The sequence below is a fragment of the Oncorhynchus clarkii genome, chromosome 1 (assembly GCF_045791955.1).
Source record: "Oncorhynchus clarkii lewisi isolate Uvic-CL-2024 chromosome 1, UVic_Ocla_1.0, whole genome shotgun sequence".
NCBI classification, from domain to species: domain Eukaryota; kingdom Metazoa; phylum Chordata; class Actinopteri; order Salmoniformes; family Salmonidae; genus Oncorhynchus; species Oncorhynchus clarkii.
This window is the reverse complement of record NC_092147.1, coordinates 81,859,838-82,139,558: the sequence shown is the minus strand read 5'-3', so window position 1 is coordinate 82,139,558 and position 279,721 is coordinate 81,859,838. Positions and strand designations below refer to the sequence as shown.

The 279,721-nt window shown below is 42.9% G+C and overlaps 8 protein-coding genes and 1 pseudogene across 22 annotated transcripts in view; 3 read left to right on the top strand and 6 right to left on the bottom strand.

Moving 5' to 3' along the window:
- Positions 1-23,205, bottom strand: part of LOC139413308 (storkhead-box protein 1-like) — a 47,298-nt gene extending 24,093 nt beyond the window's left edge. The window contains exon 1 of the mRNA XM_071160524.1: positions 22,691-23,205. Within this exon, the coding sequence (XP_071016625.1) occupies positions 22,691-23,015 (325 nt within the window). The 5' untranslated portion in view covers positions 23,016-23,205. The remainder of the gene's footprint in view (positions 1-22,690) is intronic.
- Positions 23,206-37,864: 14,659 nt separating this feature from the next.
- Positions 37,865-73,940, bottom strand: LOC139413284 (cell division cycle and apoptosis regulator protein 1-like). 4 transcript variants are annotated; one of them, XM_071160503.1, is made up of 29 exons: positions 73,708-73,831; positions 72,464-72,627; positions 71,994-72,172; positions 68,805-68,936; positions 64,125-64,154; positions 63,959-63,988; positions 63,394-63,426; positions 63,073-63,099; positions 61,287-61,507; positions 60,874-61,000; positions 59,893-60,015; positions 57,720-57,909; positions 57,305-57,596; positions 56,690-56,915; positions 51,845-51,958; positions 51,540-51,706; positions 50,515-50,725; positions 49,176-49,259; positions 48,272-48,460; positions 47,884-48,075; positions 47,653-47,781; positions 47,473-47,592; positions 47,107-47,293; positions 45,925-46,142; positions 44,027-44,147; positions 43,578-43,778; positions 43,027-43,232; positions 39,630-39,708; positions 37,865-38,018 (listed from the first exon to the last, which is right to left on the bottom strand). In XM_071160503.1, the coding sequence occupies exons 2-29, from the start codon at positions 72,573-72,575 to the stop codon at positions 37,948-37,950; spliced, it is 4,011 nt and encodes a 1,336-aa protein (XP_071016604.1). In that variant the 5' UTR covers positions 72,576-72,627; positions 73,708-73,831; the 3' UTR covers positions 37,865-37,947. The 4 variants fall into 4 exon arrangements, with proteins under 4 accessions (XP_071016604.1, XP_071016589.1, XP_071016613.1 ...); XM_071160488.1 differs by having other exon boundaries at positions 47,473-47,781; XM_071160512.1 differs by having other exon boundaries at positions 39,626-39,708; positions 47,473-47,781; positions 73,660-73,769.
- A 538-nt stretch (positions 73,941-74,478) lies between these two features.
- LOC139413278 (NFU1 iron-sulfur cluster scaffold homolog, mitochondrial-like) lies at positions 74,479-85,079 on the bottom strand. The gene is made up of 8 exons (XM_071160474.1): positions 84,768-85,079; positions 84,050-84,150; positions 83,775-83,910; positions 81,127-81,193; positions 80,646-80,757; positions 78,232-78,295; positions 76,364-76,538; positions 74,479-75,858 (listed from the first exon to the last, which is right to left on the bottom strand). The coding sequence occupies exons 1-8, from the start codon at positions 84,830-84,832 to the stop codon at positions 75,787-75,789; spliced, it is 792 nt and encodes a 263-aa protein (XP_071016575.1). The 5' UTR covers positions 84,833-85,079; the 3' UTR covers positions 74,479-75,786.
- A 1,798-nt stretch (positions 85,080-86,877) lies between these two features.
- On the top strand, positions 86,878-97,040 carry LOC139417980 (transmembrane protein 150A-like). The gene is made up of 7 exons (XM_071167030.1): positions 86,878-87,010; positions 91,118-91,165; positions 91,797-91,859; positions 92,167-92,234; positions 92,700-92,830; positions 95,244-95,421; positions 95,992-97,040. Exons 1-7 carry the CDS (start codon positions 86,946-86,948, stop codon positions 96,177-96,179), a joined length of 741 nt encoding a protein of 246 aa, XP_071023131.1. The 5' UTR covers positions 86,878-86,945; the 3' UTR covers positions 96,180-97,040.
- Positions 97,041-104,112: 7,072 nt separating this feature from the next.
- LOC139413272 (eukaryotic translation initiation factor 4E-like) lies at positions 104,113-117,867 on the bottom strand. Its single transcript, XM_071160461.1, has 7 exons — positions 117,771-117,867; positions 116,214-116,314; positions 108,134-108,229; positions 107,690-107,753; positions 107,123-107,236; positions 106,613-106,752; positions 104,113-105,631 (listed from the first exon to the last, which is right to left on the bottom strand). The coding sequence occupies exons 1-7, from the start codon at positions 117,801-117,803 to the stop codon at positions 105,517-105,519; spliced, it is 663 nt and encodes a 220-aa protein (XP_071016562.1). The 5' UTR covers positions 117,804-117,867; the 3' UTR covers positions 104,113-105,516.
- Positions 117,868-118,315: 448 nt separating this feature from the next.
- Positions 118,316-176,691, bottom strand: LOC139413207 (methylcytosine dioxygenase TET3-like). 6 transcript variants are annotated; one of them, XM_071160342.1, is made up of 13 exons: positions 175,798-176,078; positions 171,912-174,747; positions 140,875-140,925; positions 134,620-135,665; positions 133,298-134,589; positions 132,905-132,995; positions 131,784-131,877; positions 129,822-130,030; positions 129,214-129,364; positions 127,892-128,119; positions 123,788-123,964; positions 122,937-123,093; positions 118,316-122,730 (listed from the first exon to the last, which is right to left on the bottom strand). In XM_071160342.1, the coding sequence occupies exons 2-13, from the start codon at positions 174,555-174,557 to the stop codon at positions 121,556-121,558; spliced, it is 7,317 nt and encodes a 2,438-aa protein (XP_071016443.1). In that variant the 5' UTR covers positions 174,558-174,747; positions 175,798-176,078; the 3' UTR covers positions 118,316-121,555. The 6 variants fall into 6 exon arrangements, with proteins under 6 accessions (XP_071016443.1, XP_071016435.1, XP_071016427.1 ...); XM_071160334.1 differs by lacking the exon at positions 175,798-176,078 and adding an exon at positions 176,629-176,691 and having other exon boundaries at positions 133,298-135,665; XM_071160326.1 differs by having other exon boundaries at positions 133,298-135,665.
- A 343-nt stretch (positions 176,692-177,034) lies between these two features.
- On the top strand, positions 177,035-183,946 carry LOC139409230 (solute carrier family 25 member 16-like; annotated as a pseudogene).
- Positions 183,947-197,188: 13,242 nt separating this feature from the next.
- On the top strand, positions 197,189-221,327 carry LOC139413237 (polyunsaturated fatty acid 5-lipoxygenase-like). Its single transcript, XM_071160379.1, has 14 exons — positions 197,189-197,562; positions 201,628-201,826; positions 202,094-202,175; positions 202,405-202,527; positions 211,688-211,794; positions 212,266-212,438; positions 212,682-212,828; positions 216,106-216,309; positions 216,479-216,565; positions 216,866-217,044; positions 218,676-218,797; positions 219,549-219,649; positions 220,592-220,762; positions 220,907-221,327. Exons 1-14 carry the CDS (start codon positions 197,413-197,415, stop codon positions 221,084-221,086), a joined length of 2,025 nt encoding a protein of 674 aa, XP_071016480.1. The 5' UTR covers positions 197,189-197,412; the 3' UTR covers positions 221,087-221,327.
- Positions 221,328-227,317: 5,990 nt separating this feature from the next.
- LOC139413246 (E3 ubiquitin-protein ligase MARCHF8-like) overlaps positions 227,318-279,721 on the bottom strand; it is a 165,511-nt gene continuing 113,107 nt past the window's right edge. For 3 of the 7 annotated variants that reach the window (XM_071160402.1, XM_071160394.1, XM_071160422.1), the window contains 6 exons: positions 261,435-261,514; positions 259,430-260,410; positions 249,896-250,076; positions 245,314-245,449; positions 244,512-244,526; positions 227,318-230,855 (listed from right to left, as the gene is read on the bottom strand). In XM_071160402.1, coding sequence (XP_071016503.1) covers positions 230,551-230,855; positions 244,512-244,526; positions 245,314-245,449; positions 249,896-250,076; positions 259,430-260,410; positions 261,435-261,514 — 1,698 coding nt within the window. In that variant the 3' untranslated portion in view covers positions 227,318-230,550. Of the gene's footprint in view, positions 230,856-244,511; positions 244,527-245,313; positions 245,450-249,895; positions 250,077-259,429; positions 260,411-261,434; positions 261,515-274,280; positions 274,357-279,721 lie in introns of those variants that run through there. The other 4 variants (XM_071160431.1, XM_071160442.1, XM_071160412.1 and 1 more) reach the window with 4 other exon arrangements.

The window sequence follows — 279,721 nt, the reverse complement described above, 5'->3', positions numbered from 1 at the left end:
AGACAGACCCTCCCTCTCACAGAGACCGACAGACCCTCCCTCCCTCTCACAGAGACTCAGACAGACCCTCACTCTGTCTCACAGAGACCCAGACAGATCGACTCTCCCTCCCTCCCTCCCTCTCTCCCTCCCTCTTTCCCTCCCTATCTTTCACAGAGACCTATACAGGCCCTCCCTGTTACAGAGACACAGACCCTCCCTCTCACAGAGACCGACAGACCCTCCCTCCATCTCACAGAGACCCAGACAGACCCTCCTGCCGTCTCACAGAGACCAGACAGAGGTACAGTGTCCCTCTCACAGACACCCAAACAGAGGGACACTCATCCTCTCACAGACACCCAAACAGAGGGACACTCACCCTCTCACGGAGACCCAAACAGAGGGACACTCACCCTCTCACAGACACCCAAACAGAGGGACACTCATCCTCTCACAGACACCCAAACAGAGGGACACTCACCCTCTCACAGACACCCACTGCCTTCAGTGAATCAACAGATTAACCTGTTGACTGAATACAAATCTACATATACATTTCTCCAATGTCTCCCCTCTCTCTCTCTCTCTCAATTCAATTCAATTCAAAGGGCTTTATTGGCATGGGAAACACATGTTTACATTGCCAAAGAAAATGGAATAGACAATAAACAAAAGGGAAATAAACCATCAGTAAACATTACACTCACATTACAAAAGTTTTAAGAGAATAGACATTTCAAATGTTATATTATTGTCTATGTACAGTGTTGTAACACACACACACACACACACACACACACACACACACACACACTGTTGTAAATGGTGAAGGAAGTCTGTTGTGATTTATTTTACCACACCCTCCCAGGGCCTCTTCTTCTTTGCCTTTGTGTCGTTGCTGGGTTTACAGGGCTCCCTGCCACACCCTTTAGTGTGTGTGTGTGTGTGTGTGTGTGTGTGTGTGTGTGTGTGTGTGTGTGTGTGTGTGTGTGTGTGTGTGTGTGTGTGTGTGTGTGCGTGCGTGTGTGTGTGTGTGTTTACGAGCAGAGTGTCTGTGTCTGCCATGGAGAACACAGATGTGGAGCCAGCAACAGTAACCACAGACCCATAAAGACATTGAAAAGAGTCCTTCTACCAGCCAAGAACACCAATGTCACCCCATCTCAGTCTCTCTGTGGGGCCCTTGGGTTCTTCTTTTCTCAAAGACTAAAGGCGCATCTCAAACATCTGAGTGACTTCCTCTCTTTTTTTACTGATGTGAAAGAGCTGGTTAGCTGAAAGCAAAATCCCAGTAGACATCATCCACCATACTGTTTTCACTAACCCTGTGTTTTCAGATGACATTGATACACTATTTCTTATTAAGAGTGCAAAAAAGTGCAAAAAAAAGTGCAACATTTAGTTAAGGTGAAACAGTAGGAACCATTGCTGGAATGTCCATCTACATCAGGGATGTTTTATTTATGTATATAATTTCACCTTTATTTAACCAGGGAGGCCAGTTGAGAACAAGTTCTCATTTACAACTGTGACCTGGCCAAGATAAAGCAAAGCAGTGCAACACAAACAACAACAGAGGAATGGAATAACATGGAATAAACAAACATACAGTCAATAACACAATAGAAAAAGTAGCAAAGTAATTACAATTTAGCAGATTAACACTGGAGTGATAGATGAGCAGATGATGATGAGCAGATGATGGTGTGTAAGTAGTGATACTGGTGTGCAAAAGAGCAGCAAAGTAAATAAAAACTATTTGGGGATGAGGTAGTAAGATTGGGTGGGCTATTAACAGATGGACTATGTACAGCTGCAGCGATCGGTTAGCTGCTCAGATAGCTGATGTTTAAAGTTAGTGAGGGAAATGTAAGTCTGCAGCTTCAGCGATTTTTGCAATTCGTTCCAGTCACTGGCAGCAGAGAACTGGAAGGAAAGGTGGCCAAAGGAGGTGTTGGCTTTGGGGATGACCAGTGAGATATACCTGCTGGAGCACGTGTTATCGTGACCAGTGAGCTGAGATAAGGCAGAGCTTTACCTAGCATAGACTTATAGATGACCTGGAGCCAGTGGGTCTGGCGACGAATATGTAGCGAGGGCCAGACTAGAGCATATAGGTCGCAGTGGTGGGAGGTATGAGGCGCTTTGGTAACAAAACTAATGGCACTGTGATAGACTGCATCCAATTTGCCGAGTAGAGTATTGGAAGCTATTTTGTAGATGACATCGCCGAAGTCGAGGATCGGTAGGATAGTCAGTTTTACTAGGGTAAGTTTGGCGGCAAGAGTGAAGGAGGCTTTGTTGCGAAAAAGAAAACCGATTCTAGATTTGATTTTGGATTGGAGATGTTTAATATGAGCCTGGAAGGAGAGTTTACAGTCTAGCCAGACCTCTAGGTAGTTGTAGTTGTCCACGTATGGGCAACTGGTGCCTTTTGAAGGCCCGCAGATCAATATATAGAATTAATCTGTTGACAGGTAGAATAATAGAATACACAAGGTGAAATTTCGACATTTGGATGTGCATCAGCAGTTTCTCTTGTTACATTATGTCAGTCACTGACAGTCACTTAATTAGCCCATCGAGAGCTTGGGACTTTAAGGTTCGATCTGGATTTTTGTCCATTTGTTACTGACATGGCCTTGTTCTGTTCAGTGTTCTCTACCTTCATAAAGTATTCAGACACCTTGACTTCTTCCACATTTTGTTTTGTTATTTTACAGCTTTATTATAATTTTTTTAAATTTTTTATCCTCAGCAATCTACACACAATACCCCATAACGACAATGCGAAAATAGGTTAGTTGATGTTTTTTGCACATTTATTTTAAATAAAAATCAGAAATACCTTATTTACATAAGTATTCAGTGGTAAATTCAATTGATTGGACATGATTTGGAGAGGCACACACCTGTCTCTATAAGCTCCCTCATTTGAAAGTGCATGTCAGAACAAAAACCAAGCCATGAGGTCGAAGGAATTGTCCATAGAGCGCCAAGACAGGAGTGTGTCTAGGCACAGATCTGGAGAAGGGTACCAAAACATTTCTTCAGCATTGAAGGTCTCCAAGAACAGAGTGGCCTCCATCATTCCTGGAAGCCAGCTCACCACCTCTCACAAGCTCACTACCTCACCACCTCTCACCAGCTCACCACCTCTCACCAGCTCACTACCTCACCACCTCTCACCAGCTCACCACCTCTCACCAGCTTACCACCTCTCACCAGCTCACTACCTCTCCAACTCTCACCAGCTCACCACCTCTCACAAGCTCAATACCTCACCACCTCTCAACAGCTCACCACCTCTCACCACCTCTCCACCTCTAACCAGCTTACCACCTCTCACCACCTCTCACCAGCTCACCACGTCTCACCAGCTCACTACCTCTCACCAGCTCACCACCTATCACCAGCTCACTACCTCTCACCAGCTCACCACCTCTCACCAGCTCTCACCACCTCACCAGTTCACTAACTCTCACCAGCTCACCACCTATCACCAGCTCACCACCTATCACCAGCTCACTACCTCTCACCACCAGCTCACCACCGGCTCACCACCTCTCACCACCTCTCACCACCTCTCACCAGCTTACCACCTCTCACCAGCTCACCAGCTCACCACCTCTCACCAGCTCACTACCTCTCACCAGCTTACCACCTCTCACCAGCTCACTACCGCGCCACCTCTCACCAGCTCACCACCACCTCTCACCAGCTCACCTCTCACCAGCTCACCACCTCTCACCAGCTCACCACCTCTCACCAGCTCACTCACCACCTCTCACCAGCTCACTACCTCTCACCAGCTCACCAGCTCACCACCTCTCACCACCTCTCACCAGCTCACCACCTCTCACCAGCTCACCACCTCTCACCAGCTCACCAGCTCACCACCTCACCACCTCTCACCAGCTCCACCTCTCACCAGCTCACCACCTCTCACCAGCTCACCACCTCTCACCAGCTCACTACCTCTCACCAGCTCACCAGCTCACCACCTCTCACCAGCTCACCACCTCTCACCAGCTCACCACCTCTCACCAGCTCACCAGCTCACCACCTCTCACCAGCTCACCACCTCTCACCAGCTCACCACCTCTCACCAGCTCACTACCTCTCACCAGCTCACCAGCTCACCACCTCACCACCTCTCACCAGCTCACCACCTCTCACCGGCTCACCACCTCTCACCAGCTCACCACCTCTCACCAGCTCACTACCTCTCACCAGCTCACCATCTCACCACCTCTCACCAGCTCACCACCTCTCCACCTCTCACCAGCTCACCACCTCTCACCAGCTCACCACCTCTCACCAGCTCACCACCTCTCACCAGCTCACCACCTCTCACCAGCTCACCAGCTCACCACCTCTCACCAGCTCACCACCTCTCACCAGCTCACCACCTCTCACCAGCTCACTACCTCTCACCAGCTCACTACCAGCTTACCACCTCTCACCACCTCTCCACCTCTCACCAGCTCACCACCTCTCACCAGCTCACCACCTCTCACCAGCTCACCAGCTCACCACCTCTCACCAGCTCACCACCTCTCACCAGCTCACCACCTCTCACCAGCTCACTACCTCTCACCAGCTCACCACCTCTCACCACTACCTCTCACCAGCTCACCACCTCTCCACCTCTCACCAGCTCACTACCTCTCACCACCTCTCACCAGCTCACCAGCTCACCACCTCTCACCCACCTCTCACCGCTCACCACCTATCACCAGCTCACCACCTCTCACCAGCTCACCACCACCTCTCACCAGCTCACCACCACCTCTCTCACCAGCTCACTACTTCTCACCAGCTCACCACCAGCTCACTACCTCTCACCACCTCTCACCAGCCCACCAGCTCACCACCTCTCTCACCACCTCTCACCAGCTCACCACCTCTCCACCTCTCACCAGCTCACCACCTCTCACCAGCTCACCACCTCTCACCAGCTCACCACCTCACCAGCTCACTACTCACCAGCTCACCAGCTCACCACCTCTCACCAGCTCACCACCTCTCACCAGCTCACCACCTCTCACCAGCTCACCAGCTCACCACCTCTCACCACTCACCAGCTCACCACCTCTCACCAGCTCACCACCTCTCACCAGCTCACTACCTCTCACCAGCTCACTACCTCTCACCAGCTCACCACCTCTCACCAGCTCACTACCTCTCACCAGCTCACCATCTCACCACCATCTCACCACCTCTCACCAGCTCACCACCTCTCACCAGCTCACCACCTCTCACCAGCTCACCAGCTCACTACCTCTCACCACCTCTCACCAGCTCACCACCTCTCACCAGCTCACCACCTCTCACCAGCTCACCACCGCTCCACCGCTCACCAGCTCACCACCTCTCACCAGCTCACCACCTCTCACCAGCTCACCACCACCAGCTCACCTCTCACCAGCTCACCAGCTCACCACCGCTCACCAGCTCACCAGCTCACCACCTCTCACCAGCTCACCACCTCTCACCAGCTCACCACCTCTCACCAGCTCACTACCTCTCACCAGCTTACCACCTCTCACCACCTCTCCACCTCTCACCAGCTCACCAGCTCACTACCTCTCACCAGCTCACCACCGCTCAGCAGCTCACCACCTCTCACCAGCTCACCACCGCTCACTACCTCTCACCAGCTCACCACCTCTCACCAGCTCACCACCTCTCACCAGCTCACTACCTCTCACCAGCTCACCACCTCTCACCAGCTCACTACCTCTCACCAGCTCACCACCTCTCCACCTCTCACCAGCTCACTACCTCTCACCAGCTCACTACCTCTCACCAGCCCACCACCTCTCCACCTCTCACCACCTCTCCACATCTCATCACCTCTCACCAGCTCACCACCTCTCACCAGCTCACTACCTCTCACCAGCTCACCACCTCTCCACCTCTCACCACCTCTCCACATCTCATCACCTCTCACCAGCTCACCACCTCTCACCAGCTCACCACCTCTCACCAACTCACTACCTCTCACCAACTCACTACCTCTGTTAAATAAGACACAGACTACACAGTGAGATCAGATGAACCTTCACCACAGGATGGAAAGGGGAAAGGTCATTAAAACAGCATACAGGGGCACTGGGGAGGGTGAGAGCCACCCAGATTGAATCCTAAGAAGGCCTTGCTGTCATGGAGAACACCAACAGACAGACAATGGGAGCTTGGGCATAGCCTATCTGTCAAACTGACAGAGACACCCACAGACAGCTTTGGCTATCTGAGAAAATAGTGAATAAACCAGACTAAAAGATTAGAAACCAGACTAAAAGATTAGAAACCAGACTATTTCTATGGATGCCTGACTCATACGCTACATCCCTTTCAGATTCAAAACATCACTGAATCAAAGGAACATTTGACATTTAACTTTTGCCAAAAGTTAGGTAAATTTTCTTTAGCAGCAGCTATTGGCTAGTGGCTAGTGGGAGAGAGCTAAAGAGAAAAATTAGAATTACATTTCCAGGGGAAACCACCATCACTATTTTTCTGAATGTGCCACTCTTGGCTGCAATGACATCACAGAAGTTGGTACATTTCACGGAACAGTCGGAACAGAAGCACGCTTTGTTAGGAGTTCCATCACCATAGAAACACATAGAACAACGCCACACACTCTGACTTCAGGTCAGAAATCAGAAGGACCCGGTGGTAGAAAGAAAAAAGTCCCAAAATCAATACATTACTTTCATGTTTTGAAGTTTAAAAGAACTGTGAAGTGAACATCTAACCACGTTTGATGACCAAAGACCCAGACAAACAGACCCACTGTTGTATTGGGATGCCAAGGTTGCTTTACGGAATAAATAAGAACATTGTGTGAAAACTGAAAAAAAAAGCACAATCGTGACATGGACACTCCTGTGCCTTCAGGATAAGAGCTGTGAAGATGCAGACCTAGTAAGACACCAACCCGCTGAGGGATGGTTTCCTGGACCTGGATTAAGTTAAGGCTTACTGTCCATTCGTTTACTCCAATTAGGGGACTGGTAATAGGGTTAGGGAAAATAATAAAGGAGAATATATTAAAATATATACAGTAACAGTCAAAAGTTTGGACACACCTACTCATTCAACATCAACTTTTCAGAGGCGACTGCGTGAATCAGGCCTTCATGGTCGAATTGCTGCAAAGAAACTAACACCAAAGGACACCAATAAGAAGAAGAGACTTGCTTGGGCCAAAAAACATGATCAATGGACATTAGACCGGTGGAAATCTGTCCTTTGGTCTGATGAGTCCAAATTTGAGATTTTTGGTTCCAACCGCCGTGTCTTTGTGAGAAGCAGAGTAGGTGAACGGATGATCTCCGCATGTGTGGATCCCACCATGAAGCATAGAGGAGGAGGTGTGATGGTGTGGGGGTGCTTTGCTGGTGACATCGTCTGTGATTTATTTAGAATTCAAGGCACACTTAACCAGTATGACTACCACTACCATGGCATGTTATGGTTCTAAAGCACAGTGCCTCTGTCCTCTCTAGCATGGCCTCCTAGTGACCACCAAGCACTGAGGAATGCACAAGTCTTCCCTTCCCTGGGAAGTGTGGAAGTTCCATGTGTTTCCAGCTCCACCCAAAGAGCCTTAACCCCACTGAGAATGAGTGATGGTTCACACGCACAAACAGGCACGCAGACACACACACAAACATAAAAGCATGTATACATGCACACACACACAGTCCTAACCTTACCCCTGGGAGAGATGGATGGTTTACAGTACTCCCACCCCCTCTAATCAAGAGTGAGCTAGTGTGGCGGGTGGGTCATTGAGCCCAGATGAAACCCATTTCCTCTCTAGTCTAACCCAACATGAGCTACGGCAGATTCCTGGTCTTGTTACTGTGTGTATATGTAGGCTAGCAGACAGCCCTCTAATGCTACAACCAACTGAGCCATCAGAACCAAAGACAAAAAACTGTATTTTTCAATAAATTCTTAATTCATAATCTGATAATATCAAGCTGTGTTTTTATCTCTGTGATCAGTGTTTATGAAGCTAAGACAACCTCCCATCAGGAAGTTGATGCTTCAATAATACCAGAAATACTGCAATATTACATCACCCGAGGACCTGTCCTTAGTGCTGAGTGATTTGCTTTTTGAGGTCGGTTTGGATTCGGTTCAATTATTAAAAAATAATAATGGTTTCTATTTTGATGATTTAAAAAAAAAAAGAAAATGCACAATGCATTATGTGCATCTGCTTATCACTTCAATACACTTCAATACAGATGCACCAATATGACATTTTTGGCCGATACCGATATCCGATATTTTCCTTGCCAAAAAACCTGATACCGTTAACCAATATTACACATTTTAGCAGCCTTTTAAGCATTCTAGTACAGTTAAATAGTTGAAACACATACACATACTGACCAACAAGTTATTTTGTTGGCATATACGTATGTCCCCATTACCAGTAAAACATAATCAAAACCAATTTCTTTCACTTACTTGCTGTGCTGTTTCATTGTTCATTTGTTCAGTCGTTTCATTCTCAACCAGGATTTCATCATACAGTACATGCCAAGCAGTGAAGTCCATGGCCTCTTCTGTCGTGGGTCCTCTTCGTCGGTGTTCACTGTCACTGTGTCCATTTCCATCTTGTCCAGCTGTGTCTGTAACATTCCACGTAAACCCTTTCTTGTCTGCATTGAAGTAGCTGTGCTTGTACCTAGCATCGAGCATGGAAGTAGCGGTCCTTGTACCTAGCATCGAGCATGGAAGTAGTGGTCCTTGTACCTAGCATCGAACATGGAAGTAGTGGTCCTTGTACCTAGCATCGAGCATGGAAGTAGCGGTCCTTGTACCTAGCATCGAGCATGGAAGTAGCGGTCCTTGTACCTAGCATCGAGCATGGAAGTAGCGGTCCTTGTACCTAGCATCGAGCATGGAAGTAGCGGTCCTTGTACCTAGCATCGAGCATGGAAGTAGCGGTCCTTGTACCTAGCATCGAGCATGGAAGTAGTGGTCCTTGTACCTAGCATCGAGCATGGAAGTAGCGGTCCTTGTACCTAGCATCGAGCATGGAAGTAGCGGTCCTTGTACCTAGCATCGAGCATGGAAGTAGCGGTCCTTATACCTAGCATCGAGCATGGAAGTAGCGGTCCTTGTACCTAGCATCGAGCATGGAAGTAGTGGTCCTTGTACCTAGCATCGAGCATGGAAGTAGTGGTCCTTGTACCTAGCATCGAGCATGGAAGTAGCAGTCCTTGTACCTAGCATCGAGCATGGAAGTAGTGGTCCTTGTACCTAGCATCGAGCATGGAAGTAGTGGTCCTTGTACCTAGCATCGAGCATGGAAGTAGTGGTCCTTGTACCTAGCATCGAACATGGAAGTAGCGGTCCTTGTATCTAGCATCGAGCATGGAAGTAGTGGTCCTTGTACCTAGCATCGAGCATGGAAGTAGTGGTCCTTGTACCTAGCATCGAGCATGGAAGTAGTGGTCCTTGTACCTAGCATCGAGCATGGAAGTAGTGGTCCTTGTACCTAGCATCGAGCATGGAAGTAGTGGTCCTTGTACCTAGCATCGAACATGGTGGCGACACATTAAAGAGGCTCAGAGAGAATGCCACCGAATCGCTTGTTCACAGCCTCTAGTAGAGTACTTTTGCAAGTTAAACCCCACATTCTGTGTCGGCAGTTTTGCTGAGCAGGTGTTTCAATGCCACGACAGAGGGTATCACGTCTGCTGCAGACGGAGTTGATGAGCTTATTTCTCCAGTCAGTTGTTCGAATGGAGCTAGCTAGTGTGTTCATGTTTCCAAGTTTAAAACATGTTCTCAAATGCTATTGAAATGGCAGCAGCGGTATGAGAACCAGCACATTCTTTAGCATGCAATATGGCTTTCCTCAGTATGAAATCCTCGTCGACCCACTGTGCTGTCAGGCTCAGCATGCTCATTGGGCTGACATCGCTGGTCCAGATGTCCGCCGTGAAGCTAATAGCAGTGACGCCCATAGCAAGTAGCTCATGGATGTGCGTCCCAAGAATACTGTGTAACTCCGGTAGGGCAACATCTGAAAAATAGCGCCTACTTGGTAGTGTGTACCGGGGCTCGAGGTGCTCGGCCAGTCGGCGAAAGCCAACATCATCCACGACAGAGAACGGTTGATTGTCAAGGGCAATGAATTCCAGTATCTTGGCGTTAATGGATTTCGCCTTTGATTGTCTCGCTGAAATGTTCTTACTCTTTCAAATGACTGCTCGTCTTGAGCTTGTTTAGTTGTTGGAGGTTAGTTTTTTTCTGCTTTTGTTCTAAGTAGTCGCTGAACGTCTGGGGGTGATGCACTTTCAAATGAGTAATTAGGTTTGTGGTATTGAATGATTTCACTTTCTCCCCTCCCCGGGAAATAATAGCAACACAAACGTTGCATTTGGCCTTTATCTTCCTTTGAAACTTCCAGATAGATCCACACAGCAGACATTGTGGGCTAGGTTAGGAATGCTGTGTTGCACGTGTAGCGCAATATTTTTGGTGACGTCGTTACGTCATCTACCTACGTTATATAGGTATGCATGTCAGCTTTGACATCGGTTTTGTACATTGGGGTTAATCTAGACATCAGGCCGATGCCGATTTTGGCATTATTAGCTAATATTGGTCCGATACCGATATGCTTACCGATATATTGTGCATCCCTACTTATTAACCATCATTTATTTTACTTTATTAAAATATTTCAGTTGTTGTGTATATTTAATTAGTTTTTTGACTTTATTATTATTATTATTATTTCATTCCAAGTCATCATCATCTCGTCTCTATAGAGCTGCTGTCTGACAAAATCAATACTTTTGTGATTCTTCAAAGTAAATAAGACATACTTTTATGACTGCTGAATACCAACCTCTAATCACTTAGATCATATATTTTCAGGTAGAGATACCTCGCAAAGCAACTGCCCTCTACATCTATTTTCTGTCTCTTCTGTCCCACTCAGTGTCTGCTCCGCACTAACCCAACATAGCAGGTGTAATAGAAACACACAGACCCGACCAGCAATGGATTATGGTCATTGTAGTTAATTACCATGTTTGACACTAAACTATGTAGAATATCGGCCTGCTGGAAACAACTCCCTACTACACCGCATAGTTCGGGCTTGATCTGATTTATCTCTAGAGAAACTGCACATTGAGCTCACAGAAAATAACAAAATGGAATTCTAATAATTGAACCGACATCGGTCAATTAGTTGTTTAAAAAATAAAAAATAAGCGGAATATCGGTTGATAGCAGTACCTATCCTCCATCTCTGAACAGCAGTGAGAGAATAATGTTAAAATCGAATAAAAGCAGTCGACACACACACGCACGCACACACACTCTTATGCACACATGCACACACCCACACACCCGCCAGTGTGAATAAGCCGAGGAGTGCTGGTTGATGTGGTATTGTTGGCTGTGATCCAGTGCTGTGGGTAAACTCTACAGGTCAATAAATGGGCCAGTCTGTGTGATTCTCACCTAGGGAGAGTTTCCTGCTGAATGGGAAGAGGATGTAGCTAACAAACGATCAGGGACAAAGACAGAAGAATGCACACACAGCTAGAGAGTCTCACAGCGAGGGGTCATGTTAGAGAATGGAGGGCGAGGTTGTCTCCTCTCTGGACTCATAACAAGCAACTGAGGAAATAGCTATCAAGACACCACACACAGTCATGCACACACACTGTTTCCTTTCTCCATTTCTCACACTATGGGTCTCCATGACCAGGACTGAGATGAAGTCAGATAGAGAGAGAGAGAGAGACAGACACAGACATGTTTACGGACATATTCAATCAATCCTTATCCCAGTCTGCTGTCCCCACATGCTTCAAGATGGCCACCATTGTTCCTGTTCCCAAGAAAGCTAATGTAACTGAACTAAATTACTATCGCCCCGTAGCACTCCCTTCTGTCATCATGAAGTGCTTTGAGAGACCTGTCAAGGATCATATCACCCTAGACCCACTTCAATTTGCTTACTTCCCCAATAGGTCCACAGACAATGCAATCGCCATCACACTGCACACTGCCCTATCCCATCTGGACAAGAGGAATACCTATGTAAGAATGTTGTTCATTGACTACAGCTCAGCATTCAACACCATAGTACCCTCCAAACTCATCGATAAGCTTGAGACCCTGGGGCTCGATCCCGCCCTGTGCAACTGGGTCCTGGACTTTCTGACGGGCCGGCCCCAGGTGGTGAATGTAGGAAGAAACATTTCCACTCCGCTGATCCTCAACACTGGGGCCCCACAAGGGGGCGTTCTCAGCCCCCTCCTATACTCCCTGTTTACCCACAACTGCGTGGCCATGCACGCCTCCAACTCAATCATCAAGTTTGCAGGCGACCCAACAGTGGTAGGCTTGATTACCAACAACGACGAGACAGCCTACAGGGAGGAGGAGAGGGCCCTCAGAGTATGGTGTCAGGAAAATAACCTCTCACTCAATGTCAGCAAAACAAAAGAGATGATCGTGGACTTCAGGAAACTGCAAAGGGAGCACCCCCATCTCCACATCGACAGGACAGCAGTGAAGAATGTGGAAAGTTTCTCTGTGTACATATCACCGACAAACTGAAATGGTCCATGCACACAGACAGTGTAGTGAAAAAGGCACAACCGCGCCTCTTCAACCTCAGGAGGCTGAAAAAATGTGGCTTGTCACCTAAAACCCTCACTAACTTTTATAGGTGCACAATTGAGAGCATCCTGTCGGGCTGTATCACCGCCTGGTACGGCAACTGCACCGTCCACAATCACAAGGCTCTCCAGAGGGTGGTGCAGTCTGCGCAATGCATCACCAGGGGCAAACTACCTGCCCTCCAGGACACCTACAACACACGATGTCACAGGAAGGCAAAAAAAGATCCTCAAGGACAACAACCACCCAAGCCACTGCCTGTTCACCCCACTATCATCCAGAAGGCGAGGTCAGTGCAGGTGCATCAAAGCGGGGACCGAGAGACTGAAAAACAGCTTCTATCTCAAGGCCATCAGATTGTTAAACAGCCACCACCAGCACAGAGAGGCGGCTGCCTACCTACAGACTTGATATCATTGACCACTTTAATAAATGGAACACTAGTCACTTTAATAATGCCACTTTAAGAATGTTTACATATCTCGCATTACTCATCTCATATGTATATACTGTATCCTTCACTATCTATTCTTTACTATCTATTGCATCTTAGCCGCTCTGTCACTGCTCATCCATATATTTTATACTTACAGTTGAAGTCGGAAGTTTACATACACTTAGGTTGGAGTCATTAAAACCCATTTCTCAACCACTCTACAAATTTCTTGTTAACAAACTATAGTTTTAGCAAGTCAGTTAGGACATCTACTTTGTGCATGACATGTCATTTTTCCAACAATCTTTTACAGACAGATGATTTCACTTATAATTCACTGTATCACAATTCCAGTGGGTCAGAAGTTTACATACACTAAGTTGACTGTGCCTGTAAGTTGACTATGCCTTTCCTCTAGAGATGAACGTACTTTGGTGCGAAAAGTGCAAATCAATCCCAGAACAACAGCAAAGGACATTGTGAAGGAAACAGGTACAAAAGTATCTATATCCACAGTAAAACGAGTCCTATATCGACATAACCTGAAAGGCCGCTCAGCAAGGAAGAAGCCACTGCTCCAAACCCGCCATAAAAAAAGCCTGACTACGTTTTGCAACTGCACATGGGGACAAACATCATACGTTTTGGACAAATGTCCTCTGGTCTGATGAGGAAAAAGGAGGAAAAAGGGGGAGGCTTGCAACCCGAAGAACACCATCCCAAACGTGAAGCACGGGTGTGGCAGAGTCATGTTGTGGTGGTGCTTTGCTGTAGGAGGGACTGGTGCACTTTACAAAATAGATGGCATCATGAGGTTTGAAAATTATGTGGATATATTGAAGCAACATCTCAAGACATCAGTCAGGAAGTTAAAGCTTGGTTGCAAATGGGTCTTCCAAATGGACAATGACCACAAGTATACTTCCAAAGTTGTGTCAAAATGGCCTAAGGACAACAAAGTCAATGTATTGGAGTGGCCATCACAAAGCCCTGACCTCAATACTATAGAACATTTGTGAGCAGAACTGAAAAAGCATGTGCGATCAAGGAGGCCTACAAACCTGACTCCGTTACACCAGCTCTGGCAGGAGGAATGGGCCAAAATTCACCCAACTTATTGTGGGAAGCTTGTGGGAGGCTACCTGAAATGTTTGACCCAAGTTAAACAATTTAAAGGCAATGCTACCAAATACTAATTGAGTGTATGTAAACTTCTGACCCACTGGGAATTTGATGAAAGAAATACAAGCTGAAATAAATCATTCTCTCTACTATTATTCTGACATTTCACATTCTTAAATTAAATTGGTGATCCTAACTGACCTAAAACAGGGAATATTTACTGGGATTAAATGTCAGGAATTGTTTAAATGTATTTGGCTAAGGTGTAAACTTCCGACTTCAACTGTATATATTCTTATCCCATTCCTTTACTAGATTGTGTGTATTAGGTTTTGTTGTGGAATTTGTTAGATATTAAGTTTGTTGTGAAATGGTTAGATATTACCTGTTAGATACTGCTGTCAGATCTAGCATAAGCATTTGGCTACACTCGCAATAACATCTGCTAACCATGTGTATGTGACCAATAAAATGTGATTTGATTTGACACAGATAGACACACAGACAGTGTGTTTGGTTACCTCTAAAAAAACATTCCTCTGGTGCTATTGGTGGGAATCAGATCCAGGTCGACTCCATGAGAGACATAGATCCAGTCATACAAACCTCAGGGTGCCTCAGGGTTCAAATGTCAAACAGCATCCATATACGGTCACACTGGACTGGTTGCACAAAAGATGAAGCTTCATAACAAGGCCTATTTTCATTGTCAGAACTCCACTGACCCAGCCAGTCTGGCTGAATCTGTATGGAACAACAGGGAATAGCTAGGCCTGTTCTGACAACTCCTGGAGGAAAATGGTATGTGCTACTTCATTCACATTTCAACGTTAAGAATCTTCCTCAGAGTGCTTGAACGTTAGAGAAGCCATGCCAAGCTAAGCCCGACCTACCTTATGTTGCATGCTGTGTTGAATGAACAGCCACGGCCACTTGAAATAACATGTAGTTTGGAGCTCATCAACCCTCATCTCCACTCAGGAACACTCCCTCTGCACTGTACTAATGGGAGAGAGAGTGCTCTGCTACAGGCATTGATGGTTTCTGAACTGGGCCTCCTCTGTGTGCGAAAAACACCTAGAAACTAAGCTTGTGCAGAGACACAGAGAGCTTCTTCAGTATATAAGGAACACCTATAAACTAAGCTTGTGCAGAGACACAGAGAGCTTCTTCAGTATATAAGGAACACCTAGAAACTAAGCTTGTGCAGAGACACAGAGAGCTTCTTCAGTATATAAGGAACACCTAGAAACTAAGCTTGTGCAGAGACACAGAGAGCTTCTTCAGTATATAAGGAACACCTAGAAACTAAGCTTGTGCAGAGACACAGAGAGCTTCTTCAGTATATAAGGAACACCTAGAAATAAAGCACACACACAGAAGTGTAAGGATGGAACACCTGGAGACGCTGAGATTATGTGAGCCGGTTGCCTTAACAACGACCCCTGTGAAGCCCGGTGATCCCGCAGGGCTAGTTAGCCCAGAGGTCACAACCTTTGACCTTAGCCAGTTGATCATGACAAGCTGGCCGTTCAACACCCCACCGCACACACACTTTCTCTCTCTCTCTCTCACACACACACCAGAACAACAAGGTGGACAGTTTAACCCCAGTAAGTCCCAGTGAGGGGATGTCGTGGCTAATAAACTAACATCTGGGAGAGTTGCAACCATTAGTTGAGCTCTGAGACTCGGACCAAAAAACCCAATGAAATCAGACTCCCTATGTCTTAAAGTGTACAAACACTTTCATATCCAAGATGTGAAGGAGGAAAACCCGTTGTCTGTATTGAGATCAGGATTCAAGAGGGAAGCATTTGAGAAATGGGCTGGAAGCAATGTATACAGTTGTGTTGCACGTATACCCTCTCACCATATCAAGTTATAGGTCTAACACAATATTTCTCCAATTACTTTTTTCTTTATCTATTTTTTATTTTAAAAATGTATAATAAATTGACAACACATTCTAATTTGTTGAGAAGAGTTTCATTAAAACAAATGCTTAAATTGAAAGCTCCACATTTAAAATCAATACCACATCACTGACAGTGACAACATCCAGTCTCTTGTTGCCCATGATGGTGGAAGAGGAGGGCTCAATTGTGTAGGAGGACACAGGATACCTCATTACACCACAGGGCGACTCAGCGTAAATGTTTTACCCTGCGTATCCCTCCGCCTGACTTAGCCTCATACCAGGAACTATATCCACAGCGAGTGTGCATCCAAAATGGCACCCTATTCCCTACATAGTGCACTACTTTTGACAAGAGACGTATGAGCCCTGAACAAAAGTACTACACTATAGAAAATAGAGTGCCATTTAGGATGAATGTTATCCTTCTCAATTATGCAAAGGCAGCTAACAGACATTTTGATGGTTGAGGGAAGCCTCCTATTTCACCTGTGGAGAAGAGTAGAACAATAACTATATCCTTCCACAGTGGAGACCCATCATTCAGACAGAGCCCCACCTGTTTTGAGCCCCACATTTTTTGGATGGGAGGCTTTCCTGTTTTGCATGTTATTTTGGCATTAATAGGTGTCACATATCAGTTTGCAAACTATGTAAAACAAATATATCATTGAGTTAATAAAGCCGCATAGAAACATGGTCTCTTTTTTGTTTTCTTGAGTAAGGCAGCTCCAAAATGCAGGTGTTTCAGCCTAGCGCAGTGCTTTCTGTGTTGGTGGGGCAAGCAGAAAATATGGAGCATTGCGCCGTGATTGGCTCAGTGTTCTGTCACTCATGGGGACACTACTTCAACGCCAAGGGTAGAGATAGAAATTTCAAGCCCCTTGGGTGCTGCCATAGAGTTACATTAGAAGTGCGCATCCAAGAAGGCTCAAGGTCAATGGCCACAGATAAAGTGATGTCAAATCATGTTATATGTACAGTGGCTTTGATTGGACATCATACTTTCAAAATCTTAGCTATCAGTCATCATCATGAATCAAGTCGACAATCTAATGGCAAATTATTTTTAATCCTTGTCATGTGAAGATAAATAATGGAGAGAAATTATAGATAAAACGTATCGGTGCTCATCGGCCATTGAACAAACACTACACAACAAGTTGGAAATAGTAAATTCAACAATGAGTGGGTTGGACGGAATCAGTGGCTAACTGCAAGCATTGAAAAGCAATCATTAGCCTGCTATTCAGTGGACTGTCTGTATGGTCGCAAGTCCAAGATTAAGGGTCTCTTTTCCTAGTTAAAAATTATAAACATTCAACATTGGCCATGCTGTCAATAAAGCATGATTTTTGCCTCGCTCAAAACAACTGTTAACTCGGAACTGAAAAATTTGACTTTAGTGAGTTCAAGACAACTGGGAACTCGGGAAAAACGAGCTACGACTGGGAAAATACATTTTGAACTTTCATCCAACTCGGAATTGTAAATCCGGAACTCTGACCTCTTTCTAGAACTACGGCCTGAAGATCACTGACGTCATCATGATTAAGCCTTGTTTTTTTCTAAGTGTCCAAATCCAGAGATTGCCAGAATTTGATGACAAAGTTTGATGACACAATTTGCTGACGAAGGACAGCCTCGCCCCCTAACCTGTTCAAGTGAGCACAGCACAACAAGGTGAGTCCAAAAATGCATTCTATGCTGCTACATAAATTATGTAATATGCTAGGGAGATATGTATACTGTAGCTAAGAAAGTAATACTAAGGGTATGTTGTGTAGTAAGCTGTTCGTATCACATGTGCCTCACCCTAATAATTTGGTCTATTTTCACCTCTTAATTTCGTCTACTGTTCTGACTTGGTGGGGCACATGTGGCCTATAACCTGTTTTTGAGAAATGTAATCATCGAATATTGTAAGAGCTTTCATTGTCTGCTTATATGCCCCCTTTATTTATCCTAAAGTTCTGACTTGGTGTACCGGGAGTACATTGTAAGAACGGCCCATGCTATGAATTCTGTCGCTGTACATTTCAAAAGTGCTGAACAAATAGTTATATTGAGTACGTCCGTCCTAGCTCACTCATTAATGTCTTAATCAAAATTACGGATTGCCTCTTATCCGCTTGTTGTCCCCTTATGCCATAGTTTGTACATCTCAATTGTCAGTAGAAACCACATATTTTTAAGCAAGTCAGCCATATCAACTATGTTTTTTTAAAGGCAGTAAATGAGGCTGAATGAACTGTTTCTCTGCCAGACAAGGCTCCGCTGATAGCCAGGTGTAGCAGTGGTAAGATGTTGAGACTGCTGTTGGGACAGCTTTATGTAGGCCCTAACAGTTTGTCGACACAGTTTGTCACCGTTATAGTGCAATTAATGTATTGTTTAGTGTTGTGTTGTGTAGTGGCTTTGCTGGCATGCATCCCATATATTTTTCTGCCCCACCAAGATGTACATGCTAAAATCACCCCTGTCCTTCCATGACAAGGCTATTAAGACATAAGACTCTGATTAACAGTATAGTTACACCATATTCTATTTATATGGTGTACTGGCACCATTCTCTCAAAATACCTTCTTCCCTACAACTTCATAACTTAACTTTAATACAGTTTAGGATCCCTGAGGTCTAGCTAACACCAGCTCTAGCCACTCTTCAGCACTCTCCGGAAGTTCTGCTCTGATAAATATAGATGTCCATTACATCAATCATTCACTAGAATGATCTAGACTAGTGTTGTTCTCCAAAGCACCAAACACTGCAGACTATATCTCATCCTTATCCAATTTCTAACAATCTTTCTTCAACAACTCTATTAAAACCCTCAACAGAGTTTGTACCCCTTGGAAAGAAAAAGCTCATGATTTCATACGCCTCTAGCCTGAATCTATGAAAGAGAGAGAGACAGACAGAGAGTGAGAGAGAGAGAGAGACAGAGAGAGAGAGCGAGAGGGAGAGAGGGATAGAGACAAACAGACAGACAAAGAGAGAGAGAGACAGACAGAGAGAGACAGAGAGAGAGAGCGAGAGGGAGAGAGAGAGAGGGAGAGAGGGATAGAGACAAACAGACAGACAAAGAGAGAGAGAGACAGACAGAGAGAGACAGAGAGAGAGAGCGAGAGGGAGAGAGAGAGAGGGAGAGAGGGATAGAGACAAACAGACAGACAAAGAGAGAGAGATATGACATTTGAAATGTCTTTCTTCTTTTGGAACTTTTGTGAGTGTAATGTTTACTGTTAATTTTTATTGTTTATTTCACTTTTGTTTATTATCCATTTCAATTGCTTTGGCAATGTTAACATATGTTTCACATGCCAATAAAGCCCCATAAATTGAATTGGGTGGGAAAGAGAACGAGAGATTCCAGTGTGAGAGGTCAACTCCAGTATCAGGGGGCCCATTCCCAGAAAGGCATAACAACAGAGCCTGTTCATCCTCCTAGTCTCACAATCCACCCCGTCTCCCTCATCATTCCTTCACCCAGTGTCTCCCTCACCTCATCCCCCCCCAAACACCCCACCTCCTCAATTCCACTCCACTGCAACCATCCACCCCAAGCCCCTTATCTCCTCACCCATTCCCGTTCATCGTCTGTCCGTCCCCCCTCACTCTCTTCCTCTCCTCCTCTCTCCCCTCATCCAAAGAGTGTTGGCCCCATGAACCATCAGTCTTCTCCCTCCATTAGCACTGACACAGTGATAATCAGACAGACAGAATGAGGAAACTAACGCCGTCTTATAAATAAATGACTGTGCTCATAGTCTCTATCTATCTCTCAATTCAAAGTGATTTATTGGCATGGGAAACATATGTTTACATTGCCAAAGCAACTGAAATTAACAATAAAAAAAAGGAAAATGAACAGTAAATGAACAGTAAACATTACACTCATAAAAGTTTTAAAATACATTTGAAATGTTATATTATTGGCTATGTAACAGTGTTGTAACAATGTGAAAGTAGTTGAAGTATGAAAGGGAAATAATAAACAGTTGGTGTTTGTGCTCCCTGTTTGGGTTCTCTCTCTCTCTCTGACAGTTCGGCATATCAATTTCTACCTCTCCCTCCTTCCCTCTCAACCCCCTTACCTCTCCACCTCCCCCCTCCCTCCCCACGACCTCCGTCCTGCCCTCTCACCTTCACCTCTCTCCACCTCCGTCCTTTCCTCTCCACCTCTCCTTCACTCCTCCCTACCCTTCCCTCTTCCCTTCCCTCTTCCCTTCCCTCTTCCCTTCCCTCCTTCCCTTCCCTCTCCCCTTCCCTCTCCCTACCCTTCCCTCCTTCCTTCTCCCCCTTTCTCTCTTTCCCTTCCTTCTCCACTTCTCCCTCCTTCCCTTCCCCTCCCTTCTTCCCTCTCCCTCTCCCCTTCCCTCTCCACTTCTCCCTCCTTCCCTTCCCCTCCCTTCTTCCCTCTCTACCTCTCCTTCACTCCTCCCTACCCTTCCCTCTCTACCTCTCCCTCCATCTCCCCTTGTGTGGTTTTCTCTCCCTTTTCCACTAATTCCTGTCCTCTACTTCTCTCCACACAGTGCACCTTGACATACAGACTGAAATAGGGAACAGCTCTGAAGCACACACACACTGCTGACCTGTGACCTGCCACCTGACCATGTGTCCAAGGCCAACAAAGCAGGCTGTATTGAAAGTGACTATACTTTGTGTGTGGGTGTGTGTTTTGGACCTGCATGCTGCATAAACCTTGTTTCAAATCTCTCAATTCAATTCAAGGGCTTTATTGGCATGGGAAACATATGTTTTCTCTCTCTCTCTCTCTCTCTCTCTCTCTCTTTCTCTCCCTCTCTAGTATCTTCTGAGCTTACCATAATTAGGTGTAAAATCCACACAGAGCTGTCATTTACACCTACTAGAACCAGTCTTCACTGACATTGTACAAGCCATGAGATCATGTTGTCATAGATACGGTATGGATGTTGCACAATATAGCTGCCTGAAAAGGATCAAATGATAGCTTTCTGAAACTCATAAGGGCTTTTTGAATATTGACAAATTGCAAATAAGTACAAAATTAGATTTCAACACCTGTTGTTCATTTAATTTGGCTACCTAGTTAGTTTTTACACCAATGTGCACGCTGTCCACAAAATGAGGTGGAGACTGAGCTGCACTTCCTGATCTCCTGACAAATGTATGACCATATTAGAGACACATATTTCCCTCAGATTACACAGTCTCACAAAGAATTCGAAAACAAATCCAATTTTGATAAACTCCCATTTCTATTAGGTGAAATACCACAGTGTGCCATCACAGAAGCAATATTTGTGACCCGTTGCCACAAGAAAAGGGCAACCAGTGAAGCACAAACACCACTGTAAATACAACCCATATTTGTTTATTTATTTTCTCTTTTGTACGTATTATTACAACACTGTATATAGCCATAATATGACATTTGAAATGTCTCTATTCTTTTGAAACTTTTGTGAGTGTAATGTTTACTGTTAAATAAAAATTCTGAAATTAACTTTAGTTTATTATCTATTTCCCTTGCTTTGGCAATGTAAACATGTGTTTCCCATGCCTATAAAGCCCCTTTGAATTGAGCAGAAGAAGAGAGAGAGGTCTAATTGTGGTTGTACAGAGGTTTGTAAACAGGCTTTGCCAAACAGACAGAACGTGTCAACATGAAAGACAACACTGACTGGACTGGTCAGTCAAAAATATTTGTAAGACCACCAGGCGAATGTTTGAGCAAGCCGATGTTTATTGGACATCGCCTCTGAAGCTTTGTGACAAAGCCAATAGATAGTTTACCAAGGCCTGCATTTGAAAGCTTTGACTTCTACACCAATCACCACATGAATGAAACAGGCACGGTATGTAGGCCTAGACTTGAACATCCTCTAGTACTGAAGACAACATTCTCTTGTTGTTGGATAATGTTATATCACAAAAAAATGATATGGTAGGCCAGGCCTATTTCTTATCATATTAATAGACCTACTGAGTAATAAACCTCTAAATACAGTATTGAGGACCAATAGCCTAACTGCATAATATAATATTGAATATAATCAAATAACCTTAGGCTATCTTTTCTACAGGGACTATGAGCAATACATGCTCAATCTCAATGTTGCTCTTCACGTGTCCAGTGCAATAAGCTTTGAAAAAAGTATAAATTCTTCAGGAACATCGCAACAAAAAAAGGCTGACCCGAAGACAGGATCAGATCACATGTCATTGACATTTTCTCAGGCTTTTATTTTCATTATCTTACACATTTTCTCTCTCGAGGCTGCTAAGTGCTGTGTAAACAAAGCATTTCCCAAAGAGTCCCTAGAAATTCTGGTGAATGGGGACTCAAGTCCATACTTAACAATACTTAAACCCATTATGGGGTTTGATAATTTCTCATTAAATAAAATCCTAATTTATTGTGTGCCAAGATGGCAATGAGCATTCCATTATTTATTGTTGCACGGGCAGCATGTTTTCTCAGACATGTCAATAAAAATAAACACATTAAAACAACTATAAATAGTGACGTTAGAATAATCATTCGTGTACATACCGACTGCTTTGATGACAAACCCTTTGGGTGACCTCAGCGCTCGGCGCATCCAAGCTTCCCTCAGCACCTCTAGGTTGTTGGCATTCCCATGGACGAACAATACCAAATTCTCCATCCATCCTTGAAAGTAAACTTCAGCTATAGCTTTCACAAGTCTTTTATTCCAAAAACTGCGCAGATTTTGCGCTTTAAAATCGGCAAAAATCTCCTGGCCGCTTGCAGCCTTGTATTTCTCTCCACCGGTGGCTCTCGAGCTCTCCTCGTCCTTGCCGAAGACCAGCGCGAGCGAGGCGGTCGACAGTTGGACGACCCGTTGTTGTGACATTTTCGTTATCTCGGATTTGCGCGATTCCAGGTGAGAAATATCATGCTACAGACACTATCAAAAAATTGAAGCTCTTCTTCCAACTCGTAAAGTGATGCTATTCCACCATACTCTCATTTGAACGCTAGAATTTGTAAAACATTCCGACAGTGGCTGTGAGCTGTGCCTGTAATTTAGCGGAGCGCAGACTGGGGTAGTTTCTCCTGCTTCCAAGGTAACCAGTGGTGACACTGGCAGAGGAGGCGGAGGGATGCTGATAATCAGCTAGTTGTGACAGGGCCAGTGGCGACCCGTCATTCAAGGCAGGCAACACATATTTAGCATTAATAGGTGTCACATATAAGTTTTCAAACAATGTAAAAAAATAAATATATATTTAATAAAGCCGCATACAAACATTCTCTTTTTTGTTTTCTTGAGTAAGGCAGCTCCAAAATGCAGGTGTTTCAGCTTAGCTCAGTGCTTTCTGTGGCGGTGTGGCAAGCCAGCAGAAAATATGGAGCGTTGCGCTGTGATTGGCTCAGTGTTCTGTCACGCATGGGGACACTACGTCACCGCCAAGTCTAAGGGTAGGGCTAGACAATTCTAGACCCTTGGTTGCTGCCATACAGTTACATTAGAAGTGCCCATTCAAGAAGGCTCAAGGTCACTGTCCACAGATAAAATGACAAAAAATCACATTATATCTTTGATTGGACATCATACTTTCAAAATATTTTTTTTTACCCCTTTTTCTCCCCAATTTCGTGGTATCCAATTGTTGTAGTAGCTACTATCTTGTCTCATCGCTACAACTCCCGTACGGGCTCGGGAGAGACGAAGGTTGAAAGTCATGTGTCCTCCGATACACAACCCAACCAAGCCGCACTGCTTCTTAACACAGCACGCATCCAACCCGGAAGCCAGCCACACCAATGCGCCGGAGGAAACACCGTGCACCTGGCCACCTTGGTTAGCGCGCACTGCGCCCAGCCCGCCACAGCAGTCGCTGGTGCGCGATGAGACAAGGACACCCCTACCGACCTAACCCGGGCGACTCTAGGCCAATTGTGCGTCGCCCCACGGACCTTCCGGTCGCGGCCGGTTACGACAGAGCCTGGGCACGAACCCAGAGACTCTGATGGCACAGCTGGCGCTGCAGTACAGCGCCCTTAACCACTGCGCCACCCGGGAGGCCATACTTTCAAAATCTTAGCTAGTGTAGCCGATGTGAAATGGCTAGCTAGTTAGTGGTGGTGCGCGCTAGTGGCGTTTCAAATCGGTGACGTCACTTGCTCTTAGACCTTGAAGTAGTGGTTCCCCTTGCTCTGCAAGGGCCGCGGCTTTTGTGGAGCGATGGGTAACGATGCTTCGAGATTGACTGTTGACGTGTGCAGAGCGTCCCTGGTTCGCGCCCAGGTCGGGGCAAGGGGACGGAAGTAAAGTCTATACTGTTACACTAGCAGTCATCATCATGAATCATGTGGACAATATACTGCCATCATTTTTAATCCTTGTCAAATGAAGAGAAATGATAGATAAAACATATCGGTGCTCATCGGCCATTGGACATAAACATTACACAACAAGTTAGAAATTGCAAATTCAACAATGAGTGGTTTGGAAGGAATCAGTGACTGTGGCAAACTGCAAGCAAAGCAATCACTAGCCTGCTATTCAGTGGAGTGGCTGTGTGGTCCCAACTCTGGGATTAAGGGTCTCTTTTCCAAGTTTAAAATGATAAACATTCAACATTGGCCATGCTGTCAATGAAGCATGATTTGTGCCGTGCTCAAAACATCTTAACTCGGAACTGCAAAATGTGACTTCAGTGAGTTCAAGACAAATGGGATGTTTTGAACGGTCATCCAACTCGGAGTTGAATCCGGCCTCTTTCTAGAGCTACGACCTGAAGATCAATGACGTCATCATGATTCAAGTTCCCAGTTGTTTTGAAAGCACCATAAATCCAAAGAATGCCAGACTTTGATGACATAATTTGCCCATGAAGTACCGCAGGGCAACCTTACTATTCAAGTGAGCACAGCACAACATGGTGAGTCCAAAAATGTATGCATAAATTATGTAATATGCTAGGGAGATATGTATACCATAGCTAAGAAAGTAATACTAAATGTATGTTGTGTAGTAAGTTGTTAGTAGCCCATGTGCCTCACCCTATTAATATTGTCTATTTACCCCTCTTAATATGGCCTACTGTTCTGACTTGGTGGTGCACATGAAGCCTAGAGAAATACATTTTGAACTTTCATCCAACTCGGAATTGTAAATCCGGAACTCTGACCTCTTTCTAGAACTACGGCCTGAAGATCACTGACGTCATCATGATTAAGCCTTGTTTTTTTCAGTGTCCAAATCCAGAGATTGCCAGAATTTGATGACAAAGTTTGATGACACAATTTGCTGACGAAGGACAGCCTCGCCCCCTAACCTGTTCAAGTGAGCACAGCACAACAAGGTGAGTCCAAAAATGTATTCTATGCTGCTACATAAATTATGTAATATGCTAGGGAGATATGTATACTGTAGCTAAGAAAGTAATACTAAGGGTATGTTGTGTAGTAAGCTGTTCGTATCACATGTGCCTCACCCTAATAATTTGGTCTATTTTCACCTCTTAATTTTGTCTACTGTTCTGACTTGGTGGGGCACATGTGGCCTATAACCTGTTTTTGAGAAATGTAATCATCAAATATTGTAAGAGCTTTCATTGTCTGCTTATATGCCCCCTTTATTTATCCTACGGTTCTGACTTGGTGTACAGGGAGTACACTGTAAGAACGGCCAATGTTCTGAATTCTGTTGCTGTACATTTCAAAAGTGCTGAACAAATAGTTATAATAACTACGTCCGTCGTCACTCGCTCATTAATGTCTTAATCTAAATTACGGATTTCCTCTTATCCGCTTGTCGTCCCCTTATGTCATAGTTTGTACATCTCAATTGTCATTAGAAACCACATTAGTTTAAGCAAGTCAGCCATATCAGCTATGTTTTTTTTTAAAGCAGTAAATGAGGCTGAATTAACTGTTTCTCTGCCAGACAAGGCTCCACTGATAGCCAGCTGTAGCAGCGGTAAGATGTTGAGACTGCTGTTGGGACAGCTTTATGTAGGCCTTAACAGTTTGTCACCGTTATAGTGCAATTAATGTATTGTTTAGTGTTGTGGCATTCATCCCAATTATTTTATTGTTTTGCCCCACCAAGATGTACATGCTAAAATTGCCAATGGACAGGGCCAATAAAATGAGTCTCAGGTTGGCTATTGAATAGGCCCTTGCTATCCAGGATCCTTGGGAGTTGGGACATCCCAACCTCATTGAAGTTAAAATGATTAAAGTAAGGGTTAGGGTGGGGTTTTAGGGGCAAGGACGTCCCAACGATTGACTATATCACTGTCCCTATTGAATAGCCATTCAACTGGAACCTGACAGACAGGTGTGAATCTCAACTGTTACCTATAGGCCTAATACGGTCACATTGCCATTCAAGCATAATAATGTGCGTATAATGCGTGGCTATTCTTACACGCCAACAGCACACAAACCCAATTAAACTTGCCATGTTGTATATAATAAATAAACCATTTAATTATTTCACACGTATTACATAATAACACATGTAGACTATGTCTATTTAAATAGGGCTGGTATCAAAATTATATTCTGGATGACATTGAAATACACATGGGCCAACCAAGGGGCTTTTCTGAAGTCAATATCCAACAGTTCTTAGTTGGTATGTAGAAATTAGACAGGCCTAGCCATTTCATTCTGTAGGCTCCATAATTATATCATGAATGTAAGACTTTATGCAAGAAAAAATATGTGCAAATGCCCTTGCTCACAGAAAACACAAGACAGATATTGTTTGTTGAGTATACATCAGTAGTAGCAGGTTAGGGTTTGGAATCAGACCAGCTCCAAGGTTCCTGTTCAAGGTTTCTCTTATAAATGCTTCCTACGTCAGAAAAGCACACGGGATAGCTCATAGAGCCTGGTTTGAAAGCAACTTTTGTTGAGGGCTAGGGTCTTTTAAATGAGGGCACCTCTTTCCTCTCTCACTAGACTGTGTTGCTCTGGGTTACTTCTTCGAACAGCCAAATAACTTGATGCCAATAAGAACATTTTAGCAAAAGGTTGCCATAGGTCTCTAGTTGTGGTACATGGAATTGACATGCAATGCCACAGGAAAAACATACACTTGAACACTGGCTCTAAAGAAGGTTTGGTAACCAGTAACCACTGCCCTTTATAGATAGGTAGCTATAACGAGAACCATTCCCTCCCATAGGTTTTTACTACAGACACCTCATTACACCAGGCTTTTTCTGCAGCCATAACAGACAGACAGACAGACAGACACCTAATTACACCAGGCTTTTTCTGCAGCCATAACAGACAGACAGACAGACAGACAGACAGACAGCTCATATATCATAGTCTCAGAGAGCCCCTCAGGTCTATAGTTTCAGGGGCACTCAGAGCCCTGTACAAGTCGAGGGGCCACCCTGACTCCTTGTGGTATTAAGCCCAGTGCTTGAACAGGATATTGCGTTTCCTCTGTACATGAAAATAATACATCACCCAGACTACATGATGAATTATGTGCTGTGTTTAACCGGTGGTGGAGGAGGGGAAGTCTGTTATTCACTTGGTATTGACGTGGTGAGATGTAATTACAAAGTAATTACCTAACGAAAAGGGGAGGGGTCTGTTATTCACTTGGTATTGACATGGTTAGATGTAATTACAAAGTAATTACCTAATGAAAAGGGGAGGGGTCTGTTATTCACTTGGTATTGACATGGTTAGATGTAATTACAAAGTAATGACCTAATGAAAAGGGGAGGGGTCTGTTATTCACTTGGTATTGATGTGGTTAGATGTAATTACAAAGTAATGACCTAATGAAAAGGGGAGGGGTCTGTTATTCACCTGGTATTGATGTGGTTAGATGTAATTACAAAGTAACTACCTAATGATTACCCTTTTATTTCTATTGGGACATCTAAAAACAAGTAGCATTAACATTTGGTAACAGATGGTAACCAATTACCCTGAATTCTTTGAAGTAACTAATTCACTGCTACCAGATCATTTTAGAAAACAGCATGCAAATACCAGCTGAATAGGATGTTAATTGAAACCATATTTTCCCCTCAATCATTAACCCATGACTCAGTATCTGAAATGCTTCTCTGGCTGACCCAGTACGAAACATAAACACTTTCTTTGCATTGCACTGACATAACGTGTTTTTCTTAGTTTTTTACAAAAATATCACCAATGTCCATCCACTTCAATAGAATCCCTGATGGACAATTATTGTGTAGCGTGAAAAATATGTTGATGTTGAATTCCCTGATAAAGATAGTTGGCAGACTGGGGGTAACTTTGTGGGAAGGTAACAATGGTAGTTGGAAGCCCCTCCTGATTCTTATTTAGAAGTACCGGTGGAACTGATTATCGACGCATACTTCAAGTTACTAGAATTAAATACTACGTGGGTGCGTGCGTCATTGTGTGTGCATGTGTGTGCGTGCGTGCGTGAATCTGAAACAATTTCGCCTGAGTCAGTGCCAGTTGTCTCTCCAGGTTTGTGCATGTCAGATATCCCAGATTATATTATAGCCTACTGTATGTTTTCAACCAGATGTGTCAATGAAGTGAATGTTTAACCACAATGTCTGAATTTCCCCCTGCATGCCAATACATCGGTTACCACTACAGCTGCTCTGGCTTTGGGAAAGATTCGGACTAAACCCCAGAAAGGATTTCCTGAATCCCCTATCCCTCCCTGACCCGATTCATTCCAAAACCACAGCAGGACTCATCACATATGGAACTACCTCCCACAAAACCACAGCAGGACTCATCACATATGGAACTACCTCCCACAAAACCACAGCAGGACTCATCACATATGGAGCTACCTCCCACAAAACCACAGCAGGACTCATCACATATGGAACTACCTCCCACAAAACCACAGCAGGACTCATCACATATGGAACTACCTCCCACAAAACCACAGCAGGACTCATCACATATGGAACTACCTCCCACAAAACCACAGCAGGACTCATCACATATGGAACTACCTCCCACAAAACCACAGCAGGACTCATCACATATGGAACTACCTCCCACAAAACCATAGCAATATGGAGACACTCAATTGCGAGTTAAGCTGAAATGGTACCCAGAGCATTCATTTTGGCCAGAGATACTTGAGTCCATAGAAAAGTAGAGCACGACATAGGAAACAGGGAGCCATTTGGCACAATGTCAACCTATTTATTGTTAATTGGACTCCTTCATTCCAAATCTCTTCATTGCTGGTTGGGTTGTCTCAATATGAATCAGGATTGACCCAGCCCTTGTCGTGGGCAGTGACCTGGATGGAAGGGAGCTGTCAGAATCGGAATGTTGGAGTTAATTGGAAGGGGCCATAGAAGAGAGGGGTCAGGCCAGAAGAGGTCAGGGTGAGGGTTAGAATGTCTGGTCTGAGCAATCCATTCTCCTGCCTGCCAGAGACCACGATAGACAGCAGGATGTCTGTCTGTGGGGCTGGAGTTTTTCCTGGTCAGGACACAGGGTCAGTGTCCTGTGACTCTCTTTCCCTTCACAACCAGTCAGAACAGAGATTCCAAATGCATTTAATACACCTAGATATTTACAGAACATTAGTAACATGATTGTTACTAATTGTAATAGTGACCAGATAATAACACCCTTTAGTGGCCTATATCCTTCCAGATGGGTTCTATACATGTGTAGACGGACTCCCTGTGGATAAAATGACCTGGAATTCATGGTCTTTACAGGCTGGACACAACACTGCAAGGCTGGTGGGGGATCAGTAATGTATACAGTTTATTGTTTTAATGTAAGAAACGTTGTTAGTCATCACCACATACATCAGACAGAGTTGACTGGATTATTACATAGAATCGTCCCTCAATTAGTATAGAAAAGTATTTTCATTACGCCTTTGCATTTCCAGTCTTCTTCATATAGAATATTGGATTCCATATGTCAGTGTTTAGACTGTTGTCTGATGTATCAGCATGAGGAGAGGTGGTGTCCCAACCCACAGGCATTCTCTATTCTAATTACTGTTCTATTCTAATTACTATTCTATTCTTATTACTGTTCTATTCTTATTACTATTCTTATTACTGTTCTATTCTTATTAATGTTCTATTCTAATTACTGTTCTATTCTTATAACTGTTCTATTCTAATTACTGTTCTATTCTTATTACTGTTCTATTCTTATAACTGTTCTATTCTAATTACTGTTCTATTCTTATAACTGTTCTATTCTAATTACTGTTCTATTCTTATTACTGTTCTATTCTTATAACTGTTCTATTATAACCGTTCTATTCTTATAACTGTTCTATTCTTATTACTGTTCTATTCTTATTACTGTTCTATTATAACTGTTCTATTCTTATAACTGTTCTATTCTTATAACTGTTCTATTCTAATTACTGTTCTATTCTTATTACTGTTCTATTCTTATTACTGTTCTATTATAACTGTTCTATTCTTATAACTGTTCTATTCTTATAACTGTTCTATTCTTATTACTGTTCTATTATAACTGTTCTATTCTTATTACTGTTCTATTCTAATTACTGTTCTATTCTAATTACTGTTATATTCTTATAACTGTTCTATTATAACTGTTCTATTCTTATAACTGTTCTATTCTAATTACTGTTCTATTCTTATAACTGTTCTATTCTTATTACTGTTCTATTCTAATTACTGTTCTATTCTAATTACTGTTCTATTCTTATTACTGTTCTATTCTTATAACTGTTCTATTCTTATAACTGTTCTATTCTTATAACTGTTCTATTCTTATAACTGTTCTATTCTTATTACTGTTCTATTCTTATTTCTTATGAAAGATTACTCCTCCAGCCCACTCCCTCTGCTACCAAGATCAAAGCAGCCTGGACCTGCTTCCTATTCAATCCTAACGGTGTGTATTGATGTTCATAAGACAGAAACAAGAGCATGCCCGAGTGATTTAGCAGGAAAAAAATCTATTCACTTCCTAATTCAAGTCTGGATTAGGCTTTGTTTCATTTTATCACACACACAAGGTGCAGACAGCCACAGACAGGTCGTAAAACTTGATTGCTGAAGTCAGATCCTAAATTGGGTCTTGTTTTAATAACTTGTGGATAGGAGAAGGTTTCCAAAACAGCACTTAACTCTGAGCATTATGTTCTCCCTGCTTTTAGATTCTCCAGGGTGGTTGTTACACAGCAAAGAAAATACATGGGGATATATGGCCCGTTGAGGAAATCAATCTCACTGAAAAATCTATTTCAGCCAAGTCTCATTAAGAAAAGGAATGTGATGGTCACGTCGATGCGTGTTGAGGGATTTGTGTGTTTGTGTATGTGTGTGCGTGAGAAAGGAAGATTCAGGAAGGTCCATACTGAGCAGACGGCAAGAAGCCAGGAATTCTCTTAGAACTGTTAAGTTAACAACGTTCCCTGAGAAAAGCTACAAACTTCCAGTCAGAATCCTGTCATTATTCCCATCAGATTCCCGTCAGTATTCCCAACGATCTGTACAGTCACTCACCTAAAGGGCCATACCATCTTCGACTCCTATGCACACAGCTCAGAGCCTAGTGCGAGGTGTCCACCGCTCAGAGCCTAGTGCGAGGTGTCCACAGGTGGGTGGGTCTCCTTCTTCTCATTGCTATGGGCAGCAGTGTGCACTGAAACTATCAACGTGGACAGAAACCACCATTGTGGAGCTCACAGCACAGGTGCACTGTCAGGTGGTGCAGTGCAGACAGTAAAATGTGATTTCACAATGTCTAGTTACTCAGTGTTATCAACTTGTCCTCTGGTAGTCTGTACTGTGCTACAGTACTCAATCAAATTAATTTCATAACGCACTTTTTACATCAGCAGTTGTCACAAGCTGCTTATACAAAAACCCAGCCTAAAACCCCAAACAGCAAGCAATGCAGATAAAGAAGCACAGGGGGTAGGAAAAACTCCTTAGAAAGGCAGGAACCTAGGAAGAAACCTAGAGAGGAACCAGGCTCCAAGGGGTGGCCAGTCTAGTCGAAAGGGTTTGAACGATACACTGATTCTTTGGATTAGTGACATAAAGTAGAACAGGAGGATTCAATATGTGGAATCACAGTGACATTCACACGTGGTCCTTCTGACAATGTGTACTGGGAAAGAAAACCTTTTATACATGTAAAAAATATATACATCTGTCTCTGTATGACTGAAACCTGAAGACATCGGAGTGATTGGCTAACTACACAAAGATGATCTGGGAATCAGCCCTGAGTAGATCTGTTCTCCATTACATGCCGTCTGCATCACCTGTCATCATGTTACCACAGGGCTTACTGCAGAGCCTTAACTACATTACAGCCCAGGTCTAAATGACTGTTACAGGCTTTTGGTTTATCCATTTATATTTCAAGGTTGGACTTTTAGCAGGTTAGCAGAGTGGTCACCGACTGGTGTCACCTCATTAGTCAGTATGTGTTACAGCTCTGCTGGCTTGACCACCTCGTTAGTCGGAAGGTGTTTTACCTGTGCTAGCCCAGGTGATATTTAAGAGTGGCTGGCCCAGTGCTTCAGTTGTCTTGAGAGATGTGGAGGGCCAATAGTTTTAGTTGGCTCTCCCTATTTGATTTCTAGAAAAACATCCATCTCATCTTCCCGTTTTGCTCTGCTTCCTGTCTAAGTTTGGTGTGGGTTTTTCTTTTGTTTGCCTCTTAGTAGGCGCTCATGGTGGGTGTCTTTCAGGGTACAGCTATTATTGCTAGTCAACTTTCAGTAGACACCCACATGAGTGTCTTTCAGAACCCCTCCTAAAACCCCACCTGTTTTGTTTTAGTTGTTGTGACTCTTTGTTAGTTCCCCTTTCTGTTTGAGCGGCATTTTTCTTGCTGGGGAACGTAACAATGACCAAGGCTTTGTACAACCAGAGCCTGAAAACTGCTGTGGCAACGACATCAAACATCAGCCACGAGGTTCAATAAGGGACAAATACACACACACCATGATCGGCAGAGAAGAGAACCTTCCCACTTTTCCCAGTGACCCCTGCACCAAGGTGAACTGAAGCATACAGGAAATACCTCGCTGCGACTTTCTGGTTCGGGTTTAGAGCCTTACACTTCAATGTCGGAGAGGGAGGGACAGGGGGCGAGAAGGAGAGAGAGAGGAGAGAGAGCTGTATTTGCATTATTATACCAGCTGATAGAATGATAGAAGACAAGTGAAATCTGAAAAGATGACTGAGCTGCAGGTTGTTTTTAATCTGTAGAGGCTAGTGGCAAGATGATGCGGCTTTAAGATTTGTGAATGACTGACTAACAACTGGCGTGAACGGAAATGTGTTTTCCTGCGTTTGTTCTCGTAAATGTTGCTTGCTGTATGTTTTGACCCGTTTGCATGCAAACCACAACTAAGACAAAGCCAGCTATGTAGTTTCACAATGGAGATGTTTGTTTTTTCACATTGCAGGCTAGTACTGGCTCACTGTATGATTATGTTATTGACTGAAACGCTTTCCTTCAGGCCAGCTTACTGCAGCGCAATTAAACCAACATCTGCTTTTGCCCCAAAATGTCAAACACAGATGAATGCTAAGCTTTATGTGCATATTGTCTGTGAAATCTGAAACACGCTATTAAATCCACTACTAGTGCTTTATGTCAGGTTTGACTTTGAGTTCATTTTGAAGGAGATTATAACATGTCAATTGTGGATAAGAAATGTTTTGCAACCTCAATGTCTATGTTTAGTAAATGGTCCATATCTATAGCAATGCAGGCACACAGAGAATGAAGTCACTCCTGTGTAGACTGCTTGTTATTTAGGTAGAGGTCGCCCAGACGACAACTCAGGGGCGTTCCGACATTCCCAGTGGGATTCTATGACCCCAGAGGGAATGTTGTCAAAAGCAGCGGTGAAACGTTCTCACACTGTAACCCAGTATTGCCAGGTCCTCCAGGCCAGGAAAGAGCATCATTTCCTCAACAACCACACCACTCTGTCCCGCTCAGGAGAAACCAGGGGTGCCGGATCGGCTACGGAGGCGCTGAACATAAAGCCCTTATACATAAGGGTGTGTGCATGTGTGCGTGCATGTGTGCAGGGGGCCTTGGGTGTCGATAGGACAGGGAGAGGCCAGGGAGGACTAAATCAATGGGACCACTCATGTATCAATTACTTAAAGTATCAAACAGCACTGAAGTGGACGGTTCACCTGTTTGACAGGCGTCTTCAGGTGTGAGTGAGTGAGAGGGGTAGAGGTAGAGGGGTAGAGATAGAGAGGAAGAGAGAGAACCCAGAGAATCCCTCCAGTTCAATATGCTCCAACAAAATTCTGTGCGAATATGGTTTCGATTTCTTAATGCAGGCAATACAAGGTGCAGATTTTAACTATACAGGGCTGTTACAAGTGTTCTGGGGAACACCAAACGTCCATTGTCAATCTAATGGAGTCTCATACCTCCTAATCTTGCATGCCAGCTTTAACATGAAATATTCACACACTCGTTTGGTTCAGCAAGATGGCTTCCCCAACACTGTCATGCCATAACTACTGGCAAGAAATCAAGATGACAACCCAAAGTAAACAGACAGGAAGTTGGGGCGAGTTATGAAAAGCAGACACATCAGGCCACTAACGGCTGTGAGCGAAGCTGGGGGGGGCAGACTTTGTCATGATAATCACCACACGGAACTTTAGACAGACAGAGAATGGGATGCTTTGGGAGTCAGGGGGAGAGATCAAGAGTGGAGGGAAACCTTCTACAACTGTTGCATTATGTCTGTGTGTGTACGTGCGCATTAATGCTCTCCGTGACATGGGGGAGGTGTTGATGGTTGACGGGGGATGTGTTTGACTCCCAGACTGACACAGAGGGGACAATGGACCCCCATCAGGCCATACAACTCTACACAGCATAGCTGGAGGACGGCCATTAAGCCCTATAGACAACCTGCCAGTTACTATACACATCTATAAGAACTCTGACTGAGCTGAACACAGGAGACAAAAGAAAGGGTAATGATAGGCAGATCAGATGTCAATTTCAGCAAAGTGAGATGTCAAACTTCATAAAGCATGTTCTAACTATATCCAACCATCAATGGAACCAGTGTAGCACCATACCCAGATCAACATGTTTATCCCCTGGGACTCTAAAGTCCTCCATATTCACAACAAACATCAAGGGAGACGAAAATGTAACTTCATCTGTAAAAAGGCCTGCTCCCCTCCTCTCCCAACTTACCCTCACAACTTGATCTGTAAAAAGGCCTGCTCCCCTCCTCTCCCAATTTACTCTCACAACTTGATCTGTAAAAAAGGCCTGCTCCCCTCTCCCAACTTACCCTCACAACTTGATCTGTAAAAAAGGCCTGCTCCCCTCTCCCAACTTACACTCACAACTTGATCTGTAAAAAAGGCCTGCTCCCCTCCTCTCCCAACTTACCCTCACAACTTGATCTGTAAAAAGGCCTGCTCCCCTCCTCTCCCAACTTACCCTCACAACTTGATCTGTAAAAAAGGCCTGCTCCCCTCCTCTCCCAACTTACCCTCACAACTTGATCTGTAAAAAAGGCCTGCTCCCCTCCTCTCCCAACTTACCCTCACAACTTGATCTGTAAAAAAGGCCTGCTCCCCTCCTCTCCCAACTTACCCTCACAACTTGATCTGTAAAAAAGGCCTGCTCCCCTCTCCCAATTTACTCTCACAACTTGATCTGTAAAAAAGGCCTGCTCCCCACCTCTCCCAACTTGATCTGTAAAAAGGCTTGCTCCAATCCTCTCCCAAGAGTCCCCTTCCCCCATGGGTAAAGCCTACGGGGGAGGCAGAGAATTCTAAACTTGACCCTACCAGAAAGGAGGGGAACTCTGACCCTACCGGAAGGAAGGAAACTCTTGACACTGCAGGCAGGGAAGAGAACTCTGACCCTACCGCAATGTAAGTTAGGCTTTGTATTGTTGGGGATTTATTATGCTGTTAAGTGGACTAATTACAATTGCTATTTTGCTACATTTGTAACTTATTGGTAATGCCATTAGCTTGTAGCCTTGTTGACTTGTTAAGTTCAGACATGTCATCTCCTAATTACTGGATTGCCAACCCCTGTAACTGTTGCATGTTTGTAGCTATAAACTCTCCCTTTATAAACGCAACCTGTCTACACCTGAAAAACTCCAACCCTGCATTGAAATGGACTGATTGTCCACAAACTAGCTTGTGTGTGTGGCCCTTTGATACAGGGGGTTAAAGAGGGGAGAGGGGCAGAGGCCACAAAGGTACTCTGTCTGAGTCTGGGAATGTGGTTACCTGCATCACTCTGTGGCAGGGGTCTGATTTCACAACACGCACGCATACATGCACGCAGAGAAGCTGGATGTGATGGGGGTGTCCCTAGGGGGAATGGGGTTTGTGTGCTACCCATTCAGACCAGGACAGAAGGGACAAAAGCCCTGACAGGCAGTCACATAATATACTGATGGATTTAGGATAGTCATTGTTCCTCTGACTGTTCCCTAGGAAATTACATAGAGCTGTTGAATAAATGGCAACAAAATGTAGAGACATTTCCTGCTAAGTCATAGGTAAACACAAACAGGTCTATCGTCTTGTTAAAAGAAATAAAAATGTATATCTTCTCGTGACCCACCATGTAAGAAATACAACTGTTCTACCAGTGGTCTCTTCCCACCATTTGGGAAACATTGGGTGAAATCCTTCATACAATATGAGCTTATGCAGTACAGAGAATTTTCTGAAATCCCGAGCATCTGAAAAGTTTTCTGTGTGTAAATATCTGCGAGACGAAACAAAAAGGTCATAGTTTCAGTTAACAGTGGACCCCTGAAATGTTAAGATTCCTGAGAGGTCTGAGGTGACCTTCGTGAATGGCGGACAGAGAGAAGTTCAGAAATGTCTCACTGGCTTCCCAGAGAGCTGACCGCTGGCCACACCGACAGGAAGACAGGAAACAATCCTACACGTGTCACTGTATTGTCTATTCCCAGAGGTAGACTTTACCATAGACCAAGGTTTCCCAAACTTGGCCCTGGAGCCCCCCCCGGTGCCCATTTTGTTTTTTGCCCTAGCACTACACAGCCGATTCAAATAATCAACCTTATTATTTGAATCAACAGTGTATTTTTTTTATTTAACTAGGCAACCATGTAGTGCCTGGGCAAAAACTAAGTGCGTGCAGCCCTGGAGTTTGGGGTTACTCTGCCATAAACAATGAAGCTGAAACCAATGTCTTGTTATGTGTTCTCGGTTACACCTATTAACCTGACCTCGAACCTCCAGGACACCATTTCTGATTGATTCATCTAAGGACATGCCTGACACCCAAACTGATATTTCATTTCAGAATGTATTAAAATGGAGGTTAACGAACGGTTGGTTTAAACGTCAGCTGTGTCCTTGTAGTCTTTCCTTTCTAAAGCAGTACTATGGGTCAGGGTGAGCCACTGCAAACTTGCTCACAGGGTTCAAAAGTGGAAAAACATCTATGATTATCTACTGTTGCCTCCTGGTGGTTTATTCAGTCTATTACATTTTTCTAGATTCTAAATCTCTTAACACAGACATCACACGCAGAATTATACACATATATAATAGTTTAAATACACTTCCAGCCAATAAGCATTTTCCATATGTTTCTACCTTTCATTGCAATATTAATAAGCATTTGTATATCAATGTTAATCAAAATATCTAGTACACGTTTGTTTTTGTTTTTATACACAAAAAGGCTCTAAAGATACAGGACAAAAAGACAATAAAACAATAAAATTGACCACTTTAATTCTGCAAAGGACAACCATAGTCAATTTTCAATAGAAAAATTAAATGCACTAGGCTGCTTTGGGCTCATTTCTCAAGTTTTTCTCTCATCCAGGAATTCATCACCACCATCATCATCCCTGTTGCACAACCTTCATCTGAGAAGAGAGGGACAGAATCATAGCTCCTCACAGTTCTACAACAACCCAATAACAGAAAACACAGCACTTCTAGAACATCCAGAATTTTACAACAGAACTCCAGTAGTATTCTTATACGGTTTTAATCTAGAATCAGAATCATTATATCTGTGGTCAAAAGGCAGGACCAGACCTGAGGCTGCATTTCTTTTGATGTTAGTGGAGACAGTCAGTTTATGGTTTGGCTATGCATTTACTTCCCTTAACAATAAACAAAAACACTAAACAATCCCAACGTGGACTTAACACTTACTACCATGGTCTCACAACTCCTGGGATAAAACAAGCTTGTTACTGGAATAGGCCTCAGAGACTGAGGTTTCACATAAGGAGCTGCATGCAAAACTATGGTCGTATTTATTGGGCACCAAACGGAAGCAACCGGGCCGAAACGGGGAGATACTATCTGAACATGTACAATAAGAATCTCATTCTCGTGTTCCGTTTCAAAACGCTTTGCTACGTTGTTCCCTAATGAATACGACTCATGTCTCAGAACAATGGCTGCCAGTCAGTTACAAAGAATAACAGTAGAAAATACAGAATAACTCATGAGTTTTATGATCAGCCGTCAGTAGAACAGAGTTAAGAGAGAAGAGGAACATGTGATAAAGCCATTCTGTTGACTCATAAAAAACAGTTTCTTCAAGGTCCTAATCCCTGAAACCTCCCCTTCAAATATATCATTGTTTATTTATTTTAAATATATTTTTTATGAATCCACTTGAACATAAATAACACCATTATTGCTAATTAGAAGTACGTACAACCAGGGTTCTCCCCTAAGAATGTAAGAGGGGTGCTGTGCCACCTTGTAGACTGGTTGCGCCATTATGTAAATTATCTTTATTTGTTGTAATTTAAGCCAATTTTTTCTCTCTCTTGATTACAGAAAATGGCAGTTCGAGGTGTTAAAAAAAGCAAAAATCTGCCCCCCGCCACCATACTCAGCAGTACAACCTTGTTCAAAAATCCTGGAGAGAACCCTGTAACAAGTCACACATACTGGGATCAACGTTGTGGTACTATTTGGGCAAGGCAATGAACGGGCAATACAGAATAAAACAAAACATTCAAATGATCATCAATTGAGGAAGCGACTGAAATCTAAAACGAATACCGTAAACAAAGAAGCACTTCACAACGCCATGCACACAATTTCTAACAAAAATCATTTTTTAAATATCACTTTTAGAATGCATTATAATAACAGAGAATCAAACTGTAATTGATATCAAAACAATTAAACATATTTCTTATTTTCAGGTGAAAACAGTGAGGTTACATGAAAACATTAGAACCAATTAAGTGAATGCCTGTCCCAAATGGAACTATATTCCCTATATAGTACACTACTTTGACTAGAGCCCTATAGGTTCCAATCAAAAGCAATGAAATACAAAAAGAATAGAATGCCATTTAGGATTCAAACAATGAGAATCTATACATGGTCCTGGTGGGGGAAAACAACAACCATGGGTCCAAATGAAACTCAATCAAATGATGCTTGTTTTTAGCGCATATTTACAAGGTTGGTAAGAAACGTGTCCGATTAGACAACTCACTCACTGTCCAACTCCTTCATTAATTCATCTGAACCATTGGTTGTTTGGGATATTTGGTCAGGGGTGGCTTCTGTGGGAACCTCCTGGAATGAGAGAAACAAGAATTCCTCAGTTCATTTCAACATACAAAAACACAACAGCATTTGGCGGCATTGGACAAGCTAATGATTTCATTATGAAAAGTCCACATTATAGCTGTACTGCTTATCAATGCATTATGTAACAGTGAAGCTTCGAACTTGTACGACGAGTACTTTTGTCTCATCAAACAGCTGATTATATCACAAATCCTTTATCACAAAAACTTTACCATAGAGGACCACTTTGGAAACTAGTGTTTTAATTAACATGTTTAAGTGCCATTCTCTGGATATACAAACTACACTGAACAAAACGCAACATGTAGTGCTGGTACCATGTTTCATGAGCTGGAATAAAAGATCCCAGATCCCAGGTGTGGCATATCAAGAAGCTGATTAAACAGCATGATCATTACACAGGTGCAATTTGTGCTAGGGACAATAAATGGCCACTAAAATGTGCTATTTTGTCACAACACAATGCCACAGATATCTCAAGTTGAGGGAACGTGCAATTAGAATGCTGACTGCAGGAATGTCCACCAGAGCTGTTGCCAGAGAATTGAATGTCCATTTCTCTACTATATGCCACCTCCAACATTGTTTTAGAGTATTTGGCAAAATGTTCAGGCCTCACAACCATATGTATGGCGTCGTGTGGGCAAGCGGTTTGCTGATGTTAATGTTGTGAACAGAGTGCCCCATGGTAGCAGTGGGGTTGTGGTATGGGCAGGCATAAGCTACAGAACAACGAACACAATTGCATTTTATTGATGGCAATTTGAATGCACAGAGATACTGTGATGAGGTTTCTGTTATCAACAGATGCATATCTGTATTCCCAGTCATGTGAAATCCATAGATTAGAGCCTAATGAACTTATTTCAATTGACTGCTTTCCTTATATGAACTGTAACTCTGTAAAATCTTTGAAATTGTTGTATGTTGCGTTTATATTTTTGCTGTATATGTTTTTACCCAAATAAACCTAATTCAAGATCCGCAGAACGTAACTCGAAATGTAATGCAAATCTCCCATTAACAACTAACCAAATGCAGCAACTGTAAGGTTCTTTCTTTCTCTCTTTTACGTAACGAATAATTACCATTTAAAACCAAATCAAACATTATTTGACACATGCGCCGAATACAACAAGTGTAGACTTTACTGTGAAATGCTTTACTTACAAACCCTCAACCAACAGTGTGGTTCAAGAAGAATAAAATATTTAGCATGTAAGCTATTGAATAGGCAATACAGAATAACAGCAAGTAGCAGCAGTGCACAAGAGGGGGGGTCATTGTAAATTGTCCGGTGGCGACTTTTATCAATTGTTCAGCAGTCTAATAGCTTGGTGGTAGAAGTTGTTGAGGAGCCTTTTGGTAACTTGGGTGACTGGAGTCTCTGCCAATTTTATGGTCTTTCCTCTGACACCGCCTATTATATAGGTCCTGGACGGCAGGAAGCTTGGCCCCAGTGGTGTACTGGGGCCGTTCGCACTACTCTCTGTAGCACCTTACAGTCAGATGTCGAGCAGTTGCCATACGGTGATGCAACTGGTCAGGATGTTCTCGATGGTACAGCTGTAGAACCTTTTGAGGATCTGGGGACACATGCCAAATCTTTTCAGTCTCCTGATGGGGAAAAGATTTTGTCGTGCCCTCTTCACGACTGTCTTGGTATGTTTGGACCATGATAGTTCGTTGGTAAGGCGAACTCCAAGGAACTTGAAACTCTCGGCCAAGGCTCCACTACAGCCCCGTCAATGTTTTTTCCTGTAGTCCACAATCAGCTCCTTTGTCTTGCTCACATTGAGGGAGAGGTTGTTGTCCTGGCTCCAGCCTGCCAGTTCTCTGACCTCCTCCCTATAGGCCATATCATCGTTGATCAGGCCTAACACTTTTGTCGTCAGCAAACTTGATGGTGCTAGAGTCATGTTTGGCCACGCAGTCGTGGGTGAACAGGGAATACAGGAGGGGACTAAGTACACACCCCAGTGTTAAGGATTACCGTGGCAGACGTGTTGGTGCCTACTCTTACCACCTGGGGGCTGGATCCAGTTGCAGAGGGAGGTGTTTAGTCCCAGAGTCCTTAGCTTAGTGATGAGCTTTGTGGGCAATATGGTGTTGAACGCTGAGCTGTAGTCGATGAACAGCATTCTCACATAGGTGTTCCTTTTGTTCAAGTGAGAAAGGGCGGTGTGGAGTGCGATTGAGATTGTGTCATCTGTGGATCTGTTGGGGCGGTATGCAAATTGGAGTGGGTCTAGGGTGTCCAGGAGGATGCTGTTGATGTGAGCCATGACCAGCCTTTCAAAGCACTTCATGGCTACCGATGTAAGTGCCACTGGGCGGTAATCATTTAGGCAGGTTACCTTTGGGCACAGGGACTATGGTGGTCTGCTTGAAACATGTAGGTATTACAGACTCGGTCAGGGAGAGGTTGAAAATGTCAGTGAAGACACTTGACAGTTGGTCCGCCCATGCTTTGAGTACACGTCCTGGTAATCTGTCTGGCCCAGCGGCTTTGTGAATGTTGACCTGTTTAAAGGTTTTGTTCACATCGGCTATCGAGAGCGTTATCACACAGTTATCCAGAACAGCTGGTGCTCTCATGCATGCTTCAGTGTTGCTTGCCTCGAAGCGAGCATAAAAAGGCATTTTGCTCGTCTGGTAGCCTCGCGTCACTGGGCAGCTCGCATCTGGGTTTCCCTTTGTAGTCAGTAATAGTTTTCAAGCCCTGCCACATCCGACGAGCGTCAGAGCCGGTGTAGTAGGATTCAATCTTAATCCTGTATTGACACTTTGCTTGTTTGATGGTTCATCTGAGGGCATAGCGGGATTTCTTATAAGTGCTCGGATTAGTCTCCCGCTCCTTGAAAGCGGCAGCTCCAGCCTTTAGCCCGATGCGGATGTTGCCTGTAATCCATGGCTTCAGGTTAGGATGTACGTACAGTCACCATCATCGATCCACTTATTAATAAAGCAAAACAGTCCAGTAGTGTAGCATCCGCGTCATCGGACCACTTCCGTATTGAGCAAGTCACTGGTACTTCCTGCTTTAGTTTTTGCTTGTAAGCAGGAATCAAGAGGATATAACTGTGGTCAGACTTGCCAAATGGAGGGCGGGGGGGAGCTTTGTATGCATCTGTGTCTGTGGAGTAAAGGTGGTCTAGGATTTATTTTTCCCAGGTTGCACATGTGACATGCTGGTAAAAAAATTCTAGAACTGATTTAAGTTAGCCTGCATTAAAGTCCCTGGCCACTAGGAGCGCCGCTCATGTCTACGAAAAAATCAGTTAACCAGTCAATCAATCGTACCTTCTTGAGGACTCCCTGAAGTTCATTCATGGCATTGCCCAGGTTGTTAAGTGTCTTGCTAAGCTGGTTGTGGTAGACCGTGTTCTGTTCCTCTGTGGTCCTGAGGTTGTTCTCTGTCTGGCCCAGGGTTCCCTTCACCTCCTCCAGATCTTTAGACAGGACTCTATTAGCAGATACCAGCTGGAGGATCTGCTTGGTGTCCTCGACTGGAACACACACACACAAATTAATGAGAAAATGTATTTAAAATCTCAATGTCTAGGCTTACTTCAAATTCAAGAACCTTATGCATTGTCAATGTTTATTTAAATTTCAAGACATTTCTACAAGTAGTTTTCCGAGAGCGAGTGAGCAAGCGAGAGAAAGGAGTGTAGTATTGCCACCACCTTGAATAAAGGAGCAAAATGCTGTACTTCTAGTTGAACTACTACAAATATCAGGTCTGAATCCTAACTTAAGACACACTACTGACGTCAATAAGGGAGTTGATTAAAGTCAGAATTTTGTGTTTTTAAGTTGGGATTGTGTTGGAGATAAGTGGATTGTCCTACCCATTTTGGAGTCCTGCACCATTAGTTTCTGCTCAATCTCCTCCCTGGCCTTCTCACTCTTGTCCAGTTTCTGCATCATGCTGCCCACATCCACCATGGCTCCATTATACACTATCAGACTGCTGCCTCCTCCTGACTCACTAGCCTCTGCTAGCGCTGCCTGGCCACGAGAGACAAACATGGGCAGCAACGCACGGTTACCTGAGGGAAGGGAGAAATAGGGAAACCAAGGGGAGAGGTAGAAAGGAAGAGAGAGAGGTGGAGGGAAAGAGTCGAAAGTGTAGGACTCAAAATAAACCACACTCCGTCAGTTCTTACTATGTTAGATATTCACCTAAATCACTGGTGAAGGAATAGATTATTCTGTTCAACATTAGTGAAGCTTTAAAATGCTTTGAGACGAGTCATAAAGAGAACTATTAACCCACTCCAGTGTCTCCTTCACTCACCTAGCAGGTTGTCCAGCAGGCCTTCACTGAAGGAAGGAGCCGCCTCGTCTTTAGCTGCGTCTGTTAGTTTACGGTAGTAACACGACTCTCTTACCACTGGCTTGTTCAACAACTTCTTTACCTGCAAATTAATCAACATTATAAAAAGGGCTAAATATCACTCGCATATATTGTGACAAATATATTTAAAAAAAGGGTAAGACTGGCGTGTGTAACCTTCAGCTCTAGACAGGTATAAGCCCCTGTGTGTGTGTGTGTGTGTATACCTGAGCTCTGGACAGATGTAACCCCAGTGTGTGTATGATATATATATATATATATATACATACACACACACACTGCTCAAAAAAATAAAGGCAACACTTAAACAACACAATGTAACTCCAAGTCAATCACACTTCTGTGAAATCAAACTGTCCACTTAGGAAGCAACACTGATTGACAATACATTTCACATGCTGTTGTGCAAATGGAATAGACAACAGGTGGAAATTATAGGCAATTAGCAAGACACCCCCAATAAAGGAGTGGTTCTGCAGGTGGGACCACAGACCACTTCTCAGTTCCTATGCTTCCTGGCTGATGTTTTGGTCACTTTTGAATGCTGGCGGTGCTTTCACTCTAGTGGTAGCATGAGACAGAGTCTACAACCCACACAAGTGGCTCAGGTAGTACAACTCATCCAGGATGGCACATCAATGCGAGCTGTGGCAAGAAGGTTTACTGTGTCTGTCAGCGTAGTGTCCAGAGCATGGAGGCGCTACCAGGAGACAAGCCAGTACATCAGGAGACGTGGAGGAGGCCGTAGGAGGGCAACAACCCAGCAGCAGGACCGATACCTCCGCTTTTGTGCAAGGAGGAGAAGGAGGAGCACTGCCAGAGCCCTGCAAAATGACCCCCAGCAGGCCACAAATGTGCATGTGTCTGCTCAAACGGTCAGAAACAGACTCCATGAGGGTGGTATGAGGGCCCGACGTCCACAGGTGGGGGTTGTGCTTACAGCCCAGGACGTTTGGCATTTGCCAGAGAACACCAAGATTGGCAAATTCGCCACTGGCGCCCTGTGCTCTTCACAGATGAAAGCAGGTTCACACTGAGCACGTGACAGACGTGACAGTCTGGAGACGCAGTGGAGAACGTTTTGCTGCCTGCAACATCCTCCAGCATGACCGGTTAGGAGGTGGGTCAGTCATGGTGTGGCATTTCTTTGGGGGGCCGCACAGCCCTCCATGTGCTCGCCAGAGGTATCCTGCCACTAGGTACCGAGATGAGATCCTCAGACCCCTTGTGAGACCATATGCTGGTGTGATTGGCCCTGGGTTACTCCTAATGCAAGACAATGCTAGACCTCATGTGGCTGGAGTGTGTCAGCAGTTCCTGCAAGAGGAAGGCATTGATGCTATGGACTGGCCCGCCCGTTCCCCAGACCTGAATCCAATTGAGCACATCTGGGACATTATGTCTCGCTCCATCCACCAATGCCACGTTGCACCACAGACTGTCCAGGAGTTGGCAGATGGTTTAGTCCAGGTCTGGGAAGAGATCCCTCAGGAGACCATCCGCCACCTCATCAGGAGCACGCCCAAGCATTGTAGGGAGGTCATACAGGCACGTGGAGGCCACACACACTACTGAGCCTCATTTTGACTTGTTTTAAGGACATTACATCAAAGTTGGATCAGCCTGTAGTGTGGTTTTCCACTTTAATTTTGAGTGTGACTCCAAATCCAGACCTCCATGGGTTGATACATTTGATTTCCATTGATAATTTGTGTGATTTTGTTGTCAGCATATTCAACTATGTAAAGAAAAAATTATTTAATAAGAATATTTCATTCATTCAGATCTAGGATGTGTTATTTGAGTGTTCCCTTTATTTTTTTGAGCAGTGTATATACCTGGGCTCTGGACAGATGTAACCCCAGAGTGTACATGATGTCCTCCAGGTCTTTCTCCAGTAGGTAGCCACAGTGGCTCTGGTCAAAGTAGACAAAGGCCATGAGCAGGTCCTTGTTGTAGGTCACCATCTGCTTCTTCTCCTTGTCTTTAGAGGAACCCTCTTTGGACTTCCTGTCGTCTCTCCTGTCCCTGTCGTTAGAGTCCTCATCGTCTTTATCTGAGAGAGGGCAGGAGAGGAGCGCGTCAGTGGAGAATGAGAGGAGAGGAAAGTGTCAGTGGAGAATGAGAGGAGAGGAAAGTGTCCAGTGGAGAATGAGAGGAGAGGAAAGTGTCAGTGGAGAATGAGGGGAGAGGAAAGTGTCAGTGGAGAATGAGAGGAGAGGAAAGTGTCAGTGGAGAATGAGAGGAGAGGAAAGTGTCAGTGGAGAATGAGAGGAGAGGAAAGTGTCAGTGCAGAATGAGAGGGCAGGAGAGGAAAGTGTCCGTGCAGAATGAGAGGACAGGAGAGGAAAGTGTCCGTGCAGAATGAGAGGGCAGGAGAGGAAAGTGTCCGTGCAGAATGAGAGGGCAGGAGAGGAAAGTGTCAGTGGAGATGAGAGGGCAGGAGAGGAAAGTGCCCGTGCAGAATGAGAGGACAGGAGAGGAGAGTGTCAGTGGAGATGAGAGGGCAGGAGAGGAAAGTGTCAGTGCAGAATGAGAGGGCAGGAGAGGAAAGTGCCCGTGCAGAATGAGAGGGCAGGAGAGGAAAGTGTCCGTGCAGAATGAGAGGACAGGAGAGGAAAGTGTCCGTGCAGAATGAGAGGGCAGGAGAGGAAAGTGTCCGTGCAGAATGAGAGGGCAGGAGAGGAAAGTGTCCGTGCAGAATGAGAGGGCAGGAGAGGAAAGTGTCAGTGGAGATGAGAGGGCAGGAGAGGAAAGTGTCCGTGCAGAATGAGAGGGCAGGAGAGGAAAGTGTCCGTGCAGAATGAGAGGACAGGAGAGGAGAGTGTCAGTGGAGATGAGAGGACAGGAGAGGAGAGTGTCAGTGGAGATGAGAGGACAGGAGAGGAGAGTGTCAGTGGAGATGAGAGGACAGGAGAGTGTCAGTGGAGATGAGAGGACAGGAGAGTGTCAGTGGAGAATGAGAGGACAGGAAAGGATTGTGTCAGTGGAGAATGAGAGGACAGGATTATCATGTGTACCATCTTCATCGTCGTCGTCTTCGGCCTCAAGAGGGTCATACTCCTCAGCATTGGTGTTGTTGCTCTCATCCTCCTCCTTCTCCTCTATAGACTCCTCCTTTTTCAGCACCTCCTTCTCTTCCTTCTCACCCCCCTCCTCGCCCTCCTTCTCACCCCCCTCCTCGCCCTCCTTCTCGTCCCCCTCCTCCTGGGTTAGGAAAATACATAACAGGAACAAGTTAGAACTAGCAGACCGTTTGAAAATCCAAGCATTTGAATCATGGCGTAAGCTTGTATTTTAAGTAAGCTACAATGTAAACTGCTTCATGATCTAGTAAAACTGTCAATATGAATACAATTCATCTTCAAAAGCTATGAGCCACCCACCTTCCTCTCCTGTTCCTCTTCCTTTGCCTTCTTCATCGCCGGCTCTCCGTTCTCCTCCTCGCCTTTCTTCACTTCCCCCTTCTGCCCCGCCTCTTTCTGCCCCGCCTCTTTCTGCCCCGCCTCTTTCTGCCCCGCCTCTTTCTGCCCCGCCTCTTTCTGCCCCGCCTCTTTCTGCCCCGCCTCTTTCTTGGCCTTCACCTTCTTGTCTTTCTTGTCATCCTTGCAGGGCACAGAGGCCAGGGCCTTGAAAATCCTGTAGCCAAAGTCTCTCTGTAGCATCTCATTAAACAGCTCCGCAAACAGAGACACCTGGAAAGAAGAGAAGACAGCAATATTTGATGCAAATCTGTACTTCTAGGCATCTAAATGAGTGTTCAAGTGTGTATGTCCTGAATGTGTGTGTTGTCTCACCTCGAAAGAGTGTTCCTTGTTGTCCTCCAGTCTGTAGTCCAGCAGCACGCTCAGAGACATGACGCTGCAGTCAAACTTTCCGCTCTTGGCCGCCCAGTTGGGGTGAACGATGATGGTGGGCTCGTCTGGCAGGACGTACCGCTTCTCTCTGCGCTGGCGCTCCAACTCCTCCTGCTTCTTCCTTTCCTCCTCCTGATGGACAGACAGACAGAGGGAAGGAGAATCAGAAACAAGTAATCAGTCGATCCATTCTAGTAAACCAGCCATAGTGATGCTGTTGGTAAGTGTGTTAACTGTAGCTAAGTGCATTAAAAGCATACCTCTGTCCAGCTTTTGTGCGTCTGTCTATAAGTACATACACTAGCCGAAGTGCCCAAACCTCCTGTACCTCTCTGTCCTCCTCTATAAGTTGAGGCGCCTCCTCCTCCGGGGCCTGGCTCTCCGGTAACTCGGGCTCCTTGGCCTCCTCCACCTGCTCTTCCACCTTCAACTGCTTGGTGAGACGGGCAATCAGCTGGGACTTTAACCCCTTAGAGCTCAGGGAGCGGGACTCTAACTCCTTACGAAGGTCATTCACCTACAGCGGAGAGAGGTGGTTGGTCAGTTCAACATTAAGCATTATGACACATTTTGAAAAGTTACGAACTTGCCCATTTACAATGTCTCTTGCATATGGATTGGATATACAATGTGATTCAAACTATTTTGTGCTGAACAAACGTGGCAAGTGAGCAGTATGCAGATTGCGGAAGCCGCTTCTTTTGTATCACTTTACGACGCAGCAACACGTCAGTCAACACGTCAGTCAACACGTCAGTCAACACGTCAGTCAACACGTCACTACATCAACACAGGAATGAGCCACACAATACATAAGTGCATAACAAAAAAATATATGCACACCAGGAAACTTCCTGTGGAGAAGCTAATTATATACAGGAATGTACTGTCTTTAGAATGTACTGAATGTACTGTCTTTATATACAGGAATGACTTGTGATTAGTCTATTGTTAAGATGGTTGTGAAGTTGCATGGCTAGAGAGATGAGGATGTGGGTCCTGCCTCTGACTCGCTAGCAGTGCCAAGGTTATGGTATTTCCTGCAGTGATCATCACCATACACATACAAAAAACATGTAGACTATGTACTCACTCTAATGTAAATCTCTTTAAATAGAAATATCTGCTAGGTGTCTTTGAAAGTCAAAGTAATTCACTTTGTATTGACTGAGTAATATTCAGTCATTTCTCAAGTAAAGGCTATTCAACAATCAAATACTTGAGAACCCTACCTTCATTGATTTCGGATCAAGCTTAGCCCAGTGTGTCGGAGTGGTCACCTCCTTCGAATCTTCTTCATCCTTCTCCTCTTCCTCCTTTGAGAAAGAACCATCCAACCGAGACAGAAACAAAGAAAGAGAGGGACAGCAAACCATTAAATCACCACTTCTGTCATTTTAAGTAGTAAAAAAAAATAAAAAATTGATCCGTGCAAGAAGCAAGGTTCACATCCTGTGTCTCTGATAGTTTCTCTGGTCCTAGTGAGTAGCTCTGGGATGATAAAGTAGTCCTCTGCTACTGCAGGGTGGGTAGGTAGGTAACACAGGGATACCACCCTCTAGTTCTATATAATAAAACCTTTATCAAACCAACGGAAAACCAATGCCCCCGCCCCCCAGCGGCCAATCAATCACGTTCTGTGGAACACAAAAAGGTAAATCAATGACAGTGGGTTCCAAAGGGGCTGTGGTCTGTGTAGTTGAAGCTTCATCAGGTTCAACTCAAAGCTGGTGCCCCCAAACTCAGTGTGTAGCTTAACTGTCTGTATGGAGTTCCCTAGCTAGCCATCCTAATCTAACATGGATTCTGATTAGGGATAGTTCTGGATTCTGCATTCTTTTGGTTCAGTTTAGGTTCTAGAACATCATAGAAAACCTTATGTCAAACCAACTGCCCTGGAACAAACCAAGCTCTAGATACAGTCCAATCAAAAACAGGGACAGACAAGAGACAGAACTTAGGGGAGGGGATTTTCTCTCCTTTCGAATTCAGCAGATATTGAAGTTAACAAATTATTATAAAAAGGAAACAAAATCTAGAACATACACACATCAACGCAACTGGCTCTGCAGGTTCCAGTAGAATCCTCAGTGGTTCCAAGCAAAGAATCAAATGTCATTTTATCCACCCCACTTGCAAGTAGACAATTCCAAGCAGGGTCATTTTTGATTAAATGTGATAATAACACAAGCAAATTAAAACTTAAGCTATATCCAGTTTGGTACCCAATTATGAGACATTTCTAGAGCTGGAAGCTGATTGGCCAGTTGCGGCGGTATCGATCAGATACAACCTAGTCTCCTTCCACTGTGTGTCTGCCGAGTTTGAGGGCAGGGAGGGGTGTAGGGCGGGGAGGGTGGGGGTAGGAGCAGGTAGCAGGACGGTAGGAGAGGAACTGAACCTAAAGGGGGTATGGTAGTTCAGGATTCTGCCTGCATTGTGTGTATTTAGGTGTGTATAACATATGTAGTGTGTGTATCTGGGGTTGTTGTGTCTAGTGAATATCCTGTGCCTGTGTTGGTCCTGTGAGAAGCAGGGGAAATGAGAAGAAAGGGATTAGCGGTTCAGTGCCTGTTCTCCATCAGCCTCCTTCCTCTCGGCGGACAGCTTCTCAGCCAGCTGCTCCCGGAGTCCCCGCGACAGCCCCTCCCACTCTGAGCGGGTAGGAAGACAATGCCAAACATCCGGGAGAAACAAAACCACTGTCTCCACATGTGCGGGCACTGTCCGCCCCTTGTGAGTCTCCTCAGGGCGATGATAGCGAATCTCTGCAAAACGATACCTGTCGCAAAGGAAGAAGGCGCATTGGAAAGAAACATTCCAGTCAGGGAAACACATCTCTTAAAAACAGGGCTAGGGCTAGCCTAGGCTACATTCCCCCAAATGACTTTTGAACTTGTTACAGTATCCCCCCAACACACAGAACACACAATTAGCATAACGGAACCCAGTCCGCAGCTCTCCATTGGTTGTCAGGGGTAACGGTGGCCATTTTGGTCAATTTGACAGAAAAACATCACCCCTGGTAACACCCCCAAAACCGCCCCAACCCTCGCCTTCAGCCAATTAAAGCTCAGTATTTCTCTGTTCGCGGAGGGGAGTTTTTGAGAGAAGACACAGAATCATAGGACAGGACAGTGAAAGCAAGAAGTTAAATATGTAAGATATTTAACAGAATGAAAGGGGGAAAAAATCAACACAAAAAGGTTATTGTGGTGTCTTCTGGTCCGGGAGACTGCTCTTTGAGCCACAGAATCAATCACTCATTCATCCGCCCACATAGATATACAAAGATGGAGAAAAGCAGGACGTCATCATACCGTAGCCAACGGGACATATTGCGAAACAAAAAATTATTAAGAGGCAAATCAAATGACAGAATCATAGTCATTAACGTCCAAAAAACAAACCAACAAAAAAAAGCACCCATCCAAAGTGTCAGATTGATATTAAGCGTTGGAAGGTGAGAAAACCATCACGGACCGTCACCATTTGTATTTTTTTGGTAATGATATTACCACAGGTCTAGTTATATAGAGAAAAACCACAGAGACAGAAAAGAGAGAAGGGAGGTTGAGGAGGAGAGCAGGACTTACCACTGAGTGCAGAGACTCAGGTCTATGCCTGTGAGGGCCTTACAACAGCGTATGGCTGTCTTTATGAGCACAGCCGGGTCCTTCTCAGGGTCCACTCCATCCAGGGAGGGGGACCAGTGGCCCCCGATGGCCATAGCCTCGTCCTTACCCCGCATCCCCACCAGGAACTGAGAGAGAAATAGAGACAGAAGGACAGAGAAATTGGAAAGAGAAACAAGAGAAGTAAAAAAGAAAGAAGCCTAAGCTATGCAACTTACTCATAACTACTACGTACTGTACGAACCAGTGGTTGACACCTAACTGACCTTGATGAGGCGGGCGGGGTGCTGGAAAGAGTCTCTAAGTTCTTGGGGGTCCTCAGCCAGAGCACAGGACTTATGGTAGAGCTCCTCTAGACTGGGGTTGGCCAGCAACATCACCTATTCAACACAAGACAACAGACAGGACAAGTCAAGGTGTGAACGTTTGTGTGTGGACTACCTTATTGCTGTAAGTGGTATTAGGTGTGTGTATCACAGCATAGCGCTGAACAGGTGTGTGTGTCGGGGTTTCCGTTAGCCAGTAATAGCCGGCTTTCGTCCGCATAAAAAAAAAAAAGCAGATAAAATTGCTGCCGGCAAATTGTCTGGGAGAAGAAGACTGCTTTATATCCTCTTCATTGATGGAAATACATTTGACTGGTCATGCTTATCGGTCTATAGATTAATTTGCATAATTTAGTGGAATTAAATTAGAGCTTGTGTACAGTATATTGGTTATGCATCTTATTTATCACACTCGTACAGCATACAGATACAGAGCCTTTTAGTGGAAAATCTGTCAGACAGCGTAAGAGCTGCTGCTGCCTCTTGTGGTGCTTTCAAGACAACTGGGAAATAGATCAAATCATGATGCCAGCGATCTTCAGGTCGGAGCTCTAGAAAGAGGCCTGAGTTCCTGAGTTGGATGACCGTTCAAACAGATTTTTCCCAGTAGGATCTCGTTTTTCTTTTCTCCAGTTCCCAATTGTCTTGAACACACTAAGGTCACAAGACTTCAGAGTTCTCAGTTGTTTTGAACGTGGCATCAAATGGCAACAGAAGGCAAGCTTCAGCGGGTCACACCACTTTGCAATGAGCTGGAGGCAGTATGCAATTAGAAAACATTTAATACATATGAGGCATGTCTTACCTTGCTTCAAAGTAGCCTATTAGAGCTCCTCTCTTTCAAATCAAATCCAATTGTATTGGTCACATACACATGGTGAGCAGATGTTCATGCGAGTGTAGCGAAATTCTTGTGCTTCTAGTTCCGACCGTGCAGTAATATCTAACAAGTAATCTAACAATTTCACAACAACTACCTTACACACACGTGTGTAAAGGAATTAATGAGAATATGTACATATAAATGTATGGATGACCGATGGCCGTGCGGCATAGGCAAGATGCAGTAGATGGTATAGAGTACAGTATACACAGTTGAAGTCGGAAGTTTACAAACACAGAGATAGAAGCTGTTTTTCAATCTCAAGGCTATCAGACTGTTAAACAGCCACCACCAGCACAGAGAGGCAGCTGCCTACCTACAGACTTGATATCATTGACCACTTTAATAAATGGAACACTAGTCACTTTAATAATGCCACTTTAAGAATGTTTACATACCTCACATTACTCATCTCATGTAGAGGTCGACCGATTAATCGGAATGGCCGATTAATTAGGGCCGATTTCAAGTTTTCATAACAATCTGGACACAATTTTTAATATATTTTTTACACCTATATTTAATCTTTATTTAACTAGGCAAGTCAGTTAAGAACGCATTCTTATTTTCAATGACGGCCTAGGAACAGTGGGTTAAACTGCCTTGTTCAGGGGCAGAATGACAGATTTGTACCTTGTCAGCTCTGGGATTCAATCTTGCAACCTTACAGTTAACTAGTCCAACGCTCTAACCACCTGATTACATTGCACTCCACGAGGAGCCTGCCTGTTACGTGAATGCAGTAAGCCAAGGTAAGTTGCTAGCTAGCATTAAACTTATCCTATAAAAAACAATCAATCATAATCACTAGTTAACTACACATGGTTGATGATATTACTAGTTTATCTAGCGTGTCCTGCGTTGCATATAATCGATGCGGTGCGTATCATTGCTCCAATGTGTACCTAACCATAAACACCAATGCCTTTCTTAAAATCAATACACAGATGTATATATTTTTAAACCTGCATATTTAGCTAAAATAAACAAATTAGCAGGCAATATTAACCAGGTGAAATTGTGTCACTTCTCTTGCGTTCATTGCACGCAGAGTCAGGGTATATGCAACAGTTTGGGCCAAATTTTAATTTGCCAGAATTTTACATAACATTGAAGGTTTTGCAATGTAACAGCAATATTTAGACTTATGGATAACACCCGTTAGATAAAATGCGAGTGTAATAAACGTCTTGTTTTCGAGATCATAGTTTCCGGATTCGACCATATTAATGACCTGTTTCTGTGTGTTATCATGTAATAACTAAGTCTATGATTTGATAGGGCAGTTTGACTGAGCGATGGTAGGCACCAGCAGGCTCGTAAGCATTCATTCAAACAGCACTTTCGTGCGTTTGCCAGCAGCTGTTTATGACTTCAAGCCTATCAACTCCCGAGATTAGGCTGGTGTAACCGATGTGAAATGGCTAGCTAGTTAGCGGGGTGCGCGCTAATAGCGTTTGAAATGTCACTCGCTCTGAACCTTGGCGTGGTTGTTCCCCTTGCTCTGCATGGGTAACGCTGCTTCGAGGGTGGCTGTTGTCAATGTGTTCCTGGTTCGAGCCCAGGTAGGAGCGAGGAGAGGGATGAAAGCTATACTGTTACACTGGCAATACTAAAGTGCCTATAAGAACAGCCAATAGTCAAAGGTTAATGAAATACAAATGGTAGAGAGAGAAATAGTCCTATAATTCCTATAATAACTACAACCTAAAACTTCTTACCTGGGAATATTAAAGACTCATGTTAAAAGGAACCACCAGCTTTCATATGTTCTCATGTTCTGAGCAAGGAACTTAAACGTTAGCTTTCTTACATAGCAAATATTGCACTTTTACTTTCTTCTCCAACACTTTGTTTTTGCATTATTTAAACCAAATTGAACATGTTTCATTATTTATTTGAGGCTAAATGGATTTAATTGATGTATTATATTAAGTTAAAATAAGTGTTCATTCAGTATTGTTGTAATTGTCATTATTACAAATAAATAAATAAAAATAGGCCGATTAATCGGTATCGGCCTTTTTTGGCCCTCCAATAATCGGATTCGGCGTTGAAAAATCATAACCGGTCGACCTCTAATCTCATATGTATATACTGTATCCTTCACTATCTATTCTTTACTATCTATTTCATCTTAGCCGCTCTGTCACTGCTCATCCATATACTTTATACTTACAGTTGAAGTCGGAAGTTTACATACACTTGGGTTAGAGTCATTAAAACTTGTTTTTCAACCACTCCACAAATTTCTTGTTAACAAACTATAGTTTTAGCAAGTCAGTTTGGACATCTGCTTTGTGCATGACATGTCATTTTCCCAACAATTGTTTACAGACAGATTATTTCACTTATAATTCACTGTATCACAATTCCAGTGGGTCAGGAGTTTACATACACTAGGTTGACTGTGCTCGTGTCATCACGGGAAAATATAAAGAAAGAAATTGAAAGAAATTGTAGACCTCCACAAGTTTGGTTCATCCTTGGGAGCAATTTCCAAACGCCTGAAGGTACCACGTTCATCTGTCCAAACAATAGTACGCAAGTATAAACACCATGGGACCACGCAGCCGTCATACCGCTCAGGAAGGAGAAGTGTTCTGTCTCCAAGAGATGAACGTACTTTGGTGCGAAAAGTGCAAATCAATCCCAAAACAACAGCAAATGACCTTGTGAAGATGCTGGAGGAAACAGGTACAAAAGTATCTATATCCACATTAAAACAAGTCCTATATTGACATAACCTGAAAGGTCGCTCAGCAAGGAAGAAGCCACTGCTCCAAACCCGCCATAAAAAAGAGAAGAAAAGAGAAGTCTGATGAAACAAAAATAGAACTGTTTGGCCATAATGACCATCGTTATGTTTGGAGGAAAAAGGGGGAGGCTTGCAAGCCGAAGAACACCATCCCAACCGTGAAGCACGGGGTGGCAGCATCATGTTGTGGGGGTGCTTTGCTGCACGAGGGACTGGTGCACTTAAAAAAATAGATGGCATCATGAGAAAATAAAATTATGTGGATATATTGAAGCAACATCTCAAGACATCAGTCAGGAAGTTAAAGCTTGGTCGCAAATGGGTATTCCAACTGACTAAGACTGACCTAAGACATGGAATTTTTACTGGGATTAAATGTCAGGAATTGTGAAAAACTGAGTTTAAATGTATTTGGCTAAGGTGTATGTAAACTTCCGACATCAATTGTACATATGAGATGAGTAATGTAGGGTATGTAAACATTATATAAACTGGCATTGTTTAAAGTGACTAGTGATACATATATTACATCCAATTTTTTATTATTAAAGTGGCTAGAAATTTGAGTCAGTATGTTGGCAGCAGCCACTCAATGTTAGTAATGGCTGTTTAACAGTCTAATGGCCTTGAGATAGAAGCTGTTTTTCTTTTTTTTTCTGCCTTTCTAACGGGTATATTTTCATCTTCGTCACATGAAAACGCTCGCATGTGCAGTGCCCTTTTGACATTGACGGTTTCCCGCTAATTGCATTTTTGAACGAACAGTCGCGCTTATAATGTGTAGAAATAATAGTTTGAGCTAAACGTTGTGATCTGTTGCATCAGACTTGCTTTTTAACATTTAGTTTTTTAAATGCCTAGGCATACTGGTTGGATGAATTTGGGATTTATCATCCCATAACTGTCCCAGAGTCTGTTTGGAATAGGCTATTTCTTTCTCGACAAGCTGACAAATAGATTAGGTAGACTAAACATTTGTACTTTAGTAGATTGACAGAGGCTAGTGATGCATGTGTGTCCGTTAAATTTCCCAAATGTCCGGTCAATTAAAATGCTGCCGGTCAAATATCTGGTGCCACATTTTCCTAACGGAAACCCTGGTGTGTGTACACTTGCATGCAGCCCGTCTGTGTGTATACCCCACCTTAGCGCTGTATGTGTGGTTGGCATCGGGTGGGTCCAGCACAGCAGTGTTCTTGACCAGAGAGTCCACCTCCTTGTGCATGATGTGGAAGTTACAGTAGTTGCCGAACTGGAAGGGTCGTTGCAGGGGGAAGCCATCCACCCAGGTGAACATAGCATTAAAGAAGTCACTGGGGATGTACAGGCTCTGGTAGCGTCTCCTCAGCTCCATCATGTCACAGTTAGAACTGGAGGGGAGAGAAATAGTTCTGTCAGAACGGGGAGAGAAAATAGTACCTTTCTCCCTAATGTACAGTCACTGCAAATGGTTCTAGAATGGACGAAGAGCACCTGGGATCCGCTTCCATGCAGCTACAACACACATTGTTTGTTTGATCAATTACCAAACATATTTTATACAAACTCAGTTGACCTCATATGCACTTTCTTTATAACTATCAGAAACAGAATGAAAGCTGTATGAAAACTGTAAGAAAGGCCCAGAGAGGTTTCCAATACCCCTTGAATATATACAGTTCACTAGACACAAAGTTCTGAAGTAAACTGACCCGACTCAGAGATAGTATCAAATCAAAAGCTGAAAGTGATCAATCATCACAATGAATGTCTGACCCACCCGTCCAGGCTGAACTTGGAGAACTGGACAGTATAGCGAGGCACCACCTTGCGAGGGCGGCGGGGGGAGCGGTCACGTCTCGGAGAACGGTCCCTGGAGCGTTTACGTGTGGGAGAGCGCTCTCTGGACCTCCTGCGCTCACGGTCTCTTTCACGACTGCGTTCATCCTTGGTCCTGAGGATGAGTTCAGGGCGGTCGTTGCGGTTGGGGAAGCGGGGGGAGGGGTCCAGGCGCCTGACTGGCTGAGGCATCATCCTCCTTGGGGGCTGGAGCAGACCTCCTGAGAACACATCTAGAGGGACGGGCAAACACACATTAAAAATCCAAATGTCTTTATTTTCTGCAGAAGTAGCAAGCTAGCAACTCAAAGCAAACGCATCGGAGAAACACTAATCGTCATCATAGAGCCCCCTACCTTTGGGTGGTGGCTGTGACAGCAAGGGCGGAGGGGGGTTCAGAAGGAGCGGGGCCAGGGAGGCAGCAGAGAACTGGGCCTGGAGCAGGGGAGGGGGTCCCTGGGCCTGTACACTGAAAGTGTTGGGGGGAGGCAGAGACTGGGGCATGTTGGGACCCGGTTTCATCATGTTGGGGCCTCCAGGCTGACTCTGGAGAGGGGGGGAGAGAGGAGAGGTTAGCATTATCCCAGGGCTGTTCCATGACGTATGCTGTTATCAGAGTAAGTTTTTTTTGTTTTGATTCCTTGTCCCAAATAGGAGCCTTTAGTTTAAGAAATATGCTTCATTATGCATAGAGGACATGCACCAAATGAACCAGAGGTTTGTGCCGCTCCCAACAGGTAACCAGGTGCTAAAGCAAAACAGAACTAGAGGAGTGAGGTTTGGTTAGACATCTTTCAGCCACATTATTTTGGGGGGCGGTGCAGTCATGCAACTGTGTGCTAAAGCAAAACAGAACTAGAGGAGTGAGGTTTGGTTAGACGTCAATGAAGTACAATGACTAAATTCTGTCAAAAAACGAGAAAACTTCTGCCGAAGTAGCATATATTCGGTCAGCATTATCGACAAGGACAAGTTCCATGAAGAAACAAGGCAACAGTAAACATGTTGTCTCCCACGAATGATGCAGCGCCCTACCCTGCCTTGGGCAAATTAATGCTATTTTCTAAATGGCGGATATCTACGGCAAGACTCATCATTCACGTTTGGTAAAAATCGGGCCAGTGGTGTCAGATATAGCGTGGGTTAGCAACACATCTCCCTGAGCATGTGTGCCAAATTTCAGCACTCCGAGTCAAATAGATTAAGAGATATAATCATGTGCCCTTTATATAGTGCCACCAGGTGGTTGATATGAATATTCTTGCAATATGTTGAGTCTTGACAACATGTGTACCAAATTGTGTTACAATACGAATACCCTTGACTGATTTATATGCCAGACCACACTCACGTGAATGTTTATTGGTTAATAGCGGCCTTCTTGAAAATATTGGAGGTGAGAGACCTTTGTCCATAGATGTCACATATCAAGTTTTGAGTAGATCAGTCATTCGGTGTCAAAAGTGTAGCGTTTTAAGTGTATTTCTCAAAATACTAAATGGTGGAAAATCCTGAGGCAAATGTATTTATTGTGAGGAAAGGGACCTATGTACCGAATTTCATTGCTTTAGGTCAAACGGTGTGATGGGGTGTGACCTTTCAAAGTTAGCATTTTCAATCTCTTGTCATAGTGGCACCATCTGGCCAGTCAGTATACTTTTTTTATATGCCGGATCTTTATCGCAAGACTCAAGTTCCATCAAAATCTGGCCAGTGCTGTCTGAGATATTGTGTGTGACTAACATACAAACGAATGTATGGACGGAGACAGATCCACTGTCCCCTCCCCGATTTCATGGAAGGGGACAACTACAAAATGGTCAAGTTATAAAACATCTGTGAGATGTACGGAGAATCTTTCCAATTTTGATAGGTCGTTCCTACACTGTTCGTATGGTAAAAAAGTGCATATCATGTATGAACATAATGTATTGATCATAACATTGAGAAGGAAAGGGTTAGAAGCGAAGAAAAAGTATGTCAAAGTGCATTCTGTAAGAAATCCAAGAAATCTTAGTATTTGTTCCTTTAACTACTGTAAAGTCTCAAAATGTAAGAGAAAAACACAAAAAGCATTACTATCTCAATGGGACTCTCTCATTAGCCTAAATGAACAATGACAGGACATCTTATGGATAGCACCTTGAAAAAAGCACTCTCCCCCGTTGAGAGATTGACGGACGTCACCGTTAGAGAAGCCCAGTGTAAAGAGAAATGTAGATTGGGATTAATTTGTGTTTCTGAAAAATGTTCTGAAAGACAATAGGCCCAAAGATAAAAAAGAAAATGTATTTCTAATACTATTCAACGATATATCATATGCACTTTAAAAGATCAGGAAGCCATCCTGGTCCAAAACAACAAATTAATACTCAGAGTGGAGACGGAAGAGAAGAGAGAGATGAGAGAGAACAGAAGGAGAAAAGAAGAAGATGGAGAAGAACGGGCATCAGAAAGGACAGAAGAGAGAAGAGAGAGAATAGGAGGGGGCAGCCCATAGAGAGGTGTGTGAGACAAGACGAGGGTTACATTTTGTCTGCTGTCCATGCCAATGGGGTGCATGTCTGAGTAGCGCTGATGCATCCCCGGGTCAGCATAGAAGCTGCTTAGCTGTGGGGGAACTGGAGGTAAGGACTGGGGCTGCTGCTGAAGCTAAGAGAGGAGGATGGAGAACAAAATGGTTAATAACAGATACACAACCATAGGGCTGGATTCCAATCTGATCACTTACAAACTTCACTTCTGCACTAATTGAGGCCCCTCCTCTAAGATCAGGGGGTGAATACAGCAATGGTGCCATCTATACTGTAGGCTTACATTACATTTCCATTTGAGAGATTGAGTCAACCAGGGCAGACGGGAAGACAGACAGGGATGCAAACTGGCAAGGGCCCAACAAGTTGACATGGAACATGTAGGTGCAAAGGTGCAAGCAGGACTGTCACTGCGCTCCGTTCAACCTTTATGGCGGTGGAAGTCAGAGGCTGCGTAACAGCGAAGTCAGACTGGACTGTGCTCTTACAGGTGGAATTATAAGATAGTGTATCTACTTCACACGCACTGCGAGCCACTCCAATAATTAAATGTAACAGAAGTATTTAAATCAATGTCTGCATACTCCAGATTGTCATTACGGCTAAATGACATATTAAACCTGATGGATGCGGATGGAGAGAAAGATTATCTGAACTCTGAAATTCTCATTGTAGGAAGTGTAGGGAAGCATTCTGTGCTTAGTCAATGATTTCAATATGAGAAACATACAATCCCCACCCACATTCGCGATTTACGTGGATTACCCATCGCCGAAAAGTGACGAGTTTGCATCCCTGAGAGAGCTAATGATCAAATTGGAACCAAACCCTGGAAGCACTCAAATTGAGGTGTAAGATGTCACTGGCTAAGGGCCACCAGCATCATGTTCAGTGGGGTGACAAAAGTTTTCTTCAGTTTCACTTCAAGTCTACTGAATGTGACCCAGGTGGCTGTGGAGGCTAAGGTGAGGCTCACCGATTGGTTGGCCAGCTGAGGTAAGGTCTGAATGCGCTGGGCATTCCATTTGAAGGGCATGTTGGGGTTATACACAGCCTCCACTAGGACCCTGTCGCCCACCTGGGGGGTCTTCCCCTTCACCGCACTGTGGAGACAACACCCATTATTCACCCACTTGGAAATGCTTTAGAAACTGCAACATATAGAGGCTTGAAACAAGACATTTCTGCTTTGAATAATGGTACACAAATTAGGGATGCAACAAGCAAAATATAGGAAACCCACCAAAAAAAAGGAAACTATTAATGAGACACTTGATGTGAAACATCTAGCTTAATTTTCTGTGGCCCAATCCCAAATGGACTTCTAGACCCTATGGACTTGTGGAGATCTGAGAGGAGTTGGGCTAGAGGCAGAGACTGGACACTTACCTGAGCTGGAAGAAGACGTCCTCGTCCACAAAGCCAAAGGTGTCATGCAGCTTGTTGACCACGCCGGTGAAGACGCGCTGCTTCTGGGGCTGGCTTTGCTGCTGGCTCTGCTGCTGGCTCTGCTGCTGGTGGCTGGAGCGAGGCGTGGGATAGGACACGGTGATCTGGGCTGTCTGCTGGGGGTTGGACAGAGAGAGGCTGGTGGGGAGAGCCACAGGGGGCTAGGGAGGAGGAAAGTTATAGGTCAGAATCAACTTCACCCTACTCCTACTTTCTCTATGACTGCGGTCCAAACACTTAAAAGACACACCCTCGCCCACTTACCCTCGCCTTATGCCCTTGGGCGAATCCCCACCGCCATCTTGGAGGGCAGTCCAAATGATTAGCCAAGCAAGGGAAGTTTGTAACGTAAGCCCCTCAGCCCTCTTTTTTAGTCGGCTTTACGAGTGTACAATTATGTTCACGCCAGGGCCTGAAACTCCCCATAATTCAATTTGCGACGATTGTACATCCGCTAAGAAAAGTCAGCGAAAATTTCAAAACAACATCGAAGGAGAAGTCGAAAGAATTAAAAACGAATGTAAATAAGTTAGAAATGGTGCTACTAATGCACATAACGGCACAAACAAGTCTCGTAAAAAGTATATATGTTTTTGTTTGGTTATCTTTTGGAAATTGTAGAAATAAAACATTTCCATTCTTCAGAAGTTCCAGCTGGACAGGCTAACGTTAGTTAGGTAATTAATTATCTAGCTGTCATGCAATCATATATTTAATATTAGTAAACATGCACTGATAATTGACTGTAGAGCATATAAAGCACCCACAAGCTACCAGTGGCTGAAAACACAATCATTGCGGGATCAAAGAGTGACGAATTTCAGGCCAAGAGTAGTCCATTTAAAAATAATTCCTTCCTCCCTCGACCTGCAAGTGTATACTCATCAGACGTCATGATACGTCATCAGAATTGTCCACTTAATTTGAGGGCTGAGGGGATAGGGTGTTTGGACCGCTGCCTATTAGTCCTAAATGTGTGGATTGTATCACGCCAGGACTGCAAAACTCTAACTAACTTTCCAACATTATCAAGGTTTTCCAGAAAACCTGGTTAGAAGATTCGTGGAATCAGGAGGGATTAAGCAGAAAAACTGGAATCTTCCAGCCAGGATTTCTCATAAAACTGGAATTTTGGGTAAGTAACCAGAATTTTGCAACCCTAATCAAGCCCACTAAATTCAAAACGTGTGTCTAACAATGGAACTGCTGGAAGTGTCTATTCTAATCAAATGTCCCATAGCGGGTCTTCTCATTTACCAGAGGTGTTAATTATTATTGTGGCCATACACGTCCCATTGTATTTGGCTGTATGCTATGAAGAAGGTCCACGACGCACAATTGGCCTAGCGTCGTCCGGGTTAGGGAGGGTTTGGCCGGTAGGGATATCCTTGTCTCATCGCGCACTGCGACTCCTGTGGCGGGCCGGGCGCAGTGCACGCTAACCAGATCGCCAGGCGCACAGTGTTTCCTCCGACACATTGGTGCGGCTGGCTTCCGGGTTGGATGCGCGCTGTGTTAAAAAGCAGTGCGGCTTGGTTGGGTTGTGTTTCAGAGGACGCATGGCTTTCAACCTTCGTCTCTCCCGAGCCCGTAAGGGAGTTGTAGCGATGAGAAAAGATAGAAACTACTAACAATTGGATACCACGAAATTGGGGAGAAAAAGTTTAATTTAAAATAAATAAATCAATAATAAAATTAAAAATGGAACTTGTAAAGTGATGCCTACCGGGAATTTGTTTTCACCACTCCAGTTCTTTCAACATCAGCGGAGGCATCAGAAAAGGAGGCAAGGAGAGAAGGTGGCGTTAGGATGTTGTCACAATTCTTTCCCCAATAGCTTTGGGTTGTATTGTATCGCATTATTCCAAAATCACCACCTACGTATAACAAGAGAGCTCTTGGAATTTTCATGACAAAATGGCATCTTCTTAGAGCTATTATGTTGGACTAAATAATTACCCTCAAGACAAGCTGACGTCAGTGGCATTACTTTAGCTAAAAGGTGCAATAAATGTACCAGAGACTAGTTTGTTCCTAATTATCCTACCTGTGAAATCAGCGCTTGCTGGGGCTGGGGGAGCTGTGGAGAGAGGAAGAGAGAGAGAGACAGGAGAGAGGACGAGAGAGAGAGACAGGAGAGAGGACGAGAGAGAGAGACAGGAGAGAGGAAGAGAGAGAGAGACAGGAGAGGAAGAGAGAGAGAGACAGGAGAGAGGAAGAGAGAGAGAGACAGGAGAGAGGAAGAGAGAGAGAGACAGGAGAGAGGAAGAGAGAGAGAGACAGGAGAGAGGAAGAGAGAGAGAGACAGGAGAGAGGAAGAGAGAGAGAGACAGGAGAGAGGAAGAGAGAGAGACAGGAGAGAGAGAGAGAGACAGGAGAGAGGAAGAGAGAAACAGGAGAGAGGAAGAGAGAAACAGGAGAGAGAGGGCGAGACAGAGGCAAAGGAGAGGAGAGTGAGAAAGAGGAAAGAGGAGAGAAAGACAGAGGTTGAGAGAAGTCGAGAAGTTAATACTGACAGTATCTGTAGAACAGAGTACATTCCCCACCCTAGCACCAAGCATGAAGGGCATTGTGATTTGACTGTGCTGCGGCTGTGAACTGCTGCTGCTTACCCCGTATAAGTCTGTGTGTTGTTGATGTTGCTAAAGAGATAGGGTACACAAACAAGACTTTCAATGAGTCAACAGTACAGTGTTGATTGATACACATAATGATTATGGCCTTTCTCAAATCAAGGCGATTCAGAGTTGTCTGTGTGAGTTGCAAACATCAATTTACCCCGTATGAGTCTGTATGTTGTTGATGTTGCTGAAGAGATGGAGTACACAAACACGTAGAAATTGCAATAAGTACTTAACCGAGTAAACAGTACAGTTGATTGATACATATGAGTATAGGGCTGGGTGATATGTCCACACTATCATATCACTGAATTTCTTATTTTTGACTGTATTTGATGTTTCTGAATAATAAAATATATAAATATGCATTATGAATAATATAGACCCGACAAGAGGGTAAAATACACAGATGCTAAACAAAATATTGGCACCATTCACAATTTTGTCTAAAATAAGTAACACTAACTGCACAGGACCATTAATTAATTTCGCAAGAAATTCTCGTTTAGGTCTACTGGTAAATGTATCTCACCTGTGGTAAACTGCAGGTGCCTACAGGTAGGGTTGGGCGATATGGCCAAAATATAACGTCACTATATTTTTCTTATTTTTGACACTTTGATGGTATTTGACATAGTTGATGTTTCTTAATTCTAAGTGGTTTTAATTATCTTTGCTCCATTCTGATTGCTTTATACAGTTTAATCAAAATGCAACCAATTTGTTTTATTATAAGTAGTCCTGTAACTGTCCAGTCCTGTCCTGTCTTGTCTAGCTGTCCATACCAGTACCTGCTGAACGTATTGTCCGTCTGTCTATATGTCTTATTTTGCAGGTTATTGTTTCGTTTTTCTGTTTTTTACTCCAACTCACATCAGGTTAATAGGTTTGAGTAGGTTAAGCCAGGGAAGCAGTTGGCCAGGGAAGGAGATTAAGATGGGGGTGTGGGAGGACTCAAGGGACAACCAAGAGATTGTTGGCTAGTCGGAGCAGCTCCACTTCTGTTGCTTTCAAATTTCAATCATTTTTTTTGTAAAAATAATTATACCAAAAATAATAAGACAAAGTTGACAGTGAAGTGGTCCTATTTGTAGAACTTTGCATAGGAATATAAATTATATTTTGTAGCCTCAAACTCTGGTACACAACCAACGGTTTCTATTTGCATAGAACATTTGATATATTCCAGCATTTTCATACAATTCTTATTTTCTTGCACTAACTTGTTTTCATTTACACACTGTTCCACATTTATTTTGTCTTAACATGCCTATATTTCGTTTTAAAAAATCTTAAATTATTCTCACTCTCCTCTTATACCCTGACAACACCGCTCACATCACATGCGAGAGCGTTGCAAAATAAATGTAGAAAAATATGTTATTCAATTATTGCACCCACACTGCTCACAAGCGTCTGAGTTGCCATGGGCTAAAATAGAAGTCCTTTCTATTTCTGACGCAGATCGCGCTGCAAGTCCTGCTTCTCCAATCTCCTCATTGGTTTATAGAAGCAGGTACCCACGTGCCATCTCGTCATTGGTTATACCCACGTGGGTGACTGAAAGACGAACTGTGTTGCCAGTCGTTGTAGTAATACTATGAAAGTTTAGATGCCAATCACCATGTACAGTGGGGCAAAAAAGTATTTAGTCAGCCACCAATTGTGCAAGTTCTCCCACTTAAAAAGATGAGAGGCCTGTAATTTTCATCATAGGTACACCTCAACTATGACAGACAAAATGAGGAGGAAAACATCCAGAAAATCACATTGTAGGATTTTTTATGAATTTATTTGAAAATTATGGTGGAAAATAAGTATTTGGTCACCTACAAACAAGCAAGATTTCTGGCTCTCACAGACCTGTAACAACTTCTTTAAGAGGCTCCTCTGTCCTCCACTCGTTACCTGTATTAATGGCACCTGTTTGAACTTGTTATCAGTATAAAAGACACCTGTCCACAACCTCAAACAGTCACACTCCAAATTCCACTATGGCCAAGACCAAAGAGCTGTTAAAGGACACCAGAAACAAAATTGTAGACCTGCAACCAGGCTGGGAAATACATTTTTGCATTAAATAAAAAATAAATATTTGCAAATAAATTCATAAAAAATCCTACAATGTGATTTTCTGGATGTTTTCCTCCTCATTTTGTCTGTCATAGTTGAGGTGTACCTATGATGAAAATTACAGGCCTCTCTCATTTTTTTAAGTGGGAGAACTTGCACAATTGATGGCTGACTAAATACTTTTTTGCCCCACTAAGTTCAAAGATGAAAAAGCCTGGAAGGAGAGGTGACTAGAAACGATTCGGTTGACCGTTTTATGTGTAGATTAATTGGAGGAGTAGAGGACCTTGTGCATTTCAGGTAAAATAACTCAATGTTTATATTCCAGGACAAATTAGCTAGCAACAGCAAGCTAGCTAAATAGGACAAATTAGCTAGCAATTGTAAGCTAACCAGCTAAATTGCCATAAATGTTTAATGCTTTTCGACCTATCCCCAAATTAATGGAATTGGTTCAGAGTTTGTTTTGATATTTTAACCTGTGTGTCGTGATTGCGTTTGGTGTAGGGGGACAAAATAAATGTATGCACGATGGCGCACGCACGCAGCCGGTTTGGGTTCCGTGTTAGACTGTATTAGCAGCTTCAGCTGCAGTTGTTACTTTCACCACTAGGGGTAGTCGGACAATTTCCGAGGGTATATTTGGCGCGGTTGCCCTCCCGAAGTTGTTGACTTGTTATGCTAGCAAGTTAGACAGCAGTTCTCAGCTGTCAGAAGTTTCTTACCGGTGCTTAAAACAGATTGGCAAAACAAAATTTGAGTGATTATGTAAAGTAAAAATCCAAAAAGGTCTGTGAATGAAGTGGCGCAGCGGTCTAAGGCATCTCAGTGCAAGTGGCGTCACTACAGTCCCTGGTTCAAATCAGGGCTGTATCACATCCGGCCATGATTGGGCGCTCCATAGGGCTGCGCACAATTGGCCCAACGTCGTCCAGGTTTGGCCGGGGTAGGCCGTCTTTGTAAATAATAATTTGTTTTTAACTAAATTACCCAGTTAAATAAAGATTACATTTATAAAAAATATAAAAAAATAAGAATACCGGTATCTTTTTTTACTGTTTGTCGTCCAGCCCTACATGAGTATGACCGTTCTTAAATCAATGCGATTCAGAGCTGCACATAAATAATTTACCCCGTATAAGTCTGTATGTTGTTGCTGAAGAGATGGGGTACACACAGATATTGCAATAAGTACACTATATATACAAACGTATGTGGACACCCCTTCAAATGAGTGGATTTGGCTATTTCAGCCACACCCGTAGCTGACAGGCGTATAATATCGACCACACAGCCATGCAATTTCCATAGATAAACATTGGCAGTAGAATGGCCTTACAGAAGAGCTCAATGACTTTAAACGTGGCATCGTCATAAGATGCCACCTTTCCAAAAAGTCAGTTCATCAAATATCTGCCCTGCTAGAGCTGCCCTGGTTAACTGAACGTGGTGTTATTGTGAAGTGGAAACGTCTAGGAGCAACAACGGCTCAGCTTCGAAGTGGTAGGCCACACAAGCTAACGGGGAAGGCCAGGTAAAAAGGGTCTGTTCTCGATTGCAACACTCACTACCGAGTTCCAAACTGCCTCTGGAAACAATAACTGTTTGTCGGGAGCATCATGAAATGTGTTTCCATGGCCGAGCAGCCACACAAAAGGCTAAGATCACAATGCGCAATGCCAAGCGTCGGCTGGAGTGGTGTAAAGCTAGCCACCATTGGACTCTGGAGCAATGGAAACACGTTCTCTGGAGTGACGAATTACGCTTCACCAGATGCCAGGAGAACGCTACCTGCCCCAATGCATAGTGCCAACTGTAAAGTTTGGTGGAGGAGGAATAATGGCCTGGGGCTGTTTTTCATGGTTCGGACCAGGCTCCATAGTTCCAGTGAAGGGAAATCTTAACGCTACAGCATACATTGACATTCTAGACAATTCTGTGCTAACTTTGTGGCAAAATTTTGGGGCTGGCCATTTCCTGTTTCAGCATGAAAATGCCCCTGTGCACAAAGCGAGGTCCATACAGAAATGGTTTGTTGTGATTGGTGTGGAAGAACTTGACTGGCCTGCCTGGCTCTGACCTCCACCCCATTGAACACCTTTGGGATGAATTGGAACGCTGACTACAAGTCTGGCCTAATCGCCCAACATCTGTGCCTGACCTCACTAATGATCGTGGCTGAATGGAAGCAAGGCCCAGCAGCAATGTTCCAACACCTAGTGGAAAACCTTCCCAGAAGAGTGGAGGCTGTTATTGCAGCAAAGGGGGCGCAACTCCATATTATTGCCCATGATTTTGGAATGAGATGTTCGACGAGCAGGTGTTCGACGAGCAGGTGTCCACATACTTTTGGTATTTCATTGAGTAAACAATATATTTTTTGATTTGATATATATCAAGCAACCAGCATCATCAGCAAGGTCTTTTTCAAGATAAGTTGGTGATTCAGAGTTGTACATCAATAATTTGCCCCTATAAAAATATATCAAACAAATACTAGATTGGACGAGGTCAAAGAGAACAAAAGGTAAACTGTGCTCCAGCCTAAAACAAATCTGATTTAACAAAGTGAGGCAAATTTATTTTACTTAAGTGAAACCCATTGAGTGAGTGAGTGGTCTACCTGACGTGATATGAACTGGCTGCTCTGGGTTAGAACATTCAGTGTTCTTAAAGTTCTGACACTGACAGTTTTGCTGACAAGCTCTAATTCATTTACAATCCAAGCAACAGTATTTCACTTGGTGTATTGGCCATGTCTCACCTGATGGGGTACATTATAGAGCTGTTGAGGAGGAGGCTGCTGTGGAGGAGGTTGTTGCTGCTGCTGTTGCTGCTGTTGCTGCTGCTGTTGTTGTTGCTGCTGATACTGCTGCAGGGCCGAGTTCATTTGAGACTGAAACAATAGGAGAGACGAGACAGAGAAAAAGTTCAATGACAGGAGCGGCAGGCAGCCTAGCAGTTAAGAGCGTTGGGCCAGCAACTGAAAGGTCGCTGGATTGAATTCGTGTCGACTAGGTGAAAAATCTGTCTGTGCCCTTGAGCAAAGCACTTAACCCTAATTGCTCCTGTAAGTCGCTCTGGATAAATGACTAAAACGTACATGGAAAATGTTGATGCTCTGTCTGGATAGACAGACTCAAGAGCGTAAGGTACGACTCAGATGTGACAGGTGATAAGTCGACAAAAACACTAGCTAGTCTAAATGTGTCAGCTTTTTCTTTGAATTAAATTTCAGGAAATGGCCCTTGAGTTCTGTTGTGGTTAATTTGAGTGATGTCAATTTGAAGGGAATACTATTTACTGAACAGTTAAGTGACTCCATGCTCAACTACATGTGATTTCAAGATGGTGTAGCAGTCAGGCGTCTTTGTCTTGTATATATCTTTTCATATATTTTTTCCTCGCAAATATTTATATTTATCTTAACATCAACTTTAACCCGCCTCACCCAATGTGGTATGGATCTGCTATTTTCTTTACTTTAGAACCGAAACCCCCCAACAGAAGCTAACCAGCTAACTAGATACTAGTCAGCTAGCCACTGCTTGCGGTCGTCAGCTAACCTTTAGCCCGGACAACTGTCTACACAGCGCGATTCCACATGTCTGATTTCTTTCTCTCCATATCTCCAGATTCCTACCATAAGCTCTGAACCTTTTCACCTGGATCATCACCGCTAGCTAGCTGCTATCCGAGTGGCTACTCCTTGCTAACGTCTCTGTCCCGAAGCCAGCACCAATTAGCCTGGAGCTAGCCTATGCTAGACCCATCTCCCGGCTAGCTGAAGAGGTCCATCAGCTAGTCCCAAGGGCTACATTACCGATTTTGCCAATTGGCCTGGACTCCTTTTATTGCCGATACGGAGCACCGCCGATCCATCACAACTGGACTACCGACGTAATCCGCCCGAGGGGTTTTTTCAACAGGCACCTCCGTTGCGGCCCGCTAGCCGTCTAGAGCAGAATGTTAGCTGAAGAGGTCCATCAGTCAAATTCTTGGGCTACTAACAATATTATGCCAATTGGCCTGGACCCTTTTACTACACGGACCCCTGCTGATCCATCACAACTGGTCTGCCGACATAACCGCACGAGGGGGCTTCTTCCGTCGCGATGTCCGAGTAAGGCCCTTCTGCTAGCCCCGGCTCACTAGCTGTCTGAATCGCCATGTCCCCAGCCCTCCTAGCTACTCAGGTCTGTGCCCAAACAGAAGCTATGTCGCTCTTGCTGCTGGTGATTCTCTGATCCACCTTTACGCAGACACCATTCTGTTTACTTCTGGCCCTTCTCTGGACACTGTTAAACTTCCAGACGAGCTTCAATGCCATACAACTCTCCTTCCGTGGCCTCCAATTGCTCTTAAACACTAGCAAAACTAAATGCATGCTCTTCAACTGATCGCTGCCCGCACCTGCCCGCCCGTCCAGCATCACTACTCTGGATGGTTCTGACTTAGAATATGTGGACAGCTACAAATACCTAGATGGTTAGACTGTAAACTCTCCTTCCAGACTCACATTAAGCATCTTCAATCCAAAATTAAATCTAGAATCGGCTTCCTATTTCGCAACAAAGCATCCTTCACTCATGCTGCCAAACATACCCTCGTAAAACTGACTATCCTACCGATCCTTGACAGCGACGATGTCATTTACAAAATAGCCTCCAACACTCTAATCAGGAAACTGGATGCAGTCTATCACAGTGCCATTCGTTTTGTCACCAAAGCCCCATATACTACCCACCACTGCGACCTGTATGCTCTCGTTGGCTGGCCCTCGCTACATATTCGTCACCAAACCCACTGGCTCCAGGTCATCTATAAGTCTTTGCTAGGTAAAGCCCCGCCTTATCTCGGCTCACTGGTCACCATAGCAGCACCCACCCATAGCATGCGCTCCAGCAGGTATATTTCACTGGTCACCCTCAAATCCAATTCCTCATTTGACCGCCTTTCCTTCCAGTTTTCTGCTGCAAATGACTGGAACGAATTGTAAAAATCCCTGAAGCTGGAGACTTGTATGTCCCTCACTAACTTTATGCATCGGCTGTCAGAGCAGCTCACAGATCACTGCACCTGTACATAGCTCATCTGGAAATAGCCCATCCAACTACCTCATCCCCATACTGTTTTTTCCCCTCTCCTTTGCACCCCAGTATCTCTACTTGCACATTTATTTTCTGCACATCTATCACTCCAGTGTTTAATTGCTAAATTGTAATTATTTCGCCACAATGGCCTATTTATTGCCTTACCTCCCTTACCTAATTGACACACACTGTATATAAACTTTTTCTATTGTGTTATTGACTTTGTTTATTCCATGTGTAACTCTGTTGTTGTTTGTGTCGCACTGCTTTGCTTTATATTGGCCAAGACGCAGTTGTAAATGAGAACTTGTGCTCAACTTGCCTACCTGGTTAAATAAAGGTGGAGGAAAAAAAAAAAAAAAAACTGAAGAAGTGAAGAAAAGTGAAGGAAAAAAAATGGTTATTTTGGTCAGACTTTCACTCAGCATCTAAAGTGTTCACACAGGTCTGTCTGATGGTGGGGGATTTTACAAGTTGAATCAGTTCATCACTTCACACACAAATCAGAACAGGCTTTACAACAACACAGCTTCTTCAAGTCTAGTGAGGTATGGCCTCTCACCAAGCTATGTAACTCACTGTTTCCCAAATCTGTTTGTCTGACCCAAATTAGGTTTTATCATTGAGAATGTTTCTTCAGTAAACAAAATCAAAAAAGTTTATGTAAAATTAGCTATGACCAACCAATGGGGTATCTCCCCACCATTTTGGGGACTCTTGGGTTGTGTTCACTTGGCACGAAAACAGAGTTACTACCTGAGCTTATTCAATAACAACAAATGTTAACATATTCTGTTTGAGAATGTTTAGCTACATTGTGCCAAACTGAACACTGCCCTGCTGATCCTAGTGTAGTTCACCTGTTGCAGTGCTGCAGCGGCGGCGGCTGCGGCTTGCTGCTGCAGGGCTGAAGCCTGCTGGGACAACTGGTAGTTAGCGGCAGCCGACTGGGAGTTGAGGGAGGCTGCAGCCAGGGCTGACTGCTGGGAGTACATAGAGGGAGACGCACCCAAGAGAGATGGCTGTTGCACACCTAGAGCTGCAGGAGAGAGTAGGGTGAGGAATAGAATAATTCAGAAAGAGGATGGAGTGAGGAGGTAGAGCAAGCGAGAGGAATGGAGTGATAGAAAGACGGGTTGAACGAGAAACGAGAGTACTTTAAACATCTTTGAATGTCCAGTTGACCACTGAATCTCCTCCACAACAAACTTTGCCAAACAGATCCAAGTCTGAGATGCTGTTTCCTTCAAGCACTGTACCCTCAACCACACTTTAATTTTATCCCACCAATGAGCACTGAGTATAGTATTCAGCAAGGTGTCAAACTCACAGTGTATGCTGTTGAGGTCCAGGGACTGTCCTGAGTGGCCGGGCTGGGACACCACTGTGGCAGCAAACTGGGCCGCCCACGGAGGGTTCTTCTGTCCCCCAAACTGTGCCATGAGTCAAGGCTCGAGCTTAGGTGTATTGACAGAACCAATTTAAGTTTATATCCTGTCAATACAACAGGAAATGGGCCTGTTTATATATAGGATTCTTCATTTGACATGTACCTTTGCTTTGAACACAAACATTGACAGCTAGCAACAAAAACAAACTATACCAGGAGAAGATTGTTACAGATTTACTTGCAGCTAATAAAATTCTTAACTAGCAACACATAACCACGTAGCCAACGAAAACAACGTTTGGCCTCTTGACAGCTGCCTCTACTCAGCAGAATAGTAGTGGGACGAGCAACAACGGAATGGGCAAACAAGCAAAACGTTATAGTAACTGCTGGCAACTGTCGCTAACTACTGTTAGTTGGTTAACTAACCGTACCTAAGTTAGCCCTATAAATAGTACGCCAAATTCATGATATTCATTTTAAAACAATTACTAGAATCATTATAATTCGAATTTGGCGTACTATTTGGGTTACTAGCGAGTTTAGATCCCTGTAGAGTTCAGTAAACGTACTTGTTGCTAAGCTAGCTATGTTAATGCGTTTGCTCGACACTTGCCGATATTAATAAACGGTTAGCAGTTAATAACCTGTTATTAACTAACCTGGTTAGCAGTTAATAAATAGCTATAGGCTAGCCAACATGCTTACTTTGGCTGGGTTTACTTGCTAACGGAGATTATAGTTAGCAAGTTGGGTACCTAGCTAACTAGATAGCTAATGTTAGTTAACTATAATGACTACTCATGGGTTTTGTTTTCAAAACAACGTTAGCTAGCTAATTAATTTGCCGATATTAGCTAGCGTTAGCTACCTGGTTAGCCTTTAGCTATAAATAGCCACAGGCTAGCTAACATGTTGTTGGCTTGTTAACGGCGATATATAGCTAACTTAGCTAGCTATAATGACTCCTGCGTTGTGTTTTCAAAGCAACGTTGACAAACGTCGCTAGCTTGAGGCCTAAGCAAGGCAAAACACACATAATGCTGTCTGAATGGTAGCAAACAGCAAGGCTGATGGAGATTCAAATTTTGCACCAATAATTGCATTCTGCAGTACCAAAACCATCAGAACTGTACCTGTAAAATTTTAATTACATTAACGTTACAGAAACAAATTGTCCTCACTGCTGTTCCACTTTCCTGCTCTGTGAATGCACCGGCGACGATAGATCCAAAACTGTCACCGCGCATGCGTATCAGTGGCGCGCACGCGTATTACATACGGGTATTTTTTTTAAATAAATATCAGAGAAACTGTATATAATGATGAGATATTCTTGTCTCCCCCCTAAAAATGTGAGTCGTTGTCCCAAAGGCGGGAAGCCATGCAGTCTGCTTATCACTATTCCCGCGTGGACAGACTGACGGGAGTGGACCCTTTCGCTTCTTCCTCTCTGGTTATATGTTCAGGTTTAGTGGTCATTTACGGTCACGGTAACAAGATTCATCATAGACCTGTGGCTAAACATGAACCATGAAAAGCTTGAAATATAACTGCTGCAACTTGGAGAAAATATTAAAGATAGTGTGTGATAATATACCGTGTGAGAAATAATATATGGAAAATATTGCATAATACACATTGCCTATGTCCATCCCTAGCCAGCTACCACCCGGTTACTCAACCCTGCACCTAAGAGGCTGCTGCCCTATATCCATAGAATCACTGGTCACTTTAATGATGTTTACATACTGCTTTACTCATTTCATATGTATATACTTTATTTTAGTCAATGCCACTCCGACATTGCTCATCCTAATATTGATATATTTCTTAACTCCGTTATTTTACTTTTGGAGTTGTGTGTACTGTCGTGAATTGTTAGATATTACTGCACTTTTGGATCTAGGAACGCAAGCATTTTGCTACACCAGCAATAACATCTGCTAAATATGTGTATGTGATCAATCAAATTTTATTTGATAAATCTGATTGTTTCCAACATCAACTCAATAAAGACAGCAAAGCTATATCAAAAGGTTATTCCCACAAGTTTTGGTTTCTGAAAACAAGAGCAATATAAATAATACAACGAGATGATTCCACGAATGGGACAAAATAACCATTACATTTTCCTTTGTGATACTAGTATGATTCGGACTTCTGTATCAGCAATATGAGATTGCAGCTGGAACTGTTATAATTACAATGCATATACAAGTGAATGGGTGATAGTATCCATTCAAAGAACTTGAATCATTGCGCAACATTTATCACAGTATTTCACATAAAGCTTTCTTTAAGAGTAGATGTAATGCAATCTATATGATGAATATAAATTAATCTTGGTTAACCCAGAACTAAAGTATTGTGGAATTGGTCAGATGCTCGATTAAGTTCTGGGTCCATACGTATTAGGAGAAGATACAGAACGAGAATCGGAACGAAGAGCTCTCTGCAATTTACAGGCAAGTCAAAATAGGCCGAATGTCCCCTCTCCTTCCAAAATGTGAAAGATGCCAACACCTACAAAATCGTGATGTGTCCAAATAACCAGTGAAGAAAAACCCAAGCAACAGAATTAATGCTGCTCGTTATGTCACGCATCCCGTTGACATATCTATGATACCATTTGTTTACGTTGTCTCTCCACGAGAGATTAAATATAAATGAGCATGTGCCCATGCCATAAATGTAAATGTGTTAATGTGATTACTATGTGTAGACTCCTGAACAATGCATTCACAAAGAAACATATACAGCTAAATCATTTTGTCGTTTTAACTGTGCCATATCTTGTGATCATTTCATATAAACAATTGGTCATGCTTGGCCTAGGGATAGATATAAACCATATCCCTTAACTCAAACCATCACAGAATGTCCTTTCATCAGAGAATATATATATTTTTTTAAACATATGAGGGTAAATTTGTAACTCAACCTGCAAAGAAATAAATATCAAATATGTAACATAACTGCCTTCTTCAGAGTTTTCGGCCTTTACAATGGAAGAGAAACAGTATAAATGTGTCAGTGTGTGGCCTGGCTTCATTGTAATAGTAACTATACAGTATTTGAGTAAATTAAAGACAAAAACAGCAGCCTACAGCACACTACAGTTGGTATTTTGAAAGGGCAATGCTGAATATTATTTTAAAACATGAACATTGCACTAAGGTAGCGGAAGCAGTATCTACCTGGTTTGCAAGGCATCTATACAACAGGCTGTTTATCTATAGGCCTGGGGGCTGACAGAAGTTTTATATGTCTCCTAACTTGCGTTCCAACTCGGTGAAAACCGTTGCATTCACATGATCCACTTCATCTTCCACCTACAGAAACCAAACAAAAAGAAGAGCTATAATTGACACTTTATACATACTGCATATTTATTTATATACTGGAGTTGACATAGCTCACTCTACTGCTGTACATATTCGTAGTATATATTATATAAATGAATCCGGTGTATATACATAAATATTGCATTTGGATTACTGTTAGTGTTATTTGGGTTGTTCATTGGATTCTTATGACATTACTTGATTTCTTTTTTTAATTTATTGGTAATTTTTTAACTTGTTTGACATTTTACTGCATTGTTAGGAGTTAGTAACATAAGCATTTCGCTGCACCCGATATAACATCTGCTAAGCTGTGTACGTGGCCAATACACTTTGATTTGACATCACAAAGCAGATGCTGTTCCAACTTCATGATTTAGTACTCGCTGTCCATTCCCCTCCAACTCCTTCTCCCTACTCCACCCTATTTCTGCCTCTGTGCGTTTCTCTCTCCTCCTCTTCTCCTACTCCCTCTTTGTATTCACCCTCTCACCTGTTCCACATCATCCACCTCAGGGATGTAGAACTGCAGCATGTTCTGGATGCCATTCTTCAGGGTGACAGTAGAGCTGGGGCAGCCGGTGCATGAGCCAACCAGCTTCAGCTTCACCGTGCCGTTCTCAAAGCCCTTGAAGATGACATCACCGCCATCCTCCATCACCGTGGGCCTGTGTGTGACAGGAGGGCTTATCAGGTTAGTTTGTCATTCAACAACATAACAGGTATTATTACATTTGTTATTAAAAACTAGGAGGGACAGAAGAATGGAGAGGAAGACGAGGAGTTTAAGAGGGGAGGGGATAGGAGAAATCCTTGACAATAGCATTATTATAGTCTATATTTCATATCAACATCACTTCTATCATTTGTTTGTGGAACAACTTCAGTGCCCAAACAATCTGCCAGATTGCATTTAGCTTGAAGAGCTTCTGAGCCAAAACATCTTTATCATGACTGTGGACAAAACTTTCCTAGGATGCCTCTAGGGCTCAGATTCCACAAATGGGTCATATTGTACTAGATCAGCGTTCTCCAACTCCAGTCCTTCAGGACACATTTTTGTTGTAGCCCTGGACAAGCACACTGGATTCAACTTGTCAACTAATCATCAGGCCCTGAACTGGCGGGTTTGATTTTACTGAGCCGCAGGGCACTGGTCTATGGCCCATGGCCCATGGCGTGAGGAAAAGAGGTGAGGGAGGGGCACCCTGCTCAAATGGAACAGTAATCTGCACCACTCAGTCATGTTGTCAACAAGGCAGCTCGGTGCATTGTCCAGAAACACACATCTCTTTAATATGTATATATGTTTGAATGTTCTAGTTTTCATTGGGAAGACAGTGTTTTTATCAAAAGCAATCACTTTTGCATTACTCAACATGCTTAATTACTCACAGTGCATTCGGAAAGTATTCAGACCCCTTGATTTTTCCACATTTTGTTATGTTACAGCCTTATTCTAAAATGAATTAAACGTCAAGGGGTCTGAATACTTTCCGAATGCACTGTAACTTTTGTTTTGAGCCGAATTCGCCGAGGGCTTTAAACGCTGCACCTGGCTCACGCTGGGAGGCAGCCCGGTTCCAAAATAAATGCAATCAACTTTCACCCGGTGCAAAGCACGCCCACCCGGTCACCCGGTGCAAAGCACACCCACCCGGTCACCCGGTGCAAAGCACGCCCACCCCGGTGCAAAGCACGCCCACCCCGGTGCAAAGCACGCCCACCCCGGTGCAAAGCACGCCCCCCGGTGCAAAGCACGCCCACCCGGTGCAAAGCACACCCACCCGTCACCCGGTGCAAAGCACACCCACCCGGTGCAAAGCACGCCCACCCGGTGCAAAGCACGCCCACCCGGTGCAAAGCACGCCCACCCCGGTGCAAAGCACGCCCACCCCGGTGCAAAGCACGCCCACCCCGGTGCAAAGCACGCCCACCCCGGTGCAAAGCACGCCCACCCGGTCACCCGGTGCAAAGCACGCCCACCCGGTCACCCGGTGCAAAGCACGCCCACCCGGTCACCCGGTGCAAAGCACGCCCACCCGGTCACCCGGTGCAAAGCACGCCCACCCGGTCGTCGGTGTCAGGGGCTACAACAAACATGTCTGCTGTTGGGGGTACTGGAGGACCGGAGTTTGAAAACTCTGTACTAGATTAACAAAATATTGTCAGTAAAACACATTCACCATACTGAGAGAATGTGGGGATTTTACCTGATCCATGTATCTACAGCAAAACATGATGAGAGTGACAGACTGATCATACTAATAGCATGTGGGGATTTGACCTGATCCATGTATCTACAGCAAAACACGATGAGAGTGACAGACTGATCATACTAATAGCATGTGGGGATTTTACCTGATCCGTGTATCTAGAAGCTCCTTTATCATTGAAACAATTTCATCATCATCTTCAGAGTGACCTAAGACAGGAACAGCATGTTGAAAAGTTCATAATTCCAAGAAACAAACATGCAAAAAAAAAATCAGTTGGCGGGTAGAATGAAAACATTCTATCAACCCACGGGTCGGCTGAGCACAATTATATTGCGGTCGGAAACGTTTTAAATCAAGATACTCTCTTTTTTTTACCAATCCATGAACTTGTTGTGTTGAATTGTGTTGTGAATTTCATTAGGCTATGTTCACAGTGAGGCAGACATAGCGAAGGTTACCAGCCACGCAGCGAGACAGTGGAGCAGGTAACTCTCCCCATTAGTAGCCTATTTGTGTGGTGTTGAAACATAATTTGTCCACGTGCAGAGTTTATATTCCCTTCTGCCACACGACAATACGTTGTCAAGTTTATTTTCCCTGACTCCTAGCTCATGTGAAAATGGCAAACCTAACAGTAGAAATAATAAGAACGTTTATGATGATGAAATACAGGTGCTACCCGAGTCAAATCCAGTTTGGAAGGATTTTGTAGTCATTGTGGACAAGGAGGACAACACGGTAGATGGACACAGTCTACAAAAGTGCAAGCAGGCATTTGTTTACAATAATTCTGTTAATCATTCCATTCATTCAGGCATCCATTTAGACCAAACGCAGGCCATATCAAATATAATCCAGTGCAGCTTTTAAAAGTTTGAGTAGCCAATAGCCTACCTAATAATAGACATAGGCTATTTTTGCAGCCTATAGCCTATTAAATTATGGGAATTGTTTAAGTTTTAATTAAACTATTGGATTATTTAAACAATCTACACACAATACCCCATATGACAAAGCAAAAAAAAGTTGCTATGAGACTCAAAATGGAGCTCAGGTGCATCCTGTTTCCATTGATCATCCTTGAGATGTTTCTACAACTTGATTGGAGGAGTCCACCTGTGGTAAATGTAATTGATTGGACATGATTTGGAAAGGATTTGTAATTGATTGGACATGATTTGGAAAGGCACACACCTGTCTATATAAGGTCCCAGTCTATATAAGGTCCCAGTGCTTGTCAGAGCAAGCTATGAGGTCAAAGGAATTGTCCGATCTGGAGAAGGGTACCAAAAAATGTCTGCAGCACCGATTGTTCCCAAGAACACAGTGGCCTCCATCATTCTTAAATGGAAGAAGTTTGGAACCACCAAGACTCTTCCTAGTGCTGGCCGCCAAGCCAAATTGAGCAATCGGGAGAAGGGCCTTGGTCAGGTAGGTGACCAAGAACCCGATGGTCACTCTGATAGAGTTCCCCTGGAGATGGGAGAACCTTCCAGAAGGACAACCATCTCTGCAGCACTCCACCAATCAGGCCTTTATGGTAGTGTCCAGACAGAAGCCACTCCTCAGTAAAAGGCACATGACAGCCTGCTTGGAGTTTGCCAAAAGGCACCTAAAGGACTCTCAGACCATGAGAAACAAGATTGTCTGGTCTGATGAAACCAAGACTGAACTCTTTGGCCTGAATGCAAAGTGTCACGTCTGGAGAAAACCTGGAACCATCCCTACGGTGAAGCATGTGGTGGCAGCATGCCTCTTTTTCAGCTGCAGAGACTGGGAGACTAGTCAGGATTGAGGCAAAGTACAGAGAAATCCTTGATGAAAACCAGCTCAAGAGCGCTCAGGACCTCAGACTGGGGCAAAGGTTCACCTTCCAACAGGACAACGATCCTAAGCACACAGCCAAGACAACACAGGAGTGGCTTCAGGACAAGTCTCTGAATAGCCAGAGCCCGGACTTGAACCCGATCGAACATATCTGGACAGACCCAGAAATTGCTGTGCAGCAACGCTCCCCATCCAACCTGACAGATTGAGCGGACCTGCAGAGAAGAATGGGAGAAACTCCCAAAATACAGGTATGCCAAGCTTGTAGCGTCATACCCAAGAAGACTCAATGCTGTAATCGCTGCCAAAGGTGCTTCAACAAAGTACTCAGTAAAGGGTCTGAATACTTTTGTAAATGGGACATTTCCTTTTTATTTTATACATTTGCAAACATTTCTAAAAACCTGTTTCTGCTTTGTCATTATTGGGTATTGTGTGTAGATTGATTGAGGGGGGAAAACAATGTAATACATTTTAGAGTAAGTCTAACGTAACAAAACGTGGAAAAAGTCAACGGGTCTGAATACTTCCCGAAGGCACTGTATTATTGTTTTTTGGCGTGTCACGGATCGGCTTTCGGAACAATTCTATGCTGGTGGCGGAGAAAAAAAAATCTGTCCTGATGTCAGATATTGGGTGAGACTTGGAATTGATGTGGCCGGAGCGGGTGAGACTCCAAAAAGCACTCCACACTCAAATGAAGAAGATCTTTGTTCCTGTCATACTCACTGCTCTCATGGTGGGTAACCCCAGTGGTTATGGGGTCTCCACTGTCAAAGAACTTAGTGATAGCGTCCATGGCATGGTGCTTGATGTCCGTCCACTCCACATCATCATCTGCCTGGGAAGGGCAACACAAAACATGCAAAGGCCTGGTAAATGAACATGGCTGGGCCCCGATTCACCACCCCTCTCAAAATGTACCCTTGCACACTTTCTTGCATGGATTTAGCAATAGTGAAAACTCCCTCCTGTCAATGCTTATACAGTACTAATGCTATGCTTTTAAATCCACAACAAGGAGTGTGCAAGTGCACACTGTGAGAAGGGTGGAGAATTGGGACATGTATTGAATCATAAAGTTAAACTTTTATTTGTGACATGATACATTCAGTTATTATGGTCTTATAATGGCACACCATATCCCAGAGTAAGTGGATAGGGTTGGTAAAATGAAAGGGAAGGTAGATGAGGTTTATTTATTCTGTACCTTGGTCACTGTGATGAAGTCAGGACCATAGAACACACTTTTCACTCCTTCGATTCCAAACAGGTCCCTGTGCAACCAAGGAGCGGCAACCAAGAATGGTCCATGTCAAACATTTCATGATGTTAGTATGTACAGTAATATATATGATCTATAATCCACATGGTGCTCAGAACAAAGTGGAGATGCTCATTGCACTTTTATTTATTCTGACTTGAGGCACGCAAAGAACTAACTTAGGCTAATCAGTACAGTAAACCAATACAACTAAGAAATAAATTCAGAAATGGGGTTAATTTCTCAAATTTCATTTTATTCCCTCTCCCTTGTAAATTAAATTTATTTACATTCAAATTCCTGGTCAGTCTTTGAATTCAGAGATAATTCCAATGTTAGGTAAATTAGATTTATTTTATTCACAATTCAATACGCAACAATTCCTCAAATTCCTAATCAAATCAAATTCCCTTAGGCTTTCAGGTTGACCATGTCACTGTTCAGACAGCCTAGTTATACTGGAAATGATTTAAAACAAATCCTGGAGAATTTAGATTTCTTATACGAAGTGCATTAATTACATTAACCTGTTGAGTGTAGGGCAGTATTTTGATGTTTGGATGAAAAACGTACCCAAATTAAACTGCCTATTTCTCAGGCCCAGAAGCTAGAATATGCATATAATTGTCAGATTAGGATAGAAAACACTCAAGTTCCCAAAACTGTCAAAATATTGTCTGTGAGTATAACAGAACTGATATTGCAGGCGAAAACCTGAGGAAAATCCAACTAGGAAGTGCCTCTTATTTTGAAAGCTCCCTGTTCCATTGCATGCATTCCTTCCATTTAAAAAGGGATATCAACCAGATTCCTTTTCATATGGATTCCACATGGTCTGAACAGTCCTTAGACATAGTTTCAGGCTTTTATTCTGAAAAATGAGTGAAAAAGATCCCACTGCGTCAGTGGATGGCTGGGTGCCGGCAGTGTTTTGCATGCGCCAACAGAGTGGAGCAGACATTTTCTCTCACTCCTATTGAAAAAGCTACGGTCCGGTTGAAATATTATCGATTATATATTGTAAAAACAACCTGAGGATTGATTATAAAAAAACATTTGACATGTTTCTACAAACTACACGGATACTATTTGGATTTTGTCTGCCCCGTCGTGACCGCTCGAGCCTGTGGATTTCTGAACATAACGCGCCAACCAAATGGAGGTATTTTTGATATAAAAATTATCTTTATGGAACAAAAGGAACATTTATTGTGCAACTGGGAGTCTCGTGAGTGCAAACATCCGAAGATCATCAAAGGTAAGCAATTAATTTTATTGCTTTTCAGACTTTTGTGACCAATCTACTTTGCTGCTAGCTGTTTGTAATGTTTTGTCTGCTGAGAGAGATGTCCTTACATAAACGCTTGGTATGCTTTCGCCGAAAAGCTTTTTTGAAATCTGATGCGCCAGGTGGATTAACAAGCTGAGCTGTGTTTTGCTATATTGCACTTGTGATTTCATGAAAATTTAATATTTTTAGTAATTTAATTTGTATTTGGCACTCTGCAATTTAGCGGATGTTGACGAAAATGATCCCGCTAAAGGGATGGGTGCATCAAGAAGTTTTTAACTGGGAAATGTAAAATTGAATTTCAATTCCATACACACACACACACACACACACACACACACACACACACACACACACACACACACACACACACACACACACACACACACACACACACACACACTAAAAGGTTTGGGGTAACTTAGAAGTGTTCTTGTTTTTGAAAGAAAAGCAAACTTTATCCATTAAAATAACATCAAATTGATCAGAACTACACAGTGTAGACATTGTTAATGTTGTAAATGACTATTGTAGCTGGAAACGGCTGATTTTTAACATAGGCGTACAAAGGCTCATTATCAGCAACCCTCACTCCTGTGTTCCAATCGTACATTGTGTTAGCTAATCCAAGTTAATTATTTTAGAAGGCTAATTTATCATTAGAAAACCCTTTACAAATATGCTAGCACAGCTGAAAACTGTTGTGCTGATTTAAAGATGCAATAAAACTGGGCTTCTTTAGACTAGTTGAGTATCTGGAACATCAGCATTTGTGGGTTCGATTACAGGCTCAAAATGGCAAACTTTCTTCTGAAACTCGTCAGTCTATTCTTGTTCTGAGAAATTAAGGCTATTCCATGTGAGAATTTGCCAAGAAACTGAATATCTCGTACAACGCTGTGCTGTGTACTACTCCCTTCACAAAACAGTGCAAACGGGCTCTAACCAGAATAGAAAGAGAAGTGGGAGGCCCCGGTGCACAACTGAGCAAGAGGACAAGTACATTGGAGTGTCTAGTTTAAGCATCCTGGAGTCGCCTCTTCACTGACGTTGACTGATGTTTTGCTGGTACTATTTAATGAAGCTGCCAGTTGAGGACTTGTGAGGCGTCTGTTTCTCAAACTAGACACTAATTTACTTGTCCTCTTGCTCAGTGTATAAGCGTCACTGGTTCTCAAACGCTCTGAAAAGTTTATTCACACTGTCTGGTTTCGTCATGTTTACAGGTCATTGTTTAGACTCTTGCTACTATCATATGTCAATAGCTCAAAAAATACAATTCCTGTTATCCAACAGTACTAACCTGGCTAAGGAGGAGCACTCTGCAGAGCTTGGAGAGGGGAAATCCAGGGTCCCCACCCCCAACACAGGCTTACCAGGGATGAACTTCAAGCTCCTTGGGTTTGGTGTGTCCTGTGTCTGAATGGACAAGTGTCGCACTGAAACATAATGGTATGGTCATCCTTCAAGCATATTGTTCCACTAGTAAGCTTATAGGACTACTCTGAATATACTACAGGAAAAACATGACAATTGTATTCTTTGAATGTGTAGAAAAAATAAAGGCCAGTTTCTCACCTACGAACTGTGCGGGTCCAGTCAGAGGCAGAAGTTGAACTTTTCTGTAGTTCGGGCCAATGCATTGTGTGTGGAACTGGTTTCTCGTCTTGATTGGAAACCTATAACAGACAGTACAAGTCAGGTCATGTAGTTAGATGGTTGGAGATAAACCCACTCAGTTGAATTAATCTCAGGTTTGTCCTTACAAACCTGTCACTTCGGGATGGCCTTGAAGCGTCATGAATTTACGACCTTGTCAACAAGCAAAGAAAAAACGATAACGTATCTAACGTTGGCTAGCTAGCTACCTATGGTTGTCTAATGTCACTGATTAGGCTTGACTATGCCGCAAAGACCCGACTGCAAAACTGGTAACTGAGAAAGGTTTTAGCTAGCTAACGTTAGCTAGGTTCTCAGAAAGTTAGCTAGCTACTTCAAACTTTAAGCAATCGAGTTGAAAACAGGTTTAGCAAGCTAACGGAACAATAGCCAGGCAAACAGAGTTGTTAAATGCGTTACTTCATATACTTTAATATGTATACAATTTGGGAAATATCGGCTGCGCAACATGATGGCGATTAAGTTTGACAACGATGTCGCAGTTAGCTTGGCTAACTAGCTAGGTCAAGCATAGATTCCTAACGGAAATTGGCAGCCACTCGTGCTGAATTCACAGCAATACCTTCATTACGTTGACATACACAAGTAGGAATGTTATATTAGTAGAAGCTCAAACCTAAAATATGATGTATTTCGTGACTGAATCAACCGTTGAAGACTCCATCTTAAGCGGGCAGCCATTTCATTTGTTTTTAAAGTGAGGACCCAAGACACAGCTGGCTTCACATATCCTGTTTGAAATAGATTCCAATTGCTCCACAATTACCTTTTTAATAGTTCGTTTGATAAGTAAATGTTCTTATTCATTACAATAAACAAACATCAATTCAAACTATATAGCTTATAGATACTCTCGAAGTACAAATATTGTCTCCCGAGTGGCGCAGCGGTCTAAGGCACTGCCTCTCAGCGCTAGAGGTGTCACTACAGACCATGGTTTGATTCCAGGCTGTATCACAACGGTCATGATTGGGCGGCGCCCAATTGGCCCAGCGTCGTCCAGGTTATGGGTAGGCCGGCATTGTAAATAAGAATTTGTTCTTAACTGACTTGCCTAGTTTAATAAAGGTTAAATAAAAAATCTAAATGGCCAGCCACTACTGAGAATTAATCAATGATCTGTTTGTGCTGTATGCAATGATAAAAGGGGGATTTTGTTGCTGCCACTAGAGCAAAACATAGCCTATCTATCTCATTATTTTGTAAGTATTTCTTGTAAATGATCATTGAAGTTGCAATATGTGTGATAGTTGGGTAAATAGTAAATTGGGTAAATAGTATTTTGTGCTGTATTTTGGATCATTCAAATTTGCCACTACAGTTCTGGGAATTTCCACCAAGATGTTAGACACACACATGGATGACAAGACATATGCATTCAAGGCATGACTTACACATCCATGTCCTGCAAAGCTGCAGTTCTGTCTCTGTCTCTCTCAATTCAATTCAAAGGGCATATGTTTACATTGTCAAAGCAAATTAAATAGATAATAAACAAAAGTTAAATAAACAGTAAACATTACACTCACAAAAGCTCCAAATGAATAGAGGCATTTCACCTGTCATATTATGTCTATAAACTGTGTTGTAATGATGTGCAGATAGTTAAAAAGGGAAAATAAATAAACATAAATATGGGCTGTATTGACAATAGTGTTTGTTCTTCACTGGTTGCCCTTTTCTTGTGGCAACATGTCACAAATATTGCTGCTGTGATGGCACACTGTGGTATTTACCCCAGTTGATATGGGAGTTTATCAAAAAATGTATTTGTTTTTTCAAATTCTTTGTGTGTCTGTGTGATCTGAGGGAAATATGTGTCTCGAGTATGGTCATACATAGGAAGTGCAGCTCAGTTTCCACCTCCTTTTGTGGGCAGTGTGCACATAGCCTGTCTTCTCTTGAGAGCCATGTCTGCCTACGCCAGCCTCTCTCAGTAGCAAGGCTATGCTCACTGAGTCTGTACATTGTCAAAGCTTTCCTTAATTTTGGGTCAGTCACAGTGGTCAGGTATTCTGCCACCATGTACTCTCTGTTTAGGGCCAAGTAGCATTCTAGTTTGCTCTGTTTTTTGTTAATTCTTTCCAATGTGTCAAGTAATATTTTATATATATATATATTTCTCATGATTTGATTGGGGCACTGTGGGATCTGTTTGTGTTCGTGAACGGAGCACCAGGTCCGCTTCTCCAGGTTCATCTCTCTTTGATATGGAAGGTTTGGGAATAATTTCCTTTTAGGTGGTTGTAGAATTGAAAAGCTCTTTTCTGGATTTTGATCATTAGCGGTTATCGGCCTAATTCTGCTCTGCATGCATTATCTGGTGTTTTACATTGTACATGCATATTTTTGCAGAATTCTGCATGCAGTCTCAATTTGGTGTTTGTCCCATTTTGTGACTTCTTGGTTGGTAAGCAGACCCCAGACCTCACAACCATAAAGGACAATGGGTTCTGAAAGTTCAAGTTTAAGTTTCCAGTTCAGTAACGGAATCTAAGCAATGTACAGGAGAGCTCTGAACTGCCACCGGGGGAACATGAGTTTAACAGCTATGCAGCCTGTGCAGGGTGTGCTATGTAACTTAAAACAAACAGTGAGATGGCGTCAAGCGGGCCCTCCCTGTGTTTCCTCACATCTGCCCTCTGTCAGGACAAGGTGGTGCCATTTGTGTGGATGACTGACTCTGCTGAAGGAGGAATCTCACAGTGCCAGACTGAGACCGACAGTGTCTGGACCCGGAGCGTCCCCACTGTACTTCTACTGCTGCTGGTCTCTCTCACCGAACTACCAAGACATGGTCCTCTGGAGTCTACTCCCCATCTCCCTCTCCTTAGTGTCTCTCATTGGAACCTGGGTGACGTAAGTTAAACAAGAATATATCTATATTTTCTTTCTAATCTTTTATAAGACCTTAAATAACATGTACTTGAGCTACTTCACTTAGATTTGTCACATGTAAATACTGTGCAAAAAAATAAGTATAAAGTGCATTGTATATGCCAGTATTTAGTTTTTCCATTCATCTCATAATTCACACGGTCTCATGATTACTATAGCTAGGTTGACATCCAATTGGCGACAGATTTTCATGCGAATATTCAAAAATGTGCATAAAAACAATTGCGCATTTTCCCACTAGATACAGTTGAAGTCGGAAGTTTACATACACCTTAGCAAAATACATTTAAACTCAGTTTTTCACAATTCCTGACATTTAATCCTAGTAAATATTCCCTGTTTTAGGTCAGTTAGGATCACCACTTTATTTTAAGAATGTGAAATGTCAGAATAATAGTAAAGAATTATTGATTTAAGCTTTTATTTATTTCATCACATTCCCAGTGGTTCAGAAGTTTACATACACTCAATTAGTATTTGGTAGCATTGCCTTTAAATTGTTTAATTTGGGTCAAACGTTTCAGGTAGCTTTCCACAAACTTCCCACAATAATTTTGGTGAATTTTGTCCCATTCCTCCTGACAGAGCTGGTGTAACTGAGTCAGGTTTGTAGGCCTCCTTGCTCGCACACACTTTTTCAGTTCTTCCCACACATCTTTTTATAGGAATGAGGTCAGGGCTTTGATGGCCACTCCAATACCTTAACTTTGTTGTCCTTAAGACATTTTGCCACAACTTTGGAAGTATGCTTGGTGTCATTGTCCATTTGGAAGACCCGTTTGCGACCAAGCTTTAACTTCCTGACTGATGTCTTGAGATGTTGCTTCAATATATCCACATCATTTTACTCCCCCGTGATGCCATCTATTTTGTGAAGTGCACCAGCCCCTCCTGCAGCAAAGTACCCCCACAACATGATGCTGCCACCCCCGTGCTTCACGGTTGGGATGGTGTTCTTCGGCTTGCAAGCTTCCCGCTTTTTCCTCCAAACATAACGATGGTCATTATGGCCAAACAGTTCTATTTTTGTTTCATCAGACAAGAGGACATTTCTCCAAAAAGTACAATTTTTGTCCACATGTGCAGTTGCAACCCGTAGTCTGGCATTTTTATGGCGGTTTTGGAGCAGTGACTTCTTCCTTGCTGAGCGGCCTTTCAGGTTATGTCGATATAGGATTTGTTTTACTGTGGATATAGATACTTTTGTACCCGTTTCCTCCAGCATCTTCACAAGGTCCTTTGCTGTTGTTCTGGGATTGATTTGCACTTTTCGCACCAAAGTATGTTCATCTCTAGGAGACAGAACACGTCTCCTTCCTGAGCGGTATGATGGCTGCGTGGTCCCATGGTGCTTATACTTGTGTACTATTGTTTGTACAGATGAACTTGGTACCTTCAGGCATTTGGAAATGACAAGGATGAACCAGACTTCTGCAGGTCTACAGTTTTTTTTCCTGAGATCTTGGATGATTTCTTTTGATTTTCCCATGATGTCAAGCAAAGAGGCACTGAGTTTGCAGGTTGGCCTTGAAATACATCCACAGGTACACCTCGAATTGACTCAAATGATGTCAATTAGCCTATCAGAAGCTTCTAAAGCCATGACATAATTTTCTGGAATTTTCCAAGCTGTTTAAAGGCACAGTCAACAAAGTGTATGTAAACGTCTGACCCACTGGAATTGTGATACAGTGAAATAATCTATCTGTAAACAATTGTTGGAAAAATGACTCGTAGATGTCAAAGTCGATGTCCTACCCAACTTTTTTTTTTTTTTTAACAAGAAGTGGTTGAGAAACGGGTTTTAATGACTCCAACCTAAGTGTATGTAAACTTCTGACTTCAACTGTATGTTTCCATCAAATTGACTTGTTGCAGATAAAAATCTGTGTGTGATGATGTGGTGCACATAAAAACAACTTTTGCGATTCGATTCCCATGTAGGGCCTACCGAATAAAAAATACAAGTTAAATGTGTTTCCATCGCATTTTCAACTCTATTGATGGTATTCTCACAAAAATGTTGCATCATATAGCGAGTGTGCCTACTCCGGTATTGGCACCTGTTCTCTAACCAACAGCAAACGTATAGCCTACATTATGAGATTATGGATTGAAGAGCAAGATTATTTTTATTTGTCAAACGGCAGCCAAGCCTCGATGATCATGTCACCAAAATAATACCCCTCGCTATTTATTGGAAAGGATCATCAAGCTCATTACTTTGCACTTTCACCACCCTGTGAAGTTATTTCATCATGTCTTTAATTTGCGTGCTTTCCTGAGGAGTCTGTGATTTACTTCGATATGATGGTTATTATAACAATATTTGTGTTCTGTTTCCATCAGGCCTGTCATGTTTTATTCCAACATGTACTTTCTTCACATATATTTATACTGACTCTACACACTCACATACAAGCTGCTACTCTATTTTATATCATGTCACCTTACCCCTATACATATCTACCTCCATCAGTCCAGTATCGCTGCGCATTGTAAATATGGTATTGGAACTGACCCTGTATCATATGCTAGCGTGCTTACTCGGTGTTCTTCATGTTTCTGCTTATTTCTCCTGTTTTTTTTTGTATGACATTGTTATTGATTATTGCATTGTTGGGTTTTGATTTCGCAAGAAAGGCATTTCACTGCACTTGTGCATGTGACATTAAAACTTGAAGGTTGGATGAAAACCTAGTTAGTGTGGGAAAACTGTGTTTTTATTTTTTATGTTTCTTATAAAATCACCTTCATGGTGATACTGCCACCTTCTTAGCACACAGATTCTATCATGACACAAGGCGAGACCCAGATGCAGACAATCCTATTGGATTATTAAATATTGTAAGGCAAGAGAATGGTCGTGGACAAACAAAAGGTCAAAACCAGTTCAGAGTTCAAAAGGTACCGAAGATCAGTCAGGCGGGAAAGTAGTCCAAAACCAGGAAGACTAGCAAAAGGAGAACGGGAAAACACACTGGTTGACCTGACAAACATACAAGACGAACTGGCACAGAGCAACAGGAAACACAGGGATAAATACACTGGGGAAAATAAGCGACACCTGGAGGGGGTGGAGACAATCACAAGGACAGGTGAAACAGATTAGGGTGTGACAGATGCGTGATTATTAAAACCAGGAAGTGATTGTTGTTCTAGTGATTCCAATATAAATGTCATAACCTCATTAAGATTTGTTGAAAGTGTTGTGAAAATACCCTTAGACCACCTGCATGTGACAAACAGAACTTTCCAGAAAGAACATTTAGGATACCTGTAGAGTCAGAGCCACCACCTTAGAGCCCACCTCACAACGTGCAAAACATAAACCAATTGTTTCACTTCCTACATTGTGAGACATGATTTAACTTTCATTATAAACTGGGTGGTTCATTTGAGGCTTGAATGCTGATTAGCTGACACCCATGGTATATCATACCATATACCACGTGTATGACAAAGCATTTATTTTTACTGCTCTAATTACGTTGGCAACCAATTTATTATAGCAATAAGGCACCTCGGGGGTTCGTGGTATATGGCCAATATACCACAGCTAAGGGCTGTTCTAGGCACTCCGTGTTGGGTTGTGCTTAAGAGCAGCCCTTAGCCGTGGTATATTGGTCATATACCACACCGCCTCAGGCCTTATTGCTTAATAGTCACTGCACAGTTCTGTCTATTGTTACTAGATGTGCAGCATAAAGGAAAAAGTTATATTCGTTCATGTAGAGACATTTGATTCAACCTTTGTTTGTCCTCAGAGGGCACAGTACAGTCTGGTACTTTCTTATTGACACTGGTTGACTGCCTGTAAAGGCATTCACATATATGGATATGAGTGGCTTTGTAACAGGGCTGCTAATAATATTCTAACCACGTACATCTGTGTACTTTTGCTTAGTCACCCACATCAGTTCCTGGTTACTTATTGATCCTCAAGGTATTCAGTGTTCATTAATGGGAGCGTATATTATATCATATTATACATTGAAAAACCATACATGCTAAGAGAATTAGGCACTTTAATCATATCAAATGAGTGTGTTTGTTTTGTTGTTTCAGGTATGGCCTGGCGTACAGCTATGACCATGTGTGTTCCCTCAACAACTGGTGCGTTGTGTTCTGTTTGTGAGATTTCCTACAGACCATTGTGATTGGTTCTTTCAGCCAATTCCATATCAATGAAATACATTGTTTTAATGTAACACAAGCATACAGATGTAGGATCTTAATTTGATCACCTTGTTGCAGGAGAACTTTCCTGCAGTGCAGGAAATGATTAACATGTAGTGTATTTGAGGTATAAATAGGCTTCGAAGTTTGTCATTTCCACTTTTACATTTCCGACTTGATTTTCTCTTACGAAAAATATATCAATCCCTACATAAATAACCATTAATTATAATCCACATAATATTTCACATTTACTGTTGCTGCAGGATTATTTTCCTGCTGTAGCAAACTGGCTCAAATTAAGATCCTATACATCCGTATTTCTAAAGCAGCGTTGTTCAACCCTAGTCCTGGAGATCCACAGGGTATGCAGTCTATTTGTTTTAGCCTAGCACCAACACACCTGATTTAAAACTAATCATCAACTTAATTAGTTGAATCAGGTGTGTTGCTGCTATTGGGCTGTAACAAAAGTGTGCATGCCACACCCTGTCCCCTCCAGGACCAGGGTTGAAGACCACCATAGATAAAGAGAAGGTCTGTAAACATGATTATTTTCTGTTTTCAGGGCCCCTGGGAACCACTGCAGAGACAATACATCAATAGCTTGTTGTCAAGTCCCAACCATAAGGTAACCATAGACTACTATATCAAGGTTAGGGTCAACTAACACTATTTCATCTCATTCAGTTCAGAAAATGAAATTAAAATTGGACCTCCATTTTGAAGTTTGTGAATTTACTGAGTTCACATGGAATTTTAAATTGAATTATAATTTGTTCAATTCAACTCTGTTCAATTCACGTCAGAACACGTGTCAGCTTTTAAGAGACATTCCTAGAATGTTCTCTGTCATCTTAATATTATTGTCACTGGGTCATTTCAGTATGATGTGAAACAATGGTGTCTTACATATGCTTTGGCCTTGTGTTCTGCAGCTCGAGTGGAACAAGCTTACCAGAAAGCTCATTGTTCACAGCCACCTTTAATGCGGGTTCATTTCTGTGTAAGTTTGTAGTTGTACAGTTTGCTCACCCTACAGTATACATCCACAGGTCATACTGGATCTCAATGCACTCTGCAGATGTCTATACTGATACAAATATTATAGTATTAGAGTATGTGCTCATAATGTACTTAATGTTATTTTACCTCAAGGTCACCCTTAAAACGGTTTGGTATGTCAGATTTCTTATCGAACGCGTTTGTCCTGCTGAGGAAACCAAAACCAAAGTTTTAACGAGTTGATTGTAATTAAATTACACAACAATAACAACCATATAGTCACATTGTTTTAGATTAGATGTGTTATTGCACATAATGTATATACATGTAATAATCATCTTAGGAACATTTGATCAATTACCCTATGTTATAGATGCATTATAATAACCATTTACCCTATGTTATAGATGCATTATAATAACCATTTACCCTATGTTATAGATGCATTATAATAACCATTTTTTAGTTATGGTGTTCTGTATCTTCCACCATGCTCACATCTTGGAGAGGAACAGTGTCCACTCCATGCTCAGCAGAATCGCCCTGGTGTTTGGTGGAGTGGCGGCTGTCGGGGCCTTTGTGGCTGGGAACTGCAACGTAAGTACTTTCTGCACATATAGTGTAGTTTCATCCTTACTCAGGGTGTCATGCAATTCACTATACGTATGTGCTTAAAGAAAAAACAAGGGTGTATAGTACACGATACTGCAAAAATAAATTCTGCTTGTAGACAGCGACATCGAGCAAGTAACGTCTCTGACACAGAGGCCCCTCAGGATGTTTGTTGTCATTGTCGACAGGGCGAGAGTGGGTGAAGTGTAAGGACAAACGTAGTAGTCTGGCACGCAAGGTTAGACAGAACTTCACATGTATTAAAACATATTTTAAATCCAGGAGTCTACTTAATATCTAGGTTAGAGAAAGACACAAAGGTCTATCAAGTTTAATGTGTACTTCGAACTGACACTCTACTTACACTGACAAAGCACGTTAAAAATATCTCCTGAGTTGCGGTTCAATTAAATCTTGAATTGTGAACAAAGAGAGGAGTGGCAGTAAAGCAAACAAACACCCATGATACAATTGGTTGGTTTGTTAGTGTGTGCAGACATACCTACGGATGGCCGAACATCAGTAGAAAGTACAATAGAAAAATAGACATGTCAATGTGTACCTTTTTGACATTATTTCATAGACGTAGACAGAATTCACGTTTTAATTATTTCAAGTTTGTCAGATGTATTCTTCAGAAGATCATGCACAGTCTTTTGTCTCTTCTTTAGTAAAGGTACTGGTAACAGCCCAGCTCGCACATTTGGTTCCTTGGAAGTTGTGGGAACATATGTTTTTGGTTTCACATTGGTTGTGTGAACGAAGCTATATGTATGTTTCTATATGTTTCTTTACCTGTAAAATGGAACGTTTTTTTAAAATGTTCTGAGAACAGAAGTAAAAATGTTGCCTGTTCTAGGAACATTTATTTTTAGGTTGCAGGGAGGTTCTGAGAACGTTTTACTCTGGTTCCTTGAAAGTTTTCCTAGGAGGTTTTGTTAATGCTCTGAGAACTGAAATTATAGGTGATTTGGAGTTGTTTTTAAATAACTTCCTTAAAACATTCAGTGAATGTTTTAATAAGACTTTTAATAACACTGCTAGCTTATTTGGGGGTTAACTTTGTTGAACTCCAAGCACAGATAGGACACATGGAAATGAATTTCCTCTGGAATTAATCATGCAAACACATCTATTTTTGTATTGTGACACAGCATCAGTGAGATTCAAACCTATTGTATTGAAATTCCAACAGAATAACCTTGTTTCTTAACGTTGTCTGAACTTTTTGAGAACATTCCCAATGTCAAACCAGTTGGGTAACGTTCCTAGAATATTACCTAGAATATTACCTAGAATATTACCTAGAATATTACCTAGAATATTACCTAAAATATTACCTAGAATATTACCTAGAATATTACCGACAGTGAAATTAAATGGAACTATGTGTGAACTTTTAGGAAACATTCTGTTAGAGTAATAAAATACCAAACCAATAATGTATTTTTTTTGTCAAGTTCCTTCAATGTGTTGAATGTTCCAAAGCCAAGCAACCATCCTGCACCATTCTCAGAAAGTTGTGGGAAGGTTGTATGCAAAATAATCATAGAACAACCAAACATATGGTTCTCAGAACATTATGTGCTAGCTGGGAGGTATTTTCTCTGGCTCAGACTTAGATTACAGCTAGCTGGAAGGTATTTTCTCTGGCTCAGACTTAGATTACAGCTAGCTGGAAGGTATTTTCTCTGGCTCAGACTTAGATTACAGCTAGCTGGAAGGTATTTTCTCTGGCTCAGACTTAGATTACAGCTAGCTGGAAGGTATTTTCTCTGGCTCAGATTTAGATTACAGCTAGCTGGAAGGTATTTTCTCTGGCTCAGACTTAGATTACAGCTAGCTGGAAGGTATTTTCTCTGGCTCAGATTTAGATTACAGCTAGCTGGAAGGTATTTTCTCTGGCTCAGACTTAGATTACAGCTAGCTGGAAGGTATTTTCTCTGGCTCAGACTTAGATTACAGCTAGCTGGAAGGTATTTTCTCTGGCTCAGACTTAGATTACAGCTAGCTGGAAGGTATTTTCTCTGGCTCAGACTTAGATTACAGCTAGCTGGAAGGTATTTTATCTGGCTCAGATTTACAGTGAACTCTTTTCCTCTAACAGACGTTCCCAGAAAGTTTGCCGTCATTCAAACATGTCCGACTCGGGCACATAATTCCAGTGAACTGTACTCTTCCCCTTTAGCAGAAGTTCCTAGAATTTTCTGTCACCCAAACATATCCACCATTGTAGAATTTGAGTATTGTGTGACAAGTGCTTTGGCTTTGTGTTTTGCAGCTCGACTGGAACAAGTTAACTAGACTAGCTAAACGTTAACTTGTCTTAAGCCTCTCCTCCAGCCAGGGTAACTGATTACCTGATTTAAGTGTAACCTGTCTGTCCTCTCTCCTCCAGCCCGAGTACCTGAAGCTGGCCCATTACCTGGGGGCTGCGGTGAGCTTCCTGTGTATCTGTTTCTATAGTCTGCTCCTCACAGTGCTCACAAGGAAGTGTGTTCTGACCCAGATGGAGTGGTTCCTCTACCCTGCACGGGTCACCTCTACTGTGGTCCAGATCATTGTCACCATTGGCTGTATCCTTTCACCTGCACTTGTACTATAACTAAAGTCCTGAACCCAGACTCTTATAACCAGCAATGTTGTGGTAAAAACAAAAAGGTGGTTAAACACTGAAGTAAAGTAACTCTCTCTATACTTCAGATACATTTTTCTGGAAAAAGTGGGTAAAAAAAGGTTTGTGTTTACCCTTCACTACATAACTGCTTATAACCCCTGAACCTGTCAAATTGCTGGGTGTGCATACACTCAGGAAAATAATATGGACAACACAATGCACGAATAGGAGTGTCCACTTCCATACAACTTCAACTTTGCAAACACTCACAGGCCCTGAAAGACACAGTTCTAAGTGGTAGGGGATAACAACAAGATACTGGACCTTGACAGTGAGGATGCCTATCTGTGTGTTTACCTGTTTACTGATGTGTAATATTTTAATTACTGCCACGTCTTTTGCCTTGTAGAGATTGTATTTCCTTGGAACATATGTGTAGGTTCCTATAAGCATAAACTCGATGAGGGTATGCCATAACCTGTCACCCAACAACTACTGTTCCCCCCTCCTTGACCTCTGACCCCTCTAGACACCATCTTGTTTGTACAGGAGGAATACCTGTACAAGCACTCAGCTGCCGTGTTTGAGTGGATAATGAGTGTCAATCTGGAGCTGTTTGAGCTCAGCTTTGCTGTGGAGTTCTGTTTTTTCTCCTCCTCCATGTTGTCCACGCTGCTGGTGAAAAGAGATGAGGAGAAGCCTATCCTTCTAGCCTGAGGAGAGAAGATGCTGGGCTGTCTACTGTAAGAGACACTGGGGTCTAGTTCATTAGGCATGAAATGGAAGAAACCGGTCCGAAACAGAGAGAGATTAGCTGGACTTGATTGTCATTTTAAAACATTTTGTTACGGTGTGCCTTAATGACACGAGCCAGTAGTTTGCAAACTTTTCTTTGTTGTGACAGACCTAAAGCTTGTGGAATTGGACCAACCACGTAAAGGGAACAATTGTTTGTAACCAGGACCCAGTCTGGCTGCGATCAAAAACGACTCTGAGTTGGCCACGACCCACCGTTTGGGAAACACTGACGTAGGGGCATCATGAGGATAATATATCTGACCTTTGACTTTGCTCCCGGACCAACTCTCATTTTTGAGGATTATTTATTTATTCTATTTTTTTTTATCAGGGCTGATATAGTTCTTATGCAGCCCCTAAAGAAAAACAGAAAGAGGAGTTCTTACTGTCACACCAAATCAATGTACTTCGTATTGGGGAGTATTTCTGGGTGCTTTCAAAAGGGAAAACTTGATCCTACAATCTTCATAGCCACTGATGAACCAATACCAGAATACCTCAGCATTTGAGTAGTAGTCACTGTAAGCACTAAAGTCACTATTTCTGTTCCTAGGTCCTGAATTGATCAAAGTGGCATTTACCATTTGATGGGCCATGGAGAATGTTCAATGATGTTTGTTAGCTCTTTTTTCAATATGTTGTCTATATGTGTAAAACATGACATCTTGGTGGCATTACTGTGCTATTGAAGTATACCAGTTAACAACAACATAATTACTAGTTGTATAAAAATGTAATTGTCTGCAAAGTAAAGTATTGAAGGGTAATGTTGCGACGGAATCAAAGTAAAGTATTGAAGGGTAATGTTGCGACGGAATCTAAGTAAAGTATTGAAGGGTAATGTTGCGACGGAATCTAAGTAAAGTATTGAAGGGTAATGTTGCGACGGAATCTAAGTAAAGTATTGAAGGGTAATGTTGCGACGGAATCTAAGTAAAGTATTGAAGGGTAATGTTGCGACGGAATCTAAGTAAAGTATTGAAGGGTAATGTTGCGACGGAATCTAAGTAAAGTATTGAAGGGTAATGTTGCGACGGAATCTAAGTAAAGTATTGAAGGGTAATGTTGCGACGGAATCTAAGTAAAGTATTGAAGGGTAATGTTGCGACGGAATCTAAGTAAAGTATTGAAGGGTAATGTTGCGACGGAATCTAAGTAAAGTATTGAAGGGTAATGTTGCGACGGAATCAAAGTAAAGTATTGAAGGGTAATGTTGCGACGGAATCAAAGTAAAGTATTGAAGGGTAATGTTGCGACGGAATCAAAGTAAAGTATTGAAGGGTAATGTTGCGACGGAATCAAAGTAAAGTATTGAAGGGTAATGTTGCGACGGAATCAAAGTAAAGTATTGAAGGGTAATGTTGCGACGGAATCTCTTCTGACAGCCTTAACATTAAACAGATGATCAAGTAGCTGATTTGTTTCTGGGTGGCGAGAAGAGAAGCCAGCGATGATTGTAAACCTGCGATACAACAGGTGGTGTAGTGTGAAGGAGGCAGGTGTGGCGGTTGATTAATGAACAGCCATCTTTGTATTTGTGATAGATCATTCTGAAAAGCTTTCTGGTGGCAGAACCGTTGGTTGTACTACTGCATTCCTGTCAGATGAGAGAAGAACCAGAACATAAGCAATCATTTATCCAGAAACAATGTAATTGAACATTTTATGAACAGAACAAATTTCTTAGCAAGGTGTCATACTTTGTTCCCTTCTTCTTACTTATGTATTCGGTCTCCTTTTCTACAGTGTTCCTAATCAGGGCTTTTGTGCAATGATGATTGACTTTTACAACAACAACATATCATGGACTACATGGTTACATTTTAACAACGTGGTACAGCTTTATTTTTTTAAGATAAAGAAAAAGGGACAAACTGACTCTCACCAAGATTAAAAATAGACAAAAGCAATCCCCACTGGGCACACACTGGTTGAACCAATGTGGAATTGATGTCTGTGCTCAGTGGGTTAATTCAGTATGAAAATAAGGCTAGAAATATCCCAAGAAATGTCATTTGCCAAGCATAATTAAATAATAAAACGTGTGTAAGATCAAATTTGTATTTGCGATTCCTCTGCGGTACTGTCCCTTGACATTATGCACCTTATGACAAGATCTGGTCGTCACAAGCCAGCGTCGTCTGGGTTTGACCGGAGTAGGCCGCCATTGTAAATAAGTTTTTGTTCTAAACTGACTTGCCTAGTTAAATAAAGGTTCAATATTTTTTTTTAAATCCTTTCAAGGGATACTTCGGGATTTTGCCAATGACGCACTTTCTCTACTTCCCCAGAGTCAGATGAACTCATGAATACCATTTTTATGTCTCTGTGTCCAGTATGAAGGAAGTCAGAAGTAGTTTTGCGAGCCAACGCTAACTAGCGTTAGAGCAATGGCTGGAAGTCTATGGGTATCATAGACATCCAGCATTAGCACAACTACCTCTACCTTCATACTGGACACAGAGACATAAAAATGGTATTCACGAGTTCATCTGACTCTGTGGAAGTAGATCTCGGGCATCATCGCCAAATATCAAAGTATCCCTTCCAGCTGACATATCACAACCTGGTCTCAGAGCATTTCGTATGGTATGTATTACTATGTGAATGTCCATCACACAATTTGTATAATATGTTATGAATTACAATAGCAAAAAGGGTTAGGGTTAGCTAACAAGCTAAGTAGTTGAAAAGTTCCTAAAATACTTAAGTTGTCCGTGAGGAGATCCCAACTCGATACTATTATCTTTGACTCCAAAACTAACAAAACAAAAGCAAAAAAACTATAAATTATATTCAGTTTTAGTTTTTTGGGGGGGGGTTCTAATTGGGTTTTCAAGCTTATGAATCTGGTGGGAGATTGACTTTATCATTTTAAAGGTAGACTCAACAAGATCAGTACCGCAGATAATGGGCGTGTTTGAGTGGTAAGGCTCAAGCAACCAACTGTAGGCGAAAGTCAAAGAGTGAAGTCGGGGGAGGTGCATATGCGACAGCCAAAAGTCAGACACCAAAGTGGTTTTCCAACAGCAAGGCTCAGATCAACATGACAGTGTTGCCATTGTTTATAAAAAGGTTTTCTTGATAGTATACTGTTCATGTATCTAACCCCCATATCACCTTCTCACAAACTTAAATCATAATATATTTATATTATCTGTGTACACATTGTACATCAATCAGTGAGAGAGAGCCTCAAATATCACATTTATTTGTATATATCAACTTTAAACATGCATATATCCACTGTAAACAAAACACCCTAATGATTGCAGTCAACATGTAGGTGTAAAGGACGTAATGCTGCTTGCTTAGCTTGTTAGCTAACCCTAACCCTTTTTGCTATTGTAATTCATAACATATTATACAAATTGTGTGATGGACATTCACATAGTAATACATCCTACTGAGTCGGCTCACGCCATGGCTAAAACCCAGGACCTCTGCCTTGCAAGCACACGTGACCGCCCTCCGGAAATGTCTTACCAGTTGTCGCCATGTGAAAAGCTAGCTATTGGCTGGTGTAAGTGGGGACACTTTAGGCATAGGAGTATTTTTACCTACAGTTGAAGTCGGAAGTTTACATACACTTAGGTTGGAGTCATTAAAACTCGTTTTTCAACCACTCCACAAATTTCTGGTTAACAAACTATAGTTTTGGCAAGCTGGTTAGGACATCTACTTTGTGCATGACACAAGTAATATTTCCAACAATTGTTTATAGACAGATTATTTAACTTATAATTCACTGTATCACATTTCTAGTGGGTCAGAAGTTTACATACACTTTGTTGACTGTGCCTTTAAACAGCTTGGAAAATTCTAGAAAATTATGTCATGGCTTTAGAAGCTTCTGATAGGCTAATTGCCATCATTTGAGTCAAATGGAGGTGTACCTGTGGATGTATTTCAAGGCCTACCTTCAAACTCAGTGCCTCTTTGCTTGACATCATGGGAAAATCAAAAGAAATCAGCCAAGACCTCAGGAAATAAATGGTAGACCTCCACAAGTCTGGTTCATGCTTGGGAGCAATTTCTAAATGCCTGAAGGTACCACGTTCATCTGTACAAACAATAGTACGCAAGTATAAACACCATGGGACCACGCAGCCATCATATCGCTCAGGAAGGAGACGTGTTCTGTCTCCTAGAGATGAACATACTTTGGTGCGAAAAGTGCAAATCAATCCCAGAACAACAGCAAAGGACCTTGTGAAGATGCTGGAGGAAACAGGTACAAAAGTATCTATATCCACATTAAAACGAGTCCTATATCGACATAACCTGAAAGGCCACTCAGCAAAAAAGCCACTGCTCCAAAACATTATAAAAAAGCCAGACTACGGTTTGCAACTGCACATGGGGACAAAGATCGTACTTTTTGGAGAAATGTCCTCTTGTCTGATGAAACAAAAATAGAACTGTTTGGCCATAATGACCATTGTTATGTTTGGAGGAAAAAGGGGGAAGCTTGCAAGCCGAAGAACACCATCCCAACCGTGAAGCACGGGGGTGGCAGCATCATGTTGTGGGGGTGCTTTGCTGCAGGAGGGACTGGTGCACTTCGCAAAATAGATGGCATCATGTGGCAGGAAAATGATGTGGATATATTGAAGCAACATCTCAACACATCAGTCAGGAAGTTAAAGCTTGGGCGCAAATGGGTCTTCCAAATGGACAATGACCACAAGTATACTTCCAAAGTTGTGGCAAAATGGCTTAAGGACAACAAAGTCAAGATATTGGAGTGGCCATCACAAAGCCCTGACCTCAATCCGAGCAAGGAGGCCTACAAACCTGACCCAGCTCTGTCAGGAGGAATGGGACAACATTCACCTAACTTATTGTGGGAAGCTTGTGGAAGGCTACCCGAAACGTTTGACCCAAGTTAAACTATTTAAAGGCAATTCTACCAAATACTAATTGAGTGTATGTAAACTTCTGACCCACTGGGAATGTGATGAAAGAAATAAAGGCTGAAATAAATCATTCTCTCTGCTATTATCCTGACATTTCACATTCTTAAAATAAAGTGGTGATCCTAACTGACCTAAGACAGGGAATTTTAACTAGGATTAAATGTCAGGAATTGTGAAAAACTGAGTTTAAATGTATTTAGCTAAGTTGTATGTGAACTTCTGACTTCAACTGTAGGCACCTGTCTGACTATTTTTATCCACAGAATGCACCACACTTTGAAAGGTGGTGACCAACTTGACAAAAGTGATCCGCTCAAACTCACCCACTGAGATGAGTATGATGCAAGGCTTTTCTCTCACACTGTCACAAAGAGTATTGGATCACTTGCACAAGTGCGCTTCACACTGCTATGTGGTAGCTACAGGACCAAAACAGAGAAGTTGAGCATCACGCTTCAACCCATGTTGTTGAGGAAATTGACCCACTACTACTACTGTTTAATTTGTGCATCTACATCATCTCACAGTCTACCTTTAAACCTAACCTATAACATGACCCATCTCCTTATGCATTACTTCCCCACAGTGGCAAGAGGTGACATCTCAAAAACACATAAATGGCTCCTAGCATCCCAGTTCTACTTTCTATCCCCAACACTAAAACTAAATAAATAAAAAATGTATTGATTTTTTAAAATCAAACTTAAACAAAATAAAAATGAGTAAAGTGAATTCGAAAAAACGAACAAACTAAACTGAAATTTAAAAAACGAATAGAAATAAAAACATGTAAAAAAAACTATAATACCATTGGTTTCATCAACACACCTCATCCAGGGTCTGACCTATTTATGTCATGCTTCAAAAGACCAAGTACCCTGTTAATCTAATCAAATCACATTTTATTGGTCACATTTGTTCAGCAGATGTTATTGCAGGTGTAGCGAAATGCTTGTGCTAGGAGACAGCAGTAGTAGTGGAAAAATAATGTGAACGATGATGAAGGCCAGTGAAGAAGATGAGTCCAGCGACTTGCTGACACAAGCCTGGTGAGTTGATTCAATATGGCATTGTCCGGATGGATGGCTGTACTAGGAGACAGTACCCTGTTAATACCTGGTGCTAGGAGACTACCCTGTTAATACCTGGTGCTAGGAGACAATACCCTGTTAATACCTGGTGCTAGGAGACAATACCCTGTTAATACCTGGTGCTAGGAGACAGTAACCTGTTAAAGCTTGTGCTAGGAGACAATAGCCCTGTTAATACCCGGTGCTAGGAGACAATACCCTGTTAATACCTGGTGCTAGGAGACAATACCCTGTTAATACCTGGTGCTAGGAGACAATACCCTGCTAATACCTGGTGCTAGGAGACAATAGCCCTGTCAATACCTGGTGCTAGGAGACAATACCCTGTTAATACCTGGTGCTAGGAGACAATACCCTGTTAATACCTGGTGCTAGGATGCATCCTGATCATGACTACATTTTCAGATATGTGTTGATGATTAAAATCTTCATTGTTTACTGATTTTGATCAGATCTGTTGTAAACAGACAAAATCAGGATGGACACATGTTAGCAGCAGACATAAATGGTGCTATAGTGTGTAGGCCGTTATAACTGTGTGTGTGTGTAGGAACGCTGCAAGGTTTCTCCTGTGTACTTAACTTCAAAGACAGAGCTCTGCCAAAGTCAGTAAAACAGGATGTCAACATATCTCACCGGCGTCTGAATTCTAGTCGTTCCTGAGATATACTGTGGGTTGGGGTCAACCCTGATACTGTATAAGGAATGTTGCAAGGCAGGGGAGTTTGTTGCGTTCACAAAAACATCCCCCTTGCCTCACTCATAAGTGGCAAGATGTGGAAACAAGCTCCGATGTCTCTTCACACTCGCTCAACTGTCTGAGGAAATGTGCAAACACAACGTAAAAAACAAAAGCATACCTCTGGAACAGTTAAGTGTTCTTAGAAGACAGGTGTGACTCATATCAGTGGTGTTAAGTTCAGACAGTAGTCATTGTGGGGTGTTGCCAGGCGTTGGCTCCCAGGCGGTATTTGCGTAAGGACAAGTGTGTACTGTAGATCAACAGGTAACTCAGGTGGTTTGAACCAGAGATGTTTGGGAAACCTCGTCATACTGTTGTTGACTCTAGCCTTGGACTGATAGCTGTATGAATGTAGGGGGCTTGGAAGGAATAAGGACTTGGGTGTGTGCACTGATTGAGGATTACTTGATGTTATTTTGCCTGCTATGTACAAAGGGTGCATTATAGAAACATATTTTAGTACAGATTATGGTTATGCAGTATCATGTTGATCTGGTTCACGAGTCTCCTTTAGGCAACTAAGAATTTGACTATCTTGAAAAAAAAAGATGCATCTGAAAATACCCTTTAACTCACCACTGAATTCTAAACGAGCCCCTAGTACCTAGGGACTTGTTTAGATGGGTGTGTAAGCAATATGGCAACGATGAAATCCACCCGGGAAACCATACTAAATCCAATCCTTGGAGAGCTACAAGTAGGAGGGGCTAAGGATTTCAACACAGAGCAACTGTCAATACTGGGTGTGTTTAAGATACACAGATTCTGTGCATTTTATAGGAAGATTATGACGTTCATACAGGAAGACGTTCATACAGTAGGGTTTCTAAGATGTTATTAAACACTTCTCCAGGCTTTGATCTGATGACCTATTCAGAGCTGATCGGTGCATTGTCTGCATATTGAACACCACTGTAACCCTATAGAAAGTGATGACCTATTCAGAGCTGATCGGTGCATTGTCTGCATATTGAACACACCAGTGTAACCCTATAGAAAGTGATGACCTATTCAGAGCTGATCGGTGCATATTGAACACACCACTGTAACCCTACAGAAAGTGACGCTAAACTGACAACACAGGAAAGGAGACGGCGTGGTTCTGGTTTTAATGCAAAGCACTTAACCTTTACTTGAAAGAAGGTAATATACATTAAGATACATTATGAGCAAAATCATTTAACGATGGATAGAGAGGAAGATATCCTTTCTTCTCCACTCGCACCAGCCCCAGAGAGTAGTGCGAAATGTTACAGGAGGAAAACGGAGAGAAGCAGACCTAAAACTTGTCCAGGCATCTTTACTTGCTATGATACACTGTAAAAAAGGTTCTATATTAAGCAGTAGTCCATGTCATTAACATCCCCAATAACAAAAAAAATAACAAAAAAAAATAGTGTAGGGAAATTTAGTTTTTTTTAATGGTTGCCCTCCAACTAAGTAGTTTAACCTCAAATGGATATAATCATAAATAAATAGGGAAAGGGGGGAGAAAAAAAGTTTTACAAGCAAACAATCCTCAATCCCAGCATGGCTGGAACTTCGTGGTCTTTCTTCCAAAATGTTCACACTTAAGACCGTGTGACCACTACTATTCTTTACAAACGTTTTTCTTTTTTGATACTGTTGTCTTTTCTGTAGCAGGTGCATCTGCAATCCCTTATCATGCTAAACACCTCCAGGTAAAGCAGGTTAAAATGCTGGCTGCCCTTTAAAATCGGAGTAAATTAATCTGGTCTTTTTTCCTATCCTGGGTGGTTGGTGAGAAACACTTTTCATAACAGAAAGTGATAAACTCTGCATGAGAAAAGGAATTGGGTTTACAGCAGAGGAAGGTGTTTTTAACCAGGCCTTAAACAACATCTTCTCCCAGCTACACGAGTAGGGGGAAGCCACTGGCATTATTATTCACATATACTCACCAATTCTAAAATTAAGTCATTTATTTAAGATCTTCTAGCTCAAATCCCAACAGCTTCAGCTGTTCTCCTTTTCTTCTGTACAATATACGTCATTTAGCCAGCCGGACAATCAGGTGTCAGGGAGGCGGCCCTAACTTTGTACACGTTTGAACAATTCTCTCGTCTGTAAAGAGGAAGGACACTAACAGTAGTTGACAACTGAAAAGTATGAATGTGTTGGTGATGCAGTGAGCTGGGACGATAAACTGAAAAGTTTTAACACTGACCACTTATTGTGGACATTTGGCTGATATCGTTCATTACCCATAGGACCCTACTAGAGAAATGTGAAGTTCCAAATGAAATAAATTAGCTAATTAACTATTAATGGGACAATTGATGGCAACAACATTCAAAGTAGTAGTAGTAGTAGTAGTAGTAGTTGTAGGGGTAATATAAAAAATAACTGTGGTGCACATTAATGTTATAAACTTATCATTCAATTTATCGTGATAATTCAGTCAATTTAACGTGATATGGATTTTGGTCCATATCGCCCAGCTCTAGTGGGTTTGTAGTTGAGTTGGGGGTGGGTGTTGTTGATCAGACTGAGTACATGTTCTTTGTGGTGGAACCACTCTTGCTAGACGTGTCGTCATGCGACTGGTAGCCAATCAGGAGCTTGATGGGGATACTCAGGCGCTCTTTATACTGTTGTCTGGAGAGAGAGAGATGAGAGAAAAAGAGGGAATGATGAATAGGTTTTCATTACAGTCTTACACAAATTGTTGCCACCTAGTGGTGAGCTAGAAACATCGCAGTGATGTAGGAGTATACAAACACATACTCAAATATATACATATGTAAATATATATATATATATATTAAAAGAAAGGTAGCTAGTTGTATGTATACGTGTGTGTGTGCATGTATGTGTGTGTATATATATATATATATATATATATACACACACACACATACACACACACACACACGTATACATACAACTAGCTACCTTTCTTTTTACATGTATTTTGGGATTCCACCCTGTAAATGTAATTTGCCTGAAGACATGCTATTTTATTTTTATATTGAATAAAACCAGAAGTAGCATGTCGTTATTTTTTAAACGTGTGCTTTTCTCCTCTAGCCCACCTGGTGTTCAACCGTCCCAAGTTTTCCCATGTCACCCGATGATTTTACTACTGGCACGGCTCCAAGGCTTGGGCCATAGATTTGTTTATATCACCCCTCTCCTCCGTACACTCCACTGGCTTCCAGTCGAAGCTCGCATCCACTACAAGACTGGAGCTTGCCTATGGAACAGCAAGGGGCACTGCCCCTCCCTACCATCAGGGTATGCTAAACCCTACACCAACCCAAGCACTCCGTTCTGCCACCTCTGGTCTCTTGGCTCTCTCACCTGGTTTGTTATCTTAAGAAGAACACACTGTAGGTCACTGGGTAAGAGTGTCTGCTAAATGACTGAAAAGTAAATGTTAATTCAACACCTGTTTCAAAGGGGGTGTGGCTGAATTAAAGAACCCTCTTCTGCGTAGATACACTTGAGAATCTTCCACTGGAGGAGGCAATTGAGGATAGGATCGATTTCCAAACTGCCACATGCCTACATTTGGTGACGGAGGAGTAGAGGACGGACTTTTACTCAATGGACAAAAGGAAAGAGATGTGAACCTACCCTATCGCCACGATGGCTTCCTTGTTCTGACAGTTCCCAGTCCAGATGGATATTTTATCTCCCTTGGGTCTGACGTTGACCACCGCTCCACACACGTCTTCACTGGCCTCGTCAAACGACTCGCCAATTAAACACAACAGCTGCAACACACACAAATCAAGTACACGATACTCTAGATTAAATAACGTTATTTACCCGTTAATTCACTGTCCAGCAACCCATCCTTAACAGAAGATTATTCAATACTCTGGTAGTAGAGTCATGAGTTGCAGGAGGGTTGTGTTCATCAAAGAGAGGAAAACTGACTGAAAGATGGAGGCTGTACCTGGACCATTGCAATGTTTTTGTTGTGCCCTAATGAATACTACACAGCCCAGGGTCAAATTCATTAGGGTACACGACTGGAAACATTCAAAAACATTTTGCAATGGAAAACAAAAATGAGCCTTTCCTTCGGTCCCGTTTGCTGCCAAATGAACAGGACCCAGGTTCAGGGATAATGATACTTACTGTCTCCATCCAGTAGCGGTCAAGGTCGATTTGTCTCTGCTGTTTGCTGAGGGTCATCAGCCACCTCCCACCCAGCTTGTTCTTGTCATCCTCCCACATAGGCTTCACCCCATCCTGACACACAGTGGTGGAGGAATGTTAGCTCACAACTTGACCCCCAACGTACACCCTGGGTCTGTATTCATGAAGCGTATTACAGTATCTAGGATCAGTTAAGCATTTTAGACCATAATGAAAAACATTAAAAGGATAAGGGGGACCTGATCCTAGATCAGGGTTTCCCAAACTCTGTTCTGGCCCCCCAGGGTGCATGTTTTTGCGAAAGAACGACACAACCGATTCAAACAATCAACTAATCATCAAGCGTTGATCATTTAAATCAGCTGTCCAGTGTTAGGGCAAAAACAAAAATGGGCACCCCCCCTTGGGGTCCCGAGGGCCGAGTTCGGGAAACACTGTCCTACTCAGAGGGGCTTTATGTCTTCATTTAACATCCTTAACTTGACAACGTACAGAAGAGCGACATGTCCTCTGATAGGATACCGTTGGTTTCAGATGTCCACTTACCTTAAATAAGCAGTAGTCACAGCCAAAGCCTAACTTACTGGGCTGCTGTATGTGGTTATATAATCTACAACACACAACCAAGAGGCACACTTAAACACAGGCCTACAGATAAAATCATATTAGACACGGATTATAAAATGATAGTGAGACAATAGATGCCATTCTCCATTTTGATTTTGGAGAGAAGTCATGAGGCACAACATTCAGGGCACAGATAGCAATACATGGCATAGAACTGCTTGTTAAAATGTCCATTCTGTAGAATTAATTTCTAGCTGCAAATTAACATTCTGCTCTGCTAAACAGGAAATGGTCCCTTTTTTCAACACTGATTGTCATGATGATGCCATAGGATGGAGAGGTAGAATAAGGGGTGGTGATGTGGATTAGGAGGGAGGAGGAGGAAGAGTAGCAGAGAGAAAGAGGGAGAGGAAGAGTACTCACGCCCAGAAGTCTTCCACTGTGTCAAACTTTGCGATGAGACGGAGGTTCTCTGTCCAGCTTTTGCTCTTGTCATTTTTGAAATACCACAGGGCCCATCTGAAGTGAGAGGACACAGTCAGAGATTCCCCATCGCACTCCCCGGTCCACACAGACAGAGGCTTCTATTTGTCTTTAGTGGGCAAATCTTACCATCTGCAACTACCAGAGTGACCAGTCAATGTGTCGGTCTGCATATCAACAGCAGTAACAGTTATGGAAATGCATGAATTGATATACATCAGCCAAAGCAGGGCTAAATTCTAACATAACAGCAAATGTAATGAAGCGTCCAACAGCAGACCTACAATCAATGACGCGTCCAACAGCAGACCTACAATCAATGACGCGTCCAACAGCAGACCTACAATCAATGACGCGTCCAACAGCAGACCTACAATCAATGACGCGTCCAACAGCAGACCGACAATCAATGACGCGTCCAACAGGAGACCTACAATCAATGACGCGTCCAACAGGAGACCTACAATCAATGACGCGTCCAACAGGAGACCTACAATCAATGACGCGTCCAACAGCAGACCTACAATCAATGACGCGTCCAACAGCAGACCTACAATCAATGAAGCGTCCAACAGGAGACCTACAATCAATGACGCGTCCAACAGGAGACCTACAATCAATGACGCGTCCAACAGCAGACCTACAATCAATGACGCGTCCAACAGCAGACCTACAATCAATGACGCGTCCAACAGCAGACCTACAATCAATGACGCGTCCAACAGCAGACCTACAATCAATGAAGCGTCCAACAGGAGACCTACAATCAATGACGCGTCCAACAGCAGACCTACAATCAATGACGCGTCCAACAGTCCGTGCCACACAACGTACAGCAAATAAACTATAAAGATTTCCATAGCAACTACTTAACGGGTAGGATAAGGAAGGTTAAGGTATGGAAGTTTGATGTCATGTTGCTCTGCCTATAAAAATCCATTCTTAAATGGAAGAAGTTTGGAACCACAAAGACCCTTCCTAGAGCTGGCCACCCGGCCAAACTAAGCAATCTGGGGAGAAGGGCCTTGGTCAGGGAGGTGATCAAGAACCCAATGGTCACTCTGACAGAGCTCAAAAGTTCCTCTGTGGAGATGGGAGAACCTTCCAGAAGGACAACCATCTCTGCAGCTGGCCTTTATGGTAGTGACCAGACAGAAGCCACTCCTCAGTAAAAGGCACATAACAGCCGACTTAGAGTTTGCCAAAAGGCACCTAAAGCCCCTCAGACCATGACAAACAAGATTTTCTGCTCTAATGAAACCAAGAACAAACTTTTTCGCCTGAAAGCCAAACGGCATGTCTGGAGGAAACCTGGTACCATCCCTACGGTGAAGCATGGTGGTGGCAGTATCATGCTGTGTTGATGTTTTTCAGCAGCAGGGACTAGGAAACTAGACAAGATTGAGGGAAAGATGAACGGAGCAAAGTACAGAGAGATCCTTGATAAAAACCTGTTCAAGAGCGCTCAGGATCTTAGACTGGGGCAAAGGTTCACCTTCCAACAGGACAACGACCCTAAGAACATAGCCAAGACAATGCAGGGATGGCTTCGGGACAAGTATCTGAATGTCCTTGAGTGGTCCAGCCAGAGCCCGGACTTGAACCCGATCCAACATCTCTGGAGAGACATGATAATGGCTGTGCAGCGACACTCCCCATCCAACCTGATAGAGCTTGAGAGGATCTGCAGAGAATAATGGGAGAAACTCCCCAAATACAGGTGTGCCAAGCTTGTAGTGTCACACCCAAAAAGACTCGAGGCTGTAATCGCTGCCGAAGGTGTTTCAACAGGGTCTGAATACTTATGTAAATGTGATATTTCAGTTTTTTATTATTTATACATTTGCAAACATTTATAAAAAACGTTTTGCTTTGTCATTATGGGGTATGGTGTATAGATTGAGGGGGAGAAAACAATTTAATCCATTGTAGAATAATTCTGTAACGTAACAAAACATGGGAGTCAAGGGGTCTGAATACTTTCCCAATGCACTGTATGTTATTGCCTATGCATTCATTTCCCCATCGTGTACAACAGCAAGTGTAAGTAACATGCTTACACTAACATGTTGAACAGCAGAACCAGGCAGTCTTCCATTGTTCACCAGTCCTACCATTATTCTATCATCCCTTTCCCAGGAAGAGCATAGTGTTGTAGGGGAGGGAGGGATGGAGAGGTGGATAGGGCATGGCCTGAACCCTGTGCCCCCCCGCCATACTAAATTTATACACATGCCCCTCCTGGTCCCTTCCTGAAAAGTCCCCCGTGGTTAATTATCACACTGACTATCAGTAGAGAAGTAGGCTAGAGAGGAAGCACTCTAGTGTTGCCCGACTGAAACGTATGTTATCATTACACAACACCAGTGTTGAGACGAGCAGTGTCGTTCATCGTCTGATGAACCAGGTTGAGGTCATAGAGATGTGTAAACAAAAACACTGTCAATTAACGTAAAGTGGTCTACACTACTGCTGTTGGGGTCCTGAAGAAAAGACAACACTAAAGAGATGTTGAGCCACGTACACAAACACAGTGTGTTGAAGTCCAGAACTCCCTACAACAGACTCCAGACTGTCTAGTCCCTAGCATCACCCAGAAAAACATCAACAGAAGGAAAAGGTTGAGCAAGGCTTGTTTTTTCTCTGGCGGTGGTGTAATGCCACCCCAAAGTTACATTCAGAGAGCTGAAAAGTACCAACTCCAAAACCAATGTAGATCAAAAAGAGGCTTATGTGGTGTGCGTGGCAGGAGGAGTAGGCATGGCTGAATTTTAGAGACACCCCCCCCCATATCTTGGCAGTGTAGAATTTCCTGCAATTCTATGTATTTTTCCACGGCTAATGCGGTCTTTGATTTAGGTGATTGTTAGGTCTCAATAAAAAAACGTAAAAAAAAACTATAGGTACATTATCTTTCCTATATACTTTATATCTGGTTTTAGTTGTGTATGTTTTTTTAATATTATACACTACCGGTCAAAAGTTTCAGAACACCTACTCACTCAAAGGTTTTTCTTCGTTTTTTATATTTCCACATTGTAGAATAATAGCCACCAGCTAGCTGCATTAAGTACTGCAGTGAATCTCCTCCTCATGGACAGCACCAGATTTCCCCATTTCTATGGGGAATGGCCCTAGCCCTCACCCTCCAATCCAACAGGTCCCAGATGTGCTCAAATGGGATTGAGATCTGGGCTCTTCGCTGGCCATGGCAGAACACTGACATTCCTGTCTTGCAGGAAATCACTCACAGCACAAGCAGTATGGCTGGTGGAATAGTCATGCTGGAGGGTCAAATCAGGATGAGCACCACAGGAGGGAGGATGTTGTCTTCCCTGTAACGCACAGCGTTGAGATTGCCTGCAATGACAACAATCTCAGTCCGATAATGCTGTGACACACCGCCCCAGACCATGACAGACCCTCCACCTCCAAATCGATCCTGCTCCAGAGTACAGGCCTCGGTGTAACGCTCATTCCTTAGACGATAAACGTTAATCCGACCATCACCCCTGGTGAGACAAAACCGCAACTCTTCAACAAATAACACTTCCTGTCTGGTGCCGCAACGGTGGGTTTGTGCCCATAGTCAACGTCGTTGCCGGTGATGTCTGGTAAGGACCTGCCTTACAACAGGCCTACAAGCCCTCAGTCCAGCCTATTGTGGACAGTCTGAGCACTGATGGAGGGACTGTGAGTTCCTGGTGTAACTCGGGCAGTTGTTGCCATCCTGTACCTGTCCCATAGTTGTGATGTTCGTGTGTACCGATCCTGTGCAGGTGCTGTTACACGTGGTCTGCCACTGCAAGGGCGATCAGCTGTCCGTCCTGTCTCCCTGTAGTGCTGTCTTAAGCGACTCACAGTACGGACATTGTAATTTATTGTCCTGGCCACATCTGCAGTCCTCATGCCTCCTTGCAGCATGCCTAAGGCACGTTCACGCAGATGAGCAAGGACCCTGGGCAACTTTTGGTGTTTTTCAGTCAGTAGAAAGGCCTCTTTAGCGTCTTAAGTTTTCATAACTGTGACCTTAATTTCCTACCGTCTAAGCGTCTTAACGACCGTTCCACAGGTGCATGTTCATTAATTGTTTATGGTTCATTGAACAAGCATGGGAAAGCGTGTTTAAACCCTTTACAATAAAGATCTGTTAAGTTATTTGGAATTTTATGAATTATCATTGAAAGACTGTCCTGAAAAAAGGGACGTTTCTTTTTTGCTGAGTTTAGCAAGCAAAGAAGTATTAAACAGTATCAAAATATTTTATATTTAAGATTCTTCAAATAGCCACCCTTTGCCTTGACGACAGTTTGGCACACTCTTGGCATTCTCTCAACCAGCTTCATGAGGTAGTCACCTGGAATGCATTTCAATTAACAGTTGTGCCGCCTTAAAAGTTCCTTTGTGGAATTTCTTTCCTTCTTAATGCGTTTGAGCCAATCAGTTGTTGTTGGTAAAAGACCAAGTCCATATTATCACAAGAACAGCTCAAATAAGCAAAAAGAAACAATCCATCATTACTTTACAGTCCCTCCAGGATTTTGCAACATTTTGTGATTTGTGATTTTTTACACATTCATTTCATATAAAACAACAAAAAGTAATGTGCACGGCCGATTTTAAACAGAATACCTAATACAAAAACCATTAGAAACATCTAAAGTACTCAATTTTATTTTTCGGAACGAACAGCTCTGTCAAAATCCATTCACACATTCACTCACATCTCTCCATCAGGCTTGGGGATTGCTATCAACACAAGATGCACTTCCCATTCCCACGCCCTCAAACAAACAAAAAAAAGGTCTAAATAGATTAAAAGCTGATTAATCGCTTTCAATTTGAGGATCGATTTGTATTCAAAATACTTCAGATTGTGATTTTTTCTGAAAGGGTTGCAATTTAATTTCTAAAAAAATCCAGACAGATTGTAAAACTTAATACGGATCACGGAAGCACAGAGTTTAAACCAGCAAAGCTGACAAATTGCACTTAGTGCTTTGAGCAGCACTCTCCATAGACAGACTGGGGAGAGCAGAGTGCCGACCACCCTACTAAAGCCAAGGTTAGACTGGGGAGAGCAGAGTACCGACCACCCTACTAAAGCCAAGGTTAGCGGAGTAAAAGTTTGAGTAAAACGCCACACCTTGATTCTTTCAGCGCTTGCCAGTCGTCCTTGCTACTACTTCAGTCATGGTGAACTGTCCTTGCTGTGGGAACTGTTCTGACATTCTCATATGCTTTGCTGATTCGAAGTGACTTGATTGGTGACTTTCTCTCGTTTCCCAAAAACATTTGGAAATTGTTGTGCACAGTTTTTAGCTGTTATTTTTGTTGGCAAATTAGATGGACTTCTGTTCATTGCACTGCCTGTCAGCCATCAACAATCACCTATCATCTTCGCACGTGAATAGACTGACAGCAAGGGGGATTGCTAACAGTGCAGTAAACCCGCTTTTGATTGGACCCTTTTACGTGCAAAAAGTGTGTGAATTTGTAAAAATTGCACTGTCTCACATAATATGCGCTGATTGGTTGATTTTGCATTGAATTATATGATTGCAGAATCCTGGAGAGACTGACTTTAAGGCATGAAAGTTAGTCAATATGGAAAATTTAGAGAACTTTGAAAGTTTATTCAAGTGCAGTCGCAAAAAACATCAAGCGCTATGATGAAACTGGAGGACCACCACAGGAATGGAAGACCCAGAGTTACCTCTGCTGCAGAGGACAAGTTCATTAGAGTTACCAGCCTCATGGTCAAATTGCTACAAAGAAACCACTACTTAAGGACACCAATAAGAAGAAAAGACTTGCTTGGGCCAAGAAACACAAGCAATGGACAATTTGGAAATTTGTCCTTTGGTCTGGAGTCCAAATTTGAGATTTTTGGTTCCAACCGCTTGTCTTTGTGAGATGCAGTGTGGGTGAACGGATGATCTCTGCATGTATATTTCCCACCGTGAAGCATGGAGGAGGTGGTGTTATGGTGTTTTGCTGGTGACACTGGCTGTGATTTATTTAGAATTCAAGGCATACTTAACCAGCATGGCTATCACAGCATTCTGCAGCGATATGCCATCCCATCTTGTTTGGGCTTAGTGGGGCTATAATTTGTTTTTAAACAGGACAATGACCCAACACACCTCCAGGCTGTGTAAGGGCTATTTGATCAAGAAGGAGAGTGATGGAGTGCTGCATCAGATGACCTGGCCTCCACAATCCCCCGACATCAACCAAATTGAGATGGTTTGGGATGAGTCGGACCGCAGAGTGAAGGAAAAGAAGCCAACAAGTGCTTAGCATACATGGAAACTCCTTCCAAGACTGTTGGAAAAGCATTCCAGGTGAAGCTGGTTGAGAGAATGCCAAGAGTGTGCAAAGCTGTCAGCAAGACAAAGGGTGGCACCATTGAAGAATCTCAAATATATTTAGATTTTTTTTAACAACACTTTTTGGTTACTACATGATTCCATATGTGTCTTCATAGTTCTGATGTCTACACTATGATTCTACAAATAGTAAAAATAAAGAAAACCCAATGAATGAGTAGGTGTTCTAAAACTTTTGACCGGTAGTGTATATTATATTTATATACACACACATTCATTAATGTGTATATACACACACACACATTCATATATGTGTGTGTGTGTATGTATATATACATATATATACATACATATATACGTATATATACGTATATATACACGTATATATACGTACATATACATACATAGATAGATAGATATTGAGATAGATAGATAGATTCTGGTCTAGGATCAAGTTTTTCAAACAGGAAAAAAGACCAGAACTATGGAGTTTTAAAGCATCAGAATGGCCCAGAATCTGTGGTTAGGGAGGGACCGCATCCACCTGAGGCAGGGACAGGACAGACAGAAAGGTCTAGAGTGGGTCTACTGAGGCAGTGTTTTATGTCAGCAGTTCTACCCGGTCCGATGTACTGCCTACAGTAGTCTATGGCCTGGTTCCCTATTCAAAAGACAGCCACTCGATTGGATGTGCTACAACAGATAAAAGTGATGACATCACAATGTCAAATCTGTAGAGAGCAAGTTTGATCAGCTTTGTTCTTCATCTAGGGTTAGGGATAAAGCTAGCTGTGAGCATGTGAATGGAAATATTTTAGGAAGCACCAAAGCGTTTTGGCCTAGTGAGCGTGACCCTAGTATCCCCATCTGGGTAATGTTAATTTAGGCACACAATACACGTTTTAAAAGGTTTTGCAACTCTTAAAAAACGACTTAGTTTCTTATTGGACAAGTCCAGTTCTGATTGTCATTTCCCTTCCGTTTGGTATCTAATGAAGGAACATGACCCTGGGGTTTATTCACTAGGAACAAAACGGAAGCCAAAGAACGAAAGAGGGAGGGACCTACCTGAAATTGTTCAATAGAAACTCTTGTTTTTGTTGCAGTACCCCAGGGATGTAATCATTAGTCCAAACAATTGCGTTTTGCAACGAGTTTCTATTGGACAAATTCAGGTAGGTCCCTCCCCGTTTCCACCCCCCTCGGTTTCCCCCTAATGAATATACTCCTGGTGTCAACGCTGAGCAGCAGATGTGTTGTAATCAGCAGCCAGTTGTCAGCAAAGTGGACAATATTGTACCAAACAAGCACTGCTTCCAGCCCAAACATCTACAGGACAGACATATAAGTCACATACAAATCTTACACAGCACCCGGGTCAGAGAGAAAGTCGCAGCTATTTGGTGGAGGTTCCACTGTAGTGAGTCATGGGCTACAGTGGCAGAGTAAGGAGCCCCTCTCTGTATTGACCTATGGTGAATAATATGGCAGGCAGAGTAGATTCACAGAGGAGACATATTTTCTAATCCTATCTGTTATGCTATATATGGCTGGTATTCTGCAAAGTAATAGCCTATGTTTCAGGCTACCTGTGTTACTGATTGTTGCATGTGCTGACTACCACACAAAAAGTTGTCTCATTTACTAATTGTAATGCACAAAAGCAGACAGACACACTGTACCCATACTTGTTTTGCAGGGGGTGTTTGATGTACTGCTCGGAATCAGTGACCACAGGTGGTGCAGTGGGGATTACTTCAGGTTGGGGCTCTTCTGTTTCAGGTGCATTCTGGATGGGATGACACAGCAAAAACATTCATCAAGACAATATTAGCTGTTTGCAGGAAATCTGACATCTTTAGACCCATCCTGCCAATAGCTCCTAACATACACAATCATATCAATATCAAGGATAATTATGGAAACTAACCGGGGCAGCAGGTAGCCTAGTGGTTAAAGCTTTGGGCCAGTAACTGAAAAGTTGCTAGATGGAATCCACAAGCTGACAAGGTAAAAATCTGTCATTCTGCTCCTGAACAAGTCTTAACTGACGTGCCTAGTTAAACAAAAGGTTAAATTTAATAAAACTAATACAGACACTAAAACAATACTACATGTATTCTATCCATGTCGGACTACATTTTAACGTTTTGAATAAAGACAAAACTAGGATTTCTGCCATTTCTACTACTGAATGATACATACAATGCCTCTACATGTCTACTGAATATCTACCAACATCTCTGTAGAAGATGCTGAAGATCTAGACTTCCACTATTGAAAGATCTAGAAAAAGGTGATGTGAGGTGACAATGGCTAGCCGGCTCTGTTTTGTCAATGTGGTTAGCTAGCTAGCTACGTTTTCTGTTCACCTGAGACTAAGCCAAACGTTTGTGTAGTTAGCCATTACTAATAGCTACTAGAGAGCCACATGTGATTGAAACTCTACCTACTACTCTGTAGCTAACCCCTAAGTAGTTAGCTAGACCGTCCATATGCTTCATCTCTGATTCATTGATTCGCCGCAAGTCATGCGCCTGCTGGATGGGGCTGATTCCAAGATATCCAGTATACTGAAGTATTTAGCTGACTGACTCACTAGTACGTTAACTAGCCAACTAAATCACTTTTAACGTTAACTTCTACAGTTGCTAGTTAGCTAATTCAATAACGTCCGATTGTCGTATAGCTAATTGGGAACAATTTAGCTAGCTAACTAGTTACAACTAGTAATTCATTCAATTTGGCATCAAAACAGGTTAATTTGTGCAAAATATGTGCAGATTCAAATGAGCAAGCCCCATGGCAGCAAGTTAGTTAACGTTAGCCATCAGGCTAGCTAGCTATAGTTAGCAAGGTAACGTAAAATCTAGCTAACACAGCACAGACACACGTGTCTAGATGTCACATTTTTTTATCGTGTAAATAAAAACCTATCACAAATACGATCAATAGTTTTGAAAGGACACAGTAACAGTGTAATATATTGTATTGACTCAATGAACCAAGTATTAACTACCTAGCTATGTCCAGTCACTCCCTGCCAACAGTCTCCAATGCCACCCCCTAAATCCATCGCTAGCATTGCTGAGCATGTTGGAACCAGACACCCACACTTTCACAGATCCTGGAGCAAAATATTCCGTTAAAACCTGGTAGATTTAAACCCTATAAGATGAAACTTAACCAAAAAAAAAAAAGGATGGGTTCTACATTCAGTTTTTATTCGTGAAATGTCCACATACCTCGATCTCGCTTACCGGCTCCGAAGTCGCCATCTTGCCTGTAGAAATGATCCTGTCCGTTCGGAGCTGGTGCGTCACGAATCACTCAAAAATATACGGAAGCCTTTTTAGTTCAAGAGCATGTGAATGGCATAGCCCGCTATCCCTGACAGTAGACTTTTCGCACGCAGGTATATTATCACTATTTATTCCAACTATAATACTACAAATATTTAAGTCTCCACTACACTGTGACAAAGGAATGGACCCGGGGAATAAGGTAAGCTATCTTTTTTGTTCTACTGGTTACCATCTATTCCCAAAAGTACATTCTTAAGGATCTACACACACATTTCTAATCAGGGGTATTGCCATCTGTTATGTTCACCTGAGACTACACACACACACACACACACACACACACACACACACACACACACACACACACACACACACACACACACACACACACACACACACACACACACACACACACACACACAGTATTATAGTTTGTATACCTTGAAGTCACTTATTGTCAATAAAGCAAAAAGACACACAACAAGTCCAAAATATAAATACATCTTTATTTCACCAGGGGGCCATTGACAGGAATGCTGAATTTAGTATTTTCTCAAAACTGTCAAACTGATATACACCTTAGTTATTATGTACAGTCATTTTGTCAATCAGTTGCAAAATAACAAGACTGTTATCTACAAACCATGAATAGTACAGTAAAACTGTCAGTTCCACATGAAATGTGTATTTTATACAGTTTTATTCCAATAAAAACCTTTGAGTTTTAAAATGCTGGTGCTAGTTTTTCCTCCTTGATGTACATCTAGGTTACCACAGTTTTCAAGTCACACATAATGGTAGAACCAAGAAATCTTCAAGTGAAACAATTACAAAAGTTTATTATCTTACAAACTGTCTTATGTAAAGCTGGAAACATTTTAAAGTGACTGTTTTCTACCACATTATTAACTTGCAACGGCCTACATTCAATATAATGTAATAGACTATATATGTACTGCAGCTACTTTGTATAAAATGCATTCAATCTATGTGTCAACATTTATCTCAGTGGAAAAATCTAAGTATATGGTTTGACTTTGTCAATCTGTTGACAACATTATTGGAAGAAAGAGAGTTGTGTTAGGAGACTGTGTGTGCCCTAGTTGGGTTGAAGCCTGGGTAAATGAACAACCCCACACCTGAGAAACAAAGAAAAGGAACAACAGACATAAAAAAAAAACATACATCCAGATCTGTGTATTACTCAAATGAAAGCGCCAGTGAAATGTGCTTTATCTGCATTGAGCTGCATTAGAGCCAGCATATACTGAGACCGATCAATACAACAGATGCCTAATCAATTGCAGTATTAGTGAATGGGCCCATATTTACATGGTTATGATGGACTAATGTGAGCATTGATGAATACCCTACATGGTTGCCCCCTATTAAAGCAGGTTTATACTGTATACTGCAGAGGTCTACTGCCTGACTCAATACGTGATAGACCTAGAACTTATGATGAAAAGATGCAGAGAATTGATGCTACTCTGTAACTCTGCTCACGTTGACCAGTGACAAGATTGAAGTACTGTAGTACATAATGCATTCAGGACAGAGATGGTAGAGCACAAAGGTATGGCAGGCCCATCCAGAAGGGAAACAGCAAATGCTAGTCATGCAAAAAGCATCATAACATCACCCCTAGAATAAACACAGGCTTTGTCAGTGCAGCATCACATTTTGACGAGTTAGCACCATCAGAAAGTAACTACATTTCCACCCTGAAACGGTATGCCACAAGCATTGAGGTTGATTCTATTTCAAAAGCCTTCTATCCAGGATTTTCAAATTAATTTGAATGAATAAGGTTGAATTGGAAAATTCTCTCTGAATATTACCGGTATTTTCTGAAATGACACAAGTTAACCCCAACCCTGTATGCCACATTCAGACACCATGTGAAACAGTTATGTAAATGGTATGTAAACAACGTTTTAACAACATTTCAACACTGTTACAGAAGCTGAAATGATCTGAGGAGTGTTTTATTCTGTCAGAGCAGCTTCACCCAAAGAGTAAAGACGAGGCAATGAGAAACAACAAAGGATTTGGTTGGTTTTCTCTCCACTTGTATAATGTATTTATACCCAGTACATGGACAAACATAAGTGCCAATCAATGCCCTAGTCAAGTCAGTTAAAAAGAGAGGATAGAGATGCTGTCAGCGCCTGTAAGAAACATACAGTAATATAGTCACCATTTCTGAACAGGTTTTATGTGGTCTTTTCAGCTGTGTCTGTATCAAAAACAGACAAGTCCTATTTAAAACACTCTGGAAGTTCAGACAGTGAACCAGACCTGGGTTAAAATACTATTTCAAATATCTTAATTACTTTCCCATACATTCAAAGTAATTATTTGAAAAGACAAGTAGTTGCATCTGGAAATTTGGAAAGTATTTGAAAATACTCAAATACACTGATGCAAATACATTTCCAGGTATTTGAAAATACTATTTTACATAAGTATTTGAAAATACTATCAATTTGTTTTTTACAATCAACCATTAAAATATTAAAATAAAAGTACTTATTTTGGGCTGTGTATTTTGAAAATACTCAAATACATAGAAAAAAGCATTTTAAATACCAGATACTCAAATACACATGTATTTGAACCCAGGTCTTCAGTGAACATACTGTACATGGTTATCCAGATTCATAAAAATTAAGTGTCGTTGAAAACAAGCACCATAATCTGACACAATCTTTATATGCAGCATTTCATAATTGCTTAGTAAGCCAGTTTTTTTTGTGAGACTGATATGCAATTTATAATGTTACAAATTCATATTTGAATAAAATCATTCTACAACAAAAAAACGAACAGGTTTCAAACAAGCTGTCGGATATATCTCTCTATCTGTACATATTGGAACGGGACCTTTTTCAAGTTATGAAAAATAAAAAAGTGCTTTTTCAATATGTCATCACGTTTAACAAAAAGACTAAAACGATCCAGCCCAAAACAAGGTAGTAAAGTTCCTTCATGACCACCAATAGAGGAACGGGAAGAGAAGGAAAAGCACCATGCTACATGGGTACATTTTGTTCACATAAAACTAGAGTAAATGTGTGTAGTCTAGTCTTACATACTGTGTAATATGTGGTGTGTTTATGGAAAGTTGCTGCTACAGATGGCACCATTACATGATCAATCATTGATAAAACTCCTTTTGTGAAAAGAGCACTCTTGGCTGAAACAAAGACCATAGAGACTTGACATGAGTGTTTACTAGTGTAAAATGCTGGATGACAGCAAAATTGCAGTAAACAGGCTTGCATCAAGAAATAAAATAAAAAAATAGTTTTTGAAAAATGGTCAGAATAAATAATCACATCTTGTTTGTTCTTATTAATCAAGTTGTATTTAAAACCAGTTTAAAAACATATTTAAAATTGGTTCTGAGCACCATCTCTTTACATGAAAAAACCAGACCCCAAAAATCATCACCAAACACTAAAAGTCACAGTTAAAAACCCACAAACGATATTCTTCCTCATCACTTTGAAAGCAGAGATGAAGAGAAACAAAAATAAACAGACATACGTTTGGAAAAAGTAACACAATGAAATAACACAGAAAAAGGAGATTAGAAGTGTAAAGTTGATTGAGGTAAGGCAGTAGCACAGGGTGGTGTGTGTGTGTGTGTGTTAAAATGTAATTGCTGTATGTGTCTGTGAGTGAATGTGTGCCTGTGTACGTGTGTGTACATAACAGTATCATGTCCAGCGGTTGTAGGGGCCCGTGACCTGTGTCAGAGCATAAGGGGACACAGTGACCACCCCATCCCGCGCTACGGTCACCGCCTGCCGGGTAGGAACCTTCAACACCCCTTTCTTCTCCTCCGGGCCCTCCTCTTCTACCTCCTCCTCAGGCTCCACACTCTCAGCCCCGGCCCCCTTCCCCCTCTTCCCCTTCCCCTTGACCGGGCTAACCTCTTCCAGGTCCAGGCCCATCCCTATCCTCTCAGCCTCCTCCTCCCTCTCCCGCTCCCTCCGGGCCATCTTTGCCTCCCACATGTGCAGGCCATGGTCAGGCTCGTTGAGGGATTTGTGCTGGTAGAAGACCAGGGAGATGCGGGTGGGGTGGCTGCGGTCGGGTCTGAGGATGGGGGTGGTGGCATGGAGCTCTCTGCGTGCGCACTCAATCAGAATGGAACCGTGGGAGGGAGCCACCGCCACCCCGCCAATGTCACTGTCCAGGAAGTTGTGCTCGCTGTCTGACCACACCTCTTCCTGTTCCTGTTTGACCTCTTCCGGGTTGGGGAAGAGAGGGGGAGGGGCCTGAAGGGGGAGATGAGTGGCACAGTGGGGGAGGTCATGACCTCCATGACCTTTAACCCCGTCCCCGATCTCCTCCGCCACCCCGGGGAGCCCGTTTAGTCTGCTGTGGAGGCCCTCTGGGTGGGGGAGGGGGGCGGAGAAGGAGGAGGAGGATGGAGGAGGAGTACTGTGGCTGTGGGGGGGTCTGACAAGAGGGGAGCAGTGCACCTCGTTGGGTTCCATTTTAAACGTCCTGGGGGGGTAGTCGCCAGGTCTCCCACATCGCTCAGTGTTCGCCAGCTGCTTTCTGATGAGTCCTGGGGAGTAACCATTTACATCCTCTCCCATTGTCTTGTAATGGAGGGGGGAACCATTGCACTGGGCCCCTGGTGGCCCTCTGTATCCGTACTGGGTGGAAGGCATGCCGGGACGATGGGGGGAAAGAGCCTCCATTCCCGGGGTGGATCTTCCTGGAGGAGTGGGGTAGGTGGGAGTGCTGTGGTGGTAAGGGCTAGGGGAGTTCGACTCTGGAGCATAGGCACCCACACTTCCTGGTGTGAAAGAGCTGTAGAAGGACTGAGGCTCTGCTTTGAATGAGGAGGACTGATCCACTGATGAAGTGCTTTTGGAACCTGGAAGGTGAAATATACAAACAGGGATCAAGCATTTTATTGGAAGAAAAATGCAGAAAAATCAATCAACCAATTTATCAATGAATCAATTAGTAAATCATTAATAAATGAATTAATCTACCAACCAACTGATTAATCATTCATTCAACCAATCAATCAACCAACCAACTAATCAAACAACCAATCAACCAACCAGAGGTCTCTACCTTTGTTGGTGCTCTCAGTCTTGACCTTGCCCGGGGTTAGTGGACTCTGTCCAGGCTTCCTGTCCTGAGCTGCAGCCTGTTTGTCAGCCTGGACCTTCAGCTTGGCCTCCTGCTTCCTCTTACGGGCTGATTTCACCGGCTCAGCCAGCAGACGCACCTGGTGATGATATAAAAATGGTCATTTAGTAAAAGCTTTTATCAAGTGGTTTGAAGTAAACACGCAAATACAGCACATCCCACTGGGCACAGACATCATTTCAATGTCTGGTTTGGATTTACATTTGGTTGAATTTCACCATGTCAATGGATTTCGGGTTAAAAGTTGGTTGAAAAAAATGAAGAAATTATTTTATGTTGATGACTTTTTGCAAATCCAATCAGTTTTCCACGAGAATTCAACACCATCACATAGATTTATTGTTGTTGAAATGACATGGAAACAATGTTGATTTTGCCCAGTGGGATGTGACTTGTGCAACATCAAACCCAAAACTCTCCAATTGACATGGTCTTGACGCCAACTAATTTCAATCCCGTAGATTGCAAGGCTAACCAACCCTCATCCGGGTGAGCAACTGGAGGTTGATTAGTAGAATCAAGTGTGTTAGAGCAAGGCTGGAACAAAAGCCTGCATACCCAGTAAGCACAGGAGGAGGATTGGCCACCCCGTGTAACAGCCCCTGCCTCCTGGTTCTCTACAGGGGATAAGAACCGATTTAGGGTGAAGTAGACGCTGATCTCTTGGGTCAGTTTCATATTTTCCCCACTAATGGTTACTGTTAGGATTAGAGGAGAGGAAGCTGCTCCTAGATCTGCACCTAGGGGAAACCTAGGAAAGCGTAGGAACCTACCTCTCTGGGGAAGGCTGACAGCACCTGCAGGGCCCCAGTCTGGATCTTGTCCCACTGGCCATCGGCACGGCCAAACTCATCCCTCTGTGAGATCTTATAGAGGGGTAGGACGTGGAGCTGTTCATCCTCAGGGATGTTACGCACCGCACGGTTGTCCTCCTTGGTTAAAGTGCAAACCTGCAGGAGGGTCAGACAACAATACATTTTACATGAATGGAAAAGACTAGCAAAGTATCTGAGAGTTTCTGGGATAAAATGCCTACGGTATCTTGGTTGAAGTGAAAACGCGTGAGGTGACCAAAAAGTGCATGACATCTCATATCGATTTTTGTTTCCACTATGGATTTAAAAAAATGATTTGATAGTGACATTTGTCTAAGCTAATGTTGAATTCTGCTTCCAATGGCCCAGTTACAGTATGTCCATTAACGCACAAAACACGACCACAACACTAACTCTCAACGGTGTTGTCCATTAAAATGCTGGCACAAGAAGCAAGTGTGTGTAAGTATTTGTGTTTCTCTGTGTGTGCGCGAGTGAGCGAGCGTATGTATGCATCAACAAAAATGAGAAAGCCTACAGGGAGGAGGTTAGAGCCCTGGCGGAGTGGTGTGTGGAAAATAACCTCTTCCTCAACGTCAACAGAACTAAAGAGCTGATCAGGGACGACAGGAGACAGAAGAGGGAGCACACCCCCATCCTCCTCGACGGGGCCGCAGTGGATATGGTCAAAAGCTTAAAGTTCCTCAGCATGCACATCACAGAAGACCTGAAATGGTCTCACCACACCAACATTGTGGTGAAGAGGGCGCAGCAGTGCCTCCAGAACCTCAGGCGGCTGAACAAATTCCCTCACAAACTCCTACAGATGCACCATTGAGAGCATTCTGTCAGGCTCCATCACTGCCTGGCACGAAAACTGCACAGCAATCAAACGCATGGCTCTCCGGAGTGTGGCTAGGTCAGCTGATAGCATCACCAGCAGTAGACCATCATTACCAGACCATCAGACTGTTGAACAGCTTCTATTACCATCAGACTGTTGAACAGCTTCTATTACCATCAGACTGTTGAACAGCTTCTATTACCATCAGACTGTTGAACAGCTTCTATTACCATCAGACTGTTGAACAGCTTCTATTACCATCAGACTGTTGAACAGCTTCTATTACCATCAGACTGTTGGACAGCTTCTATTACCATCAGACTGTTGAACAGCTTCTATTACCATCAGACTGTTGAACAGCTTCTATTACCATCAGACTGTTGAACAGCTTCTATTATCAGACCATCAGACTGTTGAACAGCTTCTATTACCATCAGACTGTTGAACAGCTTCTATTACCATCAGACTGTTGGACAGCTTCTATTACCATCAGACTGTTGAACAGCATCTATTACAATCAGACTGTTGGACAGCATCTATTACCATCAGACTGTTGGACAGCTTCTATTACCATCAGACTGTTGAACAGCTTCTATTACCATCAGACTGTTGAACAGCTTCTATTACCATCAGACTGTTAGACAGCTTCTATTACCATCAGACTGTTGAACAGCTTCTATTACCATCAGACTGTTAGACAGCTTCTATTACCCTCAGACTGGTAGACAGCTTCTATTACCATCAGACTGTTGAACAGCTTCTATTACCATCAGACTGTTGAACAGCTTCTATTACCATCAGACTGTTGAACAGCTTCTATTACCATCAGACTGTTGAACAGCTTCTATTACCATCAGACTGTTAGACAGCTTCTATTACCATCAGACTGTTGAACAGCTTCTATTACCATCAGACTGTTAGACAGCTTCAATCACCATCAGACTGTTGAACAGCTTCTATTACCATCAGACTGTTAGACAGCTTCAATCACCATCAGACTGTTGAACAGCTTCTATTACCATCAGACTGTTGAACAGCTTCTATTACCAGACCATCAGACTGTTGAACAGCTTCTATTACCATCAGACTGTTAGACAGCTTCTATTACCATCAGACTGTTAGACAGCTTCTACTACCATCAGACTGTTGAACAGCTTCTATTACCATCAGACTGTTAGACAGCTTCTATTACCATCAGACTGTTAGACAGCTTCTATTACCATCAGACTGTTAGACAGCTTCTATTACCACCAGACTGTTAGACAGCTTCTATTACCATCAGACTGTTAGACAGCTTCTATTACCACCAGACTGTTAGACAGCTTCTATTACCACCAGACTGTTAGACAGCTTCTACTACCATCAGACTGTTGAACAGCTTCTATTACCATCAGACTGTTGAACAGCTTCTATTACCATCAGACTGTTGAAAAGCTTCTATTACCATCAGACTGTTGTACAGCTTCTATTACCATCAGACTGTTAGACAGCTTCTATTACCATCAGACTGTTAGACAGCTTCTATTATCATCAGACTGTTGAACAGCTTCTATTACCATCAGACTGTTGTACAGCTTCTATTACCAGACCATCAGACTGTTGAACAGCTTCTATTACCATCAGACTGTTGAACAGCTTCTATTACCATCAGACTGTTGAAAAGCTTCTATTACCATCAGACTGTTGTACAGCTTCTATTACCATCAGACTGTTGAAAAGCTTCTATCACCAGACCATCAGACTGTTGTAAAGCTTCTATTACCAGACCATCAGACTGTTGTACAGCTTCTATCACCATCAGACTGTTGAACAGCTTCTATCACCATCAGACTGTTGTACAGCTTCTATTACCATCAGACTGTTGAAAAGCTTCTATCACCAGACCATCAGACTGTTGTACAGCTTCTATTACCAGACCATCAGACTGTTGTACAGCTTCTATTACCATCAGACTGTTGAAAAGCTTCTATCACCAGACCATCAGACTGTTGTACAGCTTCTATTACCATCAGACTGTTGAAAAGCTTCTATCACCAGACCATCAGACTGTTGTACAGCTTCTATTACCATCAGACTGTTGAAAAGCTTCTATCACCAGACCATCAGACTGTTGTAAAGCTTCTATTACCAGACCATCAGACTGTTGTACAGCTTCTATCACCAGACCATCAGACTGTTGAACAGCTTCTATTATCAGACCATCAGACTGTTGTACAGCTTCTATTACCAGACCATCAGACTGTTGAACAGCTTCTATTACCATCAGACTGTTGTACAGCTTCTATTACCATCAGACTGTTGAAAAGCTTCTATCACCAGACCATCAGACTGTTGTACAGCTTCTATTACCATCAGACTGTTGAAAAGCTTCTATCACCAGACCATCAGACTGTTGTACAGCTTCTATTACCAGACCATCAGACTGTTGTACAGCTTCTATCACCAGACCATCAGACTGTTGAACAGCTTCTATTATCAGACCATCAGACTGTTGTACAGCTTCTATCACCAGACCATCAGACTGTTGAACAGCTTCTATTACCATCAGACTGTTCAACAGCTTCTATTACCAGACCATCAGACTGCTGTACAACTTCTATCACCAGACCATCAGACTGTTGTACAGCCATCAATAATCGTCTACTAGGTGATGCACAGACAACACACACACACAAACTATCACACACACACACACATACAGACACAGACACACACACTCACAGCCAACGATAATGTCCAATGTTATACAGACACTAAACCACTGGATACTACCGGTTTACACTGTGTATTTAAATACTGTATTCTCAACATACCTGTAGCTCATTGTAATATTTATACTATTGTACATCGCATTTTAGTGACACTTTATACACACAGCAGGTCACTCTAATATATCTACTGCTGTGCATATCATTCTTAGTATATATTGTCTAAATGAAGCTGGTGTAGATGTAGATTGCATTTGGACTACTGTTACAGTGTTATTTGGGTTCTTAATCAGATCCGTTCCAATTATTTCTTAATCTTTTTTATTATCTGTGTACTTGTTCGACATTTTACTGAATTTAGGAGCTAATAACATAAGCATTTCACTAAACATCTGCTAAACTGTGTATGGGACCAATCAACTTTGATTTTATTTGACCTGTGTCTATGTCTCTGTTTGTTTGACAGCAAATATGTGTGTGCATGTGAATCCAGCCATGTGAGGAGCATACCACAGTGCTGCCGTTGTTCATGTTCTGTGTGTCTTTGTGAGCGTGGGCGCAGAAATCCACACATGCCGTGACCCCGGAGAAAGGTCGGCCCGCCCTCCGACCCAGCCTGCAGTCCTGGCCCGCCTGTTCTAGATCCACCTGGTTTTGGAAGGCCTCCGGGGCCAGTCTCTGGTAGACAGGACCCAGGTCTGTGGCCAGGTTCTGCAGACGATGCTCCAGTTTCACCTCCTGAACAACACACAGACAGACAACACACAGATCAGAGGTAGAGTGGGACAAATACGAACAGTAACAGATGAGGGAAAAGCTGTGTGAAATTAAAGGAGAGCCCCGGGAGAATCCCTGAAATCCCAGTAATGTTTCAGCCACTGTTGTCCTTGTCAGACTTTGGCTGTCATACCCACCTGAGGCCACTAGGCGGTGTCTATTAGCCATTTTAACATGCCAAGAAGACTATTCACTGAGGAATATCTATTCTAAACCATTGTTTGTGAAGCTATAACAAGACTTACATTAGCAAAGTAGAGAGCTAGGGTCTAGGCATATAGGGAAGGGGCTAAGGTTTATTTCCCGACCAGTCTCTCAAATCTAAGTAAGGGTGCCAAACTCAATTTCTAGAGCGCCACAGTGTCTGATGGTTTTTCCTCTCTTGCCCTTAAGATAGCTCTGACCCGACCAAATGTACATAGAAATGTGAGTTATAGATCTGTCATTCTCATCAAAAGCAAGTCTAAGAAGCAGTAGATCTGTTCTATGAGCGCTATTTCTATGCTTCCCGTTCTTAAGTTTCATTTTAGAGTCTTTTACTTTCAGTTTTGTAAGCCAGCTTAAAAGGGCTGAAAATACAAATATCAAATCAAATTGATTTATAAAGCCCTTCTTACATCAGCTTATATCTCAAAGTGCTGTACAGAAACCCAGCCTAAAACCCCAAACAGCAAGCAAACAGCAAGCAATGCAGGTGTAGAAGCAGGGTGGCTAGGAAAAACTCCCTAGAAAGGCCAGAACCTAGGAAGAAACCTAGAGAGGAACCAGGCTATGAGGGGTGGCCAGTCCTCTTTTGGCTGTGCCAATATGTTTGTTAATGGAAAATATATTTCACAGCGGTTTAGATGGTATTATGATTATCTACACTATACTGGCTTGTTTTGTCACAAACTAATTAGAATTTTAGCAACCAGGAAATGGCACAGCAATTTCTATATTGTGTAGCTTTAATTAGGAAAATATGTGCAAGGGAGGGATGAAGATCTGCTGACACTGTGGCTGGCCCTAGAGGAATGGAGTTTGACACAGTTTGACTGGAGCGTCCTGGTCCTCACCTCCTGCGGCATGTCTCCCAGCAGGCGGAACTTGCGGGGGATCTTGCTGCGGGCGAACTTGCAGCCGTTGAAGTACATACTCCAGGAGCAGCCAAAGGAGAAGGAAGCGCCGCAGGTGTTCGGGTCCACACCCTGGCAAGCACACGTCCGACTGGAGAGAAATGGAGGGAGAGAGATGGGGAGAGGGAGGAGAGAGAGCAGGGAGGAGAGGGATGAGAGAGGGAAGGAGGGAAAGAGATGGGGAGAGGTAGGAGAGAGAGCAGGGAGGAGAGGGATGAGAGAGGGAGGAGAGAGGGAGAGAGATGGGGAGAGAGGAGGGAGAAAGATGGGGAGAGGGAGGAGAGAAAGAGATGGGGAGAGGGAGGAGAGAGGGAAGGAGGGAGAGAGATGGGGAGAGGGAGGAGAGAGGGGGAGGATGAGGTGAGACACTCAGTAGATCCTGGCACACAACTGAAGAGAGTGGGAAAGAGAAGGTGACTATCTAGAAATGCTAGAAAGAATATAACTCACTCCTTTGTTATGACAATAATTAGTTCTATGAATGTAAATATGTATGTGTAAGCCTATTATTAAATAATAGGTAAAAGTCTGTTCTTTCAGTAACTCACTCCTCGTTGAGTGCACAGCGCCGGCTGGTGGGGGAGCCGTATTTACAGAGAGTCTGGGTGAGCTCCTGGTACAGACTATCTGCCACACCCCGGGGGATGCCCTCCCATGCCAAGATGAGAATCACCACCACGGCACTCTCACAGCGGTGCCCTGCCCGGTGTCTCACCAGACACAGCAGCTTCTCCTCCTCACTGCCCCGACGGATCACCTGGGGGAGAGAGAAGGGTTACTACACAGACATGAAGATGTGTGTATACACACACACACAGCCACATACACACACACACTAGTGCATACAGTGAAGGAAAAAAGTATTTGATCCCCTACTGATTTTGTACGTTTGCCCACTGACAAAGAAATGATCAGTCTATAATTTTAATGGTATGTTTATTTGAACAGTGAGAGACAGAATAACCACAAAAATATCCAGAAAAACGCATGTCAAAAATGTTATAAATTGATTTGCATTTTAATGAAGTACTTGACCCCTCTGCAAAACAATACTTAGTACCTGGTGGCAAAACCCTTGTTGGCAATCACAGAGGTCAGACGTTTCTTGTAGTTGGCCACCAGGTTTGCACACATCTCAGGAGGGATTTTGTCCCACTCCTCTTTGCAGATCTTCTCCAAGTCATTAAGGTTTCGAGGCTGATGTTTGGCAACTCGAACCTTCAGCTCCCTCCACAGATTTTCTATGGGATTAAGGTCTGGAGACTGGCTAGGCAACTCCAGGACCTTAATGTGCTGCTTCTTGAGCCACTCCTTTGTTGCCTTGGCCGTGTGTTTTGGGTCATTGTCATGCTGGAATACCCATTTTCAATGCCCTGGCTGAGGGAAGGAGGTTCTTACCCAAGGTTTGACGGTATTTGGCCCCGTCCATCGTCCCTTTGATGCATGCGGTGAAGTTGTCCTGTCCCCTTAGCAGAAAACCACCCCCAAAGCATAATGTTTCCACCTCCATGTTTGACGGTGGGGATGGTGTTCTTGGGGTCATAGGCAGCATTCCTCCTCCTCCAAACACGGCGAGTTGAGTTGATGCCAAAGAGCTCCATTTTGGTGTCATCTGACAACAACACTTTCACCCAGTTGTCCTCTGAATCATTCAGATGTTCATTGGCAAACTTCAGACGGGCATGTGCTTTCTTGAGCAGGGGGACCTTACGGGCGCTGCAGGATTTCAGTCCTTCACGGCGTAGTGTTTTACCAATTGTTTTCTTGGTGACTATGGTCCCAGCTGCCTTGAGATCATTGACAAGATCCTCCCGTGTAGTTCTGGGCTGATTCCTCACCGTTCTCATGATCATTGCAGCTCCACGAGGTGAGATCTTGCATGGAGCCCCAGGCCGAGGGAGATTGACAGTTCTTTTGTGTTTCTTCCATTTGCGAATAATCGCACCAACTGTTGTCACCTTCTCACCAAGCTGCTTGGCGATGGTCTTGCAGCCCATTCCAGCCTTGTGTAGGTCTACAATCTTGTCCCTGACATCCTTGGACAGCTCTTTGGTCTTGGCCATGGTGGAGAGTTTGGAATCTGATTAATTGCATCTGTGGACAGGTGTCTTCTATACAGGTTACAAGCTGAGATAAGGAGCACTCCCTTTAAGAGTGTTCTCCTAATCTCAGCTCGTTACCTGTATAAAAGACACCTGGGAGACAGAAATCTTTCTGATTGAGAAGGGGTCAAATACTTATTTCCCTCATTAAAATGCAAATCAGTTTATAACATTTTTGACATGCGTTTTTCTAGATTTTTTTGTTGTTATTCTGTCTCTCACTGTTCAAATAAACCTACCATTAAAATGATAGACTGATCATTTCTTTGTCAGTGGGCAAACGTACAAAATCAGCAGGGGATCAAATACTTTTTTCCCTCACTGCACACACACACACACACACACACACACACACACACACACACACACACACACACACACACACACACACACACACACGGTACTTACCCACTTGGCGATGGGACAGCCCTGGGAACTGCGTCCTTCTTTCCCAGTGTACACCACCACCTCCACCCTTACCGCCTTCCCTTTCTCTCCATACCTTTGAACACACACAGCGATAACATACATCATATATTAACGGTTTTTCACAAGTCTCACCTTAGAACATAAAAACACAATCCTTTCAGCAATGTCATCTCTCCCCATATCTGCGACCATCAGCACTAAAATCTTGTAATGACTGTCAATACAGCCACAAATCACAAAAGACAGTGGGACTACATCACTAGCCAAAATGCAGCAAAAGTTTTTGGAACAACTCAAAACAAGTAAAAACTGTTTAAAACTAAAGCACTGATGTCATTCAGCAGAAACTACAGAGCAGAGACTCTCCTCATGGGCCCCTCGACTAGGCCCAAGAGGTTTCCTGTTCTAACATGCAGGGTGTGTGTGTGTGTTTTTGTATGTGTGAATATGTATCTCCGTGTGTGAGTGTGTGTGTGTGGCAAGCTTGGTGCTGCTTTCCTTCAGCGACAGCCTCTATAATATAATATATGAGCTATAATATGACTGTAAGCCCCACCTCATTCCATGAACACCACGAGCCCTGTGGGATACCAGGCCTTTGGCAGGGCAGGTGGTTCACCGAGTACACTGATAGGACAAAACATTAAGAACACCTTCCTAATATTGAGTTGCACTCCCACCCCTTTTGCTCTCAGAACAGCCTCAATTCGTTAGGGCATGGACTCTAAAGGTGTCGAAAGCGTTCCACAGGGATGCTGGCCCATGTTGACTCCAATGCAGCTACATACAGTAGGCTAGTAGAGTCTGGCAGTTATACATATTGGCTTAGCCCTATAATCCTACTGGTAAACCAACCTGTTAGGCACTGAGCCCCTCCTGTTTTCATATCAACTCTATTATCTTATTAGTATTTACACACCTAATAGATTTGTCATGAAAACAGAAGTGGATTAGCAACTCACAGGTTTGCCATCCCAATTGGACTATGAACACATCAAGTAAAATGTCTGGGCAACAACAAACACTTTTCTTCTCCCCCAAGCTTGTTTATGGAATGGAGTTAAATAACTGATGCAGTTTGTGTTATTTGAGGTTGTTACCTGTTCTCCATCATCTCTCTGACGGCTGACACACTGGGTCCAGCACCAAGGTGAGTATAATATGGACCCTCCTCCTTCTCTATGATTTGCTCTGTGGAGAGAGAGTCGTTTGTAGAACACAGCTTCAGCTAAATTCAGGCAAACAAATGGTATGTCCGCCAGTTAAGCACAGTAGAGCATGTGGCATGCTGTATCACACTAAATAATTTCCCAATGGATACAAATAAAGCCATCATCATCTTCATCATTATCATTATTATCCTCATCATTATAATCAGCATCATTATTATCATCATCCTCATTATCCTCATCATTAGCATCCTCATCCTCATCATTATCCTCATCATTATCCTCATCATTATCATCCTCATCATCATCATCAGGGTGACTCACTCATGCATCCACAGGAGGGGATCTCAGATAGTTTCTTGGAGGGGGTGTTAAGCAGATTCTTAGTGGGCGTGTCCAGGAACCTGAGGGGTGATTCCAGGAAGCTGTTCACGTTGTGTTTGGTGGGTGTCGACTCCTCCGATAGATCCAAATCGCCGTTAGCTGACGTGGACAAGACGGTGACCGGACCGGACCTCTCCACTTTGTAATACCCCTGCTGTTGACCCCCAGAGGAGTAGCCATTGGATAAACCATGGTTCAACCTGGTTCTGTGGTTGTTAGAGTCTATGCTGGTGAAACTGGGGATAGTGGAGCTAGCCTTTAGGTTAGCACCGTGCTGCTGCCCAACGTAGGGCTGCGATACCTGAGAATACAATCCTCTTTCACAATCATGTCCTTGTCCAACTCCTTGTCCTTGTACAGGGTCCAGGTGACCGTTGAAATGCGACCACTGTTGGTTGTCATGACCATTACCTTGACTTCGACCACGATCGACGGCTCCAGAGGTTTTGTGGTATTTGACCCCACTGTGGGCGTTACTGTAGTAAAAGAGCTGCCGTCGTTCCTCCTGAGCCTCAGTCAGGTACCTCTTCAGATCCATCTGGGCCTGAGGCAGGAACAGGCTCCTCTTGTGGCTGAGCGATGATGTCTTCGGCTGGGGCAGAACCTTCTGGACCCTGGCTCTGTGGGGGGTCTTGCCGTTGGGTATTCGTTTGTACAGGGGGGTACGGTTGTTGGGTTTGCAGCCCTCCTCTTCCAGCCCCTCCGTTCCCTTCTTCTTCCTAGGTTTAGAAAGTGTGGTCCTGGGTTTCTTCACAGGGGTCTTCTTGTGGTTGGGTGGTGCTTGTTCGGAGTTGTAGTTGTACTTGATGGCTGAGACTGGAGTTCCTCTGGGAGGGTTGTTCTCTGAGTGCTGGGAGGGGTGGAAACCCTGCTGCTTGTGACGTGATTGGATGATGAACGCCAACTCGGCAAGTTGAGCCGCCACCTCTTCCTCATCCCTGTTCCTCCCGCTCTTACCCACCGTCCTCTCTATTGTTTCCTTGCTGTTCCTCTCCATGTCTTTCCGCTGTCTGAAAGTGCCTTCGCCCCTGTTATGTTGAGAACCAAGGCCTTGGTCTGCTCTCCTGTACAGGTGTTGTCCTGCTCTCTCGGTGCTGTCGTAGGGAAGTCTGTCACAGTCCGAGCTGGCTTCTAGCAGGTCCTGTAGGGACAGGTTGCCAGTGGCTGCGGGGCTACGGGAATGACACTGGATGACATGAGCTTGTCTGGCCACTGGGGAGCGTATGACTGAGGTCTGGTGCAGAGGGGAGCGTATGACTGAGGTCTGGTGCAGAGGGGAGCTGATCACTAGAACTTTGTTGGAGCCCTGGATAGGGGTGTTTCTATTGGATAAGTGCATGGATGGTGTGGTGGGGTTTTCACCCTGTGCGTTGGTTCTAAAGGGTTCTGGGGAGTTTTGTGGGATAGCTGCCAGTAAGGTTAGCGCCTCGATAGCGATAGCCTGGTCATTGCTAATATTCCTCTCTTCTACCAAAGACTGGATGCTTGGCTGAGAGAGATCTGGAGAGGGTTGCTCTCGTTTGACAATAATGTCGAGAGCTTTTCGTGGACTGATGGGAGCACTTTTCAAGCAAATATCCACCTTAAAGTCCTCCGGCTCTGTTTTGAAGGAGCGTAGCACCGGGGAACGGGAGCTACACAGCTTCTCCTCCAGACCCTTCCTGTCTGTGATAGAGAAACACACCACGGCTGCTAGCGTGGACAGAGCGTCCTCATAGACATCGTCATCATCGCCCCCTAGTGGGGCGGAGGACTGGTCCATGGACCACACCCACGGTTCCTCCACCTTTATCTTCTTCAGAGGAACAGCTATGCTGTCGTCCAGAAGTGCATCCTTCAGCTCAGAGCTGCCTTTGGGGTACGTAGATTTTGTAGTACTTTGGGACTCTAATTGTATTGTGGTATTTTGGGACTCAGGTGACAACTGATGTGATTCCGGACCAGCAATCAGTTGAGCACCGTTGGTTTTAGCCATGTTTTCGTTAGCACCGTTGGTTTTAGCCATGTTTTCGTTAGCACCGTTGGTTTTAGCCATGTTTTCGTTAGCACCGTTGTGAAAAGTCCCAGAAGAAGAGCAGTGGTGCTGTAGAAGAAGTCCATCATTGGTGTCCTCCAGGCCAGGCTCTCTCTTGATAAGTGCTGCTGGTCGTCCATCTCGGATTGGGGCAAGAGTGTGGACGTGGGGAGGGTGTGTGAAGTGGTGTGTGTGAGGTATGTGACCCTCTTCGTCGTCCTCCGCTGCCGTATAGGTGTCCTCTGCCATCTGGACAGGGCCTCTTCCATTAACTGAGCTGTCCTCTGGAACCACCTGGGAGAGAGAGAGAGGAGAGAGCGAGAGAAAGAGAGAGACATTTAACATTTTAAACCAACCTCTCCAACCTGAACCTATTGTGTGTGTAAGTGTGTGTTTGTGTGTTTCCAGCACAGCATAGCACAAGAGCCAGAACAGAGAAGATACAGTAAGGTAGACTTTACAGTAAGGTAAACTTTACAGTAAGGTAAACTTTGTTTACTTAATTAACTAAATACTGTTTACCTAACGAAAATCTGTTTTTAACTAAATACTGTTTACCTAACTAAATACTGATTATTTAACTAAAATCTGTTTTTAACTAAATACTGATTAATTAACTAAAATCTGTTTTTAACTAACTACTGTTTACCTAACTAAATATTGATTACTTAACTAAATACTGATTGCTTAACTAAAATCTGATTACTTAACTAAATACTGATTACTTAATTAAATACTGTTTACTTAACTAAATACTGTTTACCTAACTAAATACTGTTTACCTAACTAAATACTGTTTACTTAACTAAATACTGTTTACCTAACTAAATACTGTTTACTTAACTAAATACTTAACTAAATACTGTTTACCTAACTAAATACTGTTTACTTAACTAAATACTTAACTAAATACTGTTTACTTAACTAAATACTGTTTTTAACTAATACTGTTACTTAACTAAATACTGTTTACCTAACTAAAATCTGATTACTTAACTAAATACTGCTTACCTAACTAAAATTTGATTACTGATAACTAAATACTGTTTTTAACTAAATACTGTTTTTAACTAAACACTGTTTACTTAACTAAATATTTTGTACCTCCACAGTTTGGAAAGTTATAACAAGGCAGAAGACATTATGAAGGTCATTTTTTGTGCTGGGCTATAGCCTGAGTTTTGGCTAACTTTCATACCAGAGACTGTACCATAACAACTGTACTCTACCAAAACCAAACCAAGACAACATTGTGTGCTATATCATCTATGAACAGTAAGAGCTTCAGTGCTTAACAGACTTCTCCCTCCTGCCTAAGTCACAGATACAGTTCACTGTCACATCACTGTTCATGGTCACTGATGGTGCATGTGTGTGTGAGTGTGTGTGTGTGTGTGTGTGTGTGTGCATGGAAGGAAGATTGAGAGAAGGTGAGAGAGGAACATTGAGAGAAGGTGAGGGAGGAAGCTGAGAGAAGGTGAGGGAGGAACATTGAGAGAAGGTGAGGGAGGAAACATTGAGAGAAGGTGAGGGAGGAACATTGAGAGAAGGTGAGGGAGGAACATTGAGAGAAGGTGAGGGAGATAAAACATTGAGAGAAGGTGAAGGAGGAACAGAGAGAAGGTGAGGGAGGAACATTGAGAGAAAGTGAGGGAGGAACATTGAGAGAAGGTGAGGGAGGAACATTGAGAGAAGGTGAGGGAGATAAAACATTGAGAGAAGGTGAAGGAGGAACAGAGAAAAGGTGGGGGAGGAAACATTTAGAGAAGGTTGAGGGAGGGCCATTGAGAGAAGGTGAAGGAGGATCATTGAGAGAAAGTGAGGGAAGAACAGAGAGAAGGTGAGGGAGGAACAGAGAGAGAAGGTGAGGGAGGAAACAGAGAGAAGGTGAGAGAGAGAGAAGAGAGAGAGAGAGAGAGAGGGAAAGAGAGAGAGAGACAGAAAGAGAGAGAGAGAGAGACAGAGAGGGAGAGAGAGAGAGGGAGATGGGGGGAGAGAAAGAGAGAAAGGGAGAAAGAGAGAGAGAGAGAAAGCGAGACAGAGAGCAAAGAGTGAGAGTAGAGAGAGAGAGACAGAAAGAGAGAGAGGGAGAGAGAAAGAGAGAGAGGGAGAGAGAGAGAGAGAGAGAGAGAGAGTGAGAGAGAGAGAGAGAGAGAGAGAGAGAGAGAGAGAGAGAGAGAGAGAGAGAGAGAGAGAGAAAGCGAGACAGAGACAGAGACAGAGAGAGGAAAGAGTGAGAGTAGAGAGATAGAAAGTGGCAGTTGGGAGAGCTTTGCCTCTGGAGATCTTATAGAAGCTGTGGAATTTCTTTCTTCAGTTGTTAAAGTTATTATTCTAATATACTGTATATGCTGTATGATCTGATTACTACTAACTGACATTTACTGTACCGTACTGCTTTGTGTGTGTGTGTGTGTGTGTGTGTGTGTGTGTGTGTGTGTGTGTGTGTGTGTGAGTGTGTGTGTGTGTGTGTGTGTGTGTGTGTGTGTGTGTGTGTGCATGGGCATGTGTCACCGATCTGTTTTATGTAAAGCTAATGAAGTGTTCTAACTACAGAGAGCCTGGAGGTGGGTGGATGTACGCTACTTGATTACCTCATCTGAACTGCCATTTAACTCACCGTTTATACACTCTTTATAGACTACACTACCCAGCATGCTCACTCTGTTTGATAAACTCCAGGTCTACAGTGAGAAAGGACAGCTGCCACCAGCCCTCTGGTCTAGGTCACATCCTTGTTCTCACCCACTACTAACACAACTGACTCAACCCTAGTTGAATAAGTTGAATTAGGTGTGTTAGTACAAGGCTGGAACAAAAATGCAAACAGGAGTTGAGAAACACTGCTGTAGAGTCTAGGGGATTGATTGGGCCAATAAGACACACTAGGGTGTGTATTCCTGCTGTTTCTGGCATAGCTTTAGCACACATCATCATCACATCTCTGTCCCTGTGCAAAACCAGACTTGCCTATCCAATGGTGAAAGGATACCCTTACCTGAAAAGCATGTGGTTGATTGTACTCAACAACCCATACAAACCCTACAACAGGGTTTGTGATATATGGTCAATATACCTAGCTGTGTCCAGTCTCTCTGCGTTGCGTCGCACGTAAGAACATCCCTTAGCTATGGTATATTGGCCATATACCACACTTCCTCTGGCCTTATTGCTTAATGAACCTCCCAATGCATATAGTAAAAGCACTATTCTATTTACAGTCATATAGTATTCAGAACAACACCCCTCCTCTCCTCCTCGTCTCGTGACCCTCCCTTACTACTAAGAACATACAGCTGCAGCTGCTGCTGATGGTGGGAGAGGAGGCTGAGGCAACATCTTGGCTGCTGATGAAATCAGAAGAGAGAGAGAGATAGAGAGTGTGAGAGAGAGAGAGAGAGAGAGAGAGAGAGAGAGAGAGATAGAGAGGGAGGGAGGTAGGGAAGGAAGGAAGGAGGGGGAGAGAGAGAGAGACATCACAGAACATGTGGGAGTGAGCTACTATTGAGAGAGAGGGGGGGGGAGAGATAGAAAGGGAGAGAGAGAGAGAGGTGTCTTCCTATCTGTCTTTCTGCCCGCCCACCCATCTGTCTGTCTGTCTATATGGGGTGGACTGTTGCTTTGTTCTGTGCTTGTTGTCTGCCTCACAGACTCTGAAAGGCTCTCTAAACTTTGACACACACAGACACACACACGTTGTGACTCCTGTCCTTGCAACAGGACTGTGATCTCTGACTCCTAACGACCCTCTCAGATGACAAGGGTTTCCAAGGAGGTTTCAACCGAGGGACAATGCATCCCTAACACACACACACACGCACACACACACACACACACACACAAATACACAAACACACACAGCTCCACAGAGTGAGAATCCATCCCTAGCATCCCCAAACAGAAGAGAAAAAAAGTGTCTGCATCTCACCAAAATATTAGACACATCCTAACGACGTGCCTCCCCACAATGCACCTCTGAAAAGAAGGGACATTAGAATCTACACTCTACGTTCTCACATCCTCGTTGAATGTCACAGACAGCAAACAGGTGCTTCTGCTGTCAATACTGTCAGTACTTTCTCCTGAAATCATGAGTCATTTCTCAACATGACTTATTTGAAAGTATTTTAAAAGTCATTCCTGATAAAGTAGCTCTTAGGCTGCTTTCAGCTCTGATAATCCTCAAAAACATCTTCAAAACCAGACTGACTACAGTCTTACTAAAACTGTCCCACGGTGTGCTGCGCTTACGATAAGACATAAAAAAACAGGCTTCCTTCCTGGGCTGTGTGTGTGTGTGTGTGTGTGTGTGTGTTTCTCTGAAGTTCTGTGCATAGTATTCTTTTCATTCATAGAGCGCAGCCTTCCTCTCAGTCTCCTCGCTGAACTCAACTTCAAAGAGTCACACACACCGACTAAACAGAGCGAAGCACAAATACTATAACTACAACAAACACTGCAGCTACTAATAATACTATAACTACAACAAACACTGCAACTACTAATAATACTATAACTACAACAAACACTGCAGCTACTAATAATACTATAACTACAACACACACTGCAACTACTAATAATACTATAACTACAACACACACTGCAACTACTAATAATACTATAACTACAACAAACACTGCAACTACTACTAATACTATAACTACAACAAACACTGCAGCTACTAATAATACTATAACTACAACAAACACTGCAACTACTAATAATACTATAACTACAACAAACACTGCAACTACTACTAATAATCCTTCTCCCAGCCAATCAGGCTAAAACAGAATCAAACAGGTTCACACAAACACTATGACTACTACTACAACTACTACTGCTACTACTATTACTAATACTACTACTGCTTATGCTACTACTACAACTACTACTACTGCTACTACTACTACTGCTACTACTATTACTACTACTGCTTCTGCTACTACTACTACTGCTACTACATCAACAACTACTACTATTACATCAACAACAACTACTACTACAACAACAACTACTACTACAACAACAACTATTACTACTATTACCACTACTACTACTACTACAGCTGATGCTGCTGCTACTACATCAACAACACCTACTACATCAACAACTACTACAACTACAACAACTACTACTACTAAAACAACTACTACTACAACACCAACAACACCAACAACAACAACTACTACAACAACAACAACTACTACTACTACTACTACTGCTACTACTACAACTACTACTACTACTACTACTACTGCTACTACTACTACTACAACTACTACTACTACAACGACTACTACTACTACTACTGCTACTACTACTACTACTACTACTACTACTACTAGTCTAGCCTGTTAATGACTACCAACACTCTACTTCTCCCCTCTCTCTGAGGAACAGCAGGTGCAGACACATGACTGTAAAAAAAATGAGAGAGAAAGAAAGGACACAGAAGGACCCTTGCACTACCATGGCTAAAAAAGAGAAGGGTGTCTGTTACCGTGGAAACTGGTTTCTTTAATGCTGGTTTGGCCACCTCCTTGCACCCCACCTGGAAACACAACCCCACCCCACACAACACACACACACAGATATACACACAGACACACAACACACACACACACATCATTTGTGATTTAGAGGTTGCACAGCCCAACACAAATAGTAATAATAACAATCAACTCTACTTGTATCAAATATTTCATTCAATGTTTGTATTCTAATAGTTGTATCCTGAAACTGTTTCCAAATACAAACACAGTACACAAAACACAGCTAAACAGCAGAGATAGTCATCATAATAACAATACATTCCACTGTAAAGCACCTTTCATACAGTACATTGTTTGTATCCTGGCATCCTGAAACCAGCAGCCCAACAGCCAGGGCTCGTCTCCTGCTAGGCTACTGTACTGTATCACTATCTGTCTGGAGCTAGACAATAGACTCCAGGGCTAACGGCTCAGGCAGCTTTACCTTGTCTGTCCTCAGAGACTGAGCCTCCAGTTTGGGTAGCATTATATTCCTACAAGGTACCGGTGGCCATCTTGATTTGCTTTGCTCCCCTCAGCCTCTAGATAGAAGTATAGCTGACTACTACTACATCAGTCTCTGAGAGGAGAGCTGAGCTCTCTACTACCATCACCAGAGCAGAGAGAGGCTGCCTGCCTGCCTGCAAGACAGACGCTGTGTCGAGAACAGTTGCTGCTGCCGCAGACACGCACACATACACACACATAAACACACAGACATACACACACAGACACACGCTCACACTGCATGCCTCTCGCAGACGCAGACTGAGCCCCGTCAGCCAATGGGGTGAGGGCGTTAGCGGCTTGTAAATGATCTCCCATGCCTAGTCCCTCCTAAACAAAGAAGCTGCTATGTAGGCTTTTACCCTAGCCCCTACACATGGAGAAACACGCAAACTGTGGACCGGACTAAACACACGCATCGGACTGGAGCTGAGGACAGACAGTTCTGAGCTGGGTCTGGCTGTGATAATAACCCTTTAAATGCCATTCACACACTGGGTGCAGTAAACAAGTTATTTAAAGAGCTGTTTATAAATGGCTAATACAACATGATGGAATAGTTTATTAATTAAATGAGGCCTAATGCATGTATTCTATTCTATTCATATGGTGGTGGAAAGGATCAACGTTAGACAGAAAATCTAATTACCCTGAGATGACATCGCATGAGAGACAAGTACATATCCCTGGATTAATTGTTTTGCATCTTAATGAACCCTGACTGTAATGCAAAGCACACACCCCTGTCTGCTAGCATCAGTCACAGCTCCAACGATTCCTCCAAGTCACCTGATATCAGTTCAAACTGCAAACACTTGTCAAGCCTCTGTAGTCTCCTTATGCTTGCTTTTTATCAACTCTTTGTCATAAAGCTGTGAGAAAGCGTCTTTGTTAAAAAAAACTAATTCAAAGTATTTGTTTTATAACGATATTATCTAAAAAATATATTATCATATTATCTAAACTGTGTTTTCTGGCTGTGATTTCTCTAAACTGTTACTTCTCCAACCAATATACACAAAACATGACAGAATCGACCCTAAACCATAACATGACATAATCTAATCCACCCTAAACCATAACATGACAGAATCTAATCCACCCTAAACCTTAACATGACAGAATCTAATCCACCCTAAACCATAACATGACAGAATCTAATCCACCCTAAACCATAACATGACAGAATCTAATCCACCCTAAACCATAACATGACAGAATCTAATCCACCCTAAACCATAACATGACATAATCTAATCCACCCTAAACCATAACATGACAGAATCTAATCCACCCTAAACCATAACATGACAGAATCTAATCCTCCCTAAACCATAACATGACAGAATCTAATCCACCCTAAACCATAACATGACAGAATCTAATCCACCCTAAACCATAACATGACATAATCTAATCCACCCTAAACCATAACATGACAGAATCTAATCCACCCTAAACCATAACATGACAAAATCTAATCCACCCTAAACCATAACATGACAGAATCTAATCCACCCTAAACCATAACATGACATAATCTAATCCACCCTAACCCATAACATGACATAATCTAATCCACCCTAAACCATAACATGACAGAATCGAATCCACCCTAAACCATAACATGACATAATCTAATCCACCCTAAACCATAACATGACAGAATCTAATCCACCCTAAACCATAACATGACAGAATCTAATCCACCCTAAACCATACCATGACATAATCTAATCCACCCTAAACCATAACATGACAGAATCTAATCCACCCTAAACCATAACATGACATAATCTAATCCACCCTAAACCATAACATGACAGAATCGAATCCACCCTAAACCATAACATGACAGAATCTAATCCACCCTAAACCATAACATGACAGAATCTAATCCACCCTAAACCATAACACAATTGTCATGCTTGTTCGTGTTCATTAGGCACCATACGGAAGAAAACGGACTGAAACAAGTAGGGACAAGCTGCACTTGTACAATGAGCCATCATTTTTGTTTTCCATTGTAAAATGTTTTCAGGTGTTTTCTGTTGCATATCATAAAGAACATGACCCAGCAGTGTGAAACGCCAAAAACAGTCAGGTGGTTGACTTCAATTCTAGAAGTGTAGCAGCAGCACACGGTGGTTCAGCTCCTGCGACTCTCTACTTCCTGGTCTACAGGATTAGTGGCACATATAGGGCCTATATGGGATCAATATTACGCCACACGTATTCACAAATGTAAATCACCAATCCACAAATGTAAATCACCAATCCACAAATGTAAATCACTTTCCACAAATGTATATCACCAATCCACAAATGTATATCACCAATCCACAAATGTAAATCACCAATCCACAAATGTAAATCACTTTCCACAAATGTATATCACCAATCCACAAATGTATATCACCAATCCACAAATGTAAATCACTTTCCACAAATGTATATCACCAATCCACAAATGTATATCACCAATCCACAAATGTAAATCACCAATCCACAAATGTAAATCACCAATCCACAAATGTAAATCACTTTCCACAAATGTATATCACCAATCCACAAATGTATATCACCAATCCACAAATGTATATCACCAATCCACAAATGTATATCACCAATCCACAAATGTAAATCACCAATCCACAAATGTAAATCACTTTCCACAAATGTAAATCACCAATCCACAAATGTATATCACCAATCCACAAATGTATATCACCAATCCACAAATGTATATCACCAATCCACAAATGTAAATCACTTTCCACAAATGTAAATCACCAATCCACAAATGTAAATCACCAATCCACAAATGTAAATCACTTTCCACAAATGTAAATCACCAATCCACAAATGTAAATCACTTTCCACAAATGTATATCACCAATCCACAAATGTATATCACCAATCCACAAATGTAAATCACTTTCCACAAATGTATATCACCAATCCACAAATGTAAATCACCAATCCACAAATGTAAATCACTTTCCACAAATGTAAATCACCAATCCACAAATGTAAATCACTTTCCACAAATGTATATCACCAATCCACAAATGTATATCACCAATCCACAAATGTAAATCACTTTCCACAAATGTATATCACCAATCCACAAATGTATATCACCAATCCACAAATGTAAATCACCAATCCACAAATGTAAATCACCAATCCACAAATGTAAATCACTTTCCACAAATGTATATCACCAATCCACAAATGTATATCACCAATCCACAAATGTATATCACCAATCCACAAATGTATATCACCAATCCACAAATGTAAATCACCAATCCACAAATGTAAATCACTTTCCACAAATGTATATCACCAATCCACAAATGTATATCACCAATCCACAAATGTAAATCACTTTCCACAAATGTATATCACCAATCCACAAATGTAAATCACCAATCCACAAATGTAAATCACTTTCCACAAATGTAAATCACCAATCCACAAATGTAAATCACTTTCCACAAATGTATATCACCAATCCACAAATGTATATCACCAATCCACAAATGTAAATCACTTTCCACAAATGTATATCACCAATCCACAAATGTATATCACCAATCCACAAATGTAAATCACCAATCCACAAATGTAAATCACCAATCCACAAATGTAAATCACTTTCCACAAATGTATATCACCAATCCACAAATGTATATCACCAATCCACAAATGTATATCACCAATCCACAAATGTATATCACCAATCCACAAATGTAAATCACCAATCCACAAATGTAAATCACTTTCCACAAATGTATATCACCAATCCACAAATGTATATCACCAATCCACAAATGTAAATCACTTTCCACAAATGTATATCACCAATCCACAAATGTAAATCACCAATCCACAAATGTAAATCACTTTCCACAAATGTAAATCACCAATCCACAAATGTAAATCACTTTCCACAAATGTATATCACCAATCCACAAATGTATATCACCAATCCACAAATGTAAATCACTTTCCACAAATGTATATCACCAATCCACAAATGTATATCACCAATCCACAAATGTAAATCACCAATCCACAAATGTAAATCACCAATCCACAAATGTAAATCACTTTCCACAAATGTATATCACCAATCCACAAATGTATATCACCAATCCACAAATGTATATCACCAATCCACAAATGTATATCACCAATCCACAAATGTAAATCACCAATCCACAAATGTAAATCACTTTCCACAAATGTATATCACCAATCCACAAATGTATATCACCAATCCACAAATGTATATCACCAATCCACAAATGTAAATCACTTTCCACAAATGCAATTCCCTATCCACAAACAAACACCTTTTGATTTGTATTTGAAAATCGAGGGCCTTAAGTAAAATGACTGCCATAATGGTTTGCACATAGGAGAGATATGCGCAAACATGACCTGCAACTCCATATTGGGAAGCGCTGAGGTCACCTGACTTTTGGCAGGGATTTGAAGACAAGAAAAAGACAAAAAGTTATCACATATAGAAAGCGATTTGTATTTATAGAAGTTCCAAAAGAATAAAGACATTTCAAATGTCATATTATGTCTATATACAGTGTTGTAGAGATGTGCAAATAGTTAAAGTACAAAAGGGAAAATAAATAAACATAAATATGGGTTGTATTTACAATGGTGTTTGTTCTTCACTGGTTGCCCTAAACTTGTGGCAACAGGTCACAATTATTGCTGCTATGTTTGCTTGCACACTCTGGTATTTCACCCAGTAGATATGGGAATTTATCAAAATTGGGTTTGTTTTTGAATTCTTTGTGGATCTGTGTAGTCTAATATTGTCATACATTGGGCAGGAGGTTAGGAAGTGCAGCTCAGTTTCCACCTCATTTTGTGGGCAGTGTGCACATCTTCTCTTGAGAGCCAGGTCTGCCTACGGCGGCCTTTCTCAATAGCAAGGCTATGCTCACTGAGTCTGTACATAGTCAGTTTTCCTTAAGTTTGGGTCAGTCGCAGTGGTCCGGTATTCTGCCACTGTCTCTCTCTCTCTGTCTCTCTCTCTCTGTCTCTCTCTCACTTTCTCTCTCTCTCTCTCTCTCTCTCTCTCTCTCTCTCACTTTCTCGCACTTTCTCTCTCTTTCTCTCTCTCTCTCTCTCTCACTTTCTCTCTCTCTCTCTCTCTCTCTGTCTCTCTCTCTCCCTGTCTCTCTCTCTATCTCACTTTTCTCTCTCTCTCTCTCTCTCACTTTCTCTCTCTCTCTGTCTCTCTCTCTCTCTCTCTCTCTCTCTCTCAATTCAATTCAAAGGGTTTTATTGGCATTGGAAACATATGTTTACATTGCCAAAGCAATCTCTCTCTCTCATTTCTATCCATCTCTCTCTTCTTTTCAAGTTCAATTTCAATTTAAAGGGCTTTATTGGCATGGGAAACATATGTTTCTCTCTCACTCAGATCCTCCCCTTTTCTCTCTTTCACTCTCTCCCAGAAACTTCTCTTCCTTTCCCCTCACTTTCTCAGCGCCTTCTATCCTCCCTCTCTCCTCTCTAAAGACGACCATGTGGTGTCGGCCTCTCTCCCCTCTAAAGACGACCATGTGGTGTCGGCCTCTCTCCTCTCTAAAGACGACTATGTGGTGTCGGCCTCTCTCCTCTCTAAAGACGACCATGTGGTGTCGGCCTCTCTCCTCTCTAAAGACGACCATGTGGTGTCGGCCTCTCTCCTCTCTAAAGACGACCATGTGGTGTCGGCCTCTCTCCTCTCTAAAGACGACCATGTGGTGTCGGCCTCTCTCCTCTCTAAAGACGACCATGTGGTGTCGGCCTCTCTCCTCTCTAAAGACAACCATGTGGTGTCGGCATGGCGGAGGCCATACCAGGACAGGGGAACAAACTCAGGCAGCCTCCCTCTACCACTCTGACACCTCAGCCAGCCAACCCTGTGTGTGTTGTGTGTGTGTGTTTGTGTGTATGTTTGTATGTGTGTGTGGCGTAGCTCAGGTACTAAGACAACAGCTGATCAGTGTATTCATAACAGCCGCTAGCAACAGGCAGCATGCCAACCACAAACAAACACACACGGATACTTCTCGTGATGGGTAGACCAATGAATTAAAAGGACAACATCGCAAGTACAACTACGATATGTCAGTGTTTAACAGACTACTGTTCTCATTTTCATAAGAATCATAATTCTACTTTAACAGTCCATACAATAACATTAAAATATGCTTTATAATACGCTGTTAACTTCATCTAGGTGCAGAGGAAAATAAAAATAGTTATAGTTATAGTTGTACAATTACCTTGAACTACAGGCGGTTTTTGAGGCAGGTTAGGAGAGGTGTAACATTTCACAGAAGAGGAGAGTCTAGATGCAGACAAGGCTAAATTGAAGTCTGGACTCAATCCCTGATTACAGAGCTAGTGCTATAGGTAGATTGTGACAGAGAGAGAGAGAAAGATAGAAAGAGGGAGAGAGAGAGAAAGAGAGGGAGAGAGAGAGGGAGCGAGAGAGAGAGAGAGAGAGGGAGAGGGAGAGAAAGAGAGGGGGAGAGAGAGAGAGAGAGAGAGAGAGAGAGAGAGACAGAGAGAAAGAGAGAGAGAGATAGTGTGTGTGTGTGTGTGTGTGGGAGGGTGACTAATCAGAGCAGTCTGAGGTAGTTGGACAGGTTTGTCTATTTAGGTCAGTGACCGACTGTGTGTGTTCAAAACAGGTCATGTTGTTTTCTAGTCACGTTTACTATGCATCACACACACCTATCAACTGCCATCTGGTTACACTAACAGTCATTTTCTCCATGGATCTTACTAGTTACACAATGCAAAACCTTCTGACAACACCAGCCAGCACAAGCCCAAATCAGATCATCTGCAACGGGTTGGACTGGTTACCACTACAACATATAGCCTAATGCTTTCTCAGTTGTTCACCAACACTCAGATCTTTACAGTCACAATGACATGTAGCCTACAGCTGAAGATCGATTTCATAAAGTCTGAAGCCTTTGAGGGTATGGACGACTTTAACTACTACTACACACACACACACACACACACACACACACACACACACACACACACACACACACACACACACACACACACACACACACACACACACACACACACACACACACACACATGCACCCTAAAACTGCAAATTAACCCTGAGACACCAGGCGTGAGGAAAAGTGAAGGCCTTAATTCTGCACGAAAGGCAGTGAGGCAGAAAAGCCATGTAGAGGATGAACACAAGACATTGGCTCATACAGAACGTCCTTGGGACAGATCATACTACATAGTAACTACAGAACGTCCTTGGGACAGATCATACTACATAGTAACTACAGAACGTCCGTGGGACAGATCATGCTACATAGTAACTACAGAACGTCCTTGGGACAGATCATACTACATAGTAACTACAGAACGTCCTTGGGACAGATCATACTACATAGTAACTACAGAACGTCCGTGGGACAGATCATACTACATAGTAACTACAGAACGTCCGTGGGACAGATCATACTACATAGTAACTACAGAACGTCCTTGGGACAGATCATACTACATAGTAACTACAGAACGTCCTTGGGACAGATCATACGACATAGTAACTACAGAACGTCCGTGTGACAGATCATACTACATAGTAACTACAGAACGTCCGTGGGACAGATCATACTACATAGTAACTACAGAACATCCTTGGGACAGATCATACTACATAGTAACTACAGAACGTCCGTGTGACAGATCATACTACATAGTAACTACAGAATGTCCGTGGGACAGATCATACTACATAGTAACTACAGAACGTCCTTGGGACAGATCATACTACATAGTTACTACAGAACGTCCTTGGGACAGATCATACTACATAGTAACTACAGAACGTCCTTGGGACAGATCATACTACATAGTAACTACAGAACGTCCGTGGGACAGATCATACTACATAGTAACTACAGAACGTCCTTGGGACAGATCATACTACATAGTAACTACAGAACGTCCGTGGGACAGATCATACTACATAGTAACTACAGAACGTCCTTGGGACAGATCATACTACATGGTAACTACAGAATTCAACTGAAACGTTACAGTGGGAAAAAGACCTAGTCACAGCCAAACCCTCTCCCTGGGTTTCTGTCTGTCTAATAAACTTGGCTCTCTGTTTCTCTTTCTCTCTCTCTCAGATGTGTTGGCTGAGTAGGTTAGTTGTTACTCATGTCATCCTTCCCAGTCGAAACAGTTTGGAAAAGTGCATATATTATGCTGAGATTTTGTGACGTTTTTGTTCATTTTGGACTTTTTTGGACAAAGGGTTTTGATGCAAGTTTTCATGCAAGTTGCACCAAACATCTTAGTTAGATGTAAATTTGAGCGACTAAGATCTCATCGTTAAAAATGTCAAAATTAATTACAGATTTCTTGAGTTATCTTAGATGAATTCTGACTATTTTGAGGAACTGTATCCTGGCTACGGCATCTCAAAACGTACAAACAGTACTACTGCTGCTTCTTTGTCGTTTTTCAAGCGAAGGTCTTTTATTCAGCTAGCCACCAGCTGAACTGAACCACGCTGACGCTTTAACAACCTACACACACTCTACGGACAGATTACATCATAAATGCACAGTTGCAGACACATTCTGAGTCATTTGTGAAAAGTGCCATTAATTGGTGGATTGCTTAATTGATTGCTTATTTATTGATTAATTGATCCATTCATTATAGCAAAGCTGGACATGTCTCAGGCTCTCTTCCCCTATTCTCATTGATGAAAGTTGAAAGAGAGGCAGAGCGACAACATTTCCATTGACATAATACAGCGCATTTGGAAAGTATTCAGACCCCTAGACTTTCATTACAGCCTTATTCTAAAATAGATTCAATCCTTTTATTCTCTCATCAATCTACACACAACACCCCATAATGGCAAAGCTCAAACAGGTTTTTAGAAATGTTTGTACATTTATTAAAAATTAAAAACAGAAATACATTATTTATATAGGTATTCAGACTCTGTGCTATGAGACTCGAAATTGAGCTTAGGTGCATCCTGTTTCCATTGATCATCATTGAGACGCTTCTAAAATTGATTGGAGTCCACCTGTGGTGCATTAGCTCACAAGTCTCAGTCTCTCCTCTCTAACTCTCTAGTGGGTATCAGAGACCCTGGCTGGATGGTACATTAGCTCACAAGTCTCAGTCTCTCCTCTCTAACTCTCTAGTGGGTATCAGAGACCCTGGCTGGATGGTACATTAGCTCACAAGTCTCAGTCTCTCCTCTCTAACTCTCTAGTGGGTATCAGAGACCCTGGCTGGATGGTACATTAGCTCACAAGTCTGTCTCTCCTCTCTAACTCTCTAGTGGGTATCAGAGACCCTGGCTGGATGGTACATTAGCTCACAAGTCTCAGTCTCTCCTCTCTAACTCTAGTGGGTATCAGAGACCCTGGCTGGATGGTACATTAGCTCACAAGTCTGTCTCTCCTCTCTAACTCTCTAGTGGGTATCAGAGACCCTGGCTGGATGGTACATTAGCTCACAAGTCTCAGTCTCTCCTCTCTAACTCTCTAGTGGGTATCAGAGACCCTGGCTGGATGGTACATTAGCTCACAAGTCTCAGTCTCTCCTCTCTAACACTCTAGTGGGTATCAGAGACCCTGGCTGGATGGTACATTAGTTCACAAGTCTCAGTCTCTCCTCTCTAACTCTCTAGTGGGTATCAGAGACCCTGGCTGGATGGTACATTAGCTCACAAGTCTGTCTCTCCTCTCTAACTCTCTAGTGGGTATCAGAGATCCTGGATGGATGGTACATTAGCTCACAAGTCTTTCTCTCCTCTCTAACTCTCTAGTGGGTATCAGAGACCCTAGCTGGATGGTACATTAGCTCACAAGTCTGTCTCTCCTCTCTAACTCTCTAGTGGGTATCAGAGAAACTGGTTGGATGGTACATTAGCTCACAAGTCTGTCTCTCCTCTCTAATTCTCTAGTGGGTATCAGAGACCCTAGCTGGATGGTACATTAGCTCACCTTGAGATGAGATAAGCAAGGTGAGTGCTCCATCAATTACTGTCAATGTAGATGCAAGCATACGCACGCACGCACGCGCGCGCACGCACGCACGCACGCACGCACGCACGCACGCACACACACACACACACACACACACACACACACACACACACACACACACACACTGATGCCTGAAAGCACATACAAATTACCACACACACCACAGATATGTGAGAGCTTCATAGTAAATCAATCTCCACACACACACAGACACACACACACACACCGGTCCCTGCCTGCCTGTGTGTATACCGCAGCCTGGGGGCCCACCTCCCTCTCACAGGAAGCAGCTTGCCTCAAGCTTGCGTAAATCTAACATGCTGAGTCAGGGAAAGAGAGGCCTGAGTGCTGGCAAACACAAACACATGCATGGACACAGGAAGGCAGACACACACACACACACACACACACACACACACACACACACACACACACACACACACACACACACTGTGTACACAGAGGAGAGATCAGACATGGGAAAGAGAGAGAGAAGGGATATATAACAGTAGAGATAGCTAGATCCCAGATTTTATTTTATTTCACTAACACGTAGCCTAACTCAATAGGGGGCCTCACGAGGATAACGATCCCATTAATGGATAGCAAGCAACGGAAAAGATTATGAAGGGAGATTTACATATTCTTAACTTTATCTGTGAGTCTGATGCTTGAACTGCCCTTGTCTGTTTCCAGATGGCTATCGTTTGATGGTTTGAATCAGAGTGGAGTTTTGTATTTTGGGGCAAAGGGACAATTTCTCATTTCTATTCACCAAGGCAAATCAAGCACGGCTTCAAAGCTTCCCCCGTGACTAAAAACATTTGCACAGAACCGCTCAGAACACACTCACATAAACTCATGCACCCACGCTCGCTCGCACACACACACACACACACACACACACACACACACACACACACACACACACACACACACACACACACACACACACACACACACACACACACACACACACAGATGTAAAGTAGCCTGGACTTTTGAGGGAATGAAAGTTCAACTTAGAAACTTACCGAGCTCACAGTTTTGGGCTTATTCTGAATGACTTCCAGTTGATTGCAAAGAAAAACAATTTTGAGCCCCAAGAGAAACAAATTTGAGCCCCAATCAAACAAGGGGACAAATTGTAAATTAAAACTAAATGTGGGAAATATAGAGAGGGATTTCACATGATGTTACGGCTGTCGTCGGAATGAGACCAAGGTGCAGCGTGGTAGGCGTACATTTAGAATTTATTAAATTAACACCAAAAAAAACAAGAAAGATAAACGACACGTAAAGTAATGTAGAGCTAAACCAGCAACTAACAAAAACAAGATCCCACAACAGAAAGTGGGAAAAAGGTCTTACTACTAGGATGTACTACTAGCTGCTGTTACTACTAGCTGTTACTACTTACTAGCTGTTACTACTGCTGCTGTTACTGCTAGCTGTTACTACTAGCTGCTGTTACTACTAGCTGTTACTACTAGGTGTTACTACTAGCTGTTACTATTATGTGTTTCTACTAGCTGTTACTACTGCTGCTGTTACTACTAGCTGTTCGTTTTAGCTGTTAATTATATAGTATAGGCCTTTATACACACACACACACGGACACACGCACACTGGCTGGAGTGTTGAGGCTCACAATACTAACGGCTAGCTGTTACTATTAGGTGTTACTGCTAGCTGTTACTGCTGGCTGTTACTATTAGGTGTTACTACTAGCTGTTACTATTCGGTGTTACTGCTAGCTGTTACTACTAGGTGTTACTACTAGCTGTTACTGCTAGCTGTTACTGCTAGCTGTTACTACTAGCTGTTACTATTAGGTGATACTACTAGGTGTTGCTACTAGCTGTTACTACTAGCTGTTACTACTGCTGCTGTTACTGCTAACATTGACTACTAACTGGTACTATTAGCTGTTACTATCAGCTGTTACTACTAGCTGTTACTACTGCTGCCGTTACTACTAGCTGTTCCTACTAGCTGTTACTACTAGCTGTTACTACTAGCTGTTACTACTAGGTGTTACTACTAGCTGTTACTACTAGCTGTTACTACTAGCTGTTACTACTGCTGCTATTACTACTAGCTGTTACTACTAGCTGTTGCTGCTAGCTGTCACTACTAGCTGTTACTACTAGCTGTTACTATTTGGTGTCACTACTAGCTGTCACTACTGCTGCTGTTACTCCTAGCTGTTACTACTAGCTGTTACTATTAGGTGTCACTACTATCTGTTACTACTGCTGCTGTTACTACTAGCTGTTAGTTTTAGCTGTTATACATTATATAGTATAGGCCTTTATACACACACACACTGGCTGGAGTGTTGAGGCTCACAATACTAACTGCTAGCTGTTACTACTAGCTGTTACTATTAGGTGTTAATGCTAGCTGTTACTGCTAGCTGTTACTATTAGGTGTGTTATCTGTTACTGCTGGCTGTTACTACTAGCTGTTACTATTCAATGTTACTGCTAGCTTTTACTACTAGGTGTTACTACTAGCTGTTACTGCTAGCTGTTACTGCTAGCTGTTACTACTAGCGGTTACTATTAGGTGTTACTACTAGTTGTTACTGCTAGCTGTTACTGCTAGCGGTTACTATTAGGTGTTACTACTAGGTGTGTTACTGCTAGCTGTTACGGCTAGCTGTTACTCCTATGTGTTACTACTAGCTGTTACTACTAGCTGAAACCTTCTAGGTGTTACTGCTAGCTGTTACTACTAGCTGTTACTATTAGCTGTTACTATCAGCTGTTAATACTAGATGTTACTGCTAGCTGTTACTGCTAGCTGTTAATACTAGCTGTTACTATCAGAGGTTACTACTAGGTGTTACTTCTAGGTGTTACTACTAGGTGTTACTGCTAGGTGTTACTACTAGGTGTTACTGCTAGCCATTACTATCAGCTGTTACTACTAGCTGTTACTGCTAGCTGTTACTATTGCTGCTGTTACTCCTAGCTGTTACTACTAGGTGTTCCTACTAGCTGTTACTATTAGGTGTTACTACTAGCTGTTACTGTTAGCTGTTACTGCTAGCTGTTACTACTAGCTGTTACTATTAGGTGATACTACCAGGTGTTGCTACTAGCTGTTACTACTGCTGCTGTTACTGCTAGCTTTTACTACTAGGTGTTACTACTAGCTGTTACTGCTAGCTGTTACTGCTAGCTGTTACTACTAGCTGTTACTATTAGGTGTTACTACTAGCTGTTACTGCTAGCTGTTACGGCTAGCTGTTACTGCTAGGTGTTACTGCTAGCTGTTACTCCTATGTGTTACTACTAGCTGTTACTACTAGCTGAAACATTCTAGGTGTTACTGCTAGCTGTTACTACTAGCTGTTACTATTAGCTGTTACTATCAGCTGTTAATACTAGCTGTTACTGCTAGCTGTTACTGCTAGCTGTTAATATTAGGTGTTACTGCTAGCTGTTAATACTAGCTGTTACTATCAGAGGTTACTACTAGGTGTTACTTCTAGGTGTTACTACTAGGTGTTACTTCTAGGTGTTACTACTAGGTGTTACTGCTAGCTGTTACTATTAGGTGCTGTTACTACTAGCTGTTACTATTCGGTGTTACTGCTAGCTGTTACTACTAGGTGTTACTACTAGCTGTTACTGCTAGCTGTTACTGCTAGGTGTTGCTACTAGCTGTTACTACTAGCTGTTACTATTAGGTGTTACTACTAGCTGTTACTACTGCTGCTGTTACTACTAGCTGTTACTACTAGGTGTTAATACTGGCTGTTACTATTAGATGTCACTACTAGCTGTTACTACTACCTGCTGTTACTACTAGCTGTTACTATTAGGTGTCACTACTACCTGTTACTACTAGCTGTTACCACTGATGCTGTTACTGTTAGCTGTTACTACTGCTGCTGTTACTAGTAGCTGTTACTACTAGCTGTCACTACTGCTGCTGTTACACCTTGCTGTTACTACTAGGTGTTTCTACTAGCTGTTACTATTATGTGTCACTACTAGCTGTTACTACTGCTGCTGTTACTACTGATGCTGTTACTGTTAGCTGTTACTACTAGCTGTTACTACTGCTGCTGTTACTCCTAGCTGTTATTACTAGGTGTTACTACTAGCTGTTATTATTATGTGTTACTACTAGCTGTTACTACTGCTGCTGTTACTACTAGCTGTTAGTTTTAGCTGTTACTACTAGCTGTTACTACTAGGTGTTACTACTAGGTGTTACTAGTAGCTGTTACTACTAGCTGTTACTACTGCTGCTATTACTACTAGCTGTTACTACTAGCTGTTGCTGCTAGCTGTCACTACTAGCTGTTACTATTTGGTGTCACTACTAGCTGTCACTACTGCTGCTGTTACTCCTAGCTGTTACTACTAGCTGTTACTATTAGGTGTCCAGCAAACTTAAACATGTGTAAATATTTGTATGAGCATAACAAGATTCAACAACTGAGACATAAACTGAACAAGTTCCACAGACATGTGACTAACATAAATTGAATAATGTGTCTGAACAAAGGGGGGGAGTCAAAAAGTAAAAAGTAACAGTCATTATCTGGTGTGGCCACCAGCTGCGTTAAGTACTGCAGTGCATCTCCTCCTCATGGACTGCACCAGATTTGCCAGTTCTTGCTGCAAGATGTTACCCCACTCTTCCACCAAGAAACCTGCAAGTTCCCCGGACATTTATGGGGGGAATGGCCTTAGCCCTCACCCTCTGATCCAACAGGTCCCAGACGTGCTCAATGGGATTGAGATCCGGGCTCTTCGCTAGCCATAGCAGGACACTGACATTCCTGTCTTGCAGGAAATCACACACAGAATGAGCAGTATGGCTGGTGGCATTGTCATGCTGGAGGGTCATGTCGGGATGAGTCTACAGGAAGGGTATCACATGAGGTAGGAGGATGTCTTCCTTGTAACGCACAGCGTTGAGATTGCCTGCAATGACACCAAGCTCAGTCCGATGATGCTGTGACACACCGCCCCAGACCATGACGGACCCTCACCCTCCAAATTGATCCCGCTCCAGAGTACAGGCCTCGGTGTAACGCTCATTCCTTCAATGATAAACGCTAATCCGACCATCACCCCGGTGAGACAAAACCGCGACTAGTCAGTGAAGAGCACTTTTTGCCAGTCCTGTCTTGTCCAGCGATGGTGGGTTTGTGCCCATAAGCGATGTTGTTGCAGGTGATGTCTGGTGAGGACCTCTCTCAGCCTATTGTGGACAGTCTGACCACTGATGGAGGGATTGTGCGTTCCTGGTGTAACTCGGGCTGTTATTGTTGCCATCCTGTACCTGTCCCGCAGGTGTTATGTTTGCATGTACCGATCCTGTGCAGGTGTTGTTACACGGGGTCTGCCACTGCGAGGACGATCAGCTGTCCGCCCTGTCTCCCTGTAGCGCTGTCTTAGACGTCTCACAGTACGGACATTGCAATTTATTGCCCTGGCCACATCTGCAGTCCTCATGCCTCCTTGCAGCATGCCTAAGGCACGTTCACACAGATGAGCAGGGACACTGTGCATCTTTCTCTTGGTGTTTTTCAGAGTCAGTAGAAAGGCCTCTTTAGTGTCTTAAGTTTTCATAACTGTAACCTTAATTTCCTACCGTCTGTAAGCTGTTAGTGTCTTAACGACCGTTCCACAGGTGCATGTTCATTAATTGTTTATGGTTCATTGAACAAGCATGGGAACAGTGTTTAAACCCTTTACAATGAAGATCTGTGAAGTTATTTGGATTTTTACGAATTTTCTTTGAAAGACGGGGTCCTGAAAAAGGGCTGTTTCTTTTTTTGCTGAGTTTATTATTGTTGAAATTAATTGACCATAGAAATGCAAATTCCACAGTACTGTGCAGACCACTAAACCCTAAGCAAGTTACAACAAATTGATAGTGTGTTTTTATGATTTCACATTACTATGCAATTGCTGTTGAACATAAAACATATGTTTTTATGATTTGACATTACTATGCAATTGCTGTTGAACATAAAAAATATAACTTTCAAATCTACCATTTTGACATGCCATTATAAGGCTACAGATGTTTGATCTTAATTTGAGCCAGTTTGCTACAGCAGGAAAATAATCCTGCAGCAAAAGGAAATGTGAATTATTATGTGGAGTATAATTAATGGACATTTTTGTAGGGGTTGATCAAGTCAGAAAGTGTACATTTTATTTTATTTTTACCTCAAATACACTACAAATTCTACATTTCCCGCATTGCAGGAAAGTTGTCATGCTACAGGGTGATCAATTTAAGATCCTACATCTGTACATGTTTGACAGTTGGGACGGTGATACTGGCCTTTCATTACCTGGGTGTGGAGGCTGGATTATCAAGACTAGTCTGCCCAGTGACATTCAGCTATTTACACTCACTCACTCACTCACTCACTCACTCACTCACTCACTCACTCACTCACTCACTCGCTCACTCAACCGCACTCACTCACTCAACCGCACGCACGCACGCACACACACACACACACACACACACACACACACACACACACACACACACACACACACACACACACACACACACACACACACACACACACACACACACACACAACTTTGGGTTGTGTGGTTACTCCACGTAGGGCTCTATTCAATCCGTATCGTGGAAGTTCAGCATTACAGCGTGATTGAAATGTAAAGGCAATGTTCCCACGTTAGCGGAGACCGCATTCTCGGTAAACACTGCATATGTCTGCTCAATCGCTTCAGCAATCCAGATTGAACAGAGCCACTAACGTGACTACACCTGTTTAGCCTGTCCTGGTTTGGAATATAATCAAACACACACATCATCCTTCCTCCCTACCTCCCTCTATCTACCTCCCTACCTCTCCCTCCCTACCTCTCCCTACCTCCCTACCTCTCCCTCCCTCTCCCTCCCTTGCTCTCTCTCCCTCCACCCCCCCCCCTCACTCCCTCTCTCTCTCTCCAACCCCTCCCTCTCTCTCTCTCTCTCCCTCCAACCTTTCCCTCTCTCTCTCTCTCTCCCTCCAACCCCTCTCTCTCGCTTTCTCTCGTTTACTTCTCTCTCTCTCTCTCTCTCTCTCTCTCTCTCTCTCTCTCTCTCTCTCTCTCTCTCTCTCTCTCTCTCTCTGTTTGACCTGGCCCTGCCATGCAGACTGTCTATCTGTAATAGGACAGACGTAACAGAACACTGACCTACATTCCAAACGATATGTTTAAAAATCTCTGTCCAACATAATCCCATCGCTCTTCCTCTCTCTCCCACACACACAAACACACACACACATGCACATAGACGCACACGCACATGGACGCACACACAAACACACACACATACAGAAATGTAACTGTACTCACACTCCAAGACCAGCCTATTGATCCTACTCCACAGACCAGTCAGACCAGCCTATTGATCCTACTCCACAGACCAGTCAGACCAGCCTATTGATCCTACTCCACAGACTATTCAGACCAGCCTATTGATCCTATTCCACAGACCAGCCAGACCAGCCTATTGATCCTACTCCAAAGATCAGTCAGACCAGCCTATTGAGCCTACTCCACAGACCAGTCAGACCAGCATATTGATCCTACTCCACAGACCATTCAGACCAGCCTATTGATCCTACTCCACAGACCAGTCAGACCAGCCTATTGATTCTACTCCACAGACCAGTCAGACCAGCCTATTGATCCTACTCCACAGACCAGTCAGACCAGCATATTGATCCTACTCCACAGACCATTCAGACCAGCCTATTGATCCTACTCCACAGACCAGTCAGACCAGCCTATTGATCCTACTCCACAGACCAGTCAGACCAGCCTATTGATCCTACTCCACAGACTATTCAGACCAGCCTATTGATCCTATTCCACAGACCAGCCAGACCAGCCTATTGATCCTACTCCAAAGATCAGTCAGACCAGCATATTGATCCTACTCCACAGACCATTCAGACCAGCCTATTGATCCTACTCCACAGACCAGTCAGACCAGCCTATTGATCCTACTCCACAGACCAGTCAGACCAGCCTATTGATCCTACTCCACAGACCAGTCAGACCAGCCTATTGATCCTACTCCACAGACTATTCAGACCAGCCTATTGATCCTATTCCACAGACCAGCCAGACCAGCCTATTGATCCTACTCCAAAGATCAGTCAGACCAGCATATTGATCCTACTCCACAGACCATTCAGACCAGCCTATTGATCCTACTCCACAGACCAGTCAGACCAGCCTATTGATCCTACTCCACAGACCAGTCAGACCAGCCTATTGATCCTACTCCACAGACCAGTCAGACCAGCCTATTGATCCTACTCCACAGGCTGAAATCATCCGTTCGTAAAAGTTGTCACAACCTTCACAAAGCTTTATAATAAGTACTGCAAATCAGCCAGGAAGTGTGTTATTATGAAGGTGAAACCATCAGTTTAAACTGTCAGAGAGAGGCAGAGCAGATCACGCCACCCACCCACCCACCCACACACACACATACACACACGTAAACTGGGTGGGTAAAGATAAGACGAACAACCACCGGTATAAACCAGAACATATTACATTTTCAAAACTGTATTGTTTGACTGCATTTTCATGCAGTTCTATAGGGAAGGCCTAATGTAATTTTCAGCAGTAAAAAATGACAAAATGCACATCAAGTCATCCCTATCAAAATAGTTAATTTGGACTGGACACTAGAAATGTCCAGAAAAATATTTTTAATCACGTTCATGTTCTTGGTATCTCATGTGAGGTGCATTGCAATTCCGTTTTCTGTATTGTTAGCTGCTAAAGTGCACCAGTGTAAAAGGCCCTTCGTTAACTCTAAAATCTTGTTTTCTATACCCATTTGAAGAGAAACAAGTTATTGATGTGTTTGATAAGATTACAGATTCTCTCAGGGGACCCCAAGTTTGGGAACCACTATACTACTAACCTTCTCTCTCTGCTTGGTTCCTCTCTCAGATTCCGTGTGTTTCCTCAGCCTCCTGCATTGCAGCCTGCCTCGGCCTCACAGCCTGCCTCGGCCTCACATTGTCTGCCACACCACTATCTGTCTCACTACTCTCTGTAAAGCAGTTTTAAAAATATATATTTTATATACATGACAATAATATTAAATTGTCTTTATATTTAAATTGTCTTTGTACTTCACTCAATTTTAAGTCCCACTGGCTGTCCCAACACATATTGACATGAAAGTGCATTCTAACAGTGTAAAAGGCCTTTGTTGACTCTAAAATGTTGTTTTCTATACCCATTTGAAGAGAAACAAGTTATTAATATGTTCGATAAGATTGAGGATTCTCTCAGGGGACCCTATTTCAATTTCAGGGGACCTCACAAGGGTCCCCGACCCCAAGTTTGGGAACCACTGTACTACTAACCTTTTTGATTGGTTTCTCTTTATAAAGCAACGTTATTTTGTTATGGGAACTTATAGTAGCCTATCTTTTGTTAAGATTATAGCTAGTTTAATTCATTTCAGTCAACTGCTCCTGCTGAGGTCAGGTTCCGTTTAACTTCAGCTTCTAACTACATCCTACTAGCCAGCAAGTTAGCATGCGAACATAACGAGCATACCTGAATCATGATTCCACTCGTTCGCAGAGAGGCAGGCGCGATTAGAACTCAGATCAAGAATATTAGTGTTCTGAGTGTTGATCAACACTGGGAACGCAATAATAAGTGGGTAAACGGTCATGAACAAAATAAAAAGGTGAGTAAACGGTGCTTACCATCCACTACATTCCTGCCTGCACTGCTCTGTTGTCTCACCCAGAACTTAAGAGTCACTACTACTCATCAGTAAACTAATCTTGCCAGATAAAGAGCGACCAATGCCCCCTCTAGCCTCCAGAGTCCCAGTCCTGCTCCACTGCCCCCTCTAGCCTCCAGTCCCAGTCCTGCTCCACTGCCCCCTCTAGCCTCCAGTCCCAGTCCTGCTCCACTGCCCCCTCTAGCCTCCAGTCCCAGTCCTGCTCCACTGCCCCCTCTAGCCTCCAGTCCCAGTCCTGCTCCACTGCCCCCTCTAGCCCTCTAGCCTCCAGTCCCAGTCCTGCTCCACTGCCCCCTCTAGCCTCCAGAGTCCCAGTCCTGCTCCACTGCCCCCTCTAGCCTCCAGAGTCCCAGTCCTGCTCCACTGCCCCCTCCAGCCTCCAGAGTCCCAGTCCTGCTCCACTGCCCCCTCTAGCCTCCAGAGTCCCAGTCCTGCTCCCTCTAGCCTCCAGAGTCCCAGTCCTGCTCCCCCTAGCCTCCAGAGTCCCAGTCCTGCTCCCTCTAGCCTCCAGAGGCCCAGTCCTGTTCCCTTTAGCCTCCAGAGGCCCAGTCCTGCTCCCTCTAGCCTCCAGAGGCCCAGTCCTGCTCCCTCTAGCCTCCAGAGGCCCAGTCCTGTCCACTGACTACCAGGGATAAATGGAGATAATGGGAAATATACAGTACCAGTCAAAAGTTTGGACACACCTACTCATTCAAGGGTTTTTCTTTATTTTTTACATTGTAGAATAATAGTGAAGACATCAAAACTATGAAATAACACATATGGAATCATGTAGTATCCAAAAAAGTGTTAATCAAAATTTATTTTATATTGGAGATTCTTTAAAGTAGCCACCCTTTGCCTTGATGACAGCTTTGCACACTCTTGGTATTCTCTCAACCAGCTTCACCTGGAATGCTTTTACAACCGTCTTGAAGGAGTTCCCACATATGCTGAGCACTTGTTGGCTGCTTTTCCTTCACTCCAACTAATCCCAAACCATCTCAATTTGGTTGAGTTCGGGTGATTGTGGAGGTTAGGTCATCTGATGCAGCACTCCATCACTCTCCATCTTGGTCAAATAGCCCTTACAGAGCCTGGAGGTGTGTTGAGTCATTGTCCTGTTGAAAAACAACTGATAGTCCCACTAAGCACAAACCAGATGGGATGGCGTATCGCTGCAGAATGCTGTGGTATCCATGCTGGTTAAGTGTGCCTTGAATTCTAAATAAATCACTGACAGTGTTACCAGCAAAGCACACCCACACCAACACACTTCCTCCTCCATGCTTCACGGTGGGAAATACACATGCGGAGATCATCATTCACCTATGCTGCGTCTCACAAAGACATAGCAGTTGGAACCAAAAATCTCAAATTTCCATCGGTCTAATGTCCATTGCTCGTATTTTCTTGGCCCAAGCAAGTCTCTTCTTATTATTGGTGTCATTTAGTAGTGGTTTCTTTGCAGCAATTCCACCATGAAGGAATGATTATCGCAGTCTCCTCTGAACAGTTGATGTTGAGATGTGTCTGTTACTTCAACTTCGTGAAGCATTTATTTGGGCTGCAATTTCTGAGGCTGGTAACTCTAATGAACTTATCCTCTGCAATAGAGGTAACTCTGGGTCTTCCTTTCCTGTGGCGGTCCTCACGAGAGCCAGTTAACTTCTTTGCGACAAAGTTCTTGAAATTTTCCGGATTGACTGGCCTTCATGTCTTAAAGTAATGATAGACTGTAGTTTCTCATTGCTTATTTGTGCTGTTCTTGTCATAATGTGAACTTGGTCTTTTACCAAATAGGGCTATCTTCTGTATACCAACCCTACCTTGTCACAACACAACTGATTGGCTCAAACGCATTAAGGAAAGAAATTCCACAAATGAACTTTAATTGAATTGCATTCCAGGTGACTACCTCATGAAGCTGGTCGAGAGAATGCCCAAAGTGTGCAAAGCTGTCATCAAGGCAAAGGGTCTCTACTTTGAAGAATCTCAAATCGCAAATATATTTTGATTAGTTTACTACTTTTTTGGTTACTACATGATTCCATATGTGTTATTTCATTGATGTCTTCACTATTATTCTACAATGTAGAAAATAATACAAATAAAGAAAAACCCTGGAATAAGTAGGTGTGTCCAAACTTTTGACTGGTACTGTATATTCCCTTTCGGTGATTCTTATCAGCACCTCACAACCCTTTCAAGTTGCACACTCCACTCCCCATCTCCCGGGAGCAGTGCCTGAGAGTCTAGGGGTACCATAAACCGGCCTCTCAAACCCTCTCTGACCTGTGTGACTTGGCCCTGATTGGTTGACATGGCAGTTGCTATGGCAGTTGGTAGGGGTCGACACCCTTCTGACTCTCCAGGTCACACACCTCTCAGTATCCTTCAAGCAGTTGCAGAGACAGCAGCAAGCTAGAGATCTTCTCGGATCCCAAAATTGAGATCCAAACCTAATTGAATCCGTTAAATTCCTTACCCGACCCAAACAGGATCCGGTCATTGTTTTAGAAAATCAATGTCCGATTCGGATACAAGGTTGACCAGATTTGACCAAAAACATATCTGAGCTGAGAAAAAAATGGATCCAAATTGGTCTGTATCCAACCCAAATTGGTCTGTATCCAACCCAAATTGATCTGTATCCAACCCAAATTGATCTGTATCCAACCAAATTGGTCTGTATCCAACCCAAATTGGTCTGTATCCAACCCAAATTGGTCTGTATCCAACACAAATTGATCTGTATCCAACCCAAATTGGTCTGTATCCAACCCAAATTGGTCTGTATCCAACCCAAATGGGTCTGTATCCAACCCAAATGGGTCTGTATCCAACCCAAATTTATCTGTATCCAACCCAAATGGGTCTGTATCCAACCCAAATGGGTCTGTATCCAACCCAAATTGATCTGTATCCAACCCAAATTGATCTGTATCCAACCCAAATTGATCTGTATCCAACCCAAATTGATCTGTATCCAACCCAAATTGGTCTGTATCCAACCCAAATTTGTCTGTATCCAACCCAAATTTATCTGTATCCAACCCAAATTGATCCAAAAGATGAAAAATGCAGCTTTATTGTGGCGCAAGCCAACAAAATTGTTTTGACTTGTATGGCAGTGAAATTTAACATGCATTTTCGGTTGTATCTAAAATAATTTATTTGTGTTGTACAGCTTAATATTTTCATGACATCCCTATAGTATGACAGAGAACATTATGACGTTTTCTTATTTCTGCTGACCAAATATTTGAGTAGGATGGATTTTTTATGTAATGATCATAGCCTAACTGAGAGCAGCGAATAGTTCAGTTTTGTCTGTAACCTAATACTCTGTAGGCCTAATATTTTACTGAGCAACATTACAATCTAGCCTATTTAACAGTATTAATAAATACTGATTTAGACTAAAGGTAGGCTATAACCTGTTTGACCAGCATGCTTCAAATTCAAAATACATTTTGAATAGGCTACGGAAAGATGGAGACTCCCATCTGCATTCTCATGTCATTTTCAACAATTGGGATTTGTAGGTCTAGGTAAGTATTCCTGCTATGACAACACTATAATTGGATGTAGAATAGTGTGAGGTTTTCAGAGATCTCTGTTAATTTTGTTTCTGTTGACCACATGTTTTAGATTAGAGGATTGTTATGTGGTGATTTTAGGATGCAAGCAAGTGCTGTGTGTTAGACATATTTTGGTAGGCTATTTCAACAACTCAAGTCTAACTCATCAAATCAAATCAAATTGTATTGTCACATGCGCTGAATACACCTTACAGTGAAATGCTTACTTACGAGCCCTTAACAAAAAATGCAGTTTTAAGAAAAATAAGAGTTAAGTAAAAAAATAAAAAATAAAAATGATTGAAGAGCAGCAGTAAAATAACAGTAGCGAGACTTTATAAAGGGGGCACCGGTACAGAGTCAATGTGCGGGGGCAAGGGTTAGTCGAGGTAAATGCAAATAGTCTGGGAAGCCATTTCATTAGCTGTTGAGGAGTCTTATGACTTGGGAGTAGATGATGTTAAGAAGCCTTTTGGACCTAGACTTAACACTCCGGTACCGCTTGCTGTGCGGTAGCAGAGAGAACAGTCTATGACTAGGGTGGCATGAGTCTTAGACAATTTTTAGGGCCTCACTCTGACACCGCCTAGTATAGAGGTCCTGGATGGCAGAAAGCTTGGCCCCAGTGATGTACTGGGCCGTATGCACTACCCTCTGTAGTGCCTTGCAGTCAAAGGCCAAGCGGTTGCCATATCAGGCTCTCGATGGTGCAGCTGTATAATTTTTTGAAAATCTGAGGACCCATGCCAAATCTTTTCAGTCAACTGAGGGGGAATAGGCTTTGTCGTGTCCTCTTCATGACTATATTGGTGTGTTTGGACCATGGTAGTTTGTTGGTGATGTGGACACCAAGGAACTTGAAGCTCTCGATCTGCTCCACTACAGCCCCGTCAATAAGAATGGGGGCGTGCTCGGTCCTCCTTTTCCTGTTGAACACAAAAATCTCCTTTGTCTTGATCACGTTGAGGGAGAGGTTGTTATCCCGGCACAAAAATGTAATCGTTGTCGGTGATCAGGCCTACCACTGTTGTGTCATCGGCAAACTTAATGATGTGTTGGAGTCGTGACTGACCATGCAGTCATGAGTGAACAGGGAGTACAGGAGGGTACTGAGCAAGCACCCCGGAGGGGCCCCCGTGTTGAGGATCAGCGTAGAGGATGTCTTGTTACCTTACCCTTACCACCATCATGTCAACTGTAATATCTGTCAGCATAAAGATGAGTGGCAAATGTATGTGTTAGTTTCGTGGCATTCGTTCAAAATAAATAATACATAAATGCAGAGTTAACGACACATTAGGTTAGAGCATGGGACCAATAACCGAAAGGTTGCAAGATCCAATCCCTGAGCTGACAAGGTAGAAATCTGTCGTTCTGCCCCATAACAAGGCAGTTAACCCACAGTTCCTAGGCTGTCATTGAAAATAAGAATTTGTTCTTAACTGACTTGCCTAGTCAAATAAAGGTTAAAAAAAAAAACGGACCATTTTGTTGCTCCCAGCCTATAGACAGAAACTAAAACAGGAAACGCCGGTGCTCAGGTCTGTTCAACGCTGGTCCGACCAATCTGATTCCACGTGGACTGGGATATGTGGACTGGGATATGTTCCGGTTAGCGTCGAACAACAATATTGATGTATACACTGATTCGGTGAGGGAGCTTATTAGGAAGTGCAACGGTGATGTTGTACCCACGGCGACAATTAAAACATCCTCAACCAGAAATTGATGAATTGATTGATTGATGGCAACATTCGCACAAAACTGAAACCGCGAACCACTACTTTTAATCAGGGCAAGGCGACCGGAAACACGACCGAATATAAACAGTGTAGCTACTCCCTCCGCAAAGCAATCAAACAAGCTAAACGTCAGTATAGAGACAAAGTAGAGTCGCAATTCAACGGCTCAGACACGAGAGGTATGTGGCAGGGTCTACAGTCAATCACGGACAACAAAAAGAAAACCAGCCCCATCGCGGACCCCGATGTCTTGCTCCCAGACAAACTAAACAACGTCTTTGCTCGCTTTGAGGACAATACAGTGCCACCGACACGGCCTGCTACAAAAACCTGCAGACTCTCCTTTACCGCAGCCAACGTGAGTAAAACATTTAAATGTGTTAACCCTCGCAAGGCTGCCGGCCCAGAAGGCATCCCTAGCCGTGTTCTCAGTGCATGCGCAGACCAGCTGGCTGGTGTGTTTACGGACATATTCGATCTATCCTTATCCCAGTCTGCTGTTCCCACATGCTTCAAGAGGGCCACCATTGTTCCTGTTCCCAAGAAAGCTAAGGTAACTGAGCTAAACGACTATCGCCCCGTAGCACTCACTTCGGTCATTATGAAGTGTTTTGAAAGACTAGTCAAGGATCATATCACCTCCACCCTACCTGACACCCACTCCAATTTGCTTACCGCCCTAATAGGTCCACATATGACGCAATCGCAATCACACTGCACACTGCACACTGCCCTAACCTATCTGGACAAGAGGAATACCTATGTAAGAATCCTGTTCATTGACTACAGCTCAGAATTTAATACCATAGTACCCTCCAAACTCGTCATTAAGCTCGAGACCCTGGGTCTCGACCCCGCCCTGTGCAACTGGGTACTGGACTTTCTGACGGGCCGCCCCCAGGTGGTGAGAGAAGGAAACAACATCTCCACCCCGCTGATCCTCAACACTGGGGCCCCACAAGGGTGCGTTGCCAGCCCTCTCCTGTACTCCCTGTTCACCCATGACTGCGTGGCCATGCACGCCTCCAACTCAATCATCAAGTTTGCTGACGACACCACAGTGGTAGGCTTGATTACCAACAACGGTGAGACGGCCTACAGGGAGGAGGTGAAGGCGCTCGGAGTGTGGTGTCAGGAAAATAACCTCACACTCAACGTCAACAAAACAAGGGATATGATTGTGGACTTCAGGAAACAGCAGAGGGAGCATCCCCCTATCCACATCGTAGGGACAGTAGAGGAGAAGGTGGAAAGTTTTAAGTTCCTCGGCCTACACATCACGGACAAACTGAAATGGTCCACCCACACAGACAGCGTCGTGAAGAAGGCGCAAGCAGCGCCTCTTCAACCTCAGGAGGCTGAAGAAATTTGGCTTGTCACCAAAAACACTCACAAACCTTTACAGCTGCATAATCGAGAGCATCCTGTCGGGCTGTATCACCGCCTGGTACGGCAACTGCTCCGCTCACAACCGTAAGGCTCTCCAGAGGGTAGTGAGGTCTGCACAACGCATCACCGGGGGCAAACTACCTGCCCTCCAGGACACCTACAGCACCCGATGTCACAGGAAGGCCAAAAAGATTATCAAGGACAACAACCACCCGAGCCACTGCCTGTTCACCCCGCTATCATCCAGAATGCGAGGTCAGCACAGGTGCATCAAAGCAGGGACCGAGAGACTGAAAAACAGCTTCTATCGCAAGGCCATCAGACTGTTGAACAGCCATCACTAACATTGAGTGGCTGCTGCCAACATACTGACTCAAATCTCTAGCCACTTGAATAATTAAAAATGGGATGTAATAAATGTATCACAAGTCACTTTAAACAATGCCACTTTATATGATGTTTACATACCCTACATTACTCATCTCATATGTATATACTGTACTCTATACCATCTACTGCATCTTGCCTATGCCGTTCGGCCATCGCAAATCCATAAATGTATATGTACATATTCTTATTCATTCCTTTTGTACAATGTAGTTGTTGTGAAATTGTTAGATTACTTGTTAGATATTACTGCATGGTCGGAACTAGAGGCACAAGCATTTCGCTACACTCACATTAACATCTGCTAACCATGTGTACAGTCGTGGCCAAAAGTTTTGAGAATGACACAAATATTAATTTCAACAAAGTTAGCTGTATTTAGATATTTTTGTCAGATGTTACTATGGAATACTGAAGTATAATTACAAGCATTTCATAAGTGTCAAAGGCTTTTATTGACAATTACATGAAGTTGATGCAAAGTCAATATTTGCAGTGTTGACCCTTCTTTTTCAAGACCTCTGCAATCTGCCCTGGCATGCTGTCAATTAACTTCTGGGCCACATCCTAACTGATGGCAGCCCATTCTTGCATAATCAATGCTTGGAGTTTGTCAGAATTTGTGGGTTTTTGTTTGTCCACCCCTTCTTGAGGATTGACCACAAGATCTCAATGGGATTAAGGTCTGGGGAGTTTCCTGGCCATGGACCCAAAATATTGATGTTTTGTTCCCCGAACCACTTAGTTATCACTTTTGCCTTATGGCAAGGTGCTCCATCATGCTGGAAAAGGCATTGTTCGTCACCAAACTGTTCCTGGATGGTTGGGAGAAGTTGCTCTCGGAGGATGTGTTGGTACCATTCTTTATTCATGGCTGTGTTCTTAGGCAAAATTGTGAGTGAGCCCACTCCCTTGGCTGAGAAGCAACCCAACACATGAATTGTCTCAGGATGCTTTACTGTTGGCATGACACAGGACTGATGGTAGCGCTCACCTTGTCTTCTCCGGACAAGCTTTTTTACGGATGCCCCAAACAATCGGAAAGGGGATTCATCAGAGAAAATGACTTTACCCCAGTCCTCAGCAGTCTAATCCCTGTACCTTTTTCAGAATATCAGTCTGTCCCTGATGCTTTTCCTGGAGAGAAGTGGCTTCTTTGCTGCCCTTCTTGACACCAGGCCATCCTCCAAAAGTCTTTGCCTCACTGTGCGTGCAGATGTACTCACACCTGCCTGCTGCCATTCCTGAGCAAGCTCTGTACTGGTGGTGCCCCGATACCACAGCTGAATCAACTTTAGGAGACGGTCCTAGCAGTTGCTGGACTTTCTTGGGCGCCCTGAAGCCTTCTTCACAACAATTGAACCGCTCTCTTTGAAGTTCTTGATGATCCAATAAATTATTGATTTAGGTGCAATCTTACTGGCAGCAATATCCTTGCCTGTGAAGCCCTTTTTGTGCAAAGCAATGATGACGGCACATGTTTCCTTGCAGGTAACCATGGTTGACAGAGGAAGAACAATGATTCCATGCACCTCCTTTTGAAGCTTCCAGTCTGTTATTCGAACTCAATCAGCATGAGAGAGTGATCTCAAGCCTTGTCCTCGTCAACACTCACACCTGTGTTAACGAGAGAATCACTGACATGATGTCAACTGGTCCTTTTGTGGCAGGGCTGAAATGCAGTGGAAATGTTTTTTGGGGATTCAGTTCATTTGCATGGCAAATAAGGATTTTGCAATTAATTGTAATTAATCTGATCACTCTTCATAACATTCTGGAGTATATGCAAATTGCCATCATACAAACTGAGGCAGCAGACTTTGTGAAAATTAATATTTGTGTCATTCTCAAAACATTTGTCCATGTGACCAATAAAATTTGATTTGATTTAACCCTTACTCTAACCCTAGCCCTAACCCTTACTCTAACCTTAACCCTAACTCTAAACCTAACCCTAAACTTAACCCTAACTCTAAACCTAACCCTAACTATAACCTTAGCCAAGCAATTGCTTATGAACAGATAGTTTGTTGATAGTATGACCATCTGTAGAGCATCTACAGATGGAAAATCCGGACTATCCAAATAAAGTGTGACCTTGAACTGTGTACAGTGCATTCATTACCTCTGTTTCTGTTCATTACAGAACCACTACCATTCCACTACAGCCCCATGTACCTGAAAGTTCCTGTGTGTGAATAAAGTTCCTGTGTTAACTCTTGAGCTGCATTATTCCCCCTTTAAATACACTGTGTCAAATACACTACAAGTTTTCCTGCAACAGGGTGATCAAATTAAGATCCTACATCTGTATGGAGTATCCACACACTCGTTTCACTTCTTTGAAGTACACTGCAAGAAGTGTTACATTCACAGTGTTAATGTTTTTAACTTGTATTTTTTTAGAATTTGTTTGTTTCAACATCTGTGTTTTCGCATGTACATTGATTGTTATTGATCTTATGCTATGCAAAGATAAATAACACAATATTCTAAACAATTGCAATCTGTAAGTGGTTGGATTTACAAAGCAAACAGCAAGAGTAAAAATGTACTCTGACGGAGTTGTTAATTCAAAACAACACAAGAAAAGTGTAAAATGGCATGGGAGTGAATTAAAAACGACACTGAAAGGGTGAAATGGCCATAAATGTAATAATAATCAACCCTATGACCAGAGTAGTTTTAACTGAAAATGGGGGTGGGATCATATAAACCCCAAAATGCTGTTGAATTTAAATCCATGGGAGTTGAATTACCTCTTATTGCGATTTTACTATGTGGACTAGACTGGCACACATGAAACATTAGGCTCCATGCTGTCGTGGGGCCAGAGTGGAGAGCAGAGGACAGTAGAGGGGTAAGACCCCTTGGCCCTGGTCTCTTTGGCCCCTGTGGGTGGAGGACAGCCGCAGGGACCCGTGAATCCCTCCTTATGTCACCTCCTTTGTTGACCACAGTTGTCAAGCACAGTACCCTTTTATTTCTCATATAGTAGTAAATCAATCCAATCTCACCGTCCAGAACATTATATCCTCTCCAACTGAGCCCGTTCTTTTCTATCCTCAGCCCTTTACATGCTCTCTCTCCTCCCACTTCATTTCACCACATATTTTGGAGAACCCAGAGCGCGCGCACACACACACACACACAAACACACCATAAACTGTCACAGACCAACAGACTACGCCTCACGTATCCTCTCAGTCAGTCCATAGCATAGCATCGCCACAGGCATATGACAACTTAGAGAAGTAGTGACAATAACAAGCTGGCTTTAGACTCTCTGTGGCTTTGGGGTCAGTTGCAGTTAGGTGACTTTCTCAGCACGTACAGTATTCTCTAAAGAAGGGTCAATTGACTTGGTCAAATTTACTTTAAGGTCTGCTTTTAAACTCCTTATAATGGTTATACACAAGTGAATAACACAACGTTAAAAAGTTATGAGGTTTATAGGGAGTTTATAAGCAGCCTTTTCCAGTTTTAGCCTAAAGTTTACGCTACGCCTTAGAGAAAACCTTACCTGAGTAGATGTTAGTGTGAGCAGTGACATTGGCCTCCTCTTCCTCAGCTCCATACACTTCCTCAGTTTACAGATCTGGTGTCCAGTCCTGCGGTTCAGACAGCAGCTACACTGGCCACAGTTGATCTTCCTTAGGCACGGCTCACACCCTCCACACCTACTCCTCTTCTTCCTCTCCCTCCTCTGGATGATCCGTGGGGTTCGGGGCAGAGATGTGCCCCCGTCCAGGTGTCCCAGGTCCAGGCTAGGGTGTCCAGGGGGGCTAAGTTCCCCATATCCAGTCTCTGACTCAGTGTCGAAGGAGTAGGAGGATTGGGTGCTCTCAGAGCTGCAGGAGAAGGAGAATGAGAACTTGGAGCTAGAACTCTCCTGGTTAGGGATGCAGGAGGTCTTTGGCACTGAACCCAGATCAGATGCAGAGACAGATGCAATATCTGTGTTTGGTTCAGACCCTGTGTTTGGTTCAGACCTTGTGTCTGTGTTTGGGAGTGATGGTTGTGGCTCATCTTGGTTGTACTTGTTGTGAGTCAATGGACCAGAACCCAGGTCACAATCAGAGACAGATACAATGTCTTTGTCTGGTTCAGACCCAGTGGTGAAGACGTCTTTCTTTGTGTATGGGAGTGATGATGATGATGGTGGTTCTTCTGGGTAATTGTTGTGGTTGTTTGACAATGGACCCAGGTCAGGTACAGACACAGTGATGGGGACCTCCGCGTTGGTGTACAGGTCTGACGATAATGATGCAGATGATGAAGATAATTTTACATTGAGGTGATTGGATGACTCTTTGGTCTCTTTGTCCACTGGTCTGAGAAGTTGTCTAGCCTCTGGAGAGACAGGGCTCTCTGGGCTCTGACCGGGTGCTGGGTTTGCTGGGATTACACACAGAGACTTGTGGGGTTCACTGAGGAAGGCAACTGAGAGACTTAGTGATACTGGGTGCACTGAGGTCGTCTGTGATGTCTCATGGAAAGTAGTTGGGACTTTTAAAGGTTTATGGATTTCAACAGTTTGGGTAGGTTGGATTAGTTTTGCACCTTGGTTCAGAACCTTAATGTCATGTGACATTGTGGGGTGAAGTGTAAAGGTCAGGTGAGGATGAGGAAGAGGGGGTGACACCAGGTCTGAGGTAGCTGGTTCAGCGACAGATGGGGGATGGACAGGTGATTGCATCATCAACACATCATCCTGCAGAGGTGGCTTTTGGGGCTGAGAGACAGAAATACTGGAGCTTGTGTCTGGAGGTCTGCTGATAAACTCTCTCTTCTCCAGTCTCTCGTCTTTCTCCTCTCTTTCCTTGGTCTCCTTCACCTTGACTATCTCCACTCTCTCCTCCCCCTCTGCTTTCTTCTTTTCTTCATCAGTCTTCTCTCCTTCCTCCACTGCTTCCTCCTCTACTGCTTCCTTTCCGTCCTCCTCCAACCTCTCCCCTCCTCTCTGCTCCTCTGCATGAGCATCTCTCTCTCTCTGCTCCATCTCAATCTGCTCAGCTCCAAGGTTAATCTTGGCTTTGTCTTCACCTTTAGGGACGACTGACACTTCCTGCCTCTCATCACTGGTAGAGTCACCAAGCTCATGGCTCTGGTAGAATTGCGCTGAATTGCCCTCACTAATATTATTGACTAGCTTTTCCTGTTGTTGGTCAACACTGATGGGGACATTGAGCTCAGAGTGTTTGCCTTCACCACTATGGCTGAAAGGCTTATCGTGTGGGTCAGTACCAACCGCGTCACCATTATGGGCAACTAACTCTTCATGTTTGTCATCCCTAGCTGAGTCATCAGTTCTCAGGTTAAGAGGTTTGCCCTCACCATCATGGCCGACTCCTGGCTCCTGCTGGTCAATACAGGAATGGTCATCAAGTTCAGTCCTCTGGTTAGGTTTGCCCTCACTATCATGGCTGACTCCTGGTTCCTGCTGGTCAACACAGGAAGTGTCATCAAGTTCAGTCCTCAGGTTAAGAGGTTTTCCCTCACATTCATGGCCAACTCCTGGTTCCTGCTGGTCAACACAGGAAGGGTCTTCAAGTTCAGTCCTTAGGTTAAGAGGTTGGCCCTCACTATCATGGCTGACTACCTCCTTCTCTTGGTCAATCATATTAGGGTCTATACTACCAGGGTCAGACTCCTCAGGTCCTTGCTCAATCCCTCTTTCGCTCCATCTCTGACCCCTCGCCCCCCTCCCTCTGGCTTTCTTCCCTCCCCTGCTAGGCTTTACCGTCAGAGGAGGAAACTTCTTGGAGCACCCCATGCCCCGTAAGGACATCCTGCGCCCCGGCGGATCCTCTCCCACCCCATGCTGGAGCAGAGGATTACCCCGGCTCCTTAGCCTCACTGATCCTGTTACATGCACAGGGGCATGGTTAACCCTACCAGGGGACCCCCCCGGGACCTGACTGCCAAGCCTGCCAACCCCACTCCTCCCTGGGCTTCTGGCCGGCTGGGCCTGGGTCCTGGTTGTGGATCTTCGGGGTGGTTTTGGTGTCGACTGTGGGCTCTCAAAGGCTTTTCCTCTAAACTTGCTGGAGTTGGAGATCTGTCTCTTGGCGGTGGAGGTGGTGGTTGTTGTTGTGGGTATCACCTTGCAGCCATTCCTTGTCTGTGGTGGGGGTTGTCTCTTAGGGGGTTTGGGAGTAGGAGGCATAGTGGAGGATGTGAGAGGGCAGAGATGAGGCAGTCGGCATGGGAACCAGGTGAATGGTTGTTCTCAGCTGTGCTCCAACTTCAACTTTTTTTTCTCTCTTCCTTAATTTTTTGGGGAGTAGATTACTGGCTTACACTGACACTCATATGTTGATTTATTTTCCCACCATGTTGAAAACCTGTGCAAGGACCTGGAGGGAATTGATAAAGAAAATAAAAAAATATGTTAAAATAACTGTCTGTTTCTCTATTAGTGCACTATATAACACACCCAAATACGTCCGTGTTTGACTGACAACACTAAGGAGAAAACGTTTTTATTTTCTTAACAAAACATGCCTGGTCACACGTTTTTTTTTGTATGTACTGGGTATAATAGAACCCAATTGTATAATTTGTAGCAGATGTTTAGAAATCTTGAACTGCATGGTGTTGCATTCGGGCAATGAAGCGTGTGACTGCAAATAGAACATGTATGAGGTATCAGGTGTAACTATATGGGTTAGTTGTATAGTGTTGAAGATTGTCGAGTTACCAGCCGTGTTTCACTTTCAACTGATCATGTTCAATAAACTCGCCTTGTGAGCCCACTTTAGGCTACTGCAGTTTTCCCTACTGTGTCCCTTTAACGAAAGGAATGGCGCCGGGCCTGCCGTGCCAAATACGGTCCGTATTTGGCTTAGCCGACTAAACAGTTTACAACACACAACACCTTGTCAAAGCAATGATCCGTGAAGTAGAGACATGCTTATTACCATGTAGTTAACAGATTACACAATAACCCTTTCCTATAAATAAATGATTAATTGCAATATCAATAATATATTTGTATTATTAATCAATATGCTATAATCTCCAAACGCTCCTTCTTCTTCCGCATGGCGGTGGTATTTATTTTATATTTAGGCTAAGCCATTTAACAGTTAAAAGGCAGAAGTGAAGCCCTTTAAAAAGTATAGGCTGCCACACAACACCGGACTTGGCTCGCGGCCTACTTTTTTACTGCACGAGTTTCAGACGGAAGCGTAATGACAATGTTGTAACCAGCTTGCAACACTTTTGCCGCGTCGAGTAGATTTTCTTGCACTTGACCGAATGTCCGAAAAATATCGAGTATTTGACACTCGTGGCATTGGATGGCTGGCTAAGCTATTCGTGAATGTCACAAATAACATAAGTGTTGCTGGTTTAGATGTTATTTACACGTTGACTTTAAAAGGCAGCTCAAATACTTTACATACCAGAGAGACAGTTGCACTGTCTGAATTGCTAATAATATTCCACTCCTGATAGACACTGACGATCATTGTATTGGTTTCACTCGGAAAATATGGCTGGTTAGTAGCTCTTCTTTACAACGCTGATACATTGACACAATCTACCAATACTGTTTTTATCAAAACGTATATAGCCATTCTGAATAAAACACAATTTAAAGCGTAAATCCTTCTTGTGTCAATCCATTCGGGGAAGCCCTCTCTCCCTCCTCTCCCAGACGCGACCTACGGTCTCGAGTCAACTCAGCTCTGGAGTGAAGGGTCATTGGGAAAACCTGGAATGGAGCATTTGTCTACTTTCTCTAATGAGTAGAGGTAACAAACTACTATCAAACTACTTCAAACCCTAGATAACCTTTAACAAGCTAACGTTTTGCTTCATATTCTGTATGGTTTACAACTGTGTAATAATAACAGCTTTAAAAATATGTTTTAGAACTGTGTAATAATAACACCTTAAAAACACTAACCTGCTACACAAAAGTACTATTTGACCCTATATGTAGGAAATTATTAAGTGTTTAGGAAGTTGTTTACATATTATTAATTGACACATTTATGGTTTAATTATGCCGTTTTTATTATTTGCCAATGACGTCATTCGCACGAGACAGTGGATCTGTGCACATGAAGGGCACCAGTTGTTAGTGATCATAAAAACATGTGCCTTAACCCTTCATACATACATTTAACCGGTAGCCAGTTGTTTTTTGTATTGCTGTTTGCCTAATCACATTTCGCTATTCTTTAGCTACGCATTTCTCGCAAAAAATAGTGACCAGAAACTGAACTCACAATTGTCGCTCGGTGAGGTTGTCTCCACGAGTGCCCGCTAGGCAGGTTTCTTCGGGGAATCAGGAAGCGACGGAGGCTACCTGCAAATGCTAACGCTGGCGAGATTTGTTTTGCAACGGTTGTTCATCTGACAGTGTTGACCTAGCAGTGGGTAAGATAGCTAATATAAGTTATTAGTACAGCAACTGTGAGTCAGTGTTTGAACAGTCCATTCAATAGTAGAGATTCGAAATTGTAGCTAGTTGACTATTTAACGTTCATCTGCTAGTAACGGTAGTACGATAACTCGACTTTTAATGACAGCTAGCTACTACTAGCTATTTTTTTGTTTTGACACGTGACTAGCCAGCTAACCAAATGATGTATTGATTATACATTGTTTTAGTGATCAACAGGTTGCGACGTTATGCCTCACATAGTTATGTGCCTCTCAAGGCAAGGCAGAATGTCAGTGTTAGTAAGTTATATTGTTGGTCTGATAATGACGTCGAGCGTTGTCCTTTTTAATGCTGGGTGAGAATGCAATGTAGCTGTTGTGTTTTTTTTCTTTGCATAGTTATGGATGCATTTGGGTCCTGATTGAACTCACACATCATGGCAACGGACGATGCAGTCTCACCCGTGGTCGTCCTGTGATCCCCGACCACACTCAGGGGGACTATCACTTTGTCCGCTCCTTCGTAGCTGGAGGTAAGGCTGGAGGTAAGGGCGGAGGTAAGGGCGGCTGCAGACTTCACTAGTGATGATAATGCAGAAATACAATACAGAACATACAGTAGTACACATCCAGTGACACAAGCCCTGGTTCTAAAGAGCTGCATAGTGTGCAGGCAATTCATCCGGCAATAACAGACTACTATCATCTAAATTAAAACTCACCAGAGATCCAGAAGAAATGGGTATATGTCTACAGAGTTCTGACAACTTAAACACCTAGACCTTGGCAGAGCGATATAGGCATAATGAGTTTGTGAGTAGGTTTCACAGACCCAGATTAAGCTGATTTGTCTTGGACCTGGATTAAAAAGCATGCTCAATTGCGATTCTTTTTAGTCCAAGACTAAGCTTAAAGCTGAAATCCGCACCACTGTTCAGTCAGCATCAGGTGAAACAGCACTGTTCACCCCCAGCGCATTTGTTATTGTTTTTGTGTTGTTGATGAAACGGAGGAGAGGAGCATCCAGAATTCTGGGAAAACAAAATGGCGTGCAATGATGTCCGAGGGAAAGAAACGGTGTTGGTTGTTTGTTGCATAAACGGCTGGATACCAGCTTTAATGCAGGTTAGGGAGACTGGCACAGAATGTGCAGGTAATTATTTATATACAAATATAGATACGGTGCCTGGAGTAGAGGTCGACCGATCATGATTTTTCGATACCGATTATTGGAGGACTAAAAAAGCCGATACCAATTAATCGGCTGATTTAAAAATAAATATTATTTTATTTTGTATTTATTTGTAATAATGACAATTACAACAATACTGAATTAACACTTATTTTAACTTAATATAAAACATCAATAAAATCAATTTAGCCTCAAATAAATAATGAAACATTCAATTTGGTTTAAATAATGCAAAAACACAGTGTTGGAGAAGAAAGTAATATGTGCCATGTAAAAATGTGTGCCGTGTAGAATATGTGCCATGTAAAAAAGCTAACGTTTAAGTTCCTTGCTCAGAACATGAGAACATATGAAAGCTGGTGGTTCCTTTTAACATGAGACTTCAATATTCCAAGGTAAGAGGTTTTAGGTTGTAGTTAATATAGTATTTATAGGACTATTTCTCTCTATACCATTTGTATTTCCATATACCTTTGACTATTGGATGTTCTTATAGGCACTATAGTATTGCCAGTGTAACAGTATAGCTTCCGTCCCCCTCCTCGCCCCTACCTGGGCTCGAACCAGGAACACGACAACAGCCTCTGCTCCACAAAAGCCGCGGCCCTTGCAGCGCAAGGGGAATAACTACTCCAAATCTAAAAGCGAGTGACGTTTGAAACAGTATTAGCGCACACCCAGCTAACTAGCTAGCCATTTCACATTGGTTACACCAGCCATTAGGCTGATAGGCTTGAAGTCATAAACAGCGCTGTGCTTGCGAAGAGCTGCTTGCAAAACGCACGAAAGTGCTGTTTGAATGAATGATTACAGGCCTGCTGCTGCTCAGTCAGACTGCTCTATCAAATCAGACTTAATTATAACATAATAACACACAGAAATACGAGCCTTTGGTCATTAATATGATCGAATCCGGAAACTATCATTTCGAAAACAAAACGTTTATTATTTCAGTGAAATACGGAACCGTTCGGTATTTTATCTAACAGGTGGCATCCCTAAGTCTAAATATTCTTGTTACATTGCACAACCTTCAATGTATGTCATAATTACGTAAAATTCTGGCAAATTAGTTCGCAATGAGCCAGGCAGCCCAAACTGCTGCATATACCCTGACTCTGCATGCAATGAACGCAAGAGAAATGACACAATTTCACCTGGTTAATATTGCATACTAAACTGGATCAGTAGTTATAACTAGTGATTATGATTGATTGTTTTTTATAAGATAAGTTTAATGCTAGCTAGCAATTTACCTTGGCTTCTACTACATTCACGTAACAGGCAGGCTACTCGTGGAGTGCAATGGTTAGAGCGTTGGACCAGTTAACTGTGTGGTTGCAAGATTGAAACCCCTGAGCTGACAAGGTGAAAATCTGTTGTTCTGCCCCTGAACAAGGCAGTTAACCCACAGTTCCTAGGCAGTCATTGAAAATAAGAATGTGTTCTTAACTGACTTGCCTAGTTAAATAAAAGGTATAAAAAATTATCGGAAATCGGCGCCCAAAATACAGATTCCTGATTGTTATGAAAACTTGAAATCGGCCCTAATTAATCGGCCATTCCGATTAATCGGTTGACCTCTAGCCTGGAGAAGTCACATGACGGTGGTCAAGGTCTGTTGTCTATACAGTAGATATGGTGCCTGGAGAAGTCACATGACAGTGGTCAAGGTCTGTTGTCTATACAGTTGATACGGTGCCTGGAGAAGTCACATGACGGTGGTCAAGATCTGTTCTCTATACAGTAGATACGGTGTCTGGAGAAGTCACATGACGGTGGTCAAGGTCTGTTGCTATAACTGTTTGTGTGTGTCGTCATCCATCTGCCAGTTATATTGAGGCTATTACTCTGTTCTATCTGTAACTAAGATTGTCTTATTAGTCAGATGGTGAACATGGAAAGAAACCCCATGACCTGTCCAAAGTGCATTTATCCAAACTAACGTGTTTAGGGTCTGGGTTGAGCAAATTCTCATCCAACAGATAATTCTTCAGATTAATCTAATGGTTATTTTACTTAGTCTAGCCCAGATATGCTCATGTTGAGGGTGTCTGTATCTGTCTGGGTGTGTTTAGGTGTAGCAGGATGAAGTGCCAAATACACCATCGCTCCTCTGGACAGAGTGAAGATCTTACTGCAAGCCAACAGTCCCCACGACAAAGACCTGGGTAAGAACTGGATAACTCTGCTGCGGTGGAAGTGTTACTGAACATGTAAACATGTCAGTTGGTTTGTCAGTGTCACTCATGTATCACCCCTCCCATGGACATCTGACACAGGTTTTCCTCCTTCTACCACCTGGTTGCAGCGAAAACTAAACTATGACATCCCTCCACACAATTATCTCTTGCATATTTCTCTCCTTCACTCTCTCTCCCCTCCCTCTCTCCTCGAGGTGTGGTAGCTACTCTCCGTGTCGTGCCAAGAGAGGAGTGTTACCTGGGGCTCTATAAAAGCAATGGGGCCATGATGGTCAGGATATTCCCCTACAGAGCTATCCAGTTCATGGCCTTTGACAAATACAAGAAGATCCTCAGTAAACAGCTGGGCGTCTCTGGACACATCCACAGGCCCGTGGTCAGTGCTATGGCAGGTGAGAGAAGATCAGTGGTGGAAAGGGCCTCTTTCATGGCAGGGAGGGAGAATCCAGAAAATACAAACGGAGGCTTGTATAATGCAGAGAAGATACTTCCTTACTCCTGATTATTTTTCAACAAAACACCAACAGTTGTTGGTTAGTATATTTTATCTTACCATGTTATTGTTGCTCAGGGATGACAGCAGTGATATGTACGTACCCTCTTGACGTGATCAGAGCCTGTCTGGCTTACCAGATGAAAGGACACCATCGCTACACGGGCATCAGAAATGCCTTCCAGATCATATACCTAAAGGTATGCTATTTTATTTATTCTGACCTATCCCTTTATTTGTCTTTCAGTTTCACATTCAACCTGTTACCTGTGTTTGTGTTTCTCATTAACTGATTCTCAGTGGTGGTGTTTATTTGTAATTTTTAAAGGAAGGAGGCATCCCTGGCTTCTACAAGGGACTGATCCCAACCCTTATAGGCATGACTCCATATGCAGGTGAACACACACACGCACACACGCACACACACACACACACACACGGTGTTGTGACTAACTTTTTGTCCACTTCATTGTGGGCTTCATTTGTTTTGTCCTCCTCTGCCCTCCCTCCCTCCCTCCCTCCCTCCCTCCCTCCCTCCCTCCCTCCCTCCAGGGTTCTTGTTCATTACCTTCAGCACGTTGAGGACTTCCCAGAGATACTGGGACGACCGTCCTCAGACAACCCAGAGGTGCTGGTGCTGTAGACCCACGTCAACTTGCTCTGTGGAAGGGGTGGCCGGAGCTGTCCACAGACCATATAGTAGGTTGATTGATTGACTAATTGGGTGTTTGACTGATGAATTTATTGATTTTAAAGACCTACCCTCTTCTCTTCTCCCTGTTACCCTCCTTTCTTCTACCTCTACGTGTTCCCCTCTTCTCCTCTCCTCTCCCTGTTCCCCTCTTCTCCTCTCCTCTCCCTGTTCCCCTCTTCTCCTCTCCCTGTTCCCCTCTTCTCCTCTCCCTGTTCTCCCCTTCTCCGTCTCCTCTCCCTGTTCCCCTCTTCTCTTCTCCACCCCCTTTTCACCTCTTCGTCGTCTCCTCTCCCCGTTCCCCCTTCTCCGTCTCCTCTCCCTGTTCCCCTCTTCTCTTCTCCACCCCCTTTTCACCTCTTCTCCGTCTCCTCTCCCTGTTCCCCCCTTCTCCGTCTCCTCTCCCTGTTCCCCCCTTCTCCGTCTCCTCTCCTTGTTCCCCCCTTCTCCGTCTCCTCTCCTTGTTTCCCCCTTCTCCGTCTCCTCTCCCTGTTCCCTTCTTCTCTTCTCCACTCCCTGTTCACCTCTTCTTTGTCTCCTCTACCTGTTCACCTCTTCTTTGTCTCCTCTACCTGTTCTTCTCCTCTCCCTGTTCCCCCTTCTCTTCTCTGTCTCCTGTCCAGAGTACTCCTGTTCTCCGTCTCCTCTCCCAGCTATCCTCTAGATGTTGCCTGGAGAAGGATGCGGTTAGGAGTGGTGCTTCCTGAATCTGACAAATGTCGATAAGTGGCGCCATTTAACCCTTCCTCTCCAAACACAGGGCTCTTATTAAAGAAAAAGTATATACCCCTGCACATATAATCTAATGTATTACGATCTGAAAGGCAAAAGGACCCTGTTTGAATACTCAGAAAAATCGCTTGGCAATAGGAGTTTTGTGGAGTGTGGGTATTATTGAGTCGTGCCTTGCCGTGCAGTCATTAGTGAACATGGTTGGTCCTCAAGGAGACTACAGCATACCAGGCCTGCCTTTCACAGTTCACCCTGCTGCACCGTGGCAGTGGAATTACTCCAGCACCTGATACTCTGTAATGATTTACTAGACAACCTCCTCACTTAGAGTAAGACTGTTGAGTTACTATGTTCTACTCCATACAATGAGGGCTTGTGTGTCTGATGATGTCATTCCCGAGCCTGTGTGTATGTCTCTGTCTGTATTATCCAGCCAAACAGACTGGCAGAATAACCTGTTCCAAACATCTCTAACTGATTTTTATCTTTTATTATCATGTAATTAACATATTACAATGTAATTGATAAATACGTTCCTGCTAAGCACTGTAAAATAAAGCATAACTTTGTCTTCCGACTTGTCTCCCTCTACAGTGCCCTGACCAAGACTCTTGTATACAGTCAGTATGGTGTGAAGAAGGGTCTGTACAGAGGCCTGTCTCTCAACTACATCTGCTGTGTGCCCTCACAGGCTGTGGCCTTTATCACCTATGGGTTGATGAAGCAAACCATCCACCTCAACTAGCTGCTCCCTCACCATCCGTCTCTACCCTTCATCGTTGCATAGCGGGACTGAGGCACGTTCGCTGGGGATAAACGTTCTGAAAGGTTTAGAAAGATCCCTAGCAGCTGTCTATCTCAAAACAGCCTGAACAAGAGCGTTCTCTGGGGCTATAATGTAATGTAATGTTAAGGGAATATTGCCTATTAGATATGTTAATTTGCCCTAGTAAACGTTTTCAGTTTTAAGGAAGTCGGCTTCCATTCGGAGGTGTTGACCCCTGCTACCAGAGGCGGCCATTGTGGCTCAGCCACTGGAGCCGAGCCTAGTAGCTGCTTACCCCAGTCGGAAAGCAGAGGAATGTCAGGCACTGGGCCCCATGGCAGTGCTAATCCAGTGCCCATGTCTGTGTCTGCGCCTATAATGTTGTGCTGAAACCATCCGCCAAATCTGTGGCTTGGCTTTGGACAACACCCTGGCAACTATTGCCATGGATACCTATAGACAATGGCTTCCTCTGCTTCAATGGGCAGCTATGGGCAATGAACCCCTAACAACACTCGTTGGTAATGCCATAGAAACCCAATTATGTACACTGCTCCCCCATCCTACCCCACCACCCGCCCCTAAGAAGTCACCCAGCCAATGACGGAGGGGAAAGTCACACCGGACAATCTGGCTTATCCAATCGGAGGCCTTCTTTTCCTCATGTACCTACAAATCTAGACCCATAATCAATGAGACAAGGATTTAAATGTGTAGTATGTCAGTTATAAGAGTCCAGATTCAACTATCGAACATTTTATGAGAATAAAGAAACACTCCCCAGGCTTGTGTTGAACACAGAACTGTACTTTTTGAGCAGCCTAAGTCTAATAGAATCCTAATGATAAAATCCCACATCAGTTTGTTGAAAACTGAACATAATAATTTTTTTATTTTGATACTCCCCCAAAAAGTCTTGTTTGTCTGACATCGAAACAGGTTTGCTTTCTAATTTGTTCACCCCATGCAGTTTAACAGATGTGTCTCTGTAGGAGTGTTGTCTTTGGTATTGACGTGTGTGTGTGTGTGTGTGTGTGTGTGTGTGTGTGTGTGTGTGTGTGTGTGTGTGTGTGTGTGTGTGTGTGTGTGTGTGTGTGTGTGTGTGTGTGTGTGTGTGTGTGTGTGTGTGTGTGTGTGTGTGTGTGTGTGTGTGTGTGTGTGTGTGTGTGTGTGTGTGTGTGTACGCGCGTGTGTTAAAGCATCCGTTCAGGTTTCAGTGTGTAGTGTGTCTCTTGTCTATGGTGCCGTGATTTACTATTGTAGCGTGCAGAAACAGTTATGTCTCATTCTAATGATGTTGTGTATCTACCGGGATGATTTAGAATTTATAGAGATGTGTGTCTATGAGAGAGTCCAAGGGACTAGTATCCAGTAGGGTTGCAAAATTCAACTTTTCCAAAATGCCCAGGTTTCCCAGACATCCCAGGTACAGGATGGAAATGGAACACGTTGGAATTTTGGGAAACTTACCTACCAGAAGACTGGTGTTGACATTGTTCCTATAAGAGGACCATGAACTGATGTATGGACTGATGGCGGTGGTTCTAACATATGTTATATTTGCTCCCCGTCTACATTTCCTGTGTTCAGGTGTGTGTAGAAAGAGTTTGTCAGCTACTGAGATCTAGACACTAGCATAAATAAATACATGTAAGATGGTGCTATATAATTTGAAGCACCCAAATGGAAACCTGAGTTAAGCACTTCAGGAAGAAACTTGCACTTGGAAGATGTGGATGTCTATTAAGGCAGCCCCCCGCACCTCTCTGATTCAGAGGGGTTGGGTTAAATGCGGAAGACACATTTCAGTTGAATGCATTCAGTTATACAACCTGCTAGTTATCCCCCTTTCCTTTGGCTCTTTTGTGTTTATTTATGATAGTGTAATATGACTCTGTCCACAAGGGGTCAGAAACGAGTCCGTAATATGTTTACCCACAACAACAGCCTGCCCTGGATGTAACTGGACTTTACATTACCATGCTGAATCAAAATCAAATAATGTATTGATCACATGAGCCGAATACAATAGGTGTAGGCCGTACCGTTAAATGCTTACTTACAAGCCCTTAACCAATAATGCAGGGTTTTAACAAAGTAAGAGAAAATGTGCTAAATAAACTAAAGGAACGATAGCCTCATTATTGTTATTTTATTGTGTTACTATGTACAAAGCCTTTATACCAACAACAGAGGTTTCTGTAATCTTATCAGTCCATTGTTATCATGATGATCCCCACACTGGAGTGCCTTATGAATATGGGCATTGTTCTTATCTTGTTAAGCCAAATGATGTAAGGAAATAGGAAGTCATGAGAATCATATGTACACTACCGGTCAAAGGTTTTACAACACCTCATTCAAGGGTTTTTCTTTATTTGTACTATTTTCTACATTGTAGAATCATAGTGAAGATGTCAAAACTCTGAAATATCCAAATCAAATGTTATTTGTCTCATGCGCCGAATACAACTGCTGTAGACCTTACAGTGAAATGCTTACTTACAAGCCCTTTACCAACAATACAGTTTTAAGAAAAAATACAAAAATAAGAGATTAGACTAACAAATAATTTAAGAGCAGCAGTAAATAATAATAGCGAGGCTTTATACAGAGGGTACCGGTACAGAGTCTATGTGCGGGAGCACCGGTGTCGAGGTAATTGAGGTAGTATGTACATGTAGGTAAGAGTTATTAAGAGTAGCAGAAGTGTAGGGGGGGGGCAATGCAAATAGTCTGGGTAACCATTTGATTAGCTGTTCATGAGAAGTTGTTTAGAAGCCTCTTGGACCTAGACTTGGTGCTTTGGTACCGCTTGCCGTGCGATAGCAGAGAGAACAGTCTGACGAGGGTGGCAGGAGTCTGACAATTGTTAGGGCCTTCCTCTGACACCGCCTGGTATAGAGGTCCTGGATGGCAGGAAGCTTGGCCTCAGTGATGTACTGGGCCGTATGCACTACCCTCTGTAGTGCCTTGCGGTCGGAGGCCGAGCAGTTGCCATACCAGGCAGTGATGCAACCATGCTCTCGATGGTGCAGCTGTAGAACCTTTTGAGGATCTAAGGACCCATGCAAATTCTTATCAGTCTCCTGAGAGGGAATAGGTTTTGTCGTGCCCTCTTCACGACTGTCTTGGTGTGTTTGGACCATTCTAGTTTGTTGGTGATGTGGACGCCAAGGAACTTGAAGCTTTCAACCTGTTCCACTACAGCCCCGTCGATGAGAATGGGGGCATGCTCAGTCCTCCTTTTCCTGTAGTCCATCATCTCCTTTTGTCTTGATCACGTTGAGGGAGAGGTTGTTGTCCTTGCACCACATGGTCAAGTCTCTGACCTCCTCCCTATAGGCTGTCTCGTTGTTGTCGGTGATCAGGCCCACCACTTGTTGTGTCATCAGCAATCTTAATGATGGTGTTGGAGTCGTGCCTGGCCGTGCAGTCATGAGTGAACATGGAGTACAGGAGTGGACTGAGCACGCACTCCTGAGGGGTCCCCGTGTTGAGGATGAGCGTGGCGGATGTGTTGTTACAGTGCCTTGCGAAAGTATTCGGCCCCCTTGAACTTTGCGACCTTTTGCCACATTTCAGGCTTCAAACATAAAGATATAAAACTGTATTTTTTTTGTGAAGAATCAACAACAAGTGGGACACAACCATGAAGTGGAACGACATTTATTGGATATTTCAAACTTTTTTAACAAATCAAAAACTGAAAAATTGGGCGTGCAAAATTATTCAGCCCCTTTACTTTCAGTGCAGCAAACTCTCTCCAGAAGTTCAGTGAGGATCTCTGAATGATCCAATGTTGACCTAAATGACTAATGATGATAAATACAATTCACCTGTGTGTAATCAAGTCTCCGTATAAATGCACCTGCACTGTGATAGTCTCAGAGGTCCGTTAAAAGCGCAGAGAGCATCATGAAGAACAAGGAACACACCAGGCAGGTCCGAGATACTGTTGTGAAGAAGTTTAAAGCCGGATTTGGATACAAAAAGATTTCCCAAGCTTTAAACATCCCAAGGAGCACTGTGCAAGCGATAATATTGAAATGGAAGGAGTATCAGACCACTGCAAATCTACCAAGACCTGGCCGTCCCTCTAAACTTTCAGCTCATACAAGGAGAAGACTGATCAGAGATGCAGCCAAGAGGCCCATGATCACTCTGGATGAACTGCAGAGATCTACAGCTGAGGTGGGAGACTCTGTCCATAGGACAACAATCAGTCGTATATTGCACAAATCTGGCCTTTATGGAAGAGTGGCAAGAAGAAAGCCATTTCTTAAAGATATCCATAAAAAGTGTCGTTTAAAGTTTGCCACAAGCCACCTGGGAGACACACCAAACATGTGGAAGAAGGTGCTCTGGTCAGATGAAACCAAAATTGAACTTTTTGGCAACAATGCAAAACGTTATGTTTGGCGTAAAAGCAACACAGCTGAACACACCATCCCCACTGTCAAACATGGTGGTGGCAGCATCATGGTTTGGGCCTGCTTTTCTTCAGCAGGGACAGGGAAGATGGTTAAAATTGATGGGAAGATGGATGGAGCCAAATACAGGACCATTCTGGAAGAAAACCTGATGGAGTCTGCAAAAGACCTGAGACTGGGACGGAGATTTGTCTTCCAACAAGACAATGATCCAAAACATAAAGCAAAATCTACAATGGAATGGTTCAAACATATGTTAGAATGGCCAAGTCAAAGTCCAGACCTGAAGCCAATCAAGAATCTGTGGAAAGAACTGAAAACTGCTGTTCACAAATGCTCTCCATCCAACCTCACTGAGCTCGAGCTGTTTTGCAAGGAGGAATGGGAAAAAATGTCAGTCTCTCGATGTGCAAAACTGATAGAGACATACCCCAAGCGACTTACAGCTGTAATCGCAGCAAAAGGTGGCGCTACAAAGTATTAACTTAAGGGGGCTGAATAATTTTGCACGCCCAATTTTTCAGTTTTTGATTTGTTAAAAAAGTTTGAAATATCCAATAAATGTCGTTCCACTTCATGATTGTGTCCCACTTGTTGTTGATTCTTCACAAAAAAATACAGTTTTATATCTTTATGTTTGAAGCCTGAAATGTGGCAAAAGGTCGCAAAGTTCAAGGGGGCCGAATACTTTCGCAAGGCACTGTACCTACCCTTACCACCTGGGGGCGGCCCGTCAGGAAGTCCAGGATCCAGTTGCAGAGGGAGGTGTTTAGCTTAGTGATGAGCTTTGAGGGCACTATGGTGTTGACCGCTGAGCTGTAGTCAATGAATAGCCTTCTCACATAGGTGTTCCTTTTGTCCAGGTGTGAAAGGGAAGTGTGAAGTGCAATATAAATTGTATCATCTGTGGGTCTGTTGGGGCGGTATGTAAATTGGAGTGGGTCTAGGGTTTCTGGGATGATGGTGTTGATGTGAGCCATGACCAGCCTTTCAAAGCACTTCATGGCTACAGACGTGAGTGCTTCGGGTTGGTAGTCATTTAGGCAGATTACCATAGTGTTCTTTGGCACAGGGACTATGGCGGTTTGCTTGAAACATGTTGGTATTACAGACTCAGACAAGGAGAGTGAAAATGTCAGTGAAGACTTGCCAGTTGGTCAGCGCATGCTCAGGGGTACACGTCCTGGTATCCGTCTGGCCTTGCGGCCTTGTGAATGTTGACCTGTTTAAAGGTTTTACTCACATCGGCTGCGGAGAGCGTGATCATACAGTCGTCCGGAACAGCTGATGCTCTCATGCATGTTTCAGTGTTATTTTGCTTGTCTGGTAGGCTCATGTCACTGGGTAGTTCTCAGTGGAATCATGTAGCACACATGGAATCATGTAGTAACCAAACAAGTGTTAAACAAATCAAAATATATTTTATATTTGAGATTCTTCAAATAGCCACCCTTTGCCTTGATAACAGCTTTGCACACTCTTGGCATTCGCTCAACCAGCTTCATGAGGTAGTCACCTGGAATGCATTTCAATTAACAGGTGTGCCTTGTTAAAAGTTCATTTGTGGAATTTCTTTCCTTCTTAATGTGTTTGAGCCAATCAGTTGTATTGTGACATGGTAGGTGCGGTATATAGAAGATAGCCCTATTTGGTAAAAGACCAAGTCCATACTATGGCAAGAACAGCTCAAATAAGCAAAGAGAAGAAACGACAGTCCATCACTACTTTAAGACATGAAGGTCAGTCAATACAGAACATTTCAAGAACTTTAAATGTTTCTTCAAGTGCAGTCGCAAAAACCATCAAGCGCTGTGATGAAACTGGCTCTCGTGAGGACCACCTCAGGAATGTAAGACCCAGAGTTACCTCTGCTGCAGAGGAAAAGTTCATTTGAGTTACCAGCCTCAGAAATTGCAGCCCAAATAAATGCTTCACAGAGTTCAAGTAACAGACACATCTCAACATCAACTGTTAAGAGGAGACTGTGATTCGGGCCTTCATGGTTGAATTGCTGAAAGAAACCGCTAGTAAAGGACACCAATAAGAAGAAGAGACTTGCTTGGGCCAAGAAATATGAGCATTGAACATTAGACTGGTGTAAATTTGTCCTTTGGTCTGGAGTCCAAATTGGAGATATTTGGTTCCAACCGCCGTGTCTTTGTGAGACGTGATGTGGGTGAACGGATGATCTCCGCATGTTGTATTTCCCACGTAAAGCATGGAGGAGGAGGTGTAATGGTGTGGGGGAGCTTTGCTAATGACACCGATTTATTTAGAATTCAAGGCACAGTTAACCAGCATGGCTACCACAGCATTCTGCAGCAATATGCCATCACATCTGGTCTCAATAGTCTAAAGTCACTTCTTTTCCCAATCTGCTTTCCTTCAGCTGCACTGAACGAGCTGGTTAGGTAAACACTACTTCCTGGTAGGCCGCTTCCATACTGCTTTCAGCTATCCTGTGTTTTCAGATCAGTGCAGAAATGGAGAGGATTTTGTTTTAGTGGACAATTTAAAATACATAAAAAAATGTACACCCGGCAACAGATACATACCATTAACTGTCAATGATATAAACACAAAGTTGAAAGACTTGTTTCCATTGTGGTCCTCTTGAGGAGAGGAAGCCACTTTTTTTTTTCTTACTATTGAGATGCACCCTCTAACTTCCCCGAAGGCCAAGCGACTTACGTTACAGGGCTATAAAACGATGAGGCCATACTCTCTTTGGAGCACTGATGCTCTGTCCCAATGCACATCTCTCCTATGGGAATGTTTACCAATGATTTCTCCCAGCCCACGCATGGCACAGTAGCTAAGCCCTTAGCCTTAAGTCAATCTCATCGATGCTCAGACTTTATTCTCTATGGTCTTTTGTACAAGATTTGTTATTTTGGCGCTAGGGAACTTTATGCAATCGTTTTTTTATTTAACCTTTATTTAACTAGCAAGTTGGTAAAGGACAAATTGTTATTTACAATTACGGCCTACCCCGGCCAAATCTGGACAACGCTGGGCCAATTGTGCGCTACCCCATGGGACTCCCAATTACAGCCGGATGTGATACAGCCTGGATTCGAACCAGGGAATGTAGTGACACCTCTCTGCACTGAGATGCATTGCCTTAGACCGCTGCGCCACTCGAGAGCCGTGTTTAGTTGACTGAAACCAGGGTTATGTTCAGCAGTGTAAACGTGGGAGAAAACATTTTGTCAAATGCAAATGACAGATTGAGGTAGCATCTTTTCTGTTTCACAGCGTTTCATCCCATTGAGGTGCCTGCTGAATGTGACCTTGTTGAAACAGTTTTGTGAATCCTATCATGGGTTTAAGACATGATTGTCTCAGTTAATGTATGTACTTAGGGTGAGATTGGTTGCATTGATAAGTGGAGCATGGAGATGTCTGCATTGAATGTATTAATGTGTTTATTCTGTAGACCTAAACTATGCTTTTGAAACGCTACGGGCCAAAGTCCTTAAGATCTACGCTTGTAACACAAATGTTCATGTAAATCTTAATTTACATCATTACTTGGTTCAGAGTTAGGGCCAATTCCATTTCAATTCAGCCAATTCAGGAAGTAAACTGAAATCCCAATTCTAATTATCCTCATTGAAAAGCAATGACAAGTATTGGAATTTACATGTCGGTTTACCTGCTGAATTGAAAAGGAATTGAGCCAAACCTTGTCAGAATTCAGGCCTAAAGGGAACATATCAACTCACTGCTGCTCAATATATCCTGACAGTAGTCTACACATGACCTATCCTAGCCTGGTTAAAACAGACTAAATAAACACTGCTCACCTTACCATATGGACAATGGTGAGTACAGCGTTATGTCTTGTGTAACCAGGCTAGAACTACCCCTTCTTCAGATCCGTTTATTTATGATCAATGTTTAATGATGATATTCTAATAATATATCAGGGAAGGAATGGTTTATTTATTTTTATTTATACATCAATTCTTGTCAGTTTCTTGTTCTGATTTTATAAATGATAAAAGATCAGAATTGTGTTAAAATGTTGTATTTTATTGAGTCATTTTAAATGCTGTTATTTCTCATACAGAACTTATGATTTGGTTGGTTGTTAGGAATTTTATGAATAAATGACTAAACAATATCCCCATTTTAAATAGAACTGTAACTAAGTAAACTTATACTCTGTTTTATTATATCTGATGAACAATATGAGTTCATAAGTGAGGGATTGTGGAGCCTGAAACAGGGGGTAAATACATTTAAATAAATACCATTCCAGCCAGGTTGGAGGAGATTAGGAGTGAGGGTTTTTAAGTAAGCAGAAAAGGTCTTTAAACTATGGTTGAACCGACGAAACTTAGCTCTGGGGTGTTTTAGATAAGGCAGTGAGGGCATTCCTGGGTTTTCTGTTAACTAGAACTGTCAGCTAAGTGGTGGTCGATAATGGTGAGGGGTCAAGAGTTAATTCAGTTATATAGTGTGTCCTGTGTGTGCGCTAGTGAGACGGAATGAACTTTTAAACTTGCTTTGTCTCGGTCGGGAGGAGGAAATTCATTCACCAATGACGTCATATTTTGTATATAAACTGTTGTTCGTGGTTACATGGCAGCGCGCTCCGAGAATAAATACTATTATCTATTTTTGATAGCAAATAAGAATCTTACAAATTCTCATTAAATAGGCTAAGTGAATTCAATTAATGAAAACATATTGGAAATAATGAAATTACAGTAACATTGGTGTAGTTTACTCATCATGTAAGAAATGTATTGTTATCTTAACAAATAGGTTACATAAAGATATCCTTTGAATATGTAGGCAAACCTGTTATTATGGTTCAGTCTCCACTTCAGTTTCCCTAGAAGGACTGCTGTGGGTGTTGGTCCTGCCCTGTGCTTTACACACTACTGTCTGTAACTTTGAGATTAGATTGCTGCACAACATCTCTGAGTAAACCAGATATTATTTTTGCTTCTCCATTCCTATGTGGCTTGAGGTAGAAGTTGCCTTTTAACTGAACTAGGATCAGCTTACCCTCCTCTAGTGTCTCTTGACAAACGGGTTGCTTCCGTTAATGTGCCATTGTTCCGGCTTAACACTTCTGTACGTAATTGAACCTCAGTTTAGCATAGAGGAACTTGGTCAATGCCTTATCTGCTGGTTGCTCACATCACATCCCCCGGACACAAACTAGTAGCTAGCTAGATGGAGATCACTGAGGTTATTTTTACTGAGTCCATTCCACAAGTAACTAGTTTGCTTCAACTGCCTTCACTAAAACCACTGCAAAGGTCTTGCCTGCTAACTTTTGGTTTAGAATCATGACTGTAGAAAAGGCCCATGGAGTTCGTGGAATAATCCTTTAATTCATTGCCATTTACTCAGCTGGGCCAGGGGCGCTTTATTTAGGTCAGGTGGAAATGTCCACAGACTACTCAGTAAATATACCACTTTATGGTTAAAGGAATTCCTGCCTCAGTCTCATCCATTCCTCTGTCACCTTCACTGTCAGTCATCCTACCTGTCTAGCTACCCACACAGATTCCACTAATCTTTCAATGACCTTCTGGCTGTTGGGAGAGTTGAAGAGGACCCTCCCAGGAGCAATTTTATTTCCCTTTTTAAAGTTACCAAAAGAGTCTGTCTTTAATCCCAGACCCTATTCACTGCTTTCGCTTAGGGTATGGTTTTATGAGACTACCATCTGCCAATCCAATCAACACAAGACTTTAGATGACTTTCTAGGGCAGGGGTTCTCAAAGGTTTTCACTCAAGCCGTCCTTCCAGCATTGGGGAACATCTCGCGCCCCCCGTCTCTTTCTATTGGCACGAACACTGTTTATGACACAAACTGTTCACACCCCTCTTGTTGCCGGAGAGAACATTTAGCATATTTACGCTTTATTTCCTGCAATTCTACACATTTTGTCATGTCTGTCTTCATGTGATATTTGAGTGACTCAAACATTACAACAAACTCTATGGGCTAAAAAAACGTTAGCTGATATGGGCTAGTTGAGCTGGACATTTCTGTTATAAATAGCTCTCTAAGATATGCAATAATTGACATGACAAGAGGAATACTGATGATGCACGACCCAATTTCGAAATGGCACCTTATGCATTCTACTCAAGAGTAAGTTGAAAGCCGGACTGAGTTTTTGAAAGCTGGACCCCCCCCCCCCCCAGACCAAACCACATACAGTCCTGCTTCACTATGGAACTATATTAGTACATCCTTCTGTACCCTGCAGTGAAATAGTTGGAATCCATATTTGCATATATTTTCTTGATACCAGGCTACACTGCCCACTGTTGTCTGATGTCACCTCATGATTTGACTGCTAAATATGTGTAGCCTATTAATGGATGGCTAGAGAGCTACGCTCTACCTTTCTGAGTATTCACTGTAGATGAAAACATGTTCAATTGCTTTCATTGGCTTATTTTCACACTGCCCAAGTTTAAGACAAGGGTTTAGCATTTCCAAGAACAAGCTATATTTTCAAGAATCGAATTTCTTTACTTTTGGCTTCAGGAGAAACATAAGAAATAATATTTCCAATAACCTTTTTGAGGAATAGCAACTTTGCTTAACTTTCTCCATAAGTCTATAGTTAAGGAAAAAATTGCAGTTAAGACATTTCTTAAAGTGTTGTTAATCTAGGCCCTGCTCTCAACCCTTCTGAGCATTCATTGTCTCTGCCCCCTTGAACCCTGTTTCCCCTCCTGTATTCAACCTAGCCTGGTCTTCAATCTGCTGTCTCCTATGGTAATGCTGTATTGGCAAGACGACACAATCAGTTCTGGGACCAGGCTATGTAAGATCTGGAACTTCCTAAAAACACGCCACTTCAATACAGCTACGACTTCTCGTAGCAGGTTAGGAGATTTAACTTAAGGTTAGGAAAAAGACTAGGGTTAGCGAAAATGCTGCGAAAGTAATTTGTATCGAAGTGCCGTGTTTTAAGGGAGTCCCTATTAGACCCGTTTCCTTGAATCGTTTTGAAACACAGCGGCATTTCCTAGAACACTGTTTCGCTCCTCCTACAGTATATACTGTATAACATATTACTAAATGGCCTATACCCATCTACCCCCATTAGTATTGGTACATTGGGAGCATTAGGAAAATAAACCCTGTCAAGTGTAAGTACTGATATTTGTTTGAATATTGACCTGGGAAGTTTCTATTGGAACCCCAGTGGTCGTGAGTGTGTTGGATTGTGTGGGTGCATCCACAGAATAGTGAGCTGACCTATACAGGTCTACACTGCTCAATGATTTGGAAACCAAATAATGTAATGTAAAGAAACCAACGTGACAGTGATGTTTTCATCAAACAAAAGAAGTAGGCACTTCGAAGGGGAGAGGAAGTGGATTTGTTTTATCTTATGTCTACAACTTTTTTAACTTTCTGAAGCTTTAATAAGTACTTACTCGCAGAGTCCTCTTGGTCCTGGGTAGGGCATAATGTCGCAACAATCTTCTGCCACTGGATTCTGTCTTTGGCCACAGCTTGATTATATACTTATACTTAGTGTACAAAACATGAGGAACACCTTCCTAATATTGATTTGCACCCACTTTTACCCTCTGAAGAGCCTCAATTCGTTGGGTCATGGACTCTACAAGGTGTTGAAAGCGTTCCACAGGGATGCTGGCCCACGTTGACTCCAATGCTTCCCACAGTTGTCAAGTTAGGTGGATGTCCTTTGGGTGGTGGACCATTCTTGATACACACGAGAAACTGTTGAGCATGAAAAACCCAGCAGCGTTGGTGTTCTTGACACACTCAAACCGGTGCGCCTGGCACCTACTACCATACCCTGTTCAAAGGCACTTCAACATTTTGTCTTGCCCATTCACCCTCTGAATGGCAAAGATACATAATCCATGTCTCAATTGTCTCAAGGCTTAAAAATTATTATTTAACCTGTCTCCTCCCCTTCATCTACACTGATTGAAGTGGATTTAACAAGTGACATCATAGCTTTCGCCTGGTTAGTCTGTCATGGAAACAGCAGGTATTCTTAATGTTTTGTATACTTGACTTGCCTAGTTAAATAAGATTAAATATAGATTTGTTAAGTGCCAGAAACCATTATATTTACATTTGAGTCATTTAGCAGATGCTCGTATCCAGAGTGAACTACAGTTAGTGCATTCATCTTCAGATAGCCTGGTGAGACAACCACATATCACATTCATAGAAAGTACATTTTTCCTCAAAGTAGTTATCAGCAAAGTCAGTGCTTATACAAAAAAATGAGGGGGGGGGGGGGGGGGTAATTTAAGATACTCACAGGTGCTTCTGACCACAAAAGTGCCAACAACCACTGTTTGCTAAAATAAATTGTGATGTTTCCTTATGAAATAGGAAGAAAGTTGCCAGTTATTGTTTCATCCTCCTAATGTTGAGTGTTAGGGTTGGGGATAGTAAACTGATCCTAGATCTATGGTTAAGTACAACTTTAACAAAATATTGCATCAAGACTGCCTGTGATTTCTCAAGAGAAAGAATAACATGTACTGAACAGAATTATCAACACAACATGTAAAGTGTTGGTCCAATGTTTCATGAGCTGAAATAAAAGATCCCAGAAATGTTACATATGCACAAAAATCAATTGGCATGCTGACTGCAGGAATGTCCACCAGAGCTGTTGCCAGATAATTTGTTCATTTCTCTACCATAAACCACCTCCAGAGTCATTTCAGACAATTTGGCTGTACTTTCAACCGGCCTCACAACTGCAGACCACGTGTTACCATGACCACGTGTTACAATGCCAGCCCAGAACCTCTTCTTCCGGCTTCTTCATCTTTGGTATCATCTGAGACCAGCCACACTGACAGCTGATGAAACTGAGGAATATTTATGTTTGGAATGAAGACCTTTTCTGGGGGAAAAATCGTTGAAATCCCAGGCCCACCCATGACTGTGCCCCTTCCCAGTCATGTGAAATCCATAGATTAGGGCCTAAAGAATTTATTTCAATTGACTGATTTATTTATATGAACTTTAAATCAGTAAAATCGTTGAAATTGTTGCATGTTGCGTTTATATTTTTGATCAGTATAGATACCATTCTCAAGAAAGTAGATACCATTTCAACCTAGGAGGAAAAACCCTGAACCACACCACCAACTATATTTACCTTGGTCTGACTAGAAGTTATACTGAGCAGTTTGACATGGCCATAATGTCTCTAACAGATAAAACATGCAGAGCATATTTAGCCATTAGAAAGACCCTGTATAAATTAACCCCCAATTAGAATTAAATTTAAATTATTTGACTATGTCGTAACTCCAATCATTCTATATAGCAATGCAATTCGGGGACCTCAATACAATTGAGGAAAATACATCATGGGATAGAAGCCCCACCAACATTTTACACCTGGAATGTTGTTCTTCTGGACTCACCTCACCTAAGAGAGAGAGAGAGGGAGAGAGAAATAAGGGGGAGAGAGAGAGGAGGGGAGAGAGAGAGAAGGGGGAGAGAGAGAGAAGGGGGGAGAGAGAGAGAGAGAGGGGAGGGGAGAGAGAAATACGGGGGAGAGAGAGAGAGGAGGGGAGAGAGAGAGGGAGAGAGAAATAAGGGGGAGAGAGAGAGAGAGGAGGGAAGTGAGAGAAAAGGGGAGAGAGAGAGAGAGAGAGAGGAGGGGAGAGAGAAATAAGGGGGAGAGAGAGAGAGAGAGAGAGAGAGAGAGGAGGGGAGAGAGAGAGAAGGGGGAGGGAGAGGAGGGGGAGAGAGAGCGAGAAGGGGGAGAGAGAGAGAGGGGGAGAGAGAGATAATGTGAATAGAAGATGATCTTCAGGCATGATACAGGGGTGGGGTCAAACAGAACACCAGCCCACATGAAACATTATCACATGCCTCTGCCTCTAGCTAGTTGTTTAAATGTTTTTACATTGCATGTGTGGTGTCAGTACATTAGGGGTTGTTTATGAGAGAGAGAGAGAGAGCGAGAGAGAGAGGTCTACGTATATTCATGAGCAGAAAGGGGAACTCTAATTTGGTCCAGACTCTCTCAAAGTGAACAACCAACACACTTGTAGTAGGTGATCATAGAGTTAACCAGTGGATATCTCCTGTCTATTCTGTGTGTGTTTACCACCATGCCATCCTACACAGTGACGGTGGCTACAGGGAGCCAGTGGTTTGCAGGGACTGATGACTACATATACATCACCCTGGTGGGAACAGAGGGCTGCAGTGAGAGGACTTTACTGGACAAACCACTCTACAATGACTTCGAGAGAGGGGCGGTGAGTTGAGTTACAGTGGCTTGTGTGGTTAGGGTTTTGTCTGTCGTGCTCACTAACCAGAGTTAGTGTTAGAGTAAGATTGAAGGTTTCACAGTGTGTGCATTACTTGAAAGACAGAGTTGACCTTGTTAATGACAATCATTAGAAATATTGTACCTTCATCAGACTTGAGACCGGATATGTACTTAGTAGAAAGCTTCCTCTGGTATTTGTCCTGAAGACTAAACTTCAAAAGAAAGGAATTGATTGTGCTCTTTAGGATGACTGATTACTAGTTGTGTAGACAATTACGTACACTATATATTCAAAAGTATGTGGACACCCCTTTGCATTAGTGGATTCGGCTATTTCAACCACACCCATTGCTGACAGGTGTATAAAATCGAGCACACCGCCATGCAATCTCAATAGACAAACATTGGCAGTAGAATGGCCTTAATGAAGAATTCAGTGACTTTCAACGTGGCACAATCATAGGATGCCACCTTTCCAACAAGTCAGTTCGTCAAATTTGTGCCCTTGTAGAGCTGCCCCGGTCAACTGTAAGTGCTGTTATTGTGAAGTGGAAACGTCCAGGTGCAACAACGGATCAACCGCAAAGTGGTAGGCCACACAAGCTCACAGAACGGGACCGCAGAGGGCTGCAGCGCATACAAATCGCCTGTCCTCGGTTGCAATACTCTCTACCAAGATCCAAACTGCCTCTGGAAGCAACGTCAGCACAATAAATGTTTGTCAGGAGCTTCATGAAATGGGTTTCCATGACCGAGCACCCGCACACAAGCCTAAGATCACCATGTGCAATGCCAAGAGTCGGCTAGAGTCGTGTAAAGCTCGCCTCCATTAGACTCTAGAGCAGTGGAAACATTCTCTGGAGTGATGAATCTTGTGGATGCCATGAGAACCCTACCTGCCCCAATGCACATTGCCAACTGTAAAGTTTGGTGGAGGAGAAATAATGGTCTGGGGCATTTTGTCATGCTTCGGGCTAGGCCCTTTAGATCCAATGAAGGGACATCTTAACTCTACAGCATACAATGACATACAATGGAAATGTCCTGTATTTACCAAATCATGAGAGCAAACCACACACAAGTCAGAGTTAGTTATCACAAAGTCCATCTTTAATTATATGAGCTCCATCACAACCCTGTGACTCTCAGATCAATTCAGTGTCTATAAACGAATTCTCTGAGAGTCCCTTACACATTGCAACTGAGATCCTTTATAGCAAAGACACACATAGCCAGACAGTATAGGCATAATTTATCGTTCAGCTTTGTCTCCTAAACTATGTTATTTTCTCAAATCAGAACCATAAACCAATCCTCCATATCAACAGGCATATATCAAATCCATCCTATCTTGACAAGATCACAGAGACACACTGACTGGCACACAGACATTGTGGAGCCAAGAGATACACGGTTGACCTCTCCCCTCACTCCGGCCAAAGTAACTTAGTCTTGACATAGAACAGATAACTGCAACCCCGGCCACAGTATAAACATTCTGATGAGAAGTAACTTACAAACATATGATGAATATAAAACATCTTACCTATGTTACCAACTAATTCAGATTATTCCCCAACACAACAGTTGGGGGAAAGTCCCTTTGTAGGCCTCCTTGCTCGCACACGCTTTTTCAGTTCTGCCCACAAATATTCTATGGGATTGAGGTTAGGGCTTTGTGATGGCCACTCCAATACCTTGACTTTGTTGTCCTTAAGCCATTTTGCCACAACTTTGGAAGTATGCTTGGGGTCACTGTCCATTTGGAAGACCCATTTGCGACCAATCTTTAACTTCCTGACTGACGTCTTGAGATGTTGCTTCAATATATCCACATATATTGGATAAATATATAATTTTCCACCCTCATGAGACCATCTATTTTGTGAAGTGCACCAGTCCCTCCTGCAGCAAAGCACCCCCACAACATGATGCTGCCACCCCCGTGCTTCACAGTTGGGATGGTGTTCTTCGGCTTGCAAGCCTCCCCATTTTTCCTCCAAACATAACGATGGTCATTATGGCCAAACATTTCTATTTTTGTTTCATCAGACCAGAGGACATTTCTCCAAAAAGTATGATCTTTGTCCCCATGTACAGTTGTAAACCGTAGACTGTTTTTTTTATGGTGGTTTTGGAGCAGAGGCTTCTTCCTTGCTGAGTGGACTTTCAGGTTATGTCGATATCGGACTTGTTATACTATGAATGTAGATACTTTTGAACCTGTTTCCTCGAGCATCTCCACAAGGTCCTTTGTTGTTGTTCTGGGATTGATTTGCACTTTTCGCACCAAAGTACATTCATCTCTACGAGACAGAACGCGTCTCCTTCCTGAGCGGTATGATGGCTGCGTGGTCCCATGGTGTTTATACTTGCATACTATTATTTGTAAAGATGATTGTGGTACGTTTGGAAATTGCTTCTAAGGATGAACCAGACTTGTGGAGGTCTACAATTTTTTTTCTGATGTCTTGGCTGATTTCTTTTGATTTTCCCGTGATGTCAAGCAAAGAGGCACTGGGTTTGAAGGTAGGCCTTGAAATACATCCACAGGTACACCTCCAATTGACTCAAATGATGTCAATTAGCTTATCAGAAGCTTCTAAAGCCATTACATAATTTTCTGGAATTTTCCAAGCTGTTTAAAGGCACAGTCAACTTAGTGTATGTAAACGTCTGACCCACTGGAATTGTGATACAGTGAATTAGAAGTGAAATAATCTGTCTGTAAACAATTGTTGGAAAAATGACTTGTGTCATGCACAGTAGATGTCCTAACTGACTTGCCAAAACTATAGTTTGTTAACAAGAAATGTGTGGAGTGGTTGAAAAATGAGTTTTAATGACTCCAACCTAAGTGTATGTAAACTTCAGACAACTGTATGTATACAATGACATTCTAGACAATTCTGTGCTTCCAACTTTGTGGCAACAGTATGGGGAAGGCCCTTTCCTGTTTCAGCATCATTTTTTTTATTTGTACTGTTCCCCAGTGTAAGATCTGCCACAGAATGTGTTGCAGGATCAAGCCCAGCCCTGTAGAAACATCTGTCATCAGGTTCACACTGCAAGCTGAGAAAAGAGGAACCACTCCGTCAGTCAGTGAGGTTACACATAAACTTGATGAGCTCTATTCTCTTAAATAAATTGTGCCTGAAATTGTGTTCCAATATGAGTCACGGGGAGTAATCCATAGAGATGAAGTAAAGAGACTTTACTGTGATTCGTTCCATTTACACATGGCTATTTACCTGGGTGTCACCTGGAAATACAATGGATTGGATTATATAATGCATTTTTTAAGGCTCAAATCTCTTTACATTGATTGTCCTGTAGAAACTTGCCTTTACCACTGCACAGTACAGTACTAGATAAAAAGGGTTACGCTCCGGTGCAGAGTGAGTCCTGGAGGCGTCATCACCACCATCGCTGTTACTTTGTATGAGGGTGGTCTAAAGGAATCAGATTACTAAATTCAATTCTCTGCTCTTTCACTCTAAGGAAGCAAAATAACAACATAAGGCCAATTGACAAACGTCTTCTACAGCCAATAGCTGATGAGTGACCTGCTCGTGACCTCATGGCCCATGAACACCACATGGAAGTTCAATAAAAAGCTTCCCTATCTGATCACAATTGTCAACTCATTCTGGCATTAAAAGCTTCACCAGTGTCTGAATCGTGTTCACTAGATCCAGTTGTACTCTTTAGTTCAGGATGCATTGGCTGTATACTTCCTCTACTGCACTAACCATCAGTGACTCATGAGCTCGTATCAACCTCATGCTGTTTCTTTCTGACTGTTGTATCTGGACCCCAGAAAGAGAACCTGGTGCAAAATTAACAGCTATGGGGATCCCAACAAACACAATAAACCTTGTTCAGTATAAGTAATTAATTTAATCACTTTCCGTAACAGTGATAACCTGGTAATGACTATTGTCCGTCCTCAGGTTAGGCTGAATCTGGGTCCGGGAATTAGCCCATTATGTTTACTCTACACAGGATGAGAGCAAGCTCAATCGCTCTAAACCTGGTTGTCCATCTTCAGGTGGACTCGTATGATGTGACGGTGGGGGAGAACCTGGGAGAGATGGAGCTGGTGAAGGTAGAGAAGAATAAGTACTGGGTTCATGATGACTGGTACTGTAAGTACATCACAGTGAAGACTCCCTCTGGAGACTACGTAGAGTACCCCTGCTTCCGCTGGCTGGTGGATGACAAGGAGGTGGTCCTTAGGGACGGCAGAGGTACCTGTCTGTCTGTTGGTCGGTCACATCTGTCTGTTTGTCTGTCTGTCTGTCTGTCTGTCTGTCTGTCTGTCTGTCTGTCTGTCTGTCTGTCTGTCTGTCTGCCTGTCTGTCTGTCTGTCTGCCTGTCTGTCTGTCTGTCTGTCTGTCTGTCTGTCTGTCTGTCTGTCTGTCTGTCTGTCATTAAACTGTCTCCTCTCCTTATCTTAAGGAACACATAAGTCAATCCAGAAACATCTTCATTACGGGTTTTCACTTTTTTTTCAGCACGGTTGCCAAAGGATGACAAGACCAGACTGGAGAAGCAGCACCGACGTAAAGAGCTGGAGAGCAGACGGAAAACCTACAGGCAAGAGCTGGGTTTATGGTGTAGCACACATCTACATCACCAAGATGCGTCAAACAAATACATGTATTCAATGTATTGAACTAGTCAATGTTTTCTAGTATCCAATGCACTGACTTTATAAAGTGTAGCCTAACAGTAAAATATCTGTGCACAGTGTTATGTAGTGTAGTCCTAATTCAGTAGAGCTGCTGAACGTGCTAGTGATTCTGTGATGTCCTGCTGTGTATAGATGGAGTGAGTGGCAGCCTGGGTTTCCTATGAGTATAGATGCCAACACACACAAGGAGCTTCCCAGAGACATCCAGTTTGACAGCGAGAAAGGAGTGGACTTCATTCTCAACTACAGTAAGGCGTAAGTACTGCATCCATACTACACTCTGTAACCATTGTCCTATCATTACAGGGTTACAGGTTCAAACCCTGCTACCACTGTTTCCCCTCATCACTGTTTCCCCTCATCACTGTTTCCCCTCACGACTGTTTTCCCTCATCACTGTTTCCCCTCACCTCTGTTTCTCCTCATCACTGTTTCTCCTCATCACTGTTTCCCTTAATCACTGTTTCCCCTCATCACTGTTTCCCCTCATCACTGTTTCCCCTCATCACTGTTTCCCCTCATCATTGTTTCCCTTCATCACTGTTTCTCCTCATCACTGTTTCTTCTCATCGCTGTTTCCCTTCATCAATGTTTCCCCTCATCACTGTTTCCCCTCATCATCACTGTTTCCCCTCAACACTGTTTCCCTTCTTCAATGTTTCCCCTCATCACTTGTACACTCATCACTTTACTGTTCTTTATTTTACTCTTATTATTATCTATCCTGATGCCTAGTCACTTTACCCTGCCTTCATGTACATATTTACCTCAAATACCTTATTATTATCTATCCTTTTGCCTAGTCACTTTACCCTGCCTTCATGTACATATCTACCTCAAATACCTTATTATTATCTATCCTGATGCCTAGTCACTTTACCCTGCCTTCATGTACAGTGGGGCAAAAAAAGCATTTAGTCAGCCACCAATTGTGCAAGTTCTCCCACTTAAAAAGATGAGAGAGGCCTGTAATTTTCATCATAGGTACACCTCAACTATGACAGACAAAATGAGAAAAAAATGCTGAAAATCACATTGTAGGATTTTTAATGAATTTATTTGCAAATTATGGTGGAAAATAAGTATTTGGTCACCTACAAACAAGCAAGATTTCTGGCTCTCACAGATCTGTAACAGCTTCTTTAAGAGGCTCCTCTGTCCTCCACTCGTTACCTGTATTAATTGCACCTGTTTGAACTTGTTATCAGTATAAAAGACACCTGTCCACAACCTCAAACAGTCACACTCCAAACTCCACTATGGCCAAGACCAAAGAGCTGTCAAAGGACACCAGAAACAAAATTGTAGACCTGCACCAGGCTGGGAAGACTGAATCTGCAATAGGTAAGCAGCTTGGTTTGAAGAAATCAACTGTGGGAGCAATTATTAGGAAATAGAAGACGTAAAGACCACTGATAATCTCCCTCGATCTGGGGCTCCACGCAAGATCTCACCCCGTGGGGTCAAAATGATCACAAGAACGGTGAGCAAAAATCCCAGAACCACACGGGGGGACCTAGTGAGTGACCTGCAGAGAGCTGGGACCAAAGTAACAAAGCCTACCATCAGTAACACACTACGACGCCAGGGACTAAAATCTTGCAGTGCCAGACGTGTCCCCTTGCTTAAGCCAGTACATGTCCAGGCCCGTCTGAAGTTTGCTAGAGAGCATTTGGATGATCCAGAAGAAGATTGGGAGAATGTCATATGGTCAGATGAAACCAAAATATAACTTTTTGGTAAAAACTCAACTCGTCGTGTTTGGAGGACAAAGAATGCTGAGTTGCATCCAAAGAACACCATACCTACTGTGAAGCATGGGGGTGGAAACATCATGCTTTGGGGCTGTTTCTCTGCAAAGGGACCAGGACGACTGATCCGTGTAAAGGAAAGAATGAATGGGTCCATGTATCGTGAGATTTTGAGTGAAAACCTCCTTCCATCAGCAAGGGCATTGAATATGAAACGTGGCTGGGTCTTTCAGCATGACAATGATCCCAAACACACCGCCCGGGCAACGAAGGAGTGGCTTCGTAAGAAGCATTTCAAGGTCCTGGAGTGGCCTAGCCAGTCTCCAGATCTCAACCCCATAGAAAATCTTTGGAGGGAGTTGAAATTCCGTGTTGCCCAGCAACAGCCCCAATACATCACTGCTCTAGATGAGATCTGAATGGAGGAATGGGCCAAAATACCAGCAACAGTGTATGAAAACCTTGTGAAGACTTACAGAAAACGTTTGACCTCTGTCATTGCCAACAAAGGGTATATAACAAAGTATTGAGATAAACTTTTGTTATTGACCAAATACTTATTTTCCACCATAATTTGCAAATAAATTCATTAAAAGTCCTACAATGTGATTTTCTGGATTTCTTTTCTCATTTTGTCTGTCATAGTTGAGGTGTACCTATGATGAAAATTACAGGCCTCTCTCATCTTTTTAAGTGGGAGAACTTGCACAATTGGTGGCTGACTAAATACTTTTTTGCCCCACTGTACATATTTACCTCAAATACCTTATTATTATCTATCCTGATGCCTAGTCACTTTACCCTACCTTCATGTACATATCTACCTCAAATACTTCTTACCTCTGCACATTGATCTGGTACTGGTTCTCTCTGTATATAGCTCCACGTTGATCTGGTACTGATACTCCCTGTACATAGCTCCACGTTGATCTGGTACTGGTACTCCCTGTATATAGCTCCACATTGATCTGGTACTGGTACTCCCTGTATATAGCTCCACATTGATCTGGTACTCCCTGTTTATAACTCCACATTGATCTGGTACTGGTACTCCCTGCATATAGGTCCACATTGCTCTGGTACTCCCTGTTTATAGCTCCACATTGATCTGGTACTCCCTGTTTATAGCTCCACATTGATCTGGTACTGGTACTCCCTGTATATAGCTCCACATTGATCTGGTACTGGTACTCCCTGTATATAACTCCATTCTTGTGTATTGTATTTGATTCCTCTTGTGTTACTATTTTATAAAATGTTTTTAACTGCATTGTTGGGAAGGGCTCGTAACCAAGCATTTCACGGTAAAGTCTACACCAGTTGTATTTGGCGCATGTGACAAATAACATTTGATTTGATCAGATTTAAAACATTATCCAGCCAGTCTAACACTCGGTTTAATTTGTACTCTCTATAGTGCTGAACCTACAGTAGGTTTAATATTTCAATGTGGAGATTTACACTCGGTTTAATTTGTACTCTCTATAGTGCTGAACCTACAGTAGGTCTAATGGGAGATTTACACTCGGTTTAATTTGTACTTGCCTGCGTGGTGCAGCAGTCTAAGGCACTGCATCTCAGTGCTTGAGGTGTCACTACAGACACCCTGGTTCGAATCCAGGCTGTATCACAACCGGCTGTGATTGGGAGTCCCATAGGGTAGCGCACAATTGGCCCAGTGTTGTCTGGGTTTGGCTGGTGTAGGCCGTCATTGTATGTTAGAATTTGTTCTTAACTGACTTCCCTAGTTAAATTAAATTACATTTAAAAAACTACAGTAGGCCTCTTTCCAATGTGGAGATTTACATATGGTTAATTTGTACTCTCTACAGTGCTAAACCTACAGCAGGCCTCTTTCCAATGTGGAGATTTACACTCGGTTCAATTTGTACTCTCTACAGTGCTAAACCTACAGTAGACCTAGTCTTTCCAATGTGGAGATATACACTGGGTTTAATTTGTGCTCTCTACGGTGCTAAACCTACAGCAGGCCTCTTTCCAATGTGGAGATTTACACTTGGTTTAATTTGTACTCTCTACAGTGCTAAACCTACAGCAGGCCTCTTTCCAATGTGGAGATTTACATATGGTTTAATTTGTACTCTCTACAGTGCTAAACCTACAGTAGGCCTCTTTCCAATGTGGAGATTTACACATGGTTTAATTTGTACTCTACAGTGCTAAACCTACAGCAGGCCTCTTTCCAATGTGGAGATGTCCATGTAGAAGACCCATGCTTGTCATAATAGGGCATTTTCTGTTTTTAGGGGCAGTATTTGTTTATTGCATTGACACTTATGCTCTATGTCAGGTCGTCCAGGATGGAGCTGTCATCTAGTGAGGTGTTCCTCGAAATGTTTTTTTTTTATTGTTCTCAAAGGGACTTCATGGTTTGAATAAAGACTAAATGGGAAACAGAAATCCATTGTTGGCTCAGCAGGTGGGTGGTGAGTAGTATGTAAATGTGACTAAAAGGTAACCTGTTTTAAAGCTCTGTATGAAAGCCTGTGGAATAGGATAGTTCATGTATGAGTAACCAGGGACATTTGCATGTATCCTACACATCACCAGACCTAAACACAAACACATACTGTTTCAATTTTTTGTTTTATTTTTTTTATTTAACCAGGTAGGCTAGTTGAGAACATGTTCTCATTTACAACTGCGACCTGGCCAAGATAAAGCAAAGCAGTGCGAAACAAACATGGACATGGTATAAACAAACGTACAGTCAATAACACAATAGAAAAAAAATAAAGTCTATATACAGTGTGTGCAAATGGCGTGAGGAGGTAAGGCAATAAATAGGCCATAGTAGCGGAGTAATTACAATTTAGCCAATTAACACGGGAGTGATAGATGAGCAGATGATGATGTGCAAGTAGAAATACTGGTGTGCAAAACAGCAGAAAAGTAAATAAAAACAATATGGGGATGATGTAGGTAGATTTGGTTTTACTTGCGTTTAAATCAAATCAAATCAAATCAAATTTTATTTGTCACATACACATGGTTAGCAGATGTTAATGCGAGTGTAGCGAAATGCTTGTGCTTCTAGTTCCGACAATGCAGTAATAACCAACAAGTAATCTAACTAACAATTCCAAAACTACTGTCTTGTACACAGTGTGAGGGGATAAAGAATATGTACATAAGGATATATGAATGAGTGATGGTACAGAGCAGCATAGGCAAGATACAGTAGATGGTATCGAGTACAGTATGTACAAATGAGATGAGTATGTAAACAAAGTGGCATAGTTTAAAGTGGCTAGTGATACATGTATTACATAAGGATACAGTCGATGATATAGAGTACAGTATATACGTATGCATATGAGATGAATAATGTAGGGTAAGTAACATTATATAAGGTAGCATTGTTTAAAGTGGCTAGTGATATATTTACATCATTTCCCATCAATTCCCATTATTAAAGTGGCTGGAGTTGAGTCAGTGTCAGTGTGTTGGCAGCAGCCACTCAATGTTAGTGGTGGCTGTTTAACAGTCTGATAGCCTTGAGATAGAAGCTGTTTTTCAGTCTCTCGGTCCCAGCTTTGATGCACCTGTACTGACCTCGCCTTCTGGATGATAGCGGGGTGAACAGGCAGTGGCTCGGGTGGTTGACGTCCTTGATGATCTTTATGGCCTTCCTGTGACATCGGGTGGTGTAGGTGTCCTGGAGGGCAGGTAGTTTGCCCCCGGTGATGCGTTGTGCAGACCTCACTACCCTCTGGAGAGCCTTACGGTTGAGGGCGGAGCAGTTGCCGTACCAGGCGGTGATACACCGCGGCAGTTTAAGAGCAGTTGGAGGCTACGGAAGGAGTGTTGTATGGCATGGAAGCTTGTTTGGAGGTTAGTTAACACAGTGTCCAGAGAAGGGCCAGATGTATTCAGAATGGTGTCGTCTGCGTAGAGGTGGATCAGGGAATCACCAGCAGCAAGAGCGACATCGTTGATATATACAGAGAAAACAGTCGGCCTGATAATCGATCCCTGTGGCACCCCCATAGAGACTGCCAGAGGTCCGGACAACAGGCCCTCCGATTTGACACACTGAACTCTGTCTGAGAAGTAGTTGGTGAAACAGGCGAGGCAGTCATTTGAGAAACCAAGGCTGTTGAGTCTGTGGATAAGAATACGGTGATTGACAGACTCGAAAGCCTTGGCCAGGTCGATGAAGACGGCTGCACAGTACTGTTTTTTATCGATGCTGGTTATGATATTGTTTAGGACCTTGAGCGTGGCTGGGGTGGACCCATGACCAGCTTGGAAACCGGATTGCACAGCGGAGAAGGTTCGGTGGGATTCGAGATGGTCGGTGATCTGTTTGTTAACTTGGCTTTCGAAGACTTTAGAAAGGCAGGCCAGGATGGATATAGGTCTGTAACAGTTTGGGTCCAGAGTGTCACCTCCTTTGAAGAGGGGGATGACCGCGGCAGATTTCCAATCTTTAGGAATCTCAGACGATACGAAAGAGAGGTTGAACAGACTGGTAATAGGAGTTGCAACAATGGCGGCTGATACTTTTAGAAAGAGAGGGTCCAGATTGTCTAGCCCAGCTGATTTGCACAGGTACAGGTTTTGCAGCTCTTTCAGAACATCTGCTATCTGGATTTTGGTGAAGGAGAAGCTGGGGAGGCTTGGGCAAGTAGCTGTGGGGGGTGCGGAGCTGTTGGCCGGGGTTGGAGTAGCCAGGAGGAAAGCATGGCCAGCCGTAGAGAAATGCTGATTGAAATTCTCGATTATCGTGGATTTATCGGTGGTGACAGTGTTATGTTACCTAGCCTCACTGCAGTGGGCAGCTTGGAGGAGGTGCTCTTATTCTCCATGGACTTTTCAGTGTCCCAAAACATTTTGCAGTTAGAGCTACAGAATGCCAATTTCTGTTTGAAAAAGCTAGTTTTTGCTTGTATTGATTCCTGACTTCCCTGAAAAAGTAGACAAATACTTTGGTTCAAGGGCCTCCCGGGTGGCGCAGTGGTTAAGGGCGCTGTACTGCAGCGCCAACTGTGCCATCAGAGTCCCTGGGTTCGCGCCCAGGCTCTGTCGTAACCGGCCGCGACCGGGAGGTCCGTGGGGCGACGCACAATTGGCCTAGCGTCGCCTGGGTTAGGGAGGGCTTGGTCGGTAGGGGTGTCTTGTCTCATCGCGCACCAGCGACTCCTGTGGCGGGCTGGGCGCAGTGTACTCTAACCAAGGTGGCCAGGTGCACAGTGTTTCCTCCGGCGCATTGGTGCGGCTGGCTTCCGGGTTGGATGTGCGCTGTGTTAAAGAAGCAGCGGCTTGGTTGGTTGTGTATCGGAGGACGCATGACTTTCAATGTCTCTCCCGAGCCCGTACGGGAGTTGTAGCGATGAGACAAGATAGTAGCTACTACAACAATTGGATACTACGAAAAAGGGGTAAAAATTAAAAAATAAATAAATACTTTGCAAGCTTATGCTTTTAATCTACATTATGAAATAAGGTGAATATGGGTGATGATGAGGTCTTGGAAATGGGTTGTCTGTCTTTGCTCTGTAGTTCCTCTGTAGTTCAGTTGGTAGAGCATGGTGCTTATAATGCCAGGATAGTGGGTTCGATTCCCGGGATCACCCATATGTAAACACACATGATTATAATGCCAGGATAGTGGGTTCGATTCCCGGGATCACCCATATGTAAACACACATGATTATAATGCCAGGATAGTGGGTTCGATTCCCGGGATCACCCATATGTAAACACACATGATTATAATGCCAGGATAGTGGGTTCGATTCCCAGGATCACCCATATGTAAACACACGTGATTATAATGCCAGGATAGTGGGTTCGATTAAACACACATGATTATAATGCCGGGATCACCCATATGTAAACACACACGTGATTATAATGTAAACACACGTGATTATAATGCCAGCATAGTGGGTTCGATTCCCGGGATCACCCATATGTAAACACACGTGATTATAATGCCAGGATAGTGGGTTCGATTCCCGGGATCACCCATATGTAAACACACATGATTATAATGCCAGGATAGTGGGTTCGATTAAACACACATGATTATAATGCCAGGATCACCCATATGTAAACACACGTGATTATAATGCCAGGATAGTGGGTTCGATTCCCGGGATCACCCATATGTAAACACACGTGATTATAATGCCAGGATAGTGGGTTCGATTCCCGGGATCACCCATATTTAAACACACATGATTATAAGTCGCTTTGGATAAAAGCGTCTGCTAAATGACTTATACACTCAGTGTACAAAACGTTAATGACAGCTGCTCATTACATAGCCTGGTCAGTTGATGATCTCTTGTTCATGTCACTTCAATCAGTGTAGATAATGGGGAGGAGACAGGTTACATGTAAATAATGATTTTCAAGCCTTGAGACATGGATAGTGTTTTCAAACTTTGAGACATGAATTGTGTATGCATGCCATTCAGAGGGTGAATAGCCAAGACAAATAATTTAAGTGCCTTTGAACGGGGTATGGTAATAGGTGCCAGGCACACTGGTTTGTGACAGGAACTGCAACACTGCTGGGTTTTTCACGCTCAAAGTTTCCTGTGTGTATCAAGAATGGTCCAGCACCCATTGGATTCAACATGGACCAGCATCCCTGTGGAACGCTTTTGACGCCTTTATAGTCCATGCCCTAACGAATTGGGGGGGTGGTGCAACTCAATATTAGGGAGGTTTTCTTAATGTTTGGTCTACTCAAAGGCGTGATGAGGAACTAGAGGAAGTGGCTGGTGTTAGCATGCCATGTATTTATAGTCCTGAGAAGTGTTGGTGTCATCATGACTAACTGTGTTGCTATGGCTTGTTTGAATAACGGAATTATTTGTGCAGCTGAATTATTTGTGCAGCTGAATTATTTGTGCAGCTGAATTATTTGTGCAGATGAATTATTTGTGCAGATGAATTATTTGTGCAGATGAATTTGCATTGATACCACCTTATCTGCAGAGAGCAAAGTACGTTGTGCTATTGCACAATGCTTGATGTAGATTCACCAGACTGGTGATGGGTAGGATTACATTCAAAGCATGATGACTGACCTACATTGATAGTACCAATGTCTAGTAAACATTACTCACCACGAGGTGAGTAGCAGCATTCTCAGTATCCAAATGTTGTTGCCAAAGTACTGCACACATATCATAACAAGGAAGGGTAACTCGGTAACTCTATCCATAAATGAATCCCTAACCACCAATGTTCTAATATTTTTTTTAGCTTTATTTAACTAGGCAAGTCAGTTAAGAACAAATTCTTATTTTCAATGACGGCCTAGGAACAGTGGGTTAACTGCCTGTTCAGGGGCAGAACGACAGATTTGTACCTTGTCAGCTCGGGGGTTTGAACTTGCAACCTTCCAGTTACTAGTCCAACGCTCTAACCACTAGGCTACCCTGCCGCCCCGAGGTGGATAAGTGTGTAAAGAATGTGTACATACATCAGCAACTCCTGAATTGTCTTGTTTGTTGATCACATTGAAATGAGAAGAAAATAACTCAACATAAATCTTAGCTTCGCTTGACCATCCTGATCTCTCAAGATTACATTTTGTTTCTCTACATGGTATTGCAGAGGTCAGTCAGGAGGGTGGATCAGGAATCTCCTGCAGCTAGATGATGTTGTCCTTTCCTCCCCAGGATAGAGAACCTGTGTGTGAACCAGTTCATGCACATGTTCCAGTCCTCCTGGAATGACTTTTCTGACTTTGAGCGGATCTTCGTCAGGATCAAAAACACCATCTCAGGTGTGTGGTCTCTGTTTTCAACATATAATGTGGTCACTGTTTTCTCCATAGAATGTGGTCACTGTTTTCTCCATAGAATGTGGTCACTGTTTTCTCCATAGGGTCCCCTTATGTAAGACCGGCACTATACTTGCTGTTTCTGCAATCATTCTCTTCTCCTCTCCTCTCCTCCTTCTCCACTCTCCTTCTCTCTTCTCCTCTTCTCCTCTCTTCCTCTTCTCCTCTCCTCCTTTTCTCCCCCTCCCCTCCCCTCCCCTCCCCTCCCCTCCCCTCCCCTCCCCTCCCATCCCATCCCTTTTCCTCTCCTCTCCTCTCCTCTCCTCTCCTCTCCTCCTTTTCTCCCCCTCCCCTCCCCTCCCCTCCCCTCCCCTCCCCTCCCTCCCTCTTCTCCTCTCCTCTCCTCTCCTCTCCTCTCCTCTCCTCTCCTCTCCTCTCCTCTCCTCTCCTCTCCTCACCCTATTCCTATCCTAGAGTATGTGATGCAGCACTGGAAAGAGGACTTTATGTTTGGATACCAGTACCTGAACGGCTGTAACCCAGTGATGATTCAGAAGTGCACCAAGCTGCCAGAGAAGTTCCCCGTTACACACAACATGGTGGCAGACTGTCTGGAGAGAGAGATGACTCTGGAGGAGGAGATCAAGGTAGAGACTGAACCCATAGAGATCCTATTCAATCATTCTAATTCCTAATTCTATGACTGATACACACACATGTCACATGTCACCTGCACGCAGTTGTGCAAGCATATACACGTGCATGCACACATCACATCCACTCACTGTACCTGTGACAGATTGTACACACAAAAAGACAAGGCATTCAGAAAGACAGACTCGGAGGTTAACTTTAAGACATTCACCCCTTGTATTACGTGTTGTTTGCAGGCTGGTAACATCTACCTAGCAGACTATGAGTTGATGGAAGACATCAGTCCCAACAGTACAGACCCCTGTACTCTACAGTACCTGGCTGCTCCTATCTGTCTGCTGTACAATAACAGCCAGAGCAAGATCCTGCCTCTGGCCATACAGGTAGGCTACTCTGTGTGCTTAGAAAAACACTAGGGAGCAGCTGGCTTGTGTTAACCCTAGCCATTCCAAATAGCTCAGCTGAACAACTGTTTGTGTCATAATAGTGTAAAGTTTAAGTCCTTTTGTCAATTGTTATAAGGGTCGTTCCACAAAATGAGTGGCTTTTGCATTCCTTTGATATCTTAAGTAGAAACTGTGCACAAATATTGCATAAAAATGTATAAAAAAGTGAATGAAGGCTAAAGTGTCCCTCTGTCAACCCTTTGTCACTTCTAGGAAGATTTTAACCAACTTTAACCAACAAAAGTTATCCAAGTTTCACCATCATTGTAAAGCCCTAGTTATTTTGTTGCTTTTATAGTCATTTCTGAAGATGATTAGTTATTTAATGTGAATAGTGATTGGCTTGGGGGTTCAAGCTGTTTAGAAGCATCTTGGACCTAGACTTGGCGCTCAGGTACCTCTTGCCGTGTGGTAGCAGAGAAAACAGTCTATGACTAGGGTGGCTGGAGTCTTTGACAATTTTTAGGGCCTCACTCTTGACACTGCATGGTATAGAGGTCCTGGATGACAGAAAGCTTGGCCCCGGTGATGTACTGGGCCTTACGCACTACCCTCTGTAGTGCCTTGCGGTCAGAGGCCGAGCAGTTGCCATACCAGGCAGTGATGCAACCCGTCAGGATGCTCTCGAGGGTGCAGCTGTAAAACCTTTTGAGGATATGAGGACCCATGCCAAATCTTTTCAGTCTCCTTGTGGGGTAATAGGTTTTGTCGTGCCCTCTTCACGACTGTCTTGGTGTGCTTGGACCATGTTAGTTTGTTGGTGATGTGGACGCCAAGGAACTTCAACCTTCAACCTGCTCCACTACAGCCTTGTCGATGAGAATGGGGGCGTGCTCGGTCCTCCTTTTCCTGTAGTCCACAATCATCTCCTTTGTCGTAACCAGGTTGAGGGATAGGTTGTTGTCCTTGCACCACCTTGTCAGGTCTCATCGTTGTCGGTGATCAGGACTACCACTGTTGTGTCATCTGGAAACTTAATGATGGTGTTGGAGTCGTGCCTGAACGTGTAGTCATGAGTGAACAGGGAGTACATGGGGGTGACTGAGCACGCACCCCTGAGGGGCCCCTGTGTTGAGGATCAGCGTGGCGGATGTGTTGTTATCTACCCTTACCACCTTACCACCTGGAGGTGTTTAGTCCCAGGGTCCTTAGCTTGTTGATGATCTTTGAGGGCACTATGATATTGAATGTTGAGCTGTAGTCAATGAATAGCATTCTCACATAGGTGTTCCTTTTGTCCAGGTGGGAAAGGGCAGTGTGGAGTGCAATAGAGATTTCATCATCTGTCGATCTGTTAGGGCGGTATGCAAATTGGAGTGGGTCTAGGGTTTCTGGGATAATGTCGTTGATGTGAGCCATGACCAGTCTTTCAAAGCACTTAATGGCTACGGGTCGGTAGTCATTTAGGCAGGATACCTTAGCGTTGTGTTCTTGGGCACAGGGACTATGGTGGTCTGCTTAAAACATGTTAGTATTACAGACTTGGACAGGGAGCGGTTGAAAATGTCAGTGAAGACACTTGCCAGTTGGTCAGCGCATGCTCACAGTACACGTCCTGGTAATCTGTCTGGCCCTGAGACCTTGTGAATGTTGACCTGTTTAAAGGTCTTACCCACATTGGCTGTGGAGAGCGTGATCACACAGCCGTCCGGAACAGCTGGTGCTCTCATGCATGTTTCAGTGTTATTTGTTTCGAAGCGAGCATAGAAGTAGTTTAGCTCATCTCACTGGGCAGCTCTCGGCTGTGCTTCCCTTTGTTTATCCGTTATTTTACCAGGTAAGTTAACTGAGAACACATTCTCATTTGCAGCAACGACCTGGGGAATAGGAGGAGGATGAATGAGTCAGTTGTAAACTGGGAATTATTAGGTGATGGTTTGATGGCCAGATTGGGAATTTAGCCAAGACACCGGGGTTAACACCCCTACTTTTACAATAAGTGCCATCTTTAATGACCTCAGAGAGTCAGGACACCCATTTATTAACGTCCCATCTGAAAGACGGCACCCTACACAGGGCAGTGTCCCCAATAACTGCCCTGGGCCATTGGTATATTTTTTAGACCAGAGGAAAGAGTGCCTCCTACTGGCCCTCCAACACCACTTCCAGCAGCATCTGGTCTCCCATCCAGGGACTGACCAGCACCAACCCTGCTTAGCTTCAGAAGCAAGCCAGCAGTGGTATTCAGGGTGGTATGCTGCTGGCTTGTAGTCTGTAATGGTTTGCAAGCCCTGCCACATCCGACGAGCATCAGAGCCGGTATAGTACGATTCAATCTTAGTCCTTTATTGACTCTTTGCCTATTTGATGGATCGTCGGAGGGCATAGCGGGATTTCTTATAAGCTTCAGGGTTAGAGTCTCGCTCCTTGAAAGCAGCAGCTCTAGCCTTTAGCTTAGTGCAGATGTTGCCTGTAATCCATGGCTTCTGGTTGGGGTATGTACGTACGGTCACTGTGGGGACAACGTCATCGATGCACTTATTGATGAAGTCAATGACTGATGTGGTGTACTCCTCAATGCCATAGGAAGAATCCTGGAACATATTCTAGCAAAACAGTCCTGTAGCTTAGCATCTACTATGGCCTATTTATTGCCTTTCCTCCTCACGCCATTTGCACACACTGTATATAGACTTTTTCTATTGTGTTATTGACTGTACGTTTGTTTATTCCATGTGTAACTCTGTGTTGTGGTTTGTGTCGCACTGCTTTGCTTCATCTTGGCCAGGTCGCAGCTGACCACTTTTTATTGACCGAGTCACTGGTGCTTCCTGCTTTAATTTATGCTTGTAGGCAGGAATCAGGAGGATAGAATTATGGTCAGATTTGCCAAATGGAGGGTGAGGGAGAGCTTTGTACGCGTCTCTGTGTGTGGAGTAAAGGTGGTCTAGAGTTTTCTTTCCCTCTGGTTGCACATTTAACATGCTGATACTTTTTGTTTTTACCTCTTAAGATGGAAAAACGTGTTTTTTATCAAGTTAAACATGTGCTCTTTACGACAGAATGTTAAAATAAGTCAGAATTCGTTAAACTTCTCAAAAGTAACCAAATTGATGTAACGACCCGTAAGCTTACATCACGTTTCTTCACCATCTAGTAAAACATACCTCTCCTCTCCTCTCCTCTTGCCATGTTCTTCCTCTCTCTCTTCCTCCCCTTCATCCTCCTCCTCCTCATTCTCCCTCTCTTCCTCCTCCTCCTCTCTGGCTCCTAGCTGGGTCAGACTCCAGGGAAAGACAACCCTATCTTCCTGCCCAGTGATGGTCAGTATGACTGGATGCTAGCTAAGATCTGGGTCCGCTCCTCTGACTTCCACATCCACCAGACAGTCACACACCTGATGAGGACTCACCTGGTCTCGGAGGTGTTTGGAGTGGCCATGTTCAGACAGCTGCCTGCTGTACACCCTGCATATAAGGTACACCAACTACACGTCGGTCTGTGCTTGAGTTTTGTTTCTGCTAATGTGACTGAATAGTTGATTCATTGATAGGTTGATTCTTTAACTCATTGATTCATGGATTGGTTAGTTATATATTTACTGATTGATTGATTGGTTGACTGACTGATGGTCTGTCCTACTCTAGTTACTCCTTCCTCACATTCGTTTCACCATCGCCATCAACACCAAGGCCAGAGAGCAACTCATCTGTGAGTTTGGCATCTTCGATAAGGTGAGAACGTGTGTGTGTTTGAGAGTGAGAGCGAGAGAGACAGAGACATAGACAGATTCAGTTAATGTGTCTGTCTCTCCCCAGATCAACAATACAGTTAATGTGTCTGTCTCTCCCCAGATCAACAGTACAGTTAATGTGTCTGTCTCTCCCCAGGCCAATGGTACAGTTAATGTGTCTGTCTCTCCCCAGATCAACAGTACAGTTAATGTGTCTGTCTCTCCCCAGATCAACAGTACAGTTAATGTGTCTGTCTCTCCCCAGATCAACAGTACAGTTAATGTGTCTGTCTCTCCCCAGGCCAATGGTACAGGAGGTGGAGGTCATGTTGAGATGATCCAGAAGGCCATGAGGTCACTGACCTTCAGATCTTTGTGTTTCCCTGATGCCATTAAGGCGCGCGGGGTGGACAGCCCTGAGGACCTACCCTACTACTATTACAGAGATGACGGGAACAGGGTCTGGGATGCCACCAAGAGGTCAGAGGTCATAGGGGGTGTGTGTGTGTATGGGGGGGGGACCAGACCAATCACCAGGAAGAGATGCCAGGCGGTGGCTAACCCTCACCCTAGCTTCATGTCCACATCATTGATCAACTCTAAACCTAGCTTCATGTCCACATCATTGATTAACCCTAAACCTAGCTTCATGTCCACATCATTGATCAGCCCTAACCCTAAACCTAGCTTCATGTCCACATCATTGATCAGCCCTAACCCTAAACCTAGCTTCATGTCCACATCATTGATCAACCCTAAACATATCTTCATGTCCACATCATTGATCAGCCCTAACCCTAAACCTAGCTTCATGTTCACATCATTGATCAGCCCTAACCCTAAACCTAGTTTCATGTCCACATCATTGATCAGCCCTAACCCTAACCCTAAACCTAGCTACATGTCCACATCATTGATCAGCCCTAACCCTAGCTTCATGTCCACATCATTGATCAGCCCTAACCCTAAACCTAGCTACATGTCACATCATTGATCAGCCCTAACCCTAACCCTAGCTTCATGTCCACATCATTGATCAGTCCTAACCCTAAACCTAGCTTCATGTCCACATCATTGATCAACTCTAAACCTAGCTTCATGTCCACATCATTGATTAACCCTAAACCTAGCTTCATGTCCACATCATTGATTAACCCTAAACCTATCTTCATGTCCACATCATTGATCAGCCCTAACCCTAAACCTAGCTTCATGTCCACATCATTGATCAACCCTAAACATATCTTCATGTCCACATCATTGATCAGCCCTAACCCTAAACCTAGTTTCATGTCCACATCATTGATCAGCCCTAACCCTAACCCTAAACCTAGCTACATGTCCACATCATTGATCAACCCTAACCCTAGCTTCATGTCCACATCATTGATCAGCCCTAACCCTAAACCTAGCTACATGTCCACATCATTGATCAGCCCTAACCCTAACCCTAGCTTCATGTCCACATCATTGATCAGCCCTAACCCTAAACCTAGCTACATGTCCACATCATTGATCAGCCCTAACCCTAAACCTAGCTTCATGTCCACATCATTGATCAGCCCTAACCCTAACCCTAAACCTAGCTTCATGTCCACATCATTGATCAGACCTAACCCTAAACCTAGCTACATGTCCACATCATTGATCAGCCCTAACCCTAAACCTAGCTACATGTCCAAATCATTGATCAGCCCTAACCCTAACCCTAAACCTAGCTTAATGTCCACATCATTGATCAGCCCTAACCCTAAACCTAGCTACATGTCCACATCATTGATCATCAGCCCTAACCCTAACCCTAAACCTAGCTTCATGTCCACATCATTGATCAGCCCTAACCCTAACCCTAAACCTAGCTTCATGTCCACATCATTGATCAGCCCTAACCCTAACCCTAACCCTAGCTTCATGTCCACATCATTGATCAGCCCTAGCCCTAACCCTAACCCTAAACCTAGCTTCATGTCCACATCATTGACCAGCCCTAACCCTAAACCTAGCTCCATGTCCACATCATTGATCAGCCCTAACCCTAAACCTAAACCTAACTTAATGTCCACATCATTGATCAGCCCTAACCCTAAACCTAAATTTTCTTTTGACCCTAGTTTTGTGTGGGACGTGGTGTGTATCTACTATGACAGTGACAACACAGTACAGAAGGATGAGGAGATCCAGGCGTTCGTTAAAGATGTCTGCAGCTTTGGGATGCAGGATCTTGATTGCTGTGGTGGGTACAAACACATAATAACCACCAAACACTACAATGGCATAGCCCGCTTTACAATATTTGAGTTATCTGCAATACAAATACACACTTCTTATTTCTCTGGGTTGTGTTGAAAGACGTAGCTGACCACGCAGTAACATTATCAACATTTAGCTACGCAGACACCCTTGTATACAGACATGTACTTCACTTTTGAGTTGGCCAATAGCCTCTCTGTCAGGGACTGGTTAGTGGCTCACTGATGGAACAAGTGTCAAAATAAACATCCTGTGTTGCGCCCAAAAACTTGTTAAACATCCTGTGTTGGGCCTTTTACTTAACTTGGCGTTAAGCAAGGGCTGACCACTGCACTCTATGGCTCCCGAGTGGCGCAGCGGTCTAAGGCACTGCATCTCAGTGCTTGAGGCATCACTACAGACCCTGGTTCGAATACAGGCTGTATCACAACCGGCTGTGATTGGGAGTCCCATAGGGCTGCGCACAATTGGCCCAGCGTTGTCTGGGTTTGTCTGTTGTTGTAAATAAGAATTAGTTCTTAACTGACTTGCCTAATTAAGTTTACATTAAAAATAAATAAATAAAATGACAAGGAGTCATTTAATGTCACTATTTATTTTTAATTTTTATATTTAACTCTGCATTGTTGGAAAAAGACCCGTATGTAAGCATTTCACTGTTGGTATTCACCTGTTGTTTATGAAGCATGTGACAAATAACATTAGATTGGATTATATGGAAACCTTTTCTGCAGAGTTTCCCAAATCCCTGAAGACACGTGAGGATCTCACAGAGTACCTGACTGTCATCATCTTCACTGCCTCTGCTCACCATGCTGCTGTCAACTTCGGACAGGTAACATTTGGGGCTAGATTCAATCAGATTGACATCTGCATAGCGTTGTTTTGGCGGTCTAACTGTAGGTTTGTAACTTATAACTCAGTAGGGATCATAAGGAAGTTGTTTGTAACTTCTAACTCAGCAGGAATCATAAGGAAGTTGTTTGTAACTTCTAACTCAGCAGGAATCATAAGGAAGTTGTTTGTAACTTCTAACTCAGCAGGAATCATAAGGAAGTTGTTTGTAACTTCTAACTCAGCAGGAATCATAAGGAAGTTGTTTGTAACTTCTAACGCAGTAGGAATCTTTAGGGAGTGGTTTGTAACTTCTAACTCAGTAGGAATCTTTAGGGAGTGGTTTGTAACTTCTAACTCAGTAGGAATCTTTAGGGAGTGGTTTGTAACTTCTAACTCAGTAGGAATCTTTAGGGAGTGGTTTGTAACTTCTAACTCAGTAGGAATCTTTAGGGAGTGGTTTGTAACTTCTAACGGAGTAAGGTTATTAAGGAAGTGATTCGTGACACACAAGAGTAGCCGCTCACCGATATGTCAGCTCATACCGCTGTTACCCCCAACACCGCCAAAACATTTGCTATACAGATGTCGGCCAACGCTGGATAAAGCTGGTCAATGCTCGATCTGATTGAATCCAAGCTTTGGTTAGATTTTGTAAGGTAGGCTTTAGACAGGTATGATTTGCTCAGGTAGGCTATTTAGTCAGGTAGGCTTTGGACAATTGGTCCACATTATTCAATGGGTGGGTCTAATCCTGAATGCTGATTGGTTAAAACCGCATTCCAGACGGTATCTATTCCACAAGTTACCACCGGCTACATCTATGACGTTACAACGATTATTTACTCTGTTCCATCTGACTGCACAATCCACTGTGTCATCATACGAGAGCACCACCTAGCTTCCCTTAGATGTTAATGTCTGCCTACTCTGTGTATTTCAGTATGACTGGTGCTCGTGGATCCCCAACGCACCCCCCACCATGCGGAAGCCCCCTCCCACACAGAAGGGGGTGGTAGATGTGAAGTTCATCATCGAGAGTCTCCCTGACCGCGGCCGGTCCTGCTGGCACCTAGGGGCTGTCTGGGCCCTTAGTCAGTTCCAGGAGAATGAAGTAAACACACCACACACAACACACGCACACAACACACACACACTCACACACATAAGACACGCATGCACACACACACACGTTTGTCTGCTTTTATTCTGAATGTTAAAGAATGCCCTCCAACCTCTCTCTCTCTCTCCCCCCCAGCTGTTCCTGGGGATGTACCCAGATGAGCACTTCATAGAAAAGCCTGTGAAGGAGGCCATGGAATCGTTCAGGAAGAGACTGGCAGAGGTCAGCAGTGCCATCAAGATCCGCAACGAAGGCAAGAAACTACCCTACTACTACTTCTCTCCTGACCGCATCCCTAACAGTGTGGCTGTCTGAGAGAGGGATGGAGGAGGGTGAGAGGAAGGATGGGAGCGAGAGCGAGGGAGTGATGGAGGGAGGTATTGTGAACAGTGATTTATGGTGTTGTTTCTTACACACAGGGCTGTATGTATATTGTGCTATGATAAGCACATACCCACTGATGCAATTCATATTTTTTGCCAGTGATTTTTAGAAACAGAAAGTGAATCATCATTGTTGTACAATTCAAATGTCAAATAAAAATTCTCAAAATGTGCTTTTGTATTTATCCTTATATTATTGTAAAACTGTTGGTGACAATGAAAGTATAAGAGACGCATATTCACAAGCTAAAATGAAAGACATTCCTGTATTCATAATAACAAACCGTTTAAAGGTTTTCATTTTTATTTGGTTGGTTTTTCAATCTACATACTTTATTCAAACATGGGAAATGAAACAAATCAAAACACATCAATATTTCTTTTTTTAAAACATAAGTCATTTTTTTCTTACCAAAATTCTATACAGTTACTATTGAAAGGTAAACTCACAGACAAACATGTGGAATGATATATGAAGGAGGGAAACCGTCTTATGCTCAAGTCCAGTCAGTAGTAAAGCACTGTAGTTTTATGCAAGTAACACTTTCTCAGCACAAGGGTTATCATTCTGATGATGGGGGACGGAACGGCTTTCCTCAATCAATGGCTGTTTAAGCTACATATGTTCAGCAGGAGAAATGCGTGTTCTCTTACATGTTAAATGACTTTGAATGAACAGACAGACCTCTGCCAGAGTAACGTTACACAGTATGGTTTAGGGGTTTCAGTATTCCAGGAACTTTCCCAAAATGGTCAGGTTTTCCAGAAATCTGTGAATATTCCAACCGGGACATCTGGAAAAGGGTGGAATTTGGGGAAAGTTGCCAGAATTGTGCAAATGCTGGGGAAAATGGAAGGGCGCCGTTACAAAGTTATTATAGAGCTTGGCAGTAAAAACTGTTCTCATCAAATAGATAAGCAAAGCCCTGTACATAAAAGTCTGAGGTGAAACATGAAAGATCAACATCAACAAGTCAACAGGTATGTTCTCTCAAAGAGAGAATTATAGGAGCCAGCTATACATCATTATAAAATCTATAATTTCAATGAATTTATCAATCATGTAAATGTTAATATTTGAAAATCTCAATAATTCTCTGACTAAAATAAACGGATGTATCATTTGTATCCATTGTATTGATGGGGTAAAAGCAGTGGTTGTAAATGCAGGTTGAATAACTAATAGAGGGTAGAACTATAGACGTACTGCTAGTAGTAGTTGAATAACTAATAGAGGGTAGAACTATAGACGTACTGCTAGTAGTAGTTGAATAACTAATAGAGGGTAGAACTATAGACGTACTGCTAGTATTAGTTGAATAACTAATAGAGGGTAGAACTATAGACGTACTGCTAGTATTAGTTGAATAACTAATAGAGGGTAGAACTATAGACGTACTGCTAGTATTAGTTGAATAACTAATAGAGGGTAGAACTATAGACGTACTGCTAGTATTAGTTGAATAACTAATAGAGGGTAGAACTATAGACGTACTGCTAGTATTAGTTGAATAACTAATAGAGGGTAGAACTATAGACGTACTGCTAGTAGTAGTTGAATAACTAATAGAGGGTAGAACTATAGACGTACTGCTAGTATTAGTTGAATAACTGATAGAGGGTAGAACTATAGACGTACTGCTAGTAGTAGTTGAATAACTAATAGAGGGTAGAACTATAGACGTACTGCTAGTAGTAGTTGAATAACTGATAGAGGGTAGAACTATAGACGTACTGCTAGTAGTAGTTGAATAACTGATAGAGGGTAGAACTATAGACGTACTGCTAGTAGTAGTTGAATAACTAATAGAGGGTAGAACTATAGACGTACTGCTAGTAGTAGTTGAATAACTGATAGAGGGTAGAACTATAGACGTACTGCTAGTAGTAGTTGAATAACTGATAGAGGGTAGAACTATAGACGTACTGCTAGTAGTAGTTGAATAACTAATAGAGGGTAGAACTATAGACGTACTGCTAGTAGTAGTTGAATAACTGATAGAGGGTAGAACTATAGACGTACTGCTAGTAGTAGTTGAATAAAATCACAATTTGAAGGGGTCTCTTTTGATGCAACAAATATTTTTCTTAAAAATAAATAAATACCACACAGAAAATGTAGAAATAATCATCATGTCTCCAGAGAGTCAACCTCTGGATGAGAGCGACAGTACTAGAGAATTGACCAGGTCAGCTAAGGTAATTGCACTTTTTCTGTCTTATCGTAAAGAGCATCTTGGGGACTGTGTGAGGGTGTCCTAAAATGTACACCGTACAGAGGACTGTGTGAGGGTGTCCTAAAATGTACACCGTACAGAGGACTGTGTGAGGGTGTCCTAAAATGTACACCGTACAGAGGACTGTGTGAGGGTGTCCTAAAATGTACAGCGTACAGAGGACTGTGTGAGTTCACAGCTGTATAATACAATAATAATATGTATGAATACATATTTGTGTGTGGTTCTGAGAAAGCATGAGGCCCTTTATAACCAAACATGATTCTCAAATACAAAAAAACATGTTTCATTGTCATACACCAGATAGGTGAAGTGAAATGTGTTGTTTTACAGGGTCAGCCATAGTAGTACAGCGCCCCTGGAGCTAATTAGGGTTAAGTGCCTTGCTCAAGGACACATACAGATTTTTCACCTTGTCGGTTCAGGTATTCTAACCAGCAACCTTTCAGTTGCTGGCCCAACGCTCTAGCCGCTATGCTACCTGTCACCCACAACTCTAATCCCAACTTCTATACAAATTAAGACACCAAATCCCAGAATACAATGGGGCTTTACATGACAGGAAATCAGATGTTGAAAGAACAATGCTGATTTTGGTTTTGTTTGTCGTCATTGTACAAGTGTCATGGTTGGACCTCTGTTGTTGTCGTGTGTATGTTTACACTAGTATCAAATACACTGTTGATTAAAATGTGTGTTTGCTGGAATGGTTGTAAAAGGTCAGAGAGGACCCTGGCATTGCTGTTCTCCCACAGATACAAAAGCACTTACAACAGACTGTAAGCCCAGAACACAGTGTTGCCTTGAGGAAACCACAACACCCTTGTTCAGACTGCCCTTCCCTACTCCAAACACTAGATGGTGACCCAGTCAGCTCCTCACCGCCAAACTGCTCTGCTGACAGTTCCAATTGTACACATTCATGTTCTGTCACTGCTCAGCATTTAGATTTTAGTATTGTAATTAAGTCAAGAAATCATGTTCTTGCAATTCTGCGCAGATTGAATTTGACACTATATTAGACTCTTACCAAGTTACATTTGCCTGATATCATTGATGACAACATAAGGTTTTGGCTCTGTGAAACAAGTGTCTCTGTTGTCAACATATGGCAACTTTACTGGAGAGAAGCATCAGACATTACTTTTGGAAAAATGAAATCGAAAAATGTATAAATGTGTCTAATCAAAGCCTCATTATGCCAGATGTGAGAAAGAACGATACATCAAGTTAAATCGAATAATGATTAGTCAAACAACAGGTGAGTTAGGGACTGATCATTGTAACTTAGAAAGGGAAGGTTGTCTGACTGTGCAATAGAGACTTTAGCTCGACTGAAAAACTTTATGTTGTGTTGCAGGTCTCTGTATCAGGTGTTTGTCTCTCTCTCACACCGGAGTCTCAATAACTGACTGTACTGCAGGAGTGGCTTCCACCATAATTTGCAAATAAATTCATTACAAATCCTACAATGTGATTTTCTGGAGAAAAAAAATCTAATTTTGTCTGTCACAGTTGAGGTGTACCTATGATGAAAATTACAGCCCTCTCTAATATTTTTAAGTGGGAGAACTTGCACAATTGGTGGCTGACTAAATACTTTTTTGCCCCACTGTATGTGTACAACTAGGCTACAGTATAACCTACTCACACTCATCACCATAGAAAAAATAGGATCAGCATTAATAATAATTTATTACATTTCTATAGCTCTTTTCATAGAATCATAGAGCGAAAAACAAACAAGCAATATACCATGGCTGGTAAACAAGTAGAGTTCAGGTCAACCAATAGAGGCCTGGTCAACCAATAGAGGCCAGGTCAACCAGTAGAGCCCAGGTCAACCAGAAGAGTTCAGGTCAACCAATAGAGGCCTGGTCAACCAATAGAGGCCTGGTCAACCAATAGAGGCCAGGTAAACCAGTCAAGGCCATGTCAACCAGTAGATTCCATGTCAACCAGTAGAGACCAGGTCAACCAGTAGAGGCCAGGTCAACCAGTAGAGGCCAGGTCAACCAGTAGAGGCCATGTCAACCAATAGAGGCCATGTCAACCAATAGAGACCATGTTTATGAAAGCTGTATCCTCTGAAGATAGAGAGGGTCAGTTCATGGCTTGAGGTGAGGGAGCTGGTCAGGGGATGGTAGATGATGGTGATTGGTTGTCTCATAATAATAGGCCCTATACTCCATGCCTTCTGCCTCTGGACCTCTCATTGGAGGAAATAAACAGCCAATGATCAAATTAATATAATCTTATGTAAATGAAGATTTTAATAATTCCATCTGCATTATCCATCTACATTATCATTATCAGTGTGATCAGAGAAGTCAATTGGCCCACTATAAACTGCCTTGGGAAGAGAGGAGAGGAGGATGACAGGATGAGATAACAGTCTAAATATAGCAAGCTGTAGCTTCCTCAAGGCATCATAAAACCCATGATTACACCAACATAATTAACAACAGATTATTATTAAAAACTGTACATGGAATACCAGAAGTACTGTATAATTCACACAATAGAAAAAACATGACTGATTGGTTGGTTTTCCAAAGGTCATGTTAAGATGATGACTGACATGGGAGATTATCTAGCAATTTCCTGTGACTGAATGGTTGGTAGAAAATGGTTTTAAAAACGTTACATTCTTCTCAGAGCCTTTAAAGAGTTCCAATGGTAGAAGGAGGTAATGTCAGGTGGATGGCTGGATCTGATGTTATCCCAACGTTGTGTTTTGGTTGTATCAACGCTGTATCAATATTGTAGCAACCCAACCCAAACTAGATGTAAAAACCCCAGAGCTTGAATAACCAGTAGGCCATATATAGCAATGACTTTCAGTGTTTGTTTTTCTAGATGAAAAGGGAAACGATCATTTTGGCAAAATTCAATTTCCCCCCATCATTCATTGCTTTTCTCAATTCCTTTTTTGTCATCCAAGGGAGGGCAGGTGTGTATGTGTCTGTGTGTTGGACAGAAATATCAAATGTAAAACAAAAGATTTTTCCATAAATCTTCCTGTTTTTGTTTCTGTATAATTTCCCACATTTATACTGCAAACAAAAATGTGTCCTTAGGACTTCCCGGGAACATCACGACATGGTCGTCAAGACATTGCGTCATGGTCCTGTGGAGGTTTTGTTTAGTTTGTTTAGTTGTTTAGTTCCCGGTTGCCAGAACCTGTTCATAAAGTTCCCTAGTGGACATTAAAAAAAACGTACTATAACGTTACACTGCGACCAAACCGGGACCTGCACTGATGTCCCCTTATGGATAACGTCTTGCTGAAACCCTAAAAATAACCTAATGGGAACATCGCTTAATGTCCTAGAGATGTCCTCTGTTTGCTGGGATATACTATAAAGAACTTGACTCATATTAAAAGAGAAAAGGGTTGAGATGGATGTTGGTGGGAACTAAAAAGTGCTTCAATGCATGGTCAGATCCGATACAATCCAGTACGATCCGGTCTGATCTGGTCCAGACCAGTACAGACCCAAACCCAGAGGGGCGGGCATGTAGACCTTAGCGGGCTCTCTGCTGTCAGCGGTATGGTGGCAGTAGTTGGAATGTTCAATGTTCCAAAATGTTCCAAAGTGTTCTAGAATGTTCCAGAGATCCGGCGGCGCTTTAGCCCACGACTCACAGGAAGTACAACCAATAAACCAAACATACAAGCTAACAAACAAACAACGAAACAGAAACACTGAAACCTCTGAAGCAGAGTAAGTTCATCTGACTCTCTGTGTGTGTGTGGTGTGCATATATATATATATATATATATATATATATATATATATATATATATATATATATATATATATATATATATATATATATATATAGAGAGAGAGAGAGAGAGAGAGAGAGAGAGAGAGAGAGAGAGAGAGAGAGAGAGACAGAGAGAGAGAGAGAGAGAGAGAGAGAGAGAGAGAGAGAGAGAGAGAGAGAGAGAGAGGTGTCTATGGGCTCATCGGGCCCAGTGGAGAAAGTCCTGGGAAAAAGAAGGAGGGTTGGTGGTCCGTAGTCCTGTCTTAGACGGTGTGGAGACGGTGGGGTCAGGGTGGGATGGTCACACCTCAGGAGAACATCCACACTATAGTCTTTTGTATATCTGCGTGAATGTGTGTATCACTCTGTGCGCTGATCAGTGGAGGCTGCTGAGGGGAGGACGGCTCATAATAATGGCTGGAACGGAGTAAATGGAATGGCATCAAACCAATGATTCCACTCCAGCCATTACCACGAGCCTATCCTCCCCAATTAAGGTGCCACCATCCTCCTGTGGCGTTCATGTGTGTGTTTATATACGTTGGTCAGACATGATGTGTCCCTTTTCATGTGTATACGTAGGTCAGAGATGGTGTGTCCCTGTGTGTCAGTATTCATACCTCTTGGCTTATTCCACATTTTGTTACAGCCTGAATTCATAATGCATTAAATATGTGTTTTCTCACCCATCTACACACAATACCCCATAATGACAAAGCAAAAACATGAAATACAGAAATCTCTCATTTACATAACTATTCACACCCCTGAGTCAATACTTTGTAGAAGCACCTTTGGCAGTGATTACAGCTGTGAGTCTTCTATGTAAGTCTCTAAGAGCTTTCCACACCTGGAATGTGCAACATTTGCCCATTTCTATTTAAAAAATGTATCAAGCTCTGTCAAATTTGTTGTTGATCATTGCTAGACAACCATTTTCAGGTCTTGCCATATATTTTAAAGTGGATATAAGTCAGAACTGTAACTCAGCCACTCAGGAACATTCACTGTCATCTTGGTAAGCAACTCCAGTGTAGGTTTGGCCTTGTGTTTTAGGTTATTGTCCTGCTGAAAGGTGAATTAATCTCCCAGTGTCTGGTGGAAAGCAGACTATCCCAGGTTTTTCTCTAGGATTTTGCCTGTGCTTATCTCCATTCCATTGTTTTTTATCCTGTAAAACTCCCCATCCTTAATGATAACAAGAATACCCATAACATGATGCAACCACCACTATGCTTGAAAATATGAAGAGTGGTACTCAGTAATGTGTTGTATTGGATTTGCCCCAAACATAACATTTTGTATTCAGGACAAAAAGTGAATTGCTTTGCCACATTTTCTGCAATATTACTTTAGTTAGTACCTTTCTGCAAACAGCATGTTATGGAATATTTTTTATACTGTACAGGCTTCTTTCTTTTTGCTCTGTCAATCAGGTAAGTATTGTGGAGTAACTACAATGTTGTTGATCCATCCTCAGTTTTCTCCAGTCATAGCCATTAAACTCTGTAACTTTTTTAAAGTCACCATTGGCCTCATGGTGAAATCTCTGAGCGGTTTCCTTCCTCTCAGGCAACTGAGTTAAAAAGGACGCCTTTAACTTTGTAGTGACTGGGTGTATTGATACACCATAAAACGTGTAATTCATAACTTCACCATGCTCAAAGGGATATTCAATGTCTGCTTTGATTTTTTAAAAATGACCAATTGGTGAACTTCTTTATGAGGCAAAATGGTTGAATCTGTGTTTGAAATGCACTGCTAGACAGAGACCTTACAGATAATTGCATGTGTTGGGTACAGAGATGAGATAGTAAATAAATTAAAGGAATTTTAATTATTATTAATCTACACACAATACCCCATAAAGTGAAAACAGGTTTTTAGAAATGTTAGCAAATGTATTAAAAATAAAAAACATCTTATTTACATAAGTATTCTGACCCTTTGCTATGAGACTCGAAATTGAGCTCAGGTGCATCCTGTTTCCATTGGTCATCCTTGAGCTGTCTATACAACTTGAATGAAGTCCACTTGTGGTAAATTCAATTGATTGGACATTATTTGGAAAGTCAAATAACCGGTTTATAAAAGGACACAGAGTTGATAGTGCATGTCATAGCAAAAACCAAGCCATGAGTTCGAAGGTATTGTCCGTAGAGTTCCGAGACAAGATTGTGTCGAGGCACAGATCTGGGGAAGGGTACCAAAACATGTCTGCAGCATTGAAGGTCTCCAAGAACACAGTAGCCTCCATCATTCTTAAATGGAAGAAGTTTGGATCCACCAAGACTCTTCCTAGAGCTGGCCGCCCAGCTAAACTAAGCAATCGGGGGAGAAGAGCCTTGGTCAGTGAGGTGAACAAGAACCCGATGGTCACTCTGACAGAACTCCAGAGTTCCTCTCTGTAGAGACCCGTCAGGGATGAGGGAAAGATGAACGGAACAAAGTACAGAGATATCCTTGATGAAAACCTGCTCCAGAGCACTCAGGACCTCAGACTGGGGCGAAGGTTCACCTTCCAACAGGACAACGACCCTAAGCACACAGCCAAGACAACACAGGAGTGGCTTCAGGACAAGTCTCTGAATATCATTGAGTGGCCCAGCCAGAGCCCGGACTTCAACCCGATCAAACATCTCTGGAGAGACCTGGAAATAGCTGTGCAGCGACGCTTCCCATCCAACCTGATAGAGCTTGAAGGATCTACAGAGAGGAAGGGTATAAACTCCCCAAATACAGGTGTGTCAAGCTTGTAGCATCATACCCAACAAGACTCAAGGCTGTAATCGCTGCAAAAGGTACATCAACAAAGTACTGATTAAAGGGTCTGAATACTTATGTAAATGTGATATTTCTGTTTTTTTTTATATACAATTGCAAAAATTTCGAAAAACCAGATTTTGCTTTGTCATTATCTGGTATTGTGTGTAGATTGATGAGGGGGAAATCAATTTAATCAATTTTAGAACAAGGATGTCACGTAACAAAATGTGGAAAAAGTAAATTTATCTAAATACTTTCTGAATGCCTTGTATGTTGGTCAGACATGGTTTGTCCCTGTATGTGTGTATATGTGGGTCAGACATGGTGTGTCCCTGTATGTGTGTATATGTGGGTCAGACATGGTGTGTCCCTGTATGTGTGTATATGTTGGTCAGACATGGTTTGTCCCTGTATGTGTGTATATGTGGGTCAGACATGGTGTGTCCCTGTATGTGTGTATATGTGGGTCAGACATGGTGTGTCCCTGTATGTGTGTATATGTGGGTCAGACATGGTGTGTCCCTGTATGTGTGTATATGTGGGTCAGACATGGTGTGTCCCTGTATGTGTGTATATGTGGGTCAGACATGGTGTGTCCCTGTATGTGTGTATATGTGGGTCAGACATGGAGCACTTCCATACTGTAGTCTTCTGTCTCTGTGTACTGGGAGGAGTTTGTGTCTGACTGGGTGGGGGCCAGAGCCTCCTTGTGCTCCACATTGGGCTCCATGAGGGGAGGCTTCTCCAACATCTGCTTTTTACACGTCTCCGGGCGATTCTGGACGTAGATCACCCGGTTGTAGGCCTTGAGTCTTCGCCACAGCTGGATGTAGACTTTACACTGGATGTACATGAAGACCAGGCCGCCAGTGAAGCCGATGGCTACCACCACCAGTTTGGTCCAGAATGGCCACTCCAGGATACCTGTTGTTAGGGTTAAAAAAGAAAGAAAGAAAGAAAGAAAGAAAGAAAGAAAGAAAGAAAGAAAGAAAGAAAGAAAGAAAGAGAGATGTAAAATACATTGCAAACAGTCACAGCCATAGATACCGTTGAAGTCGGAAGTTTACAAACACTTAGGTTGGAATCATTAACACTCCACAAATGTATTGTTAACAAACTATAGTTTTGGCAAGCTGGTTAGGACATCTACTTTGTGCATGACACAAGTAAAAATTCCAACAATTGTTTACAGACAGATTATTTCACTTATAATTGACTGTACCACAATTCCAGTGGGTCAGAAGTTTACATACACTAAATTGACTGTGCCTTTAAACAGCTTGGAAAATTCCAGAAAATATGTCATGGCTTTAGAAGCTTCTGATAATTGACATAATTTGAGTCAATTGAAGGTGTACCTGAGGATGTATTTCAAGGCCTACCTTCAAACTCAGTGCCTCTTTGCTTGACATCATGGGAAAAAATAATTCCGTTTTTTTTCAAATTTTAAAATTGTAGACCACCACAAGTCTGGTTCATCCTGGTTCATCCTTGGGAGCAATTACTAAATGCCTGAAGGTACCACGTTCATCTGTACAAACAATAGTACGCAAGTATAAACACCATGGGACCACGCAGCTGTCATACCGCTCAGGAAGGAGACGCGTTCTGATGAAACATAAATAGAACTGTTTGGCCATAATGACCATCATAACGATGGTCATTATGGCCAAACAGTTCTATTTATGTTTGGAGGAAAAAGGGGGAGGCCTGCAAGCCGAAGAGCACCATCCCAAACGTGAAGCACGGGGGTGGCAGCAACATGTTGTGGGGGTGCTTTGCAGCAGGAGGGACTGGTGCACTTCACAAAATAGATAGCATCAACGGGGGAGGAAAAATATGTGGATATATTGAAGCAACATCTCAAGACATCAGTCAGGAAGTTAAAGCTTGGTTGCAAATGGGCCTTCCAAATGGACAATGACCCCAAGCATACTTCCAAAGTTGTGGCAAAATGGCTTAGGACAACAAAGTCAAGGTATTGGAGTGGCCATCACAAAGCCCTAACCTCAATCCCATAGAACATTTTTGGGCAGAACTGAAAAAGCGTGTGCGAGCAAGGAGGCCTACAAACCTGACTCAGTTACACCAGCTCTGTCAGAAGGAATGGGCCAAAATTCACCCAACTTATTGTGGGATGCTTGTGGAAGGCTACCCAAAACGTTTGACCCAAGTTAAACAATTTAAAGGCAATGCTACCAAATACTAATTGAGTGTATGTAAACTTCTGACCTACTAGGAATGTGATTAAAGTAATAAAAGCTTAAATAAATCATTCTCTCTACTATTATTTTGACATTTCACATTCTTACAATAAAGTGGTGATCCTAACTGACCTAAGACAGGGAATGTTTACTAGGATTAAATGTCAGGAATTGTGAAAAACTGAGTTTAAATGTATTTTGCTAAGGTGTATGTAAACTTCCGACTTCAACTGTATGTGCTTATCTAGGATGACGATGCTATAATAATCATTCTGTCAGGTTAAGAGATGGTGAATGGTGAAAGATGAAAGAAATGGGAGTAGATAGTTCTTACTTCCTACATGACCCTATCTCAATGAGTCTTTCCACAATCCCTTGTCCTATGTCCTTACCTCCTTCCCAAACAGATTGGAGAAGAAGGTCCAACGTTTGTCCACTCTGGCCTTCTCCAATGCGTTTTAAAAACATTTGACGTTTTAGTAATTTAGCAGAAACTCTTATCGAGAGCGACTTAGAAGTTAGTGCATTCATCTCAAGGTATAGACAACCACATATCACAGTCATAGTAAGTCAAACTTTCCTCGCTATCAGCAAAGTCAGCTATTAAGAAAAGTGCAAGAAAGGCAAGGGTGGGTTTTCTTTTTGTCCTTGTGGGGAGGAGGGGGATTATTTGAGATGAAGGCGAGGAGAAAGGTTGAGAGGAATCAAGGAAACATGAAATGAGAATGACACTTGACTTTTTTACGGCCTCGTAACCAATTATGCTTTGTACATAATGTTTCCACTGTCGTTTCCCATGAGTGAAAAGGGCGTCTGGACATCAGAACAGCAATCACTAACCTCAACTTGGATGAAGATTTCAACTTCAATGAGTCGGCGGCACAGGACATACTGCTCATTTCGGACCAGGCCTTAATCCCAGACACTTGCTAGAGAAAGAGACGGCTATATGTGGCTCGTTTTAGGAAAGTAGGCATATGTCGCACATCACTACTTCACAGGAGAGCCATTTCAAGGTAAACTTATTAATTTTTTAACTAAATGTGTTTTTGGCAGAAATGCCTTCCGGAACATGTGAACTTCCATGTGCCTTAATAACAAACTTGTTAGGAGCCTAGTTTATTTATTTTTTATATATATTTATTTTATTTAAGTATTTAATTTTTACCCCTTTTTCTCCCCAATTTTGTGGTATCAAATTGTTTTAGTTGCTACTATCTTGTCTCATCGCTACAACTCCCGTACGGTCTTGGGAGAGACGAAGGTTGAAAGTCATGCGTCCTCCGATACACAACCCAACCAAGCCGCACTACTTCTTAACACAGCGCGCATCCAACCCGGAAGCCAGCCGCACCAATGTGTCGGAGGAAACACCGTTCACCTGGCAACCTTGGTTAGCGCGCACTGTGCCTGGTCCACCACAGGAGTCGCTGGTGCGCGATGAGACAAGGACATCCCTACCGGCCAAGCCCTCCCTAACCCGGACGACGCTAGGCCAATTGTGCGTCGCCCCACGGACCTCCCGGTCACGGCCGGTTATGACAGAGCCTGGGTGCAAACCCAGAGTCTCTGATGGCACAGCTGGTGCTGCAGTACAGCGCCCTTAACCACTGCGCCACCCGGGAGGCTACAGGAGCCTAGTTGGTTTATTATGACTGGGGGGCATTATTGAGTAGCTTGGATGAATAAGTTGCCCAAAGTAAATGGCCTGCTCCTCAGTCTCAGTTGCTAATATATGCATATTATTATTAGTATTGGATAGAAAACACTCTAAAGTTTCTAAAACTGTTTGAATGATGTCTGTGAGTATAACAGAACTCATATGGCAGGCAAAATCCTGAGGAGAAATTAAAACAGGAAGTGAGAAATCTGAGCTTGGTATGTATTCATCACAGTTCCCATTGAAATCCCCTTGAGATATTAATGATGTTGCACTTCCTAGGGCTTCCACTAGATGTCAACCGTCTATAGAAATTTGAATGAGACTTCTACTGTGTTGTGGGACTGAATGAGAGCAGAATGCATCAGGTGACTGGCACTCAGCCATTTTCTGATCACGCGCATTCCTCATGGTATCCACTTGCGTTCCATTACTCATCAAGACACAAAGGAATACTCCGGTTGGAACTTTTTTGAAGCTATATGTTAAAAACATCCTAGTGATTGATTCTGTACTTAGTTTGAAATGTTTCTTCGACCTGTAATATAACTTTTTGAAGTTTTGTCCGACGTAACGCTGACCAGAATGAGCGTTTGGATATCTATACCAAACGCGCTAACAAAAGAAGGTATTTGTGTTTATTGTCGTTTGGTGGTGACCTAACATAATCGTTTGTGGTGCTTTTGCTGAAAAGCATATTTGAAATCGGACACTGTGGTGGGATTAACAACAAGATAACCGTTAAAATGGTATAAAATACATGTATGTTTGAGGAATTTTAATTATGAGATTTTTGATGTTTTGAATTTGGCGCCCTGCTGTTGTCATATCGATCCCCTTAACGGGATTTCAGCCCTAAGAAGTTTTAACTACAGAAAAAGTCAGCAACCTTCCCGCTAGTCATGATTGGCTGAGATAATGAGTGGGCTTGACATGCTGAGAGATGAGTTCGGATTGGTCTGCCATGTAGCATGCTTCTGTCTGTCTATAACATGAGCTGGTCAGTATGTGTAGGTAATCCTATCTAATGCAACTTTTTTGGAAGATATCATGTAGTAGAACTGCATAAGTGTTGCTCTCCACTTTCTGGAGGACTGAGTTATACATCTCCTTAGCATATAATAGCTAAGGAGATGGAGAAAATTCTGGAGTTTGATTGCAAATATGCAGATGAGTCAAAAAAGAAGAAACAGATGGCTGTTGTATAAAACACCTGTCTCCGGATTACATCTTCAAACTAAGGCCAACTATGACATCCATGACAGAGAGGGAGAAGCGTCCATCCATGTACAAGGGTAAGATAGTCTAGCTAGCTACATTTTCAGAAAGTATTTTTAATTTCAAGTTATAGCCTAATGTTAGCTTGCTAACATTGAACCTGTTTGGTTAGCTATCTGCAGATTCAGACTTTTTGTTTTCTTTTGTTCTACTGTATTATTGACTATGTTTTGTTTATTCCATGTGTAACTCTGTGTTGTTGTATGTGTCGAATTGCTACGCTTTATCTTGGCCAGGTCGCAGTTGCAAATGAGAACTTGTTCTCAACTAGCCTACCTGGTTAAATAAAGGTGAAATAAAAAATAAATAAAAACTAAATTCATGCAGGGTAGTAACGCTCTGAGTTGGGACTATGGTTCATTGTTTAGCTAGCTAGCTACATGTCTAAACAAGTAACTATTTCAATAGAATGTTCATGATGTCACTGCGACAACTGTCAATAGATGTAGCTGGTAAATTCGCTCTGGAAATCTACCAATTTCAGAGCACTCTCGTCTGAGTCAGGGATGCAAAGTAGTCACCGTTCGGCGGAATTCGCCATTTAGAATCCAAAATAGGTGATCCACGTGATTCGTGTAGATCCGATTAGAAAAGTTTGGGGGGGGTTGGATCACTACTGGCTGTAAGCGAATGAGTGATGCGCGTTTGGAGCAATACTGGCTGTATCCAAGGCTCAGCCAATCATTTACAAAACAACAGAATGCAGCACTACACGTGACTGAAGAAAGAAGAGACAACCAATTTACTACAGCATCAGTGCGCGTTCTGGAAAGTCAGCTTGCCAGTTACAGCAGCGTGTCCCCTGAACAATAACGAAGAGGTAACGTTAGGTGAGAAGCCTGACCACGGAGACGGGGATGAGAAGGTGATGAAGTGTACTTCATGAGCTGTAACCAAAAAACTACTACCACATTTGGAAAGTTTGACTTGAGGGAAAAAGTGTGGTGGAACAAGTATTAGCATTTTTAAGAATCTTGCTAGCTGGATCGAATTCTCTGTTAGATAGCCAGAGAAATGTTGAGCATAATTAGCCAACTTATCTGATCAAATAATTGAGTTTATGGTGTGAAAATTAGCTTGCTAATAGTCAGATAGCTAACGTTAGCTAGCTAACGTTACAACATCAGATGAGCTAACATTAGTAACCTAACCAATTCACCATAGTATTAACTGGTATAACGACTCAAGTTATAACGCGTTAGTTGCTTACGGACCCTGGCAATCTGTGTGAAATGTTAACGAACTAACCACTAGCTGTTAACTAATGTTTCCCTCTACAGTATATGGTTATTTTTTTAGACTGAGAGAATTAGGTGAAATGAGGCGTTGCTTGTTAAACTAGTGGATTCAGGGATCAAGTGTAGCTGGAGCTGGGCCTGGCTTAAGCTGGTGCCACTATAGAGCTGAAAGGAACACCACACACTTTCCCTCTTTCTCACTTTTGCTGGCACATTGCAGAACAGATGTCCACAGGCAATGTCTATATTGTCTATAATGGCCACCATGTGTGCACTATTGATGTCTATAGTGGCCACTATAATAGAGTAAAATAGAATGCCTGTTTGTTTCGTTCTATTTCTACTTTATGATTTTTCCCAAGTGCAATATTTATGTGTGCGGTCACAAGTGTTCTATTATAATGGCTGTCATGGCTAACTGAAATATTAGTGTATTGTTTTTTTCTCAAGACTTGAGTGTCATTTGCAGTAAAGTCTAGACAACAAATAACATTGGATTGCTTGCTTAACATTTTTTAGCTGTAAGTTGGGTTCACATTAACCACTTTATTTTACACACAGAGACTGATCATGTAGATCATATTCTTTGTTGTTTAATTAGTTAACCTGCATTTCCCCCTAGCATGGATTTTTTTGCATGATTCAGTGCAGCAAAAAACAGTGTCACCTTTTTGGGTTTGCATCCCTGCTGAGTGTACCAGAGCGCAGAATAAAGTTACGAACAGTCAACACCTGTTGAATATGGCCGGTGTCAGTAAACGTTGGCAAAAAAGACGAATTCAATTGTTGCCAGCCGCACAGTTACAGTCACCGACGCTCTGTATAACATAAAAACAGCCTAACCAGCTCTGTTAGGGCGAGTAAAATGGTCAGTGAGCTGTTCTCTCATTTGTGTGGAAGTAGCTAGCAAGCTAGCCAACATTAGCCAGTTGGTTTGGGTGTTGACTGCAGTATTTTGACGTCTGGATGAAAAGCGTGCACAAAGTAAACTGCCTGTTACTCAGGCCCAGAAGCTAGGATATGCATATAATTGGTCGATTTGGACAGAAAACACTCTAAAGTTTCTAAAACTGTTGAAATTATGTCTGTGAGTATAACAAACTAATATGGCAGACGAAACCCCGAGAACAACCCCCCCCCCCCCCCAAAAAACGTTGTTTGACTTGTTTGGAAAAGTTTATTAGTAACGTTTAGGATTCATTTTGTATGTATTTTAATGGAGGGAAACTGGGTGGATTATTGACTGAAGCATGCCAGTTAAACTGAGTTTTTATGGTTATAAAGAAGGACATTATCGAACAAAAGGACCATTTGTTATGTAACTGGGACCTTTTGGAGTGCCAACAGAAGAAGATCATCAAAAGTAAGGCTACCGTCCAACCTGCTCATAAGAAGTTTTAAGTCAGAACGCTCGGATCAACCTTACTTCTCGGCCAGAGTGTCCAGTGTGCACTCTGAATGCTCTGATAGCAAAATGCTCTGAATTTATGAACGGACAATCTGACAACGCTCTGAGTTTCCAAATGCCCAGAGCACACTCTGGCATTCCAGTCTAACTTTTACGAAAACACCCATTGTATAAACCATTGTATAAAGTCTTGAAATCTTTGGTTGTTAAATACATAACCTCACTAAAGCTTAAGAGGATGTGAACGATGCTTAATGGGTGTAGACAAATAAGATCTCTCCAGTAGGCACCAAAACATTGAAGGGACATTTTTCTGCAGGTCGTTCACATATAGAGGCCGACGTGCAGGTACCCTGATGAAACCATGGCAACGAGTAAATAATCCGCCTCTACCCTCTGTTTTATTGGCAATGTATAATCACTGGAGAACAAACTGGACGAGCTCCGTTCGAGAATATCCTATCAACAGGACCCGAAGAACTGTAATATCCAATGTATTTCGGAAACTTGGCAGAACAAGGACGTATAATAGACTAGCTGGTTTTTCTATGCATCGGACAGAACAAGGTTCTGCTTGCCTGAGTTAGAAAACCTAATGAAAACCGTTGATGAGAAATTACACTGAACAAAAATATAAACGCAACATGTAAGGTGTTGGTCCCATGTTTCATGAGCTGAAATAAAACATCCCAGAAATTTTCTACACGCAAAAAAGCGTATTTCTTTCAAATTTTGTGCACTAATTTGTTTACATCCCTGTTAATGAGGATTTCTCCTTTGCCAAGATAATCCATTTACCTGGCAGTTGTGGCATATCAAGAAGCTGATTAAACAACATGATCATTACACAGTATATGATCATGATCATTACACAGTATATCTGTATTCCCAGTCATGTGAAATGCATAAATTAGGGCCTAATGAATTGATTTCAATTGACTGATTTCCTTATATGAACTGTAACTTGGTAAAATTGTTGAAATTGTTGCATGTTGGGTTTATATTTTTGTTCAGTATACTTACCAAGAGAGTTTTATCTATATTTTTTGTAGCTGCCTATTTACCACCACAAACCAATGCTGACTCTAAGACCGCACTCAACTGTGCAACTAGAGGTATAAAAAACTCTAGATCATCTTTACTCCACACACAGAGACGCATACAAATCTCTCCCTCGCCCTCCATTTGGCAAGTCTGACCATAACTCTATCCTCGTGTTTACAAGCAAAAACTCAAACAGGAAGTACCAGTGGCGCGCTCAATGCGGAAGTGGTCCGATGAAGCGGATGCTAAGCTACAGGTTAGTTTTGCTGGCATTGAATATAGTCCGTTACAAATGGCTACCCAGCCATGAGCTGCCCAGTGATACAAGCCTACCAGATTAGCTAAATGCCTATCTATCTTAGTTTCAAGGCAAGCAACACTGAACCATGCGTGAGAGCACCAGCTGTTCCGGCTGATGTGAGTAAGACCTTTAAACAGGTTAACATTCACAAGGCCGCAGCGCTAGACGGATTACCAGGCCACACACGGCTCCAATACCATCATGAGCCTGATCACCGACAACGATGAGACAGACAATATGAAGGAGGTCAGAGACCTGGCAGTGTTGTGTCAGGACAACAACCTCTCCCTCAACGTCAGCAAGACAAAGGAGCTGTTTATGGACTACAGGAAATAAAGGTCGAGCACGCCCCCATTCACATTGACAGGGATATAGTGGAGCGGGTCGAGAGTTTCAAGTTCCTCGGTGTCCACATCACTAAGGATCCATCATGGTCCAAACACACAAACACGGTAATTAAGAGGGCACGACAACAGCTCTTCCCCCTCAAGAGGCTGAAAAGATTTGGCATGGGTCTTCAGATCCTCAAAAAGTTATACAGCTGCACCATTGAGAGCGTCTTGACTGGCTAGATCACCGTTTGGTATGGTAACAATTTGGCATCTGACACAAGGCGCTACAGAGGGTAGTGTGGACTGCCACCCAGTACCTCTATACCAGAAAAAGTCCCTAAAAATAATAGACTCCAGCCACCATAGACTGCACCAAGTCTGGAACCAACAGGACCCTGAACAGCTTCTATTCCCAAGCCATAAGACTGCTAAATAATTTATTAAATAGTTAACCAAATACTGTAGCTTCCCGGACAATCTGCATTGACCCGTTTTGCACTAACTTTTGTTGACGCATCACATAGCTGCTGCTACTGTTTACTATCTGTCACTTTATTCCTAGTTATATGTACATATCTACCTCAATTACCTTGTACCCCTTCACATCGACTCAGTACTGGTACCCCTGGCATATACTCAAAAAAGTTCTGGGACACTGTAAAGTCCATGGACAATAAGAGCACCTCCTCCCAGCTGCCCACTGCTCTGAGGCTAGGAAACATTGTCACCACCGATAAATCCGCTATAATTGAGAATTTCAATAAGCATTTCTCTACGGCTGGCCATGCTTTCCACATCGCTCCCCCTACCCCGGTCAACTGACCGGCACCCTCCACAGCAACCCGCTAAAGCCCCCACCCTTTCTCCTTTACCCAAATCCAGATAGCCGATGTTCTGAAAGAGCTGCAAAATCTGGACCCCTATAAATCAGCCGGGCTAGACAATCTGGACCCTCTCTTTCTAAAATTATCTGCCAAAATTGTTGCAACCCCTATTACTAGCCTGTTCAACCTCAATTTCGTATCGTCTGAGATTCCCAAAGATTGGAAAGCTGCCGCGGTCATCCCCCTCTTCAAAGGGGGTGACACTCTAGACCCAAACTGCTACAGACCTATATCTATCCTACCCTGTCTTTCTAAGGTCTTCGAAAGCCAAGTTAACTTCTTGCTCCTACTTGAGACGCAGATGTCTCAAGTAGACACCTGGAAATGCAAATGCGCTACGCTAAATGCTAAATGTACTCGTTAAAACTCAAACGTTCATCAAAATTCACATGCAGGGTATTGAATTAAAGCTACACTCGTTGTGAACCTAGCCAACAAGTCAGATTTTTAAAATGCTTTTCGGCGAAAGCATGAGAAGCTATTATCTGATAGCATGCAACACCCCAAAATGCCTGAATGCGATGTAAACAAAGATATAGCTTAGCCGGCGCTACACAAAACGCAGAAATAAAATATAAAACATTCATTACCTTTGACGAGCTTCTTTCTTGGCACTCCTATATGCCCCATAAACATCACTATTGGGTCTTTTTTTCGTTTAAATCGGTCCATATATACCCAAAATAGCTATCTATGGAAGCTGTGTCATTCAGAAAAAAACATCGTTTTTAAACGCTGCGTCATTTTTTAAAATTAAAAAAGTCGACGATAAACTTTCACAAAACACTTCGAAATACTTTTGTAATCCAACTTTAGGTATTAGTAAACGTTTATAATCTATCAAAATGATTACAGGGCGATGTATATTCAATAGCTCCTCGTTTTCAAATCAATGGCTGCCAATGTGCACATTCAAAACATCCTGGTGGAGACCGGAAGAAATTGAATCCAGTTAGTTGGATTTACCAAGAAAAAAGTCCCTGGAAAATGACGACAATGGCGACATCGTGTGGAATCTGTAGGAATTGCATGCAGGTCGATAATTAATTTTGTGCCCTTTTAACAACCCATGAAAGTGACGCATGGAAATAATTTTTAGCTTTCAGAGAGCAGTTTTTCTTGCGCTTTTCGATGAAACACACGATCTGTTATAGTCACAGCCGTGATTTAACCAGTTTTAGAAACTTCAGAGTGTTTTCTATCTACACATACTAATCATATGCATATACTATATTCCTGGCATGAGTAGCAGGACGCTGAAAAGTTGTGCGATTTTTAACAGAATGTTCGAAAAAGGAGGGGGTAGACTTAATTAACAAACAGATTACTGACCATTTCGAATCCCACCATACCTTCTCCGCATACAATCTGGTTTCAGAGCTGGTCATGGGTGCACCTCAGCCATGCTCAAGGTTCTAAACGACATCATAACCGCCATCGATAAGAGACATTACTGTGCAGCCGTATTCATTGACCTGGCCAAGGCTTTCGACTCTGTCAATCACAACATTCTTATTGGTAGCCTTGGTTTCTCAAATGATTGCCTCGCCTGGTTTACCAACTACTTCTCTGATAGAGTTCAGTGTGTCAAATCGGAGGGTCTGTTGTCTGGACCTCTGACAGTCTCTATGGGTGTGCCACAGGGTTAAATTCTCTGGCCCACTCTCTTTTCTGTATACATCAATGATGTTGCTCTTGCTGCTGGTGATTCTCTGATCCACCTCCACGCAGATGACACCATTCTGTATACTTCTGGCCCCTCCTTGGACACATTAACTAACCTCCAGACGAGCTTCAATGCCATACAACTCTCCTTCCGTGGCCTCCAACTGCTCTTAAACGCAAGTAAAACTAAATGCATGCTTTTCAATCGATCGCTGCCCGCACCTGCTCGCCCGTCCAGCATCACTACTCTGGACGGCTCTGACTTAGAATATGTGGACAACTACAAATACCTGGGTGTCTGGTTAGACTGTAAACTCTCCTTCCAGACTCACATTAAGCATCTCCAATCCAAAATTAAATCTAGAATCAGCTTCCTATATTGCAACAAAGCATCCTTCACTCATGCTGCCAAACATACCCTCGTAAAACTGACCATCCTACCGATCCTCGACTTCGGTGATGTCATCTATAAAATAGCCTCCAACACTCTACTCAACAAACTGGATGCAGTCTTTCACAGTGCCATCCGTTTTGTCACCAAAGACCCATACACTACCCACCATTGCGACCTCGTCGCCAAACCCACTGGCTACAGGTTATCAACAAGTCTCTGCTAGGTAAAGCCCCACCTTATCTCAGCTCACTGGTCACCATAGCAGCACCCACTCGTAGCATGCGCTCCAGCAGGTATATCTCACTGGTCACCCCCAAAGCCAATTCCTCCTTTGGTCGTCTTTCCTTCCAGTTCTCTGCTGCCCATAACTGAAACGAATTGCAAAAATCTCTGAAGCTGGAGACTCACATCTCCCTCACTAGCTTTAAGCACAATCTGTCAGAGCATTTTACAGATCACTGCACCTGTACTTAGCCTATCTGTAAACAGCCCATCTATCTACCTACCTCATCCCCATACTGGTATTTATTTATTTATTTTGCTCATTTGCACCCCAGTTTCTCTACCTGCACATTCATCTTCTGCCGATCTACCATTCCAGTGTTTAATTGCTATATTGTAATTACTTCGCCACCATGGCCTATTTATTTCCTTAACTTACCTCATTTGCACTCTAGCTAACGTTGAACCTGTTTGGTTAGCTATCTGCAGATTCAGACTTTTCTTTTGTTCTACTGTATTATTGACTGTATGTTTTGTTTATTCCATGTGTAACTCTGTGTTGTTGTATGTGTCGAATTGCTACGCTTTATCTTGGCCAGGTCGCAGTTGCAAATGAGAACTTGTTCTCAACTAGCCTACCTGGTTAAATAAAGGTGAAATAAATAAAATAAATAAATAGCCAAGTTATTACCTCATACTCCTTCACATCGACTCAGTACTGGTACCCCTGCCATATAGCCAAGTTATTACCTCGTACCCCTTCACATCGACTCAGTACTGGTATCCCTGGCATATAGCCAAGTTATTAACTCGTATGCCTTCACATCGACTCAGTACTGGTACCCCTGGCATATAGCCAAGTTATTACCTCGTACCCCTTCACATCGACTCAGTACTGGTACCCCTGGCATATAGCCACATTATTACCTCGTACCCCTTCACATCGACTCAGTACTGGTACCCCTGGCATATAGCCACATTATTACCTCGTACCCCTTCACATCGACTCAGTACTGGTACCCCTGCCATATAGCCAAGTTATTACCTCGTACCCCTTCACATCGACTCAGTACTGGTATCCCTGGCATATAGCCAAGTTATTAACTCGTATGCCTTCACATCGACTCAGTACTGGTACCCCTGGCATATAGCCAAGTTATTACCTCGTACCCCTTCACATCGACTCAGTACCGGTACCCCTGGCATATAGCCAAGTTATTACCTCGTACCCCTTTCACATCGACATATCAGTACCCCTTCACATCGACTGATACCCCTGGCATATAGCCAAGTTATTACCTCGTACCCCTTCACATCGACTCAGTACTGGTACCCCTGGCATATAGCCAAGTTATTACCTCGTACCCCTTCACATCGACTCAGTACTGGTACCCCTGGCATATAGCCAAGTTATTACCTCGTACCCCTTCACATCGACTCAGTACTGGTACCCCTGGCATATAGCCAAGTTATTACCTCGTACCCCTTCACATCGACTCAGTACTGGTACCCCTGGCATATAGCCAAGTTATTACCTCGTACCCCTTCACATCGACTCAGTACTGGTACCCCTGGCATATAGCCAAGTTATTACCTCGTACCCCTTCACATCGACTCAGTACTGGTACCCCTGGCATATAGCCAAGTTATTACCTCGTACCCCTTCACATCGACTCAGTACTGGTACCCCTGGCATATAGCCATATTATCGGTACTCATTGTGTATCTATTATTACTTGATTTACTTTTCTATTATTTCTCTATTTTCTCTTTCTCTGTATTGTTGGGAAAGGCTCGTGAGGAAGCATTCCACTGTTAGTTCACATGTTGTTTACGAAGCATGTGACAAATAATATGTGATTTGAAATGAGAGAAAGACCTACACACCAGAGCCCAGTCTCACAGGAAATGACATAAAACAGGGTTAAAGGTCAAAGGTGAAAAATTTACCTGGGATTCTTCCGGCTGCATGGGTGAAGAGGTTGTCATTACAAAGTATTACCAGTGACAGAGAGAGAGAGAGAGAGAACAGATGATTGAATGTACACTATACAGTATAACATGCCAGTATACTCCCTAGTCAAACTCGTGAAAACAGATGGTGGTTCTCTCTCTCCCATCCTTTCTCCTTTTTTAAATTGAACCTTTATTTAACTAGGCAAGTCAGTTAAGAACAAATTCTTATTTACAATGATGGCCTAGGAACAGTGGGTTAACTGCCTTTTTTACCTTGTCAGCTTGGGGATTTGATCTAGCAACCTTTCGCTTACTGGCCCAACACTCTAACCACTAGGCTACCTGCCGCTCCTTACCAGTACAATAACATCTTAACAGACCCAGAAAAAACGTCCTAATTGTCTTGCGCCATGCTGAGAGTACTAGCTGCCATATGACTTGATGTAAGAAGACAGTGAAAGAGATACACTGGCCTGTTATTACGGATGGGTACTAACTATTATAACGATCAGAGCAGAAACACAACATGTCAATCTGTGTGAACGGGCATGACCCGAGAGAGTGTGTGTGTGTATATGTGTCATTTTGTACGGTACTAGAATTGTGTATTGTGTTTTTGCCGTCACTGTATTAAGTGAAGGGTGTTGTGGTGCTTATTGGCGTGCACTGTCCATGCTGAGGGGTGTGTGGCTGTTCTAAGGTGTGTAGTGGTGTTTTTAGCATGCAGTGAAAGAATTGAAGAGTATGTGGTGTGCAGTGTCCATGCTGAAGGGTGTTATGGTGGTTTTGTGCTAACCTGCTCTGATCTCGTCTGCAGTGCGGTCGATGAGCACGTAGAGGGACCACACCACGCAGGTGATGGCGATGACATGGAACGTCACAGAACAAATGATCTTCCTCCTCTCACTAGACGTCATCTGAAGCTTCTCCCACTGAGAGAGGGAGAGAGAGAGAGAGAGAGAGAGAGAGAAACTAAAGAGGTCAAGTCAGACCCACACAAACACACACATGCACACACACTCAAAGACTCCATTGTGTTCTTTTGGACAGGGTTTGGGCGATTGACTATCAATGGACTTTTGCAGTCTGGCAAAAAATTCCCTCTTCAGAAGCTGCTTAAACTGAGTGCTAAATATTTGATGGCCATCATTCAGTCAGTGTAATGTGGATCATTCAGTTACACACTGATTCTGGTTAACAATTTATCAGCTGTCCAGTACCAATCAACCACATCGTTAGACCTCTCATAGATCCAACACCCAGGAGGGTTTCTTTATTGATCCATGAAACCAATGGTCAAATTCAAATACATATTGGTACATTACACATCTGAATATCTGATGCAATCTCTCAATAACCTTCATAGATGTCGACATGCTTTGAAATTCTTTAGAACAAGCATGAAAGGCCAATGGCCACAATGTATTTTTCAGCTTTCTGGTATTGATTTGATGAAATGAAGGAAAGGGAGCCCTGAGAGGGATGACTGAATGGGGAACAGGGAGAGGAGCACTCTGCCCATCCACTCTTCTTTGTCAGAAAGGGGGTATAAGATGTGTGTGTGTGTGTGTGTTTAACTATTCTTGTGGAGTCGAAGTCATTTGACCAACTGGGGACATGTTGTTGGTCCCCATGATCTCTAGGGGGTTTAGGGTTAAGGTTAGAAGTAGTGTTAGGGTTAGAATTACATTAAGGGCTATGAGCTAGGGTTAGTTTTAGGGTTAGGTTTAGGAGCTAGGGTTAGGTTTAGGGTTAGTTTTAGGGTTAGGTTTAGGAGCTAAAGTTAAGTTTAGGGTTAGGTTTTTGGATTAAGTTTAGGGTTAAGGTTAGGTTTAAGAGGGTTTCGGTTTATGCTGGTATTAAACCTTAGGTTGCACAGGCCTATTGCAACTTTCTGCCCGGTTTCTATATTGTACATCAGACCGGTCTGGAGAGGGCGGGAGAACATGAAAGGCATTAAGGTTAGGGTAAGAGTACGGGTTAGGGTTAGGGAAAATAGGATTTTGAATGAGACTGAATTGGTGTGTCCCCACAAGGTCAGCTGTACAAGACTGTGTGTGTGTGTGTGTCCCTCAACGGGGACTCAAGACTATTAACAGAATGGCCTATATTTAAGTGCTTTTGTTCAATTAATCGACAGTGAAATCATTTGTATTAAAATGTTGAATCTGGAAGCATGCCTGAAACAAGAGTGTATCATGTCAAAACCACTCCAAATTCTCCACTGAAATCTTCTTCAAAGCCTTAAACCCCATGTCTTGCTACTCTTATCAGTATTAGATCATTAAAACAGCTTTCTGTCATGGCAGTGTCTTCAAGTGGGGGTCACATCTGAATTTTCAGGTCACAGCCATCTCTGGGAGTGAAGAACTAGAATAGAATGAGTGTATTGCAAGCGCACGCACGCACGCGCGCACGCGCGCACACACGCACAGACACACACAGACAGACAGACACAGACACAGACACAGACACAGACACAGACACAGACACAGACACAGACACAGACACACAGACACACAGACACACAGACACACAGACACACAGACACACAGACACACACACACACACACACACAGACACACACACAGACACACACACACACACACACACACACACACACACACACACACACACACACACACACACACACACACACACACACACACACACACACACACACACACACACACGCCAGCCAAATAAGCCAGGATCCCCCGGACTGAACAAGCTCCATTTTGGTGGCCTCTGGAACATTCTAATGCCTTGATTCCATCTGAAATACACAGTGAAATGACTCAATACTTTATTGAGTTTCCCGCCCAGATTGGAACAATTTGTTGTGGTATTGTGTTTACATTTTAAATGACTGAAAATGTATGAATTCAGTGTATTGTTTGTTTTTTGAGATCCAGTACTGTCTAGTCATAGGCCTATATGATCAGGACATTTAACCTGTCTTCTCTTGAGATTAAACTATTTTACTGCAAGATATGAGTTGCCACAATTATGTTTGTTCTTCAAATTATGTATTTTATTAAAACAGAAAAAAATAAGTAAATTGCCCAAATTTCCACCCTCTTAAAAATGTAAGGTTACATTTTAAAATCAAACAAATTGTGTGCACTTTTTCAATTTTTTTTTTTTAAACCAGAACAGATGCTGAATGAAGTTCTGGGTCTGGGTCTGAATGCAGTTCTGGGTCTGAATTAAGTTCTGGGTCTGAATGAAGTTCTGGGTCTGGGTCTGAATGCAGTTCTGGGTCTGAATGCAGTTCTGGGTCTGAATTAAGTTCTGGGTCTGAATGAAGTTCTGGGTCTGGGTCTGAATGAAGTTCTGGGTCTGAATTAAGTTCTGGGTCTGGGTCTGAATGAAGTTCTGGGTCTGAATGAAGTACTGGGTCTGGGTCTGAATGAAGTTCTGGGTCTGAATTAAGTTCTGGGTCTGAATGAAGTTCTGGGTCTGAATGAAGTTCTGGGTCTGGGTCTGAATGAAGTTCTGGGTCTGAATTAAGTTCTGGGTCTGGGTCTGAATGAAGTTCTGGGTCTGAATGAAGTTCTGGGTCTGAATGAAGTTCTGGGTCTGGGTCTGAATGAAGTTCTGGGTCTGAATGAAGTTCTGGGTCTGAATGAAGTTCTGGGTCTAGGTCTGAATGAAGTTCTGGGTCTGAATGAAGTTCTGGGTCTGGGTCTGTGTAACGGTTGTCTTCAGTGGAAGGAGAGGAGGACCAAAGCGCAGCGTGGTAAGTGTTCATCTTTTTTATAAAACAACTGAACACTGAACAAAAACAACAAAACAACAAACGAACAGTCTTGTAAGGTGACGAAAAACACTAAACAGAAAATAATCACCCACAAAACACAGGTGGGAAAAGGCTACCTAAGTATGATTCTCAATCAGAGACAACGAACGACACCTGCCTCTGATTGAGAACCATACTAGGCCAAACACGTAGAAAATATAACATAGAAAAAAGAACATAGACAACCCACCCCAACTCACGCCCTGACCAAACTAAAACAAAGACATAACAAAGGAAGTAAGGTGAGAACGTGACAGTCTGAATGAAGTTCGGGGTCTATACGTGTTAAGAGACGAGATAGAACCGGTCAACTAGTGAAAGAATTTCAATAAGTGTTTGCAACTCTGTTTGTGAATTGCAGTATGTTGTTTATTCTAAAAAAAAACACTTGTTTGACAACTGACCCACATATTTCTTCTTAAAGAATCTTGTAAGAGTCTGCTGACTTGCACAGGCTTCAATCTTCCTTTTAAGAGAAATGTTCTCAGCTATCTGCAATACAGGTATGACTGAGGAATGAAACAGGTGTTAAATACGGGCTTTGCTACACAGAACAGTCAACTAGTCCATTGTCAACACTTTGACTAAATCAGTAGACATGGATCAATATCTTTGAAAATACCATGTAAGTATCATCAGCATTTAAACCAATTCAATCCATATTCTGTGATCATATTTTGGACCAGAGTGAGGCTCTATCTCCACTAGCCTACCTATTGTTTCTGCAGTGAGGAGGATTCACCGTCTTCATCGAATGTTTTCATTATTTATCTGAAGATAATCGGCAAAAAGCCTACCAGTATGCAAATGTATGTCTCTCTTACCGATGCGATTGGGTAGGCTACTGACCAGTCGATCACTTTAACATCACTGTCTGGCAAGTCCTGATGGACTGGCAAGTCCTGATGCAATACAGTATAACTACATTATGTGATTTATGAATGGCAAGGATACATGAGATGGACTTCATTCTGTCAGTTTGACACCATGTATAAACTAGTCAAGCTTGCTGTTCGTCAATCAAACCACAGTAAGCCTAGGTGCCAGCACTTCGTGGCTGCATACCAAACACGCAAAAGAAAATAAATCACTTTTCCAGAAAACAATAGGCTGAGTGGATTTCGACTCATCGTTACAACATTGTGGTAAGAAGCAGCATGCTTTCTCCTCCATGTATTTGACCACTGCGTACACAACAGACACACAGGTACCAGGAGGCGAGACAGACAGCAGACTGTCAAACCAGCAGTGTTTCCCTGTCATCACTGTGTTTCCCTGACAGGCTCCTGTCCAATGAATAGATCGCTAGAAGATGCATTTCATTCATTCTAGTGGGAGAGGGCTTGGCTAACGTTGTTTCTGACTTGCGAATGGTAAAAACTTGCTTAGATAATTTAAGTGAAGAAAGTATCCAGCTGAAAATGAGTGTGCAACCGGCTATATGCTGTAGCCAACAGCCGATGCTAGACAAAAACACTGCGCACACCCGCACACCCACACACACACACACACACACACACACACACACACACACACACACACGCACACACACACACACACAGTCCTTCTGTCTCACCTTGCGCAGGGGTTTCAGCTTGGTCTGCATGATGAACTGGTACTTGCAAAGTTCACAGCAGCGTGTGTCTGAGGACTTGATCCACTGCTGCAGGCACGCCTGGTGGACGAAACGCAGGCTGCCCGTACAGTGGCACGGTGTTATCAACGGGCTCTCATCATCTCCTTCACAGTGACAGATCCTACAGAGAGAGACACAGACACACAGGGTCAGTTACAGACACAGATAAGTACACCATAGCAGATACACAGCTATTGGGACGGCAGCTAGCCTAGTGGGTAGAACGTTGGGCCAGTAACCGAAAGGTTGCTGGATCGAATCCCCGAGCTGACAATGTAAAAATCTGTCATTCTGCCCCTGAACAAGGCACCCACTGTTCCCTGGTAGGTCATCATTATAAATAAGAACTTGTTCTTACATGACTTAAATAAAGCTTCAATAAAAAAGATATATACAGTGCCTTCAGAAAGTATTCATACACACCCCTTGACTTACTCCACAGTTTGTTGTTACAGCCTATAGAAAGTTACTGATAGAGTTATTACTTCCAGACAGTTATTACTTCCAGACAGTTACTGATAAAGTTATTACTTACAGACAGTTACTGATAGAGTTATTACCCCCAGACAGTTACTGATAGAGTTATTACCCCCAGACAGTTACTGATAGAGTTATTACCCCCAGACAGTTACTGATAGAGTTATTACCCCCAGACAGTTACTGATAGAGTTATTAACCCCAGACAGTTATTACTTCCAGACAGTTAATGATAGAGTTATTACCCCCAGACAGTTAATGATAAAGTTATTACTTACAGACAGTTACTGATAGAGTTATTACCCCCAGACAGTTATTACTTCCAGACAGTTACTGATAAAGTTATTACTTACAGACAGTTACTGATAGAGTTATTACCCCCAGACAGTTAATGATAAAGTTATTACTTCCAGACAGTTACTGATAGAGTTATTACCCCCAGACAGTTACTGATAGAGTTATTACTTCCAGACAGTTACTGATAGAGTTATTACCCCCAGACAGTTACTGATAGAGTTATTAACCCCAGACAGTTATTACTTCCAGACAGTTAATGATAGAGTTATTACCCCCAGACAGTTAATGATACAGTTATTACCCCCAGACAGTTACTACTTACAGACAGTTAATGATAAAGTTATTACTTACAGACAGTTAATGATAAATGTATTACCCCCAGACAGCTATTACTTCCAGACAGTTAATGATAAAGTTATTACTTCCAGACAGTTACTGATACATAGTTATTACCTCCAGACAGTAAATAATACAGAGTTATTACCTCCAGACAGTTATTACTTCCAGACAGTTACTGATACATAGTTATTACCTCCAGACAGTAAATAATACAGAGTTATTACCTCCAGACAGTTATTACTTCCAGACAGTTAATGATAAAGTTATTACTTCCAGACAGTTACTGATACATAGTTATTACCTCCAGACAGTAAATAATACAGAGTTATTACCCCCAGACAGCTATTACTTCCAGACAGTTAATGATAAAGTTATTACTTCCAGACAGTTACTGATACATAGTTATTACCTCCAGACAGTAAATAATACAGAGTTATTACCTCCAGACAGTAAATAATACAGAGTTATTACCTCCAGACAGTAAATAATACAGAGTTATTACCTCCAGACAGTAAATAATACAGAGTTATTACCTCCAGACAGTTATTACTTCCAGACAATAATACAATAGAAAAAGGCTATATGCATGTGTGTGCAAATGAGGTAGGATAAGGGAGATAAGGCAATAAATAGGCCATAGTGGCAAAGTAATTACAATATAGCAATTAAACACTGGAGTGATAGATGTGCAGAAGATGAATGTGCAAGTAGAGATACTGGGGTGCAAAGGAGCAAAAAAAACTAAATCAATATGGGGACGAGGTAGTTGGATGGGCTATTTACAGATGGGCTATGTACAGGTGCAGTAATCTGTAAGCTGCTCTGACAGCTGGTGCTTAAAGCTAGTGAGGGAGACATGAGTCTCCAGCTTCAGTAATTTCTGCACTCCAGACAGTTACTGATACAGAGTTATTACCTCCAGGCAGTTACTGATACAGAGTTATTACCTCCAGGCAGTTACTGATACAGAGTTATTACCTCCAGTCAGTTACTGATACAGTGTTATTACCTCCAGACACACACCTCCTCTCCCTATACACACACACCCTCTCCCTATACACACAAACACCCTCTCCCTATACACACACACCCTCTCCCTATACACACACACACCCTCTCCCTATACACACACACACCCTCTCCCTATACACACACACACCCTCTCCCTATACACACACACACACCCTCTCCCTATACATACACACACCCTCTCCCTATACACACACACACCCTCTCCCTATACACACACACACCCTCTCCCTATACACACACACACACCCTCTCCCTATACACACACACACACCCTCTCCCTATACACACACACACCCTCTCCCTATACACACCCTCTCCCTATACACACACACACCCTCTCCCTATACACACACACACCCTCTCCCTATACACACACACCCCCTCTACCTATACACACACACCCCCTCTACCTATACACACACACCCTCTCCCTATACACACACACCCTCTCCCTATACACACACCCTCTCCCTATACACACACACACACACACACACACACACACACACACACACACACACACACACACACACACACACACACACACACACACACACACACACACACACACACACACACACACACACACACACACACACACACACACACACACACACACACACACACACATCTAGGTTGAGTCGGGGAGGTAGGTGTGATTAAATGACAACATAAAGAAAGGAGGAGGGAAAACAGAACAGCATTATGACTTCTTCAAAAACAGACTAAGGAGGAGATAGGCGTGGATGGATGGAGGAAGGATAGATAGGAGGTAGTTCTATTGGTTATGGCTGGGGAGGAGAAGAGGAGAGAGTGGGTTGGAGGGAGAGAGGGAAGGTAGTTCTTAGTGATTATGGCTAGGGAGGAGAAGAGGAGAGATTGGGATGGAGTGAGAGAGGGAAGGTAGTTCTTAGTGATTATGGCTAGGGAGGAGAAGAGGAGAGAGTGGGTTGGAGGGAGAGAGGGAAGGTAGTTCTTAGTGATTATGGCTAGGGAGGAGAAGAGGAGCGATTGGGATGGAGGGAGAGAGAGGAGGTAGTTCTTAGTGGTTATGGCTGGGGAGGAGAAGAGGAGAGAGGCGTGGAGGGAGAGAGAGGAGGTAGTTCTTAGTGGTTATGGCTGGGGAGGAGAAGAGGAGAGAGGCGTGGAGGGAGAGAGAGGAGGTAGTTCTTAGTGGTTATGGCTGGGGAGGAGAAGAGGAGAGAGGCGTGGAGGGAGAGAGAGGAGGTAGTTCTTAGTGGTTATGGCTGGGGAGGAGAAGAGGAGAGTGGGATGGAGGGAGAGAGAGGAGGTAGTTCTTAGTGATTATGGCTGGGGAGGAGAAGAGGAGAGAGGCGTGGAGGGAGAGTGTGTGTGGTGTTTGTTTGCGGCCCTGCAAATCACTGAGAAACATGTACCATACCAGTCTGACTCCATAACAGTAGTCATAAAGCATGAGACATTTAGAATAGTATTCAGATAGTGTGTGAGATGATGTTTTACCAGACTGTTGAGTGGGGACAAAATTGAGGTAAATAGACTAGCATGCTGCTGGCTGGGAATATGATAGAAACAGGGATTCAATTTGCCTAGCTTTGTCAGCCAGAACACACCTTCTTGAGCAGAGATAGTGAGATGGTAAGTGCCATGGACACTAGCAGAGCATCTCAACATGAAACGCATTCAAATGCCAGCGGGAAACATGATGTAAACAGAATGATTATTCCTAATCCCTCTCTCGCTCTCTGTATGAATATTTCATCATCTATCTGTCTTTAAACTTGGCGCCCGCCAAACATACAAGTTTCCTGTTTTAATTCAGACTTGTCATGAACAAGCATTATAATATCTGTATAATTTGGAAGTATTGGAATTAGGACAAGACAGTATCTAAAGGAAATACTGTCGCAATAGTGAACTTGATCAAATGTATTTGGAGGTGTTTGCAGAATTGTTTTATTTTGCAGTGACATTTGTTGTATCTGTCCCCAGGGCACACACTGGTTGAATCAACTATGCTTTCACATCATTTCAATGAAATGATATTGAACTAACGTGGAATGGACGTTAAATTGATGTCTGTGCCCAGCAGGTGACCCTTTCTAACAGTCTATTGTTTTTGCAAATTGTTGTGGACCAGTCCGATGAGGATGGTCATTTGTTGTATGGCTACTTTGGGGACATTAAATAATCATGGCCAGAAAAGGTGAATAATTTATTCTGCAATGGTTATTAAGAACACCTGCTCTTTCCATGACAGACTGACCAGGTGAATCCAGGTGAAAACTATGATCCCTTATTGATGTCACTTGTTAAATCCACCTCAAATCAGTGTAGATGAAGGGGAGGAGACAGGTTAAAGATAGAATTTTAAGCCTTCAGACAATTGAGACATGGATTGTGTATGTGTGCCGTTCAGATGGTGAATGGGCAAGACAAAATAAGTGCCTTTGAACAGGGTATGGTAATAGGTGCCAGGCACACTGGTTTGTGTCAAGAACTGAAACGCCCCTATTTTTTTCACTCAACAGTTTCCTGTTTGTATCAAGAACGGCCAGCCAACTTGACACAACTGTGGAAAGCATTGGAGTCAACATGGGCCAGCATCCCTTTGGAACCCTTTCAACACCTTGCAGAGTCCATGCCCTGATGAATAGAGGTTGTTCAATTTAATATTAGGAAGGTGTTCCTAATGTTTTTTACACTCAGTATATATTTCACATTTGCACAAGTCTACTACTAGTCTACTATTACCTTCTTGCAATGCAAGACTTCAACCATTAGAAACTATTTGACGGCATGATCGTTTACGGTAGGATAAGCACATTCACATGTCAAATTAAGTTTTTATAAAAGCCAACTATTGCGTGAAAAATGTAGCATATGCATGTTTTAGAACACAACTTTCATAAATGAGGCCCCTGATGACAGTCACATCTAAAGCTCTCCTCTGTTCCTCCTCTGTTCCTCCCTCATACACCCTGATCACAGTCAACATCCAATAAGCAGTTGAATAACGTTCTCCTCTCCACTGTGTTTAATAATATAATACCATTGTTTCAATGGAAAAACCTTCTCAGTTTTCTCTGCTCTGAGTGGTACGTCCGTACAAGTCAGCATTGATCTATAACATCTCCTTTCCATTGGTAACACATTTGCGCTGGCTCGATTTCTAATCATTGCCTCTTGTTCAGATTCAAGCCGAACCGGGGAGAGTCACTCCAATAATGTGTCAGAAAGACTGTTGCATTAGGCTAGCAGCCAGGACAGAGTGGAGCAGAATGAACAGAGTGGGTGGCAAAGCATAATATAACAGCCATATCTAGGAAAACCAAAGGCTGGGCCTAATATAGTGTGTAAGAGGTCATACAAGAAGTTTTGTGGTGATTCATATGTTGATGATGTAAAGAAAATTTGCTGGTCTGTGGTGTGTAATGAGGAACAACCAGACGCTGCACTTGATGCATTTATGAAACTACTTATTCCAGTTACTAATAAGCACCCATTAATAAAAGGACTGTAAAAACTGTTAAATCCCCTTGGATTGATGGGGGATTGAAAAATTGTATGGTTGAGAGGGAAGAGACAAAAGGTATGGCAATTAAGTCTGGCAGCCCAACTGATTGGCAAACATACTGCAAATTATTAAGAAATCATGTGACTAAACTAAATGAAAAGAAACTACACTACGAAACAAAGATAAATTATATAAAGAAATATAGTAAAAAGCTTTGGGGCACCTTAAATGACATTTTGGGGAAAAAAGCCTACTCGGCTCCTTCATTCATTGAATCAGATGGCTCATTCATCACAAAGCCCACTGATATTGCAAACTACTTTAATGACTTTTTCATTGGCAAGATAAGCAAACTTAGGGATGACATGCCAGCAACAAACGCAGACACTACACATCCAAGTATATTGGACCAAATTATGAAAGACAAGAATTGTACTTTTGAAATCCAGAAAGTCAGTGTGGAAGAGGTGAAAAAAAATATTGTTGTCTATCAACAATGACAAGCCACCAGGGTCTGAAAATCTAGATGGAAAATGACTGAGGATAATAGCTGACGATATTGCCACTCCTATTTGCCGCATCTTTAATTTAAGCCTACTAGAGAGTGTGTGCCCTCAGGCCTGGAGGGAAGCGCTACCCAAGAATAGTAAAGCCCTCTTTACTGGTTCAAATAGCTGACCAATCAGCCTGTCACCAACCCTTAGTAAACTTCTAGAAAAAAATGTGTTTGACCAGATACAATGCTATTTTACAGTAAACAAATCGACAACAGAATTTCAGCATGCTTATAGGGAAGGACACTCAACAAGCACAGCACTTACACAAATGACTGATGATTGGCTGAGAGAAATTGATAAAATGATTGTGGGGGCTGTCTTGTTAGACTTCAGTGCAGCTTTTGACATTATTGATCATAGTCTGCTGCTGGAAAAACCTGTGTTATGGCTTAATACCCCCTGCTATAATGTGGATAAAGAGTTACTTGTCTAACGAAACACAGAAGGTGTTCTTTAATGGAAGCCTATCAAATATAATCCAGTTAGAATCAGGAAATCCCCAGGGTAGCTGTTTAGGCACCTTGCTTTTTCCAATTTTTACTAACAACATACTTTGAGTAAAGCCAGAGTTTCTATGTATGCAGATGACTCAACGCTATACACGTCAGCTACTACAGCGACTAAAATGACTGCAACCCTCAACAAAAAGCTGCAGTTAGTTTCAGAGTGGGTGGCAAGGAATAAGTTATAATATTATAGTTATATAATATATAGTTATAATAAATATTTCTAAAACTAAAAGCATTGTATTTGGAAAAACACTCACTAAACCCTAAACCTCAACTAAATCTTGTAATAAATAATGTGGAAATTGAGCAAGTTGAGATGACTGAACTGTTTGGAGAAACACTAGATTGTAAACTGTCATGGTCAAAACATATTGATGCAGTAGTAGCTAAGATGGGGAGAAGTCTGTCTATAATAAAGCGGCAGGTCCTTCCTGTTTTAATTCAGACTTGTCATGAACGAGCATTATAATATCTGTATAATTTGGAAGTATTGGAATTAGGACAAGACAGTATCTAAAGGAAATACTGTCGCAATAGTGAACTTGATCAAATGTATTTGGAGGTGTTTGCAGAATTGTTTTATTTTGCAGTGACATTTGTTGTATCTGTCCCCAGGGCAGGTCCTACAGGCCCTAGTTTTGTCGTACCTTGACTACTGTTCAGTCGTGTGGTCAAGTGCCACAAAAAAGGACAGGAAAATTGCAATTGGCTCAGAACAGGGCAGCACGGCTGGCCCTTGGAGAGCTAATATTAATAATATGCATGTCAATCTTTCCTGGCTAAAAGTGGAGGAGAGATTGACTTAATCAATACTTTTATTTATGAGAGGTATTGACATGTTGAATGCACCAAGCTGTCTGTCTAAACTACTGGCCCACAGCTCGGACACCCATGCATATCCCACAAGACATGCCACAAGAGGTCTCTTCACAGTCCCCAAGTCCAGAACAGACAATGGGAGGCACACAGTACTACATAGAGCCATGACTACATGGAAATCTATTCCACATCAAGTAACTGACACAAGCAGTAAAATTATATTTAAAAAACAGATTAAAAAACACCTTATGGGGACTGTGAAACAACACAAACATTGGCACAGACACACACACACACACACACACACACACACACACACACACACACACACACACACACACACACACACACACACACACACACACACACACACACACACACACACACACACACACACACACACACACACACACACACTATAGATACACATGGATTTAGTACTGTAGATATGTGGTAGTGGTGGAGAAGGGGCCTGAGGGCACACAGTGTGTTGTGAAATCTGTGAATGTATTGTACTATTTTAAAATTGTATAAACTGCCTTAATTTTGCGGGACCCCAGGAAGAGTAGCTGTTATGGGGATCCATAATAAATACAAATACAAACAGGAAGTGTCAGTAGTGATCTCAATCCATGAGTACATCCCAAATGGCACCCTATTACTCTTTATAGTGCACCACTTTAGGAATAGAGTGCAATCAAAGCTCCTTAAGGTTCTATACTTGTCTTGGTCTCTATAGGGAGTAACAAGTCAGGACACCATCCACCTGTGTCTGTGTGTTCGTCTGTCTCTGTCTCTCTCTACTTCCCTCTCTCTCTCTCTGTCTGTCTGTCAAGTCAGAACACCATCCGCACCCCTCTCTCTGTCTGCCTGTCTCTCTGTCTGCCTGTCTGTCTGTCTGTCTGTCTGTCTGCCTGTCCCTGTGGATTGCCAGACTTAATCATTTAAATCCTACTTAGCAAGTAGAAAAATAAAACACACCCACGCAAGCCTTGCACTCACACACCTACACTTGCCTACACAGTACATACTCCTGACACGAGTCAGGTCATGAGCTACCCGACCTTGGTCTGACACAAAGTGTGTGTGTGTATACATGTATGCGTGTATACGTCTGTGTGTCATACCTTATAAGGCTATTTGAAGCCAATAATCTGCCTGTTGATCCCTAGCCTGAACCCACTCCCAGAGAGCTCATGTTCCTCTCTCCCAGGACAACTACCTCATTTGAGCTGGGTCAGGGAGTGTGTGGCGTGCAGGAAACTACCACCACAAGGTTGAAAGGGGGTGGACCACAGGACTCTACCACCGCAAGGTTGGAAAGGGGTGGATCGCAGGACTCTACCACCGCAAGGTTGGAAAGGGGTGGATCGCAGGACTCTACCACCGCAAGGTTGGAAGGGGGTGGACCACAGGACTCTACCACCACAAGGTTGAAGGGGGGTGGACCACAGGACTCTACCACCACAAGGTTTAAGGGGGGTGGACCACAGGAATCTACCACCACAAGGTTGAAGGGGGGTGGACCACAGGAATCTACCACCACAAGGTTGAAAGGGGGTGGACCACAGGACTCTACTACCACAAGGTTGAAAGGGGGTGTACCACAGGACTCTACTTCCACGTCACAGGGGTGTTCAGGCTTTCCCAGAACAACTACCTAATTTGAGCGGGGGCAGGGAGTGTGTGGCGTGAAGGAATCTACCACCAGAAGGTGAAAAGGGGGTGGACCACAGGACTCTACCACCGCAAGGTTGAACGGGGGTGGACCAAAGGACTCTACTTCCATGTCACGTCACAGGGGTGTTCAGGCTCTACCACTTCACAGGATGGGCTGGACAGGACTCTACTACGTCACGTCCCAGGAGGGGTGAGCAGGATCCAGCAATGGCATTCTATGGAACTCTACCACAAAACAGCACAGGGTGACAATCCAGGAATCACCCACCTGCAGCAGTCTCCGGACAGCGAATAGGGAGAGAGTGGGCCTGGCGTGAGCGGCCCTGTTTTCTCTGAGTGGGTGGGTGACGAACACTGGTCCAGAAACGAAAACTGGTCCAGATCGCTGTCTTCGTCCATGTAGCAGAGGGGGGCTTCCCCGAGGAGAGCCGCTACCCCGCCTCCAGCATCTCTTCCTGGGATTCCAGCCCCTGTCCTTCCCTTGGGGACCTCGAACACCTCATCATCCCCCAAGAGGTCCTCTGCTCCCCCCAGGGGAGGCTCACTGCCCCCCATCAGGGCGCTGGAGGATTTGGCGATGTGGAGGCGGGAATCGTAGCTCCCCAGCTCAGAACACTGGAGACTGGCCGAAGTAGAGGAGCGAGAGAAAGGGAGGAAGAGGCGGAGGAGGTTGGAGCTGGGAGGGTGGAGCTGGGAGTTAGGAGGAGGAGGAGGGGGGACGCCGGTAGAGGGAGGTTGGAGGCAGTGTTGGGGGTTGAGGTATTTGTAGTTGTTGGTGAACGAGGGGACGAAGTGAGGGTGTGTGTGGGTGTGTGTGTGCGTGGGGAACAAAGGTAGGTTTGAGGCCTGGTGTGGGAGTGTGGCTGCTTTGCCGTTGAGTGCCTTGGACTTCCGGTCCGTGTTGGGTGGTTCGGGTTTAACCTCCAGCTCTCCTTCAGAACAGGTCCGGTCTATGAAGTGCAGTCCACTACAGAGACTATCCATGCGCTGGCCAACATCGTTCAGAGAGCGAGAAAACTTCAGTGTCCCATTGACTGTGGAGGGGCGGAGCAATGAAAACCATTCCGTTCCGAATGTGACCCCGCCCCGGGCTTTGGGGGGCTTGAAGGCTGGGGGTGCATCCAGGCAGAGCGTTGTCATGGAGATGTCTCCTCCTGACCCCTGAGAGGTTTTGCCATTTGAGTTCAATAGAACCACGGCGGTCTGCAAAGGCTTCTGGGAGCACTGATCTGGAGATGTGGCGGTAAGGCTGTGTGTGAGGGAGTGGAGGGATAGAGGGATGAAGGGATGGAAGTTGGAGGAGTGGAGGGATGAAGGGATGGAAGTTGGAGGAGTGGAGGGATGAAGGGATGGAAGTTGGAGGAGTGGAGGGATGGAAGTTGGAGGAGTGGAGGGATGGAAGTTGGAGGAGTGGAGGGATAAAGGGATGGAAGTTGGAGGAGTGGAGGGATGAAGGGATGGAAGTTGGAGGAGTGGAGGGATGAAGGCATGGACAGGTGGATGATAGCGGAAAACCGGTACAGGAGAGAGGAGAAGAGAGACAAGCAGGAGGGAGGAGAGAGACAAGCAGGAGGGAGGAGAGAGACAAGCAGGAGGGAGGAGAAGAGAGACAAGCAGGAGGGAGGAGAAGAGAGACAAGCAGGAGGGAGGAGAAGAGAGACAAGCAGGAGGGAGGAGAAGAGAGACAAGCAGGAGGGAGGAGAGAGACAAGCAGGAGGGAGGAGAGAGACAAGCAGGAGGGAGGAGAGAGACAAGCAGGAGGGAGGAGAGAGACAAGCAGGAGGGAGGAGAGAGACAAGCAGGAGGGAGGAGAGAGACAAGCAGGAGGGAGGAGAGAGACAAGCAGGAGGGAGGAGAGAGACAAGCAGGAGGGAGGAGAGAGACAAGCAGGAGGGAGGAGAGAGGGGTAGAAAAAAGAGAAATGAAACAAAAGGCCAGCGTGCATTCAAAGAAAGAAAACAGGATGGAGAATTAAAACAGGGAAACAAGGTGGTTGGTGTAAAGCAGACAATGTGACAATGGACAATAATGTGTTCTTCTTCTGTACAGTGTAGAACTCCTCACTTCCAACTCTAGCTCCTATCTATTCTGTTTGGCATCAGGCAACAGCATCTGTGACCCGTCTTTCATAATATCAACTATCCATGGGTCTGCCTTGCCCTCAGCAGCCCAATGCAATTGAAGGATGTAAACCAGCAAATGTCATGGTTGGAGGGTTAAAGGTCAGGGGGTTAGAGTTCAAAGGTTATTATTTAAAGGTGTGTGTACAGTACCTGCAGATGTCCTGGTTGGAGGGGGTGACCGACGTTCGTGAGAAGTTGCAGGGGGCGTTGACGGAGGTGGGGCTCCCCGCCTGAGGGAGAGAGTGAGAAATACAAAAATAACTCTGATTAGTCTCATTGGCATCACCAGATGCCTGCATATACAGTAAAGAGTAGTGTTGAGTGATTAACCGACTACGTTAGGTTAGAAACACACAAACCACACGAGAGAGAAATGAACACAACACAATGATGAGAGAAAGGATAAGAGAGTTTGTGAAAGTATGCCTAGCTAAATAGGATGACTGAAGACAGTATAGTATGGGGATCACAGAGATAACTTTGTCTGGCTGGCAGGCTGCTACTGCCTGAGCAAGCACAAGATGATAACTTTAAGGAATTCAAAATAATAAAGTCATCAAATAAAAATGAAGTAATATACACAACTAAAATATTTTATTATTTCATAGTAATTTAAAAATGTTCTATTGATGTCTACCCAATGTGGACCTGACAGAGACAATGTTTTGACAATTGAATGTTCACTATTTTTGGCTTGGAAAGCTCTAATCATTGTATTGTCATTATTTCATAATACATTTCTTGTTTAAATTTTTTTATTGGAACTGAAATCGAAAACCGTTATTATTTTTTAATAATCGAAACTAAACAAACTAGAAAAGCACTAATCACTGAGCAGTAGTAGAGAGAGAGCTGGCCTTCCTCAGATATACATTGAACAAAAATATAAATGCATGAGCTGAAAAGAAATATCCCCTGAAACACAAGAAGCTTATTTCTCTCAAATTTTGTGCACAATTTGTTTACATCCCTGTCTGTAATAAAGCCATTTTGTGGAGAAAAACTAATTCTGATTGGCTGGGCCTGGCTCCCCAGTGGGTGGGCCTATTCCCTCCCAGACCCACCCATGGCTGCACCCCTGCCCAGTCGTGTGAAATCCATGGATTAGGGCCTAATGAATTTATTTCAATAGACTCTTCCTTATGAACTGTAACTCAGTTCAGCATTACCACACACACAAGGGCCAGCCAGTGCGCTGTATCATGTCATCACTAATGGCACAGACCGAAAGTATAAACGTGGTGTAGGCTAAATGTCCATGCCAAGTTTCCGTTCCAACAGGTCATTGCTGTAGCCTACAGAAAATGTCATCTTGGTTGTCAACAAGTTAAAGATAAAATATTCACACATGGTTATAAATGACTACTGAAGGACAAACAGGACACACACGCGAGTATAAATGAGTCAACAGCTGAGTCAGCTACTTTTTGAAATTACTGCCTGATGCGCTACCATCTGTGAATGGACTGTCAATTGCTTTGCTTTCGTGTCCCGTTTTTTTCTTTTCTTTCGTGTGTCGGGTTTACAGCGCGCAGCGGAGGGAAGTGTACAGACACAGTACAGTCCTAGCTAGGCTACTAAAATGTTGCAGCCTAGCTTCGTTTTTTAAAGCTTGACAATGAATAACCTAAAAACAAACCTTGCAATAAATGACCATAAAAAAGGAGAAACATGTAGGCCCATAACAGCAACATTTGAGCAGTAGTCTAGGCTGGCTACTCAACTACAATACATTTGAGCAGTAGTCTAGGCTGGCTACTCAACTACAATACATTTGAGCAGTAGTCTAGGCTGGCTACTCAACTACAATACATTTGAGCAGTAGTCTAGGCTGGCTACTCAACTACAATACATTTGAGCAGTAGTCTAGGCTGGCTACTCAACTACAATACATTTGAGCAGTAGTCTAGGCTGGCTACTCAACTACAATACATTTGAGCAGTAGTCTAGGCTGGCTACTCAACTACAATACATTTGAGCAGTAGTCTAGGCTGGCTACTCAACTACAATACATTTGAGCAGTAGTCTAGGCTGGCTACTCAACTACAATACATTTGAGCAGTAGTCTAGGCTGGCTACTCAACTACAATACATTTGAGCAGTAGTCTAGGCTGGCTACTCAACTACAATACATTTGAGCAGTAGTCTAGGCTGGCTACTCAACTACAATACATTTGAGCAGTAGTCTAGGCTGGCTACTCAACTACAATACATTTGAGCAGTAGTCTAGGCTGGCTACTCAACTACAATACATTTGAGCAGTAGTCTAGGCTGGCTACTCAACTACAATACATTTGAGCAGTAGTCTAGGCTGGCTACTCAACTACAATACATTTGAGCAGTAGTCTAGGCTGGCTACTCAACTACAATACATTTGAGCAGTAGTCTAGGCTGGCTACTCAACTACAATACATTTGAGCAGTAGTCTAGGCTGGCTACTCAACTACAATACATTTGAGCAGTAGTCTAGGCTGGCTACTCAACTACAATACATTTGAGCAGTAGTCTAGGCTGGCTACTCAACTACAATACATTTGAGCAGTAGTCTAGGCTGGCTACTCAACTACAATACATTTGAGCAGTAGTCTAGGCTGGCTACTCAACTACAATACATTTGAGCAGTAGTCTAGGCTGGCTACTCAACTACAATACATTTGAGCAGTAGTCTAGGCTGGCTACTCAACTACAATACATTTGAGCAGTAGTCTAGGCTGGCTACTCAACTACAATACATTTGAGCAGTAGTCTAGGCTGGCTACTCAACTACAATACATTTGAGCAGTAGTCTAGGCTGGCTACTCAACTACAATACATTTGAGCAGTAGTCTAGGCTGGCTACTCAACTACAATACATTTGAGCAGTAGTCTAGGCTGGCTACTCAACTACAATACATTTGAGCAGTAGTCTAGGCTGGCTACTCAACTACAATACATTTTGAGCAGTAGTCTAGGCTGGCTACTCAACTACAATACATTTGAGCAGTAGTCTAGGCTGGCTACTCAACTACAATACATTTGAGCAGTAGTCTAGGCTGGCTACTCAACTACAATACATTTGAGCAGTAGTCTAGGCTGGCTACTCAACCACAATACATTTGAGCAGTAGTCTAGGCTGGCTACTCAACCTCAATACATTTGAGCAGTAGTCTAGGCTGGCTACTCAACTACAATACATTTGAGCAGTAGTCTAGGCTGGCTACTCAACTACAATACATTTGAGCAGTAGTCTAGGCTGGCTACTCAACTACAATACATTTGAGCAGTAGTCTAGGCTGGCTACTCAACTACAATACATTTGAGCAGTAGTCTAGGCTGGCTACTCAACTACAATACATTTGAGCAGTAGTCTAGGCTGGCTACTCAACTACAATACATTTGAGCAGTAGTCTAGGCTGGCTACTCAACTACAATACATTTGAGCAGTAGTCTAGGCTGGCTACTCAACTACAATACATTTGAGCAGTAGTCTAGGCTGGCTACTCAACTACAATACATTTGAGCAGTAGTCTAGGCTGGCTACTCAACTACAATACATTTGAGCAGTAGTCTAGGCTGGCTACTCAACTACAATACATTTGAGCAGTAGTCTAGGCTGGCTACAATACATTTTGAGCAGTAGTCTAGGCTGGCTACTCAACTACAATACATTTTGAGCAGTAGTCTAGGCTGGCTACTCAACTACAATACATTTGAGCAGTAGTCTAGGCTGGCTACTCAATTACAATACATTTGAGCAGTAGTCTAGGCTGGCTACTCAACTACAATACATTTGAGCAGTAGTCTAGGCTGGCTACTCAACTACAATACATTTGAGCAGTAGTCTAGGCTGGCTACTCAACTACAATACATTTGAGCAGTAGTCTAGGCTGGCTACTCAACTACAATACATTTGAGCAGTAGTCTAGGCTGGCTACTCAACTACAATACATTTGAGCAGTAGTCTAGGCTGGCTACTCAACTACAATACATTTTGAGCGCACCATACAACAATGCTGCATTCAACTGCACCAGTGTTCCATGCAGTGAAAAACAGTTGAAATGTTACAACAACATATGTTTGTTATTTGCAATTTTTAAATACTTTTAGATTAGGTTCTCAGAATATTATGCACATCTGCAAGCAATATAATTTATCTCTTCAGTAAAATGGCACCGGAGAAGAAGGCTGACGTTCTATGTGTACCCAAATTATTGTGTTTTTTGTTTGTTTATTTGCATTGTTTGTAACTTATTTTTTAAAACTTATTTTGTACATAATGTTGCCGCTACCGTCTCTTATGACCGAAAATGACTTCTGGACATCAGGACTGCGATTACTCACCACGGACTGGCAGAATCCTTTTTTTACCTTTAACAAGTCTGACAGCCCAACACAAATAATATACTGCTTTCTCAGGAACAGGCCCAGATCCCCGCTATTTGCTTGAAGAGGAGGCAGAGAAAAAGGAGCCAGAGGGCAGGCTGCCTTCTGAGGATTCATAGGCAATCGAATAAACCCCCACTTCCATCCACTCTGCTAGCAAACGTGCAATCTTTGGAGAATAAAATCAATGACCTACGCGTAAGACTAAACAACCAACAGGACATTCAATACTGTAACATCTTATGCATCACAGAGTCGTGGCTGAACGACGACACTATCAACATACAGCTGGCTGGTTATATGATGTACCGGCAGGATAGAACAGTGGCGTCTGGTAAGACAAGGGGCGGCGGACTATGTATTTTTGTAAATAACAGCTGGTGCACGATATCTAAGTCTCGAGCTATTGTTCACCTGAGGTAGAGTATCTCATGATAAGCTGTAGACCACACTATATTCAGAACCACATTCCTGTAAAGCTTAGAGAAGATCTAATGTTAAATACTGTTGAAGTAATATGGCTACAGGTTCATCTGCCTCACCTAAAGCCCATTCTTATGGGAAGCTGCTATAGACCACCAAGTGCTAACAGTCAGTATCTGGATAATATGTGTGAAATGCTTGATAATGTATGTGATATCAAAAGAGAAGTATATTTTCTGGGTGATTTAAATATTGATTGGCTATCATCAAGCTGCCCGCTCAGTTAAAAAACTTCAAACTGTAACCAGTGCCTGCAACCTGGATCAGGTTGTCCGTCAACCTAACAGGGTAGTTACAAACAGCACAGGAATTAAATCATCAACATGTATTGTTCATATCTTTACTAATGCTGCAGATACAGTGCCTTGCGAAAATATTCGGCCCCCTTGAACTTTGCGACCTTTTGCCACATTTCAGGCTTCAAACATAAAGATATAAAACTGTATTTTTTTGTGAAGAATCAACAACAAGTGGGACACAATCATGAAGTGGAACGACATTTATTGGATATTTCAAACTTTTTTAACAAATCAAAAACTGAAAAATTGGGCGTGCAAAATTATTCAGCCCCTTTACTTTCAGTGCAGCAAACTCTCTCCAGAAGTTCAGTGAGGATCTCTGAATGATCCAATGTTGACCTAAATGACTAATGATGATAAGTACAATCCACCTATGTGTAATCAAGTCTCCGTATAAATGCACCTGCACTGTGATAGTCTCAGTGGTCCGTTAAAAGCGCAGAGAGCATCATGAAGAACAAGGAACACACCAGGCAGGTCCGAGATACTGTTGTGAAGAAGTTTAAAGCCGGATTTGGATACAAAAAGATTTCCCAAGCTTTAAACATCCCAAGGAGCACTGTGCAAGCGATAATATTGAAATGGAAGGAGTATCAGACCACTGCAAATCTACCAAGACCTGGCCGTCCCTCTAAACTTTCAGCTCATACAAGGAGAAGACTGATCAGAGATGCAGCCAAGAGGCCCATGATCACTCTGGATGAACTGCAGAGATCTACAGCTGAGGTGGGAGACTCTGTCCATAGGACAACAATCAGTCGTATATTGCACAAATCTGGCCTTTATGGAAGAGTGGCAAGAAGAAAGCCATTTCTTAAAGATATCCATAAAAAGTGTCGTTTAAAGTTTGCCACAAGCCACCTGGGAGACACACCAAACATGTGGAAGAAGGTGCTCTGGTCAGATGAAACCAAAACTGAACTTTTTGGCAACAATGCAAAACGTTATGTTTGGCGTAAAAGCAACACAGCTCATCACCCTGAACACACCATCCCCACTGTCAAACATGGTGGTGGCAGCATCATGGTTTGGGCCTGCTTTTCTTCAGCAGGGACAGGGAAGATGGTTAAAATTGATGGGAAGATGGATGGAGCCAAATACAGGACCATTCTGGAAGAAAACCTGATGGAGTCTGCAAAAGACCTGAGACTGGGACGGAGATTTGTCTTCCAACAAGACAATGATCCAAAACATAAAGCAAAATCTACAATGGAATGGTTCAAAAATAAACATATCCAGGTGTTAGAATGGCCAAGTCAAAGTCCAGACCTGAATCCAATCGAGAATCTGTGGAAAGAACTGAAAACTGCTGTTCACAAATGCTCTCCATCCAACCTCACTGAGCTCGAGCTGTTTTGCAAGGAGGAATGAGAAAAAATGTCAGTCTCTCGATGTGCAAAACTGAGAGACATACCCCAAGCGACTTACAGCTGTAATCGCAGCAAAAGGTGGCGCTACAAAGTATTAACTTAAGGGGGCTGAATAATTTTGCACGCCCAATTTTTCAGTTTTTGATTTGTTAAAAAAGTTTGAAATATCCAATAAATGTCGTTCCACTTCATGATTGTGTCCCACTTGTTGTTGATTCGTCACAAAAAAAATACAGGTTTATATCTTTATGTTTGAAGCCTGAAATGTGGCAAAAGGTCGCAAAGTTCAAGGGGGCCGAATACTTTCGCAAGGCACTGTATTTGCTTTAAAGCAGTATCCAAATCCAAAGGATGTAGTGATCACAATAGAGTAGCCATATCTAGGATTACTAAAGTTCCAAAGGCTGGGCCAGCATTGATCTATAACATCTCCTTTCCATTGGTAACACATTTGCGCTGGCTCGATTTCTAATCATTGCCTCTTGTTCAGATTCAAGCCGAACCGGGGAGAGTCACTCCAATCATGTGTCAGAAAGACTGTTGCATTAGGCTAGCAGCCAGGACAGAGTGGAGCAGAATGAACAGAGTGGGTGGCAAAGCATAATATAACAGCCATATCTAGGAAAACCAAAGGCTGGGCCTAATATAGTGTATAAGAGGTCATACAATAAGCTTTGTAGTGGTTCATATGTTGATGATGTAAAGAATATTTTCTGGTCTGGGGTGTGTAATGAGGAACAACCAGACGCTGCACTTGACACATTTATGAAACTACTTATTCCATTAGTAACTGGAAAACACGCACCCATTAATGAAATTATTATAAAAACGGTTAAATCCCCTTGGATTGATGGGGGATTGAAAAATTGTATGGTTGAGAGGGAAGAGACAAAAGGTATGGCAATTAAGTCTGGCAGCCCAACTGATTGGCAAACATACTGCAAATTAAGAAATCATGTGACTAAACTAAATGAAAAGAAACTACACTACGAAACAAATATAAATTATATAAAGAAATATAGTAAAAAGCTTTGGGGCACCTCAAATGACATTTTTGGGGAAAAAAAGCCTACTCGGCTCCTTCATTCATTGAATCAGATGGCTCATTCATCACAAAGCCCACTGATATTGCAAACTACTTTAATGACTTTTTCATTGGCAAGATAAGCAAACTTAGGGAAGACATGCCAGCAACAAACGCAGACACTACACATCCAAGCATATCGGACCAAATTATGAAAGACAAGAATTGTCTTGAATTGAATTCTGTCAGTGTGGAAGAGGTGAAAAAAGTATTGTTGTCTATCAACAATGACAAGCCAGCAGGGTCTGACAATCTAGATGGAAAATTACTGAGGGAGGATAATAGCAGGCGATTTTGCCACTACTATTTGCCACATCTTCAATTTAAGTCTACTAGAGACCGTGTGCCCTCAGGCCTGGAGGGAAGCGCTACTCAAGAATAGTAAAGCCCTCTTTACTGGCTCAAATAACCGACCAATCAGCCTGTTACCAACCCTTCGTAAACTTCTGGAAAAAATTGTGTTTGACCAGATACAATGCTATTTTACAGTAAACAAATCAACAACCGAATTTCAGCATGCTTATAGGGAAGGACAATCAACAAGCACAGCACTTACACAAATGACTGATAATTGGCTGAGAGAAATTGATGATAAAATTATTGTGGGGGCTGTCTTGTTTGACTTCAATGCAGATTTTGACATTATTGATCATAGTTTGCTGCTGGAAAAACATATGTTATGGCTTTACACCGCCACCTATAATGTGGAAAAGGAGTTACTTGTCTAACAGAACTTAGAGGGTGTTCTTTAATGGAAGCCTATCAAATATAATCCAGTTAGAATCAGGAAATCCCCAGGGTAGCTGTTTAGGCCCCTTGCTTTTCCAATTTTTACTAACGACATGCCATTGACTGAGTTAAGCCGTAGTTTCTTTGCATGCATATGACTCAACACTATACACATCAGCTACTACAGCGAATGAAATGACTGCAACACTCAACAAAGAGTTGCAGTTAGTTTCAGAGTGGGTGGCAAGGAATAAGTAATCCCTAAATATTTCTAAAACTAAAAGCACTACTGGCACACAGCTGGACATCCATGCATACCCCACAAGACATGCCACAAGAGGTCTCTTCACAGTCCCCAAGTCCAGAACAGACTATGGGAGGCACACAGTACTACATAGAGCCATGACTACATGGAACTCTATTCCACATCAAGTAACTGACGCAAGCAGTAAAATTAGATTTCAAAAACAGATTAAAAGCACCTTATGGAACAGCGGGGACTGTGAAGCAACAAAAACATTGGCACAGACATGCATACTAGACATGCATACTACTTTTACCTTGTCAGCTCTGGGATTCAATCTTGCAACCTTACGGTTAACTAGTCCAAAGCTCTAACCACCTGATTACATTGCACTCCACGAGGAGACTGCCTGTTACGCGAATGCAGTAAGAAGCCAAGGTAAGTTGCTAGCTAGCATTAAACTTATCTTATAAAAAACAATTAATCAATCATAATCACTAGTTAAAACTACACATGGTTGATGATATTACTAGTTTATCTAGTGTGTCCTGCGTTGCATATAATCGATGCGGTGCGCATTCGCGAAAAAGGACTGTTGTTGCTCCAATGTGTACCTAACCATAAACATCAATGCCATTTTTAAAATCAATACACAGTAGTATATATTTTTAAACCTGCATATTTAGTTAAAATAAATCCAGGTTAGCAGGCAATATTAACCAGGTGAAATTGTGTCACTTCTCTTGCGTTCATTGCACGCAGAGTCAGGGTATATGCAACAGTTTGGGCCGCCTGGCTCATTGTGAACTAATTTGCCAGAATTGTACGTAATTATGACATGACATTGAAGGTTGTGCAATGTAACAGCAATATTTAGACTTAGGGATGCCATCCGTTAGATAAAATACGGAACGGTTCCGTATTTCACTGAAAGAATACACGTTTTGTTTTCGAAATGATAGTTTCCGGATTCGACCATATTAATGTGTGTTATTTCTGTGTGTTATTATGTTATAATTAAGTCTATGATTTGACAGAGCAGTCTGACTGAGTGATGGTAGGCACCAGCAGGCTCGTAAGCATTCATTCAAACAGCACTTTCGTGCGTTTTGCCAGCAGCTCTTCGCAACGCTTCAAGCATTGCGCTGTTTATGACTTCAAGCCTATCAACTCCCGAGATTAGGCTGGTGTAACCAATGTGAAATGGCTAGCTAGTTAGCGGGGTGCGCGATAATAGCGTTTCAAACATCACTCACTCTGAGACTTGGAGTAGTTGTTCCCTTTGCTCTGCATGGCCGCGGCTTTTGTGGAGCGATGGGTAACGCTGCTTCGAGGATGGTTGTTGTCGATGTGTTCCTGGTTCGAGCCCATGTAGCGGCGAGGAGAGGGATGGAAGCTATACTGTTACACTGGCAATACTAAAGTGCCTATAAGAACATCCAATAGTCAAAGGTATATGAAATACAAATGGTATAGAGAGAAATAGTCCTATAATTCCTATAACAACTACAACCTAAAACTTCTTACCTGGGAATATTGAAGACTTATGTTAAAAGGAACCACCAGCCTTCATATGTTCTCATGTTCTGAGCAAGGAACTTAAACGTTAGCTTCCTTACATGGCACATATTGCACTTTTACTTTCTTTCTTCTCCAACACTTTGTTTTTGCATTATTTAAACCAAATTGAACATGTTTCATTATTTATTTGAGGCTAAATTGATGTATTATATTAAGTTAAAAGAAGTGTTCATTCAGTATTGTTGTGATTGTCATTATTACAAATAGAAACATTTTCTTTGTTCCTCCAATATACGGTATCGGCGTTGAAAAATCATAATCAGTCGACCTCTAATACATAAACACACAAAATAACATACATACACATGGATTTAGTACTGTAGATATGTGGTAGTGGAGGAGTAGGGGCCTGAGGGCACACAGTGTGTGAAATCTGTGAATGTATTGTAATGTTTTAAAATTGTATAAACTGCCTTAATTTTGCTGGACCCCAGGAAGAGTAGCTGCTGCTTTGGTAGCAGTTAATAGGGATTGAGAATAAATACAAATACCTAGAGAGTTTTCATCTGTATTTTTCGTAGCTCTTTACATACCACCACAGACTGAGGCTGGCACTAAGACAGCATTGAATGAGCTGTATTCAGGCCATAAGCAAACAAGAAAAACGCTGACCCAGGGGTGTTGCTCCTAGTAGCCGGAGACTTTAATGCAGGGAAACTTAAATCCGTTTCAGCAAAGATCTCTGGACCACCTTTACCACACACACAGCATAGAAGTAGTTTAGCTCGTCTGGTAGGCTTGTGTCACTGGGCAGCTCTCGGCTATGCTTCCCTTTGTAGTCTGTAATTGTTTGCAAGCCCTTCTTTGCTCACTTTGAGGACAAGACAGTGCCACCGACACGGCCCGCTTCCAAAACCTCCTTCACTGCAGCCAACGTAAGTGAACCCTCTCAAGGCTGCCGGCCCGGCATCCCTATCCCAATGTGTGTAAAACATTTAAATGTGTTAACCCTCGCAAGGCTGTTGGCCCAGACGGCATCCCTAGCCGCATCCTCAGAGAATGCGCAAACCAGCTGTCTGGTGTGTTTACGGACATATTCGATCTATCCTTATCCCAGTCTGCTGTTCCCACATGCTTCAAGAGGGCCACCATTGTTCCTGTTCCTAAGAAAGCTAAGGCTAAAGCTGAGCTAAATTACTATCGCCCCGTAGCACTCACTGTCATCATGAAGTGCTTTGAGAGACTAGTCAAGGAGCATATCACCTCCAGCCTACCTGACACCCTAGACCCACTCCAATTTGCATACCTCCCCAATAGGTCCACAGGCAACGCAATCACACTGCACACTGCCCTAACCCATCTGGACAAGAGGAATACCTATGTAAGAATGCAGTTCATCGACTACAGCTCAGCATTCAACACCATCGTGCCCTAAAAGCTCATCAATAAGCTAAGGACCCTGGGACTAAACACCTCCCTCTGCAACTGGATCCTGGACTTCCTGACAGGCCTGCCCCCAGGTGGTGAGGGTAGGAAACAACATCTCCACCCCGCTGATCCTCAACACTGGAGCCCCACAAGGGTGCGTTCTCAGCCCTCTCCTGTACTCCCTGTTCACCCATGACTGCGTGGCCATGCACGCCGCCAACTCAATCATCAAGTTTGCAGACGACACTACAGTGGTAGGCTTGATTACCAACAACGACGAGACGGCCTACAGGGAGGAGGTGAGAGCCCTCGGAGTGGTGTCAGGAAAATAACCTCACACACAATGTCAACAAAACAAAGGAGATGATCGTGGACTTCAGGAAACAGCAGAGGGAGCAGCCCCCTATCCACATCGACGGGACAGTAGTGGAGAAGGTGGAAAGTTTTAAGTTCCTCGGTGTACACATCACGGACAAACTGAAATGGTCCACCCACACAGACAGCGTGGTGAAGAAGGCGCAACAGCGCCTCTTCAACCTCAGGAGGCTGAAGAAATTTGTCTTGTCACCAAAAACACTCACAAACTTTTACAGACGCACAATCGAGAGCATCCTGTCCGGCTGTATCACCACCTGGTACGGCAACTGCTCCGCTCACTACCGCAAGGTTCTCCAGAGGGTAGTGAGGTCTGCACAACGCATCACTGGGGGCAAACTACCTGCCCTCCAGGACACCTACACCACCCGATGTCACAGGAAGGCCAAAAAGATCATCAAGGACAACATCCACCCGAGCCACCGCCTGTTCACCCCATTTTTATCCAGAAGGTGAGGTCAGTACAGGTGCATCAAAGCGGGGACAGAAAGACTGAAAAACAGCTTCTATCTCAAGGCCATCAGACTGTTAAACAGCCATCACTAACATTGAGTGGCTGCTGCCAACATACTGACTCAAATCTCTAGCCACTAATAATTAAAAATTGGATGTAATAAATATATCACTAGCCACTTTAAACTATGCCACTTTATATAATGTTTACATACCCTACATTACTCATCTCATATGTATATACTGTACTCTATATCATCTACTGCATCTTGCCTATTCCGGCCATCGCTCATCCAGATATTTTTATGAACATAATCTTATTCATTCCTGTAGTTGTTGTGAAATTGTTAAGATTACTTGTTGGTTATTACTGCATGGTCGGAACTAGAAGCACAAGCATTTCACTACACTCGCATTAACATCTGCTAACCATGCGTATGTGACAAATACAATTTGATTTGATTTGTCCGAATCTGTAATACCAATATGTTTTAAGCAGACCACCATAGTGCCTGTGCCCAAGAACACTAAGGTAACCTGCCTAAATGACTACCGACCCGTAGCACTCACGTCTGTAGCCATGAAGTGCTTTGAAAGGCTGGTCATGGCTCACATCAACACCATTATCCCAGAAACCCTAGACCCACCTGAATTTGCATATCGCCCCAACAGATCCACAGATGGTGCAATCTCTATTGCACTCCACACTGCCCTTTCCCACCTGGACAAAAGGAAAACCTATGTTAGATTGCAATTCATTGACTACAGCTCAGCATTCAACACCATCGTGCCCTAAAAGCTCATCAATAAGCTAAGGACCCTGGGACTAAACACCTCCCTCTGCAACTGGATCCTGGACTTCCTGACGGGCTGCCCCCAGGTGGTGAGGGTAGGTAACAACACATCCGCCATGTTGATCCTCAACACAGGGGCCCATCAGGGGTGCGTGCTCAGTCCCCTCCTGTACTCCCTGTTCACTCATGATTGCACAGCCAGGCACGACCCCAACACCATCATTAAATTTGTCGATGACACAACAGTGGTAGGCCTGATCACCAACAACGATGAGACAGCCTATAGGGAGGAGGTCAGAGACCTGTCCGTGTGGTGCCAGGACAACCTCTCCCTCAACGTGATCAAGGCAAAGGAGATGATTGTGGACTACAGGAAAAAGAGGACCGAGCACACCCCTATTCTTATCGATGGGGCTGCAGTGGAGCAGGTTGAGAGCTTCAAGTTCCTTGGTGTCCACATCACCAACAAATTAACATGGTCCAAGCACACCAAGACAGTCGTGAAGAGGGCACGAAAAAACGTATTCCCCCTCAGGAGACTGAAAAGATTTGGCATGGGTCCTCAGATCCTCAAAAGGTTCTATAGCTGCACCATCAAAAGCATTCTGACTGGTTGCATCACTGCCTGGTATGGCAACTGCTCGGCCTCCGACCGCAAGGCACTATTCAGCAGGTGTGACTAATGAAATTTGATTTGATTTGTTTTAATATTTTAAAATGCTTTGTACATCAGTGGATATTATAAAACAATAAAACAATGGCCAGTTTGGGCCAATTGTTTGTACGTAAAAAAACCCAGAATAGGCTATGTCTGGCCCATGAATTCGTTGTGGGTTTTTTTCCAATATGGCCCATGTGCTGATTGAGTTTCACACCCCTGACTTAGGAGATAAAAGGAATTCAGAGGGAAGCTGTCAGAATGCCGATCAAACATACACAGTACAGCTGGCTGCTATCTCACGTTACATTGGGACTTGCTGGCAAAACATTTGGAAAAAACACTTGGAGAACCAATTTGAATACTAAACTACTTCTACAGACATATTTTCAGTTGGTTTGGTTTATTAATTGGCTGTTAATTTAAAGGTCGAACATGAGGAAAGTGTTAACTTTTTCCATAGACTCAATAGAGTACTTCAATCCTGCCCGCTAGCCTGGATTTTAAAGATCATGTTCATGGCCGTGAATAAGCTCTCTATACCTCATTAAGACACATATTAGCAGCACTGGTGTGGTAGTAACAAATGGGATCAGAAGTCCTTTCTCATACTCAGTGGTAGTAGAGGAGTGAGGTAATATCCAGTGTCCCAGTACACCTGCTGTAGAGAACAGAAGCTCTGCTATCAGAAGCCTACCGAGCCACAGGCACTGTGTTTTAGTCTCTACTATGTACCACCCACTAATTACCTATTGATTCAATCTGGAACTAAGGGGCAATTCATAGCTCAGGGGCTGACGAGATCAATAAAGAATTCAATGTCCATCCCTGCCTTTCACCCTCACTGTAGCTGTCTCCTTCTGTGTCTGTCTGCCTCGCTCTCCCTCTCCGTATCTGTATCCCTCTCTCTCGCTGTAGCTGTCTCTCCTTCTGTCTGTCTGCCTCCCTGTCTGCCTCGCTTTCCCTCTCCGTATCTGTATCCCTCTCTCTCGCTGTAGCTGTCTCTCCTGACTGTCTGCCTCACTCTCCCTCTTCGTATCTGTATCCCTCTCTCTCGCTGTAGCTGTCTCTTCTTCTGTGTCTGTCTGTCTGCCTCGCTCTCCCTATCTGTATCCCTCTCTCTCTTGCTGTAGCTGTCTCTCCTTCTGTGTCTGGCTGCCTCCTTGTCTGCCTCCCTCTCTGTATCTGTATCCCTCTCTCTCTTGCTGTAGCTGTCTCTCCTGTGTCTGTCTGCCTCGCTCTCTGTATCTCTCTCTGTCGGCTGATTTTCTTTCTATCTCTCGTTCTTTTTCACACACTATGTAAACACATACAGGAAGGAAAAGAGAAGCACATAGGAGTGTGAGAGGATCGAAACAGAGGAGCTGTCTTTATGATCAAACAGACAAGACTATATTTAACCGTGGAAGGAGAACATTTACATAGTCTTTTATTAAACACCAGCAAGAGATAGACGGGAATAATGAGGATAGCTGTTCATTTGTTAGCTGTAAAATTATCAGATATACAGTAAAAATGGGGCTTCTATAAATGCTTGACAATCCCTGAATGATTTACGGTACTAAACGTATGTATACATCGCTCCTCTCCCTCTCTCTCTAATTGATCCCCCTCTCCCATCATCTCACCCTTCTCTCCATCGCTTCTCTATACCCCTCTCGGTCTGGATGGAGAATAGTAGAGACTAAGAAGAATAAAGACAGAAGTATTTAATGTGAATGAACATGATGTCCACAGACAGAAATAGAAGGAAAATCCAGAGACAAGAAGATTTGTTTCTATTAAGGTAAATCCAATCATTGTCTGCCAATCTGTATGACTACGAGCACAGATCAGAATGGATCAGGTATTGATGGTCAGGGGCTATAAACTGTACTAACATTGTACAATGTACTTTTTATTGTTTCTATCCAGTATCATTAGAACTGTATGAAGCAGATGATAAAATAAACAGTAAAAACTAAATCTTTGTCACATAGACGAAGTTAGAAGCTTCTATCCAAAGTGACTTAAAGTACAATGAATGAATACATTTTTCAGAATGTGTATGTGATCCCTGCAGGAAACGAGCCCACAGTCGTGGCAAGTTCTAACAGAGTCTGTTAATGTGTGTCAGAATAAACACACCATTTACCATTCCTGGTAATACCTGAAACACATCTCTAACCAACTCTCTGCTCTCTGTTTGCACAGCAAACATATCCTTCTTCTTTAAATTTCAGGTATTTCTCCTCAATGAGATAAAGTAATCTCAATGGTATGAGTCTTACTGAGGCCTAAGACCAAAGCAAATAACCAAGAAGAGGCAGACTCAATCCAAACTAGTTACCATGACACTTACCACAATAACAACTTGAAGATGCCAGCGATTGCTACCGAGAGCAGATTTCAATCAAAATAATGAATCCTACTGCCAAAAGGAGCGAGGAACATCTACTAGCCAAGACGCAGATGGTCTACATGTGAGTTATATTGGTACGACTGTGGCAATTGTATAGCACTACAAAGCAAATAGTCTACGGTCACTTCCTCACGGTCTAAGCAAGGTGAAGGAATTGGAGAAAGAAACAGAATGTACAAGACAGGAGGCCTATTCAGCCACATAGGAACATGAAAGGTCAATAGAAAATAATTCATTCTAATTAAAACAATTGGTTTATGCAGTTGCATGGCAGCACAAAATAAATAGTATACTGTAGGGTGTCCAATCAAAAAAGTATATTTTGACAAAATGGGTAAAATAATAAATTATAAGTGTCTAGACAATCGTCTAAGAAAACCAAAAGTCAAAACCTCATGTCTCTATCATAATCATTTCAAAAGTTATTGGAGTTTTTACCCTTGTAGGGTGGTGAAGATTGGAGTTTTTACCCTTGTAGGATGGTGAAGATTGGAGTGTTTACCCTTGTAGGATGGTGAAGATTGGAGTTTTTACCCTTGTAGGATGGTGAAGATTGGAGTTTTTACCCTTGTAGGATGGTGAAGATTGGAGTTTTTACCCTTGTAGGATGGTGAAGATTGGAGTTTTTACCCTTGTAGGGTGGTGAAGATTGGAGTTTTTACCCTTGTAGGATGGTGAAGATTGGAGTTTTTACCCTTGTAGGATGGTGAAGATTGGAGTTTTTACCCTTGTAGGATGGTGAAGATTGGAGTTTTTACCCTTGTAGGATGGTGAAGATTGGAGTTTTTACCCTTGTAGGATGGTGAAGATTGGAGTTTTTACCCTTGTAGGATGGTGAAGATTGGAGTTTTTACCCTTGTAGGATGGTGAAGATTGGAGTTTTTACCCTTGTAGGATGGTGAAGATTGGAGTTTTTACCCTTGTAGGATGGTGAAGATTGGAGTTTTTACCCTTGTAGGATGGTGAAGATTGGAGTTTTTACCCTTGTAGGATGGTGAAGATTGGAGTTTTTACCCTTGTAGGATGGTGAAGATTGGAGTTTTTACCCTTGTAGGATGGTGAAGATTGGAGTTTTTACCCTTGTAGGATGGCCAGAATTAGGGTGACTAAATCAATGATGGCCAGAGGAAAAAAGTGATCATAAATCTTGAAAATTCCATCTCATCAGCTAGTCTGGATGCTGTGCAAGAACTGAGGCCACTGGCTACTTGACAGGCTCACTTTCCCATTGAACTCATCATATTTCTTCTTGAATCCGCAGGACATAAAACAATAACAGAGGTATATACAGTACATTGATTTTGAGACATGACATGTAGTATTTCATGTTTTAGTAGATTTCTCACAAAAACAAGCGTATCTGTGAAATGTCAACGGAGCACTGAGCATATACCAAGCTATTTACTTACAAAGCCTTTTACATTTCATTCAGCTGTGACCCCCAGAAACAACTTTGACGACGACCACCACAAAATGTTCAATTCTCAAAGGTCGTTACGAGGAATATGGGTTACGAAATCCCACTTTTTGAATATAACTTTTATAATATGTTAGAGAAAGACCCCACTGAATGATTCAGAACATGAATGATACTTGGTAAAATGTATTTTATAACATAAAGTGAAATTCCATCACCAACGCACGTTTTCACCCACTCTGACACCTCATATCAGGGATCATCAACTAGATTCAACCGCAGGGCGATTTTTTTCTTGAATGGTCAGGGGGCCGGAACATAATTACAAATAATTTGTATACTGCAAATTGACCACAATAAGCCCAAACAGATATAATTGCTTACATTTGTATACGATCACATATATCTATTATGAGTGGGAATACTTTGGAACAGATTTCCAAAATGAAAATCACTTGTTTTTACAAACTGCAAAGTGCAGTGTGCTCCAAACCAAATAGTGAGAGTGTGAACGAGCTGTCTGCATTGGAGAGAGAACAAGAGACCGGGTCTAAACAGTAGCAAATTTCCGCAAACTACTGCAAACTGTAACAAACCATAAGAAATTACCCAAAACTACAGCAGTGTCTCTCAAATTACAGCAGTGTCTCTCAAATTACATAAGTGTTTCCCAAACTGCAGGAGTGTCTCCCAAACTACAGGAGTGTCTCCCAAACTGCAGCAGTGTCTCCCAAACTGCAGCAGTGTCTCTCAAACTGCAGGAGTGTCTCCCAAACTACAGGAGTGTCTCCCAAACTACAGGAGTGTCTCCCAAACTG

Bases quoted from the DNA above. Each gene is read 5' to 3' on its own strand.
- LOC139413284 (XM_071160488.1), bottom strand. From the start codon at position 72,575: ATGGCACAGTTTGGGGGACAGAAGAACCCTCCGTGGGCGGCCCAGTTT. The intron at 48,076-48,271 runs GTACAGGAGGTT...TCTGTCCATCAG, and splicing joins TTATAGAGGAGGACAGAGAG to GAGGAGGAAAGGAAGAAGCA. The intron at 44,148-45,924 runs GTATATACACTG...ATTAATTTGCAG, and splicing joins TACATCTGTCCAGAGCCCAG to GTAAAGAAGTTGTTGAACAA.
- LOC139413278 (XM_071160474.1), bottom strand. From the start codon at position 84,832: ATGGCTGCCCGCTTAAGATGGAGTCTTCAACGGTTGATTCAGTCACGA. The intron at 76,539-78,231 runs GTAAAATCCCCA...TGTCACACACAG, and splicing joins CTTCTAGATACACGGATCAG to GCCCACGGTGATGGAGGATG. The intron at 75,859-76,363 runs GTGAGAGGGTGA...TGGTTTCTGTAG, and splicing joins AGGTGGATGATGTGGAACAG to GTGGAAGATGAAGTGGATCA.
- LOC139417980 (XM_071167030.1), top strand. From the start codon at position 86,946: ATGGTCCTCTGGAGTCTACTCCCCATCTCCCTCTCCTTAGTGTCTCTC. The intron at 91,166-91,796 runs GTGCGTTGTGTT...TTCTGTTTTCAG, and splicing joins GTGTGTTCCCTCAACAACTG to GGCCCCTGGGAACCACTGCA. The intron at 91,860-92,166 runs GTAACCATAGAC...TGTGTTCTGCAG, and splicing joins TGTCAAGTCCCAACCATAAG to CTCGAGTGGAACAAGCTTAC.
- LOC139413272 (XM_071160461.1), bottom strand. From the start codon at position 117,803: ATGGCGACTTCGGAGCCGGTAAGCGAGATCGAG. The intron at 107,754-108,133 runs GTGAGTACTCTT...TGTGTGTTGTAG, and splicing joins ACAGTGGAAGACTTCTGGGC to ATTATATAACCACATACAGC. The intron at 106,753-107,122 runs GTAAGTATCATT...TGTGTGTTGCAG, and splicing joins ACCGCTACTGGATGGAGACA to CTGTTGTGTTTAATTGGCGA.
- LOC139413207 (XM_071160334.1), bottom strand. From the start codon at position 174,557: ATGCCTCCTACTCCCAAACCCCCTAAGAGACAACCCCCACCACAGACA. The intron at 135,666-140,874 runs GTAACAGACACC...TCTCTCTCCCAG, and splicing joins TAAAGAAACCAGTTTCCACG to GTGGTTCCAGAGGACAGCTC. The intron at 131,878-132,904 runs GTAACAACCTCA...GTGTGTTCAAAG, and splicing joins AGAGAGATGATGGAGAACAG to GTATGGAGAGAAAGGGAAGG.
- LOC139413237 (XM_071160379.1), top strand. From the start codon at position 197,413: ATGCCATCCTACACAGTGACGGTGGCTACAGGGAGCCAGTGGTTTGCA. The intron at 202,176-202,404 runs GCAAGAGCTGGG...TGCTGTGTATAG, and splicing joins AGCAGACGGAAAACCTACAG to ATGGAGTGAGTGGCAGCCTG. The intron at 217,045-218,675 runs GTCAGAGGTCAT...TTTTGACCCTAG, and splicing joins GTCTGGGATGCCACCAAGAG to TTTTGTGTGGGACGTGGTGT.